Source organism: Prorops nasuta, unplaced genomic scaffold (assembly GCF_024137725.1).
Source record: "Prorops nasuta isolate Cenicafe-Biocafe unplaced genomic scaffold, Cenicafe_Pnas_1.2 PNAS00008, whole genome shotgun sequence".
Taxonomy (NCBI): domain Eukaryota; kingdom Metazoa; phylum Arthropoda; class Insecta; order Hymenoptera; family Bethylidae; genus Prorops; species Prorops nasuta.
The window spans coordinates 881,805-1,121,452 of NW_027116805.1; the positions used below are offsets into that span (position 1 = coordinate 881,805).

At 32.5% G+C, this 239,648-nt stretch overlaps 17 protein-coding genes across 38 annotated transcripts; 7 read left to right on the plus strand and 10 right to left on the minus strand.

Moving 5' to 3' along the window:
• Positions 1 to 13,380: 13,380 nt before the first annotated feature.
• On the plus strand, positions 13,381 to 18,325 carry LOC136775515 (uncharacterized). The gene is made up of 4 exons (XM_066730360.1): positions 13,381 to 13,477; positions 15,566 to 15,755; positions 16,505 to 16,821; positions 17,053 to 18,325. Exons 1-4 carry the CDS (start codon positions 13,469 to 13,471, stop codon positions 17,536 to 17,538), a joined length of 1,002 nt encoding a protein of 333 aa, XP_066586457.1. The 5' UTR covers positions 13,381 to 13,468; the 3' UTR covers positions 17,539 to 18,325.
• A 2,160-nt stretch (positions 18,326 to 20,485) lies between these two features.
• Positions 20,486 to 24,718, plus strand: LOC136776011 (facilitated trehalose transporter Tret1-like). Of its 3 annotated transcripts, XM_066731309.1 has the most exons (8): positions 20,486 to 20,599; positions 20,724 to 20,819; positions 21,841 to 22,102; positions 22,226 to 22,386; positions 22,579 to 22,851; positions 22,936 to 23,183; positions 23,711 to 23,843; positions 23,912 to 24,718. In XM_066731309.1, the coding sequence occupies exons 2-8, from the start codon at positions 20,744 to 20,746 to the stop codon at positions 24,040 to 24,042; spliced, it is 1,284 nt and encodes a 427-aa protein (XP_066587406.1). In that variant the 5' UTR covers positions 20,486 to 20,599; positions 20,724 to 20,743; the 3' UTR covers positions 24,043 to 24,718. The 3 variants fall into 3 exon arrangements, with proteins under 3 accessions (XP_066587406.1, XP_066587404.1, XP_066587405.1); XM_066731307.1 differs by having other exon boundaries at positions 20,493 to 20,599; positions 23,711 to 24,718; XM_066731308.1 differs by having other exon boundaries at positions 20,574 to 20,819; positions 23,711 to 24,718.
• An 811-nt stretch (positions 24,719 to 25,529) lies between these two features.
• Oamb (Octopamine receptor in mushroom bodies) lies at positions 25,530 to 136,006 on the minus strand. 12 transcript variants are annotated; one of them, XM_066731306.1, is made up of 14 exons: positions 134,539 to 136,006; positions 109,252 to 109,316; positions 42,549 to 44,457; positions 42,350 to 42,455; positions 39,676 to 42,023; positions 39,082 to 39,358; positions 35,152 to 35,289; positions 34,665 to 34,763; positions 34,435 to 34,562; positions 33,231 to 33,368; positions 32,538 to 32,823; positions 30,355 to 30,519; positions 28,660 to 28,970; positions 25,530 to 28,306 (listed from the first exon to the last, which is right to left on the minus strand). In XM_066731306.1, exons 6-14 carry the CDS (start codon positions 39,340 to 39,342, stop codon positions 28,189 to 28,191), a joined length of 1,644 nt encoding a protein of 547 aa, XP_066587403.1. In that variant the 5' UTR covers positions 39,343 to 39,358; positions 39,676 to 42,023; positions 42,350 to 42,455; positions 42,549 to 44,457; positions 109,252 to 109,316; positions 134,539 to 136,006; the 3' UTR covers positions 25,530 to 28,188. The 12 variants fall into 12 exon arrangements, with proteins under 12 accessions (XP_066587403.1, XP_066587402.1, XP_066587400.1 ...); XM_066731305.1 differs by having other exon boundaries at positions 42,350 to 42,465; XM_066731303.1 differs by having other exon boundaries at positions 39,676 to 40,326; positions 41,054 to 41,168; positions 41,244 to 44,457.
• A 10,291-nt stretch (positions 136,007 to 146,297) lies between these two features.
• Positions 146,298 to 173,803, minus strand: dsd (attractin-like protein dsd). Of its 3 annotated transcripts, none has more exons than XM_066730348.1 (12): positions 173,672 to 173,803; positions 160,111 to 160,458; positions 158,081 to 158,262; positions 157,331 to 157,722; positions 155,916 to 156,523; positions 155,125 to 155,608; positions 154,599 to 155,019; positions 153,881 to 154,024; positions 153,648 to 153,794; positions 153,151 to 153,535; positions 152,484 to 152,724; positions 146,298 to 152,307 (listed from the first exon to the last, which is right to left on the minus strand). In XM_066730348.1, the coding sequence occupies exons 1-12, from the start codon at positions 173,731 to 173,733 to the stop codon at positions 152,062 to 152,064; spliced, it is 3,660 nt and encodes a 1,219-aa protein (XP_066586445.1). In that variant the 5' UTR covers positions 173,734 to 173,803; the 3' UTR covers positions 146,298 to 152,061. The 3 variants fall into 3 exon arrangements, with proteins under 3 accessions (XP_066586445.1, XP_066586443.1, XP_066586444.1); XM_066730346.1 differs by lacking the exon at positions 173,672 to 173,803 and adding an exon at positions 172,779 to 173,443; XM_066730347.1 differs by lacking the exon at positions 173,672 to 173,803 and adding an exon at positions 172,779 to 173,442 and having other exon boundaries at positions 152,484 to 152,703.
• A 161-nt stretch (positions 173,804 to 173,964) lies between these two features.
• Positions 173,965 to 177,548, plus strand: Nagk (N-acetylglucosamine kinase). Of its 3 annotated transcripts, none has more exons than XM_066730648.1 (8): positions 173,965 to 174,047; positions 174,629 to 174,733; positions 175,582 to 175,666; positions 175,748 to 175,846; positions 175,971 to 176,223; positions 176,301 to 176,599; positions 176,702 to 176,997; positions 177,428 to 177,548. In XM_066730648.1, exons 2-8 carry the CDS (start codon positions 174,651 to 174,653, stop codon positions 177,489 to 177,491), a joined length of 1,179 nt encoding a protein of 392 aa, XP_066586745.1. In that variant the 5' UTR covers positions 173,965 to 174,047; positions 174,629 to 174,650; the 3' UTR covers positions 177,492 to 177,548. The 3 variants fall into 3 exon arrangements, with proteins under 3 accessions (XP_066586745.1, XP_066586744.1, XP_066586746.1); XM_066730647.1 differs by having other exon boundaries at positions 173,979 to 174,168; XM_066730649.1 differs by lacking the exon at positions 174,629 to 174,733 and having other exon boundaries at positions 173,979 to 174,168.
• Positions 177,549 to 178,734: 1,186 nt separating this feature from the next.
• On the minus strand, positions 178,735 to 181,862 carry Hr96 (Nuclear hormone receptor HR96). Its single transcript, XM_066730646.1, has 5 exons — positions 181,321 to 181,862; positions 179,859 to 181,189; positions 179,564 to 179,780; positions 179,055 to 179,474; positions 178,735 to 178,942 (listed from the first exon to the last, which is right to left on the minus strand). Exons 1-5 carry the CDS (start codon positions 181,456 to 181,458, stop codon positions 178,745 to 178,747), a joined length of 2,304 nt encoding a protein of 767 aa, XP_066586743.1. The 5' UTR covers positions 181,459 to 181,862; the 3' UTR covers positions 178,735 to 178,744.
• Positions 181,863 to 184,187: 2,325 nt separating this feature from the next.
• LOC136775370 (lymphocyte cytosolic protein 2-like) lies at positions 184,188 to 193,443 on the minus strand. Its single transcript, XM_066730085.1, has 9 exons — positions 193,231 to 193,443; positions 192,111 to 192,173; positions 190,860 to 190,918; positions 189,124 to 189,722; positions 188,212 to 188,528; positions 187,929 to 188,079; positions 185,241 to 185,414; positions 185,035 to 185,158; positions 184,188 to 184,567 (listed from the first exon to the last, which is right to left on the minus strand). The coding sequence occupies exons 1-9, from the start codon at positions 193,312 to 193,314 to the stop codon at positions 184,408 to 184,410; spliced, it is 1,731 nt and encodes a 576-aa protein (XP_066586182.1). The 5' UTR covers positions 193,315 to 193,443; the 3' UTR covers positions 184,188 to 184,407.
• A 187-nt stretch (positions 193,444 to 193,630) lies between these two features.
• Grx3 (Glutaredoxin 3) lies at positions 193,631 to 195,412 on the plus strand. The gene is made up of 3 exons (XM_066730711.1): positions 193,631 to 194,411; positions 194,577 to 195,203; positions 195,275 to 195,412. The coding sequence occupies exons 1-3, from the start codon at positions 194,362 to 194,364 to the stop codon at positions 195,279 to 195,281; spliced, it is 684 nt and encodes a 227-aa protein (XP_066586808.1). The 5' UTR covers positions 193,631 to 194,361; the 3' UTR covers positions 195,282 to 195,412.
• A 160-nt stretch (positions 195,413 to 195,572) lies between these two features.
• On the minus strand, positions 195,573 to 200,637 carry LOC136775261 (RRP12-like protein). Its single transcript, XM_066729860.1, has 14 exons — positions 200,551 to 200,637; positions 200,315 to 200,468; positions 200,009 to 200,201; positions 199,800 to 199,926; positions 199,535 to 199,717; positions 199,296 to 199,455; positions 197,247 to 199,214; positions 197,011 to 197,168; positions 196,680 to 196,936; positions 196,446 to 196,606; positions 196,209 to 196,379; positions 196,012 to 196,128; positions 195,778 to 195,937; positions 195,573 to 195,710 (listed from the first exon to the last, which is right to left on the minus strand). Exons 2-14 carry the CDS (start codon positions 200,448 to 200,450, stop codon positions 195,608 to 195,610), a joined length of 3,894 nt encoding a protein of 1,297 aa, XP_066585957.1. The 5' UTR covers positions 200,451 to 200,468; positions 200,551 to 200,637; the 3' UTR covers positions 195,573 to 195,607.
• A 594-nt stretch (positions 200,638 to 201,231) lies between these two features.
• On the minus strand, positions 201,232 to 206,855 carry grp (serine/threonine-protein kinase grp). Its single transcript, XM_066730880.1, has 7 exons — positions 206,434 to 206,855; positions 206,127 to 206,350; positions 205,705 to 206,025; positions 202,651 to 202,854; positions 201,845 to 202,080; positions 201,631 to 201,765; positions 201,232 to 201,563 (listed from the first exon to the last, which is right to left on the minus strand). Exons 1-7 carry the CDS (start codon positions 206,490 to 206,492, stop codon positions 201,345 to 201,347), a joined length of 1,398 nt encoding a protein of 465 aa, XP_066586977.1. The 5' UTR covers positions 206,493 to 206,855; the 3' UTR covers positions 201,232 to 201,344.
• A 260-nt stretch (positions 206,856 to 207,115) lies between these two features.
• On the plus strand, positions 207,116 to 211,697 carry Cul5 (cullin 5). Its single transcript, XM_066730874.1, has 11 exons — positions 207,116 to 207,282; positions 207,697 to 207,906; positions 207,966 to 208,148; positions 208,219 to 208,360; positions 208,439 to 208,753; positions 208,978 to 209,450; positions 209,534 to 209,797; positions 209,915 to 210,070; positions 210,134 to 210,414; positions 210,590 to 210,713; positions 210,849 to 211,697. Exons 1-11 carry the CDS (start codon positions 207,265 to 207,267, stop codon positions 211,041 to 211,043), a joined length of 2,361 nt encoding a protein of 786 aa, XP_066586971.1. The 5' UTR covers positions 207,116 to 207,264; the 3' UTR covers positions 211,044 to 211,697.
• Positions 211,698 to 211,840: 143 nt separating this feature from the next.
• On the minus strand, positions 211,841 to 215,372 carry sra (RRM_RCAN_like domain containing protein Sra). Of its 3 annotated transcripts, none has more exons than XR_010822988.1 (5): positions 214,559 to 214,873; positions 213,778 to 214,281; positions 213,549 to 213,701; positions 213,187 to 213,483; positions 211,841 to 213,049 (listed from the first exon to the last, which is right to left on the minus strand). XR_010822988.1 is itself a non-coding variant. In XM_066730885.1 (5 exons), exons 3-5 carry the CDS (start codon positions 214,220 to 214,222, stop codon positions 213,359 to 213,361), a joined length of 723 nt encoding a protein of 240 aa, XP_066586982.1. In that variant the 5' UTR covers positions 214,223 to 214,281; positions 214,559 to 214,735; positions 215,308 to 215,372; the 3' UTR covers positions 211,841 to 213,358. The 3 variants fall into 3 exon arrangements, 2 of the variants coding, with proteins under 2 accessions (XP_066586982.1, XP_066586981.1); XM_066730885.1 differs by adding an exon at positions 215,308 to 215,372 and having other exon boundaries at positions 211,841 to 213,483; positions 214,559 to 214,735; XM_066730884.1 differs by having other exon boundaries at positions 211,841 to 213,483.
• Positions 215,208 to 225,229, plus strand: LOC136775801 (oxysterol-binding protein-related protein 9). 3 transcript variants are annotated; one of them, XM_066730875.1, is made up of 13 exons: positions 215,208 to 215,523; positions 219,811 to 220,026; positions 220,173 to 220,403; positions 220,512 to 220,575; positions 220,633 to 220,722; positions 221,021 to 221,135; positions 221,544 to 221,656; positions 222,557 to 222,586; positions 222,650 to 222,812; positions 222,877 to 223,151; positions 223,227 to 223,621; positions 223,702 to 223,929; positions 224,000 to 225,229. In XM_066730875.1, exons 1-13 carry the CDS (start codon positions 215,389 to 215,391, stop codon positions 224,090 to 224,092), a joined length of 2,148 nt encoding a protein of 715 aa, XP_066586972.1. In that variant the 5' UTR covers positions 215,208 to 215,388; the 3' UTR covers positions 224,093 to 225,229. The 3 variants fall into 3 exon arrangements, with proteins under 3 accessions (XP_066586972.1, XP_066586974.1, XP_066586975.1); XM_066730877.1 differs by having other exon boundaries at positions 215,209 to 215,523; positions 221,547 to 221,656; XM_066730878.1 differs by having other exon boundaries at positions 215,209 to 215,523; positions 220,639 to 220,722.
• Positions 215,862 to 218,971, minus strand: LOC136775806 (very long chain fatty acid elongase 7-like). The gene is made up of 4 exons (XM_066730883.1): positions 218,678 to 218,971; positions 217,901 to 218,172; positions 216,379 to 216,678; positions 215,862 to 216,259 (listed from the first exon to the last, which is right to left on the minus strand). The coding sequence occupies exons 1-4, from the start codon at positions 218,721 to 218,723 to the stop codon at positions 216,092 to 216,094; spliced, it is 786 nt and encodes a 261-aa protein (XP_066586980.1). The 5' UTR covers positions 218,724 to 218,971; the 3' UTR covers positions 215,862 to 216,091.
• On the minus strand, positions 225,021 to 226,434 carry LOC136775805 (uncharacterized). Its single transcript, XM_066730882.1, has one exon. It carries the CDS (start codon positions 226,425 to 226,427, stop codon positions 225,324 to 225,326), a length of 1,104 nt encoding a protein of 367 aa, XP_066586979.1. The 5' UTR covers positions 226,428 to 226,434; the 3' UTR covers positions 225,021 to 225,323.
• Positions 226,435 to 226,635: 201 nt separating this feature from the next.
• Positions 226,636 to 229,629, plus strand: LOC136775802 (CWF19-like protein 2). The gene is made up of 11 exons (XM_066730879.1): positions 226,636 to 226,893; positions 226,971 to 227,366; positions 227,556 to 227,662; positions 227,722 to 228,064; positions 228,135 to 228,249; positions 228,318 to 228,418; positions 228,488 to 228,553; positions 228,628 to 228,933; positions 228,994 to 229,149; positions 229,221 to 229,403; positions 229,480 to 229,629. The coding sequence occupies exons 1-11, from the start codon at positions 226,750 to 226,752 to the stop codon at positions 229,627 to 229,629; spliced, it is 2,067 nt and encodes a 688-aa protein (XP_066586976.1). The 5' UTR covers positions 226,636 to 226,749.
• Positions 229,610 to 231,494, minus strand: LOC136775804 (protein arginine methyltransferase NDUFAF7, mitochondrial). The gene is made up of 5 exons (XM_066730881.1): positions 231,093 to 231,494; positions 230,829 to 230,936; positions 230,458 to 230,727; positions 230,274 to 230,390; positions 229,610 to 230,215 (listed from the first exon to the last, which is right to left on the minus strand). The coding sequence occupies exons 1-5, from the start codon at positions 231,399 to 231,401 to the stop codon at positions 229,712 to 229,714; spliced, it is 1,308 nt and encodes a 435-aa protein (XP_066586978.1). The 5' UTR covers positions 231,402 to 231,494; the 3' UTR covers positions 229,610 to 229,711.
• Between the last annotated feature and the right edge of the window lie 8,154 nt (positions 231,495 to 239,648).

Genomic DNA, 239,648 nt, shown 5'->3' on the forward strand with positions numbered 1-239,648 from the left:
ATAACAAAGAAATATTAGGTTAGAGCACCAAAGGTGGATGACTGGAATGATGATTTGATCCTGTTAGAAAGCTGGTGAATAGTCCCGAGTGTGAGATAAAAAAGTTGAGTTGTTAAAAGGGACCATTGGGACCTGACTGATTTACTCATTTTCAGATAGCACTCGCCACGTTCCTTAGCGTGACGTCAGCTGCGCAGTTCAAACTAATCCCGTACGCTTATCTGTCGGATCCACTTCCGGTTTACCATCAGTCGCAGGACACAAGAACCGGGGAACACGCTTACAGTTACTCAGGAGGACCATCAGCGAAGGAAGAGGTCAAGGGTCCTGATGGGGTCACTCGTGGTTCGTACAGTTACGTGGATGCTCATGGAATCCTTCAATCCGTCTTTTACACAGCCGACGAAAATGGCTTCCGTGTTGCCGCAACTAACCTTCCCACGGACGAGAACACTCCTGTTCATTCCCCGGTACTCGAATCGGTCGAAAACGAAGCTGCTAGCAACAGCGGTGCCACACCTTTGAGCCGCAAACGGCGAAGTTTGGATCTGAAGGACGAAGAGGTCAAACCAGAAGTCGCGTTGGGATATCCAATTTTATTGCCAGAATTTGCTGCAACGGCAACTTCTCATCAGAGCAGGTTCCAGGAGCACAAGAACGTTAAGCTGGAAGCTCCTTATTTACAGGATGCAGAATATCCCGCCTATGCTGAAACTGTATTGGCTTCCAAGGTCGTGCAAGAACCAAAAGTTTTCCTTAAGGTCGATAAAGTTGAGGATGCTTACTCTCCCGTGGTTTCTGTACCCCTGGCAACTTCTCACCAAAGCACGCTCCAACTACACGATAGCCTTCGTCGCATAGATTCTGACTTTGTCCAGATTGAGCGTGGCAAAGATTCGATTAACACTGGATCAGCCCAGAACCTCATTCACTTTGAGGACGCGAAACCGGAAGTAAAAATAGGAGCCAAGCCAATTCTAGGAGAAGTTCGTGAAGCGAGTTCTCCACAGATTCGAGGGCAAATCTATACTGATGTTAAATTGGATGTCCCTGAGAAGGTTTTAACCGAGGAATCAGGGGAAGTTGCACAGCCTTTGTATCAATCGATTCCTTATTCAGTGCCATTGGCCACGTCTCACCAAAGTCGATTACAAGTTCACGAGAGCATCCGAGTCGAACCGGAAACTCCAAATTTAACACTGAAAGAACATGAAGAACCAGTTGGAAATTATATAAGCCACTTGTCAGGTTTGGGATATCCGTCTTATCATGAAAATAGAATAGCCTTGCATAAGACTTTAGGATTGGAGGGACCTAGTGTTAAAAACGCGATTAAAATCCATCAGACACCTGTTGCTGTGCCAGAAGCTATATTGGAGCAGTCCAATACTGCAGTTCCATCTGCTGTTACCGCTTATTCAAACCAGAGAAGATTTCAGATTTATAAGAGTGATAAACTCGAGCTGGAGCATACAGCAATTCAAGAACCATTTACACACAAGGCAATTGTTCAAGAACCAGTTGCTCAAGATGCCATAATTCACGAACCAGCTCCGATTGCTGTGGCTCAGCCAGCGGTAACTGCTTATTCCAATCAGAGAAGATTTCAAATTCACAATAGCAATACAATTGAATTGGAACAACCAACTGTATTCGAACCAATAGCACAGAAGGCCATTATTCAAGAACCAATTGTTCAAGATGCAATAATTCATCAACCAGCTCCGATTGCTGTGGCTCAGCCAGTGATAACTGCTTACTCTAACCAGAGAAGATTTCAAATTCACAACAGCAACAAAATTGAACTGGAACAACCAACTGTTGTCGAACCAGTTGCTCAGAAGGCCATTATTCAAGAACCAGTTGTTCAAGATGCAATAATTCATGAACCAGTTCCTTTAGACGTGTCCCATCCATTGGTGACTGCTTATTCCAATCAGAGAAGATTTCAAATTCACAACAGTAACAAAATTGAATTGGAACAACCAACTGTTCTCGAACCAGTTGCACAAAAAGCCATTATTCAAGAACCAATTGCTCAAGATGCAATAATTCATGAATCGGTTCCTATAGCTGTGTCTCATCCAATAGCGACTGCCTACTCCAATCAGAGGAAATTTCAGGTACACAGCAACAACAACATTGAATTAGATCAGCCAGTTGTACAAGAGGCTATTGTTCAAGACACAATTCCAGTAGCTGTGGGTCCTTCGGTAACTACTGCTTTTTCCAATCAGAGAAGGTTTCAAATTCATCAAAGCAACAAACTAGAATTGGAACATCCGTTTTTAACTTCTTCCAATTGACGGAATTGCAATCTTCAAATATAATTATTTGAGCTGGCGAACGATATGTATTTATTTATAATTTCATTTATGTTCCTATTGACTGATTCCGAAAATTTGATGACATAGCAAAGTTTGAGTTCTGAATGCTATTCTTCAGTAGATAACTTTCCTATGTATAATGATCATTTGGTTTGTTAAATGTCAAATCATTTAATAAATATATTTTGCATTTTGAAGTTCTCTTTATGTTTGTTAATATTGGTTCGAATTTATTTATGAAATTACACATTAATATACTTAGTGTAAGCAAAGAGTACGTTTATCCTTGGGTGTCTATTTGCTTCGATCTTGACCTTACCTATCTAGTTTTTCATGTAAATTATCCTTTTCTGAATCAATCGTAAATTTATGATTCCTTATAAATAATTATAATTGCGTTCAAATCGATAATGGGGTTTTTACATTCACGTATCATATATTTTTATGTTGATCTCATTATTTTTTCCGATTGCTGAACTTGATCTTAAATTGATACTTTCTACTGACCTTGTGGGAGGAAGGGGGAGAGAACTAGGCGTGGCGTATTTATCATAAAACATATATATACATATATATAAAGGCATACTCTGAGTGTTTGGATTTTGACGTGTCCTTGAACGTAGGCGACCCAATTAACTGTGATAATTCATTTTAATTGAGCAAAATAAAAATATACTTAAAGTGGTGAACAACGCTTGATTTGTTAATCACTATTCGCGCGAGTCTAGGTTTCGTATCGTTAATTACTGTTTCACCCATTTCACTAAATCACACATAAAATCTTATAGGTATGGATTTTATTACAAGACAAACTATAATTAGAAATTATAGACGTGTTGGTAAGATATTCTCAAGTTTCATCGTATTGGCATACGAATTTAAATTTTTCCAGTTTCAATAATAAAGTAGGATAATTTGCATTGGACTTAAAGTTAACTGGCTTTAAAATCAAGTTTACCAGTGGAATGTAAGAGATAGACCTTTGTCCTTTAACGTAATCCAGATTGTTATTATCCCGAATACGTTATACCTTTGCACTTCCCGCGAGAGGATATCGTGTATCCAGCAGTAACGAAGAGATCCATTCGACTCTAAGGATTCGCATAGTAAGTTCCGAGCGCGCGATTAAGTTACAGAATCTCAGACAATTCCATTACCGTCGCTGCAAATGGTAAAGGGAATAATTAAAAAACTTTTCTTCAGCCGAATTGGCCACTCGCTGCTTCATGGAGGCGTTGAAGAGAGAATAAAAGAACATCTGTTTTTTATTTTTCAAAGAATTAGTGATAAACTTAATCAGAAAGTAAAATGAACGAGAAAATACCGGATTTAAATTTATTAAGGAACGCGCAATAATCCTGTCCTGACTGAAACTATGTTAAAAGTAGAAAGCCTACAACAATATGATAAAAATGAATAAGTTAAGAAATTAGCTAACAATAAGGATGAAATTAAATGGGTCTCTTGTAGGAATTTATTTTAAATGATTATTTTTGTTCCACTTATTAAAAAAGTTATTACTGCGTAATTTTTCACGAAAATATATTTCAATTCATATTAAGTCATCGATTATAGCTCATGAACGTTCTCAGAATAAATATTAAAAGATCGAATAGATAACCTAGATTCTTATGAAATTATCGGATCTATTAGATTTAGAAGATTATTCCAACTTTATTTTTGCTCATTCCTTGGCAGCTCTTCTCATATTTATTTATCCGTGATTACTTTATACATCTCTCTTCCTTTGCACTTTTAATCTATAAAGCTTCAACTAGTGATATATATCAGCGTCGTACATTAATGGAGTTTTTCAAAGTAAAAAATCATAGACCAAAGTCCACCAATGCCATTTATTTATGGGTCCCCACTGCTGCTACGCTGTCTACCAGCAGGAACTGTTAGATAAATCAACCTGAGATTCACCGTGTCGATAATAGAAATTATAACTCGACTATAAAGTCCGAAATTCACTGAAAAAAACTTAAATGATAAATGACTTTTGATTCGGTTAGTCTACAAGCTAATTTGGAACTAATACTGCCAGATTAAAGGTATATATTATCTGAAAGAACGGAAGGATGCATTCTGCATATTCATGGTAAAAATGAGAGTTTGTAACAATGATTACATAAAAATATAATTTAAAATTGAAAAATATAACGTTTATGGAAAAATCAGGGGATTTTATTAATTGGATTTGATTGAAAAAATTTATCTGCAGATTTATTTAAAAGTTAAAAATAGAGGGTAGTATCAGGAAGGATTAGATGGATGAAGCTAGGTTCCAGTATATACTGATAATAGAAACGTCCAGACAGGCAGGATAAAATGACCGCATACGTTATTCCTCGTTGCTCCTTTCCCCTCGTTTCTCTATCTCTCTTCCATATAACCCACAGATGGAACCGGCGTGATAAGAGCTCTTCGGCTATGATATTCTGCCACACTCACAACTTCATATCGCACGGTTCTGGTCTGATTGGACGTCTCCTTCTTCTACTTAATCAAAAAATCTCCATTTCACCCACCATAGCTACCTTTCATAAATATTAATGATCCTTAATTCAAAACTAGATTATCCTCCTTATTTCCCCATTCTTACCCATATTCTCTTATAATAGTAATGACTCAATTTTCCATCTCATTCCGTGTTCTTTCATTCTTTACTTTTTTACTGTAAAGAAAAAAACGTCTACCCTCATATTCAAAATCCTATTTCTTCTCGTACAAAGCTAATTTGGTTTTTCCCTACTTTCGCTTTTTATGGTAATAGAAAAGGTAGAGTATTATATTATAAGCTTTGCACTTATAACACTGAATTAATTAGTAATAAATTTATTTTTCAGGATTGTGCACTTTTTATACTATAAATATTCAATGGTATTTGTTTTTCTTAACTTCTTCTCGTATTTTTTGTGGAAAATTTTTGTTATAAATAGTCGGAGAATGATTTATTCATAACTGTGATCTAACACTATGGCTTTTGTATCAAGTCAGTTGTAAGCATTGCGATGTAAAATCGCAATATGTGTAATATTATGCAAATTTTTACAAAAGTTTACCTATGTAGGGTTCGTTATCACGCGGGACAAATTTGCTTCAACGCTTCGGATAGAGAATTGTTACGATGTAAGGAAATCCTGTTGTATTTGGGAAAAGTGAGTTTGGTTTTGTCTGGGATTACAGTTGCAAAATGAGCAAGAAAAGGCAATGATAACAATATTAGACTGATACTCGGCGCGGCTGGATACACAATTTCCGTTCAGCTGTGATAAAAGTGGCCAAAGCAGGATCGATGTCTACTATCAGAATAGGTTTTGTGCGATCCCAGTAATCTACGAAGCCCCTGGTTCTCCTACTATCCGTTATACTCGCCCACGTCGAGCGAAATGCAACGAACGCGTGCCCCATTCACGTGTGAATTTATCCCATACACGTGAGAACGCGTGTCCGCAGATATTCATCCGCAAAATACTAAATTACCTAAACACAATACTTTGCATTCATGTGCTACTACTCCTTTTCTCTTACTGCTTCCCTCAATACTGATTTTTATCCGATTTTTCGTATTGCATTTGGAAAAAGTTGGAAATAATATATGTTAAAAATTATCTATTTATTGGTTGATTTTATTAATGGAATACTGATCATAATTCAGTTTATAAAATGATGTAAATTTAATTGCAAGGTATAATAATCTTTTCTAACAATTATACAAATTTAGATGTTGTCGAATAAACAAAAAAACTAATGCAATCTACAATATATCGATTTTTAAAATGTTTATAGGAAATTGACTATTGAGTGGAATTAAAAGAATGCCATAGCAATGTATGTTAAAGGGTATTGGTTTTGTGAAGAGAATTGGTGTATTCCTTGCTTATTTGCGTGAAGGGAACATAGCTACAGACGCCTTTAATGCATCCAACACGAGGGATACATTCGAGAATCTGTATTAGAAGATATTTCGATATTTCCCTTGGAGTTTATCTCGTGTTTCCTGGTAGCTCAAGGTCAATGACCTCATACAGAGTATCTTACAAGTACCCGGAAGAGATATTCCCAGGATATTCTCGAGATATCGTAGCGAAGATAGCATTTAGGTGTCACTTTGTAATAATTTTCTGCAAATCAGCCCATTCCGTTAGTCTTCCAAATGGATTGCAGATATCTTCTGGAGGACTTTAATGGAACGTTGTAACCTTAAACTAGATTAACGGCATGAGGAAGAAATGGCGTGTTATGCAAAGTGTTAGGTAAATATATATAAAGAAATTATCACAATTATATCTAATATTATCTAACACTGAATGAAATGCACATGTAAACAATAATTATTAAACTCTAACCAAATTCAATGCTATGGATTTAATGTAAATAAATATGTATCAATTAACTATAGCAGTTATTAATCAATGAATACTATATGATTTATAAGTAAACATTTATAAATCATAAAATAATTGTTAATGTGGAATATAAATTGATTTCATTAATTTTAAAATTATTATTAATTGTAATAAGAACCGTTTACATATTTTAATAAACTTAATTAGTAGATGTAGTTAATATTATTTATGAATAAATATATATATATATATATATATATCAACAATCAAATTAATGTCCTACTTAATATATATATATATATTAAATTGATAATAGTAATTAATAATACGTTCGTATTTTTTTGTGTTTACATAATTATGTTTCTACGTTACATAATAATGAGCTACCTTCAACTGGTGAATCGATTTTGTAAACATACACGCACAGCGATAGATTTGCTAACCTTTCCAATTTCGGTAGTTGTTTGCATTCGTTGTTTTGTTACCTTCGATAGGCTTGAAGTAAAGCCTACCGATGAGTATACATATATACACGCACGTTACGCAAGTATACCATTAATGAATGTATTAATTTATTAATGCATTTGTTGTACGTACAAATATATCAACTTTAAAAATGCGTTAATTGTAACATTAAACACTTTCACTCTGTATATCATCTATGTATTTATTATAACACTTTAATTAAAGAATGAATATTATTTTTATGAAAAATAAACATAGTAATTTGTCTGTCTCTGTAAATTCTATAATATAATTCAAAGCATCATATTTATTACAAAATAAATGTTATTTCATTGCATTAATCAAATAAACGATTAAAACAATAATCTATTATCAATTACTAATAAGTAGGGGTATTAGTGACGAATAAAAGCTTATATATGAGAACTATGAGTTTTTTTTAACAAGGGGACTCTGTAGTATAAAGTAGTATGAAAAATAGGCAAGGTACTGGCGTCAAAAAAGGGCCGAATGATAAACAAAATATCTGAAGTTTTTTGAACGAGCCAGATGATGAGAATAGGTGATAGTCGAATCACACAGCATGTTTTACAAGGAAGAAGGAAGTAAAAAAGCCCGATTGGAGATTACTTAACAGGCTAACGATTCCATTTGCTGATTGGCTCGTAACTACTCCTAGGGGGATTTTATCTCGATACCTTCCATAGGATTGGCAGATAAGCCTAAACGCGTCATGGAGAAGCGTGCCAAGCACAACTGACTGATCGGTTAAGATCAATTCGAGCGTAGCAGTGAGTGAAATTTAATGTAAAAATGGTGAGCCTTTAATAAAACGAAGAAAGATGAAAAGGTTTGAGATGTGGAAGGGGGTTGTAAAGGGTACAATGTGAGAGATTTATCCATGATCTCTCACAGTGATTATTCTGATCATTTCATTCTTTTACTAAATCTCAGTAATTTGACCTCGACTATATTTAGTTTGAAAATTACCGTTGTATTATCCTTAATCGCTTTCCAATACTCCTACACATTTTTTCATAAAATTGTACAGTTTGTTACATTATCGATTTATTCCCTCGTACGATTATTTTTATAGATTATATATAGTTGTATCATGCTCACTGGATGTTAAATCTAAGGATATTTGTTGGTACTTAATGATAATTTTTGTTAAATTATTGACACTATACCATCAAGCTAACCAATATGTTACTGATGATAAGTATTCCGTTTTCGAATTACTGAATAAAATAAACTGAAGCGATAAAAATTCTTCAAAAATATTATCAAAGTTTATTTGAAATTTAAATGTATACAATTGGTTTTTTCAATGATTCTAAATGGTTGATTAAACATTGTATTAAATAACCTACAAGTGTGTCTAGTTTAGATTCAGGGGTCAGACGATTTTTTTATCTGTAAAAAATGCAATGATACGAAATTGGTACATGATAGGAATGCAATCTTCAATTGTATTGCAGGTAGAAGCGTAGGAGTATCATGAAATAAGAAAAATTGCGCCGTGTAAAAATTATGGCCTGTTTTTGTACCACTGGTAAACATAAATTTAACTTCGAGCAGTTGTAATGTCGGAATTAAAACTTTCTTTTTACTTTACCTCTCTTGCCATTCATCGTCTCTTCCTCCCTCCATTTCAACTTCCTTCTTTCAATTATTCATTCCTTTCCTGTTCTCCTATTCCCCCTTTGCTCCTTCTTCTTCCTCTCTTTAACACTAAAGCTCTCTTTAAGAAAATTTTTTAAAACAGAAACAAGTAACCATAAAAAAGCAATCAGTATATACATTTAGCGTTTATAAATTATTTGTTATTGATTTTATTTAGTTTTCCTATCCCACTGTTTTCAGCAACAATTTTTCTTATACCTATTCTTTGCTCTCTTTCTCTTTTACATTAGCAGCTAGTACGCTTATTTCTATTACTATTTTATCTTTTTTGAATTATTTCAATATTGGTCTTATTTATTCATCTTTTTCTATTTGATTTCACCAACATTCTTTTTTGTAACACACACTCAAAATTGTATAGTCCCTTTCCATCGAAATTATGCTTCCTTCTTTGAATTCCATCTGCCAGATAAAAAACCTACTGCAGCATTTTCGTTCAAATTAAACTTCACCCTTCATTCTTAATCAGCATAATAAATCACAGAAGCACCTCGTGCTTCAATTTATTTCTTTATCGTTATAAAACGACAGTTGGGGAAACTCTTGAATTCGTTACCCTCGCTGAATTATTTACACGTATAGAATAAGAGGGTTTAACGTAAAACCATATGTGACATTCGTAAAACCAGATTTTGATATTCGTTTCTATCCTTAGACATTTCTTGCTGCCATTGTCATCACATTGTTTTATTATCGTTACGTTTCTCTCTGCTTTTTGAAGAAACGACGTGAAAGATGATGAGAAAGGGATTGAGGAGGGAAAACAGACAGGCAGTGTAAGGAGGAAAAAATGAGTTGAACGATCAAGTGACGAAGAATTGTTATTCCAGAAGTGAAAGTTGGCTTTGTTTACGGGCCAATATTTTTGTGCCGATAGTCCTGCTTCTAGCCAGGAATGAGAAGTTGAATACAAATCGATCGAGCGTCTCGTCCTATATCGTTCTGCCACCTGCGACTTGCTCCGCTGTATCGCATTGAAAACGGAGCAGATATTGCAAACGCGTTATTGGAAATTCACTCTTGCCACAATGCAAGACTTAAATTGTGCCCAAAGTCAAAATCCTACTAACGATTGTTCCGAAAATTTCGATAAACTGTAATGTGACCGATATTTTGTTTTTAAATATATTTGAAGAGTATATAATAATATTAATGATAAGAACGACAAAATTATGTACAAAATCATTTATATACAGCCTATGTATAAACTGCTAAAGTTGAAATTTAACGTATAAAACTCCATACCTATATATCTGGTTGAATCAGTTTTATTAGAGAATTTATATAGTAGGATTAAGGGGATCGAGAGCGATTTGCATTTTCGGAGAAAATATTACAGGTATTTTCTTGGTTCGAAACGTAGGAAGGGATTGGGAGGACAGAGGAGGGGAGGGGGGTGAAGGTTCAATTGCAAATCTTAGCAGTGCATTGTGTAAATATGCCGAGGAAGTCGAGAGAAGAAAAATGTCATGAAAAGTCGAGAATGTCAGCTCGTAAAAGTAATGAAGAAATTAGCCTCGAGCATCGAATTCCCTGGTGAGATGGCAGCTGGCGAGAGGCTTGTGCCGTTTAACTCCAATGTCATATCCAACGCAGTTCGTTCGCCCACGTGACCGTTCACAGAAAAAAACAGAGTGAAAGAGAGAGTGAGAGAGAGAAACGTCGAATTTGTTTCTCTCTTTTATGTCTTATAAATATAAGTATGACTATTAATTAAGAAAATCAAATAATTAAGAATTTTCAAGGTATATTTTTTCAAGTACTTTGTTTTCTGCATGATTTTTTATGTGTGGAAAAGACGATATTTGATCAAATACTTTGATTTAAGTGACCTTGATAATTTAAAGTTTAACAGGCCTATGTAATTTGAACAGAAAAATTGTTACGTAATTTATTTATAAAAAAGAATAGATACAAATATAGTTAATTATGTGAGGTATTGTTTATAACATCCAACGTAATTTATCTGCCTACGAGGATAATTTAGAAAAATCGTCAATGAAAAGGGGAAAAGTGTGTAACTCTGAGGAAAAAATGACAATTATAATTGACCTATTGATGTAACAAACTCTGTCCTTTATACAAGATAGGAAGGATAATTTGTTTGAATAAAGTTTGTGGCTTACGAATAGACGATTAATGTTAATATTCTTTCTCCAACATTACTGATTCGCCTACGTGACTATTTTCTGCAGAAAACACATCGCTTTTGAGATATTACACAAGTATTTTGTATAAAAAATATTGAGGAAGAGCTACGATATGACTTAATATTTAATAATATACTAAAGTAGTTATAAATAAAACTGTATAAACAAGATTAATAATAATAATAATCTTATAAGATATTCGGTCATTATATGATTTTACACAAATCTTAAATGATTATTACTAATTAAAATCTAGAGACTGCAGTAATCGAATTAATTTGATAAATAAATTCAATTTGCTGGTAATTAAACGTGTGATATAGGAATTTAATGTAGCGCTGTTGGTTTAATCTGATGTAATAAATGAAATCGATGCACCGATACAACTTTCATCGAATAACAGATAAGCCCTTACTAGTACCATTACCCGCGTTGCTGCACATTCCAATGTAGCTACAAACCTCATCCGTTATATATAAAGAAATGATCTTCTACACATGAAAACAGAACTTTATACTATCATCGGTTGCAAGATGAAAGTAATTCTCAAAGTTTTTTGCAAGCTTCATCTTGAAATAAAGACGCTCTTTATGTTTTTAATATTTCTAGAAGAATTTTTGAAACGTCGAATTACCACTTAATATTTTCTCTTTGAAATTTATGAAAATTTCATGAAAAATGTTTTAAAATGTTTCCAAAAAATTTATAATTATTTTTGTCCTTATATTATAAATTTGATAACATTTTTATTTATAAAGCTCAGGACGAAACTCCTAGAAGCTTTTGGAAAATTTAACGTTAGTGATTTTCTAGATTTTGGACCATTATGCTCGTTAGATTTCCAAACTGAGTGTATTTAATGTTTAATGTTAGCAGATGGCAATGATCACAGTTGAACATACAATTATTATCGATTTATTTCTAGAAATTCCTCACTAGCACACAGAAATAACAATTATCCAACCGCGTTATTACCATCCGGAATTTATCTGTATTAGTTTGCAGCCGATTCTGTAATTATTTAGCGGTTGACAGTTTACATTCGCAGCCAGTCGTGTACTGCGAGTCGATGAACTTGAAATTATCTCGAATCCCCTATAGGACGTAGAAACTATAAATCGTCCTGAGTGAATTAACAGACAGTATCGTTTAATAATTAATGTAAACCGAGACGTAATGACTTGCTAAATTGAATTATCAGAATTAATTAAATATGCTTTTCTGTTATTTGCTATATTTCAATTAATAATGCGTTTTAGTTATTTTATACAATGGATAAATAGTATCGAGTAAGTCAATTTGACGAAAACAATGTAAAGTTGAGAAATGCATTATTTGTAAAGTCAGTTACTTTAGTAATAAAATTTGATCATTACAAAAATTATTAAATAGGTAAATTATGAGCAATTAAATTGTATGATTAATTACAAGTAGATATACTGAGATTGTTGGGTATAATTTATCTTGTTAGAGAAGAGCAGATAAACTATTGAAGATTAACGAATAATACAGCGATGTAGTTGTAGGAGGAGATGAGGGTGGGAGAGTAAGGGTGCAGGGACAAAGCGATAAATCATTAGTTGGCTTAACGTTACTAATTAATTGCTTTGATATTTTGATAAGAGCAACCCGAGTCGGTCTACTGATACCTCGCCAGCAAAACGGCGGAGTGGCATCTAATTACTGGCCGTCTAGTGACATTGGAACTCCAAGTGGTAATGGCCTCCCTGTCCCTAGAAAAGAGGAAAGGAATGAGAAGAAGGATGAAACGGTACAAAACGTGCGTGCCAATGCAAATTCTCCTATTGAGAAATTTTATTCGTTACATCAGCCAATTTGCATTTCGCGCTCTATTGTTATCGCAAAATTAAATCACTGGCGTAAATGAATACTCTTGTGAAAATGCATTCAACCAATCATACGGTTCAATAAACAACCTGATTTCATTAAAGAGCTACAATGATTTCAATAAACCCACAAATTTTCTCTTACGATAAAGTTAAAAAACAAAAATAATTTTTCTGTGTATAGATGAATTTAAGCATTGATCGAATGGAAAATACAAGATTAAAACTGATTGTTATATGCCAAATGAAAATAGAAGAGAAAATTGAGGCAATTTTTGTGAGATCCGAAATGCAAAAAATTGGAGGGGGGGGGGTGGGGTGAAATCGGTAATTGTTTGAAATTTGCTAGACAGAAGCCTGATTAACAGGGACCTAAAAGTTGACCTGGTGGGGATGAAACGTGTTAGGGCCCTAAGGTTTCTCGCTGGGCCCTACAGATATTCTTATTGGAGGGGAAACAGCTTACCAGGTGCACGGGATTCACTCCTATATATATAAGAGGATGCAACCGCTGGCTCGCACTCTCATATCCGTTAGCCGTGCTAGCACGGAACAATCCTACTCACTCGCGAAAAAGAATACGGAAGAAGCGTGTGCAAACTTCCCAACGTTGCCGCGCGCGCTTTCATCCACCGGAAATCATGTTGCTCGTAAGTAAATTCATTCATCATAAATTGTTTATGAGATAACATTTACTGAACATTTCTATTTATACCCTAGTGAGTTTTTTCAATTAACTTGAAAAGGATTGTAAGATCAAATATAAATTAACCTTTTAGATAGTGGGATGTTGTAACAACATAGATCATTACAATATTAAATAAGGATTTTTTGTAAAAATGAATAAAAATCTCGAAATAGTGACTATAATTGAATCATTTCTTCAAAAATGTTTAATTTAATTTGTAGAGTTAAAATAATCAACATAGAAATAGAATTGATATTTAGTTTTAAAGAATAAAGTTAGTTGATTTTCAATGGTTTAGAGGGGGGGGGGGGGGGGTGAACGACAAGTAAATTGCGAGCATCTTAATTGATCTGGCAAATGTGACACGTTTAATTAGGCCAAAACGAGCACTGAACACGACTTGGCTGACTGAACTCGGGTAATTCGCGAAATTGAAGCTGCTCACGGGGCGAAATGATAAGAAGTTGTAATTACCTAGCTAATGCTAACTCGCCGAGTTCTTGAACAGAGCTAAGAATTACTGTTTTTGGTCATCCTACAATACGTGGAAATATGCTCCATTAGAATTTCTCTCGACTTGGCACAATTTTAGTCATATTAAAACTTGCATTAAGCGAAAGCAAAATTTTAACATCAAGTTTTGGCCATGTGACATCAAAATAAAAGTTAATTTTCAAATATTTTTATCTTAAATTGAATAAATAAAGTATTTTAACGTTATATGCAAATCAATAAACGTTATAATAATTTAAAATAATTTTTAGTTTGCTAATTAATATTTATATAAATATTCCAAGTAATTCATTCAAAGGAGAAATGAGCTTATTATTAGAACAATGTTATTTTCATTCTATTAAATAGGGGAATTCTTATTAAAAATTTAATTCTATTTGTTGAATAATAATGCAAATATCAATGAGATGTAATAAAATGACTCAAATGATTACTGAAAGTTAGGAAGAAAATAAATAACTTATTCAAAACTGTTAACGGAAATAATAAAAAAGATTATAAGAGAAAAGTTAAAACAGATTTAATTTAGGATAAATAAAAAAAGCACATTATGTTTCTCGTGTCTTTATACGTATTAATTAAGGGAGATTAAAAAAGAAGCACAGTAATAATATGGTTCGTAAAAGAAAATAAAAATTAATAATTGTAAAAACGTGAAGTGAGGGAATAAGGTAGAATAGATGAACGTGAAATTATTGAGAAATGAAGGTGGAGTGATTTATTGTAGGAATCGTAGCGTAAAGTGAAGCTTCAATCGGGCTGATGGGTATAGTATTTTCATTTCACTGGACATTTTCCGGTACGTTTTCTCTATGAAAATAGTATCGGGAGAGAATGTAACGCCTATTATGCAGATGCACTCAATAAAGTGTAGGCATCAGCGCGTGTATTGTTCAAAACTATCGACCTGACAAATTACTGAAGGGTGGATCCTCCGAAACGTGATAGCTCTTAGTTTATAACGAAGTAAGTCAAGTTTCGTGCCTTATGGTAGTTGCTCTCTGCGCTCAAATCAGTATTCCACTGGAGACTTGCAAATAGAATGCTGCGTTAATTGGTGGGAAACACTCGAGAATGCAGCCTTGATTTCACCCATTTTCTCACCCGCTATTGTAACATTGGCAGATTCGACAAAATTAACACCTGATTTCTGCTTAAACAATGTAACAACAAATATGCTCTTCTCATTCTACGATAACTCCTTACTGTCGAGGGTTTTATCAAAGTAACGCTTACCAAGATTCTGATAACTTTTTAAAATTATTTCATTGTAATAATTATAAGAGATTTACTTTCTTTATTATGCAGAGTGTCAATTTAATTAATTATATAGCTTTATCTTTATTGGAATCTTTAAATGAGCGACACAGATGAAATTATTTATGTGATTTCAATTGCAGTGTGAAAGAAAATCTATTAATATATCAAAGTTAATATTATAGACTATTATAAATTATTTCATTTAAATCAATTTATATAAAGTTGAATATAACTACTTAGTTAAAGATCATGGTCCTAAACTGAATTATTTTTTCAGGCGATATTGTGCTGTGCCTTCTTGGGGACAACGTTTAGTAACCCTATAGCAAATGTCTATCTGAGTCCACTAAACTCCCTGCCACTGCGCCAGTTTCACACACAGGATAATTCTGGTGCTTATCAATACGCTTTTACAGGTCCACATCATGCAAAAACGGAGACCAGCTCGAACGGTCTCACGCAGGGTGGTGAGTCTTTGAATTAGTTAACCCTTTTGTTCATAGTTTCTTTAAAAATCAATCATTTTAAATATCATATACGATCGATTATTTCTGTTCCAATAAGTAGAACAAATCTTACACAATAGAAAATTATTGGTCGATAGAAATAAGGACTGTAAAAAAATAATACTGGATGATGAGACAAATTATTAAATTTATTGGAGTTTGTAATAAATGTTGTTGAGTACTTACATAAAAGGAATGCATTCTTTTGTTAGTACGTGTGTTCGTTAGATAGGTATTACTGCCTACGTTGTTAAATGAGTAGCTTATTATACGTGCATCGAGGAATGTGATGCAAGTAACGCCCATGCGACCATTTCATCTTCGCAATTTTCCTCCGTACTCGTATATGCCACTATGTGCTTTTTCGCGTTTTACAACTTTCTTTTTATATCCTCGTGTCACATCAATAATTCTGTTATGGACTGTAACGACAGTCGTTAATTTTATAGCGTGTCACTCAACTCGACGTATCGTCAATTGGTCCCATAGAAACACTGATTTGTTATATTAACTTTTATATCAATAACCTGTTCCTGCCATTTTACAATTCAATTGAATGAAAATCAATATTTCTGCATTATTAAAATAGCAATAATACTTTTCAATTAATTAATGTTTTTCAATATTTCGATACAGCTAATAATTTACTTACTATAATGTACATTGCTATATTTTAAGCCTGTAGTTTTAATTACGACTTTTGTTTACAGGATACTCGTACATTGATGCGAATGGAATGTTGCAAACAGTAACTTACACAGCTGACGATAAGAATGGTTTTCGTGTGAGCGCGAGCAATTTACCGCAGCCACCGAAAAACGAGCTTCAGGACACACCGGAAGTGTCGGTGGCCAAGAGACATCACTTGGAGGAACTGCAGAAGTCCCAACTGAGGGAACAGCAGAATTATCAGGATCAAAACATTCTAAACTACAAGATCTTATCGCCCACAGTTGGCTATAACCAACTTCAGAAGGGTAGTTCAATATCCGAAAGTTCCATTACCGGAAACTCCATTTCCACCAGGGCAATCGAGGGCTCTTCGACTCCGATTCTACTGCAGGTAAGACTTCCGGTACCAAATTAATCGTTCCACGAATAAAACGTCATATATCTCTTCCAATTGAGTATAGCAATATGTTTCGTTTTAAAGTATCATATATATATATATATATACATATAGCCATATAATAAAGAAACTTATTATAACAATAATATTGTATAAAAATATAATTATTGACAAAATATTACGTTGCAGCCAACGAAGAATCCTTTCCTATTGTCGCGTTCAGAGGCGGATAAGATTGAAGTTCCAAAGCCAGACCCAAGTTTGTCTCGAGTGACGGGAGCTCCGCAATCGACCTTGGCACCATCATCGAGCTTGAAGTCTGGTCTTCTAAAGGTAGAGAGTGGAAGGCCAGGTCAAAATTCTCTGGAAGTTGGGAAATTCGTGACAGTCCCGGGCATGCACCGAGCAGCTCCCATGCCAGCTGCCTACGTACTTCCGGTTCTGCCTTATAGACTTTTGCACAGTTCGCTGCATCACATGCAGGACTCACTTGGACAATACGACTACAGCTACACTGGAGATTCCAGTGCGAAAACCGAGACCAGGTCGTTGGATGGAACCACCAGAGGTGCTTACAGTTATATAGACCCCAATGGAATTCTTCAACAGGTCCACTACATCGCTGATCACAACGGATTCAGGGTACTGGCCACCAATCTACCCGAAGCCAAGTGAATAACTATCTAAAAACTCCACTATATATGTCCTCTTTTAAAAGAAAATTATACTATACTGCTGCAGAAACTCATCAACCACTTTGCTCAAACGAATCGATTTTTCCTCATTGACATATTCCATTAAAATTGTTAAATGCTTTGAATTTTTAAAGTCATCCGAGTTAGATTTAGAACTTGGAAAATTTTCTGAAGAAACTTTTACGTAATTATGAAGAATTCGGATTTTTGGAACTTGTTTAGAAATTTGTAATTGTCGAATAAATTGTGTGTGTATGGAAATTTTAGTTATTAAAATAACTATATGTATTTCTGGTAATTTTTATAATTGTTGTAAAATGAATGAGAAAGACTGTACGTTCAATCTTTCACTCTGCTAATTATTCAAATTCTCGGTCCATCGGCTAAGATAAGTTTTCTTTTTTGTTTCGCGTTCTGTATGAATATTTCGCATTAAAACTTTTTTAGCGAGGCGGTGCAAGGCGATCTTCTTTCTTGAATTTCGCTATCTTTTTTGCTTAAGTAATGCGTAATCCGAGTAACGCCACGATGAATATTAATTCCTTCCTTAACTTCAGTGTTATATACATATAGTAAATGTATAGGTAAGGGATATTCCGTCTGGTGCAACGAGCAATTGCTTTTTTATATATGATTTTTCTCCTTTTGAATACATCTCGAGTTTGTTCCTACTGCGAATAGAAATTTTCCGAACGAACTTAACTCGTATTCGAATAATTGCAATATTATGTCATTATATTATTGATTATCATTATTTCCACAATATATTATTGCTTATTATTATAAGTATTATTATTAGTATTATTTTTGATTACCATTATTATTATAAATAATAATCGCGCAATAACTTTCAGTGTATTTTCAAACTACTTCGTTCAATAAATTATTTGATGGTACAAAGACTTTCCACTTAATTTTAATTACGAATATTATACGTCTATATCTTTTAAGCAAGAATATCTTCGATAAGGCCTTAATAAATTATAAATTAATGAATGTCACTATCGTTGTCTACTATATGTTTTTGGTCGAATTTCCTTGAAAATCATAGAATTTGCTTCAGCTTATGTCGATCTCTTCTAATATTCGCTTATCGATGCTCCAAAAATCTCACTACAGATTTCGTGGTAAATTTATTTTATGTGGAGAATTTTGGGACCTAGCAGATTGGAATAAACAAGATTTTTCATAGTATCTGGATACGAGGGTGAGAGAAGTGGGGGAAGCGAGATAATCGAATTATGCTTTATTGTGTAACGAATAAATTCCAGCATGCGAACACGAGACTGAAAGCCAAATGCTTTTCAGGGAGGAAACAAAAGCTGTAAAACTAGGAGGGTCTAGGTGGTGACTGGTGAGAGGTAGGAGTTACGCTGCACGCTGAACATTTCAAATATTGTTGGAATTCTTCGGCGAAAGGGAGGAGGGAGAAGCCCAGCAAATAGATGACATCCCCAATCCACCTTCTGTACTGCAGTGGTTGAATATTTTCTTATAGTGCATTAGAACACTTTCGCTAACACATTAATAAATTATGGATTATTGCAAATTTTAAACGAAAAGATATTATTGAAAATAAACGAAGCATTTTGCATGAACTAAATGGGCTACATGAAACAATAATCAGAATGCTTATAACTTAACTAATTTTTCTATAATATTTTCAATTGAAATTTTGTAGACTTACTGAGTACTTTTGATTAAATTTTACTAACTAATATCTGGTTTATAGAAAGAGATAAAGAATTTAATAAAAAAAAATTGAGAAAGAAATTTCACATAAATAATAAACGAAAACATTGTAGATAGCAGTGGCAAAGCGGTTTTACCAAATAAATTGACAATATTTTTAATCAATTAGCTTAATGAAGGATCATAAGGCAAATGAAACATTTTTAGATTAAAAAATGATTGATGTAGGTTATGAAAAAATTGTTTTCGAATTTTAATATAATGATGAAAGTATAAATAACAAATGGAATATTATAAATAAAACTCATGACCAGTGTTTATCTCATAAATTATCGTAAAATACTAGCACTGATATGACGTTGATTACATAAGTCACATGTCTAAATATTTAGATATATGTATGTATAATAATTTTTTGGAGAAAAAAATTATAAACTTACAGTTATAGTAAACCTCTGTAAAGAGCCTTAATTCACCAGATAAGAGACACAGAAATTCATAAAGTGGAGAATAAGATAAAATTATTCACATTTTTTTACAAATCTCATTTGAGACTTTCCATTAAAGCTACCTTATAGCCTTTATATCAATTAAAGCTTATAATTGATGGAAAGGAGTACTTAAAGGGGCCACTATATAAAATGGAAATAGGGCTATTCGATAAAACTGCTAACTCAGCGAATAATTAATTTAACCTGTGCACTTCAAATTTCTCCTACAATGTGTGCCTGTTCAAGCAAAATTTTGATCAAAGCTTTATTAAAACTCGTTGGTTTCTATGGTTCATAATCGTCATAACTTATCCTTCATTTAATTAATCTTAATTAAGAAAATGTTTGTTGATTAACAGAAAAAGTATATATATAACAAGAATTTATCTTTCTTTTATTATGCAATTTAGTCATTACATTTTCTTAGACATCAACTTCCTGGTTCTTTACTAATTGTATTTCATTTATTGTAACTATTTTATATTTAAAATAACAATCTTTTGTTATTTTTATCCTAAAATATTATATAAAATAAATGATTATATCTGAATTAATTTAAATTTTTAAAAATATTCATTAACAATAAACTATTGAAATAGAAACGTTTCAATACTATCATATATTAATAACCTAAAAATATGTAAAATTTGCAGGATGAGGTTATTGTATTCTATTGAATACGTCTGCTGGTCGAGCCTATGAATAATTACGTTACAATGGATAAGAAGAGTTGATAAAAGGTCAACTGAGATCACCATAATCGAGAATTACAGTCTCAGAAACTGCGAATATTTTATTAATTCATATTTGACATTCAGCAACTGCTGCGAAACGTTCTTGCCTTGCCAACTTTGTAAGGTAAATTTGTTTATTAGTGTATGAACGATTGCTTTTATTTACGACCGATAATTATTATTGTCTTTGTGAGAAGAAAAGAGAATTTAAGTGTAATATTACGTAAACTAATATTACGTTGGTACAGGATTTATTGGAATTTTTGAGATGTCGGAACTACCTGAAACTGAGAATCACACGCAGAAGAGCAAGAAACTTCCGCAATTTGTCGCTGTACTGCTGGGTGAGTTTCAACTTCATTCTATATCGAATATGATGGGCATTAATTAAGCCGATATTCCTGTACAACCTAGCAATGCTTACTATCTTATCCGGGTATCTCGTTTAATGTCGAGCACTTTCCCAGTTTCCAGTCAAATTAATTCACGTTTATTTCATCGCTCATCCTTGTTTCAAGCTAATTAGTCGAAATTGTGCGACTAATCTTATTGTTAACATTTCGTTTGAGAAATGTTCAAATATTCCTTTCACAATAATAAATGCCATAAATTTGTATAATCTTCTTAACAGCAATAGTAGTCACATTTTCTCGTTTAAAACATAACAGGGCGAACACTACTTGCTTTTTTCAATAAATTGTTAAAGTTAGATGAATCCGGCTAAATAAATATTGAATGTCGAGAATTTTCTGCGTCTAAACGATTAATAAAATATCTATATTAAATTATTTCATTGATGAATTGAAACGATCGATGTAGATTTAAATAGGTTAAACAAGACTAATGAGTGACAAGAAGTATACTTATATTGTTTTAAAAAATTATTAAACAAAGGCCAATTATCAAGCATTGCAGTGGTTTAATTTTACAAATGTATTATATATTTATATAAGCGTATTTTACAAAAGTTAAAGAAAACTTTTCTCTTAATTGGCCTAAATATGGCGACGATTGTACTTCTAATAATTAAAATATTTCAATGACTACGAGTTAAGTAGTTGTAGCGTTAAATTTTGATTTAAACTAAAGTCTATTTGCAGGTCAATATGATTAGTCGTTCCCGCTTTAAATCTTGTATGAGCCAACGTTCGCTTAAACTGAAGTAAAACTCGATTATGATAATCTTTCAAAAGCATAATAATCTAATTACATTTGCTTAATCATAGTAGATCACACGTAACATCTACTTGTAATTAATTAATTTTATCGTATCAGATTGAGAAAGACTGATTAATTATACAAGACACTTTTAAGATATTAGACAAATAGACATATTTAATTTTATTATGTTTAAACAATTTTCAGCCACCATAGCATCATTTTCAATCGGAACATATTTATCGTGGACGTCCCCAGCGTTACCTTTGTACAACAAAAATGGCACATTGTTTATTAGTGATCAGGAAGGATCCTGGATTTGTGCTTTACTGCCAGCTGGAGCTATAGTTGGTACTGTACCAGCTGGAATTCTTGCGGATAAGTTTGGCAGAAAAAAAACTATTTGTATCCTAAGTGTTCTTTTATTAACATGTTGGTTACCTATTTCTTTTGCTCAAACTGTTAATTGGTAAGGAAATATTCGAATTGACTACGCTTTAATAAGTTTAATACAAAAATTGGTGCAATTTTAAGATACAATGAATTTAAGTATAGGAAAACTTTAAATTAATATTATTTGTATATAATGCAGGATATATCTAGGCAGATTTGTTGCTGGCGTGTCATCAGGTGCAGTTTCAGTTGTTATACCAATATATGCATCAGAAATAGCTGATGATTCGATCAGAGGAGCCCTAGGAACTATTTTTCAGTTACAAATTACCATAGGAATTCTCTATGCTTATATAAGTGGTAAGTATTTCCAATATTTATTACACATTATTGATTTATTTCCTCAAATTTATTACGAAATTGATCAACGTATTCGTCCTCTTGTAATTCTTATATTGATTTAACTTGACAAGATATGCAATAAAATTCTGGATCTCATCTTAAATCAAAATAAATTAGTCAAATTTGTGTTATTAAGTTGATTTATTGCAGGTTTAATTGGCGATGTGATTGGCATGTCGATGTTCTGCGCAGCAATTCCAGCACTTCTTTTGATGGTCTGCCCTTTACTACCAGAGTCTCCAGTTTGGTTGATCAGGGAAGGCCGAAAAGAAGAGGCACATTACGCAATCAGGAAACTCAGAGGGCAATACTATAGAACAGATGATGAATTAAATAAATTGGAGAATAATCTCACATCCCAAGGTGATAGGGTCACCTTTTTGGATCTTATTCAGTACAAAAAAGCTTTGATCATCACTCTTGGTAGTTAAAATATCGTACAGTTTCATACAAACGAATTGTTATAATTTTAATATAATCTATCATTATTTAAGCTTTTTTCCATAGGTTTGATGGTATTTCAGCAGTTATCAGGAGTAAACACTTTAATTTTCTACGCTGAGAAAATTTTCAAAACAGCAGGGTCATCTCTCTCTTCGACTATTTCATCTGTTATCGTTGGAATTGTGCAAGTAATCGCCACATATTTTTCAACAATCTTGATCGATCGTACCGGAAGAAAATTCCTCCTATTCGTCAGTGCATCAGTTATGTCAATCTGCATGTTCACATTATCTGGATATTTCCACTTCCAAGTAAGTCTTTTAGATCACTCTTATACAACTATTTATCTGTTTATGCATCTTATAAGTGCCGAACTAACATTGAATGATCAACAAAAATATTTTCATAACACGTGAGGTGAAAGTACAGCTTTTCGTGTCTGTTTTAAGGGATGAAAATGACGTTTCACAGACTAGCGATGGAAAAGTAAATCATTTTCATCCCGTTGGATCATGCATGGAAAACTGTACTTTCCATCACCTGTTAAGAAAACTAGTATGTTAAACATGGGGGGAGAGATGAATTTCGACGAAGTACGAAGTTTGAATGCACTCGGCTACTTTAATAATCCTCGCCTTTGGCTCGGGTATCAATCTCGTCACGTGCATCACAACTTTGCACCTCGTCAGAAATCGCTCACTTTCTCCCTTAGGTTAACAATAAATACTATTATTTATCAGATCGCCAAATATTTAATTTTTATTTGACTAATAACATTGTTAGACAGCCTTTGATAAACTTTTTCTTTTATAATAAAAAATTTTTATCGATGTTTTAGAACGAACACGACGTCTCGAAATTTGCATGGATTCCGCTCTTATCCTTTGCAGTTTTCATAATAATCTTCAGCGTAGGTTTTGGTCCGATTCCGTGGTTAATGGTTGGCGAGCTTTTCACAAATAACGCAAAAAGTACGGCAAGCTCGATCACAGCTATAACCAACTGGACACTGGCGTTCTTCGTAACGAAATGCTTTCAGGATATGGTAGACATTATGGGGATATCCTCGTCCTTTGCTACATTTGGTATGATAAGTTTGTTTGGGACCTTGTTTGTCACTACAATGGTTCCCGAGACCAAAGGGAAAACCATCGAGGAGGTACAAATTGAATTGTACGGATTTGTACAGGAGCCTCCAAGCGTCGGGCCGAAGACTCAAACGTGATTTTTCCCCTTTTCTTACCTTTTCACCATCACTATCCAAAATTAACCTGCTTTACCAATCTAATCAATTTCTGACGTTCCAATAAATAGGGGAAATTTTTCTACAGATACATCCCATCTAATTAATTTACCAAATAGCATTCATCAAAGATGTTTTCTCGATTTATTCCAGGATTTATATTTACGTTATTAATCACACCTAATCAATTTCGTAAATAACTTTCGTCCAATAGATTTATTCGTAGCTTTGAATAAATAGATTTTATCTCTTATTAATTTATTTGAATTAAATTTTATTACGGATACTAATACTAACAATAAAAAATTAAAGCTAAAAATTTTAATTTTGACAAATTTAATAAGAGTTATTTTAATAGATTTGATTTGTACTTTTTAAATTCTACGTGACTGTAGTACCTGAGACTGTAAGACAAAGTAGCGAGAGTAGATGGTAATATCGAAGCTACCATTCAGCGATCAAATGACTGATATTTACTTATAAACATATATGTATACAAAATTTGTCAATGTTAAATTAATAAACAATTCAAAAACCTTTAAAATTATTTTATATATAAATTATGCATATTTATTTTAATTAAAAATTGAAAATATAATAAAGCAAAATATGAAAAATTAACTGAGTATTTCAGTAATTACGAAATGAAGTGCAAAAAAATTAGGTCAGAATAAAAACGAACTTTACTAATAAATATTAAAGATATCCTTACGTACCTTTTTGTATAACTGCTATAAATATATAAAGAATAGATAATATGCTTTTTTACTTCTAAAAACATCATAATTCAACGACCATATCTTTATTCGCAATATTCACATTATTTGTTGTATTCGATCGATACGATTTATCACATCGCATGAATTACAATAATCATTTTCCTATTATTATAATTCATCATTGTTCAATAGCAATAATAACTGTATTATTATTATAACACATGAATCCGCTGATTCGTCTTACAATTAAATGTGTATTTTAATATCTCGTTAGTCAAATTTTTCTTTCATCAATTAATTCATCACTGACAACCAGAACCAATTACAGTGGAAAGAATAATGTATACAGTTTGATTAAATTATTTGAAAATTTTAATCGTATAAATTTACTGAAATTGAAAAAGCTTGTTTTTCAACAATCCAACAACGCCTATTACAGTTCAATATAATAGGTATAAAAAATCCAAATTAAAAATAATAATTTTCCCAACATGTTTTTTAGAAGATTAAAGAATACTTTTTAACTGAAAGTTTTAACTATTAGCTTTTAATACTTATTTCAATTTCGTATAAAATGTTTGTAATCGATTTTTTAAATCGTATCTAATAATTTGTAGCAATCTGAGTTATTAAAAATTAATTATGCGACATTAATCACCCATAATCTCTGTTTACATATATAGCAAAATTAAAAATAGAAGATAATAGCAGAGGAAATTATTTCAATGAGACTTTACAATAATTGAAATAATTATTTCAATAAAACGGAATATTTTTTTTATCATGTATGCGTAAATCTTTAAAATCTCTCAGATTAAATAATTTAATGACTATAAAAGGGGCATTTAATAAAATGTCATGTTTGTAAGCAAAGTTCTACGATGCATGACAGGAGTTAATTTAATATTTCAGGAATGAATCTATAAATTATGTTGTGCGAAGAGTATCAAGCTTTATTTTGAATAATAACTTAACGATGAAAAATGAATTTGATGATCAACGAATAATGGGTTTATATGGATAGCGAGGAAGAGAGAGAAAGGAGGGGGGGGGGGGGGTATTATACACATAAATAATATTTGGAAAATGCTCGTACAGGGTTTTCCAAAAAGCACGATACGTTAATGGCAATAACGACGTCGTAACATTATAATATAATTATATTATTTGTACATATATAATATACGTAGATATCAGTACGACGTATTTACATAATCTTAAATATAACCGTATTTTCGTGATCTACTTGTATGCATATGTAAGTTTTTTCACGTTTAACGTACTGGTTTTTTGTGCTTTCTCCCTCACTCGGCGTGTCGTTTCAATTTACAGCTGATCGCTCCGTGTCCCCTCTGAATTCCAGGATTTTCAGGATTTCTAGGACTTTGAACGGGCGAGTGCACGTTTACAGGTGACTGAGACGTAAAATAAAATCCTCGACTGCCACTTGCCACTTCCGGAGGCGTTGCTTCCGCTCCGTGAAACTGTGAGAAAATTTCGTCTCCTCCCAAGTGTTTTCATTCCCCTAAAATTCACAAGCCTCGTCCGCGAGCGTGGCTCCTCCATGGGGAATAGTACGTTTCAGCTAAATTTTTTAAGCGTTCATGGTTTCCCTCAGAGATGTTTTTCACTTTTTTTACCAAGTGAAATATTTTTATTGAAATATTTCCGATTTTTATCATTGAGATTATTTTGTTTACCTCCTTTAATCGAACGATACAAATCTTATTTAATATTTCGATCTTTCGACGATTTCGTATATCTAATTTCACAACCGTATGACAAAGATTATTTATATATTATTTATACATAACTGTATAGTTTTGCGTTAAGATAGATTATTATTTACAAACGACGTAACTATGAAATTGTAAACTATTTAATAAATAAAGCCTGAAATAAAAGCTTTCGAACGTGTTTTCTTTTTTACAAGTAAAGATGATTCATTGAATTATGTTAAATAATTTATTGAATTTCCGTATTTCATGGGACGTCCCATTAAAATTTATCTGAGAACAATATTGAACAAGTAATTTAATTAGATAGCGAGCTCGTTTATAGATAATTAATTATTATTTAATATATTGCCGAAAAAATGACGAATGAAAATTTTTGAAGCATTTGATAGTTATTTTGAAAAATGACGTAACAAAGTGCGTATAAAAATTTGCAAATATGAGTTAATTACTTATATCGCTAATTGCAATCTAAAGTTTCAATGTATAAAAATTCCTTGAAGCGATACATACATATATATATATATATCATTAGACACAATTTTCTACAACTACATTTCACGAGTAAATTTATCACCGCAGTTCAATGAAACAATTCCCGATAATTTGAGATTTAAAGGATCACATGTTAAACAATTGGTAATCCTCTTCCAGCAGGTCTTTATTTGGTGATTCAAAATTTGCTCGAGTCGGTTTCAAACTTACAGGCTAATTTATTTATAAATTTTGAGTATTTTCAAAATAATGAAGGAAACGTAATAAATTATCATTGAACTTGTTAACATTAACAGGGAATAAATTGAACAAATAACTTGGTTCATTGTGGTTGAACGAATCAGTATTGGAGCTTAATTAGACGGATTAATTGGTTTAATTATGGGGTCCTTATTGGGAGGTTAAGAAACGAAAATTTTCTCAGAGTTTAACGTCGTTAAATGTGCTGTTAATTAATTGAGGCTTGATCCACTTAGCAGCAGACTAGCTGGTTTACGCAGAGGAGGAGCTTTTCGAGCTTTTGGGATAAATTCTGATGACACCGCGGCTATTTAAAGGAGCTCCTGAAAGTCCTATAACACACTAAAATCGTTTTAAATATTCGATCGTCCTACGGCCATTTATAATTATGACAGATATATAAATCATTCTTCACAAAGTTATGTTAAAAACTATAGTTAGTCGAAAAACATCAAATCCATCCAAAGTGGGACTATACCAATATATGATTCAGCTTATTCCATTAAAAAGTGTGGAACTCAGAAGAAAAGTCAGAAAATCTCCCAAAAACTCAAAATTCAGTTCTTAAATATATTCTGAGCTCCAATCTTGAGGGCCTTTTAAATAAGAACCCTTTTAAACATTCAGCTATTCTTGTAGTCACCTGAAGTCCTTCCTTGGAATTTCCAACAACTTTCGTTTCAAAATTCACTACTTGCAGACACAGAAGAGTGATCTATAGTCAATTCTAGTGGCGGTTCTTGAGATATTAATTAACAAAAAGGACACAGCTGGCTTCTGGCCAATCGGGTCAGCTAATTTATTGTGAGGACGAGAGGATTCGCACTCTGGAGTTTCTAGGATGGAAGGAGACGCTGTACGTCCCTTCCTGGACGTGCTACAGTCATCTGGAGCCACTCCTGGAGTTCACAACCGATTCCAGTCCAGGATCCGGGTCCGAGTCGTCGATAGAAACCCCTTGCTGGGGACTTCGCTTCGTGTAACTGGGGCTCCTTTCGTTTCTGAACAGAATTTCGTAGAGATTCAACAAAAGATACTGTTCAATGCCAGCTCTTTCCTTCCATAATAATTATTAATATTATTATACAATAAAAGTCTTTCTTTATAGCCTTTATTCATCAACTATTCAGAAATAAAGCTACCTAGGTAAATTGTTTTAAATAATATTGTCGAATAAAAAGTTTCTAAAATTTCAATCACTTTCTTTTTAAAGTTTTATTTTTTTGAGATATCCGAATTTGCTATATATATATATATATATATATATATATATATATCTAGCATGCAATTAATGGGAAGGCTTTTTGGGGTAAATTGCTAATTAATGATAAAAATTTTTGCTGAGATAACTTACCTCATAGCTAATTGGCTACCATCGCTGCCCCTCCTTAAAGTGTTGGCCCTTTGTTTGCAGAAGCACTTGCAAATGATCCTCTTGAAGGCGAACCGGAAGTCTTTGCTGAACAAGGCATAAATGCAAGGATTTATGGCCGAATTGCAGTAGCCCAACCAAAACAATACGCTGAAGACCGTTGGATGGATGCAGTTCGGGCAGAAAGCACGCACCAAATACATCGTGAAAAATGGAAGCCAGCAGAGAATAAAACCACCCACTATGATGCCCAAGGTCTTAGCTGCTTTTGTTTCCATTCGGAACCTTTTCACCTAATATGAATTTCATTTCTTATAGTTGATCATTCTAAAGTCCCATCGCTATAGCATTTATCGATTTATATTTAATTATAAAATTTTCAATTAACCTTTATTTAATATTTTTAGTTAATGCAATAACTGTGCGATGCATATGAAAGTTATGGAGAGGTTACCGCCAAAAGACCTGAAAAAATGCATTAACTTTTTGAATTTTTTTTTTATATAAAACAGTTGCTTTTGAAAATAGGTGTTTCACCACATGTAATTTTTCTATCAATAAAGAGTACGTTTTAATTTTATTAATATAAAAAAATCCTAAATGGCGTCAGCAGCATATTTTCAAAAGTAATTATTTGATATAAAAAAATAATCACAAAAGGTAATGCAATCTTTCAAGCCTCTCCACGGTAATCTAGCTCTCCTTAATCGACGAGAAGTAATTTACTAAATTTAGTTCATTAATAGTAAAATACTAAAGCTCGATCGGTTCAATTTATAACGTAACTATTATATATCCATCGTTTTACTCAAACTTTTGGAGCCTGTTGAAAGAATGGTCTACTGAATGTGTAAATTTAGTAGGATACGCGATCCATTGTTGGCAGGAGAAGTTTCAAAGATTTAATTCTTTCCAAGGGATATAAAGTGGAATCAGAATTTTAAGAAATCGTACCGCGATAGTAAATAGATCGCGTTCCGTTTAGGAATCGGCTTCTATATTTTACCATCATCCCTTTTTTTCTCACTATCCCACTAGCGGATTGATAAATATTAAAACAAGTCAACAAAAGTTACGAGCGCCTAGTAATTCTTTTCTTATCCCGCCTATTGACATTTTTATGTGGTTTGTCCCATTCCGCTGCTCGACATGATTCCAGATTACGATAAAAAAAGTTATATTGAAAAAAAGCACGCTAAGAGTACTAAAAAAGTTATTTAATATTTTAGTTTTGAATAATATGCTTTGTAATTTTACGTGTTCAACATTCGAGAAAGAGTATAAATTTACGATATTTCAAAACCGATAGTAAAAACGATTTTAGAACATTTTAATATGGTTTTAATAACACGAGAGTGAAAGTATAAATATTTATGATATAGTTTTAAAAATATTTGATAAATTGATTTTACCTCGCTTCAAATTGGCTAAAATATCGTAAGAATCTGCTTTAAGATTAACTAAATCATACATCATCTTACAGTGCGCAAAATTTAATAAAAAATATTATAAAATAAATAATAAAAAATGTTTATTCCTTAACAAAACCAAAATAGTATAGTCCCTCTTACGATATGTGTTTATAGAGATAAAAAAATGTGAAGGAGAATTTATGTAGTCTAGGCAATAAACATAGTCGTTTAAGGAAGTTTTATTATTATTATATAGAGATGGTACCTGTGCTTTTATGTTCCTTTTGCCCATTTTCATGACCCTAGGCTTCTCTTCCGGGCCTGGTGTAAGTTCGCGAAGTGAAACCTCGTCGTTTGTCACTTGGCTCTCACAGGAGCTCCGGCGACTGGGTCTTCTAGTACTACCAACCCTGTTGATTCCTCCCCCCACCTGAAACACGAATTATCCAATTCCAAACTTCCTCTTTATTTATTTATTTAAATTCCAAATCATCTCCATTATTTAAGAGACCGCATCTTATTAAATTATGGAAAATGAAATAGGTAAGTATTTAGAATAGAATAAAAAGGATATAGAGGTTATCAATAAAATCCAAGTTTTACAAAGGATATAACTAATTAGAAATAAACAAATAATTATTTTGTCGATGATCCATAGTTTTTTGAAGGGCTTCGGACATTGCAAATAAGTTTTATTAAATGATAAGAGTGATCACAGGGTGTAGAAGACTTTGGAGGTTTTGAAAAGAGTCAAAGCTTTTGCAATCGATACAGCTAATTAGAAATGAACAAATAGCTCTGTTCTGGATGATCAATAGTTTTATGGGGAAATTCAGAGATTGCAAGTATGTTTTGGCAAATAAAACGGGTAAGCAAGGTATAGTGGGAAAGGTTAGGGGATAGTCCAATAAAGTGAGAGTCTTGCAATTGATACAACGAGCACGTCGATCTGGCTGATCCTCTGATCCAGTCCTCACATACTAGACAGATATATTTTTCCCGGGAGCGAATTTCGTTTTCCTTGGACACGAAATCGAATGTGCCCAACCGTTCCCCTAATAAAAGCTGCGATGAATTTGACCGTACAACCTGTCATGGGCAGTTTCGCGCCAAGAAAAATGTACGAGTGCCTCGTGCAAAATTTATGAAAAGCTTTGGTTACCGAGGCAAAACCTCGGCTCGTTTCGTGACAACCCATTAATAAGCAGCCAACCTAATTATGCACTTTCTTCATTCTCATCTCTCTTTCTTTTACTCCTTCTTTATCACTCTTCCACCTCTCTCCCATTTCAATCTTCTCGTATACTTTTCGATTATCTTCCTCAATTTATTCATTCAAAGTTCTCTTATATACGTCTAATCTAATTATACAAATTTCTACCACCCTTCAACCCCTAAATCCTCAATTTATTATATGTATACTATACACACTTTTTTTCAAGGCCCATCAATATGCTAAATTTGTACAACTTCATTTTTTCCTAATTAGCCAAAATTTTTTTCTCACACATAGATATGCAGGAAGATGATGCTCTGAGGCACCAGATCTGTGTATACGCTTGATTTTAGTAATACGGTTTCTTCATTCTGAAAACTGTTTCGAAAATCATGAATTTTTATGAAGAGTTATGGAGAACAAGTGAAAGAGTGAATTGTTTAAAAATTCATGAATTATTCGAGAAAATTACGAAGATTTATCGATTTCGATGAACGTAGCGGTGATGAAAAAGTTTCGAACCAACAAAATCGATTCGCTATACAGATGGAATTTCGATATTTGCATGTATTAACACAGGACCTTTCTCATTCTAATTTCCCATGGACAACTTTACACGCGTATTTCGATCGAGCTAATCCAATTGGCGGCTTGTTAATCGATCGCCGTAAAACGAATTCACCCCCCTCGAATCCAAATCTCCTATGAATCTTTCATGATTTTTTTCTCTCAATCTCTCATTTATGCAACTAGATTTCACCATTTACTCATAAATCTACCACGATCGAAATTCGTTAAATTTTTGACATTTTAAATCCAGTCGATATTTTTGAAGATTTGCAAATATTAAAATGTTTAGAACGACAATAGGAACTAATTTTTCTCGAGAAATAGGGATGGTGGTATAAGTAGGTTGCCAGAAATATCTTGAATGTAATTCGAAGAAAAAAAGAAAATTATAAATTAAAGAAAGAAGTTTATTTAAAATAAATCATATACAAACACAATTTTGTACACAAATCAACGAATGATTACTTTTTATAAGAAAAGATAAAGTTATGCCAAAATTAAAAAATACAACATATTCTCTTCAAAATTGATTATTTAGCAAAGTCAGATATTTATAAGGTATGTTTTTTAATAGCTGTAGTTATAAATTTGTTTAAGACCTTTACTGTTACAAATTGCTCACAGTGTAAAATGGTGCTAAGAATATTCCAATGTAGACTGACCTTGAGATGGGTACTTCTGGGGGTTGAAGGGCAGAGTTGACTTTGGGTTTGGCCGTTGCTGTAGTGAACAGAAATTTGCGAACACTTGGAAGGGGTTCTTTCGAGTGTGTTGCACTTTGTATTCAAAGTCTCCGTGCTTGGATATGACACGGAGATTTTGATTTTTTCTTTTCGTGTTGCCCCACTACGACTCGATTCTGGACTTCGGGGACTCCCATTGTTACTGCCGTTGTGAACGCTTCCACGACCACGGTGTATCCTCAAGGTTAACCTTTGCTCGTCGAATCTGCAAACAAAACGATGATTCCCCTGCGGTCACATAAAAAATCTTCCTTTACATTTATGAAAAGTATCCCAAAATCGATAAATAAGCCAAAACGCCAAGTAACGTGGGCGTTTTTAAAACGAAAAATCCTTTACAATAAATTAAAACCTATCCAAGGGACAATTTTTATTTATATTTTGGTACAATTGTCAAATTAAAAATGAAATATTGTTAAGGATAAAATTTAATATTTTAATATGCGTGATAAAAAAAAGTACATGCAGATTTGTGTCAAATAGATTTTTAACGGTCAGCTGTATTTTTCTGATGAAGCAATGACTGAATTGGCGATATGAGATCTCTATTCACGTTTAACGATAAATAAATGATAATTTTATGAAAGATTCATGAGGGAAGCTATCGCTTACCTGGACCCGAGCATTTTCGATCCTTTTGTCGTGCGAAAACCTTGATTAATAGCTTTCGTCGTGGATACGGCCGCATTGTAGATTCGCCAATAGAAAAACAGCATTACTAGCATCGGTATATAAAACGAGCCTAAAGCACTGTAAAACAAATTGGAATAGTCAATTGCACTCTAAATTCCACTTCAACTTAATCAACAAAGTAATTATTCTGCAATGTTCTACTGATTTGTTAATTTACTGCTTTTTTTTGTTTCTCTTTAAAGAAAATTGAAGAAAACTCTTAGAAATAATTATATTGTATTGAAACACAATTAATGATTTTGTTACTTTTTAAATATATGGCAGAGTTCCTTATGGTTTCTCTAAAATAACGATTTTCGATTTTCTGCCCAAAAGAATGCTTTTCCTGTGATAACACCATAGCTCAAAATTTATGTTGTTTTAAATGTATACAGTTTAACCCTTCACAATACATTAAAAATATAATAAAATTAAAGATAAACAAATATAAAAATTCATAAGATATTGCGTAGCCTCGCCTATGTTTCAACTTTTGGGGTTGGTCGAATGCTGTTAATTAAAATAGATAAAGGGTAATTTAATGATTGATTGAAAAAATGACGTAGAAAAATTATAGTCACGTTAGATAAAAATATTGCCTAAAGTCATTTCTGTCATTAAATCATAATTAATAATCAGTTCTTGTTCAAAGCAGATTTAATGGAAAAATCGCGTTCCGCTTTAAACTATAGTATTTGAATACTATGCAAACATCACGGATCTCTAAGAATATTGTTAACTGAAGAATTGGGACTTTCGCCAAATTAAATCATGATTAAAATCCAAACGTGCATTTATTTTTAAGGGAAGAATGATACTCAATCATAATAAACACTTTTGATTCATTTTTTACATAATCACTTGTTACATTATATTGCAGTTAGATTTAACAAAAAAGAACATATAAGTAGTACTGTAGTGTACAATATTTGATTATTTTGCAATTTGAAAAAAAAATGAGACACCATAATGTTCTGCTACTATACTATAGTACTTTATAATATCTCAATTAATTTTAAATTGTAAAACAATGGAATTGTAAATAAAAGTTAGGAAATAATAGTGAGAGATTCCCCTTATCATTAAAAAGAAGGGAAAAGAATTTTTAAGAATAAATTTAGACATTGACAGTGGTTAAACTTGCCTATAAACGACATAGCCAGCATCGTTGGTGAGCTCGCAGATCCAGGGACAAGGCTTGACAGGTACGAGGATGGTGGTAGTGTTGAACGGGCCGTTTTGGGCGAATGTAACATTGTGCGTTGGGTGAGACTAAAAAAAACAAATGAGAAGAAGCGCATGACGGGAGGGAAAGTCTCGGTTAATCGGGCCACTCTCGGCCGCTAGGATTGATTACGTTTTTTCACTCCGTACCCGTTTGTCCTTCCATCCGACAAGTGGTGGGAAACATATCACGAAGCTCAGAACCCAGACGGCTGCCACCAAAAGTCTCGCCCTCTTTGGTGACATTATCTGCATTCAAGTTCATTTGTTAGAATTCTTCCCCTTTACAATTATCTCGATCACTCCTAATAATTTTCTAATACTCTCCTTTTATTATTTAAAAAAATAAAAAATATCTACCAATGTACTACCACTTAAAAGTTAAATAGTACAAAAGTAATAATGGAAACATTTACATATATATATAAACCATGTTCATGATAAATTTGACGGAAATAGAATAGGAAATGAGATAATCAGTAGATCTATATTATAAGGGAAAATTTAAAATTATAATAAGTGAAATTATAAATTATTTTTGATTAGACAAGGATTTTAGTAGGTTAGGAATAAATCCAAGGTTAAATTAAGATGGATCGTTTTCATGGGGTAGTTATAATGAAGACATATCGCTTGCCTGGGGGTAAATGACTGGCCTGGTTACTGCCAAATACCTATCGAGGCTAATGGCGCAAAGATTTAAAATTGACGCCGTGCACATCCAGACGTCAACAGCTAGCCAGACTGAGCACCAAAGATCACCGAAAATCCAAACCTAGAAAATGTAAATGCCCATTGTTAACAAAGACTACACATCATTTTTTAAATATAATGTTATATATCAAATGTAAAAATTCATAAAAAAAAACAAAGGATTTTATTACTTTCGTCTCTAATATTTCTAGAATTTTCAAACACATTCGTACATAATGAGTATATACTATTTGATTTTTGCTGGTTTTCTCACATTAATCTTACTTCATTTTCTGATAGCAAATAATGACAACCAAAACACTTCTAGTTATACTATCGTATCTGGATTTTGCATTGTTTACATAGACATAGGTACATTTCTTTTTTATTAAATAAATATTCAACAATATATCTCTGTCGGCTATCTTTCTATAAAAAGATGGCTTGAAAAATTTGAAAGCAGCCTTTAAATTCTCAATTTACATAGGAAGTAATGAAAGAAGCTCCACCAACGACTAGTCAAAATTACAAGCCGTACTCTATACATCTACTTTTCATTACTCCAGTTGTAGAGAGGTCAGACTCATAAAGCTTTGGCCTGCGAGTTTTCCCTGTAAAATCCTCCTTTCGATTTGGAAAAATTATCTTGGCAAAAGAAACTCGATAAAACAAAAGCTTTAGTCTCGAATAGTATGAAACTCGCGACTATTTCTTTAATCTTTCTAGTTTATTTACAAAACTTCTAGTAACATAATTTATTAATATTTTATTTCAAATTTGAGCCAAGGAATTTTTATTTAAAACTTTTGCACTCTGTTAGGGGTCCAGTCTCAAATTCAGCGTGAATACAGTTCATGTTAACCTAGCGTTTTATCTGAAAATGTACTAATCCATATTCTATGCTAATTTAATACTGTGCTAGTCGAATACTCGAAACTATCTCTTGTACTTAATAAAGCCAGTAAATATAATTGGTTAATTTAATTTGACGATAGGATTAAGAATGGTTATATATAGAATGGTGGATGTTGTTATCAGCTGATTTCCAATGTATTTGTGTTATTAAATTTGACTCTCAACAATGTCTTCATCTTTACCATATTAGAATAAAACTTCGTAACAGCAATTTAAAGGTTTCCACGGTGTATAAAAAAACTTGCTTGGGAAAAGCACCCTTCCTTTCCTCATAACGATCGTGCTTATCCTAATTATTTTTTTTTTAATTTTCTTTTTCTTCTCAAACTATATCATTTGCTTTGCCAAGAAAATTACCATTCTCCCTTCGTGGGAAGCAAGCTGTTCAAGCGCGTATCGCTTTAAAATGCAGATACTCCGTCCTTTGAAGAAGCCGCTTTTTGATTCCTTTGAAAAATAAAGTGCTTCGTAAGCTTCGCATTAGTCTCGAGTCATTGAGAAACCCGGCCTGGCCAATATTTCTCCCTCAATGGTGGCAAACGTTTTTCCATATTTTTGTTCTCTTCTTATTACCACTGCAATGTTATTATTAATAATTTGCATCTTAAAAGACACGTTCTAGAATATCATTCCTTTGAAATTATTGGTTTCGTAAATAATCAGGGAAATTGATAAAAATAATCATTTATGCTGGTAAGGTAATAGCTCGTGTTATTTAAATGATTGAATCAAAGATTAGAATTATATAAAGGCTGAACTCGATATGGAACTATATAGAGAAATTCGATTACGCTTGGAACTAAGTGAAGCCATGATATTCGATAGTGCAATTAATAGAAGTAAGATTGCTCTAGTAACTAAGCAACATAGCTAATAAGAACATAAGTTTTGCAATACATAGATGTAACTAAATCGAAACAGTTTCGTGTACTTTGATGGCAAACATGAAAAGCTATTGGATATTATTAATTAGTCTGAGACATTAAAGACACAAAATTTGTAATTATAATGATATTATTAAAAATGATTATAATTTAACATAGATAATATTCAAATGCAATGTCTAGTGATAGCAAAAGTGGTTTGTTCTATACAAATTTGACATAATATTCAAGTGCAGTGTAGCGAAAATAAAAATTTTTATCTTTCTAAGAATTCGTGCAGTGAGTAAAATATTAGTAAAAGTTGACAGTGGTAATAAACACGTGGGTTGTTTTTGCGTTGTGTGTTTTTGAACTTGTGTACCGGTCAAAGGCAAAAGTGTCAAGGATTCCCATAGCCTGTCAATTTTAACGAGTTTATTTTAAGGCTTAATTCTCGTGGTAAATCTTACAAGAGAGTATTTTGTAAATACAGTAGTTCTCCCGGTTAAGAGTCCGTCTTTCGGAACCGTAGACGGACAACTATATAATCGGGGAAAGAATTGTTTTTTTGCCAACTATCTCTGAGAACAGCGCACTTGTAGTACAACAATAGACGGTGGGGACAAAAATGTAATCTGATACCCTTTCTATTTCTTATCCCAAATGCAATTTAAAATTTCTATATTTTTGATTTAATAAATTTATTATTATTAAATCAAAAATATAGAAATTTTAAATTGCATTTGGGATAAGAAATAGAAAGGGTATCAGATTACATTTTTGTCCCCACCGTCTATTGTTGTACTACAAGTGCGCTGTTCTCAGAGATAGTTGGCAAAAAAACAATTCTTTCCCCGATTAGTTGTCCGTCTACGGTTCCGAAAGGCGGACTCTTAACCGGGAACTACTGTATACATATATAGTTGATTATAGCAAGTGACGGGACGAGGTGCACATAGTTTATGTGAAAATCGTCGGTTGTCTCTACGTCTTGTACCAATGTTCGTCACCTTGTCCTGTACGCAGCTCTGTAACGCACCAACACATCGATCCGTAACAATACGAAACATGCAGCAGTCAATACACCTACGCCAACCACCTGTTTCAAATTACGCCTGCCTTTTAGTGCGTGTCACCGATATTCGACTCGATTAATCAACCGTTACTGTTACCCTGACCCTTATATTAACCCCCCATCCCCATCTATTCTATACTCACAGCCCCTTTGTCCTACCTGAAAACTCTACTGAACTCCTCCATCCCAAACTCTACCATATTTTCCTTTCAATTCTCCACGTTGCATTATTTTATCCGATATATCGACTTTCTCCTTCTACTTCTCCCTTTATTTTCTCTAATAATACCCTCTTGTCTACTATTTTTTATCAATCCATTCATTATTTCCCAGACCCTTCCTTGTCATTGAGATTGCTGACGAAATCAAATCGTGTATTCGTTTTATTATCGTCATTTTCTTTTACCAGAGTTCCAATATCCCAAGTTGTTTTTCACAAAAATTGCTCATTTCAATTCAACTTTCGATGTTTCGTAATTCATTTCTTACAATGGCAAAACTATTGTATTTTCGTTTATTTTACAAGTGTCAAAAAATAAAGATTTGAGAAATATTGTTCTCGTAATTTCGTTGCTCCAGTTAATAGTAGTGATATATATAGTTATATTGCTTGCTCTACCCTTATATTACTCAGTATCATCTTGCTCTACACATCCTAACCTGTAATCATCGTTAAGGCGACCTACAGTTACTCCTAATATTGACCATATATGAGGTAAAATTTAATAAATCTCTTGAAATAAATTATATACACTTGTTTTGTTTCCTTGAACGAGCATATATTTATTACAATTTTATTCTATACTTATTTTTGATCAATATATGTGTTTGTTAAAGAAAACAAAGATATTAAATTATATCTAACCCTTTTTAGTACTTTAAACCATTTTTGAATCATGCATGAACCTTATTTCATTTTGCAAACGTTGAATTATTTGAAAATATCATAAATGTCACTTACGGCTTATATTCTTAACACGGTATGTAGTGTAAAAGTGATGTAAAAACAATAAGCGTCTACCTTGAATACTTCCCAGGTGGCACTGAAGGGTAAAACAGCAAGACCAACCAGGAGATCGGCAACTGCCAGACTGACGATGAACATATTAGTCACGTTCCTGAGCTTCGTGGTGTGATAAACAGCCAAGATCACTAGGACATTGCCAAGCACCACCATCACGTTGATCACCGCTAGGATGATCAAGGTTACCAGGATCCAAGGCCCGGACCACTCCACGCTCTCGTACAAAGCATCACATGCGCTGGCGTTCAGTTCTCGCATCTTAGATAACAAGGTCCTTCGAGAAAACCAATTCCATTTAACATACTCTTGTTCATATCAAATTTCAGTTCTCATCTCGACATAGGAAAATTAACCACTGAATATTAGTATACGATTAGCTTATAGCCGTTGCCTATTCGAGTAACTTAATTAACATTTAGAATATTTATTATTGTTATCAAACCAATTTATATGATATAAATCGTACTTTCTTGATTATAAAAGCAATAATTTTCTTAGTAAATTTATCTTCTTATTCCATTATTTCTTATTTCAATGTTATGTATAATAATCTTGACAACTATGATAAGTGGGAGTAATAAATCGTCGTACCTTGGGTGTAACCATGCGTACCACTGGAAATAGCTCGATAAAGGAGAGTGTTGAGCTTTCGACTAGACTTGTGGGATACAACAGGACATCCTGGGCTGCCATCTCGCAACTGCCAACGTGAGCTTTTGTCAGTAAATTAATCGATTAAGTTCCGATCACTCCGTGACGCTCTTCGGCGAGTCCTGAGCTTGTGGAGCTCCATGCGTGACGTCATCACGACTTGAAACTAAATTGTCATTTGCGCCAATGGCACGTTAGTCCTTATATTTGCACTCTGAACTTCCGAAAAACAAGCACAACTACTTAAACGTTTATCTTGGCCAATTCTGGACACACTTTATGCTCTTTCACTTTTTACTCGAGCACTTTGTGCACACGAATAAACTTTTTCTTCCTCCATTCGCTGGATTGTCTTAAAGCGACGGTGAATATGATCTGCTTTATCGACTGGCTCGACACTCTTGCATTCGGAAAACTATTTCAGCTTACTACTTTTTACTGCACGAGTCAAAATAACTCGAATTACTTTGTCGTTCGGTATTTCAGCTTAAAAGTGACGCTTTTTGGTCTATAAACATGATTTTCTTCCCAATTGAAACGTTCCGATCGTCTTAAGCGTTGCCCGAAGCTAATTCACTTTATCGACACTCTCTGCGGAGAAAAGAGCATTAGATATTTTTGATTTTCTCGTAATTTTTCCTTCGTAAAGGTTTTATCTACTTTATACTTTTAATGGCAGTTCCAATCTTATCTGTTTAATCGTCTGGGCTAATATTCTTGGTTACGGATTCTAAGTTGCTTCTCTTTTAAACTGGTGCATAACTTGAACTTTGAACGGCTTTTCGCACCTCGGTGATAGACTTTGAAAAAAGTGTTTTCCCTATTTGCTGATCGACAAGTTTACTCGCGTTTGAAACCCACCGCCATTTTTACGATCGATCGTCCTTCATGCTGATTCTTTGTAAGGTTAGAGTTCCTCTAAGTTATTTCAGTCTTCGCCAAAATTACCCTAAGCTATAAATAGACCCTTATAAATAAAGTCCTAATATTTTTACCGAATTTATCCGTTCAATCCATTATTTGCCAGTCTGTCGATTTATCACCCATTCCTCCGATTTCTCCTTCAAATTCAAGGTCATGGCGTCAGATTAAGTTCTTAGTTATGCATTTTGGAAGTTAGAAAAATTGTCCCTTAACTTTTCCAAATTCAGTCTTATCCGATGAATCGTTATTATACACTTTTGCAACGGCAATAGTTTTTTCTGCCAGAATATACACTTGTTTAAACAGTCTTCCCGTATTGTAGCTAATACGATCAATTGTAACACTCGAGTTCCTCTCAGTATTAAAGAGTTTTCAAATATTTTTCTTCACTCACGAATTCTTCCCCTGCGCGGAGTCGCTCTAAGGTCTCCAATCTCTTTATCACACCAAATTACGTTGCTCATTTAAGCTCCACTTTAAAGCACCCGATACTCCTTCTCTACCTCCAACTACAAACACCAAGCAAATATTCATTTAAAAGTCATTTCCCTGTTTAAAAAAATCCTCCTGTAGACCAACTGTACCGAAATTATGTTCCTCATTTAGTCGAAGATTATATACATTTTCAAATCGATTTTTCGGACTGTTCAAAAGGATTCCAACAATCCTATTGTGTTTTGCAGCTGAAACAGATGTGAAGATGAGGAATTTCGCAAAGAAGTTTAGTTTCTGTCTTGACCCTGCGCGTTAGTTGGAATTTTAGTGGAGTTTCCAGTCTTTTGAAAAAGAGGACGTGAGGAGGGAGGAGAGAGGACTTAGGATTGGTCTTGGATGGAGATAGCGTGTAGTCGCCTTGGGCACGCGGATTAGCCACAAGAGATGCGGTTGGTGATCAATCATCAACTTCAGCTTATACACTTCACCCCCTAAAAACTACCCCCTTTCTCAGAATCTTAACCCAATAGTCCAAATCCCATCCGCTTATTCCAGATCAGCTCTTCTATAGTGCAAATTCGAATCAAATTAAAACACACCCTCTTGCCTTCAATAGATTCTCCCCCCTTGATCCAATGTTAAGCTTTGAGTCCTTTTAATGACTGACCTTATTCACTCTTCATCCCCTTCCAAGTCCGAATGATTGGCCATATCCACGATGAACTTGCTTATTTTTCCCCTTTTTAGAGATTAAGCAGCCTGGCTTCTTCACTTTGAACTTTTTCGCTTTACCTTTTAACGCATCAGTTTATTCAATTTACGGCCTACCTTTTCTCTGTTTAATGATTGACTTTCATCACTTTTTATCTCCTTTTCTCTTCAATTTTTTAGTCACTGCAATCTCATAGCTCCGCTTTTATTATTCTATGCTGCAAATTTAATATTTCAAATTAGACACGCGACCGAAGCCGCATTTTACACTCTTTAATCTTATATTTTTAAATTTTTGTTTAATCAGCAAACGAAGTTTTCATAGGAATAATTTAATTTGTTGCGTCTACTCTGGATTATAATTTGAAGTCTGTTTATCAGAGTTTAAATTTCAATGTATTGTGAATTACAATTAAAATTTAACTTTTACAATTGTCGTCCTCGAGTGGATTTTCAGCGTCTGCTATTGGTTTCTTTTAAGAAATATCTTTGACTAATCTTAAATGCTTAATCTTCCAGCTTTTAACTCTCAATTCTTTCTAACCTCTGCTTGGCATTACCCAGCATAGCACGAATGTTGCTTTTAGCAGCAATTTTTACATCAGCTCTTTCTTTAAGATCCTTTTCGCCGTCTCGATGTGTACTTCTCACTGTAACATACTATTATCAGCTAGTATTTCCAACTGCAATTTAGTCTTTTATTTCCCCATCCAATTACTGACTTTCAACATTTACTTTTTTACCTTTTAATTTTCCTCTTAGAGAGGAAAATATTTAACAGCTGCTTCCTATTTTTTGTTGCTTCTCCGAAGATCGATTTTCCGTGCACTTTTATCACGTAGCGAAGACCATAGTCGAGGTGAAATTCTTCGTCCTGTAGGGCTCGACGTCGATCCTTACGGGGCCAGTATGCTTTGAGAATGGTGAGCAACCTAGCTGAATCCAAACTGCTCGTTTTCGCCTCTTTCCTTGTTTTTCCACGATTTTTCCTTCTTTCCTATGCCCACGTGCGTACCAGTGCATTCTTCTTCGACCATGAAAAGCTGGGAATTTAGATTTGATTCCCCAAGAAGCCCTGAATTTTTCCTACTATGCTCCAACTTTTATCCGATAGCCTTATTTCTCCATCTAAACTCTTATCTTTCTCAAAATCACTTTTAACTTCTCCAATTTCACCTAGATTTACAGTTCCTTCTTCGGTAATTTAACAATCGTCCCAGCTTTATATTAATCTTCCGTCAAATCACTTTCATCTTCAACCGAGGCTCGATCAGATTTCACTTTAAATAATCAAAGGATCGTGTTAAAAATCTCTTGTATCAAATATTGTTGAACAATTTGATTAAGCTGATTTACCAAGGGAAAATGGTGGTATTTGTGGTTGTATTTTTATAGTAAGCTTGAAAATTGATTTTTTTCTTATACGAAGGTCTTTTCAAAGCACATCCAAGCTTGCGTGTTTCTCTAAGGTTTATTCGGCCCTTGTTGATCTTTCTCCGTGGTTCAGGCTTTTGTTGACCCCCTTGCCCCCTCTATTCCCCTATCTCTCACTCTCTCTCTCTCTCTCTCTCTCTCCCTCTATCGTGGTGATTCCGGCTTTTCTCCTTGATCTCTCCCAGTGCTCTTGACTTTTTGTTGATCTCTCCTGATTAAGGGATCTTATTCCTAGCCTGCAGCTGACATCTCGATAACACGCAAAGAGAGATCAGCAGCTACCTTTATTCCCCTCGTCGATGCTTTCGACATTCAATTTTCACCTAGAGATCTTTACAAGTCAAACTACCGGTTTCCCGGTCAAATCTCATCACTTCCGGTTCTACACCGTCACTCAAACTTCCTTCCAGGCATGGAAAAACGCATATCCAGGCAGTTCTATTTACTTTTTATTCAAATTGCACTAAGAGGACAGAATTATCATACGTAAATAAATAATTAGTTACTAGTCCAGAAAGTGCCTATCCTTGCTACTTCCGGTAGCTAGAGAATCAAAAATCAAAGACAGTAATGCACGTTTCATCTGATTTTGTCACTGTACTCGAAAGAATAAGCTGTATTTTTTCTTGAAATTATACCTTTACGTCGAAAATTAATAATTTAGATTTTCTTGCTAGAAGATTACTAATAAATGTCACTTAGGTGTGTTAATTTTGGAGAACGTTCGAAGGTCAATCGTTATCGAGCTCTTGGGCGTTTTCAAGTGCAAAAGTTCAAGGTCGTTCAATTATTGAACTCGTAACTCTTTCAAGGGACAATGCAAGGTCATACAAACGTCAGTCTCTTCCAGGCATCGATTTAAGGTCGTTCAGTTATGAGGGAACCTGTGGTTCTTTTTCTCGTGACTGTTCAAGGTCGTTCGGTAGCAGGATTTTCGAAGGAGCCTCGAGCTATGGACGCCAATGACGAATTGGATTCTTCAAGGTCGTTATATGATTTTCCAATGGCAGCAGTCAGTTTTGTACCTTAGCAATCTGAAGCGCGCCACCATCTTGATGCGTTTAGCGCGCATTATATTCACCAATCGGTCCTGGGAGTTCCCTCTAGGTGACCCGCTGGAAGTTGAAGAGACGCATCGCAAATTCCCAAGGCGACTCGATTTATTCCGGCTCAACCACCATCGCCAACACCATTGTCACTCGCACTCTCATCGGTCCTCTGAAAACCACAACAAAAGACGACTTTCAGTTCACTCAACTTGGTGTGTCAAGAATATTGATTATATTACTATAATTAACATAAGCGGGTACCCAACTTTTTATTCCAGATCTGGAAGATTAGTAACTTTTTACAAATATTGTTTGCCTTTTGAAATATTATTGTTATTTAAAATTGTCGAATCGATTTGTTCATTCTTAATTTTGTTTTCAGCCCCTTTATCAGATTTGAAAACTTGAGATTTAAAAAAACTTAATTGTTTCTAATTATTTATGATTGTAATAATTGTCTATTTCGTATCTCTAATATCGATAATAATCAAATTCATTGGTTTATTTCATTTGATATAAACTTAATACAATAAGAAAAAGATATTTGTTTAGCATGTCCTGAAATTTTTAATAATAAAAAAACCATAACATAAATGAGATAGGAAAGTAGATTACAATTTTCTGCAGTGGAAAGTAGGTAACGTTGAAAAACAGATTAAAGATAAATATGCGAGCGATGTTTAATGTTTCCATTGAATGAGAGGTACGGTATATTTGAGAAAAAAAGCAAAGTATAAGGTATAAGAACGATTTGTTTATCGTGGAAGTTCTTGTGTGACGGAGGCATAAATGATTTCTGAGTTTGCGAAAAATCTTCAATTTCATTTTCAATTTTGTCGTTAGATGGGAGCGACGAGAGTTGAATCGATATAATATTCAACCCTGGCTTGGTTCAAGGAGACGCGGAAACGAGTGTGTGGGCGTTTGTGTGTGTGTGTGTGCGTTTGAATGAGAGACAGAGGGAGAGAAATGGTAGAAGAGTATATTGCGAATAGTCGATACGAAGCGCAAATGTCGAAATATGGAAACTGGTAAATATGTAAATTCGCACCGAGTGAGCGGAAACTTTCTAGACGAATCGAGCCTCTCGGAAACGTTGCTTTGTTCCGTTCGACGGTAAACAAAACTGCTCTCTCTGCCATCCATTCGGCATAGCAGTCCCTTCTTCCCCCTCCCCCTCCCTATTCGCCCCATTTGACCCACTCTTCTCTTGTCTCGCCTGCAGTTATTGACGTTATTCTTGATGTTGTTGTTGTTGTCATTGCTATTATCTTTGTCATTGTTGCTGTCTCTCTCGTTGTTTACTCTTGGCCTATCCGACGAGCGACTATCAGTGGATTTCCACGAATTTAAATTAACGTCCACCACTCTCATTCGACTGAACGAAACTCGATGACAGACGAAACGTCAAACGAAATTTAACCTTCTCCGACAACGCTAACTGGACCGATGAATACCGATTCCTCTCGTAGCTGTTGCTCTTGTTTTTCTAGTAGCCTTCTTTGTACGTTCACTTGAGCTCTAAAAGGGCTACGGCTATCAGTGCATTTCCAGTTTTTTAAGTTAAAGCTCTATTCAACTAAATACAATGACAGTCTTGACTCTCCTTTTTTTATATTATAAAGTTTTTGCATAAATACTATAATTTGTAATATCTTTAGCTAGTATTATTCTTGCACTCACTCGCCCTTTTTCTACCAACGCAGACAACGTTTATTTTCAAACGATTTTAATATATAAATATCCATAATTCTATGATTACAGACGTCATCTTAATTTCAAGCAAATCCTAGCCAAGCCAAACTGTCACCAAATTTCTACGAGTGGGAATTAACGTCCATTCGATATGACGAAGTTCGATGATACGTGAAATGTAGAATGAAATCTAAGCTTCTTCGAGCAGGGCTAGCTAGCCTGATTAATTTCTGTCATTTGGCGAATCTAATGCATGAAGTCAATCAAAACCATTAATTCGATCCAATTAATTGATATAGCAATCACACGGATAGAATCGTTAATCTATTTGTTGGATAAATACGAATTGGTATTGGTGCCAATTCGATTACGTTTAAGTATCGAAATTTAATGGAACGAATCATTTCTAACATATTTACTATTTCTGGTCACTTGTTGAGTTTTAATATTTCAACAGGAATGCCAAGGGATTATTCTATAAGAAATAATTTTTTCAACCATTGCCACATGCACCATTAAATAAAAAATTTGCTATTTAATTTGGAGTATAATCATAAGGGTTGTTTTGTTTTACTATATACCAATATCAATCAGTAAGGGGAGTTTTAGTATTTGATACAAGTAATCTGGGGGGGGGGGGGGGGGGGGGTAGGAGGAATAAGGATAACTCAGTATAATCCAAAATACTTGACAAATTTACCATAGTGACTCTTTCGTGTGTTCGGACATCTTTTAACAGGTACCGACAAAAGCTATTATATTGAACATTAAATTACTTTAATTCACATGCAAGGTTTAACTAATATAATAATTTTCGGGAGAATGGTAACCCACGATTGTTTTATTTTGTAATCAAGGTCAGCGAGCAAGGAGAATTTTGGTTTTGTTACACGCGTAAACCTGGAATGAAAAGGGACGATTCGAATATGGCGACACACATTTGCCCGAGTCAGCGGTGACACTATTACGTGTCATTTAACAAATTCAGATTTGGTATAGGGATGTTGCTTCAGCTGATATCCAGTGCGAATCTCGTGTGGCTCAACATTCAACGATCGTTAAATCCAGCGTGCATTAAGGTAGCTGCAAACGTAACGATGAGCTTGATAATTACCTGCATACATGTGCTAGAAACGTTCCTGGACTCAATTCGACACTCTGGAATATTTCAGGAACGTTTCTGGCTCTTACGTATCATATTATGTGGGAAGTATGCGCAACATTTTCATTTTATTCCAGCATTTAACATATGTAAGTAATAATATCTTTGTACAATTTTTTCAAAAAACCTTGTGCAAAATCATTCTATGAATGATCAAATTTGCTTCTACAAACTATTTGATCGTTGTTCATTCTTGTCTTTAAATACAATTGCAAGCTGCTAAACTGCAAAGTATAAATTCCCAATGCATCAAGATAGAAATATTATAGAGACTGTCCTTGTCGTTCTTAACGTGCCAAGATTTAACGTTAACGTGACCTATTTACGGTGCTCAAAGCATATATTTTCTCATCTTGCCTCCCTCAATCCGTAGAGACCTTCACGCGTATCCTTTAACACGCTAGCGGATGTTAAAATAATAATGTGACGATCCGCTAAATTTCTTAAAAGTATTAAAATTTGTTCTTAATGAATGTTCGTCATAAGTTCATTATATAATTTTCTTTCTATATATATGTATATAAAGGAGTATTTTATTTGTTCGTTTTTCCTCTACGTTTGTTACTTCCTGCTGATTCCGTATGACAAAGCAGTTCGCGAATGATCGGAAGCTACAATGTCGCCACAATTAGTTGGAACGTGTTAAGACGTGACTGAAAGACGATATTTCTGTGAGAGTCTGTCGGTTCCGTTGGCTCAGCGACTGTTGGTGATGCCTAGGGAGCCTAGGGATAAATGGAGAGAGAGAGAGAGAGAGAGAGAGAGATGCCAGAGGGATAGGTAAGATCTGAGGGATCATGTCTGGAACGCCTACCGAAGCCCTCGGTGTCGACGGGCATCGAATGTCGGTCAAATGATATCTGGCAGAAGCTCGCAGGCACGTTCAGACTGTGAGATCCGCTTGGAAGCCTCGGCAAACTTTTGTCCGACTACGTGCAGATCGCATTTGCACCAGAAAACCTCCCAGCGCCAGTAAAAACAAAGAAAAAGTTGAAAAAAGCTCGCGTCTTACTTCCCTGCTAAGCTAACCCCCTCCATCCTTCTACTTTCACTTTTTTCATCCTTTTTCTATGGTTTTACCTCTCACGATTTTACCCCCTTTCTTCTTGTTCCTCTCCGTCCTCAATCAACCGCCAAACACGATCAACTATATTTTTAGAAACGTTCCAACTTTTTCACATAAAAGCTTTAAACATCTTTTTTTTTCGATTCACCAGATCACTTTCCGTTTGTTCTCGTGGGCTTCCCTTCCCAGATCCTCCGTGGATGTTTCATAAACACGAGATATAATTGGATAAATAACGATCGTGCTGTGATTGTGGATTAGGTTGAAGATCAAAACCAATTTACAGCACAGTTAAAACGTTTTCTTTCGCAGAGTAATTTGATTGCTTCGACGAAGTTTAATATGATTTTTCGATTCAACAAGTTATTCTTGTAATAAACAAACTTTTTCATAAAGCTGGCTTATTCTATGTATTGAGTTAAGAATTTGCATAAAGAATTTATTCGATTGAAGTCACAGATGTTTTTGTCAAGCTTACAAATTCAGATTTTGGCACTGGGCCAATCATTGCCAGAAATCTGTATCAAGGTACGTTTAACACCTTTTTGTATTAACAGAGCAAAGAATAGTTTTTTTTTTGACGAATAAAATTTCTCGTTTGTATTAATCCGGAAAATTTATAATAATTTTAAGATTAAATATAAAAATAAAAATTAGGCTTTGAGAAAGATACATATTAAGATGAATAATTAATTTTTAAAATATTAAGCAAAAAAAAGAATTTCTTGTAGAAAACACATAATATAGATTTAGGCCTTAGTTAATAAACGATTAATTATTAAGGATTAAACATTCTTTGTTTCAAGGTTCTCTGCAGATTTAAAGAAACCGAATGCCCTTGATCTCTTTTTCAAGTACCTTTATGATAGTACCTTGATTAATAGAATTATGCCTGGAAATAATCAAACCGAAAATTTTTGTGTTTTTTTTCTAAACTTCGCTTACCTTTTAACGTTTTGCAGACTATAATCTTAGACACCGCGTGCTGAGGTTCGATAAAAATTGTAAATGAGCAGTGCTTAGAATTAAAATCTTCGATGATCCTTAAAGTTTATAAAGTATAAATACTCATTACCTAGAGCATTAATAAGGTAGCAAGTTTGAACTTTAGCAAGTTCCTGCCGGATCACAGCAATATTATTTTAACAAGATTTCTCAGACCCTGCGCAGCTTTCTCAGGAGATTAAAAGACTTGATATTACAGAGATCCCTTCTCCTTTTAACAAACAGGTAAATATTGCGTAATACTCGGAAAACTTCAACTTAGCAATGAGATTCCACGCTTCCTTCGGAAACTTCCAGAATCCTGCAATCAGATCTCCCATCTTTTCAAGCATAAATAAAATTATAAACGCCGGATCTCCTGAATTATGATCATTCTTCAGAAAAAGTTTCTTCGCCTATTATTCAGTTAGTTTTCTTTAAAGAAATAGATTTATTTCTACAGACAAGATATTGCTAGATAGCCTCTTGAAAAATTTGCTTTGATAAATTAATTTCTTTGAAAGATTTAAATTTCAAAGTTTATGAATGATCCAATAATAATGGACTAGGAAATCTAGTAGGATAATGGCAAAAGTAATTAGGATATAATGGGTAGAGGAGATTAGTCCAAGGAGCTTAAAAATGGATTTGGATAGACAGCTGTGAAAGGAAAGGTTAGAATTACTCACGATCGACTAATGGATTTGAAAATCCAGTGGAAGAATAGCAAAAGTATCGAGCACGGGGTAAGGGACGATAGTGAAAAGGATCGGTGATCATTAGAAATTCCGCACAGCCACTGCGGATGCTTTGAAATAAGATAGCTTTCTGTCTGCAATGGTCTTTCTGTATACTTTGCTACACGACTCAGCCTCGGGGATCTACGTCCTTGAGTAAACGTTGAAGCGCGTCTGAAAATCCGCATCTACACAGACAGAAACCAACACGGAGTATAACGCTTTCACAGATTTGCACAAAATAGACGAGTGAACAGTGAAACCCTAAGAACACATACTATAGTGAAAGAATTCTTATTGTAGAGGGGGCAAGAACTCACACATCCAATCCTTTGCTACGTAAAACCATCGCATACGAAACAAATGACTCTTTTATAAGAAAAATGCGCATTATACATATACAGGTATATGTATAAGCGCGATGTGTGTGTGTGTGTATGGACGTGTACGTTCGCGGATAATTTCGTACGAACTGTTTGGTGTGTCAAGCTGGACTCGCATAACATGTGATTCATAATTTTTACTATGTATACTTAAAATTTTGCAATTTTTTTTACAGCTGATTTAATTGGAATTTGATAAAATTGTGTAGTATTCTTATACAAAACTATGCATATAGAGAGACTTATAAGAACAGGTGCTACAGCGCATGAATTCTTATTGTAAAGGGGCAAAAATCCAACATTCAATCTTTTGCTATATATATATATATATATCTATATATATATAGCCACTGCAAACGAAAAGAGTGACTCCTTTTTATAAGGAGAATGTGTATTGTATATATGTATATACACAAAAGACATCTACTTTTACGTATATTTTTATACAAGCCCTTTGGGGTTTCAAGCTGGACTTACATACCACGTGATTCGCGATTTTCATTACATCAAATAAATATTCAAGGAAGAGACACAAAAGAAATGTTATACATGAATGTGTCTTCGACGAGTAATTTTAGTAAGGACAGTTAATTTAATTTGAAATTTAATAAAATTTTTGTAATATTCTTATAAGTATTCACGTACTGAGAAAAAATTACTTTTTTTTAATAATGCCAATAAAATTATTTACTTGAAATTATCGAACTTTAATTTAAACGGATTTTTAATTTGATTGTATTGAAATAATTGTTTTCAGTGTAGGGAGGGAGAGAGTGAGAGAGACTTATAAGAGAACACATAATCTATCGCAAAAATTCTTATTATAAAAATGAAAAAAGCCCACACATTTAATCTTTTGCTGCGTATAGCTATTGCAAACGAAAAGAAAGACTTCTTTTTCTAAGGAAAATGCATATTATGTGCATGTATATACACGCGATGGACGTCTAGTTTTATGGATATTTTCATACATGCCCCGTGGAGTTTCAAACTGGACTCTAATACCACGTGATTCGTAATTTTCTCCGCTTTTACTTCAGGTTTGTTCAATAAGTATAAAACAACTACATTTATCTACTCTCAAATAGCATTTAATTGTTATTGCTAATAAATTATATAATTTTATGATAGAATATTATTTGCTTTCAGCACTATTACCTGCTTAATTCTTATGTATTATACACTTATGGTATAATAATATATTCGCGTAATGAGTATTTTCATGTTTTGTTAATAAAAATAATTTTCTTAATGACCTTAATCGTTATTTGATCATAAAAGTTATTTAAAAACAAAACAATTATAATATTGATAATGAATGTCTATCCTGCAAACAATAGGTTTGCAGTTTTGCAACTTTTATAGAAAAAAAAAATCTGAATTATGGCTTTTAAACTATACTAGCGTCCAGTATTCTTAGCTAATTCGGTTTTACAGCTCAATCAATTAACTGGATTTCCTTTATATTGCAAGGTTGGTAAAACTCGTGGGTCAAAGTCGCAGCTAGGTATAATTTTATAAAGTTCTGTGGGAGGGAAAGGGGAAAGTGAAAAGGTGGAGAGGAGAAAAAAAATTGCTTTTTAAGCGTATTGTCCGGTTTGCCATATTTATACGATATAATTCCGTGATGTATAGTTGGACGGTGAAATAAATTCCAGCGAAGCTTAGCGAGAGTAGACGGGAAGTAATTTGCCCTGGCATTCTCCATTTTGCGAGCGAGCGAGGTTTCCAGGCGACAAACTGTTGCTGGCGGGCGAAAGAATACCGAGCATCAACAGAAGCGGAGCGATAGTAGCAGCAGCAGCAGCAACGCTCAGTAAGACCAAGAACGAGTAGAAAGTTAATTAATAGGCAGAATGCTTTTGTGCAACGTCAAAAGGTTTACCTGCACGTTGCATTTCCCTCTTCTCGCGTTTGCCGGTTGTATTATCCCTCAACCTTCCACACACAAGCCAAATACTAACCTAACCTCAATGGAAAACGCAAACTCGCTTATCTTGCTGAGAATTAGCCGTTGCTCTTATTATGATTTCGCTGATCCCATCCTGTCTCTCTGGCAATAATAACAATAGCAATGGGAGAATTTATGCCAAAAATGGCGAAGTGAAGTAAAACGACAAAATAATACGAGAGTTTCCGACTGTGAAGTAACATATTGTTAAGTAGTAAAAGTAAGTTAGGAATTGTGACGTTAACGCCACGTGTGATGTGACACACTGGATAGAGTTTAAGCGATTATATCGTGATGCTCGAATATCTCTCATAGTTTTTTTTATCTACATTTTAATCACTCTTTCTCTGCAATTCTCCTAATAATCGAACCACTGGGCCCTTTGTGCATTAACATCGATCGAGGAAATATTGCGATGACGAAGAGCCCCTTATCCCTATTATATCGATTGATCCAACAAATGGCAGACATGTTTAAAGGTAATACTACTGAGGTTCCAATATTTCAATTAAATTTCATCAAGCTTCGTCCAATTTCTGACCAAGTACTATTATTTGTGTCCAGTTAATGAATAACGTGAACAATAATAAAATAACGAAGATGGAAAAAGAGAAAAAGAGGAAGGGGAGCGGGGGAATCGCGTTGACTTTTATTCTGTGTTAAATTAATCAATCGAATGAGAAGATTTCTGCAACAGATCCGGGTTCGTTCATTTTCTACCATTTTGTCAATATGAATTTACGACTAATTTCCAATATTGAGTTTATCAGCTGGATTGCAAGTGGATTTCGTTTATTTATTAGAAGACGAGATGGGAAATAAATTTTTTCGGTTTCATCCTCTTGGGCAGATTAGATTTCCTGATTTCTTTCTTGAAGTTTGACCTATGCGGAGGGACCTCATCGGATTCGTAGGGGAGTAGACAGATGGAGTGTCCCGTTCGAGGGAAACGGCTTATTTAATTTAAAGTCAAACTTCGTCGTGGACGATGAAGAAGAAGAAATAGTAGAAAGCCGGCCAACAGGACAGCCTGAAAACTTATTGCAAAATGAATTGCAGCGAAACGAGTCTTGGCAGATACCTAGATTCACTAATCATAAATATAAGTGAAATATTGTTATTTATTTATTTATCAAGAACATTATTAAATTTATTCAAGTTCTCAAATTTTAATAACTTGAATTGATTTCAATATTAATCGCATCGTCTAAATTGGTATTTCTTACACATTAGTTGTTGCTGTTCTTAACTGATTGGAAGAGACAGTTAAGCTAGCACAGCATTTTTTTTTATCTCGCGTAAAACCCGAAACATTAATGGTTCATCGTAGCTTGGTGATAAAAGTTTCCATTGGTGGACAGTTTCTGGCACAAGCTGCCGGACGTAATGGTACTACCATTTTGTTCAATAACCCGGATGTCTTTATCGTTCTTAATCAGAATATACAGTTGCAGCTTTGTAATATGTGGAATCCCCAGCAGTTTCACAAACAGCGTATAGTATATTGCGAACTGCAAACCGGTACCGATCGCATTTCAACTCCCTCGAAGCATCCTAATGCATTTATTGCTCACAGCTGCAACCTTGACTATTATCAACGAATAATTTTCTCAGATGTTTGTGAGTAATTTATAGCAGTAAAGATATTATTTTAACATTTATTTGAGTTTAATTGTTCCTGGCTTTTCTGCAGAATTTTTTTTTTTTTTTTAAATATATGAACAATTTTTTTACCCTAAATTAATATATGCAAAAATTAGTACGTGTAATGAGATAAGGAAGATCCTAGTAGAAGCTTGTAATTAAAGTGACAAATTGTATTAGGTGCCAGGACTTTGTAGTCTCGTGACAGATACAGCATCCGGATGTCATCTCGCAGCGTACGCTGTCAGTGAATATTAAAGAGCTTCAAAATTGCACTAATGTATTTTCATCAATTAATTATGCTCTGCTTTTTATTACAATTTCATCACACTTAGACGTGAAATATTTTATTATTACTAAAATGAAAGTATTTAGTACAATTAACTAATTTCGTTTCTGTTCTCCAGACATACCTTATCGAATTACTCTACGTGCGTTTACCAAAGCGTTAATGATAAAAGTGTGAATGGAACAAATTACAAGACTTTAATTGAAATGAAGAATCTAAAAATAACAACGCATTGATGTAACTTTTATTGTATATACTTGTGTACCTACTTTTAAAAGCTTTCCCAAATATTTATACCATTTGACATAGGCGTTTAGAAGATATTTAGACTTGAAATTATATGTAGGTGAGTGAATACGCGATTGAATAACTGACGTACCTACATATAGACACATGCACACTAGGTGAACACTTCTAGGTCCTTGAAAGTAACTACAAGAATATGCAATGAGAGGTATAAAATTTGATTAATAGAAACTACGATGACCTTCTGATGGCAAATAAAAGCGTTCACCCAATGAAAAGCTAGATATTTTACCAGTGTGAACTTAGCACCCCAAATTTTAAAAATGAAAAAAAAAACAAGCAGTTCTAGTAGCACTCCGACAAGTTCTACAGTTCCTTGCTATTTTTCAAAAAAGTTCTGCAGATTGAACTCGCAAAACTATAAAAAGATGATTTGGGGTGCCAACTTCACACCGGTAGATATTTTTTTTATAAAATAAACAATTTTAAAGATATAAAAAATATATAAGAAATAATATCCAAGAGCATTTATGTAAAAATTACAAAAATATAATAACAAGCAGCAAAATTAAATATATGGAGAATTAAGATTGCATTTCACAATTTTACTACTGTAATGTAAAAAATTTATTTAAAAACTGTAAATAATAAAAAGTGTGAAGGACGTCCGTAGTAAATCATGCAAATAAATAGTCGGGTATGGAATTAATGGGAAATTCATTTCCGGCATGGGGAAGTCATTTTTCACTCGGGACCACCCCCCTTCCCTGTTATTCCTGCCTACGCGAGCTTTCGTGAGCTTTCATGAGGTTTTCCCGGTGAAGATCGCCAGTTCCGAGTAATCATTTTTCAGAATGGTTTCATTAAAATCGAAAGCTCTTTCCCTTTCTCTTTACATTGCCTCACCCTCTGTCTCTCTCTATGTCTATTGAAAAAATGACTACTTTATGGAACGCCGTAATTATTATTATTTTTTATTATACGTATAGACATTTCTACGAGAAATTATTTTCTTACGCTTTAAATAATATCTTACAAAATACCTAACAAGTAATCATCACAAACTGTGTTAACATACAAATATTGTTCATTAAAAGCACAAATATAATATTTAAAATTGATTAATTTCCAATTTTGTATATAGAATTCAAAATATTAAATTCTGGAAATATTTATATAGATAAGGGTTAATATAAAAGATCAATGTAAATGAAATACAAAACGTGGAATAAAAATGGATGCGCAGCGGGTGGTGTGAAGTATTTCAATACGAACTTTGCTTTTCCAGTTTTTCCACAGTTTTTCAGTCCATGGTTTCAGTTAGCCCTTCCAGTCCAATAGAGTCGCGAGATCGGGTCGGAATGAACAAAGTTTTCGGAGAGCTTGTAAAATTTGACTATCTGAAAATAGTTTCGAATCCTACGAAGTTAAACTAAATTTTCATCTTGTTTTATCGCTGAATTGACATTTCTGATTTATTTTAACATTCTATGTGGATCATTGCTGCGTATTATAACTATGTTAACTATATCTAATGTCAAGCTTGAAGCACTCTTTACTTTATTTTTTGCACTAAAATTGTAAAAAATGTTATAGTTTAATTTAAAATTAGGGACGCTGTATAGAAATAGAAGAGGAGACTCTTGCATTATTCTATTTAATTACAAAACTCATTGGTGATCTTTCGAGTTTTTATATATAATACAAGTACACGAGAGAAATATCTGTGGTGTAATATAGAGAAAGGAGGAGGTGTAAAATCTTAAAGCAGAAAGGTAGCTTTTAATCTGACTCGACCGAGCTGAGTTACCAGTTTTCTTCCTCCTTATCGAGACGAAACTTTTCTCGCGAAAGCTTGCTTTTCGCTTTCTCCCTCTTTTCTCTCCTTCAACCCCATCGGCCTGGCTCTCTCACTCTATGCTCTCTTTATTCACTTTTTGCACTACTCTCAATTCGAAACGTTAAAACGGCCCATCGATCTCCTTAACGCAAGAGAGTAAACTTTTAAACTGGAATGAAAGCACTTACACTTTCCTAAATCTATTGACACATACTATATTAATCATAAAAGAAGATAAATCCAATCATTTTTATCCTGTGTTCCATTATTGATTGCGAGTACTAAAAAAATTATATTTAACGTCCCACAAACTATAGATTTTCAGTAATCACAGTCAATAACGGAACACAGAGGTAGTCTTAAAGATTTCTATTTTTAGCATTCCTAACGTAACTAACAAATAATTATTATTTAGTTAAAGAAGCTATATATATCCATAATTTCTCGTCTCAGTGATGCACCAAACTGAAGAGGTGACTTTCGACAAAATGAATAATTATAGAAACTCTATAAGATAAATGCCTTGGTGCTCTAAGTCAAAATGAAACTTTTGGTTGAAGAAACTCGACCAACTTCAGGTCACAAATAAAACTAACGTTGACACGTTTCGGAGTAGTTTGCTTGGAAATTATTTCGCTCGGCAGGCAAAAAGAGTTTGGTGTACTTTATATCAAGAGACACGGTAGTGTTTCAACGGCAAGTACATATCGCCCAGCGTTACCGTGTAACTTATACAGCAAGTTTGGCCGTCTTAATTTTAAAATCAATTTATCTCCATGAATGATCCATTGTCATGATTTAAGTAAAAATTTTTCTAAAATGGTTTTAAGAATGTTTTCAAATGAGACCACAATCGTCAAAAACGGTTAACGCAATCCAGAGTTCTCATAACTCGGTCCATGAATTTGTCAAAAATAACATGAAATAATTCTTCTCGAATCTTCGCGAATGTCTTTGCCCTGAAATTGGTCGTTAATGTTAACGACAAAGTAGATTCAATGTCGTAGCAGACGTAAATTTAATTAGAAAATTAAATACTTCACATTATGGAAGTAATGGAAGACGTAAATAATACTGTCTTGAATTTCGATCAACATTGTTCGTTGGATTCAACTCCAATGCGCTCACAGTTCACATTCTGTTAAAATTACGGGAAGCAATGCTTGTATTGTAAGATAGTGACTTACGTATGAACATAACCGGCCCGGCAAGTATCTTTTTTGTGTTACTATTTGATTTTCGTAATTCTAAATTTTGCTAACGCAAAAATATATACATACTTGTCTAACGTTTGGATTTCACTAATTTTTTTAATTGGAATATTTTATTTTATTATATTATTTACGCTAGACGATTTATGTACTGGCCACACCTTTTTTTGCAGGCGAAACTTGTTTTTTGTGGGACATATTATACACGTACATATACGATTATAGAACAGTATATTCGTCTACATAAGATAATGTTTCATATTTTCGGCCTTTTTATTCGTGAAGAGGGATCGTGCAAAGAGTTCTTGCAGGAAGAAAAAAACTGTAATTGCTTTGAGTATACGTATCGCGAAATCAGCAAAAATAAATGGCCTTTCTGCTAACAGACACCAGTTTAATCTTTCTTTAATCCACTCCGTATTACAGATGTACTAAAATTTGCCGCATTCAGCCTTTTTTCAAATTATAGACTGTCTAAGCTCTCCTACTTTATTTTTTCTTTTATAGAATATAAAATGTTTGTTTTTTATTTTAGAATTTATTATTGTATTAAAAATTATACCACTTCAAAATTATTCGCAGTACTACTATTTAAGCTAGTGGTGTTTTTAGAAGTTGAAATATTTCTAGATATAAATCTATTGCTGGAAATTAACAAAACAGAGAGAAAGGAAGAAACAATGACAGCTTAAAGAGTGAGAGGGATATTTTTAATGCAAGGGCTTGAAAATACTGTAGCAGAGAAAATATAAAATTATAGTGTATTATAATTAGTAGAAGTAGAATGAGAAAAGATGTATGCTCAACGCATATAATGTTTGTGTGGTGTAAAATAAGATGAAAATAAAAATAAGCGTAAAACTGTATCTCCGAAGGAAGGAGAAATGACAAATAAAAATAAAGAGGAGAAGCAAAAGCATAAAAAGAAAAGCGAGACAATATACTGAAGGTGTGAAAGTGAGAGTGAGAATATAAGAGTGAGTACTGGAGGGATATAGTCAGAAAAATAGTTAGGTTAGTCACTGAGCTATATTATATTTATTGAGGAATGAAATTTGTGAATGGTCAACATAAATTAGATTATAATTTTTTTTTACTATTTCAGTAGCCTGCACGAATATCGTGACAAAAGTTAAACAAGGGTATTGAGTTAAATCATTGTTGGTTAAGAAATGAGTAGAATTGACATAAGTAATTTGAATAATCAGACACGATGAGTGAAATTTGTGGGGATCCATGTAAACTAGCAATTACTGTTTTATAGAAACGCGTGGAAAATATTTCAAGCACAAAATAAACAACAATATGGGATATGTGAGAAATTTTGCATACAAATTAATGCAATAAAGCTTTTAATAAATTATGAGCTTCGACAATAAACAACAGTGTTGCATTGATTCGTAGAAAATTATAATGTTATTATATAACCGTATTTCCACACTCGGGTGATTCAATAATAATATTTACCGATAAATCACAATTTTCTCTTACGTAATCATCGATACAATTGTATTAAAAAAGAACTCAAAGCTTGATCTTATTAACCACGAAATATTTTACTAACAAATTAAATAATTTTTCTGACAAATTTTCATTTTATTTTTTATTTCTCGTAATTAAACCGAATAATTCAAAGTCCAATTTTCATGTTTTCTTTATTTTAAATTTCTGTTGCTGTCGCTGTGCTCGTAATTTTCTTTGGCCGGTCGTTTTGTTGAGGAAAATTAAAAAAAAAGAGAAAATAGAATAAAAACCCAGGGAGGAAAGGAGAAGAAAGTAGTAGCAACCCCCGCTCTGCCTTTATCACCTCGTCACCCACCCCATAACATCTGTTCAGTGAAAAAGAATTTAATGAGCCAACAATCGAGGCGGAAAACGCTGGAAATGTGTGGCTGTCAGAAAAGATTAACGAGGCTAGATGCAGGAGTGCAATAACAGCTTTTAGATACGAAACGTTCCAACGAAGGAAAACTCGCGGGAGTAAGCAAACTTTTCACCTGATGGTTCAATCGGATATTTATGATGAAAAATGACAGGCAGCCTAGAAGGTTTCCAGATAGATCGGAAATTAATATCGGTTACGACAGGATTAAAATTAGAGAGCAAAACTCATGGAGTCGTTCACCCTGTAATTGAGCGAATAATAATAAATAAAATATCTCAAAGCATTGTTACTAACAAAGAAAGTGACTTTAAATCACTCGGCAAACGATTATACTTGATTTCGAAGAAAAGATTCAACATTTTTAAGTGATACAGGTCAATGTTTCAATGCTAATTTGATTGCAAACACTAATAATAATAGTAATAATTATAATAAGAAGCAGTAATATACTTGGAAAGCTCATAGAATTAACTGTTCCTTATCGTAAGTATTCGTAGAACAAGAGGGTTGAATAATTGATTTATACTACTTTTTTCGTTCAGCCTTTCGTGACAAGTATTATAGATTTTGTTGTAGAGCGATTCGTCACAGATAAAAAGGATAATTTTACAGAAAAACTTCTTATTGAAGGTTTTGCCCTGCTAATTGCACATTCGAGAAGATTATTTGGCATAAAAATACCGTCCAACAAAATCTGACCCAGGTACGGGAATAACGTGGCACCTCGGTGCCATTTATTCTCCAAACTTCACGATGGATAATTCTGACAAAGCATCTTCTTTACTATCTAACCACGTATAGTTATGTAGAATAATGTCCGTGTCCTCTCCTGAGCATCATGCGACTAAATTTTATTTATTATCATTCCCAACGCCATGCGGGTATAGCGTGAAGCATAATGCTTTTAGGACCGTTTTAATATTTAACGCCCTTCCGCCCTTTTGCTTAACAAGTAGCTAGAGAATAATTTCATCATATTTTCAACACTTTTCAATAATTACTCCGGGTTTTATGCAATGCTATTTTTATAGCAATTAGAAATTAAAAATTAAGTTTCTCTTTAAACAAACGAATAAATGATTAATAATATATATTTAATTTCAATTCTGAAAGTATTTTAATATTTGGAAAAAAAGTGCATTTTTTATATTAACTTTCCTTCAGTATTTTAATTGCTAACGAGTATCCGAAAACATTTCAGCTGTCTTACAGGATGTTTTTACACATTTTTTTTAAACTTGTACCTATTGAAAAATATATTAAAATTCAATTCAAGGGTCTAAGGTCCTTTAATAATATTTATCAATTTTGCTAATAATTAGTAAACTTTCCTAATTTTAAGTTAATCTTTAAGAGTCTGCTGATTTGTGTTTTATTTTAATATTATCTGCCTTACCACCTTTTGTTTTAACAAAAAGAATTGCTTTGATAATCGAGGCCATTGTTAGTAATAGGATCTTGGTCCATTCAACCCTATTGTTACACTAACAATTAAGGGAGTAAATGATATAATAAATTAAATTTTATTTCAATACTATCAAGAATAGTACCGACCTTTTTAAACACCAGGAAATGTCGATTTTGATTCTTCGCAATTATAGTGCGCAAAACTTTCCAGAAACTTTGTCCAAAAACTTAAACTGAATTTTTCACCAATCACGTATAACCAACACAGTTTTTATTTCAGCAACATTATTCGTCGCTGAGCCAGATATATATAGCTAGTGGCGAAGGAAATCCTTTGGGATTGCTTCGTTAATATTGATATTATTGTTGAACAGTATGTCTTAATTATTGAAGAAAGTGAAGACACTATTTAGACAGAGATTATTATAGTTATTTGAAAATCATCCAATAGGAATGGTAAAATCGGTTTTATCGTTAATAGTGTAGCGCGCAGTTGGAATAAATTTGATCGATCCCAGCATTTGGTTCATTTCTACTGGTTACCATCGTCCTTCAGTTGCACTGATGAGACATTATATCTCGCGGTGACCATTTGACCTTTTCTTTTGATAGTTCCGAGCGGAGACCACCGCAAATTCTCGGTAAAACTTTCCTCTATTTCCAAGAAAGCTTTCGGAATTTTCTAACAGATTACCTCCATCGTCAAAATGCAAATCGGTCAACAATACAAATTTTCCCATTGCATTCTTCAGCTTTGTACCATTGCTGTAATAAAACTCCACTTCACATCCGTTCGAGTAAAAACTTTACCATCGATGGATTTTAATTAAAAATGTAATAATGATTTTATTGCGTAGACATCTCGAAATTTTACTTTTGATTAGATTCAAAGATATTTGTGTATCTATGATAAAAACACTTTTCATTCGTTAATAATATAACCTAAATTTTATGAGCACTGAAATTAATCTTAAAGAAAATTAATATAAACCAAAACTCACGCATTTCATGAACTTTCACATTATTTAAGAAAAATTTTAGTTTATTTAACAAGCGATTAAAATTGGCAGAAATTATAGACATTTATTCTCAATACTATAAGTTTAGTAATTGAAGGGTTCGTATACATTTTTGGCAGTATTATGTCCAGTTTTTAATTACGTAAAACTCCAAGCTTTTCGAGGATCTCTTAGGTTGCTCCCTTTTCGATACACATATTTTCGTGCAACAGTTGGTTAAGGCGCAGCCACATAGAGGATTTAATAAATTTGTACTCAAGTCATACAATCGATACTACTGAATTATAACGATTATATTTTGCGAAATTGATAATATATATGTGATACATAATACCTTTAAATATATCTTCAATTAGTTTTATTCTGCTACGAAAATTGTAAGAAATTGTGATCACTTGAAATTGTGTTTTGTTAAAAATTGTGATATTAATGAAAACAAATATTTTATTGCATTAATATTAATTATCTTTTTATATGTGTGGTTCAGATAATTTAAAGAATTTATAAATTAATAGTAAAAAAATAAAGAATATTCAGTAAAATTACTATTTACTAGCAGCTAACTGATTCTTATAAACTGTTAATCACGAAATTATCTTTTAACTCACTAACTAAAATATTGTCTCTTATAACCCAACCATAAAAGGTTCAATCTTAAAGTTACACCAAGAATGATTAACGATTTTTGTAACTTCTTTTAAACTTCAGCCTAGATTGTTAATGAACATTTAAAAAATCTGAACCAATCAATTACCGTCAATATGCGACAGACATCTCACAAAGCAATAAAAATCTAGAAGCTTTAAAATGTAAAAATAACAATTTCCTTTAAATGTTAAGTAATTACAATAGACGACTGTGAATCCAAGAATAAAAAAAAACAAGAAATTAATTAGAAAATTATGGAATATAAACATAAAATTTTAAATATGATTTCTATTGAATGTTAAGAACAAAATAATAAAAGACGAATACACGTGAGAATAAGAGAGTAATAAATTATACAAAGATAATCACTTTTTATGAATCTGATAAGAGCGACTTATGAGATTTCGATTGAGAGTTACGTGGGAAGAACATAGAATTTTTGCGGGGCCTGGCCGGTTCCCGTGGGAAGAACGGGAATACGAGAGACGAATCGTCCTGGACGCGTCGCGGGTGATGGGCGCACTGAGATCCGGGCGTCCCGAATGACTGCAGTCGCATGCGCGTTAAAAGAATCCCTACCACCCCTCCGAGCCCCTACACCCCCACCTTTTTAGCCCCGACTCTTCTGCATGGGTTTCATCCCACCGAGTCTTGACACGCTCACAAACACATATAAGAGTTTGTAATAAAAGGGTGGAATTGGAGTCCAAGAAGAATCTCACGCACAAATGCAATTCATTCCCGTTCTTGCACCCCCCTCCGCCTCAGCTATTAATATAACACCTTTTTGACTATTCCACTAAATAGCGTCAACACTTTTTACTTTATTAACAAAATATTTTTAATATCATGATTTTCCACTTTAAAAATATAGTGCATATAAGATGACGGAATTTCATGCAACAACAAATACATAAAATTAATTACAATATATTGTGTATGAATAATATTACTTTTGGGTCAAATCATATGGTTCACTAAAATTCTATAATTCAATGGTTTTGGCTGACGCTGATCAACTATTATTACTATAATGATAATATTATATAGGATTCTTTAATTCTATATTTTTATGTTGAATTGAACTAGAAAAGTCTTTTTTTAATGTTTTTCCACAAAAAGAGCATTTGGTAACAGAAATTAGTGATTTATATGCAGATACGAGTGATGAAAGAGGGGTGGCAGAGGATGAAGAGAGAGGGGAGGGGAAAGATACTAAAATGCATGCACAATCAACCCTCAATTTTTCTCTTTCGTTCCAGCACTCTGTTTCACCCCCTACCACTCTCTTCAATAAAAGAATTCAACGAGATATCTCGGATCTCTTGAAATTTAGTCACCCAAAAATTATAAACAAAGAGATTAAACAGTCATCGTAAATATATTCTACCTCTTTCTCCATTTCTCTCCCTCGCTTATATTAAATGTGATTAATATTCACCCGACCCACACTAATAAACAAATGATAATAACATGTTTTTCTAATTATCATTCTTCAATCCGTTACTTTGAATGTTAAAATCCAAACAATTGTATTTTCTAGCATTTCAATTTAATTTGTAGCACCTGATTTAAATTAGTATCTTCACTATTTTAACATGCTAATAGCGTTTACTTATATTTGCTAATTAATTCCTTTTATCGAATCTGCTACCCCGCATTTCTATGTATATTTATTAGCTCACTCGCTTTTTATATAACTTTTTATTTTAGAGATTAAACCAGTTTTTATAACTAAAATCTATATGTTATATTAATAATTTTGTTTACTACTTTTAATAAAGGAAAAGAAACGGATTGACTAATTTTTCCGTTGGTTCATTTTCGTTATGCATCTAGTAAGTTTGAGTATTTCGAGAATATAATGGTTTCAGTGATAGAAATAGGAAAAAGAAAACGATTTGGAGTAGGCGGATATAAAGAAACAAAAAAAAGGATTTTATCCTCTTTAGAGCTTTAAGTACAATCATCTCAAGCTATTTGTCGTTTCTCTTTTCCTAGAGGACTGCAGTTCGCAAAATGGAAACTGATTCCCGACTCCTGTACATGCTCGAAAAACTTGCTATTATATCGATTGTATGCGCCAGTTTGCTTGGCCAGAAAGTTACGTCACTTAGCTACATATACTAAATTCTACATACAATCGTTCTTTCGTGACCTAAGACTGACTTATCTTTTATTAGAATCTCAATATCTATTACTATCTCATTATTTATTTATCATCAAAAATTTCCACAAGCATCTTTTATTTTTAATTAACCATTAATATTTACACTAAACGTAAATTTGATCACCTTTTTCAATTACATAAAATTTATTATTTCAATTGCTGTCTTATTTATATTTTTGAATTGTTCACAGCTGCATCTACCTTCTTTTCAATTATGAATAAAAAGCAATCCTTTATATCTAAAGAAAATAATCAAAGCAAATATTGCTTTAGAAGGCAATAAACACACTCTGCCATACAAAAGAAAATTTTAATTTGCGATAAATAAAGAAAGAGGGAAATATGAGTTTGATTGTATTTTTTGCTTCTTCCATAATTTTATATTCAAGCTAAACAACGAATATCAGCTGCTCCTAAACTGTAAGAATGTTTTGTGATTTGATTTAAGGGAGCTTTGGGCAAATTTCTGGTACTATTGCTGGATGAAACGGGACACGTTTGGGGACTTGTGAAACTGGTAAGTTTTTTCTTCCCCCAGGATCCCTTAATCCTTGACTACAAGGTGAAAAACTGCGTAAACATATTTGGCTGCTTCGAGGAGTCAGCAGGTAAGATATTTACGGTCGAGAGAAAATTTTCGCGCCTTTCCTTCCTGGAATGTTACCCCCTCCCCCCTCCATAGTTCTCTCTCTCTCTCTCTCTCTCACACCCTTTCTTCTTCTCACACCGATCCGAATCTGATTTCTGATACTCTATGTTACCTCATTTGAAGTTATTCGAGAAAACCCCTTTCCTCTCTTCTCCTCCATCTTCAGACATTCTGACGTTCCTCATCCTTTGCCAAATATTACCATAAAAGTTTATCCAAATATCATCGATCGATAAGATCTACCTTTTAATATTATATAAAATCTAAAAAATATTGTTTTCACTGTAAAAATATTTGTTCACGTTATATTTTTTCTAAACTTAAATCCATAATATCATTTTTAATAGCTAGATTACCATAGTGTATAGGCTGAAACAATCCTAAAAGCGCGAATAGGAATAAAATAAAGCCTATTGTAACTATATATTGGTGCATTTAATGAACAAACATAAAGAAATCTCTCAATGGAATATCCTACCATCGCGTCATTTCTATATTTACAAAGCTTGTAGTATTGTATTTGCTTTTTGCAAATGTATACAACCATGAAAGTTTTTGCATCCCGCTGGGAATTCTGATGAATACCTGCCGTTTTGCATCACCTGCAAAGTAATTGTGGTTCGAAGGTGGCGGTTGTCAAGTGACAAGGATGAAGCTGGAGGATTTAATACACACACAGTAAGCCTAAAAAGGACTCTATGATCTTGTACGAAAAAGATTTTCTTGCATATGTATATACATGCATATAAATGAAAAAAACATAAATTAACGTATATCTATTACTATACTAGTTTTTTAGAACAAAGCTTTAATTTACTTATACGTAATCGTTTTTAATTTATTATCACGATAATACTAAAGGGGCCTCTCTCTCTCTCTGTCTTTAATCAAACAAAAATTTTTATAATTTTAATTACTCTTATCTGAAGAAATTAATTAAAAAGTGAACTTATAAAAATACTCAAGTACAAAGAAGTATACATTAGAAGGAAAAAAAATCGATATGGATAAGTTCGTCTTCGTACGTATAGAGAGACAAACGAAATAAGTACTAAGTAAAACAAAGTCCAATGCAGCAAGTATACAAGTACTGGTGGCAGTGAGGTTACGCACTCGCACACATAAAGCAAATAAATGCCATTGCTCTTACACACAAGGACGAGTGGGGCTATGATATAAGTGCAGGGAGGAGAATGGCAAATGCTATATTCAACTCTATTCCATCAGTAAGATGCATTCTCCAAAGTAAGGAATGGCTGGGATGCAATGTGCTTGCTCTAGCGATAACTGCTTTGACACGATTAAAGTCTTTCCGTCAGTTAACAATCTAGACTTTCCTCCCATCTTTGTTTAATCACCATTCATATCCCTTTTCCTTAGATAATGCAATTCTATTTCGATACACACTTGGTTTGGTTTCATTTATTGATTTATTTTTGTTTCCACATAATAATAATAATAAAACATGCCAGTCTATACCTAATGAAAAATTTAGAGCGAAGAATAGTCGGTATTTATCAGTTTACGGGTTTACACGAAAATGACAACCTTCAAAGCTTTATTTTGCCAAAACCCATCAAGACGTAAACGAGCCGCTATTTCAGTCTCTTGTTGACATTTGCCCATTCATTCATGCGGATCCAACAACCTCTTCAATATGTATAATTCATCTCCACGCCTTCTCTTTCTCTTTCTCTCTCACACACTCACCAAGCGACGGATCTGGTGTGTGCAAAATTTATCCCCACCACCATTACCAACGATTTGCTACAGCAGTTTTCCATTTGCGACAAATTTTCACGCAAATCTACAGTTTCCGTCACAGAGTTATTATTATTATGGTTATGAAAATAGCTTTTACTGTCCTCTCAGACTACAAAAATTCTTTGTCCCATGGCAAAAAGAGAACTAATTTTCAACGTCTGTTAATTTTCAAAAAGAAAAGATTTGTATAAATCTTTACTGTTAATTCATATCTCCACAGCTTCTATGTATGGCTGTTGTTATATAATGATATAAACAAAATAAATATTATTTTTTTAAAAATTAATGAAATTTATCTTTTACTAATCTTGATATTTTAAATATTTTTTGTAGTATATAGAATGGGGGTCGATTACGGTAATTATTAGGGATAACGTGTGAAATTTTATTACAGATTTATCATCTTCGTATTTATCCATATATTCGCGTACTGCATTCTCATTCTTGATTGTCTTTCAAATTACAATATTACTACATCCAAGGATATACAACAATGTTTCGGACTGAGCGTTATTCCGCCTCATTTTCATGGAAATTTTCTCTCTTTCACTTTAATACGAATCGCTGGTTAATGCGATGCAAAGTGTTTTGTACTGCCGTACTAGAATAGACTATTGGATGATATCGAATAAATTACTGTTACATTTAACAATTATAATTGGGGGGCTTTTCCTTTAAAACTGCCACTTAATCAGCCATTAATATTGAAATTTTACTTGTTGATTATAAATACGATCAATTTTAATTATTTATTGCCTTTTTCGGTCAAACTATATTTAATCATTTGTATTAACATATACTTGAGGTGTAATTATAATAATTACATATTTAAAGGAGTTGTTGAATAACCATTGTTCATTTATTATGGTACTAAAAAAAAAAAAATCAAATCATTAATTAATCCTATTTAAATGATTGTAAATAATTATTTTGTTTCTAAACGAGCTGAAATTTTCATATTATATGTTTTTCGGACCGTCCATGTAATATTAGTCGACAAGCAAGTAATTTTAAACGTTCCCGTTCGTCCAAGCTCTGTGTTATTTATTTGTTTATTCGAAAAATACCGAAACCTCTTTCGTTTTTGCTTTATTTAAACATAGCATAAATTTTGAAGAGTCTCGTAAGTTGGAATATTTTGTGTCCCTTTGCACGGATTTTCATCGAGCAAATTTTCCATTCCCGTGGGGTAATCCGATCGATGGAAGCATTTTTGGATTGCGAATTCGTGAAAAGTGGTAGTTGAAACAGCGGCAGTGTGGCGCGTTTCTCGCAATAATCCTAAACTGTCATCTCCCAGCTAGCGAGAAAGGTCATCTGTAAAACTGTGCTGGGGATATAGATCGTTATCGCGTTGTAAACATTCGATTTTCAGTATTTTTGCATCACAAATCCCTGTACTTTTTCCTAGTATATTTTATGATAATTATTATTTTCTTTTGTATAATTATATTATTTAGGGACTTTAATGGAATCTATTGATTAATTAAAATTTTTTATATATATAATACAGATTTATGTGTAATTTTACAACTATACTCCTCCTTTTTCTATTTCTGTTTTTCTCTTCTACACACAACTACCACAACACAATAATTGCATAAAGCTTTTAAAGCTTGTTACCCTGTATACATAAATAAAATTCAAATTCCCAACATAAAAATCCAATGTTTCCTTTGTAAAAGAATAGAAATGAAAACTCGTAGTAAAGCTGACCTTTCCGCATCCTTTTCTCTACGTGTTCTATTCCTTTTTTTATTACTTTTTCTAGTCTCACAGTCCACAGATTACAAGACGTTGTTAGTTATTATGTTTTTCACTTATTAACCTAACGTAATATGCTAAAATTAGTCATATTTCCTTTAACATTTAATTTGCACATTGCTTAATTTCATACCGAAAACCAGAACGTACTTCTATAAATATTTGAACGTTTCATTTTAAACATGTACTCTCAAATCTTTGACCTAAATATTTATTGCAGTTAAATCTCTGAGAAATCCCGATTATTTTAAAGTATAATTTCTATTATTTTATTCAGTTTACTTTGATTTTCAAATAATAATCCCAAGCTTGATGCAATAATGCACAAGAACAATATTAGCTCGAAAGTTTACGTAGATGTATTACAGGGAAAATTGTAGCGAGGGCAAATGGGAGGGGGGGGGGGGGGAATTTAGTTAATTTGGAAGAGATCAATCGGCATAAAGATGTCATCGTGAATCAGTGGTTTCTGAGTCCAGGATTAACGAGCTGGTTAAACGGAATTTCTGTGTACGAGAGAGCTTTGCTTCGGTAACCCTCGCTGTACGAATGACCCGAGCACATTGGTAGCTCTCCCACCCCCTCTCATCCCAACCCTCAAGCCACGGCATTTTGGGAACGCACCGTTATTCGCAGTCGATCTTTGCCATTCCCGCAGGTGCATTATACTAATAGAAACGCTTGGCACAATAGGATTATCGTGCTGTAGAACGTATGCCACAGTTTCAATTCATATGCTCATTTCATTTGTTTCCTTATTCACTTTCTAGCTCACGAGAAACTATACCACCTCGTTATAATATGTATTTAAATCATCTTGACTCATTGTAAAAGTAAAGTTTTTTTAGGTCATTTTATTAGTTTGTACAGTACTTGCGAAAGTAAAATTAAGATTGTAGTAAATTCATGTTAATATTAGTTTCCCAGCTTTTATTGTAGATCATTACTGTTCTATATTGTGGCTTAGGATGCACAGTTTTCATTCGCTTAAAGAGCCTCGAGAAAGAATATAAAAATTTATACTAAGAATGTGATAGAATTGAGGTAAATATTACCGCTGATACAAATTAAAATAGGCTCAAGATAGAAATTAAGCAATTCTTGACTTTTTATGCTCATCATTCAACAATTAATTTATTATTATATTATTTTATAAGAAAATGTGTATTTTTTTATCATTTGTGTTAATTACAACTTTTTCAAAAGATATGTTTTTAGGGGTGACTAAGTACAACATGAAATAAAAAAGTTTGAAAAGTGATTTATGATCCAGCGCTTGACCAGATAATGCCAAGTCTGTTATCTTATTAATAGGGGCTGACAAACGACGTTTCATATTTGTCTCTCCGCTGATATGTAGTACAAACAATACGCCCCGTGATACGATATGCATGGTATGCGACGCGACGTTGGAATATTTTAGTGCAATCCGGAACTTCCGGTCGTGCTAGAACCTTGTCTGCCCCTCAAATTGATTTTACTAAGTGAAATGATTAATTATTGGTCAAAATTTCATTTAAAGCCTGTCCTTCCACTTGTGATCAACTAACTATTAATAATAAATGCTGCTTGGAATATTCATTATATTATAAATTATAAATAATTTCTATATAAAATTAATTTCTCTTTTCTCTTACTTAAGATAAATCAAGAAAAATTTGTGAATATATTACATATAATATATAGTAAATTTGAATGTTACTGGCATCAGTGGTAAAATAAATTACTTTCTCATGACTAGAATCACAGTGCTAAAATCAATTTTAAGTTTGCCAAAACTATTTTAATAAGAAATATGATTTATCTAAAAAGTATTGTGCGGTTCAAGCAAGATATGCTGTTAGAATCAGTGATTGAAACAATATTACACGTGGCGTATATGGAACGAAAAAGATTACTTTAATAAAGAAAATGATTTATCTCATCTAAACGCGATAGACAAAGAGCTTTTGAGAATGAAAATATTTTTTAGCCGTTTTATCGAGTTTTTAGCTCGAGTCACCAACTGGCGCTCCCCGCAACTATTGTCATTACATGCACGTAAGTTGCCAGGAACATAGTAGCCATCGAAACTAGGATGACAGGCTACAGCAAACTCACCATCTGTATCGCCTTGTATCCCTTGTAAAACCGAACAAATCGAAAGTTTCCGGTGTTATTTTCTTTTACGGCTAGGACAATTTCTTTTTGCTCGTTTATCTACAATAACATTGATAAAATAATAAATAGCACAGTTTTTCTTCTATAGATTCAAACCAAATATTGTTTGCTTATCGTCCATATACTCTGTTTTTTATCTGAATTTACTCTCAAGTATTTCCTTCATATGTTTGTATGTATATATGTATATACAAAAGTCGAGAGTATATGCGAAAACTATGGTACAATCTTGACAGCAAGTACACAAGGACGAATGAAAATTGTTTGTAATATCCATTTCGTTTACTCGATAAGAAAATAAGATTTGTTTATATCTACCATCAGTTTTCCTGCAAATAATGCATATGTATATTGCCTTACATCCCATCGAGTTTGATACTGCTATGCGAGTTAAGTTTAAAATATTCTGAAAATAATGTAACTCAAAATAAAAGATAAATAATAACAAATACATTAATCTGATTCTTGTATACACTTTTAATGATTTTTGTATAAAACAAGAAAATTATAAAAAAAATTTAAGATGATTAAAACAGTTTAAAAAATAATATTTTACTCCAAATAAATTTTGTTTTATATTATTTGTTTTTTTGAAAATAGTTTGTCCACATTAAACTGAAGGTTTATCGCTAGCCATTCATATATAGTAGAATTTTAATATTTTAAAAGTACTGTATTTGCAAAGAGCAAGTTAGAGTATATGATTAAACGAATCGGGTGCCATTCGCGTTTCGCTAAAAGTTCGTTCGAGTTGAAGATTCCTGCCTGGCACACTTCTTAACGACGTAGTGCCAATTTGGGACACGGCCATTAAACGTCCCTCTCCCTCGCTCCTTCCTACACAACCCCTCACTACATCAACGATCTGTCGAGGACTGAAAGGCTAAAAGGACAAAAGCTCGACTAGACTGGAAGCCACTACAGTTGATTCAAAAGATGTCTCATTTACTATAATTTCTAGAATTTTAAAATGAATTTGTATAATTTTCTATAATATTAAAGAAAAAATTTAAACGACAACGAAACAAAATCTGCAATTGACTTATTTCAAAAACCGAAAATAGAAGAGCTGTATTTAGTGTTACAATATACATATTATTGCCTCTGCTAACAGCTCGTATAAAAATCTGTGGCATAAAGGCGAAGAAGTGAAATTTGCAGATTTCTGCTTTGGACAGCAGACTATCTAACTAAAGGCGACCATTTTATATCTCAATTTCGTATCGACTTCTTGGCTAATTAAGAGTGAGCAAGTCGATGAAGGAAGAGGTAGGAAAAGCAAGTTTGAGCGAGAGGTGGTTGTCTTTTAAGAGAGGTGTACCGAGAGAGACAACTTTAACGAGTTCCTTCTTTAATCGCGTTGTAGAAACTCACCTTAAATAAGACTTTGCACAGCTTGGCAAACGTAATTCATGGATGACACTTGTCAACACTAACGTTAGCTGCATAGCTTCTGATAAGGCTCGTAACTTATGCTTTCTTGATGTTGAAATTCAAGAATCAACCAAAAGTTACGAATGCCCAGTCAATTATCCACCTAGTCACGTACTCGAACCACATCACCATTCTATACTGTATCATCAAGCTACAGAATTGTCTAAAATAAAGTATTTCCAACGAGTTTATTCATCATTTTTATCCTTTTAATTTCATTAGCTCACTTCATCTTTCATTCGCAATGAATGCATTTATCGTTTCCATTCGAATTTGTAACCTTCTTCTTTCACCCCTCATCTTTGTATTTACTCGTGTTTCTATCAGTAAAAATTTTCTTTTTTTTAATCACATAAAACGTCGTTAATTTATCATTTTACTTCTTCCATCCCAAGGCAAAGCTACCTTTTTTGTCATTTTTACTATTTACGTTTACTTGTGATTAGATCGTCTGGTTTATCATTCATAAAATATAGACTATATATTTATGTAACGTGTATGTATTTTTTTATTATAGCGTACATGTTTTAACTTGAGTCGTTATTTTTGTAGTATATCAAGAGAAACTTTAGGTCAAAAACATTTGTAATATCAATGCAAAAAAACTAAGAAAAATAATAAATTTGGAAAATTGTCTTGGTTACCAAGATTATTATTAAATGCTTTTACGGAATGCATGAATGTAGTAGACGTCGAATAGTCCGGATGGTTCTCTACATTTGTAAAGAAGTTGGTACTTTATGTGGTACGAGTCATTTGCGTGTGTTTTCGATGAAACGAGGCAAAGACGGAAGGCAGAGAGACGAAATCAGAATTCAATGAGAAAACTAAATAGAAAAAATGAATGGAATATATTTTGCCAAAAGAGAGGAGTGTTTATCTCGAGAAGTACGTTCATTTTCATATTCCATTTTTAATCTTTGCTTCGGGGAAAGTCTCTAGAAAGGAGGACCATATCAGGTATGAGTTTTTAAGCTGCAACTTATCGCCAGAATATTTAGATATCTATAAAAGCTACAGAATTTGGATTACGAGAAGTCGAATTCTTACTAATCTAAACGTATACCCAAACAAATGAATATATACAATCGATTAAAATGGATTACGACAATGCGAAGTTTGTAAAACTATAAGAGAGTTCATATATATTGTCACTTTTAGTTTTGTTAATTTAATATTTGTAAAACACCATGAACATAAATCTAAGATGCTTAATAAATATTTTATAACTATTTTAATACTTTTTTAGAAAAAATCTTTTAATCCCCGCTATTAATTATTAATATATGTAAACTCGAAAAAACTTATGGAAAAAACGATGAAGAAAAAGATGTTTCTAGCAGTTTAAACAATGTTTACAAGTTTTCAAATAAAAAGTTATGATAATCTGAAACACAAAATATCCATTTAACGGGGAAGTTTTCTATAAAGATGTTTGTATGTAACAATCCATATTAATTATTAATTTATTGGATGCATTAAATAAAAAACTGACATTAAATTAAGTGGAGCAAGTGAGTATAGGGTTAATGTGAAATTTTTCATTTTAACCCAAAAATCATTGTTAAAGAAGGATAGAATTTTTTAGAAAGAAAGCTCTCTATGTATAATATGCAATTAAAAATGTATTCAAGTATTTAGGCTACAGCATTAAAGTAAGCAAACATTATTTAAACTTTTACATTTTGTTTGAAAGATACTGTACAACGAAGTTAACACAGAACCTTATGTATGTGATTTTATAAAAATATCAAGCAGATCCCTTAAATATTAAATTGAAATTTTATTTTTCACTTTTTAATAAGATTTACTGAGATTTTAAGTATTTCTCATTATATTCGAGTAAGTATCAAAACAAATATCTGGATTTCGTTATTTTAAATAAATATTGTTATCAGTGTATGGATTTCAGGTTGACGTGTATTCATTTCACATTCAGTATATTATTCCAATTCAAATAAGACTGAATTGTCAAAACGTGTCCAGTAAACAGATTTTCATTGAACTATAGAGGGAGAGGTCCTGTCAAACATCAAACAACAAGCTCACAGGGAAGCCTGTCAGACTTTGACAAGCGTGTAAGAATTGAGATAGCTAACGTATATCAACGTGTATCAACGATAAATTGCCAGAGGGTGAGAGAACACGATGCTCAGCAAAGGAAAGAGAGAGAGAGAGAGAGAGAGAGAGAGAGAGAGAGGCGAAAGGGAGGAGTGGAAGGGAGAAAATACGCGCGGTAAAACTGAGAATTATAGGGCAGGACGAAAGTGGGGGCAAAAAAAGAAGGATATCAGCGAGAAAAGCTTGTCTGGAGAGGTGAAGAAAATACGAAGAATTGGGAGGGTGAGCGAGATAAAACGAAAGGAGGAAGTTTTTTTTAAGGGTGACTAAGTTACAGCCAACTGAGCGAGATAATTAGACGGGGACAGTTGAGGGAAAAGGGATCGGTGTAAGGGTTATAGACACGTAAGAAAGCAGATGGACGATTAGAGGGAACGATGGAATAACATTAGAGATTAAGTTGGAATAGGAAGTAAACAATGAAAAAGGAATTATAGAAAAGAATTGACAAAATGACCCAGAAAAGTTGAATGAAACAATGGGTAAATTGAAAACCGGAGCGAAACTTAGGAATCGGTGAACTTGGGAAAGGAATTATAGCGTAGATCGAAAATAAGGAAAAATACAAGTGGGACATGTCTCTACGCGATGGGGTGGGAGGAATAAGGGAATAATTGTAAGGGTGAATATAAAAAACGAGGTGAGAAAACTCATTGAGTCGAAAGAATAAGTAGAAGTCAAGTGGGCAAGAGCGTTCAGAGAATAAAAATACAAAAAGGAAAACTTTGTAGAAGAATAAGAAAGAAATAGCAAAGGAACGTGAGAGATGTAGTTTGAAGAACGAGGGTAAATAAGGAGGGTGTGATTAGAAGTAACACATATAGTGAAATGATTTCAAGATAAAGAGTGTTAGGTGGATTAAATAGAATCGAAGAGAAATTAAGAAGAAAATGAGTGTGATAACAAATGGAAGTTGAAGTAATTTAATTGAGGTAAAATTTAGAGTGGGTATAGTAAGCGATAAGAAACAAGAGGCAGGAGAGAAAGGCAGCAAAAAAATAGAGGATGATGATATAAAGATGGTAATGCGTGACAATAAGAAACGAATCACGAGTATAATAAAGGCAAGCTTTTATGCTGGAAAAAATGGATTTAAAAGGTTGAAGAAGGTATAGAATAAAAGTAGCGTTTGTTATATGGACCAATATGAGCAATCCTCTTTCGTGGTATAGTATATAATATAAGAATTATAATTGACAAGATGGCACCGTCTCTTGGGTATACGGATAAAAGGGCCCATGAATTCTTTCGAAGCATGAATAAAAAAGATGACAAGCTCCGCCGGAAATTGGGGCGATGCTTTGTTACGAAATTATATTTTTCAATCGATTTACAAGGAACGCTCGTTTACTATCCTGAATGCGTAATGAAAGAAACGATCTTGTTATTTAACAATGAAACTCTAATTCTCATTTAATTCACAAGCAATTTGTAAATAATCGTCTTGTTTATCTCTTTTTTCTCGCTCATACTGTCTCACTTTAATTTCGTGACTGCCTTGTGAAAAATGTCCTTGATTTTTATATATGACAGTAAAATTTCTAACTAATAGACTTTACCGTAGAAATTTTAATTATCCAATCAGATTATTCAATTTCCTAGGACGAAGAAATTTATTTACAGCTTCTTTCAATTTAGCATGTAGATGTATCTAATGATTTATAAGCTAATTATCCATCGTATACGAAGGATCAACGATAGTTAGACGCATGTGTGGGATTTTTTTTTTTTTAGTAATCCATAAGTTTTACTCGGATCGGTTTAAGAGTATGCATAGTGAAATTGTATTTAGTGTATTTTCATTTAAAAATAATCCAAACAATATCATTTATCCCAATATCCGAATAACTTTCTGATAAGAAAAAAGTAATTAATCCAGTATGATATTTCTCTAAATTATATAATGGATCTGTAATTATAAAACACACACAGTTGGACATTTTGTAATTGTAAAACTAATTTGGAAGAAAAGCCGTTAAAATGCCCTATTAAAATTAAATTAAAGAAGCAAATAATTTTAGAAATACTTAAGATATGCAGCTATTTAGGGAAAAGCTGGATGAATTCGTGTAGATGAGAATGATTTTTCCTGGAGTGATCGAGATAGGATCGTAAATTTAACGCCAGTTGACTGTTAAGGATCTATCAATCACACACCGATAATCATATTCAAAGACACAATACGACGGAGTAGTGTCGCGTGAGACGTAAATCATAAATCAATGTGAATTTGCGTATATAAAGCGTGCTGCTTTACGTTGCCAGGACATCCCAGTTTAAACAGCGACGCGTGAACCTTCTAACCACCCAATGAAGAGCTTGGGTGGCACGTAAGGACTGCTCTACTTTAACTTTTTAACTCGAGAATGAAGACAGGGGAACCTTATAAATTGCACGAATTCCATTCGTAAACGTGATAAATCCTAAAAATACACGAACTTTAATCACAAAAGTTGTGTGAATTTCACGGCTCTCCTGCAAATATACAACTAACTCATTTTCAAAGCCTTTAGAATTTTGTGTAAATTGGAATTCTCCCAAGTTAAAAATCAGAGTATACCTATGACAAAATCTTTATATTTTACACTCAATGCTAGCTATATTTGAAAAATTAATATTATCTAATAAATTTTAAAGATTTTGTGAATCGCGCAAAAAATTCTTTCGTGTAAACATTTTATGAATAAATCAAGTTTCGTAGAAATATCTCTGCGCTCGCAAAGTTTTCTATGAATATCGAATTCCGCACAAATATTGATAGTATAGATAGAAATTTTACTCGGGATTACTCGTATTATATTGCTCACGACGCAAATAAATTTTGTGTCCTTAGAAAGTTTATCTCGGGAATATCGTCCATTAAATAAAAATAGCGCGTAGCGTATAAATCTCGTTAGTCCATTCAGCTTAATTTATTTCGAAAGCTTTTCCCAGGATTTGCATATGTGTGCGGTGCGATTTAACGATCTCTGTCTGGGAATAGTTTGAAGAATATATCCGGGCCGGCCTTCAGGAAGTTGTGTTTAAAAAAGCAATTAATTGCCACCATGCAACAGTTAGCACGTGCCTCTGTGTGCCGCGCGGTTAAGGGTGGAAACGTCGAAGCGCAGATGTGCTTTTAAATGAGTGAGGGCAGCGATAATGTGAGAGGAGAAATAGAGAGGGAGAGAGAAAGAGAGAGAGTTACAAAAGAAACAAAAGCTCGCATTAGAGGCTTGGGACGGGATAAAAAAAGAGAAAAAAATTGAAAGAAAAGGATAATCTGCGGAGAGAACAAGATAAAAAATAGAAAAATCCAGAGAGTGGTTTAAAAAAAACAGTAGGAAAAACGAATAAAAAAATATTATCAAACGAAAATCGTAGCTTTTTTATATATCGTCAGTGGAATGTAAGCAGAGTGAGTAATCGATGACGCAACAGTTCGCGGATTTTCATGAATGCGTTTTGAGAAAAAGAGCGAGAGCGAGTGAGAAAAAGTAACAACGGGGGGAGGAGAGGAAGGGGGGAGGGGGTGCAAAGCGTTTGTCAGTGGTGCTATGCTGGGGTGTCACTGTGTGCAATTTAACTAACCGAATTGACACGAGATAGCCGCTACGTTGCCAGGACGTTGCTCGAACATCAATATTTGTCAATGGCTGAAACTTTAATGGCTTTTCCTTCATTATCTGTACCAATCTTTCCCTCTGTAATCTCTCATACCCTCCCTTCCACAGTATAGGCTTCTATACTCTCTCTGTCTCTCTTGCTTTTACTTCTTTCAAACTTTACCATCAAATCTTTATGTCTATATAGACCTATAGGGAAAATGATTCATCAACCTGTTTGCTTTCTTATAGTATAAAAAACACGAGGAACAATGAAGTGATGTTAATTGAAAGGGATAATTTGACTAATCAATTTCTCCGCTATGTATATTTGATCAATTTTCACTTGTGCGTAATGATAGAAGAGAATTGAATAAATTTTAATGATATTTAAGACTATGTATGTGTACATATAAAATTTATATTTGTCGGGAAATTAGTGTAATGTTTAAATCGTAGGACGAAAGTATTGTTGATCCATTTAAAACATTAGAGTTCTATTCACCGGAGTAAATTGACTTTAAGGTTCTCTTAGTAGCTATATAAGATGTGTTTAACATTATAGACCGCTATAAGTCAATGTATAGCTGCGAATATGACCCTTAGGGTATTCTGATCAACCACCATTATCGTATTTATCAGCGAAGTTACAGTTCAGTTAACGATCTATTTCAATTACAAAGCCTGCCCACATTTCCAATTGCCCAATTCTGTACTCTATGACAGACCACTTAACGGGGGATCCCTCAAGTATACCTTATATAGGTTAAAATTTTTGGATAAGATTATGGCGCTATTTGAAGATCGACTTTCAACTCATTGTATGAATTCAGTGACGCCGCGAATTGTTTTTTTTTATACGTTAGATTTTTAAAAGGTACAAATAAATATTCTTTGAAATTCTTTTGTTTACAAAATTCTCTCTTCATTAAAAATTGATTTTAATTTAGTTTTGTACTTGTATGAATCTTAAATAAATTGAATAGGAAAGTATTAATGAATTGGAAAGTGTATTTAATTTGATTACTAACGTACATCACTTACAGTTATTCTCCCTCTTGAAACACGATTGATATAGCGTTTAATACTTTATTTCGCATTTTCACAGCTTTCCCCTTTTCCCTCTTTTATCTTTCTTTTATGCTTTCCTTCTCTTCTTTGTATTCTCAGTCACTCTTGGTAAGACACTGAATAAAAAATAAAAGATATTCAGCTACCATGAAATAGTAGCTGGATTGGTAAAATTTGTTCATTTTCACCTTTTATTTTACTATTAGTATACAAATATCTTCAAAAATAATATTCCACATGCTTTTTTGTGTCAACGTAATTGAAAATATAAATTATTATTATACTTTCTTTTATTCTTCAGCTATTTTAAATCGATTTTAATTATATTAAATGATTCATAAATGCGACCTTTAAATAGCGTTATAATACTGTGAAAACGAGAGATATTAATCAGTACAATGTTAACTGGAAATTAAAGTAATAAGCATAATGGGTCGTAGGGTAAGGGGGTAATAAGGAGAAGTGAAGTACCGAAGTTGAGCAATCAAGTGAAGGAGGTAAGGCAGAGCAAGATCACAGGAGCGAGCTGAATCTAATGATATTCAACAAGAGTGAGTTAAATTCAACAATATTTAACGGAAAGGAATTGGATCAAGTAGAATTTAACAGAACGTAGTAAGATCCAATATAAACTAACGCAAGTGAATAGCAGGACCTAATAGAATTTAATAGGAATGATCGCAGCCCAATAGAATTTAACAGGAAGAAACAGGGCTTAGAGTGGAGTTCTACTGAAATAAGAAAGATGAAATAGTGTCTAAAAAGAATAAGCAAATATTAAGATGTAAATAATGAGCAAGATAATTTTAAAACGATATAGTATATACCGTTGCGGCAATCGAAATTCTATATATATGTAAGTTTGATGTATGAACATGTGGTTACGCTTATGTCTTACAAGTAGTTACTTACATGTAATTGATCCATTCTATGTTAACGGGAACAAGTTTCGCGACAACGATTCATCAGAATGGAATAAGATTAAACAAAAAGTAATAAAAACTAATATCATAGTAATGTTCAAGAGGAGTAAATACTAAACTACATCAGAACTGAGCAAGAATTAGTAGATACTTGTAATAATGTAAAATAGGTTTCAGCAAGAGTGAACAGATTCAAGAAGAGCAACGAAGAACCAGCTGAAGGTAGAAACATCTAACGCAATTCAACAAGAGCGAAGAGGAGCCATCAACGAAGATGCTTTAATGGTCTCGATCGTCCTGTACAAAGCTTGATGAGCTTTAATTACTGCAATATCGTTTCATCAATAACGTAGACTCCTGCCATCAAAGCTACCTAACGCCCTACCCATTACACGTCAGAGACTCTATTTTCTTTGATCACGCCAGCTATTCTTCTTCGTTAAAACAATAAAATAATAATCATTGGACATAAAACAAGAGATACGAAACCTATAAAACCTACAATGAAATTGATTAAATTCTTATAGGATCTATTAATAAACTACAATCTCTCTTTAAAATTGAGCTTTATAAACTAAGAAACAGAAATTAATTTCATAACGCCTTTTGTGTCTCTGTCAAGCCTTGATACGTCACCACTAAAAAAAAAATGCGCACTACCATTTTTTTTTGTTTTACTTATATATTTGTCATTAGTACAATACTATGGAGTATGTTGAGGATGAGACTTATTTATGGAATTATTATATCTAAAAGGTGCTCGTATAATTAGTGAAAGCATTCTATAGAAAAGGGACAGATACACAGAGGTAATAGACAACAATTGACAATTAAGCCAAAATCCTCTTTGATGTGAAAGTGGTCATGTGGTCCTGTGATTCTATGAGAAGGTTCAAAGAGACAGAGTGGAAAAAGAAGCAGAGACTAGTCAGATTTACGAATGAAAACAGTTGAAGTTGTAAGGGAAAATGAGCAGGGTAGCGCAAGGGGGTAGACAATGAGAGGGGAGAAAGGAGAATATATGAGAATTAGAATGACGGTAGTAAAAGGAAGAGAAGATGCAAGAAATATGGGAGAAACGGAGAAGAATAAAGGAAGAGAATTGTATTTGTGATCCATCTCTTGAATAGCAATGACCCTTATTAAAGTGATACTACTGACCCTCCACGTTTTCTTTTTTTTTTCTTCTAAAGCTTATAAAGCTTTGACTCGTGCGCATAGGAATTAACTTTGACCTTTTTACTATTTGTCCACAATAAAGCATATACTGAAACTCTGAGTATATATGAGAAATAAATTCGTCAGGCTTCAGATTGTAATTTTCTATTTGATAATATAATATAAAGTCATGCGTGGGTTTATATCATCTTTTTCTTTTTAAAAGATGTTACTATTAAATAAAAGCTTTCTTGCTCTACTAATGATCACCTACGCATGATGCATTTATTTCTTGACTGCATAGATGGTAAAAATTATAAAAAGAATAATAATACTCAGTGATTTCAATTCAATAATATTTTTGTAATAAAATTATTCAATTCATCAATACCAAAGAAATCAATATTTTAAGATTAAAAGTATACACTTTATGTGTGATCAAGAGTCACGGTAGTGTCTCGACGACAAGTACATACATATATATAATTTAATACGATTGCACTCAACGGGCCCCTAGCAAGTACCTTTTGTGTTACTATATTTTTTTTTCGAAATTTTAACTTTTGCCAAGGTAAAAATATATACTTTTCTAATATTTGGATTTCACTAACTTTTTTAATTGAAATATTTTATTTTACTATATTAGTTATGCTAGACGATTTATGTACTTGCCACCTTTTTTTACAAGCGAAGCTTGTTTTTTGTGGGATATATTTTTGATATTTTATAGATATTAAAAATGTTAAAAACTGCAAGATGGATGTATTGTGTTTTCACAAATCTGCATTTGCACTTGAGACTGTTTAATATTTTGTGTGGGCTTAGTTTAGTAGGTTTTCGCAGAAAGACGATCAGTGCAATGAGAATATTGTATATTGCGAACGGATTTTCGGGAGAAATTGAAGGCGATTCATGGTATTACGTGAAATCGCCCACATTTCCTGGAAGACCAATGTGGGCGTTTGGTTTGAGGGTGAAGCGAGTTCGAATCAGAGTCCAAACTCGGCGCCAAGTTTTCCAGCTGAAGGATTGGCCTTCCCACGCCCACACGCACGTTAAACCGCACTTCCGGCCACGATTTACGAGTGTGTCACTGCTTTCCAACAACTTCCACTCTTAACCGGCTATCCACAACCAAGGATTCTCGCCGGGTCTTGAAACTCGTAGGTATTCAGTTAACTTTTCACCTTAAGTAAGACTCTGGTCTTATGTTTAATTCTAGGAATATATACACATCCTTTTAATAAATCTGTATATCAATTACTTTCTTTGTTTATTTGAATCAATTTCCATTGGGGTTCTCCTTATTGAAATTTTTATTAATTGGACTATCGACAAAGCCAGAAAAATTTTAACTTTTAACTTATTAGGAAAATATGCAATATTAATACTATTTTGATAATATTTGGTTCAATGCAGTATAATTCGGTGGAATTTTGCTGGATGCATGAACATTCGAAGCATCTGGAATCTCCTGAGCAATCATCTGAAACTATTCCCATTTGCTAATTGAATTCTATTATTAATAAACTTTGATATAGAGAATTTGGTTTTTAAATGTTAAACACAAATGTAGGAATTTATGTCAGTGCACAGTTATTAATATTTTTGTATTTTTAAACTAGAAGAGTCTCATTAAGAATGTTTTAATTTGCAAAGGTGGCAAAGAACTAATCATGAATGATCGGTGGGAAAATCTTAGGTTAGATAAGAGAAAAGTTTTAGGGAATCGAAAGTGAACATATATCATTTGATGTATCACTGATCAAGGTTAATATAATTAACAGCAAATATTATAGCAGCGGGGAAAATAAAAAAAGTTTATATGAGGTTTAGAAATTTGTTTTTATAATTTAAATAAACTGGTTATCAAATTCTTGAATGAATAAAATTTGTTGATATTACATTTTTTTACATAAATAGATATCGATTAATTGAATGTAAATATTAGAATTGAGATATTGATAATTTGGAATGTGCTGGCTGACTAGATATACCTTGGAATAATTTATCATACCTGCATGTAATTTGAGCCTATATGTTATATCAACAATGTAAAAGCTAAAGTGTATTAATATAACTAATTAAAAATAAACGAAAAAACAAATATTGGCAGGTAATATGCTATAACATGAATATATAAGTTATCAGTTCAACTGTTATTTAAACACTACATGAGAGAGAGAGAGAGAGAGAGAGAGAGTGGTAAATAGATGGACAGATGGATAAAGTATAATTAATATTCTGGTATATTTATAACAATAATAAAAACTTTCTTATTATTATTCAATAAAGTGCCCAGGTAGAACTATTATTACTGGAAGGAGAGAGAGAGAGAGAAAGAAAGCTAATAATAATAGAGTTATATTCCCTCAAGAAAAGATATTGGGCAAAATTAGGTTGATATGTCAGTCATGTAAGGAAACATTTAACTAATGGAATGGAATATTGAAAGAAGTGTTAATATTAATTGCGCCTATACGTAAAATTATTATTAGAAAAAGTTATAGCTTTATATATTTGAGTGAGAAAGACTGAGGATTGTATTAATAAGATTATATGGATTTATTTGGCATTTGAGTAAAGTGGTGAGAAATGGAAAAGAAGACCGAACATAAATTAGGCAGCTTATCACATATACATGCAAATAGGGTATTATTGGTCGATGGCGAGCATGACGATAGTAATACCAGTGACTGAAAGGTTTTGTTAAGTGAGATAAGTTGGTATATAGCTAAGCAGGATCACAGCGTTTAGGCAGTCTCATATAAGAAGCGTTTGGCAAACTTTGATTTGTTTGGTTTATATCTGGGATTATGCCTTAATCTGCTTATCTTGCTACCTTTCCCCTTTCCTATTCACCTGCTTCCAATCCTTCGCCTAAATTTCCATAGCAGTCATACTGAAATTAAGCCACTGCTTCGATTAATAAAATTAACTGCATCTGTTGTCTAGATTATAACTAATCACAACTTTTCAGCTCTTTTATGGACGAAAAAGCAGGTTCTCACCACACAGCTTAATAAATAATTTATTCATTACATAATTTCGGTACAGTGATCTTCAAATATTATCAGTATTAATTTAAATTGCTATCCCATTATTCTAACTTGACCGAATTTAGCATGGTCGAATGTTTTAAAATTACAGATAATTGATATTTACGTATTCAGTTTTTCAGTAACTTTATTAAATTACAGTCAATGGAGAAATAATTCGAATGAATATTTTACGAAAAATCCTCGATGATCTCATTATAAGGAACGAAGAGTATTCCAGAAACGTGGTATTTAATTTTATACTGAAGATCAGAATTTTATGCATGTAAAAGAATTAATAGTCATCGAAAAGACCAAGATATTATCGTTCGTGTAAATTTAAAAATGAAACAGTTAATTGCTCGTTAGTTGATTAAAAATATTACACTGCTGGTGATTAACGTGCAATTGACAACTTTCTATTACAGGGTCTTGAGGCATTCTTAATTATAATTTTCCACGGATCCTATATTGAAATTAAATGAAAGGGGCGAGAGGAGTAGGGTGGCAGTTAAAAGACTGTATAAGAAATTGTTGTCTACCAAAGGTTAAAAATAAAACGCACTCCTTTTAGTTTATTAAAAACATAAAAATTGCTTGTAATTACTATTTAATTGACAACGTACTATACCAGATTAAACCATTTTTAATAGTAATTTTACAGGATAGTATATATAAAAATTAAAAAAAGGATGGAGAAATAAAAGATTTTAAAGGATGAATATAACAAATAGCTCGGCTTAACGCTAAATACAGGTGTATATAAGGATAAGTGTAATCTAGTAGTGAGCAATCTTAATAATAGGATGGCGAGGCAAGTGCTTCGTCGGAAATAACAGATTCTATGCAGATTCGTTGTCTGTTGTGTTTATCGTGTAAGCGCCACATCCGGCCGAGGGTCACAGGGGTTTGTCATTAGGGTAATTATTGATGTTGCGGGGAGAAGACCTCGTTGAAGCGTGTATATACACTAGCGTGAATCACGCTCTGTTTCATCTACCGATAAGCGCACTCACTAAAATCATGTGAGATAGAACTTTCATTTTTTAAAGATTTAAAGCCATGCATGATAGGAGGCAAATAAAAATTATCACCTCTCTCGTTTTTTCTTCTATTTCTATATATAGTTTCTTTTTTTCAGATAATCATTCAAAATTATTAAAAAGTAAACATTATGCATAAAGGCTGCGATGAAAATATTGAATAAAATAAAGTCGAAATATAAACTTTTATTTCTAATTAGAACTTGGAATTATTAAGAAACAAAAACACAGACAATCTTATAAACTACTCTTATTAATTTATTTATTATTTGAAAAGACTTCTACTGTGTGTGTAGAATCCATTAGAGCTTGGCTTGTTTAATTACATAGTCAAAATCTATACGTCAGCTGCAATCGACAAACGTCAAATTTAATTGGAATATTCATGTCAGGAATATTATTTGTCTATACTCATACTGCAGATTGTTCATGCCTATCATCTAATCGACTGGAATTTAATTATTAACTTATTTGTAGAATTACTCATCAAAACTTCCTCATATAGCTCCATTAATTGGAACAATGTTTATTTAGTAGAGATTAATTAGCTAATATTTTCTTCAGTAATAATACTATTTTGGTTTTTAATTATTGTGATTATATGGAATTTTTAAAATTTATCTGCACAGAAAATTCTTATTAAATAAGTTATATGAGAAAAGAATTCACAGGTTTCAATTTCGCTAAACCTGATTGCAATTAACATCTTGGTACAAATTTTAAAAGTTAATCAAATAAATTTGTACCACAATTCAATATTTGTTATAAACAGTAAAGAATGTAAGTGTATATCTTCAAGTAAAAGAATATACCGCATAGTGCCTCGATAGTATGTTTCTAATTTTATTATTTGCCCTTGAGATGCTATACCCCGTACCTCTTAATACTCTATATAATAATAATATATATAGAAAAGATGAAATATCTCTAGATAAAAATTAAAAATTAATTAAACAAATAAATTTCAATTATTGCATTTAAGATTGGCTTCCTCTTGGATTTCACTTTACACTTGCATTACATGCTGATAGGGATGATAAACTGTTTGGCTGTCCTGATAAAATCGGGACTGGATCAAAACGTGGCAGATCACCTAGGAAGATTAATCCTTGGCAAACCTGCCCAGGATTTAACCTGACGCAAATGTGAGATATCCGGTGACGCGCACGAAACCTTTTCGAGTATCGGTTTTCGACTTTCGACCCCAACCAGCACGAAACTTTCGATCCCACCCCTATCTACTTTCCCTAATGCCAACCGCAAATTTAATGTTTCCGATCTCCCAGCCCGAAATAACACGTTTCAACATAACGCAAATTGCTAATGTGTTGCAAATTGTTCATCTGCATATAAGTTTTTCATATAAAATATAAATGATCTTGTCTGGAAATTATTTATGCTATTTGTTATTTATGATGGTTTCGAATATTGATATGTAAATATAAATGTAAACGTAATAATATTCATATGTAAATGCAAATGTAAATGTAAATTTCATTCAAGTGATTTTTATCGAGCTGTATGGTTTAGTGCAGTGATAGTATATTGGGATGTTCCTTTAACCGCACTGCGCAATTTTTGTTAAAATTTCTTTTAAAATTTGCATATTTATTACGTCTAGACACGAAATCTAAATGTATCATATGGTAGGTAAGAAAATTCTCATCGACTTCTGGTATTACTGTACTCTAGGCTTAACCTTTCTGTGCTCTGCAGTTGATAAATTATAAATACGTGTAAACTAAATCTACTCTATTTCATTTGTATGTGTACTATGTATATTAAATGTTTTATCATATACTAATATTGATGATATGGCGAAGTTTGTTTTGCACAAACTTGTCCTAAAATACAGGAGGCTGATCAATCAAACTTTTCTACTTAAAAATATTCCTTTACGTCCTTGCAAAGAAATTGAACACAAGCTTCATCGAACTCTAGTGAGTGTTACATTATTAAGAATAATATTATATCAATCTTTATATTAAAGCTGTTTATATTTATTTTGGGACACTTGAATTATTATATTGAAAATTGTTTGCATATGAATTATCCTATAAAGGAGTAACAGTTTTGTAAGACATAATTGGAGTATTAAGCCAATTTTTCTACGAAAGGAACACTCGAATCAGAATAAATTGATTTACCAGTATTAGTAATTTATAACGTTTCACAACTAGAACTACCTGCTTGAGCCATTTTCTGTGAGACTGGTGAAAAATCTTTAAGTCGGAGCGAGGGAACCCTTCTCCTTTCCATTGAGCCACATGTTTCCATGTGTCTTTAGAATAAGAAAACGTTTGGTTACCATAATCATCGAAAACATTCACTTTATTGTATTTTCGAAAATCTAGTGTCAATTTCCAGCTGCCCATTAAACGTATTTTCATATATCTTGGGAACCGTGGAAAAGTTTGATAAAAATGGGTACAGGAGGGTGGAACGATGAAAAAAATAGCCACGCGTCTCGAAACATGAGAATTCCGCGAATTTAACTAGTTGTAATTAAACCGAGGTCGACTGTATTACAGCAGTATTAGTGCGTCATTAATATCGCTCGTTTCGAGTTTTCAGCAATTCAGTTGAGTGGAAACACCAACAGTCAACGCGTAATCGTTAATTGCCTCGCCGATACCAGACCGAGAATTAATTATTACTCTGGCGCCATTTCATTAACTCGCATTTCATGATATTTTTCACTGCATTCGTAGCTTCTCATCCAAGCTATCATCTACTTCGTAGCAACATTTTCTTGTAACAAATCTTACAATATTAGTAACTACAGAACTGATTTATCGTCCCTCTCGCAAAACCTGCTACTTTCTTTAAAGTTCTGTCGGTTTTTTTAATTTACATGAAGAGAAACGGAGAATGGTTTTGGTTCTGAAAATATTTGTAAGGGGAAAAGACGGTGTGTTACAGAGAGTGTGATTTAGCTTCACACAGACAGACAGAAATCGATAAGGGATGAATCAGAAATATATAAACGTCCTTAGAACAATAGGAATATTGGAAGAAAAAAGAAAAAATGTGATAACAATGGATGTTGAACGATACAATAGAGGTCGAGTTTATTTATGGATAGCCCTAATGATTTTACGTATTTGCAGTTAAATTCGATTTACCGCTGTAGTTTCACAGTCTGAGCGTATAAATAACGCGCATTCCACGCGGGCCTCCGGGTGAAAAAAGTCATTTGGTGAAATTTCTGAGTCGAGGGTTGAAGGATGCTGCGTGGGTTATAGGTGTTTCAGATCGTTGGAATGTGGGACCCTTTAGATTTGACAATCTTTAGATCCATTTCTCTGTGATTTGTGTTTTCAATGTTTCGCCACAAATCACGAATCTTGGCTGGCGAATAAGAGCGGAACCAACGACCGCCATTTTTCAGCGGCTTTACCGTTTGTCAGCAAAACTAAGGAATGAATCCTCGGGAAAAGAACATTCGTTGGTCGACTGGAATTCTTAACTCTCCCGAGGGACCATCTTATCAAATAGAATTTTAATTTTCCTGATAGGATTTTGATGAACAATATGAATCACGTGATGCTAAAGTGCTTTTTATCCTTAAGTTGAAAATAATTTACGCTTTTCTGAAAACTCATTTTATTTCGTCAACCAAATATTTATTTAAGATTTATTGGTACGTATATCTCCCGAAATTTATCACGCACTATTACTATTATATTTCTTTAGAAATACATATTATTTAGGATATTATTTTTTATAGTAAATAATATTTAGAAGCAAATAAATGATAATCAATAATAGTTCGATCAGGAGCAAGTAATTTTAATTATTTGCTATTGAGGCGTTATATATATAAAGATTGACATATTTAACCTTATTTCTATGATATTTTATTTTAAAATCAAATTGCATAATCGAAATTAAATGTACGAAAGATAGTTAATAATTAATTAAAAGAATATAATTGAAAAAAAAGTTTCTTCTATCTATTTCAATAGGAAGAACTTTATATAAGAATAAAGAAATTGCAGATTTTCAAACTGAAATTGAAGTCACGTGACATATAGTAAATGTATGTATAATTGCCGAGAGGTCTACCTGAGTACCGGTTGCGTTAATAAAGCATCCGCCTTGGGATATATTAAGGAACTTTGCGCCTTTCGTAATAGATGACGAAACTTTGAACTACAGCGATTTAATTCGTCGTTACATTTCCGTCTTTTCTGCAATTGGAAATGCACCCCCTTGAATGGCCTCACAAGTTCCTGTAGAAGAGTTTAAACAATTATTATTATTATTCAAAAACATAAATCTTTTGAATTTATTTAAGATTTATTAAAATATATAATACAAGTTTCGATATTACTTTTGTGTATTATTCGCAGTTATATTTTAGTTGTAATAAGTTTGTAAGGAATTTCACTAAGCGTTGATTGTTCTTTAACAAGTATAAAGTAGTGTGACTATCATTATGCATATAAAAGTTTTTCCAAGAGAAACTTGGTACGGGTTTATCGTAGGCACTCCCGTGTATGGAGAACGAAGTGATTGTGAAATTAAAATTGTTTACTTTTACTTAATTGTTAACTTTAATAAGATTTATAGCGATAATCGATAAAGTTATGAAAATTTATCGCTTCGAAACGATAAACGAAGTATTTAGACAAAAGAAGAAAGGAAGGGAGGAATATAAATTTTTCTCCAATGATAATCTGAGAAACAGAACTATAGTGGGAAAAACTAATATTAATAATAAGAGTCTATCTCAATTACCATCTTGATTTCATTGTCATCAAGTCTCTGGTAGAACACTGCAGTCTCTTGAAGAATCTTTGTACCCAAATAAATGTGGCGATCGATACGCGTATCAATTTGGCTGGCGGCTAACAGTTATATCCGCTTTGTAAAGCGGCGTTTGTCTCGAAATAGTTTCCTACTCAGCAAAGGGCTTGAATCAGGTGTCCTATGGTCCGTACAATACTCGTTACTTTAAGGATTCGACAAACTAACGTCCGTTCTTCCCTTGCAAATCCTGGCTCTCCCAATTTTAACTCTTGCCGAAGGCAACATTGCATTTTTAGTCGACTATATCAAATCATCTGTACGATTCTCTTTACCTTACCAAAGTTTACAACAATCAAAGTTACTGAGAGAATATATATATAAGTTCATAATTTCATCTATGTATTGAAATCAATTTTATATTTTATAGAAATTTATTCAATTGTATAAGAAAAGTTAAATTAACCCTTTTTCCTTGACTCTCTTATAATCTTTTAATTCCTTTCAGTTTATATATCCAATAATAATTAAACTCTGATTTTAAAAATGCAATTTTTCGGAACTTCTTGATAAGTTTTGTGCAAGTTTAATCATTGTAGTTTTTTAGTTATTTTACGAAGGACTTCTGTATGGTCGACTTGATTTTGTTCCAGGTGGTGAAGCTATATAACCATTTCCCTCTCTCTTTATATTCTTTGTAACTTATTTCTTCCTTAAAAGGTAAAAGCCAAGCCTATTTCAATGGGACGCTGCACCCTGCAGTAATTGGATAATTTTGTGGAAAAATTAATTAGTGACAATGTACATTCAAGCGTCACAATCTCCTTCCGGTTTACACGGTACACTTTTCTCCAGAAAGCCTCTCCCACTTTTATGAAGCAATTTTTTTCCTGGTTAGCCAAGTTTCAATATATACAGTATATATTCTTTTAAAAATCAAGAGAAGAAATGTTGAATTCTTTTTTTTTTTCTAAATAAAATTCTTGATGCGCCTATAAATATAATATATTTCTAAAAGATATTATATTATAAATAAAAAAGATAAGAGAGGTAGAAAAAATGATAAAAATTGAAGCACTTTGATTATAGATTCTTAGATTTTCTATTTGCTATTTCAGTGGACTCTTTAAAGAGTTTCATTCCAACAACACAGATGCCTACTGATTGACAGCACCCTGGCTCGAAGGTGAATAAACAACACCGTTTGTTTTTTTTATAGAGAACAGCACACCCTTCTTTCACAAAATTAGTGCTCAAATTGAGAAGGCTTAGTGCTTTAATAACTAATTTTATTTGTTTACTTTTAAAACAAATATAAATTTTTAACCTCAAATTTCCCTAAAAAATAACAATATTTATAAAAAATCATATATTAATTAGTTAAACTTGAACTTTTTATTTATTTAAAATTCTGTAAAAGATAATTATTATATAAATAATGTCTCTTTTTTATCAACAAAGTGTAATTAGTTTTAGAGAATAGAGTTACAAAGGTCTTGATTTTTGCTTCTTGATTAGCTTCTTGATGAATTCTTGAGCTTATTGGCTATTTCGGTGAGTTTGCTAAACGGTTTCTCTGCAACGGTACGTAAAAGCTTGAGTGTCAGGGTTTCAGTGTTGGGTGGGTTAAGTAGATTCAGGTTGGTAGATCTGCAGCGTCATACACGTGCGAAGAGTTTGAATCGAGGATGCTTAACAATCCCTGCAAGACCAAGATGCCCTCCCCATTCCGTTTTATAAGCAATTAGATGCTCCTCTTACTTACAGGAAATGCCCAAGAATTTCACATCACCCCCCCCCCCCCCCTTCCACTTTCGTCCCACCTTACCAAAAGTCGATACACCTACATTTTATTAAGCAGATCGATACACTTGTATACAGACGGACTATAATCGGGAAGTTTATTTCTTTAAAATTAACCAACTGTCAAAATTAGAAGCGTTTTTTTAAAATAATAAAAATACCAACAAAACATAATAGACAACTTTTTAATTAAATAGTATATAAAATGACATTGAATAACGTAATTATTATCCTATTTGATGCTCTTTCGATTATAAGATAGAAGAAACTAAATAATTTGTTGCTTCATGCACGTTTGATGCAATCATCTATTTTGAGAAAAAAAAATTCCTTGGAAGATTGAAATGATTATTTCGATTCGAGCCAGACCAATTGGTGATTACCAGGTATATCCGACATTGAATTCCTATCCGAAAAGACTTACGATGAAAAGCTTTCATTAAAATCGGATCAGGTGACTGCAGAGAGGATAATCCTTTTCCAGCCGGCAGATCCTTGCTATTTAGTTCACATGTGTGGTCTAAGGTGTACAGAAAAAAATACGACAAACACAAACAAACGTCGATCGACGCTTCCCGTTAACTTCGCCTCGCAATCAGTATCTATCATAAAAACTGTAATTCCCTTTAATCCCTTTATCATTTTCCGCTGATACAATACATTTCATTATATTTTCAATTATTATTATTTTCAATATGGAATCTTCATCCTTGAACCGATAATAGGGGCTTAGAGAGAAATCGATGCAAGCATAAAAAAAAATTTATTTTAAAATAATTTCTGTATTAAGATTTAAAAATAATTCTATACTATTTATTTATCTGTGATAATCTTTCAATTTTCAAAGATGATTTAACTTTTGACTTTAATGTATTTATATTTATAAAAGGAGTTTTAATTTATTACGTATGGTTATCATATTTAAAAAGCACCTAAGACTGTGTAAGGCTGATAGAAAATCTGAACCAGGTACGTCTCGATGATCAAAGTTTAACATTTGGGAAATACTTTTTTGGGAGATTTTTCTTACTCAGGTGTTAAGCTTGTAGTAAATCGTCAATTATTGTTTGATTCGACTGGGATTTGGACCAGATGTTCCTCTAGTATGATGGGAAGTTGGCGGTGCTGCCCAAGCAATGATAAAGTATAACGAATTTTTCGGTATCGGTCACGGGAGTCCACCCATTATCCGATGTGAATGTGTCTTACACGGTACGGTAGATTCTTCGGTTATGCTTTCGCATTTTTTTATTTAATCCGCTGAATGGTAACTAATTTTTTAGTGAGGATATATATATATGGTTTTAGTTTAACTACTCTGGTTTATTTTGTCGTTATTTTATTAGACTATATGTTCGGTAGTAAGTAGTTATGTGAAAAAGATTTTCCCGGTGGTACAGGCGGATTTTCTATGTTGCCAACTAATTGACATCGGAAACCACTGATAAAACTTCGGATCAACCCACGCGCGGTCACGTACAAGCACGTGAGGCTGGTAGGTCAGGGCGAATAATGTTTCAAGAACTGAACAAATTATTTATTTTTCTATTCTTCTAAATAGAGACATTCTAATTTGCTGATATTTCTAAACTAAAATTTTATTTATCGTCCACATGTATTCGTATAAAATTCTATCCTTTTTTCTTCTCTTTTTATAAATAAATTTTAAAAAATGAGGTGTGTGTATAGATTATTGTTTTGCCAAAGAAGTAATTTAGTATATATAAACTAATAATCTATTTAATTAGATAGAAAGAAATCTTTAGAGTAACATCCAATCGATTAGTGATCATTACATCTACGAAGCTTCTTTTCGTAGCTAGGCTAAGGATCATGGAGGGAGATTACGGGAAGTGGAGATAGAGAGAGAGAGATGGAAAGAGATACCTGCAATAAGACGTCAACTAATTAATGTGGAGAAAAAACTGAAGAACTTTTTCGATAATGCATTAGGAAAAAGATACCCCTATCATAACAATTGAAAGTATCCTAGTTACTCAGAACAATGTCTTAATTATTAAAAAATGCCTAGTCTTTATTTATTTTTTATTTTTTGGTACAAAGAAACACACAGTTTTCATTGTGTAGAAAATATTACATACATACTTTTTTTTCATATATAAATTATGTACAGAGTATTAATTTATAAGACCTAGGGGCACAAATTTGTAAGATTATTTAGAAATATACTGTAGTTTAAAAGATAGTAAATAAGATTAGCAAAGTATTTATTAAAAAATGGTGGAGTTTTGAGACTTTTTATTTGCTACATAGACTATTAAATGCTAGCCATCATTAACTGCAAATTAGAAATTTGGTTTATGAAATAAACTTTGTTCTTCTATCTACTTATCTTCCTCATATCATATCTGGATAGTGCGAAACAAACTTTAAAGTTCTTAAACGTCGAGGAGGACTTTTAAGCTTCGCTCACAACAAATTTCCTGGCAAGAAAATCGGGAATTAGCAAGCTTCTGCGAATTTCTCGTCATATCTTTAAAACTGCGAGGGATTAATGAACTTAATTTAATATAACAACGATATTTGCTTTGCAAATATTGAATATTTTGCATGCAAAAGTATACTTAAATATGACACAAATTAAATTTTTGCAGCTCCATCATTAAATAAGTTAATCAAATTAATTTCAATAAATAATTTAAATTTAGATAAACCTTATTTACCAACAAGTTGTAAAGTTAAGAAAATCATAATAGCGTTAAAAAAACTACCGATAGTCCAGTATTACGCGTGCGCATACAAGATACTAAATAAATAAGAAATTAATTATGATATAGGAATGGATGAAAGCTAATAGAAAATATTAGAACACATTGATGGTTATGACACTAAAAATATTCGTATAAATTCAAAGTAAATACGTAATTTTTCGAGAGATAAATTAGAGAAATACTGTTTCCCGTGGCTGGACACATGGATGGTCCGTGGAAAGTGTAGGTTAAAAAAATTCTAGTTGTGTAAGCTATGTTAAGCAAATTAGCTTGTTTTTCTTGTTCAAATTCCGCGGTTCACGAATGCTTACTGTCCAAGTTTGGATGAGTCGTTCGTTTTGCTTTCTCACTCGTTCCACCGTTTTCTTTCCGGAAAAATAAACAAAAAATCTCAATTATTTTTCAATTTTCGTTGCCCAAAGATTCTCCTGACCATTCCACAATATGTTGACCCTCAACCATACTAACGTAACTTTCCTCATTCACCGAACTAAAGTAAAACAAAATCCAAGAATAATTTAAGTATTGTAAGAGAAATAAATTTGATCAAAGTTTACCTAAAACAACCGAGATTAATTACATGCATGTTTATAAATTGTTGATATTTTAGGTGCACACTTATAGCAAGGACACACATAATTTATTTGCATCGGGTCTCTGTTCCAATTTCATCGAATTCGACGTCATTCGCTACTGCAAATAAGACTTCCACCGCCAACTTTTCAATATCCAAGTCTCTTGCAGCTTTTAGAAACGAGGGTGACAGATCGTTATTTCAGACAAGCAACGATAGGAAAAACTTGCCTCGATCAGTTTTTCACCTCCTATCGGTCATAAAAATAATATCTCAACCACTACTGGGACCACAGGTTTCTCAGTTTCTCTATCGAGAGAATTTAAAGTGTCACATATTCTAACTCAAAATCCATGTAACTTCTGGATAACGTTGAGACACTCAGGATGTCCTAGCCTTATCCTGTCTTAGCCTTAAAATAGTTTTAAAACACAGAAAAAATCATATGTTTGAATAATTTATAACAGTTGATTAACATTTTTAAAAAGTATCATAAACAGCCATATAACTGTACAAAAAGCGCTAATTATATTCGCATCAGATGCAATTAATTGAAATGAGACAAATATATAATTTTCTAATTCTATTTTAATATTTTCACCAATGTCTAGCACTGCAGCGAAAAAGAACAAACCAACTATACGTCATTTCACAAACCCAGTTTTTCTTGTTTGTAATATAAATCTTCATAAAATTAATGATTTGCTCAAGGCCATATTTAAACATTATTAAATCAATTTGAACTTGAAATGTTAACTTTGTCACGGTAAAGTAAATTCATCAAAGTATTAGTGTCTGAGGCTGGTTTTATCTTTGAAGTTTGTCGAATGGCACGTTTATCCCACGCAAAATCCTTTGTGAAACCTGAAGGATGAGTATTCACGAATTTTGGGAGAAAGTTGACTCTTCGGATTACCTTGGACACACTTGAAATTTATTTCTATCGAAACTTAAGCTCTCTTTCAATATGCCCACTGCGAGAGGCAATTCATTTTCTTGGAATAAATAAAAAATAGAATGTTTTTATGTAAAAGTTGAGATCCATAAAACTTAATAAAAATTTTAACAAAAATTTCAAAAATAAACACTTTAGAAAGATTTTAACCTTCAAGTAGCTGGCCTGACTGTGTACCAGTGGTTGATGGATTGATATTGGACGATAGGAGGGTGTAAGAGTAGAACTGCTCAGCGTTTGAAAACCCGCGATAAGCCTTAGCTGCGCTATAACGATGCGCCCTGCTTGTACGTTATCACGCTACTCAATTCACTTGCTCCATCTGAACAATCAATTTTGATTGCAGTGCATCAGTCGGTGAGTGTTGAGCAAACACCACGAATTAATGCCTCGTCGTCTGGTTGCTTCGAAACACCACCTATATATGCACCATCGAACATTTTTTCAATATTCAATATCGACTCCCACACCCCCACAAGCTCTTCTATAAACTATATTCTCGCAAACTATTTCTTTATTTTCTTCTCCCCTTTTCTTCCAAGTTGTTTTTACCTATCTTCGTTTCTACATCATCTTACTATCACTACCTTTCGTCTTTCCCCTTTCTCTTATAATATTGTAAAATATTTCAACGTCTCTCTTACTCTAACCAAACAAACGCCTAATGTGTACCTACCACCAATGCTTTTTACAATATTCAATATACATTCCATCCCTTTATCTCTTTCTCTTTTCTTCACAGATTTTTCTCTCTTCTTTGTATTAACAACTCCCTTCATCATTCTGTCTCTCTCACCCATGTACAAAACAGTCACCTTTAAATAAGTTCCACCAAACGTATTTTTGCCAATATTGTATATCGACCCCCAAACTATTATTTTAACAATTTTTTCGATCTCTTTCTTTTTTCTTTTCTTTCACTTCCTTTTCTACATTCATCTTCCTTATTATCAACCCCCACGTCTCTTTCGCTCCCACGACACACCACCATGCATTTATCGGTCCTTCCCCCTCTATTCACTTACTCGCCTGTCTCCTTCGTTGAATATAAAGCGAATTGCGGTGCTTCGGTTTTAAAGAAAAGAAGCTCTATAACATCGAACATGAAGAAATGGTCTGCAGGGACGAATCGGAATGATTGCAAGAAATCAAAGCTGAAGTGTACAGATTTTATGTGAGAACGTAAGGCAGAATAGTGCATAAAAAGTTATTATCATTTGATACATTTGTACCGGAATTTTATTGAAAAACTCCTCTCTTTAACTGAATTAAAATAAAATACTTTAAAGCCTTGATAAATATAATTTTCGAGTTAACAGAAAATTAAGTAAATTGGGACAGAGACCCGATAATAATTTGGAGTTTCGGAATAGCAGTGTGTTTGCATACTCCACTAATAGTCGATTTAAACACTGTGAATGGGTCAGTTCTGATTGGTTAACGCCATGATAGTAAAGCGGAACGCCAACCACAACTGTCAAATGCCAAGGCAAAAGACAAACACTTTGCACTAAATTCACAAACTATTGTGACAAGGGACTATCATTTTAAACAATTAAACGATATATATATATATATATATTAAACTTAACAGAATCTTTTATTTCCTAAATAATTACTAATATTAAAGGCGTTTTATAAAAAAAGGAAACATCGATAAAAAATTGAAAAAAATAATAATTTTGTAGTATAATTTAATTTCCTATTGATAAAAAAGCAGAAAACCTTGGGCTCCACTGGGAAAAAAAACTAAAAAATTACGTGTAAAAAGAGTGCACAGACATATAAGAAAGATTCGCAAAACAATATTAAAATAGCAATTAGTGAAAAGTTTTTGCAGAAGAAATCATTAGAGAAGCAGGGATATAGTTCTAAATAAAAAATAACACGTGAAAATTTTCAATGCATTTTGAAGATGAATAGAATGAGGAATGGTGAATATAATTTAAGTTGGGTGAAAAGAGTAAAAAACATGTCATATATTGGTGTAAGAAGATCTAATGAATTTTAAACACACGAATTTTCGTGTGATAAAACGTAATTGCGCTAATAAAGAGTATGAAGTGTGTTGGAAGAATGGAGAAGGTAAATTTGAAGAAAATGTATGGGGAGGGGTAAAATAAAAAGAGGTAAATGACAAAGAATGCGTTGTATTGGGGTTGAAAATGCTAGGAGCGAAAAGAAGGGAGATTTAAGCTTGGTAAGGCACGCAAAGGGGTAGGGCGTAGCGAGCTTTTCAAGCACACGAAAAAGAAACACGAAAAAATTGAAGGATATTGCAATCCGCAGGGTGAAGACTTTACGTATACTTGCTAACTTAAAAGTTACAACTTTTAATGTTTTTTTTTTTCATAAATAATGAAATATTTCACACCAAAGTTAATATTGTAGTATAATGGTCTGTTAAAACGAATGTTATATGCATATATAAATATGTTTAATAAATAGTATTTCTTCAACTATGATAATATTTTACACTGTGCAATCCTTTTTAAAAAATTTTTTGCATGGTAATAATTTATGCTGGATACATTTATCGGTATCAACTTTTTGATTCGTTTTATTCTTTTCGTTGACAAATTTTTATTTGATACTTGGAAAACATAAAAGTTTCACATCAAAATTTTCCAAAAAAGACAAAATGCTCTAAAATAAATAACAGCAAATAGAATTACGTTACATTCTAAGCAGCTAAATCTTCTGAACTTCTTGCCAGTTAGCGAAAGCCGATTCGAACTGACTCGCTGAAATTTTCTATCTTCTTTCAACTTGCTAAACCATCCCCTAGCTGGTAAATTGAAAAAAATAAATGTCTCGTTTTGACTTAATCTATGCTGCAAATTTACCAACCTCCGCACGTTTTCTGTTCTGAAAATTTCTTACCCCACCTTAGTCCCCATTCATAACCCTCGTTTCTATTCCACTTCACACAATTGAAATTAAATCACACTTTCGATGAACAAAGTTGAAAAGCAATTGCTTCGAATTTTTAGTTTATTTAATTATAACTAAGGATTTCTATGACTTAATATTCAAATAGCTTCATTACACTATATAACTATAAATATAAATATTACAAACACACAGAACATTTTGATTAATAAAAATTACTCATTAAGTTAATACTTTTTATTAGTTTATATTTCTTCTACCACATAACTATATAGTTTGTTGTAAAATAGAATGTTTTATATGATTTCAAACGTATATTTTTTACAGTAGAAAATCAAACTTTTATTCGTACCGGTCGTAAAACTCGTCGGAATAAAATGTTATAGAAAGAAAAAAATCATGAATATGTTTCTGGCACACATTGAAAAGATTTTTGTTAAATTTCAACGTTACATTAGAAACATGCTAATAATAGAGAGGTCATCGATCATAGGACTTTAATTTTATTAACACGAAATGCCATTGGAATTTCAGCGTGACTTATCCAAGGCAAAATCACGAAAGTCGATCTCTCGGAACGACTGAATCTCATTGTTCGATCTTTTCTTACATAAACGCCAGAAGAAGCAGATTTGATCTTTCGGCAGGCTCCATTTTCAGCACGTTCGTTTAATCCCTACTTCATCACGCCTGCCTCATTAATTCCTTATCAAAATAACCTTATCATAGTCATTTTTAGCCTTTTTCATTTGAGGAATTATTAAAGATAGGTCAAACCCAACATTTTTAACAAACTCAACTACACGAATAAAAATTCGCTCCTTATTAAAAATATAAAAAAATTGAATCTACGTTGCAAATATGGAAGAAATTTTCAAATATTAATAGTATCATTAGCAAATAAATTAAATTGTATTTTATCATTAAATTATCAAGCATGTTATTTATAATGTATAAAATTTAAATTGTGATATATTATCTTATGGATGTATTTGAATTAATCTATATATATATATATATATATATATATTTATAATTTACAAATATATAAACTATAACATATATGGATTATAACTATTGGATCATAAACTTAATTTAATCGGCACCCTAATGTTTCTTTAATTAAGGCTTCTTTTTCCTTATGTAAATGTAATAGGCCAAGTTTGACGAACCACGGGCTCAATTTTCTTTTAGTATCTAAAAAACGCTTTTTATTCTCTTCTCTCTTTAGGAAAAAGATATGTTGAGATAAAATATGATAATCGTCAAAAACAAAAATTGATCTCCTTATAGATGAATGTATAATTTTATTATTATAATAAAATAACTTTTATTTCTAAAAAGCTAAAGCGAAATTGATGATACTTACATGAAAGTAAAGTAGATGTTTATTTGTGAAGCCCGTCTTTGTATGTAACGGTCATATTGAAAATTGTTTTATTTAGATAAATTAATTATTAAACAAAATAAATAAAGAAGCTATTTATAAATTTTTCATTCACAGACAAGCAAACCAGGAGGGTTATAATAAAGGAGGTACTTAATATATAAATATTACTCGGATTGACTAAGTAATTAAAAATTCTAATTTTTTTATTTTCTATTCAGAAGAATCTCTCTTTTCTTATCAAAAATACTTTATTGTCTATTCAGAAATTTTCCAGTAGAAAATAATTAAAGCGTTGACAAGTAGAAGTTCCTTTCTAAAATAATGAATTTCTTTCTTTAACGTATTTTTTCCATGACTAGGTGAGACTAAAAACACGAGGGGGTACCGTGAGCAGAGAAGAATGAGAACATAGAGGGTTAGTAGGTGGGGGAGGAAATGGAAAAACTCATTTGTCTCGCAGGACCGGCTCCGTGCTGCAATTCAAAGTAGCCACCTTTAACTTACTCCACGTCGTGAGACAAGCTTGTAAAGATTGCAATCGCAAGCTATTTCGAAACAGACTTGTTTTTTTAATTTATTTCGTCACCCCCCTCCACTGTACTCGTGTCAATTAAATTCTCCCTCTCAAGAATCATACTCACGCCAACCCTCGAAAACTCATTGTATGACAGACAAAACTAGGTCGGACGAATTTCACGAGAAACCGATAATACAAAATATAACTTCGAGTAGTGAATAATTGTACTAATAAGAAAAGACAAAACTTAAATAACGAAAGTATATACAGGATGAATAAAAATAAAATAAGAAAGAGTGATTGAAAATTAGTAATGGATGTATATCGACCAATAAAAAGTAAGGATGGAATTTAAAATTGAACAATTCATTTACTTTTATTGGAAAATTGATCATTGCATATAATGATTGTCAATTTTATTGATATGACAGGTTACTCGATATATTTGTACCTTTAATAATAAATTTTACTACAATAATCACTATTATTTAACATTACTGAATAAATGTATAAAATATAGTATAGAGAAAAAAATAAACAATGTTCATTTTCACGCAATTCTCTAGTTTCTATATACATTGTTAAACAGAGTTCACTTTTATCGAATATTAGGAAAAACCTTTAATTCTTTTGGCTTTTATGTATTTCCTCGACACATCCCTTATTCTTTTTAAACCCTTTTCTTACCAATCGTTCTTCATTTCTGATTTTCTCTTCACCACCTTTCATTCTTTTTACAACCTTTCAGTACAGCTTCTGTTAGCTCCTCGTAATTAATCGTTTCCTTTCTTTTACCATTTTTATACCATTTTAATTAATTACCTATTTTATATTTACATTTCCTTAATTTTTTCTTCGTTGAGGAAAAATTGCAAAAAGAAAAGTAAATTTTTTTTTTCTATACATTTTTTATTACATTCCTGTACAGATTTTCTGCCATTGAGGTTAATAATATATTTTATGTATTCTTAACTTATTGCCCTTACTTTCCCTCTCTCTATCTTATCTAAAATAATATATTTAACTAACCTTTCTCGGTTATTATTGTTGAATTATTTTAAAATACCTTTTCTGTGTACTAATTCGTACGGTTTTTTTTTCTATCTTTAGCACTTCTTGTTTACATCACTACCGAGTAAAAATAGCCTGGAATACCTTTGCCTTTTCTTTTGTATTTTAGATTGGAGATTTTTTTTATTAATTTTCCCTCCTAGGTCTGTACAGTTTTTTCAAACTTCTGTCAAATTCCCCTGCAGCCTCCCTGCGGTCATAATGCAAAGTTCGATTTCCCTCAGACGCAGTACATTACTGGTTTCTTACGGTGCATTTTTCCAAGGTTTTCCCATCACTTCCTCTTTTCACTCAACTCCGACATTCACTTCAGTTTTCCTTTGTAAGGCGGAAAAATATCTGATGGACTCTCCATGGTCGCGAGAACTTTCATCCGATTTCCTGTCTTGGCCATTACGATCCTTTCCTTTTTTCCTTCTTTTTTTCGATTTACTACCCCCTCTCGCCAAATCTCTCTATTCCCCACTTTCCTTTCTTGCTCTTCACGATTTTCCGCAATGGTTCGTCTTTTTCCAAAAGAAAAAGCTTCTCTGGATGTCGTAAATTTTTGCCTTTCAATCCGTCGTTTCGTGCCAAATACAAATTTCTCAGTCCAGCTTAATAGCCTCCAGAAATTTATTTTTATAAAATCCCAATTTCTCTTAATACGTAGAACATTTAAAATCGTATTTTCTATTATTATTTAATTTTGTACTTAAACATTGTATATAACATTAGTGGTTGTAGCACATTTTCATCAGAGCTGAAATTTAAAAATATTATAAATGTTTCTATTGTTTGTCATAAAACTATATCATTCGAGACAATGTCAATCAGACAGAGATTCGGAAATAGTTAATTTTTAATTGGAATGGAGTCTCGATCAAGGCGATTTTATTTCAATCGAGCTATTGGTGGAAGTAGGATATCGATTATTGATTCTCTAATTTTAGCTTTAGAAGTACTATAAATTATTTCTTGATTTTTTCTTCATTCACGCAAGGGAGGAGAGGAGAAATTCGTTTCCCGATCGAACGACAACCATAATATAAATGTAGAGAATACCCAGTAATTGCTTAAAAAATTTGTACTATCTACGAAATTTATGATGTTTTAAAGGAAATTAAAATAAATTAAATTAATGTGTATATGTAAAAGATAGTCCGATAAGATATAATTTTCGAATACAGTAACTCCTATTAAATTAAGATATAAAATTATATTTCCAGTAGCTGGAAGTTTCTAGTAAAAGAATTTTCAAAGGAACATGATTTATATATAATTAATTCGTTATGGATATCCGAAAGAACAAAGTAAAATGTAGGATAAACAGTAGAATAGAGAGTCTTGTCGATAATTTTTCTAGATCCCAGATAGGATGTAATGAAAGAGTCATTGAATTCTGAGAAAATGAGAAAATCGATGAAGAGCGTGACGTTGGCTAGATCGAAGGGATGAGGGGTAGGGAAACGAAGGCGGAAGATTAAAAATAAATGAGAAGCAGCAAACGAGTTCTTTATTTATCCATCATCTTCCGACGATAGATTCTGATTCAGCGAAAAATCTGATATAATGCTGGGTGACACGATGCAAGTGCACACTACACTCCAGCGAATCTGGAACGGCCGATAGGATCTCTTGCCAAGCTTCAGAAGGAATTGCAAAGCCGGATACACCTTCTCTCTTTTTCTCTTATATATACATATTTTTCCTTCTTCTTCTTCTCTCTCTCTCTCTCTCTCTTTACCACCTTTTAGTCTCCCCTCTTTCTTATTCTCCCCCCCCCCTGCAATAATACCTCTGCTCGACCCAACTAAATAATTTCATATCGAGATAAAATTTTATCTCAGTATTCCTAAACTCCTTGTGTGTTTATTCATTAATTTTTTTTTATAATAATACTTCATTGGTATATACATTTTATGCTATTCGATTTGAAATATATTACAATAATTTTCTATAAAAATATTGACTTTTCTTTATTTATGGTTTTATTTTACGTGTTAAAATTTCAATGTAACTTTTAAAAATAAGAAAATTAAAATGGCATATTTTAGTCCTGCTTGACCTTTTTAGCTAGACATATGTCTGAATTTTGCTTTAATTATTGGATTAGCCGAAAAATAATTACGGATTTTTATAGTACAGTGCCAGTCTTCGAGGTAAAGTTTACAAGAAATGATTATATTCCAATCGAAAAGGAATTCGATAATTAATATTTCTAATACATCGTCTTTTCTATATCATACAAATAATATTTGTTTATATTCTCAATTAATAAGATTTAAATGATATATTATTTAACCATACATTTAAATCAGCTCAAAAATATAATACTTCAAAGTTAATAATTCCTATTAAGTTACGTTTGCTGTTTATAAAAATTATCTATAACATTAGCGATATTATTAATACGGTTATGTGTGTGTAAATAAGTAGTCATTTTCCTGATATCATTGAATTGGCGAGTTTCCCTTTTGTCGACTAGTGTAGGATTTTTGATGTTATATAAGAAGTAGAAGTGGGGGTTGAAGAGGGATCCTGTTTCCAGGTCAGTCGGATCCTCTCTTCTGTTCGCGTCGTCAGCAATATAGGTTCGTATACCTCCGTTCGGCCCACGTAACCTTCCGCCCACGCACCGAGGCGTGTTGACATTCTCACTGGCCCGTAGACGACGCCTTTATATGGTGGAAGTTGCATTTCGCAGCGTTGCACGCAATCTTTCAGTCAGTTGATACGATTCCGCGTTTTACTCATTACAAGCTTCGACTTACTCATCTTTAATTCCTTTCCTTTTCTTCCCTTCGTCATCTCATTTTACTCTATCCGCACGTCTCTTCTTACTTATAATCATTTTTCTCTTCCTTCAACATCGATCCATATATTATATTATATCCCCTTATACAGAATATTTATATATTTTTATCATTTCTTCCCTCTTTACATTGTCATCCTTCTTTTATCTCTTATCATTATCAGTTTTAACCTACTCGTTCCAATAAACTCTCTTTTCCTTCTAACCGGTCATCCCCTTCAACTATCTTTCCATTCCTTCCTTATCTCAATCTCTTTACTTTTATATTTCCCTAATTTCTTATGTGTGTGTGTGTGTGTGTGGTTCTTTCTATCATCGTCTTCTCATTTTGTGTACACCCTTTTCGTGTTTATCTCCCTACTCCTCAATCCCTACAAAACCAACATTTTATTCCTACTTTTTTTATCCTCTCGCTTCAGAACATATCATTCATTTTTCCTAGCATGAAAAATTATACTCCGTACGAAATTGTGCAGCCAGCAATTATTAAAATCCTATTTGAATAAAGTTTCTCCTATTTCTAACACTTTTGCTTAATTAAAACGTAGAAATAACAATATTATCACTCGGTACGATTATTCTTCCTGTTTATTATCAGTCGATAATTCTAACACAAGTATAGAGATACACATAAATAATTTCATTTGCACATGAGAAAAGTGCACAAGAAGTAAAATAAGATACGATATACGTATATATGTATAATATACATAAATGGAGTATTATATCCAAATTGGAGATTTGTATGATGAAAATTGCTTAGAGTATTTCAAAGAGCGGAAGGAGCCTGGGTTGGTCACAGAGAGACATTGAGCAGTCTTCAAGGTTGACAGGAATCGATTTAGAGGTTGCGGTAAAATGATAGAGTAATGGAGTGCCGAGGTAACGCGCGTGCGAAATATCACCATTCCCATCGAGCATCGTAAAATCTTTAATTTGAAACTTCGACACGTGGTAATAAAAGAGGAGATAATAAAAACTCGAATAAAGATGTAATAAGAATTTGATAACTGTATAAACTCCAGGTTTGCCGGTGAACAAATAGTAGTCAATGTGAATTAACTTATGTCTAATAGGAAAATAATGATTTATAACAGCAACTGTTGACGAAAATTTTAAAATTCCATTTGTTCAGTTTGTAATTGAATTTTCTTTTCTAAAAAGTATATGTGGTTCATATTTGAAAATCCTATTTCTCTTCTACACTCTCTCATTATATAACAATATTTCCACATTCTCTAATATTGCAAACAAAATCTGTACAAATTATTTTCTATTTTATTTAATATTTTAAATACAGTTTTCATTGTGAAAAAACAATGGTAAGTAGACTGAAAAAAGCTTCCTTTCTTTCACATAGGACAAAAATTGTATGGTACTTTTTTCTTCCTTAAGAAATCTTTAGGAATAGTATGTTTGTAATGAAGATCCTGAACTAGTTTGGCAGTCAAAGATCATTGGTGGTGATAATTAAAAGACTTTAAGTAGTACTTGGTTCTGTGTTCTGTACGACGTGATTTCCGGTGCCTTTACATTTCGTACTGCATTGATCTCAACAGGTCGTTCGCTTTATCAGCGGTTTCATCTGTGGTAACTAGAAAAGGGGACTTTGCAGGACCTCGCAGTGCAGATGCAAGCTGCATATACTCAGCTCAATGCAAAATGCAGCTAGTAGTTTTCGCTCTATATAGACGGTAGATGAAACCGGAAGTAAGCTCTCGATGCGATATAACTCACTACACACTCCATGAAGCCATTATTCCAATGGTGCCCACTCATACTGGCAAGACTCCCAAACAAAATCAAAAGCCACCAAAACATTTCACTATAACCAGAAATACTCTGGATCTTCAACGAAAAAGCTTCGACTTTATTCTCAGTTATATAGCTCGATTCTCTTCACAGAATCCTTATTGCTATTTAAATTCAATAATTTTTCGATTTAAATATTTATACTGTTTATAATAGTAAGCATGATTTTTATTAAATTTAACCTAGCAACTTAATCAAAAGAATATGTTTATATAGCTAATGCTTTATTTACCTTAAATTTAAATAAGCAAAATTATGCATTATTATTGTTTGAAGAAAATGAAGTTATCAATAATAGGAGATGGAAATAATATAAAATAGAGAGGGATTAATTATTCTACAGAAACTTTATGCGGAACCCGAAATTCATTTATTGGAAAGAAAAATATTCAGAGATAATTAATTATCGATGAACGGATAAAGGGAGAACAATTCAATGTTGAAACCATTGAGTATTTATAGGATAAAATTATCGCTTTAAATTTGAATTCCCTATTTCCATCCCCCACTATCAAGCTTTAAATTGCTGGCAGAATTGATTTACGGGATGGAAATGTGGAATAAATCATTTTTACTTATGGCTTTTCGTCTCTGATATAGCCTATACCGTTATCAAAGCTCGCTTCAATTTTTAAGAATTTTAATTGCAAATTTCTGACAATGAGAAATTTTGTGATAGGTATATATATATATATATATTGAAGCATTGTCTTCGTTTCATCTTATATTTCCCCCTTTTTTCAGGAAACAGAAGGATACAAAATAGTTGACTGACGAAGCTGACTCAGCGACTAGAACATGGTGGTGTGACACGCAGCCCGAAAAACTAATTTGTCAGCTACGATTGAGCTTTAAAACTTACTCGATCTTATTTCACCAATACTAATCAACAAGCTTTTCTGAACTCTCTCTTCCCCCCAAAGTCTTCCAGACCTTATAAACCAACTGAAAGCAACCCCAAGAAAGGGAAAAAGCTTAGTAACCACACCAATAAAATTTATCTAACTTTCGTGATTACCTCGATATTTTTTCTTTATCTCGCAAAATTGTTGACAAATGTAATTTATCAAGCTCCCGCAGAAAAACCTTTGATAAAGACATTCTACCTTCTTATTTCTTTCTGATCCATTCTTAAAAATTAAGAAAGATATTTTTTAGCGAATTCTTTATGCACGTATTTGTAATAATAATTGTGTACTGATTAATTCATCGTGCAATATATAATGATAGTAGAATATTTCATTTTTCAAAGAAATATCACATATTTTTGGATAACATTAATTAAATTTTGCAAAATTTATTGCAACCAAATGTAGATCAAGCAAAATTCGTATAATTATTCATATCCATATGGAAGGTTTTATGAACACCCAATCAAATACGCAAGTTTCTATTAAACGAATGCAAATATTTCAACTCCCAAACCAATTTTAATAAAATTCTTCTAGTAATTATATTACATTATTAATTAGAATGCAATGTTTCTATGAGAAATTTCATATTATATTATATGTTAAATAAAGTATAATAAAAAGTAATGTCTTAAAAAACAAATCTTGATAACAAAATTATATTAATGATTTGCATTTTCGATTTGTGCAATTTTTTATTTGAGAAAACTTGCAAGAACCAATCGTGAAGCACTGAGTCCGTTAGTATCCCACAAATGCCGCAATAAATCCGATAATCCAATTTTCTCCCTTTTCAAGCGTCAATTGCTTTTAAACTGTTCATCAGCTTGATCGAGAGTTAATATGATTTTTAATAGCTATTTCGCGTATTTCTCAACATTAAGAATCCCTAATCGATTTATTCCTATTCCATCGCATCGGTCTTTGGTTATTTGCCATTTTACCTTTTCATCGACATGCTTCTCATAATTCTTGTGCAGTAATCACGACTTGAAATTATCGTGCTTATACCAATAAATCTTTATCTATAATTTACCAAATATTATAATAATTAATGAAAAATTACTAATCACCAAGGAAACAAAATGAATTAATAAGACAATTTTAATTAAAAGGATAATCACACTTGCTGATAATAAATTTGTCTTCGATATAACAAAAATTTGTTATCCATAATATAATTAATCATTAAGGGTGCTTCGAGGACTTGGAAGAAGGTGTAGTGATTGTGGGAAACTAATCGATAGGGGTTTTTCCATTCGTAAATTATTATTACGAGTGGCAGCTTGCGTTTATGGACAGTGAGTGGGGTTGAGGGTTCTGACGATCCTTTCGCGTGCTCTACACGCTTAAATCCGCTAATTCCGAGCTCTTCCGTGCTTATGGCACTCCCAAATTGGTTACGCCAGCCATAAGAAGGCTCAATGCTGGCTACTCACCCTCGACGACCAGACTTTGGGTTGGGTCAGTTTTCACGATCAACAAATTTCACCTCCCGAGTATGTCCCCTCCCTTCCACATGCCCTTAAAAAGCATTTATTTTTAACAACTTCCACCGTTCGCTCTATCATCCCTCTCCTCCCTCCACCCTCTCTCTTTCCCCCTTCACCACTAACTTTCGGTCATTTCTTTTCGGTGGATTTTATCGTCCAACTTTTGCGGAGCCTACACTTCTTAAAATTTTATTTATTCCATAAAAAATGTTCTTACTCACCTCTCTCAACTTATCCCAGTCGGGGTGAAGGCTTCACGCTTTCTGCAACTTCGCCAGGAAAGTTTCTGCAAGAAAATTATTCAGTTCGCAATATTGGTCCTTACACTTTTTTATCTTCTTATATATTATTTTTTAAAAAATTTCTAATATTAATTTTTCTATAACTGTACAATCTAGCACGTTTTACTTTTTGTCGAGTTATTTGATTTACAAGGGTCTCCATTAAATCGTAAATTATATAAGAATATCTTCTTTTCTTCGATAAATCCTTATAACCTTCTGTATTTTTAAGATAAATAATACCCCCTCCCCCCTCCCCATCCCTCATAATAGACGAATTACTGTGCTATAGGTTAAATCATTTTCCGATATTCCTTATAACTCACATACCGTCGTACGTAAATGTATGATCACCGCATTTTGGCGCATTTCCCAAAGTCGTCAAAATATTTCTAGTTCATTTGATAAATTATTTCTGCAATCATTCGATTCGTTTGTAAGATTTTCTGAATTCTTAAATTATATAATTGTACATAGTAAATAAAGAAACGATTTAAATTAAATTTTCGATTTTTTTACAGGAATTAGAAAGTAGCTCGAATCAATCGTGCAATAGCAAAATTCTCAAGTTAGTTTTAATCCATGTATCTAAAATTTTCCTGTTTTTGTTTACTAGATTATTTTATATATAAAAGTTTATGTTTTCTTTCCATCATATCGTAAAGGTAAGTCATAAGTTTACCTGTTCTTTATCGTCTACGTTATAAATCTTGTTTCTATCCACAACAATATGAAAAACCTTGGAATGTACTATTTGATTGAAACAATTGCAGCAATGCTAGAGAATTCATTGCGAATCAGCAAGCACCAATATTGCCAAACATTTTGAATGAAAGAATTTTTTGGGCCGCATATAGTGGAATAAATTTGACTGTGCCTCATTCGTCCGATTGTAGGTTGCGTAATTAATCCGATGAATGGCAGCGCGGGATTTTATTGGAAAAGTTGGCATAAAAAGTTTCGCCGTTTGGGAGACCCATACTCAATGGCCTTCCAACTCAATGCTTTCCAGATTTCACCACATAAAGGATTCTTTTTACAAAAAAAGCCACGATGCTCCCTTTTTTACCACTGCACAATCAACTCAGTCAATTCAAGAATTGAATTTTACTCGAATTCCTCTATTTCCACTCCCTCTCCAGTACATACTAAATTTGTATTCCATTCGCTTATCTTCGAAAATTCATAAAATTTATCCACTTCCCTTTAATTGTATTTTCACAAGCCTTGTGACAAACACAGAGAATTTTATTTTAAAATTTAGCAAACAGCTGCGGTAAAAAACTCAATGTTAACTAATAATGAATTGGAAGAATAGCATTTGTCAAAATTGTCAGGAAAATCAGTAGAGTACGTGGACTGGGGAAAGAAGCTAGTGTAAAAGGAAGAATTCATGGAACCATAAATCCTAAGAGACAAGTAGGTAAACGAACGAAGAGTGGCTAGGAAAGTGAGGAATATTTCTGGAAGGTGGGAAATGTCGTAGAAAGAAAATAGGGGTGGTTTTGGAATGAAATGAAAAGGAATATCTAGCTAAAACAGCTTTATATTTACAGTATATACTTATGATATGTCACATACACACCCTACTATATAATTAATGACTCGAATTAAATCCAATTATTATCAGAGCTATATCTACTGGCTAATGACGTCAGATTCGAGTCATTCGCGTGCCGATTATTAATGACCCTTGACATGAAATTGGCATCGTTTGACACGTCACTGACAATCATAGTATTAATCAAATTTGTTTAATATCGAAAATCAATTATAAAGCACCCAAAGGGTAGCACAGGCAAATTTTTTATAATAACGTATAGAATACTGAATTTTTCTTATTTTTCAATGTACACAATTGTTGCATTCATAAGCTGTCAAGACGATTATTAAAAAATCATATAAAATTGTTTACAGCTTATATTACAACGGAGTTTAAAAATCCATGGAAAAATTATGACGTACAGTTCGTTATAAAAATAATGTAAAAGTAAAATATTTAAGCTTTTTTCTCAAGCAGTGTGATGGTTTTACATGGCTAAAAAGGAATGTTCTATGGAAGAAAGTGTGAAAGAGACGTGCGGAGGGTTGAAAGAGGGGTGAAAGAGGAAAATCGTTGGGCAGTCGGAAGTGACGTATCTGGGGGGTTGTGGTAGGTCGGGCACGTACCTAACCAATATTCAGGGTGTTCGCGCGGCATACTAAGGACCTACAACCCCTTTCTACCCCTCATCCCTTTATCTAACGGCAGACTGCAAAAGCAGCATTTAGGAGACTGCGACTCGTTACCCTTGTAAGGGTGAGATGTGAAGTGAATTGAACCGAGAGGGGCGGTTGCCCCTACGAACACGAAATCCCTGCATCGTCGGGACGCTATTTAAACTATTTAAGCTCGTGGGATTAATTAACGGCGGCTTGTACTTTACTCAACGTGTGGAAATTGGTCAACTCGAATTAAGCAGCTAATTCGTCGACAGCTGCTCCCAGATCTCTTACCTAGTTTAATCGACCTACACTTTACTTTTAACAATATATATGTTTAGCCTCCCCCCCCCCCCCAATCCCTTAAACAAATCTATATCTACCATAAAAAACTCACACTATACCTGATTACATTCTTCATTATAACTTATATTTTTCCTACTTAAAACTCTTCTTTTGTTTTAGATTTTTGTCTCACTCCTAAATTTAATTTTTATTGAAAAGTGATAAAAATATACAAAGTGTTAGAATCTTATCAAATCAGAATACTAGATTGATTTTTTACATAAAAAATTGTAGCAACTAATGTCTTGTATGATCCCAGTTTGTCAAACCTTTTATTCTAACGAAGTGTGACAGCTAAGAATTAATTTTTAATGTCATATATCATTCCTGTAACATGATATTTTTCGAATAGTGTTTAATTTTATCCTTGGTACCTCTATTTCTTTTTATTTAAGGAAAAATTAGTCAATCGGTTTATTTTATTATTTTTACATCTGACATTTTATTTAGAAATAGACTTTTACCTCAGATTATTCACCCCTTAAGATACATTTCAGAGACTTTTTTATTAAAGGAAAAAAGTTATTTAAAAGGATGTTTTTAATTATCGTTATTGCATAGTATAATAGTATACTATACTTCGAGCAAGAATTTAATAATCTTGACACGAAGGTTTGAACCTTAATTAAGTGTTCACTTTGTTTTCGATCGATAAGCTTTTTTTTAACTGCAGACACTCTAAATGAAACGTTTTATATCCATGTAGACCTTATGTAACAATTATTTTCGACTGCTCCACTACTGAAATGAATTCTCCTCGCGTGCAACGTGCACTAGTCGTTGACTCCACGGAAAATCGAAGCAATTGTATTGTTGCACCCCCACCCTGACTGCCATAATACACGATATCCTCTCAATACATTCAAAATTCAATTTCAACTCCTGCAAAATATCAAGCTTATTTTCCATTTTACCATTTGCTACAGCAAATTATCCCTTACGTAAATTTTCTAACCCAACATTTTTACTTCCAACCTCTTACATCGAGATATCCTGTTCTTCGTAAATATAAGCTTGAAAGACTTTTCATAATTTAAAAAAAATATTTGTTAAAATATTTCAGTCTGAATCGAAAGGGTCGGAATGACTCAACGAATATATTAAAAAAAAATTGTGGATCTTTGAGCATAAATATTTTAGGAATAGACCTATTATAGGTTGTACAATTTCGTTTCTTTTAAATCACGCAATCTTTAGCTCGATTCTTGAAGTTGCCTCGGGATATTGTTAAAGTGTAATAAAGGAAATCCTTTTGCAGGCATCAGTCATGCTAAAATTTCTACCCTTCAAAGATTCTTTCCTTCTTCCTATTATATTTACTTTATTTTTAACTGCTTCTGCTAAAAAGAATATTATAAACTGCCCACTTTTCGTTTTGGTATTCCTTAACATTTGCCGTTTTTAGCATTATTTATGTTAAGATTAGACTGATGTTGTATTATTTTTCCCAAAGATAAATGAATAATTGAATGTTAACTTATTTATTTAAATATTTCATTAAATCTCTATTGATATAATTTACAATGATTTTGATTAGAATTAGAAATTCTATACTTTTATCTGTATATAATTGAAAAATTGTATCAGCTTAGGGTTAAAATTCATACATATTCTTCCTCCTCCTTGTCTCTTTGCATTCTTTATTATTACTAATGCTTTTGTCTATTCCACTTCTATCTAAACCTTTCTCCTTCTATAATTGATTATTTTCCAATATTCCATATCACTTAATTCTAGCCTTTACTTCTGCAACCTACAGATTTCTTTTCAAAACGATAAAAATGAAAGACGACAAAATAGCAGTAGCATCCAATTGAATAAATCAAGAGATGCGAGAGGCATCGATGTATATTGGCTGATGTGAAGGAGCGAGAATTAGGAAGGGATAAAAGAGAACGTGGGAGAAAGACGAAGGTTGGGACAAATTTGGAGGTGCATGGCTGACGAAATCGATGCACTCGTGCTGGGAATGAAATGAAAGTTGTCAGGGCGACTACATTGAAAATCGAGTGCACTTGCAGCAAAAATAACTAAAGGCACGATGCGATACAAATGGCACAGAAATTCGAAGGAGTAAAAAATCTAATATTATTATAGGTACTATGCTCTAGGTGAGACAGAGGCTTCCATACAAAATCGAAACTAATAATTCGATTTGTGGAAGTTTTAGAATGATGACGAATATTATTTCTATCTCTATTTATGTCTGTGCCACTCTCTGTCTGTCTATCTATCCATTTCCACCCCCTTTCTTAACTCCTACACAGTCAAACGCACACCTCAGTGCGCTTACTTCACCACGAGAAAATTGTTGAATTTCAAAGCGAACAAAGTATAACGAATTTAGCGAAGAGACGAATACACTAAATTCGTCAAGAATTCATACTTTATTATTCAAACTGAACAAACTTATCGCGACAACTTTAAACTTAGAAATAAATTGAGAAAAGTCTTTATTATTCACGTTATACGATCAAGTAATTCGAGTTTTATCGTTTGATTAATATTAAAGCTTGTCTGCTTTATAATAGTCGCGACTAAAATATTTTCGATAGGATAAAATTTACTTAAAAAATCGAGCGTTGTCTCGGCCTAAGGCAACAAATAATTAAGGCGATCATGGAGCTCGAGTCGACCTCGGTTGCTTGACATTAAAGGATCGAGATCTGGTTGAATCTTTGTACTATCAATGTTAAATCTGAGTTCTGAAGGGGTAGGGTATCCAGGTGATTAAAGAATGTTTCTCAGACGATAAAACAGGGGAACTTTGTCGGTGGTCACTATTATCAACGATCTACCCTCTGAACTCTGCTTTTCCTTGTTTTTTCTTCAAATATAGTAAGACCAGTCCAGGTTTCTTGCTTTTCGCCCAAAAGGAGACTCTCCATTAGTGAAACGATCCAACGATTCGGCTAAATTGCGGCTCGACGCGATTTCGTCGCGTCGATAAAATCTTTCTCGCGTGCTCCAAATGGCCTTAAGCTTTTACTTACTTAGTTAGCCTTCAATGCTTCCACCTAGTTCACAACGATACCGTCATAACCCAGAGCATTTTCACGACCTGGCCAAATGAGCAACGACCGGTATTAACGCTAAAGTTTTATTAATAATACCTTAAGGTGACCTCACACACATATACACTATAAAAAGTGCCATCTGAATTATTTACTAATACTACGTAGAATTTATTTGTAATATTTTTAACGTAATCTCTACTTTAGATTATACGTCTTCCATCCTATTTGTAATTTTTATTAAAACTGTCTTTACGAAGCAGTTTGGACGCATGCGGTATTTATAAAAAAATTCAGAAATTAAAAATAACATTATTGTATAGCGGTGCTTGTTTAGACAACTGTCGCGCCCTCAATCAAAAGTTGACCGCCTATCTAACTTTTTATCACGTCATCGTTAGGGAGCTTTCTGTCGGAGCTTGTGTGCGAAAAGAATGTTCACTGCGGCAAGTGAATAGTAAAATAATGAATAAATTTTAGTTTTGTTGGAAGCACATTATGAATAAACATGTGTTTAATAGAATCAACCTCTTGTACTTGGATAATCAATTAGAAAAATTTGCATATTAAATTAAATAAATTGCAATTGGAACAATCGATAATCATACACGCTTGGCGACATCCGTGCGCCGTTCGTGTTTTATTAATCAGACGGGTTTTAGCATAGTTTGAATTTATAATCACTTTCTTTGCGACAAAGATTATAAATAATACTTATCTATCTTTTTTCCTCAATGGATTAGTAATAAAAAACATTCTTATAATTAGATTATAAAAGTCACAATTAAGCAGCTTTCATAAAGAGATTGAATTTATATTTTGTTCTATCAGCTGTAAGAAATATTATACTTAAATCATACACACACCCATATACTATATACATAGTCCAGCTATTCGTATAATGAATTATAATTGTACCACAAACATAACGTGAATTCTACTACTCTATATGCATTCGTAATAGAATTTTTAATTAAAATTTCAGTTGAAGCATCCAGGTACAAACCGTGCGTTAGTATTCATAGAATCTTGCTACTGTTAATTTGTTTATAAAACATATAATACCAGAATAGAGCGTTACTGCATTTCACTTGGTTCTATATCGATTAATCGTGAATTTTCTTAAAAATGGACAAGTTAACCACACCAATTACAGTTGAAAGCCGGTAATTTTTTAGAGGCTCCATGGCACCGCACAGTGTTATTCGTGCACCGGTTTTGCCTACTGGAAAATCGATACAACCGGAAATTACACATTCATCGTTCTCTCTAGGCCGGAAGACCCGGAACCATCGTCGACGCTTCTCTATATAAGTTGCAGACAAAATTTATAGCAAAGTCACGTAGTCTCGTGGGATGTCACAATTTTACAGACCTCAAAAATGCCAGCGCCTATACTCTAGCTCTTTGTCAACCATGCATCTCGTTCGATCATGAAGAACCTCTTATGATGAGATTTGCGAAATTCATCATTACCATACTACTGACACAATTAAATCAAACCTCTACTCATTCTTTAGTCTCTTACTGATAATATAATTTTATCCCCCCCTTTTCTATCTACGTACCACCTCGTTCTCTTTTACCAAGAGCTACATATCGTTCGAGCCTCGTATGACCTTATATAGCTACGACAAATATTTGACATCCACTTCTCATTCTCCGTTCAAATTTCTATATGTCACTTAGTTTATTCAAACTTCAAAATAGACAACGCTTAGGATATTGATTATTATACATTGGGAATAATTTATTATTTCGCAAAAATCAATACTGAATCGACAGAGTAGCAGCGAAATTCCATATTACATAAAACGCCTAGGACATAGTAATATTAATTTAATCTCAAAGGAATTTGTTCTATTAATTTGTCTTTTATCGATTATCCTACGACTTTGCATACGTTTTGCATATAAAAAATACTCCATTGTACCTGGATTCGGATAAAAATGATCGGCATTAAGGAGCGTATAGATAAGGGGCAAAAGATCCTGTAGGAAGCATTAGCATTTAAAACGAAGTTTTTTTTTTAATAGGAAGCGATATAATATAATATACTTTTACGCGTGCATAAAAAGCAGATGCAAAAAGGTACAAGAAAAATCACTGAATAGAGAAAAGTAGAAAAAATATAAAAAAAAGAGAGATAAAACGAGCGGAAGCAAAAAGATTAAAGTATAATATACTTCTTATTTGAGATACAAAAGACTGAATTTAAGAGAGAAAAAAAATGTAATGATGCTTATTAATAAAACCAAATGGATGAGAAGATAAAGTGATAAAGCAATAGAGGCAACTGCTTATTCGGGACGAGGAAGAATAAATTGAGGAAAGATAAGGGTGGACATTAAAAAAGTGAACCAGGTAGAGAGACAAAAATACATCTTAAGAATGTAAAGGATTGGATTAAAGAGATAAAAGAGTGCCTGTAATCCAGAAAGAAAATAGGTAGAAAGAGTTGAAGAACCACGAGATATGGAAAAGAAATTGCTTCCAGAGGTTGGGCGGGGTTAGAATTTAAGGGAGAAAATAATACTTTTCAAGCAAGAGGTTATGTAAGTGGTGAGGAGAATATTAATCCGTTTTAATCTGGAGTAAAGAGTGAAAATTTCATGAAAGGTGAGAAAATCGTCTACAAGCTCTGAAAAGCTTACGAATTCGCCATTCGTAAGCCACTATCGTTTGAAAATATTGTATTTTTGGGATCCAAAAGAAAGAAAAAGTATTTTCGACTAATTTACATTACACGCGCACCTATGGCTGAGTCATTTCCCTGTGTATGTGAAAGAAAGCCAAGTAAAATATATCTTATTTGCCTGCTTTCATTACTCGCGCTCGCTCTCTCTCTCTCTCTCTCTCTCTCTCTCTCTCCCTCGTTTTCACTACGGAGAAAAGTGTGCAATGCATTTTATTGACTACAGGGAAAAATCAACGGGACGTTTCGTCGTGTTTATACCAAAGACGATCCTATTGTTGGATTATCAGTCGTCGAAACTGCACGGGACAGATGTTTAAGATCGGATTAAATCCTATTAGATCTGCCATTCGGCCTCCTCGAAACCTGTGCAAATGATTCCTATCATAGTCACTGTCAATTTTTCTCATTAAAGAAATAACCCATAGAAAAATCATTTTTCCTCTATTTTTGTTCATTTATCAACGTTTATTCATTAAGCCGCTTTTTTATTTTAATTTAATAAAGCCACATTGCATTGTCTTTTGCAGATGGTTCGTTTAAGTAATTCAATCAAATTGTCTGAATCTATCGAGGATTAAGTTAGTCTTCATCGATAATGTTAGATAACTTTCATTAATTTTACATATAAGCTAAATTAAAGTAATCAAACGTCATTGAGGACTACGATAATAGGCTAATGTAAGTAAATATTATTAGTTTTAATGGTATATTTTGTAAGATATATTCATCATGCAATAGATAGAAGCAGTTTCAAACAATTAGATATTTTAAATCATGAAATTTACGAATTTTAGCGCTTTAGCCAATCACGAAGGATTAACTTTCGAGAGACGTAGATTTGGGTTGCCGTGCAATTCGTAAATTTTTAATTTTCAACTGCACTTGAGCTTGAGTGAGTAGAAAAACTTTGGAGTGTGTACCTAGGGAATACTTCGTGTGGAAAAACACTGAAGTGCAATCGGTGAGAAAATTTTTGTACGATAGAAAATGATGTATCAAACATATATAGTACAGATGCAAAAGCGGTAATAAAAATATATTTAAAATTAAAAAATAAAAGACAATTAATTCTCACAACAAGACTATAGCAAAAAGGGATATATAAAAATAAATTTGTTGTAAAATATAATACATTGCAATAATAATTAAAAACCTAATAAATTTATGACAAAGTTTATAAAATAATTGGATAATAAAGGTAATATGCTATATAACAAAAATGAGAGAGAGAGGATACCAATTTACAAAATGTTATATTTAGTATAGGCTAAAGCGGAGAAAGGGAGGAAAATGAATACAGACATCCTGTAACACACGTATTAGTGTTTCCACAGCAAGGAGTATCCAGGACTAGCTAGGGCAAACTAAGTGCACTTGTCCAGTCTCTTATTTTCTCTAAAGGTATAAGAACAAATGCCAGCTATAAAAAGAAGATGTAGCTGCTGTATTTTATTGAACAAAATCCTGTCTGTTGAAACTTATTTTGAAATTCACTATTTTAGTTTCAGAGAGATTTTACTTTAATTTTTTATAAATTTTACTTACGATCTTTGTAAAAATATTTTAGAGCATTAGAATATATTTTCTTATTATCATTATTTAAAAATAAACTAAATTTAAAATCTTTTCTTATCCCGAGATTATATTACTATTATTATATCACTATAATCTTAATTTTTTAAACCGCAATTGTGTTAAATAACTAATATTTTGATAGCTTGTTTTTTTAAATAATCGCTTACAGTTTATCGGAAAACAGTTGGGGCAATTTTATTAGGACGGTTTTCGAAAACTACGACTTTCTTATATTTTTATTTCCGCAAAGCGCTATTTCCATGAATAATGGATGATCGGAGAGATGCAGCAATGTTCATCCATATCTATATATATCGGTGACAATTGTAATTCCGGATATTCTACGTCAAGCTAAAACAGAAGCGAAAATCAGGGTAATTGAATATAACACGTATATTTAAAGAGAGATATTTAGGGGATGCATTCCCATGGATTTTGCGAATAAGCTTTCTGATTTCTCAAAAACGCATTTATATTACTTTCTAGTTTATCAAAACCAAACTATACAATACTATAAGAGATAATAATAACTTTATATAATAATATACCCATCATTACTTTTAAGCCCACTATGTTTTATAGATATTTATTGTGTGTTTCTGCTTTTCATTGGATATAATAAAATCTCCAGTCAATATAGTAAATTAAGAAATCAAGTTAAAAGAGTAATTTTATAGAATGTACAATTATTATTACTTTTAGTATAGGACTTTCCAATCAAAAAACTATATCAGCAAGCTGCTCCTTCTCATTCAAACATACTAAATTCTGTGTTATCTTTTACTACAGATATGAATTATAATTCCGATAAAACTTATAAGCGCAGTAAAAACTTATATTTTACGACTGTTTTCCCACTTTATCTCGTGGCTTACTTTTAATTCCATAAATTGTCATTTCGCGAGAACTCATAGCTCAGTAAGGCGACAGATGAGGGATGATCAAGAGGGGGTGGATATTTAGGGGTAGAAACGTTGGAATTGAAAATAAGACAAGTTCCTCCAGCATATCCTTAGCAATTTCATCTGAGTGGAAGTGGAAAAGAGAGCTATTTGCTTAAACTGCGACGCGTAGCCGCACCTGGACTGCTGGTACTTGGCATTTCCAGCAAGCGTCTTCCTCTCACCGCTGATTGCGCCGCCAGGAATTAGCGAAGGTACGTGTTCACGCGGACAGAAATACTGGAACGTGATTCCCAGTGGCACGTGTTTAGATCTTAAGTAGAAAAAGGGGCCAACTCAAATATCGTCAGATCTCTTTTCAGAATAGGCTTCAGGATACCGATCACTTTCAACTGAGAAAACATTGTCCACGATCAAAATGTAATGGTAATATAAGTGATGATCAAATATAAGAAATTCAGCTGAGGAATGGCAAATTAAAGATGGTTGAAATCATACTATATTTTTATGAAGCTAAGAAACTTTAAAAATAAGTAGAATATATCGTACGAAGAATTATTATGTTATATATAGTTTTTCAAAACAAATCATGATCTTGTGAAACAATGAATCACTTGAAAGAATAGGTTAAAAAGTAATTAAAGATAAATTATAAAAAATAAATGATTACACGCTAAAAATAAATTAGAAACAAAAACAAGAAAATCGTGATAAAAGGTCAAAAGTAAAAGTCACGATCGAGACTTAGATTAGAAAGTAGAGAAAATAAATGAGAAGTAAAAGCCGCCCTTATCGATTTACAACAAGCTTGCCCTTCAGTTCACAGACTAGCTCGTTTCGAGCATTGTGCAAATACGTGATCTATCTAATTATCGTTGACTATATTGAGAGAGATTTATCAGAACAATGAATTACTCATACAGGAACACGTAACAAAAATTGTAAGTACAAAAAACTTTCAGCAAATCAATTATTTTAAATTTAATTATACAAATACTGCATCGGAAATTTGACCAATCGATAATGACAAATAACCATCAAGAGAGAATATCGTGTAACCAAATAAGAATTACAAAATGGAATATGAAAAAGCCACGATTGAAATTAAACCTGGAAACAGCAGAATTTAAGCGCTCTAGAAATGAATTGCGAGGACGAAAAACACAGATGAAGTAACAAAACCGTTTCCATGATTGACGAAATAAAAACAGGTGAAAAAAGGGAAAGAGTGAGAAAAATACAAGGGGAAAAATAGGAATAAAAGTAGTGGGAATTTCAGCATGAAATCTCAGTGAGAATAAAAATCAGCCAAATGTCCTAGTTTCCTGGAGTTATAGTGTCATTGGTGAAAACATTAGTGAAGAGGTGTGGGGAAGGAGGTAGAAACGGACCAGGTACAGTGCAGCAAGTGCGGTAGTTGCATCCCGGATGCACAGTAATACCAGGACTTGTGCTAAGCTGCAATAAAACCTCCTACAAGCTTTATTTTCCTTTATTTGCCCCCCCCCCTCTCCCCCGCCCCACTGGCCCTTTACATTCTCTCCAGGTTTATCTTAGTTTGTATACTATATATATATATATATATATCTGCTCCATTGAAATACCTCTACCTTATTTTCCTTCCCTTGCCCACCTGCTTCACCATAGAATTCTTTATTCTCTTTCGATTGTAAGATTCTTCCTATACAATATCTGCTCCTTATTTTTCTAACTTATTTTGTCACAAATAAAGTCTATCAATTCCTATTTTCCTTAATCCTCATTTTTATTTCGCAGATTATATTTTTAATTTTAAGTTTCTTTTTTGAACTTTACTTACTTCATTCTTGCATCTTTTTTCTTTTCATATTATCTTTCTCGTCTTACCACCTTAATTTTATTGATTTCCTATTTTTGTTTAAATATCTCATCAAGAATAGGGTCTGTCAAAATTGCTTTTTTTCTTTTTGTTGTCCCCCAATATTCCCAAGATCTTCCTCACCTTTTGTCTTGATCAGGTTTTCTCTCTTGATATAGAAACTTTTTGTTTTACTTCTTTTGTACAGTATTTATACTTGACTCGAATTTCTTGTAGTCGTTCGATATGCTTCTTCTCACACTATCCTCAATACCTGTTTTAAAGCTACGTTTGTGAATTCTTTGGGCATTTCTTTTAAAGGCTTCAAACTTATCTTTATCACCTGATATCAAAAGAAAAATTACCTTTTATTCATACAATTTTACTACTTTCCTTTATCTTTTTATTGAAACGTTTTCTTTTTTCAAGTCAGATTATAGCAATACGTTTATTTACTAATGTTTTCTAACTTTTTTCATAAAAAGAATAGTGTTATGATAAAGAAAGGATTACAAGCTTTTAGTAGTTAAGTCGCGTTTATTTGATTAGACTTTATACGCCCTTTAATTTGTTCTGACCTACTAGCGTCTTCCTTGACTCTAATAGGCACTTAACTACAACCATTTTTTAAGGGGGGAGGTGATTTTCACGAAGATTTGTTCGAGCGGTAAACCTATTAGTCTTGAAGACAGCGCTCGTACAGGGGGTCATGTCTTATCTATTGCACGAGTGACCAGGTTAATCGATACTCATAAGCTTGGAAAAAAAGCTCTCTGTATCTTAGCTTTCTGCTTGGTTGGTTCGCGCTAGGTAGCTAACGGTATGACTCACGCGCCCATTTAGATGGCTTAAATTATAGCTTTCCTCACCGCGTTTAGAATGTTAGAAAAATTTTTATTATCCCGGAAATACTGATAAAGAACTGTTGTTTTGAAAAAAAGTGTACTGTTTTGCAAAATTTCCAATAATAAACAAGTTTATTACAAAAATGTATAACAGGCAAGCTTCAATAGGCGGGGCTACTATTGTACTAACTCCTCCCCCATTCCATTTCCTATTGCTGATATAGTTGGCACGTTAATTCACGATTAGATAGAAAATAAACAGGGGGGGGGGGGGCAATATTTATCTATTTATCTTTGTACAGTAATTATTTGTTCATTTCATCCATTAATATATTTTTAAATTATTCCTTTGATTGCTTTTCGTTAATTAGTATACTGAATAATAAAGAAGCATGAGAGAGAAGAATTTCAAACTTTATAATCCAGTTGTTAATTAGTTGCCCGTAACTCTTAGTAGATAGTTTAATCAGGAATGTTTTATATTAAGAAGTAAATTTTCGATCCTTCTGAAACTATCAGAGTTCAAACATAATTTTACAGCATACTATTTAAAGTTTTTGAATTAAAGTCGCTAATAAGAAAGAGGAAATCAAATCTGATTGATGAAAAAGCAAAGGATAATTTAAAGAGTGGATATGAAAGTTTTTTCTTTATACTAGAGTTTTCTTTTAATCTTCGACGAATAGGGAAAGAAAGAGAGAGAGAAACTCAAACTGAAAATTTTTATAGCAGCATCTATCCAGAAATGAGAAGGGGAGTGATTGATCCATGAGAGGGAGGGGGATCTGTATGAGCGTAATCTGGGAAATGGGGAAAAGCCAATTACAGCACGATGAAATCTACGCAAAGAGAATTCATGTTGCTAATGGCAAATCCTGTCGTGGAATATACTGAAAATGTCCTGTATTACTAGTTTGCTCCCTATAGGCTACTAGAAACTGTATGGAAGTATAACTCTGACCCTTTACATTCCTATCAGCCTCCAATTCAGCTCCAAATGCGAAGTGTAGGCGACTGATATCCCTTCCTCTCATTTTTCATCGGTTCCCCAACTATTTCCATTCCTTTTTACCAATCAACGAATTACACCATCACCTCTCAACAAAAACTAAATCGCTTATATCGATCTCATTAAAATTCTCCTAACTACTAAATACAAAAAACTCCAGCAGTAGGTACATCATTAATTAATTGACTATCGTTTTAAGCACAATTTTGTAGAAATAATTAATAATAAAATAAATTTAGATTTTAGGCCAAATCAAAGAAATTTTTCTCCAAAAAGAATTTTTGTAGAATTTGAAAACTTTTCCTTTTACTTTAAACGATCTTAGTGACGACAGGTGTGTTAAAATAGAGCGGAATCTAGTTTGTTGCACAAGGGATTTTTTTCAGTAGCAACTGTTGTAGCCAGAAGGAACTTTTAAAAATAGATTAGGTTTATCACAGCATAATAAGCAGCGAGAGTGTAAATGAAAATAAAGATATTAAAGTAACGTGCTTCATTACTTTGTTAGTTGAGCATACTGGCACAGAAAGAATGGAGCTTTTTTATTAGGGTTTATTATAGCAATAATAAATAACTTTCGAATATTTAAATCACTACAGTTGCATTGAAATTATATAGCCGAACTTCTTAATTTTTTTACCAATGTTCCTAATGTCCATTCTTTAGGCAATTACTTTAATTCGAATATAATTTTTAATATATTAAAATAGTTGTAAAATATTTTATAGAACAAAGAGAGTACATGTGGGCAAAACAGGATAATTTTGCTTAAGTTGTAACATTTTTCCGTGAGTATTTATTTTTTTTCAAATTTATTTGACAAAAAACAGATTTTCCATTGATTTTTCGGGGAATAACAACGGTGTCTTTTAAGATTTTTTTAGAACATTATTTCCTGGCATTGATGCACCTCTCGAGTATCGCAACGGCTGGTTTTAAAAACAGAAAAAGAATATGAAACAAAGGCCGTGATTTTATTTGGTCTCTCGCGCATGTGTATATTTTTCAACTCTCTGAATAAGCCAGTGGGTTCTACATCCCACGGATCACAGCAAAGTAATCGGTTTCCGAATAAAAATGAAATTCAAATTAAACTTCTTTCCTTTTTTGCTTCAAAAGTCACTCGGATCTGACCTGTTTTGAATAAAAAAACAAGAAAATATTTTATTCTACATCGCACGCGATGCAACTTTAAAGAAAGATATGGAAATAGTACGAAATGTTTAAAAAATGTAAAAGTAAATATCAGGAAACTATTTTCAACAGAGCAATAAATTGATATTATTATGTTGAATATCGAATGTAATTTTAAAGAATGAATTAAAGAGAACACAAATGCTTGTATTTTTAATCGTTGCTTTCTACGCGTATTGCCGGAGTGTAAAGGCAATGGAAGAAATAGTGAAAAAGAAGAAAAGCAATTGACACACGTGACAAATTTATGCTTTTTAGTTGCACAGATTCTAAGAGAAAAACTTCTTAAAGAAAAGACAAAAGCGTTCTTGGTAAACTTTAGCGTCTGACGAAGAATAAAAACAGTAAATGATGAAAAGTTTTGTTGTTAAGAAGTAAGAGTGTAATGCCAGCTTTTAATTATACTAATTGAAAATAATTGATCGTAAAAGTGATTTGATTAACAAGATTATTATTCTGTCGATTAAGAATACATTTAATACAGCAATAACGAACAAATGAATAAATATCCTTAACAAAGAATATAAACGGACAATTAATTAAATAGCTACTAAATTTAAAATATTAAAAGTTTATATTTTTTTTTATTATTATTATATATATACCCCTGAGCTATATATAAACACTGATTGGCCCATTTGCTGTCCCAATACTAAAATTAATATGTGTGTTGATACCAAAATAGTTAATCAAATAATTAATTTATGTCTATACTAATTTGTGTTCATTTTTTTAAATATATAAATACTATTGATATCCAACAAGAATTCATTAAAATTATTTTCTAAATACTAAATGCATTTTATTAGTGTACGATAAATTGAATTAAGTAATTATTATTAATTGATTCACACACTGTTTTATTAACTAATTCATGTTAGGTCAATCAAGTAATTTGCAGCGATTGGATGTATAGTCGAGCATATCTATTATTCGCTTTAATTCAACGTGCATGAAACTTTCAGTTTGTGTAATATAGACATCCAGATTTAGCACCGGTCTTAAATCGTGGCCTGTCACTTTGTTCGATAAGTGTTTCAATCATCTGCAGTTGTATTAGTAACATAATACAACCAAGTATTATTCTAGTATTCAGCTGGTAAACTGCCAGTGGAACTAATCAAAATTGATCGCCAGTATACTATATGCTTAGTCACTGCATAACGTTTTACTTATCTGCCATTGCTTTTACATAAACAGTATGATATTTCACGACTTGTAAGTTTCATCCCTAGGTTTCTTTTTATTCTTACCCAAATTTCGTAATGATTAAATCAAACATGTAATTTTTTTAGAGACTAAAATATTAATTAGAAATAAATATATTTTTTTAATTAAATAAAGCCAGGGAATATAAATTTGTGATTATATAGTTTAATTAGCATTATTAAATCGAATATTTAGAGTAAATAATCCATGCTTTCTTATAGACATATTTTTTAAGTCAAGTTATTCGTGAATCAATGAATAATTAGTTATTGCAAAAACAAGATAAGCTTTTATCGATTATAATGTTGAATCAATTGAGGCTTGCAGTCTGCTTTTTTAAAGGTTCATCCTGAGTCTTATTACCGATATTTCTTTATGCGAGAGCGTTAAATAATTTTCAATAGAGTGAATGATTTTATAGTTCAGTTTAATGATGCAAAGGGCAAAGGAAATAAGAAAAAATGACAAAAAAAGAGAAAATGTAAATACAGGGAAGAGGGGAAACTAAAAAGTCGAAAGGTAAATGGTAGGGCGGGCAGAAAAGGAACGAAATAAAAAGATTTAAAGGAAAATAGTTAAAAGAGAGGGCGACGAAGAAAGGGAAAACTCTAGTGATAAGAAGAAGCATTAAAATATTTTCAGTTGAAATGGCAACTGATTTTGAGTAATAGGAAAATGTAGGAGAAAGGGAGAAGGAGTATAGATAATAATAATAAGAGAGGGAACGAAAGAAAGAATAAAGGACATAGAAGAGAAAAGAATCTTTTGACGGAGAAAAGAAAAGCAATGTTAAATGGATGCTTTTTACGTCAGCTTTCAATATAAAGGATTCCACAGAGTCCAATCGTCTCGTTAAACTAATTGATGAATAATTGTGTGTGAACTCTTTTTTTACTATTCCTCTTAATTATCCAAACCATATTTTAAAGAGCTCGGTAATACTTTGATAATCATTTGGAGTACTTCTAGATTTCCAGATGAATCAATATAATAATTTTACAAGCTACTTTTATTCCTATAATTTATTTCTTATGATAATCAGATCTACCCTCTTCCACAGAACAATAATCGATGTAATTTTGTACATAGTTATGTTTATGTAATCAAAACAAATTTCACGCCCTGATAAAAGAGGTAATAACTTATTCAAACATTTCATTTCTGTCCTTAAATATTCTTATATAGAATTTTCAGTTTATCAAACGAATAGTTTTATACACTTTTGTTCGATGCAATATTTTTATGTTATTATATATATATATAAGCTTCGTTAAAACATTAATTATGACATCATTATATATATATATAAATTTAAGAAAATAAAAAATTTAATTAATTTGGTAAGATCGATATCAAATTAAAATAATTTCGTGTATTCGCTATCCTTTGCTAACTAATAATTAGAACGAAAATTTGAAAATTCTAGGATATACTCTCCTAAATTACTCGTCGTGCGAAATAGTTCAATTACCACAATTTTACTCGATAACAGAGCTACCCTCATTAGTGGTTTTCAACGAATTATTTGTACTATGAAGTCCTAGCACATAATTACTGCTCTAGCTTTATCTTTTTATTTTTATAAATAATTTTTGTTTACTTTTTAATTCACAGTTTTTCTATTAGATGAAATTCTTTTAGAAAATTAAATTATCATTTTAGATTATTTAATAAAAGTATAAAGTACACGAGGATTATTAGTGTAATAATTGGATTGCGTCTGAGCGCTGACAAAAATAAGGATGCTTTTTCATTTAATGCGCTGAAAAGTTAGCTGCTGGAGGATCTTTTAATGTTTTCCTACGCCAGAAATACCATCGGTAACGAGATGGAGCACCGGGCAAATCCAGGGAACGGCAGTTTTTAGGCTTCAATTGACCGAAGTGCACTTCTCGTATGAATTAAATATTACACTGAGAGAAAGAAGGCTGCAAAGGTGAAAGAGGAGAGTATGAGAGGGAAAGGAGGGTAAAGGGTGTAGAGTCAGGTAGACAGAGAGACGGACAGACGGACAAATAGATACAGAGAGAAAGAGGAGAGAGAGAAACTACTAACTTGGTGCTAGAAACTAATCCGGATCGTGCACCAACGATCCTCATCCCCTCATTTCTCTTCAGTTTTTTCTATCCTTTTCTCGTTTTTCTCTCTGACCTCCACAACCTTAGGCATTTTTAGTTAGCCCTGACGATGTGGCCGAAAGTAAACTGAAATATTACACGTAGCTTATCTCTTTTTCCCCTTTTTATCTAGTAAAAACCTTTTGGCACAAAATATATACCCGAAAAATCTAGTAAATCTTTTTTTTTTACTGTTTGTGGTAAAAAATTGTAATAGAGATAATATAGTTTAAAAATGCAAATATACATACGCATGGAACGTATACAGTTTTAAAAAACTTTTTTATCAATACATTATACATAGGAATGAGATCATTCAATTAAAATTTCATCAATTCTATTTATGGATTACTATGAAATAACTTGCACTACTAAACGAATTAAGAGGAGTAATTAGGGCTTTGCACACATGGGAAATTCGCAATATTTTAATGAGTCTAAAATTTTAATTTGACATTTGCAGCCCTATGCATATTAATAAAAGCTGTTGAAAAGCACAATATGGTTGCTTAAAGTTTGGTCTGTGTCATCCTAGTCTTCCCTCTATACGATTTTTATTTGCGTTATACGACTGTTAATATTAGACATCATAGTTATTAATCCTAAATAAATAAATATGCATTATATCATTGTATTTAATAGATCGATAAAAACTAATTAGATAAATTGTTATATCAATCAAGCTCGCTTTGATATATGAAGTTTTTTGTTTATAACGTTCAATTTTTTTGTCAGTTGAATGTTGGACAATTGGAGATTCGAATAACATTAGTAATTGGTGTACAGAGAAGCACGAGTAATCATTATAAATGTTACGAAGAATCGATCAAGAGTGCAAATATCGTTTACAAAAACGCTAAGTAAGTTAAGATTGCTAAAGTGGCAAATGATCTCTCCGTTAGATTAACCATCCATGATAAGTTTCGTGCCTGCAAACTTCCATTTCCGCTACTTGCCTCGTTATAAAGTGACGTCATGGTTGAAGAAACGTAGCGAGATGCAAATAACGAATGGAAAAACTGATAGTAAAAAATACAACAGCCAATTATAAATAATTTCGAGATGCATACACAGGAACAAGAAAGTGCTATAGATAATTCATGGTCAATTTCACAGCAATTTTTAGTATGTAATAATTCGTTTAAATCCTCACATAATATAGATGAAAACTAAGCCATGATAAACTTCGAGGGACTTTCTGCAAAAATTTTGTTAAAGGTAATAATGGATCATTTTAATTTTAATTGTAGGAAAGGTATTTTTGTAAGTAAAATTAAATATTAAAAATTTCATGAATTAGGCCATTATAATGGACAGTAAATCAATTCTTGATCATTTTAATTTCATGTGAAGTTGTTTTTCATTATAGCTATTTTAGCAATAAAAAGACTTATCACAAAACCTTACGATTTTCTTACTTCCTTTATATTCTTGTATGCAACAATTCGACTTAAAACTAGAATGTGCATAATCCCTCAAAGCCAAAAGTTTCTTTGTAACTTATCCAATCTGAATTATCATTTGGATTACCCTATAAAGTTTCTTTAGCACAATTCAAGAATTTCTTTAGAGAGTTTACGAAACTTAGAAAAACTAATTTTACAAATTTTGTACTTTAAAAAAACTCATTTATATTTTATTTAAATTAATTTACTCAAAATATAATCTCATATATTCGTACAATTATACTAAAAAGGTAATTGTAAAAGCAATGGAATTATAAAGATTTTTCAACTGCTCCATTTTTTAATTATAGTTATATTCTCAATTATTATAATCCTTTTTAAATAAATGTTTACTAAATTCCATTAGTACCACAATCATAAAATTTAAACGACGATTATATAATTGTTATAGCCTAATAGGAATTTTTAATTTTATAATAGATTTATTTAAAGATATAATAAATTTTGCTGTTTCGGGTCATCGCTGGCTTTGAAGTTTCAAAGCTACAACTCTTCATGGAAATTTATCTATCAAGTAAAACGCTTGCAATGCCGAAAATAAAATTTACACCCACAAATTTGCAAGCACTCGAGTCACCAGAAGCTCTCTTGACACAGTTAATGCAAAATAACTTGATGTGCATTAGTAACATTACTATTGGAATCGTAAATTTCTTTTATGAGTGATTCTACCAGGCACGGTAAATAAACCTTTTTACTATATCTATATCATCGTACCATTAAAAGCATTTGTGCAACCAATATTTCACCATTGAATTAAAAATGTAATAATTCTATCAGAAACGGAAATACTCTTATTATATTATAATAATATATATATATATATATATATATAGCACTTTAAATTTTAATTAGAACTAAAGAAAAATCTGGTAGAAGAAAAGAGATTATATATAGAAATACTAAGAAGCTAGTTTGGCAGTAAATAAGTAAATATACATAAATGTAAAAAAACTGGATGAGTTATAAAAGAGAAGAAAGCAGAAAAAGTAAAACAGTAAAAACTAACATAGTAAGTTAAAGATAAAACTTTAAAAAGAAGAAATGAGATAAAGAGAAGTAGACACACAAAGTAGAATCTGTCTAGACAAAAATACGTAAGAATGATGTACCCTTCAAGTGGTTGGAAAGCTAGCGACGTTGTAAATTCCCTTCTTTAACTCCGCCACAAGTAACCAATGTGACCGAATTTAAGCTTTCTTTCACTATTTTCAGTCTTTCGACATTCGAGATCTTCAAAAGCTAATTTCGTTACTAAAAAAAGAAGAAAGTACTTTTTCTGACGTAACCTAAAATTTAAAAATCGCTCAATTTCAGCTTCCTAATAGATGCAATATGAAATTTGGATTATGTCAACAAAATAAAAAGTGTATAGAAAAATGAAACGAAAAACATGACTACATTTTTATAAAGTTAAAACAAAACAAAAGTTTTAAAATTAAAATAAAAATAAAATAGCGATGCTTTAAGCTTTGAAAGAGCTGTGTAAATAATAATTGTTAAAAGTGGAAACACGCACGAGCTGATTGTTTTATACAGGATATCAATACACAGCCTTTGATACCTGTATATGTATGGTCTAATTTATAGGAATCAATTTGTACAAATTGAATGAGTAATGCGAATGAATATGAATTAATTAACGAATCGAAGCAATGGAACGAATATACGAGGTCGAAAAGGGAAATGAATTTTCTGAAACGAGCCTGTCTCTTAAGCTTTTTCATTTGATGAATCCAACCCACATTAAGTATCCTATTGCTTACTTTTGGCTTGACTAGCTTTCAGTAACTTGATCAGTCATTGAGCCTTCTTTAATAAGGAATATAAAGAATACATATACCAAAAATAATACTGCTTGCACACGAATCCATTATAAATAATAAACACTACACAAATTAGTTTTAATTATTATAACCTTGTAACGGCAACAAAATAGTAGCCTATGCGTTAATTAATCTAGTTTTTTATTGCTATCTTTATAGTTTAGCTCTTCGCTTTTTTCTTCTGCAATTCAGCTTTTTATTTCCTAACAAAATACAATTAATTGCAAGAAAACTATTCCATATATTATATTGGTCATTTAGAAACAAAAGTAAAGTTCTGGTAAATTAAGCCATTCGGTGAGAGAGGTAGATTCATTGCAATTCTCGGAAAGTGATTTCTTGTGGAAAATCGAAGAAATTAGTTTGCTCATGCATTTTTCTCAGGTGCTCGAAGGCAGAAAGTGCAGAAATTAGCAAGTCGGATTTGGAAAGATCGGGCCATTTTAGTCACGAGGGTAGCACTTTATGGCGAGGAGCTTTAAGAAATGTAGTAGTGGAAAAGAAATAAGAGAAATGTGAAATAGTTCGTAATTTTAGAAAGAAAAAAAAGCAGATTTAATAGAAAAAGTTGTATTAATAAAAAAAACGAGAAGAATATACTACACATATATATTAAAAGATTAATAGCTAAACGCTAAAAAGAAAGGAATGCAATTAAGAAATATTAGAAGAATCGTAGAAAGTAAGAAACACAAAGAAACTTATTGCGAAAGGACGCAGAAATCAGATCGGAAGGTTAAAAGTTTTAAGAAATAAAATAGGGATGAGATAAAAAAAGTTGAAATACTAAAATTTGTACGAAGAAAATAAAGAGAAAGTATGTGTAGAGGTTGGAAGTATTGAACAGTTTAATTAGAGTTCAAAATTAACAATTTTAATCATTAGATAAAAATTAAAGGGATAAAGCAAAAAAATGGAAACTTTTAGAAAATAAAAGGAAGAGAAATGTAAGAAAAGTTGGATGGAATGAAATGTGTGTTGAAAGAAAAAGAGAAAGGTGGAGGAAAGATAAATAAGGAAATCAATACAGTTAAAAATTAAAAGTATTTATCGTTAATTCAGAATGAATGATAAGCGACTAAATATGGAAAGGTCGTAGAGCCAAAAGTGGAATCAAGAAATAAAGAGACGAAGAATGCTGGTCAAGGGTTGATGCAGTAAAATGTATATGATGAAGATAAAAAGAGAGGGGAGGATAAAGGATTTCAATTGGAAATTAGGTGAAAGTCGTAAGACGTAGGGACGTAGGAATAAGAGAAGGGAGTCCTCCAGGAGCTTTTGTTTCTCGGGGAAAGCATCTATGGGTTAGGACTCATTGTCTTCCGACTTCTGCTATCCAACAATGGCGTCCAATTTAATGATCGGGAAAGATCTGAAAGCGCAACGGAAGCTGCTTCCTTCCCGGCTCATTTTGTACCGCATTGTCGGCCGGAAACAATGATCCAACCTTACTCGAGACTCGGGCAAGCCTCTTTGGGCCTTACTTCTGAGCAGCTCAAGCGGCAAAATTCACAATTTACGCAATCCTTCTACAGGAAATCGCTGGAAAAGCCCCCGAATGAAAACCTGTGTGTGTGTGTGTGTTTGTGATGTGTCACCTATTTTCACGCTAAATTATTGTTTCGTCGGATTGACGTACCTTATAAATAAATGTATATGTTTATTTTTACTGTAGTGTTTCTTTCTTAAGTTTGACCTAGAAGAATCCCTTTGCCCTTTATTCAAGATAGGGCAACAACTCGAACGAGAAAATTCAGAAACTACAGAGTATACATCCTCTTTCTGTTTTCATATCCTCGTGAGGAAAAGCTCGAGGTTATTAATTATAAACTTATATATTTTATTTCAAATATTATTTTACTATAACTTTTCGACGTATTAATATGTAGTCTTTCTAAATTACTTTGGTTAGTTAAATTTTCCAGAAAGTCATCAATTTACGTCATCCTTATGGATGTTGTTTGTGTATATATATAATTAGTTAAGTCGCATGTTACACATTAAAAGTAAGCAATTACCTTTTGTTCATAATGAGAGACGGTGTTTATCCTTTATTAAGAAATGACGATTTCTGGTAATTAGGAATTAATTAAATCATCATTCAGTAATAAAAAAATTTAACTGTTATTGCACAACATAAATTCATATTCCGATGCACGCCTTTTTTTACGTAACAATAAACTTTTTTTTCCCAGAGTTCTATTAATCCTGTGAATTACATTTTCTTCACAACAGTTATTGCATTGAGATCATCATATTGAAGACTTCTTGAAAAATTGATAATCCGACTAATATTTTGTTTGCTTTATTTTCTTAAGTATTTTACATAGATATTTGGAATAATCAAAGTTTTCATTAAATTCTTCGTGTTGAGCAAAAAAAGTTTCGAAAGGAATAAGCCTCTGAAAAAACGTGATTAGCTGCTAAGTTAAATCTATTGCGAAAATACTAATGTAAACAAATGTAAACCGTTATGCAACTACTATGTGGCTAATTCGAGTGCATCTAGCTTTTTAAGCAGCATGCTAAACGCACGTATACCGTGATAAACTCTTCTGTTCTCTGCGGGTCATTATCGCTGGAGTAACTTGGTTGGTGTTTTAAGCGAAGATTGCTTGAATGAACTAAATAAACAAGTGTGATTAGTTATTAAGTTATAGGATATAAGAGAAACTAATCAATCTATATGTTTAAATTTCTCAAACATGATTTTTCTAAAATATTTTTAACCCCTCGCATTTATATAATAAATACCGGGAGACAAAAAAGACAGGAATAAATTAGGTAGACTGATCTGATCAAATTTCATTTAACAAAGAAATTTAATGATAAAAAATCACTGAAAGCTAAGCTGGTAAAAGTTGACGACAGCACGTGGAGAGGGATCTCGTGGCAATGTCAATTTTAAAAAATAGGTCATATGGAAAATAATTCAGGTGTTGGTGCAGTCAAAGTAAATAAAACACGTGTATATAAAGTGAGTTTCACCTTTTTGGCATGACAGATGAGGCGATTTCCTGTTTGAAGATTAAAGGACCAATTGAGTATAAGGAACAGCCGGTACGACGACCAATCTCAACTTCCCTTAACCCTCTCCCATGATTTTCAATCACGCTGCATTAGGACCTTTCTACTTTGCTTCCACTCATTCACTTATCACTTCACATTAGTCAACGGTCGTCTAATTATTCTCCATCTTTTTTCACTGATAACAACAAACCAACAAATTTTCAATGATTTTTATTGTAATTTTTAGGTTCTTACACATTCATCTACTATCACTATCCTTTGAAATCAATGTCAGGTTTATCAAGTTATTTTCTGTATTTATTTTGATCAATTAGTTATATTGTTCTATTATTATTTTATTATCAGTTGTAACGAACATTCTTGCTCTTTATTTATTATATTCACTCTTTTAAGTTTATTACATTTTAATGTTCAATTTGATCTCTCCTAGAGTTGCAAAACTGCATAAAGTTGTTTGCTTCTTTATCTGAAATTCACTGTGCAAAGCTAAAGCAGCTTAAGATTATTTTCAAGCATTGTAAGTCCTTGCATTATTCGTTTCTTTATCTTAGATTCACTGCGTAAAGTAAACTGGTACGAGAGTTATCTTCGCTTAAACCGTTCCTTCGTTTATGTTGCTACAACCGAAGCTTTAGAATAACTGGATCATAAAATTTGCATAAACCAGGGACCAATTAGCTTCCTAGCAAATTCAGATCATTATTCCCTAGATCTGATTAATAAGAAAGCCAAGTACATTTGGTCGAATTCACATTTTTAATGAAAATTTTCGTCCTGTTAGCCAATAATAAAAATTCGACTTATTTTTACAAACCAACCTTCAATATACAAACATCGACGACTCTATAAATATAAATATCCTACTCTATACTATATCCAATTTTAGAAACAATACTTATAAACTGATTTCAAGCTAATCGAATCACTCGATTGTTTATAATTTTAAATATTTTCGCAATGATGGATAATGATCTATACGATCCATGTCCATGGATATCGTTTCGTTCTACAGATACGAGAACTGGATCACTGCCACTTTTCTCTCGAAATAAACATAGAACTACAAATAAGAATGAAAAGTTCTCCAAGTCGGTTGATTTGCTGCATCGATTTTGGGAAATTTTGAAAGCTTCGTTAAATTCGCACTCATCACTGTATGGTTGGAAGGGGTGAAAAACGAGAGGGAGAGTATAGAAGGGCAGAGGGGGGGGGGGGATGGAGAGATGGTAGGAGTAGCAAGAGAGAAGAAATGGGTGAATGGTGGTGGGAGGGGGAGAAAAGTTAGCACCCCAGTAGTGAGGGAAGGAGGGGGGATTGGGATTAAATAGAAAAAGGAGAAATGCAAGAGAAAGTGGAAGAGGAAGGTAAGCTGCGCGAGCAAACGTGAGGCAAAAGCGAATGTGCGGAGCAGCGAGGATTCGTTGGATCCGTTCACAACGACGGCCGGCGTCGGACTGCCATCGGCCGGCGCTGTCAACGGATCTTATCGACGGTGGGACACAACGTTGGATTTCAAACTCTACGGCTCCACGCTACTCGCTTCTCCCTGCTAAATCTCGCAAACCGCCCAAACTGACGGCCAGCTCGCACGCGATCCCAATTTCCCTGCGATCTCCTTCATATACGATCCAACTTTGTGCAAAATTATTCCCACCCGTTTATAACTCTTCAATTATACGTTGCTATTATATTTACTCACATTCCTCTAATGATTTTATATAATAAAGTATTAAGGCTCATTTCTACACTTTATTAATATTTTGTCGAATAACTTTCTTACAATTACTGTTATTCCTATATTTTAACATGCTTTGTTAACTTTGTAATTTATCTTTGGCTATTTTAATTCGACCTTAGTACATCAGAATATCTTCTGTTATTTATACGTTACGAGATAATTAAACGTGATTGTATATTTTTTATTAATACATCTTGATTATTTTGTAAAAACAAATTGTTCATTAGTGATGCCCTCTTTACTGCATATAATTCAATGAAATTATTCAGTTTTGTTTATTGTGTAACTACATGTAATTACTCTTGCCAAAGATAAGATAAACTAGTCTCGATTCCTTCACCTCGTTGTAATGACTAATCAAATTTCACTTTTAAGATTATAGCTTGCATATTTTCAGTCAACGAACTAATACTAGCCCCTATATTACTTGTATGTATATAATTATTCTTTACTGATAATAATATATACCAAGTATCAATGGATCGCATCCCAGTGCTTTAGAGTATAAATCGTTTTATATATGGAATATGTGTATAAATCCATTTTTTATTAATTTTATGAATAACAATCTCTAGAAATAAAGAAATCTATTCTTAAGAAACCTATAATTAACTCACATTGATTTTCATCAAAGAGAACTTATAATGCTTTCTCAAAAATTAAAAGGTTTATAAATACAGTATTCCAATATTTTTGCTCGTTATTAAGCCTATCAATGTTTATGTCATTTAATTTATGTATTATGTATATAAAGCTCTAATTTATCACGTAATGCTAAAACTACGATTTTATTTACTTTCTACATATACATATTTCTCATTCACCTTGGAAACAGTCATTAAGAGAATTTCCATTATTTCTGTATTTCTGTCGTATGGAGTCTCGCGAAGGAGATATTTCAGCACGGATTAATTCATTATTATAATTGCTTCTGCGGTGCAGATACTTTCGAAGAGTTTGCAAAAATTTTAACGAGCTCTTTTTACTGTCGGTCGCGAAACAGGAGCTTTGTAGATTTAACAAACGGAGGATTTGTTTTTGCATTCATCGAGACTCCACGTTATAGTAAAATGGCCATGAACCGGAAACGATACTGCGACTTCCGGTTTTTGTGAACGGGGATTGTCACGCGATAAAAATAACAAGTGATAAAAGAGATATGAACGAGGGCAAAAAACCTCGCATATGTATATGTGCCAACAAATATTAACTATATATCGTAGTATAAATTATTTATCGTATTTCCTATATATATATTTATTTTTATAATAAAATGTTTCATCTTGTATTAAAAAGTAAATAATTCCTATTATATAAATAAACCATTTTAACACACTCATCATTTAAAATATCTGTAATTAAAAGATATAGCTGAAAAAGCGAAACTTGAAGTTTCTTTCAAGTAGTTTTGGAGAAGTTTAACGGGCCGATTGCAGCAATGAGTTTCCGAGTTGAAGGAGCTTTTCTCGTAAAATATCAAAGTGAAATAATCAGGATAGTATAGCTTTAATGATTATTATCAAGAGCAGATGGCACCGTTCTGCAGCCACAAGTCGTGAATTTGGGTAATATCTAATTGGGGCAGAAGGGGGTCGAGGGTTGTAAAGCTTAGAAAGGCCGAGTTTCCGGTGTGTCGAAAGAGGCCAATAGCCGAGATTTTAATTGGCAAAGTTATTATCTGGGTGGATTCGTGTTTAATGAGGAAGTATCGTAGGTTTTGGCGCGACATATTTTAAGGCTAGCGGGGGAAGTGAAGCCCTCCTAAGGAAATTCAGCTATGTTAATGCGCAACTGAAGGAGCTTCAACCAACACACATGCCAACCAAGTACAATATTGCGCATAATGCGTGTGCATTATGCTCTATCATATCCCTGGCATGGCCGACCTTTAGCATCCCTATACCACCTTATTTACATCCAAAACCTACTATCTCTGCAAGAAAATTCATGCATGGCTCTGTCACTAAAAAATATAACTGTACTCTCCTCAGCACTGAATTGATGTCTTCCGCATTACTTTCCTTTGAAAAGTACACAAGAACGAATGGAAACCTTAAATCATTCCCCGAAATTCCATTCCAGAGGGTGATAAGCTCGCGTCTGACACTCTACGTATTTTTCCACTTTATAAGCACATTTCCCCCTTATAATACAATTGTTCGTGTATTATTCCGCATCGGCCAATAAAGCCGAATAAATCAGCCAGATCTGCCAGATATTATATTGCTCGATTATCGAATTACCTTGTCCAATGACGTCAGTATTTTTTTACGCGAGTGGCTATAATAGCGCATAGTTCGTATTTCAATTGGTAATTGAACGTATAAATTAAGATGATTATTATGCATTTTAATGAAGTTTCCGCGATTCGGCGAAGCTGTTGATGAAATGCTCCAGTAAATTTACATTGTATTACACCGAGTTAAGTAGTGTTACCAAGAGTTTCAGGGAGTTTGAAGGAGTTCTTATGAATAAATTTACTAAACGTAAATCCAGTTCGGAAAAGGTGCGCAAAGGAAAGTAGGAAAAGGATGGGGGCGAAAGCGGTTAAACGATTTCTGGTATAGCCAGGCGTCGCGGATACTTGCTAGACGGGATTTGGGAAGGCAACTTTGATCGAATCCCCAGCCAGATGTTTGTTCGTGGCTCAGTCGGAAAAAGAAAAAAAAATCGCTCACAACCCACCTTCATGTACGCACCGAGTCACGCCTTGACTGTGAAAATTCGATTTGCTCGGCTAGGGAGAATTTAAAAAAAGGGAGGAAGAAAAATGCTCACGGTCAGATATGCCGGATATGAATTTGAGCGGAAGCTTTTTTAAAAGTCATTTTCATTTAAAGCTCCGACTATATACCGGTAAATTCCCAAGGATGAATGTTGTGGGTTAAAAGCAGCAATGGAAACGTGCACTATATTATACATATATTAAATTAACTCGAATTTTGAAGAAACATTTCCACTGCATGCAGAAATTCCCAAATAATAGCGATTTCACTAATGAATAACTGCAGCGATATTAATATATAGTAATCATATATGGAAAAATATTGTTGAAAAAGCTTAACAAGAACAAATTGATATGACGAAAATACTTTTGAAAAGGAACTTTAGTTAAGCGTGAATGGGAGATTTTTAATTAAAGATACCGCAGTTTCGATGAGCGAGAAGAACGGTATCGATGATGACGCTGTTGAGATTTCGATTTGATTTCGCGTTGAGAAAGGATCGGGGGACACGCCACAATGGGGAAGCTGGTAAGGCAAGATTTGACGTTTCTCCATGCCAGTGAGCCATAAATCTGACCAGGCACAGAGAGTTACGCGTGTTTGCCATAGCCTAAATTGCATCGATGCATTCGGGGCATGACCTTAAGTTTCACACACAATTCTCTCTCTGTTTCACACACACATACGTACACACAGTCGCTACTCTACTCTATACTCTCTTGTTATACAGAAAGGTATACCACTTTAAATCTCTCCCAAAGCATTGAGGTAACAAAAGGTTTGTGTTTTTAACTATTAAAAATATCAATTCTTTGTACATGAAATTTTTTAATCTCCTCCCTGTTTGCATTATATACGAAAGATAGGTCCTGATCAAAATATTAATATCTGTTATATAGTTACGGAGATAAGTGAATTTTTGTATAACCTTACTCTCTTGTACGACTTAAACGCTGCACTCTATATATTTAATAATTTGCTTATGTGTGTGTGTGTGTGTGTGTGTATTAAACTATCTGTCTATTATTTATCCATCCCTATATCCCTATCTGCCCCTAACTCCCTCTCTTTATCTCCTTTTCTCTGATCCTGTCAGATAAACGCCAACCCTGTAACGAGCTGGACTCTCGCGAAAAGTCCATTCTTGAATGACCTACTTGAAATTTGAACACCGGAGATAAAATCACTTGGACGCCAACCACAGTTTGTAACCTCTTTTTATCTTTATGGCTTCTCTCTCTTATACACACACACACAAATGCACATTTACTCACTCACTCACTCGCTCGCTTTCTCTATTTCTCTTCGTCTCTCGTCTTTCGAGTGTACTCGTTATTTGCAGCTATTGAATTAAAATAATCCCAAGATTAAAACATTGAAAAAATCACGTAAAATAACTTATATCTATAACAATTACAACCAATATTTCTATAATAGTAGACAAAGTAAATATATTATTATATCAGCTGGACCGGAAAATAATTTCGTTTGTGTTCTCTCAATATTATTTTAAAAAACAACATTACTTTCCGGTCCACTTAACATGACAAATATTTTCAAGTATACTGAAATGAAAAAAAAAAAGTAGCTGCAAGCTTAGTTCCAGAAACTTCTTGGCTTCAACTTTATCGAAGAGTTAAAAGCTTTTGCCATTAAAATGATACTTTCAGTCTTCCTAATATATTTACATTTCTTCCCACTTGCTTGCTCTATAAAAAAAAAATAGTAGTCCCTTTGAGAAAGAGAGAGAATTAAAAAATTATATATGCTTTGATAAAAAGAGTGAAAGCATTGAAAATACGATGCAAGGGTATCGCACAAATATTTTCGGCACACGCACACACACACGTACTACCAAGTAATATATTTTTATTTTCTTTGATCCTTCGCTTCTGGAGAACCGGTGCCTCGAAACTGCGCATACAGTCTGCACACGATCGTAGAACGTGTTTCTTTTGCACGTTCATGAAAAGAGCTGGATTTTAGAGAAACGTGTAAAATAATCACAACGCCAATTTCGAACAATATTTCACGCAATGTAAAACCAAGTCGACCATGTAACCTTTACAGATCCAGGACGGACCGCTCGTAAATTGTGAGAAATTTCGAGACTTTACACCATGTGTGACGCCATACCCTCTTATTTTATTACAAACGAACAGCACATAATTCTGAACGGTCTCAATGTTTTTGTTTTTCTCTCAACCTCGTGGTAGAAGCGCATAATTTTATTTCGTAATCTATTGATTTTAGATGTAGGAAAAATTCGTTTTGTCGACAATTTTTTGTATGCAAAGGGTGATCATCCAATTCTATCTTATTGCATCGAATGAAGATTGGGGATGACGACGTGATTTGAAGTAACGGAGGATAAAATATCACGTAAACTTTTGTGGAGGAAACGGAATAATGGTTTTGTTTGAAAATAAATTTCTGTTCTTGGGAGGGGGTGGAGAATCTTCGGAAATGTTCCAAATGTCTGAGCGTGTGACGATTTGATGTTTGCCAAGCAAATATAGGAGTCCTAACTAGATAGTTACTCCAGAACATCGTTCCTAAGCTACTATTCAGCTGGTATACTTGAATAGCTGCAAAGACCCTCCGGTAATCTGAAAGTCTTATGTATACATAATTTCCTTCACAATTTATTCTCACGATTATTATAAAAGCCTATTTGAATTGTGAAAAATAATTGATTATGACTTTAGTCAATTCATAGACGGTTCAATATTTTGTTCTAAAATCTCTTTAAAAAAAAAATGAAATATTATTGCAAAATACTATTTGCAAATATAAATTACTCCCTATAGTTGTGCTTGTTATTATTCTTCTCAAGCTTTTGGGATTTATGATTGTCTCTGTGAAAAAAGAAATGAATTGCTTCGTAAATGTTCCATTCAGTCTGTTGCTTTGTAATTAGTTCGATCTGACAAATGGTTTCTAAAAAAATTGACAACAGTTTTTACAAAGCTTTGTAAGTAGATTGGAAGGCTGATATGAAACGTAGAAAAGAAAATTGTAATATGCAATTCCACCATTAGTCCTACCCATGTAAACCGAACATTTACGAGTATTTGCGTTTCCATCCAAACCGAATGTGCAGCCGAATCAACACACTTCCAGTTTCTGGAAATTGCAGGGCAACGCGTTCGATAATTGAAGCTGGTATTACCTCGCCAACTTGACTCTTCGATTAAAACTTCCATTAAATAAAGAAAAAGAAGGAAACCCCTATTTGCCCTCTTGTCCTTCTCTAAAATTAATTTAATTCGTTTCATTTTAAATTCAAGAGAGGATCAAATTGGGTAACTAACATTTAAATGATGAAAAATTACAATGACCTTGTAAAACAAAAATTTCAAAGTGTATTTCGAAGAGTTTGTAATAAAAAAACTCCTAAATTTTATGAATGAATATAATTTCTTTTGTTAAAGTAAACACAATTCAAAAATGCTGTATTAAATGCAAATGTATAAATACAGTTTTCTCTCGAGAGGAAGATAAGCAATACCTCAACAGGAGCTTTAGGGCTGCCAAAACAAAATCTTATATGTAAAAAGAGAACAGTTCAAATAAGAAAGGAAAATAAAGAAAATATTCATTAAAATAAACACGTTTGTTTAAACAAAATTAATAAAGAGACTATTTTCTCTTTATAAGAAAGTTATAACAAACCCTAACAGCATTACGTTTTCAACATCCCTTTGATTTGTATTATACCATTTTGGTTTATGCCACGTGAAATTAGTTGTATGAAATTGCATCCAGTATTGAGTTTGACCTTAGCCATAACTATTAGGAGTTGGCCCATTTTGTCTTTTACGAAGAAACATAGTTTCATTTCTCTTATATCGCCTTGTCGGTTATATTTTATCCTTTTATTTCTCAATACCCCTCTGTCTATCCATTATTCTTTTACCTTGTCCTTCTCTTTCTCCGTCTCATTTGACAAAGACCTTTTACCTCCTATTCTTTTATTTTTCTCTTAAATGCTCCTAAACCACCTTTGGCAACACGTGCTTTCAATCAATCGAGCCAAATAATCAATGGTAAAGCCAATTACATTCAGAAAGCTATACACCAATCGCCTGAAAGAAAATTAGAACTAATTACAAAGTTCCAAGTGTTGTTGTCATTTATCATTAAGTCTTTAAATTCAATGAAAAATACAGAAAAAATCGATTACTTTTAATTGCAACATGTTTGTGTCAGTAATATTTCTTACTAGACTTCCATGAAACAGTGCTGACGAGCTTTTCTCGTGATATGTACATTGTTTATTTAAAAGATAAATTTTGGTATATTTTTAGTCGAACCATTGATAGAAATAGGGGCAAATATGAAAATATTTGGAGTTATTTAGTGAGCATTGATGAGATCTTTGACAAAGGCAAATGGAGGGGTAATATGAAATTTTATGGGTTTTTCTTTCGTGAAAATGTGAAAAGTTGGTCGGTGGGATGGGAGAAAAGTGATGGAAAACGGAAGGATAAGCTATCTGAAGTGTGATTACCTCCCAGTTATAAGGGAATCCTGGACCAGATGGCGCAATATCCTGTTTACTCGTATCCTGAACTATCTCTCTCTCCTGATTTCCACGTATATGTATACAGCTCTTACATCTTCCATCTTGTGTTTACATTCATACTCATATTCTTACATTGAAATTATCTTCCTTCCACGCATCACATATGTCTCTAAATATTCCCATGTCACATCTAGTGATATTTATACACTTCTCCCATCTCTAAACATCAATTTCAAAATGATATTAATTTTTATTCCTTTTCGAAAATTGAAATTTCAAATTATTTTCATAGCAAGAATTGTCAAACACACATACATATTTTCTTCTTTAACGAATAAACACTTGTTAAAATTGGTTGCTATTTAGTAAGTATTTAATAAAGAACATAAATATTATTCGATTCATTTCAATAATTTTAGTCTAATTATGTACAGCATTTACTAATGTGAAATGAATGAAGATTTGTTCGAATAATTAAAAATTGGTTTTCTAAATTAGGCTTGGTGAAATTCAGGTTAAGCTCTCATGTAGCATCGTGCAAATTTCTAAACTTTAACAGCCACTGAAAGTTTGACTCGTGTTAGAAGTGCTTTTACGTATCTAATTATAACATGTTCTAATACTTTGACACTTAACTAGCAAAGGGTATTCAATTTATTCCTGCAATATTTTACTATCAGTACCGGTATTAACGTAATGTCTTAATTTTCTACATTATTATAATAGCACAGACTATTTTTACTGTTCGTTAAGTAATATATCAAATTTATACAGTGCATTCGTGCATATGTAATAAATGAATTTGATATAATGAAATATATCAATTTTCTACTCTGATATAATAAATTACACGAAATAATTTAATTTATTTTAAAGTTTATTTAAAATTGCTACAATTTTTTTTTCATTTTTCGTAAGTTTTTTATAATTTCTTAAACTACACTTTTTGGATAAAACTCTTAAGTTTAGTACTATCGAAATATTATGTAGTAAGAGAAATACTTAAATTAATTTCATGTTTATTCTCTTGAGTCTTTCATTCGAACGCAACTTTGCTTTTCAATCAGTCAAACTTAAAGGCCCGGGCGATCAGTTGAAGTTAACTTTAAATCAGAGCCTCTCTTCAAAGTTCTATTTATAAGTTTGTCACTTTAAAACTTACATAATTAGTATTCCTCCTAGGTTGTAGTTTCTTAAATCCTCCTCACAATAGATTCTGACATTTGCTGCATTTGTGTATTTATTTAAAACGTCATACAGTATATCAAAAGTTAGATCCATTTGGTCGAAAGGTCAAAATGAAAATCATAGATCGAAAAGTGTTACTTGCTAATTTGAGATTTTTAATGGTATTTGAATCATACCGAAAAATGTTTTTTAATTTCTGTTTAGAAATGTAAGACTTGGTTCAGGTATCAGTCAAATTCAGAGGTCAGATCGATGGTCTCAGTTTCATTTGGCATAAGTTTCGCTCGTGGTAAATCTAATTATAGCGCGGTTGTCTGTCACTTTGTGGTGCTTAAACCGGGTAATTTTTAAGCTTCGAGGTGGTCCCTCGAAAGAATCAGAAGCCGATTTTCGTCCCGTGTTTCGTCCAAATGTGCAAATATTTTTTGACACAATTCAATGATCCACGTTATTGCACATATATTTTAGTAAATTTATACTTTGCTTTGTAGAAGCCATCATTATATAATTAAGTTTGTAATAAAGCGGGCTGATTATATTTTTTCAAATAAAAGGACTTGTACGTGTATTATTATATCTATCGGAATGCTATTCGTACGTTTGCTCTGAAAAACAAAAATAATATTTTCTTCATCGATTCTACGTCTTGCTCTTTTCACCTAAATTCCCTGGGCTGAATCTCACCATGAATAAACAATTTTCAAATGTACAACTCAATATAACGTTTCAAGAAGCTTTTTATATCCTGGACGAAAAAATGAAAATCATATTTCTCAATTTAAATGCTTACATTATTTAATGATGGTAAAAGTTGTAATGTATTCACGATCGCTCAAAATCACCAAAATAATAATTTCCTGGCAGATATACGCCTTTACAATTCTTCGCCACAATTGCCTCTCGTTGAACTTTTATAGTGAGTCGTTAATAAGAATTATGAAATAAAAAATCCAATCTTACGATGTACTGGGCCATTTATATCGCTGGCAGAAATATGAAAATCATAATTTCTTGAACTATTACGCCCATTTGTTTTACGAATCAACTGGCATCTTAAGAAAAAAGATTCAGAAAATATCTTCATAATTACTGCATAGATTTGTGTAGCTTGTAAATAATTAATATAGAGACGTTAAACTATAAAAGAAACCCAGTTACATCCCTGTGTAAAATGGAAACGTCAGTGTTCCTGAATTGGTACGATTACATTCACAAACGTTAAGTTATTAAAAGATGACCATAAATAACTGTTTACTGGGTCTTTTAATAATAGCCGCACAATGCACGAACAGCAAAACAATAAACAATAATCCAATTTAACGCTACAAGAAAACCAATCACAAAATACGGAAATAATTGTTCCAGGTGCGTCAAATCTATATTTGTCACACAAATAGGCTTAAATTAAACTATCAAATGATAATTTTAACAGAAAAGAGCATTATTGAAATACGTATACGTCTTTTTTATGGTTGATTTAAGAAGGGTTCGAAGGGAATAAATAGAGCTTTAATTTTATATGTATGAAGTTTATTTAAACAATTTTGCTCTTGTTATTCTAATACCGCATACATTATTTCCCAATCTCACGGTTCAAAAGTTATCTAAATACACTCACGCATTTGTAAACGCGATATTCACACACGGTTTTCCACTACGAGCTTCCTGAATGTTAGCACAAAAGTACGATCAAGATTTGAGTTCACTTCCGAATAATTTTATGTGGTAAATATATGATGAAAAACACTTCGTTGATTTTATCTATAAATACTCGACAGATTTAAAATTGTTTATAAATTTCAAATCGGCTTCTTCTTTCATTCTCACTAAACGAGCCAACTTTATTTTTCGTTGCAATGAAATTACATAGAGATTTACTGGATTTACTTTTCTTCGTTTGTTTTATTTATTAATCCAATATTTACGATCTTTTCCAAACTAACTTAACGAATCAAGAAAGATTAATTTGGAAAGAGTAATTTATTTAATCCTCGATGAATAACATAGTTATTCTCATTTCGTTGAATTGTTTAAATCTTATACAAAGCGATGCCTTATTTATTATTTAAAACTAGCATTACACTAGTAACATTATATGTAAATCAGTGGATATTCATCCTATGTTTCCAGGTATTATCGAGCTATTTTATAAAAAGTTAAAATATTTTCATAGGAGACATAAGATAAATCAAGTTTGTAATTAAAAAATTATACCATAAGTATTGTTACAAAAGTTTATTTGATTGTGAAATATTTGCAAGGTTTATAATCTGCTTAGCTTCAGAGATTAAATGATTACATAATTGTTTTCCTCAAAAAAATCTCCCTCGTAATTATAATGATGATAATGATTAAAAAAGGCAATGAAATCCTGCTTAAATGTTATAAACTCCTCACATATATACGTAGTAATTACTATATATATATATATTCATACTTTTTTCTGATGATGCAGTCATTTTAAAAATCTCATTAAAACGAAACAATAAACTTCATACATTATTAATATCTACAAGATATTTCACAGGTCCTACTTATATTGAGACTTTCTTTTCTTCACTCTCAAATATTTATCAAAGAGCTTATTAAGAATAAAAATAAATATCTTGTGTGCTAGAAAAAGTTTCAGCTATTCTTGTACACATACCTAACCAACTATTTAAATATCCTTAACTTCTACCCATACAACTGCGATAAGAATGAGTAAGAGTCATCTTCTTTCCAGTATTTTTAGTATTTCATCCAATTCGTCTTATATTGCACACTCAAACAAGCATTTTCAAAATATAAACTTTTTATTTAATGAACTAAATAATTTCGAAAGTCTGCTCCAATAAATTGATTTCATTTGATATTTTCTTTAGAATTAATACATAAATTCTGTACTACATTTTTTTTTCAAGCAGGAAAAACTATTAATGTGTGTCAAGTTAAAAATGATTTAGTAAGGTACTTTTTTCGATATTCATTATTATTCTATTTTCGAATAATTTGATTTATCAGGTGAACGTCCTTTTATGCAATTCATTTGGAAACGCGTATACTTTTAATTAAAATTCATTTATACACTAATAATAATTTTTTCTTAATCCTAATAAAAGGCTATGACTCGGATGGGATTTTTTACGAAATCTACAAATTCCTTAATTTATGGTCAATCTGTCCTTATTTTATTTTTGTTGCTTTTTTATATTTTTTATTCAATTCAAGAATTATTATTACTTTCTTCTACTGCTCGACAATATAATTACATTATATATACAAAATAGACATTTCATCTAAATGCTTTCCTTTAGAAATTCACGTAATTGGCAGACCAACCTGTAAATTTCGAGTGAAAACCAGATGAGGTATGTATTTTTAATTAATGCAGATCAAAAATAAAATATTGAAAGTACTGGATGAATCGATCGGTGATATAGCATACAATAAATAGAATAAAAAATCATCTCCCTTATAAATAAACGCTTCATTCATTACATAAATTGTAGGTAGAAAAAGAGCAAAGGAAAATCTCGGCTTTGCGATTATATTTTATAAATTCTTTATTTCCACGGTTTGTCAATACTTAAATCGAGTATCAAATTTAAAAAAAATAACAAGTTGTGTTTTTTTTTCAATGATAGATAATTAAGTAATAATTAAAAAGAAAATGTGTTGATATACAAATGTAAGGCATGAAAAATGATGATAAGATAAGATAATGCTAATTATTGCCAGTGATATAGTCGATACAAATGATAAAAAATCGAAAATCGTAATAAAAGGAAAATATTTTAATAACGCGGTGGGTATACTGAATCTTTAAAGTCTCAGTTAATTGCAAAAAATTGAATTAATAAATAAAGTTTGAGTTTGACTTTATCCCTATAATAATATAAAATACCATCGCTAGTTGCAATGAAGAACAGCCAATATTTGAATCATTAAAAGGCAAACAATTTCAAATTAGCATGTTGATAAACAATAAAGAAATTATTGACAAATTTTTTATAAAGCCAAAAAATACAAAAAAATAGCTGATTAAAGATTTGTATAAATCTGACTGGTCTTTTACAATATGAAATTATATCCTGCATAATTACTTTATCAGTTAAGTTAAAAATCAAAATTAATATAAACAATTAATTACTGTCATTTTATATAAATTTCCGTTAGTCGGAGTAAACTAAGGGGATAGAGAGAGAGAGAGAGAGAGAGGATGCTGCAAATACCCCCGATTAATATTAGAAATACAGGAGATATAAAATCAGTTGAGAACCAAATTTTAAGTCAATATCCTGCGTGTGACGTTCAAAATATAATTAAATAACATCAAAACAAGCAAATAAAGACATCTGCTTTAGGAAGATTTCACTAAACTGGAAGAAGAAACAACTTATTTAAACATTGGCCATAGTGCAAATAAAACTTTCCATAGGAAACTATTAGCACTAATTGACTGACTTTGCAGAATAAAAAAGAATTCCACAATTCATTCAAAATTAGGAGTAGCATAGCAGTCATAAATAACACAGGTTTACACAATTTTGGACCAAAGCAGCTATATATATAAACATATTTAAGGTAATTTTTGGTACTGATCATAAATTCGCAGTTCGTCTTTTTTTGCTACTAGATCCAGCTTTTTAGATATATGATTGAATCACAATTATAATCTGTTACAGCTTTTCTTTGCTTTGAAACTATATACCGGCCAAAAAAAAAACACAAAAAATACTCCTACTAATTTTGTACAAATTTCTCATCACCTGGATTAATTACTTTTCTATTTAACACCCAAAATAATTTATAAATAAAATAACGTGTGTGACTCTTAATGACAATTATCACTTATACCGTTAAGGATTGAAATCAACAAACATAGACATACATTTATCATTATTATTGATATTCATCGTTAACTACGTTTAACGATACTGAAAAATGTTGGTAAAAGATTAACAAAATTTATTGTAGGCATTAAAAGGATAACTAGCTTAAAATCAACTTATAAAATAATATGTTAAAATAATTCTTCGTCTCCGGTCGAAAAATTTAGTTATATGAGGTGAGCCCTCCCCAGAGTATAAAGGCGTAAATGTAAAAAATTGTATACTGTGTTAACTATAGAAGATGCCAATTATTTTCTTGTAACCTATTTGAAGCTCCTTTATATTTGCGTGCAAAGAGATCTTACATAAAAAATTAATACCTATTATAGTTATGCACAGTTAAATAAAAATTACATTTTAGTACTCGGATGTCATTATAGCAGCCTCGTCCGATATTTGTAAACTTGTGTTATTGCAAAATCATTTCTGTTTTCCTAAAAAACACCTACAATTTTTTTCACAAACTCTCATTTCAACCTGATGAAATTACAGTCTTACATGCGATAATAAGAACACTTACCCTTTACATGTCTACATTAAATCTAACTTTCGCTGTGAAGAAAATGTTTACAACAATGGACAATGTATTTCTGACCACACAAACAATGTTGAAATTAGATGCATACAATTTTACAGAGTCAAACAGATATATTAAATATATGTAGTATTATCATATATCCATAATAACGCAAAACTTTATTTTTTAGATCGATAACTGGTCAAATACAATCTTCTTCGTTGATGTTAATTTGGCACAGTTTAAATGATTGGAAAGTGATCAAAATCGAGATTTTTACCATAGGCAGGACACTTGTACTTTATAGCTGTTAGACTCTGCTCAATCAACAAATTTATAAGTCAAATTAAAAAATTATAAACTCGTAGTTCCCTCAGTTTGCTTTGCTTTTGAAATTCATTGTTTCCTTTTTAATATATCTGTACAATGTCCCTTAATCATTTCTCACTAATGAATCACCATCGTTCATTCAATAATATCAGGATTATTTATATACAACGAAGCGGGCTTTTATAAATGAATACGTAAACTAGTTAATAAAAACATTATTGAAATTCTTCTTAGTTTAGTGTAAGCATTCGATCCTCTTTTCTATTTCAACAAAACGTTTAAAGAGTATGACAAATTAATTTTTTAGCTTGTTACTTGATTTGCATGAAATTAGGCTTCTTGCTAGAATATTTGCATGCATTTTGTCCGTAGCGAATTGAAAGGCACAAAATGCGCTGATAAAATTTTCTACTACGGCAATTAATGCATCCAAAAATACATTATCCAAGAAGCCTAAATTAAATTGTCCATTTTTAGCTAATAGTATTATTAAAATTGAAAAGTATCAGCTGTTTATTGAGTCAAAAAATGGAAAATTCCGTCGGTATTAATGTGAGGCCAGTTCATCACTCGCAAAGCTCTAATTATTCAGAGTGTATTCTCTTATATAACAAAAATAAAAACCTTCTAACAAAGCTATATACAACACTGTACATATGTCATTATAATTGAAACAAAAGTTACCCCTAAAAAGTTTTCAGTCAGTTAAGTGAAGCGATCAGGTAAAATATACGGGGGAGTTTTATTTATAATTTACTAATAAAAACGTAAAAACTGTAAGTTATCCAATTGAAAACTAATTTATCATTATTGTGATATTTTTAATATTGTGTTGAATTAAATTTAATTGGTGCAATTTTTCTTAAAATAATTTACAAACAGACGATTGAAGAAACAATATTGAGAAAGAATCGACAAATTGCTAAAAAAAATCTGTACACTTAGCTGACTGCTGAGTATCGCACTTATGTCTTTCCTTAATCTAATATGATTCGACGAATAAAATTCACAAATTCGTCACAGTCTCGGTATAATAAGAATTTCACTCGTACATTGTTCATAGGTCTGCCTGAATTTGGCAAGATTTCTGAAATTCAAATATCGAAAACTGCAGTTGACTCAGTTCCCTCAAAGCTTGAGATTACGCTTGATCTTTGCTCCGTTCCATAACTCGACGGAAACTTCAAATTTTACAGCCACTTAACATGATACTTTATAAAACCAACGAATACCAAAATTCTAAAGTCTAAAACGCGTCGATTATTTAAATGCACAGTTTTCAGTAACATTAGCAAGCCTCGGCTAAGTTTTTAATAAATCAATCGAAAACTAAAAATTCGTTTGATATTACATCTTAAATGCATAATTAAAATCATCGCGCGTTTTAAGAAGCTTGCTCGAAGCCGTTGATCGTCATTTTGAATAGATACTTTAAGATTGGCTAAAAAATTTACAAACTTTTTGCAAAAACTTCGTGAAGTTTTGTTACAGTACGCATGGCAGTCATTAGGTATAATTCGATAAGGAAGATTGGTATTTTAAAAAGCATAGCTGATGGAGTTTCAGCATCGAGTTAATCGCTAAATACACGCAGATTCGGGATGCTGACTGGCGGATTTTCTGGTCTTCTTGGGCTCCTTCGTGGTCAGCTCTTGGGAGGGTCTTCGTGGGCTCCCCAAAGTTACCAGAGCGGATGCTACCGCAAGACCCGCACTTTGACCCGCCGGCGTATAAGGCTCGCCACCGGTGGGCAATCTGACTAGCAATGATAGCACTGCTGCTCGGTTACCACAACATGGTTCTAGTGCAATAGGACTAGGAGCATCCTACAAACAAATCCAATCTTAATTCGTCTCATTAATTTTCTAGATTGATTTCTAAATTTAGTTTCTCTTCCTAGACAGTATTAATAAATAAGAAATTCTTCACTCTATAATTTTTTAGAAGTTAACAGACTGCTTAATAAATTAATTGATTAAGTAGATACAAAAAGAAAATTAACCTTTTTCTTCTTACGGGAACTATTAACATCGGATTCGTTATTACGGTCAGAGTCCGAATTAGTAACATCTCGCCTCTCGATCTCGACCAATACTTGGCTAAAGGCCCTGCTTGCCATTTGTTCCATCTCCACGTATAGCCTTTGCCTCCTTCTGTACATATCGTATTTCTGCTTGATCTTCCACATAACGGCAGCCAGACATAGCAGAGCCAGGAAGCACCTGTGCGGTGGCATGTAATCTCTAGTTTACAAGTAAGTACTGCCTGAGGCTCAGCACAACAGATGGGACATATAAAAATATTGGAAAAAAATCTCCCAACACCCCAAAAAGCATTTTTGGTCTATCGTTATCAGAAAACAAAAAAAACGTAAAAGAATCAAAGTTTCTGGACTTTTGAAACTTATTTCTTATCACTACTTCATTTTGTAGGTTTTGGTTTAAGATTTTATATTTTAACCGACAAGAAATCTGTCCAGTTCATTACTCGTATCAAAAATAAAGTCTGTTATATTTTAATGGATCGATTTAACTTCTTCAAAGCGAAAACTAATTATTTATTTTTTTATTTAACAAAATAAGCGATTAGGAACAGCTCTTTTTGTAATTACAGATTTCTTAACAGTTATCGTGTTTATTTCATCATTCAAGTAATTAAAAAATACTCACGTGCAAAACGTAATAAAGAATTGCTGTAGATTCAATTTCGAGTATTGCGAGAACGAAATTTGAATCCACAACGGTGGTTGGAAGTCGTAGACATAAACATAGAAAGTAGTGTTGTTATCCTCACTACCAAAATTGTATTCAGCTTTGCTGAAGCGATGCTTATACATGTTTGTTGTACAATTCACTCCTAGCAATAGTGGTTTCTCTACTATACTATTTGCTTTTTTTATGGTAACGTTCATTTTTGCTAGCACAGAGCATGTAATTGAAAACTCTGCATCGATTTCCGCTTTTGATGGTGAATTCTTAAAGTTAATAGCTCTGTAATGTCGATCTTCCTTCTTACTCAAATTGAAAGTGAACTGATAATCAATAACCAGATCATCTGTAAATAAATTATATGATAAACAATTGGACGATATAAGCTATAATAAATAAGTTTATATAATCTCTTAGTCGTTAATTAAAGGAATTTAGTAAACTGATTATTAACTTACAAAAACATGATCCTTTCGTGGGGTCCCCAGAATAAAGACTAGATTCATCACAACGTTCACAATGATCGCCTATTATACCTTTGGTAGTACAAAAACATTTCCCAGTCTCACTGGTGCATTGTGTACCTTGATTATTGCAAGAACAAGCTACGGAAAATATTGATATTAACGCACAATATTCTTCGCTGTGTGTATATGAAAAAATATTAATTAAAGTGATAAAAAATACGTACATTGACAAGTAGCTCCATTTAGGGGACTTCCATAATAACTAGGAATACATTTATCACAATGCGGACCATAAGTTAAATTTCCACATGGCTGAATGCAAACACTGCTATTTGGAAGACACTTACTGTGACCATTGCACTGGCAAGCTGTGAAAGACCATAAAATAATTAAAAATCACTTTAAAGAATATTATGAAGCTAATTTTATCCACTGTACATAAAAGTATCTGATTCTCATAAAAAAAGTATTATTTGAAATATACATACTAAATATCTAAACTTAGATTAACCTTCGAGCGGACGCGCTGTCGCAAAATTTACGACGAATCGACGAATGCACCTTATCGTTTTTCCAACTTTTACCTCTTAGTCGCGATCATCGTGCATCGAGCTATTCAAAGGTCACTATCTTTATAAAAAAACAAACGTATTGTGTGTGTCCCTAACATTTATATAAAAAAAAATACCATTTACATGGAGAAAACTAATGACGTAAAATTTACGACATGCGCCCGCTCAAGGGAAATTACACAGCGCGCCCGCTCGAAGGTTAATAAAAATTTAGGTACATTTACTATTTGTTAAAATTCTGAAATTATACTTATAAAATTGTTCACGTTTATCCTTTTACATTGAATCATCAGATTTTATACAAGCATTGAAAAAACAGTTCAAATTTAAATGCAAGAAATATAATGAAATGAGTATAAGAAAAACTTACGTGGACAACTCGTAAAGTACCATCGGTCGACTGGGCAAGTTTCGATACTTCTGCTGAATGGACCGCCTGCACCACCTGGTAAACACAATCCTTTACCAGTACCTGATCCATCATCGCACCAACCACAGCCTGGATCAGTTCTACATGCTGAACACGAAGAGTAAAAAGTACACCATTCTCTTCCAGTCTCTGTTGGTCTGCATTTTGATTCTGCAGCAGTTAAGGCTCTGCATTGTCCATAGGGAAAACTAGCAGGATATGCATTTTTGTCAACACATTTCTCCACGTTCTGACACCAAATGCAGTCTGACTCTGTGCAATTCCTGCAAGAAGTAAAATCCGTACAGGGACTGCGACAGGTGTCCATCGTTAGACGTTGCGCCTGAATGGTACCATTAGGGATGCTGATGTGTTGCATAATCTACAATTCATGAAAATAATTAATCCCGCTATATGAATAATTAGCCTACAAATAATTAAATCTTCCGAAAAAGAGTAAATTGCATTTTTAACACTGCACACTTGCCTCCCGAGTCTTTGAATGCGGTTTACATCTATCAGGTCCAGTTGAGAGGGACCAGACGCACTTGGGGTTGCTGGAGCAAGCATGGCAAGTGTCCAATTGCAAACATTCAATGCCAGTATTAAGATCACACTGTTTCAAATCCGTAATAGCTGCAGTAGGTGGGGAATTCAAATTGTCTCTGCACTTTTCATACGAACAGCTTTTACCACACCAAACACAGTTGAAGGATGTCTGAACACAGGCAACGCAATCAGTCAACAATTTGCACAATTCTTCGTGCGAAGTTAATCCACGTGGTGGTGTATTGTTCACGCATCTCATATATCTTCCGTCGTACACATCGTCATTCAACAATATTTGTCGAGGAATCTTCGAGATTTGCATGCAACGATTATCCCATTTGTGCCATACGCACTTTACGCCTATCTTGGCATTCAGACACTGGATCTGGTCGAGTAAATGCTCGCAGTTTCCTGGAGTGTACCTGAAATATTCAAAACCAATTCCATGAAATTTACAAATCAACATCGTCCTCTCCTAAGAATTAATTTATTGCTTTATTGTTACATTCTCGTCATTATTCATGAGCACAAGATTTGCAAGTCGATTAGTTTGATTGAGTCCATGAAATCATTGAATAAAAGTTGACACCATGTACCAAGCTATTGACTAATATTGTTTTCTGATGATTTTTATTTCACTTAAGCCTTTTTATGCTATTATCTTACTATTTATTTAATAATGCACTTTTCTTGATTCAGTAATTATAAAAGAATTGAGTTTATATGCACCTTAACATGTCATTGAGCATCTGTCCATCGAATCCCCCATAAATATACATGGATTTCTTGAAGACAGTGGCACTGTGTCCATACCTGGGAAGGTCGGTCATCTCCCTCGGCATGGGAAATTGATGCCAGGTGTCGCAGGTGACGTCATAAGCGATAGTATCCGCAGAATAACATCTGGCACTGTAGGATTGTTGGCTCTCATTATGCATATTACCTCCAAAAATCAACATGAGTCCACCGGAAATGAAGACCGCGGTGTGAAAGAAGCGAGCTGAGGGGGCCGGTGTTAAAAGAGTCCACTCGCGATAATTTGGATGATAAGCATATAGTCTGTTGGTTAATACGTGATTGGTCTGGGACACGGACACGTAACCACCATATACATAAACTCGATTTGTCAATGGATCATAAGCAGAGCTGTGTCCATAGCCGCCTTTTACAGGGAAACCTGTGGTCTCCACGATCTGCCATTCCTTAGTATCCAAATGGTATTCCTGGACGGTATTTAAATAACCATACTGCGGGGAGTAGCCAAATATCACTATCATTTTTTCCTTCTTGCCCAATCGCTCGTGACTTTGAACCACCGTTGCTGTGTGACCCGCAACCTAAAATCAATTATATGAATTAAATATACATTTGTCTTATTTTTTGACAATCTTCCTTGGCCCACTTAATAACACCAGCTTCCCGCAGCTGAGGTATTAGTGTAAATAAACCATTTAGCCATAAATTTATTTTAATTTACAGAGATTTGTTTTCGTTCCATTATTAAAATCGATCAAAAAAATAGTGGATTTACAACAAGACAATATGTAAATTATATATAATAAAAAAATATGATTGGTAAAATTTTATCGATTCATTTGCGTTATTTTTATATTAAAGTTATATGAGTCAAGAAAAGAAAGCGCAAAGCAACATTAATGCAATAGTCAACTGTCTTGATTAGATTGCTGAAAATGATTAAAAATACTTGCATTATGCAAATATTTTGTTGTCCAGAATACATTTCTCTAAGTAGACTATATAAAATGACTCACATGTATTCCATTGCTTAACGACGTTATCTATAAGTGGCTACATTTTTATAAGATAACATACAACAATGTGTTCCCAGTAATCAATGAAGACATAAATAGCTATTCTAATCAAAGGCTAAACGTTTAAATAATACAATGCAATTATAATTTTTAATGAATGGTATGTCTTCGATAGATTCCATTAAAGAAACCGAAATCTTTGTTGAAAAAAAGCATTATCCAGTAACCAGAAATAGCAAGATGATCTGAACGAGATCAGTGAATAGAAAATTGAGGAAGATAATGAAAGAATGTGAAGAGACAGAATTAAAAGAATCATCATCAATCAATTAGGTACATTAATGAGGGCCACAGGGCAAACGTCTGAATTACCTTTAAATGACCGCACATAGTGCTATTGTGACAGATATCATGTACAGCGATCTTCTCCCAGACGTTGGCAGAAATATTAAATGACCAGATCTCGTTGGTGATGGTGGAATTCTGAATGATTCCACCGTACATATAGATCTTGTCCTTATGAAGGACACAAGAGTGGGCGTATCTGGGTGTGGGAATTTTCCCATCGACTTGGGGAGTCCACCAAACGTTCCCGTTGTAGTCGTACACGTAGATCATTTTTGCACGATGGAAGCTCTCCCCACCAAGCACGTAAAGCGAGTCCATCCAGACCACCGAGCAATGACTGGCCGAGCCCTCAGGACCCACCATGTATCCAACTGTCTCCCAAAATCCACGATCCGACCTCTGGCTGCAATCGGCTCCTACAAAACAATGATTTCTTATTAATTCATACCAGAAAGCTTTCGCAGAAGAATTTTAATTGATAATTAGAATATTAGGAGGATTATTGCAATAAATTGCGATTAATGGAATGCATGAAGGGGAAATAAGCATATATATAGTTGAAGATTATATAAAAGAAACGGAGTATTATGTGTGGGTATGTGTTGTGTTTCAGAGAACGATAAAGAGTGTGAGAAAGAGATAATTAGGGGGCGGGTGGGGAGGTAGGATGGGACGATAAAGAGAAAAAGATTACTAAGGGGAAGGGTGGTGGGAGGGGGAGGAGCAGGGAGATGACGAAGAAGAGATAGGAAGAGAGAAAGTGAGAGCATTTACCTTTGAATCCATGATTACAATCACAATGTTGTTTATCGTACTTGCACTCGCCTTGGCCATGGAGGTGGGAACAATTGTTGGGACAGACTTGTACATCGCAAGCTTCGCCTGTCCACATGTCGTGGCAAATGCAAATGCCCTCGGTGCATTCACCATGCCCCGAGCAATCAACGTGTGAATACCTATAAACATAAATACATAGACCTAGAGCATATATTATCTATACACACATGCATATGTTACTAGTATACTGTAGGTGTGCTTAACACAGAAGCTGCATCAACTCACGTTAAATAGCTTATCCTATCATGGTACATCTCGACAATTTTGCTCTCGAATTTTAACTAATTTTCACTCAACGAATCTCCTGCAATGAACTGTTTGATGATCGATACTCGCACCAATTCTTTGTGATCGTTAATTAGCACTTTTACAGAGAAACTTGTGGCAAAACACGTTGAATGGCTCATCCTATAGTGCATTATTTAACAGGAGCTTTGAGAAACTCGATTAATTAGGTTTCGAACAAACGCTACTGCGAAAACGTTTCATTTAAATTTGCCATTGAATACGATGTTATTTTTTATACTTCTAATTGTTATCTATTTTAAAATCATTTGATTAAAATGATTGAATGATATCTAGAAGAAAGTATGAGAAATTCAATAGAGGGATCAGGCCACAAGTCTGAAACTTTCTGACGTTAAAAGTCAAGACAGAACAATGTACAAATACAAAGATGTAGGGTATACAGATACGATAATCAATAGTTACAATTCAGGTTTATAATGTTTTACCAATTCTTATGATAATGAGTAAAGTGAGTATTTCAAACAATATCAGGTGACTTTAACATTTAAAGAACCAATTATTTTTGCAGCAATATTTACAATTTATAATAATATGTTTGATACAATTAGTGTGATCCAAAGAAATTTAATTTTTGTTGAATCGAAAGAGTTGAGGCTATTTTAAAATATGATGTAAATCTTTTATCTGTTATAATATATCTATTTGATTAAATTCGATATAGTATGATAATTTTAATTAGTCCGGATTACATAATTTAGGGCTCGCTTGAAGCACAATGTAAATAAGTAGTCTATGTAATCTGTAAACCAATCCTATGTCAATATGTTTGATCTTGAATCTGGAGTGGTTCTGAGGGCCTCGAGTCATAGCGATAACTTTATCCGTAAACGTAAAATAAATAAACGGTTTAAAGCATTGTAACACCAATATTAGGTTTTCCCAATGAATCCGACGAAAGAGTAAATACTTGAACAAGAATATCGTTTGATGTAGCTTGGTCAGATCTGATTTGATGCTGAATGAGTGGATAAATTCAATGTTGCCATCCATTGCCATTTTGATAAAAGCCCTAACATGTTACAATTAATATCATCTACTGGAGGAATTATCGTGTGTGGATTAAACGTCAAGATTAATCGAAAGTATCAAACAAAGGCTTGCCAAAATTATCAGGTACGCGATTAGTCGTGTACTTCCGGATAGACATCCAAAGACGAGCCTATGAAGAAAACTAGTTTGGCCTCCTAATGATGAAGAAAACACATCTATATAAAACAAAACTAGTTTTCTTGAATGAGAATACACGAGACCAACAATATCATCAAACAAACAACACGAACAACAAAGTTTATATCAATGATAATTTAAAGATAAATATTTTAATAACAATAACAATATATCATCCCAAAAATAAAACGTTATTCTTCCTAATTGACGTGAAATAAATTCTTGCTTAAATCTAAAACAAACGCTTGTTCATTTTTTACCATATACCCTTTCTAATTTACTATATATTTCTCATGTTTATTTTAAAATCATTCTTGATCTCTTTGATATATATAGCAATTATTCGTTAGTACAATTCTGAAAGCATTTCTTCCTCCAGGTTTCATAGTTTGTGCAATTGAGAGAAGCGAGTTATCGACGGGAGGACATGATAACAAGGTGGTAAATATAAAAATAACAGAGTCGTATTGAATATAACGAAGGAGATTTACCTGCTGGGACAAGCATTAATTTTGTAGGTGATATTGAATCCGCTCATGTTGTAGACGCCATCGGAGTAAAAGTGCAGAAGGGCGCTGCCGGATTTGGCAGTGACTTCCGGTACTCTTCTGATGTGATAACCGTCCTTGTGCATAAGTCCAGAGAAGATAGCCAGAAGAGGTGCCTCGACGCTATCACCGTCGTAAATGTACAGGTGATCCCAGCCGCATTCCGTCGCGAACTGCTCCACGTGCATCCGGATCGACGTGTTCGTCGTACTCTCGATCAGCCATGAACATCTCACGTCCGCACTATAATTTCCGTTACCGTCGTGGATGTACCCCGTCGGATCCGTCAACCTGCCACAACAATAAAAACGAATTCACCTCGTGCTTGATAAAAACCTACTTCATCTTACTCAACGATAAACTATAAATATGATGAGACAAGAGATTAATCGTAATTCCCACCTTCAGCAGAAATACTTCATTGTTCACAATTAAATTTGACAATAGGGAAATTACTGGAGTCTTCTTTTTCAAATAAATTGGTATTTTTAACAATTATTATTCAACTTTAATCTTATCATAATTTATTATTATTCTCAATTGAAAGATTTTTATGGGTTTTTTTTTCCAAAGAACCTTTCGAGGGATTTGCTGAAAGCTTATATATCTAACGTTTGAGAAGCTTTGTAAGCCTCCGAGAGAAAATATTGTAAAGCTTTTGTGTTGTATATGTTGTAAAGGTTTGAAGTTGAGGGTATAAAACAAAATATTTTTTATTGATTGTATCAATTTTGCTGATAAAATTTCCAGGAATTTCTGAACTGCTGATTATATATATGCTGAGATTGAATATTATCGTTTTTTTAATTTTTTTAATTGAAAATATTTAAAATAGTTTACATAATATGATTAAGAGAGAAAAAGCTATTACTAAGCTATTGCTGTAGAATTTTCCAAGCAGTAGACCAAATGAGGCCAGTGTGCGTAATTTATAAGATGTCGATTGAAATCTATTATAAATCTCGCTGTGTGTGTGTATTGGTATAATAATATCTACCAATCGAAATGACGAGACGATAAAGATGATTTCCCTGACAGCAGTTCGACCGATTAGATCCTTTACATCAATCAACCTTGAAATACAACCTAGACCTTACGCTCGAGATTAATTGAAATGCAAATTAATGGTTTTCGTTGTAAAAACAAAACGAAACTTTTTACTCTGCTCTCTTGATTGATTAAAGATCGAATTAATAAAGCTGCAAAAACTTATCCTTCGGATTTAACCTTTCCACCATAAAAACAAAAAAACTTTTAAACAATATTACAATGTTTATTGTAAAAAGATAAAAGTAGGACTAAAAAGTCTTGTAAAATTTGTTTAACAAATTTCCCATCAGGAAAATACAAATAATAGTTCCCTGAAGTAAATTTATTTTACCATACGTATATACAAATAGAAATATGGTTCTCCCGACGTTAGTGCTCGATGGAAATAAAAGAAATGTGCTCTTGGCCACCGAAATTTGTTTACAGGAATAAAAATAGAGTGTCAAGGGAAAGTTTTGATCACTAATCACGTTTATTTTGGCCATCGGAGTTTTTTCTTACTCTTCATCATTTGGTATGATTGGTGAATACAGCATTACATTCGAAAATAGACTTTCGCCTTCTATCCTGTTTCTTATACTCTATTTTTAGCCACTGGATGGAAATAATGACGTAACGCGAAGCTGAATAAGTGCACGTCTGACTTGGCCAGTTCAAAAAGAATTATAACAATAGCCTGATAATATTTCCTCTCTCATCTTTTGCCCCATAATCCTATAGCGTAAAAACCGCTTATGAGATTTCCAGCTATCTCATCGATAAAATCTAAAGTTTCACGTAAAATTGGATTTTCTTTTTCCTTTAAACTCCCTTCGACTCTTAAATGAGACTGAAAATTTATTCTTAAATTATTCCAACTGTAAAAAAAACAGTAGAATGTTACTCGAATAAAATAAACTAAAAATATTGTTTTTCAATGTAATACATTGCATTAAGAATATTTATTTGTAAAATAAAATTTATAAAAGGAAATTGACGGGAGAGTGAAACTAAAAAGAGAAAACGATTGTTACAACTGTTTTGCCAGTATTATATTGACTACGCTCGATGAAGTTGCAAAATTTTCTATCACCAGCCAATGTAGGAATTACCATCAATTGTGTTGAAAATTTCATGCCAGCCGCAAGATATTAACGTTACATAAAGCTCGTTGCTTTGACGCCGTTTGACGCTTTCCTACACGCGAGTTTCGTTTTATTGATCCGCTAACCATGCTCTCCGATCAAAGGAAATATAAGCGAATTTCATGGTGACTATCTCGATCATCGCCAAATATTTCGCGTAATTACCACAAACATCCTTAACCCACCAATGAAATTCATCCAACACCGCGACGAATTATTGGAATCCCGATATAAGAGACAACCAATAATACGGCTAAAATTGCTGCATGGGCATTTTTTCTACAGGAAACCGTTCAAATCGAAATCGTTGAAAATGATTTGCGATTAAAGCGTGGGCTGCCGCCGCGTTGCTATTGTAATTGCGCAATGGATAATAAAAGTACGATAGAAATCGCGTGGCTTTTTCCCCACGACTAATTACTGCTGGGAAATGAGTTTAAGGAGAGCACCATTAAAAAACAGTCAAACGCTTGATGTTTTTTGCTTTGTTATGTGGCGGGAAACTTAATGGGGAAATAAGGGGTTTGATGCCTAACCGGAAGTCAGTGCTACAATAAACTTGTCTCGTGTTCTGTACACCTCCTCCTCCCCTCGTCCACCAATCTTTATAACTTTGTTGATTCTTAATGTAACTTCAAAGAAAATTCATTATAAATATTATTTTTTGTAGTATTTATCCCGTGAAAGTCTATGAAAAGCCGAGAAATATAGGCAGCTTATTTCCTCATTTGAAAGTATTTAAGCATACAAAATTAAGACTCAATTATTGGTTGAGGAATGTAAACGTTAATTGCAAAAGAACGGATTGAGAAGCCTGTATAAGATTTTTTCTTTTTTAGCCCCTGAATACCTGTAATATATTTTTTCCTTGAATATGTTTGATCGTTTTAATGTCGTATCAAACAAGATTTAGAGGCGTCTAGCTACAGTATCCAACGTTTATTGCCAAACAAAAAATATTCTTACCCACATTAGAAAAATGGATCGTGTACAAAATGGAATATATTAGTTAATATTAGCCAAAAGCGTGTATAAATTAATTACAAGTCAAGAAATTATTGAACAGAAGTAGTAAGTGTTGATTAAACGAATCACGTGTTACACTTAAAGATAAAAGGTTAATTATATCGTTTCACGAAGATAAAGAATAAATGTTATATTTTATAAATTAAGAAAATTATTTTCCGAATAATAAATCCTATTAATTCTTTCCGCATGCGAATGATTCAGACGCTTGAAAAAGCAGAGAATCGCCAACAATGCATTTGGAAACGTTGGCGAAAGTTGGTTAGGTCGTCTGGAGCCACGTTAAAGCGAGGAATTGGAACTCGGCAGAGATAAAAAGGTTTTATAGTTAAAAAAAAGACAAGTATATGCGAAATGGTCGAAAATGTTGCTTTGGGATCGCCTTAAAGAGGAGTGCAGTGACGCCTAGCGGGAGTAAAAGAAAACTAAAAAAACAAAGTGCAATGTCCTTGAGAGAGAAAAAAGTGAAGTTATTGGCAGAGAGCAAAGGATGGATTTATGTTAGAGGTAGCACCTGCGGTTCGCCATGGGCGCGAGCGTTTATTTATAGAAATGACGGTTTGCCGAAAAAGGCGACGGACTGCTGACAAAGGATGAACGGGACGCGATGGGAATAACAGTTGATTAATCCGACGGAGAGAGCACATGCTACCGTGTATCCGACGTGTTTTTATCGACGAGCAAAGCCACAAATCGTCGAGCCATCCCATTCTGTGCCAGCACGGAGCCCCCCAACGGTATTCACTCGGTATTCACGCTCAAGACACTTTGTTCGCGAAATCTGCCCATCCCTACCCACGCCGCTGCTTGGCTTCTTCTCCTCTGAAACCTGCCAGGCTATAGCTTTATACGCGTAAAAATACCTGAAAATTTACACCATTTTTATGTTTCTTCCCGAATATAGCTTTCAATGGCCAACGCGTTTTTTTGCCGCCACCGCCAGTCTATGAATTCAGTAGGCACTTTGTGTTAATCGTCTATTTTTTATGGAGAAGGGCAAATGCCAGCTGTAAAATCTTCCTTGATAGTTATGCAAGTTATAATATATCATTTGTTGCGATAGCGAGACAAAAATTTGGTAAATCTTTAAAAACGTCTTTATGAATGAAACTTAAAAGTTTTACTATATAATGAACATTTTGTATATTTTATATCTATACTACACTGTCTTTTGATTGATATAATAAGGGAATCGAACATATATAGTGTAGACAAACAATTTTGGTATTTTATTGAATAAAATATAAATGTTTATATTGCAATTAAAAATATTTTATTAATATTATTTATTTCCCATGTTATTTAAGATTAATTATAAAGTTTATAGGTTGAATATTCCTCAGTTATTTTTGATGAAGCAAATTGGATCCATGTGTACGTCAGGCTGGTTAAATAGCCAATTGAAATTATGGAGTTTTAGGGAGTCGTGGGTCTCTCTGGTTGGTGAGCGATTAGCCTTGAATAATGCCGCTTTATGCCAGATGAATCGCGCTGCTTCCCGAATCAACAAGATTCTGACTCACGCTCGCTATAAGGTCACCGACCGATCGCGCATTCTTTATCCCTAGACGGGCATATTTTTCTTCCAGAAGAATCAGAAGGATCATTGGTAGAAATTGGAACAAGTTCAGAAAATCACTTATCCCACCGGATTAACCGGATGGCTCTCCTCTGAGAAGCTAGTTTCGCTCCATTGGATAAAGAAAAATCGTTAAAGCGAACGTTATAAATAAAAGATTTTCTCAGAAATAATATTACAGGTAAGGAGTAGTGTGAAGAAATATATTAGAAAATTCTGTGTGAAAAACTCAGAAATTTATCAAAATTAAAAGATACAATAACTACTACGACGTTTGTTAAACGCGTTCACTCGGTTTCCTCTTTAAAGACTCGAAGGGATATTGCAAAAACGACCTTGAAAATCATTTAATCTTAATGAATTAACCAGAATTCTCATTTGCATGTAATTTGCTTTGCCGGATGAAGGAATATCCTTGAATGTAACATTATAAAATATTTTGTGAACAGATATTTGAAAAATAATCTTAGGACATTCTGTAAACTAGGGTTTTAATGATAAATCTTAGAAATTATCAACGTTTGTGAATGATAATAATTTGGGTAATCAAATTGATAAGTGTGATAAGCTCTTTGAAATCTGATTTCACCGAGAAACAGCCAATTTTTAAGATTTTAGATTACTGTATCTTCGTCAACGTTACGTAGTACCGTTGTTTTTCACGGAATACCCAAGAGTACACATTTCTCTCCATTAATAAAAAAGACATCATGGTATAACTTTAATCACCGGCCGACTGAGAAACTCCGAGAAAATTTTTAAACTTGCATCAACTTCTAGTTTTTTTATTCTTTAGAAGAGAGAAGATGTTGTCTTTCAAGGGAACCTAAGAGCTCCATTTCTTTTCATTAGCGCGTTCCCTGCCGAATAAATCTTGGCTCTCGAAAATATTTACTTGAGATATCTTAGAAGCAAATTCGCATTTCTCTATCATAATACTGAATTATACAAATGAATGCGATAATCCTGTAAACACCAAAATACCGTAAAATAGGTTTCTTTAAGAATTTTAATGCTGGGTTCTTTTGAGCGCCTTAATACTTTTTAAGAATTTTATGTCTTTTTTCATCCCAATGGTATATATATATATTTCAACGAGAACATAAATTTTTATCCACAATAAAAAACCTTGTTAAAATAAAACTTAAGTATAAATATGAATTATCAATGATACGTAAGTAACATAATCGATGAAGAGTACGAATTACAAAATATTGATTTCTCTTATTTGTATCCTTGCAGTGCAAAAAAAAACTAAATATTTGTAGCGTTGACAGGGTTTTATTTTTTATTTTTAATTTTTAATTAAAACTAAATAAATTCTGAATACTGAATATTTATATATGATCAATATATATGAGAATAAAGAATTTAAATTGAAAATAGGGGGGTGGAGAGGGGTACTAAAATAGATATGCATTGTTTGCTTAATCGAAAGATTTGAGCTGTAGGGGACGTTATAGCTTGAGTCGTTATAATAGTTACATCACGAGAGATATCGTTACGATGTTACACTTTAAAGAGAACGCTTTCTGAAATTCTGAAGAGGAGGTTAGAAGCCCTGAGTAAATGACGGACGAAGCTGCCAAGTTGGTAAGGCAATGACTTCGAAATTATTATATGCAAATAAAATAGTTTCGTATAACAAATCATTTTGCAGATATGTTATCAAAGATCTTGCTAATTTCAGTCCTTATTTAAATATCAAAGATTATTTTACTACCCAATTATTTTACTTACAGTTGCTTAATAACAAGAAGCAAAAATAACAATTAATATTTAATATACTTATCATATTTTAATATTTATTCAGATTTTATAACTTACTGTTGGAATTTGTGTCAATATCTTAACAAAATCTATTATTGTTAAATAATTGACTCACTCATTTTCTATTGCATTGATTGATGGGAACGATTAATTGGATTCATTTAGTACGAAAATCGTTACGGATATTTAATTACATATTTAGTGATCGAAATTTAATCGAGAGTCTATTAAAAATTATAGTTTTAATGGATTAATTAACCTGGAATATTAATTTAGGCTAAATTTTTTTTAAATATTATAAACAACATTCTCCTCGTAGTTGTTGATATTTTACGTAAATCCTAGTGAAAAATGGACTCTATCAGTGATTTCTGAAGACTACTGTATAGAGCGCGCTGATCCAAAGATACTCGGTTGATACTCGGTCAGTTATGCGAGTTATTAGTGGATGGAGAGCCATTAGTGTGTGGATTCGGGTCACTCATGTCATTTGCGTCTTCCAAAACACGCATCCCGTCTTTGAATAACTTTGGTGATTTAAACTACCTACCACTTATTAGCTCCAACTAAAATCCAGAATATTACTAGTATGAAACCTCTATAGCATTCGTGAACTATACTCAAATTCGTGCTTGCAACAAGCTGTACAAAACTAATTTATTTTATCTATCCGTTTATTTTTTATCAAAAAACCATCAGTCCCTGAATGGCACTGGAGACTGCCAGAAAATTGTACGTTGTCAAACTCCCGCAAACTATATTTAAATAATCGTGATAAATCCCTTTATTCCAAAATTTACAGCATTCGCTAATTACTTTTTTGACTATAAACGCAATATAGTTGCTGCTAATAATTTATAATTAGTAGCATCGCAGCATTAAATTACACTCCAATTTCAGAAAGTAATTTACTTTCTCTCTTTATATCTCTCGTCTTTTTTGCCTCTGCCTAAAAGCAAAGAGATTTGGTTTACAAATGTTAATGCGAATCTTTGTGAAAAATTGTTTCATGATATTTGGTCTGCAAATGTCATGAATCTGCAGTCGTTTTGCATAGTAGGAGATAATGATTATATTTCTAAAGATTGATAACAATAAAATGAATATTTCAAATGTCAAAACAGTGATGTTGATTGCCCCCCCCCCCTCCCGATATTCCCCTCCCCTGCCTCTTTACAATTTTACCCTTTTATAATATTAATCTTTGATTGCGAATGTTGCACTGCTCTGATCCAATAACGACTAACATTTACAAAGCTTTGTTCCTTTCATAATTCATTGATTGAATAGTTCCAATGAAAAAAAAGGAAAAGACAAATCGTTACTATACCAACCCAGATGCCAAGTAATTATTGAGGAAAATAATCAACACACTCCGCAGAGAATTTTATAGAAATACTACACAGCTTTTATTGTTCTTGCAACATTGAAATACCCAATGCAAAGACCTATAAAAAATCAACTACTTTCTTTATTTACCATTTAACATTCAATTCTAGAAAAAATGTTGCAAATAATGATTATTTGTTGATAAATGCTTAAAAATGGTTTATCTTAATTTAAGCTTTGAAGTTAATTCTTTCAGTTAATTAATTTATTCTCGGTGGAAAATTGTTTTTATTACGTTTAGCAATAAAATTAATCGAATTTAATTAAAACTCTTATTGAAATCGGATAAATTAATGTTTTTAATATTGATGTGGAATAGTTTTGATACGACTGGAAAATGAAATTTGCACACTACGATTGGTAAGCTATTTATAGAATTGTCAATGTAAATACAAGGAGGTTAAGGTTTTCTCTCAATCATCGTTCATAAAGATGCAGAAATTCTACCAGTTTCAAATCCGGTTTTTATTGACATTGATGGCTCCGACTGGTACTGACGAACTTTGCCCAAAACATCAGATAATACCTAACGTAGCAAGATGAAAAATTTATCATGTTTTTCAACGTAAGTTTTAATACGTCAAGTCAGATCTTTCAGTCATAAGAAGAAATCATCGAATCAAAGTCGAAGCTAACAAGAAAATCACACAGGTCGTTGCATATTTGACACGGTTCGTTAATGATTAGGAAAGAAGAAAATGATGAAAAAGAGATAATAGAGGTAACACAGAAGTGAGTAGGCAGATTTATTAAATAACTCAATGGATTTAATCATTCCCAATTATTTTTAAGCAGCCTTATTAAATTTTCCAAACTTTTCTTTGTTCATTATAATTGTGTTTGGATAAAAATACTTAAAAATGTTGATAATATGTTGGATAGCCTTAAATATTTTAATATTACGTTTGAAATAATTAAATTTCTAAGGTTAGAAAATGTGTTTAGTTGTATAAACAAGGAACTTTGGTTTACAACGATAGAAACGATATCGGTTAAGGGTATAAACGTGTTGGAAAAACTAGTTGGGGAGGAAATTGGAGAATTTGAATGAATTTAAATGAAAAGAAAGAAATTAGGGAAAGGAGGAGAACAGGCGTGATTGGTGTGTGTATATATATATATATATATGTATGTATTGGACGAAATGAAATCGTTATAGAAGAGTAAGAAGGAAGGAAAATGAGGAGGATGGGGTTGAGCCGTGCTGTGCAAATTATGATTGAATCCAAGTTGAAGTTGCAGAGCGTTCAGTGAGCCGTCAATCCGCCTCGTATTTGGTACGGTTCATCGGAGATTCCGATAATCTCTGGATTGGCAACTGTGTGGCACTCGCAAGATTTCGCAGGAAGCGCCTAGCGAAGACTTTAGACTGAAATGACATTTCGAACACTTTTCAATTTTTCCAGGCCAATTTTCTCGCTTCTTCTTTTGCTCTCTCGTCCCCTGAATTCCCATAATACACAAGACTCGAAACTTGCATTTTCCAAGTAAATCATTATTCTTTCTTGCAATACTTTCCCAAACATTTCACAGTGCCAACTGACCAGCTTTAATGAATTTTTTTCGGTGTTACGAATTATACGAATTTCAATTACATCTGAGAAAACACTATGAAAGCTGATAGTATAAATATTATTCAGTTCCATATAATTGAAAAAAAAACCTTGAAAGGTTTATTACTCTGCGATAATGAGTCAGTTGAGCGCGCAATAAAAATAAAAACAAAATGGCGCTTTTATGCTCGCGCGCGTTTCAAGAAGCTGACACGTAAAAAGTTCAAGTAAATGCAAAACATGAAAAGCATTAATTAAAAAAATGTTTAAAGTATGTATATTCCTTTTCTTTATGAAATAAGCGTAATGAATTTTTTTAATGAAAAGCTGAAGATTGGTTTACATCTGTAATGGAATACTCAAAGATTTCGATTGCACTGACCTACATCAACTCCTTCCGTGTGAAACTGTAAGCGATAAGTAACCGCGTGAATTCACACACCAGAAAACAGCCAACCACTCCAAGGATAGTATAAAACAATAATTGAAACTAAAGCCAAGATCTCAAAGCCAAAAGGTACTGCTCGATTTCCCCATAAGAGTTTTTATAAAAATTAATTCATATACAAATCTTAATGGTACAATATTTCAATGAAAAATAATTAACCGCGCGCTTGCTATAAAATTATATCCAGTGATAAGAGGAATTACGGAGACGGATAATAAAGCTGGATAAATTGCTTATATAACCAAATATAGATAATTATATTTGTGTTAATACGAATAGAATATAGTACCACTCTAGTGCATATTGTACGATTCTTTATAACTGTATTAGTGAATGAGAAGAAAGGAAAGAAAAATAAATTCTCCGAAAACGTAACGTAGTGTATTGTTTTAAGAAATGGAGATGTTAGAAGTAGGTTAACTTAGCTCACACCTGTCGAAGCTGGAGGTCAGAGTAGTTGCACCTTAAAAATATTCATACTTCTCTGCAGAAACTAATTTACGTAATATAAATTAGTGCAGAAATTAACGAACCTGCAGTTTTATTAATTGATGCGATTACCATCTTTAAATGTTAGTCAAATATTCTCTTAAACTTATAATATCTTCAATATTGTTTTTAACGCTTTATAAATCGTATAATGTAAATTAATGTTATTCAACTCATTGTGTAGTTTTAGACTTTTGTATAATCTTATTTTATCCTATATTTGGATATTTATATATACATTTTCTTAAAAATTTTCCTATAACCAGCAATCGATTCTCGAGATTTTATCTACTTTTATAGGTAGTGTGTGTGCAGTTGGACAAATTACTTTAAAAATACTGTTATGTGTATGAGCATAAAATATATAAAGAAAAAAAGAATAATTTTCAAGGTCAACGAGGCTGAGTAATAAAGCAATAAAATAATAGTCTTGGGTATCTATGCGCATTATTGTAGCTGCATTAGCAAGTCGATTTGCTAGCTAACGAAAGAAAAGGCCTTATATTCATAGACTTGTAGAAACGTCTTAGAAGATAAAGAGTTTGGTAATTGCACCTATGTAGCTTCAACAGCAAATAGTGTGTTTGGCCTGTCTTCACATCCGTAAATTCCTAAAGAGAACCATTATTCGTTAACCCTTTTACAACAACGTAAAGTCACTTACATCTTTTTAAGTGTACAATGGTTTCAATGTCTATAAACTGATTTATTCATGCATATATATCCATTTACAGTCTGTTCAAACTAACACGTGAAAAATTGAACATTTATCAGTGTGTGGAATATGCTGAGAGCTTTTAACCGTGGCACTAGCTCTTTTACCGTTCTAATTTTAATTTTTTCGTTGATCAAAATAGGCATACATAGCTCGTAAATTGAGTTTACGATTCTCTGAACCTTAAAATAAACTCAGTCGTGTTATGTGGAATTTGTAGTTACCGAGTAACCTTAACATATGCTTGTATCAAGTAAGAAAGCAAGACAAGCTGCGTTGAACGCAACGTTACGTTTCACTATTGCCTAACACCTGGATTTAATTGGAAATCACATACCGACTGCTCAATTCTAATAGCGTACCTATGTACGTTGAAGGATGTTTTCAATTATCTCTTATAAAAATTGTTTACTTCGATACATGCGCAATATTTTCTCAGGTGTAAACTTAACATTAAGAGATTGTATAAGTGAATATCGATATGCAATTAGTACAAGGAATAAATAGGATAAATTTGTTTCGGTCAACGTGTGTGTCGGAAGTAGCTGGTCTAAAAGATTCGAGCTTAGTTTCATGACCAAGTGTAGGGTTTTCGTGTTGAAACACGCGTCGTACATAGGACATGCGTGTATTTATTTATATATGAGCAACGAACTCTCAAATTGCATTTGTGTATTCCGAGTGGACAACCCGTTAGTCGATCGAAGCGACGACGAAAATGACGACGACCTAGAAAATTCCGAGTACCGTTGCACTTGACACGTACTCATGGAACAGTTTAGCTGCCAGCAGTCTTAGCTTGCCATTCTTACCCCTAAGATCCTATCGCTCTTCGTGTTTCTTTTCTACGAATAGCGTTTTTCATTTCTAATTTACCTCTCAATGGTCATTCGAGCAAACGTGTAAACCAATGTTTAACGGGATTTCGTCCAACTCGTTATGTTTTTCCCAACAAGTCCGACAGAATTATCTTTTAGAACGCCGGGAAAAACATTGCGACGAGCTGAAAACGTGCTTGTGCACAACATTTTTTAAAAATAAAATTTTAGAAATTAGAGATACAGAAGAGCTCTTTAATAAAGTTCTTCGTTGATTTCCTTAAGATTGAAATCAAAGCTGCAGTCAGAATCATATAATAGGCTTGCTTCAGTAAGAATTGCTTCTTAAAGAACATTACTGGTAGATTTTCTATGATATATCACTAGAAAATATTGCCAGGACGTTGCTGCAGGATCACTCGCCGAGACTTTTCACCAGAATACGATGCTGGAACGTACCAGAACGCTCTTTTGTGTCACTAGATGCAATACACTTTTAGACAACGATATTCCACAGTCAATGTAGCACACATGAATTATTCGAGCACAACGAAAAGATATTTGGTGAAAATCACTCCAGGTCGAGAATAAATAAAAGCTTTGGACATGTGGGTTAATTATGGAAAGCGTGAAGGTATCTCGGGGAGTACCTGACTTTTCCCCCGCAGAACTGACAGGCGGATCCTTGCCATCCCTCGTGGCAGACGCAACTGCCATTGACACAATCCCCGTTGATGCAGTTTTCGTTGTCGCAGCTAGCTTCGGTAGCTGGCTGAGACAACGAAGAGGAAGCTGCCGTAATGTGGAGGAGCCAGCAGATGAGCGCCGCCCAGAGAAACGGCCACAACGGCGCCGCGACGAAAAAGTGCTGGGCTACCTCGCGGTACGGTCCTTTTCGTCGATACTTGGACTTATATAGGAACAAAAACATCTGCACAACCTCTGCCATTTTGATGGGCTTCCATGTCAAAGACAATGGCCGACGCACCGAACGAGGCACATACGGACACGCAAACTTTCTCGCTTTTCCAGCAAAATGCAACTCGTTACGCGCTACCGAAGCACAGTCACAGAGTGCGGACGCCACCGCACGATTCCCTGGATTCCCATCGTGCCGCAGCCACGAACTAAAACTACCTCGAGAGCTTCACTCTGCTATAACGGTGGTAGTATAATTATACACGCCGCCACACACTCTATGGTACACTCCACTCAGCCGATTACGGACGGAGCTCGCCTTCGGCCTGCCTCAGTCCAACCCAGAGGGCTCCACTTTTATCTTTTAGATTTAACACTAAGATGGCGCTAATGATGCGACTTTTACCGCCATTTCTTTCAAAATCATAAGATATATTTTAGTATACTTGGATGCGTTCCAGTTAAACCAAATCACAACATTTTAGTTCTTCCCTTGCACAACTTAGTATCTTCTCCATTATTATATTTCTAAAACAAATTAAAATATCCAATTTTTACAGTATTGATTCTTCTTGTAAGCAAATAATTTCTGCTGAAGAATTAATAACCTTATAGCGCCACTTACACTATTTTTGTGAATCTCTTATTTGTTTGAAAATGTTTCTTACACTCTTCTAAGTTCAGCATGACTATTATTAAAGGATTGCTTTAATACAACAGATTTAGAACTGTAAATAACAAGGAGGTCAACTTATTTAAGAAAAGATATTGTTAACTGACGACGACTGTGGCTTGAATGGTAAATTGCAGAGTCTTCAGCTTATTTTAATAAGTAATAGAGGGTGCTGTAGTTCATTTTATGGAAAGAGAGACCTATCACACCTATAGCTATAGCCATAGCTGTACAGGCTGTATGTACTCTGTTCTCTTCATCTGTCGCTTTACATCGGCGATGACGGCTCTGTCTGTCGTTCCAGCTGTTAATAAATATTTGACAAGTGGTGCGTTGATTTGACCATTCACTAATGTTAAGCGCGGCTTGTGTAGACAGTTAGATATAGTGACAGCAACGAATACAACACCTCAAAAGTTTATTATTTTTTAAACATAAAATAGCCAAAGGTACTAGATATTATACAAAGTTATTCGTTTTCTGCACTTTTTTCAAATATTTAAATATTTACCAACCATTATACACATTTTTTGAACAACATGTTTATAGATATTTATGAAAATTAATGCTAATTTCTTACGTAGCGTATGTTCGACATACATCACGTTGAAGTTGGTTGAAGCTTGATATAATTACATAGAATTTATTTTTGTAAATGTAACATTTGAATAACAATAAAGAGAATTTGCTCCAATATAAATACTAATGCGATTTTCTAATATTTTTTTAATCAGACTTTCATTTGGTATTCTGTCATAAATAATACAAAAATTATTATTTTCTAAATTGAGATTAAAAATTGTAAAATCGTAAATTAAAAAGTAGTCGGTGATATCGTTATATTTTCAAAATGGCAAAAAAAAAGGGAAAAGGAAAAAAGAAAAAAGTTGACGAATTGCAACTTCGCAGGGATATCAGGGACAAACTTAAAATGACAGATGCACCGGAAGTGGTCTTTCCGGAAGAGGATCCAAACAAGTCACAAAAAGATTACCGGCTTGCAGGAATAGAAGGGCAAGTAACAATAAATTTACAAAAAAGTTTCTTTGTAAATAAAATAGCCTAATATTATTTTAGCATAGACTCATCTTCACCAAAAATCGATATTACTGTGTACAATAATACAGCGCTACAAAGAGATTTCAAATTTTCAATTTTTAATATTTGTTGAAGTTCCTGTAATCTTTTGACTTTGTATCAAAATGCACAATTAATTATCATATGTTTGATTTTATCATCTTCTCTGGAAGATTAAGCAATCAATTGATTCAATTTGATAAGTAAACAATTGTAATATTAATTTTAGTAAAAATTTATTTTTAAAAAATATTTACAATAAATTTTCGGAGATGAATAAATTTGAAATACTGGAAATTGAATTAAGATTTCTAAAATAACTTGAGGTCAGAGTGTAAGAAATAGTGCATAAACTAATAACGAAATCTTATCAAAGATGATAACGCTTTCGTGCTCCAATTTCGAAATTTTTTATGGACCAAGCCAAGCACACGCATTTTAGTATTCGCTCCAAAACGCGCTTTGCATGCTAATTTCTACCTGATTTCATGCTTAACAGTATTGCGTAAAATACACCTTATCGGTATAACGTCAGAAAGCATTATAAGCTTATGAAGAAGTCTGACACGCATAAAAATTAGCAAATAATATTAAAAGAGAACACTTTTTTTACCCTCACACTAATACAAACGTCAGAGTAAAATAATTTTAATTCGACAAAAGTTTATCAATACACGCAATGTAAAATAAATTCTTCAACTAAAAAACAATAGGAAAAATATTTCTAATTATGAAAATTCTGCCACAGATACTATAAATACTGATTCAAAATTTGTTTTTTTCAGAGGAGGGACCCACTCAACATTGGTCATAATGGATGGTCTAGGAAATATTTTAAAGACTATAAAAGGACCAGGAACCAATCATTGGGTAAATTAAAAAATGAATTACCCAAGAAATGTATAATAAAGGAGTACATTAAACAAATAATGCACGTAAATAAATTTTTAGAGTATTGGTTTACCTGAGACAGCAGCTAGAATTAACGCTATGATAGAGAGAGGAAAAGAGCAGTTGCGAATACCCCAACAAGTGCGATTAGATTATGTGGTGATTATCTATCTTATCTAACAAAAAATATAATAATTTATGAAGAATTTTATGTTTAGAAAGAAAAGTAATAAGGAAGTAAATATATATGTATATATATGTATATATATATATATGTTCTCAGGGATTGTTGTTGAGCGGTTGTGAGGAAGAAAAGACAAATCAAGAATTGTCAGATATCTTAATGAGAGAGTATCCATACGCATCCAAAGGATACTTTGTTGACTCTGATATTTTAGGTAGCATAAGAACCGCGCTCGTTGCTGGTGGTATTTCATTGATAGCTGGTACCGGAAGTAACAGTGTTCTTATTAATCCTGATGGTTCAAAGCACACTTGTGGGGGGTGGGGATACATGATGGGAGATGAAGGCGGTGGTAATTAAGTCACATTTTTTTTCTTTAATTACGAAATAAGTCAATGAAAAGTAATCTGATCACTCGATAAATTTCAGGCTGGTGGATTGCACGTTTAGCTATAAAAACTGTTTTCGACGACATCGATGGCTTAGTAAGGGCACCGTATCCTGTGACCTACGTATGGCCTGCAATGCGAAGTTATTTCGGAGTTCAAGATTTGCGCGGTATGCTGCCATATTTGTACACAAATTTTGATAAAAGCCATGTTGCTGCTTTTACGAAAGAAATTGTTGCTGGTTGTGAAAAACGCGACCCCCTGTGCTTACACATCTTCGGAGAAGCTGGGAAGACACTTGCAAAGCACGTTTTGGCGTTATCAAAAAAAGCCGACAGCGTAAGTTCAATTTATAATTGAGAATCCACTTTTCGTTGTTTCATGAAATTAATGTAATGTTATGCTTTTTAATGTCAATTTATTGTTTTATTAATGTTTTAGGAGCTCAGGGAGCAATCAGGAGGTTTAAGAGTCATCTGTGTTGGATCTATTTTTCAATCATGGACATTTTTAAAGAAGGGTTTTACCGAAGAAATACATAAAAACGGTTTTTTGGCTTATCTGACTCTAATGAAATTAAGTAAACCAGCAGCCGTGGGTGGTTGCTACATAGCCGCAGAAAAGTCTGATATTAGTTTTGTCAAACCTTATAAAGACAATGCCGAAACATTTTATCAATACAACAAATATACTTACAATGACTCGGAAGAGACGTTAAATATGATTCCATGCAAAGGGTAATAAAACGTTTTTTGTACTCGACAACATAACTTTACAAATATTATTTTTCCTAATTTTGTTAAAAAAGACTGTACTTTTTTTATTAACTTGCCTACGACGAATGCATTATATTGAACGAGTAAAAAGCGTACGGTAAAGTAGCTTTATCGCATGATTTTCATTAATATATTTATTAATTTTCGTACACCTGAACATTTTTTATAAATTAATAGTTCTAATAAATATTCCTTTTAATATTAATATCCATGAATATATATATATATATATATATATATATATTCATATAAATTAAAAAATAAAATTATTATAATATACCAATTTGAAATTGACTAAAAATTTAAAGAAATTGAGAGATAATTGTTTAACAATATTAGGAAAAATGTTGCACGCAACACGTGCGTAAAGTAAACTCTTTCTCACTTATAGGAAATGCCGCACTCGCGCCCTTGGCCCGTGCGAAAAAATAATATTTTACGCACTTGTTGTATAAATAACTATTACTGTTTCATTTACTCGTTTAATTAAGAAATTCTATACTTATTAATTTAAGTGTACAATAAAACAAAAGCTGTTTAATAAATTTAGAGAAAGATTCGTCTAGATAGTTAAAAACATTTGGTACAGGAAACTCATATAGATATAGCTGACATAGATATCAGAAAATAGGGGCGTTTCCATTTCACACTATGTTACATTCTACTAAAGATTCCATTGTGAGAAAAAAGAAAAGAGCCTTTTTAACGAAAATCTTATTTTTAACTGATTTTTATCATTTTTTTAAAGACATACATTTTTCTTTTAATAATTACTATCGCTTTAAAAAGTTAACGAACAGAAACAATTTAATCTTTGTTTAAAAAATATATTTTTGTATCACAATTCGTTGTGTACAGAGAGCTTTAAAAGCGTTTATTCATACCGATGTCGAAACAAAATCTTTAATAAATTTTAGTACGCTATAGCTGAAGCGACTTTAACTTTACACCTTTAAACTAATATATTATAAGATGAAGGTTCAACATTGGTATGTATTTGACATATACACCGTGTTTTTCATTAAACTTTTTACAAATGTACATTATGGAGAAGGAAAGAGGACAAAGAAGCAGGAAGAGAAGCAAAAACTTTCAGTTGCTTCTGATTTATAAAAAATAAAATTGATATTTTTAATAGTTTATAAAATAATGATAAAACTTAACAAACAAAAAAAAAGATTGCTAAAATTAAAATTAAAGGACTTTATACTCTAAACCATACAATATTCGATTTTCAGAGTTTATGTAGATATAGGGACATATTTAAAGTATATAAAATTGACTAATTTACTAATAAAATCAGTCCATTTAGATAATTTTACAAATGCTTCGATTGAAATTTAAGAAATATAGTTGACATAACAAAACTCTTTGCTTTGTATACTAATAATTAGTAATTATTACATGTTTATTTCATATACAATATTTATATGAATTTCTATATATAATACTTGGAGCTATATAATAAACTATGAATTAATTGATGCCAAATTTATCTTCTTTTTAAATCCAAAGATTCGTGATTTAACGTCTAATTGATATTTTTAATCTAAATATTATTATATTGATCATAATAATAATAATCGCAATATTATACAAACGTTTCTACGAATGTCAGAGCTCGTCTCAGCTGTTATAAATTCTGTATTAAGTATATTTCAAAAAATAATTTTATAACAATGTTTTGTTTTATATTGCAACTCCTTTTTTAATGCTTTAAATCAAAAATTTCGATCAGCAATGGTTCAACACTGGATGGATTTACATTTAAATAAACGCCAACGACTTCATCATTTAATCGATGAAGCTCGGAAATTTTCTGAATTAGCTTAAGGAAAGTTGATTTTGCTTCGCAACCTGGATAAACACTTTCCAAATATCTTCTGAGAAGATAATAATAGGAATTCTACATAAAATAATATTTGTATGAGATGTTATTAATTTAACGAATTGTATCGGCTCAAACGTGCCAAGTATCACATACATACAATAAAATAAAATATATGGAAGGTACTCACTTGCTCTAATTTGATAACATCACTATGAATAACTCTTTGTCTGTCTGGAGTAAATAAAGCAATGGCGCTTAGAATTAAAATAATATTTTCATCTCTCCACCGGGGATCAAAGTTTCTAACAAATTTTGCATGTTCTGCATATAAGTTTCCCTTTGCTTCTTTCAAAACATCAACTTTGATTTTTGACAGTCTTTCTTGACTATGCGGTATCTTCCACATATCTTTGTCCGGATCGTAATTAAGTGCTGATCTTAAGATTAGCATTTCTGTACACCCCCCTTTTAAAAGAGCCAATTGATCATCTTGACACATATTTTTAAAGGCATTTATTTTTTTCGCCATTTTTATAAGACGCCGAATTGCAATTGCAGTTAAGTTTATTACGTCCAACAGCATTGGATCTGAATTTCCAAAATTAGTCTGAAATATTAAATTTTCATTTAAAATAAACTACATCTTCTCAGTTTGTTTTCTTTCTACTTGATTATTAAGTGTCTAAAGAATATTACCTTGAATCTACATTCATCTCCTACTAAATTTGTTATATCATCATCCAATGGCGCCAGTAAGGCTTTATTTGCTACAATTAATTCATTCAATTTTGCCCTTTCAGCATCATTGAGTTCCCTACTACTGTGATTACCTCCAAGCGCCGAGTATGCAGAAAATTCTAATTTTATCGCTTCACATAGAATTGATTCAATAGAATTGGCAGCAATTGGTATTCTGACATTAGAAACTGATTTAGTGAAATAGAACTAAGAAATTAACCTTTTATAAAATAAAATTGTTAATTGAACTTACCGTTGAACCTCTTGTAGAACATCTTTCGTAACATCTGCCATGTTTTTATTAATTATAATGCAATCAGGACTAGGAGTTTCATAGTTATTTTTAGACTCTTCAGTATTTCTACTTGTAATTAAGCCTGTCAAAATAGGATTTTCAACAGTCTTTTTTGTCCTACATAAATTATCATTTACCCTATTTGTGCTTTCAGCGGCAACAACAGTATTTACAACTTCATCAACAGATTTATCCATACTATTGTTAGAAATAGTTTGGTCTTCAATTGCACAATTTTCTTGTATGAATTGAGAAAAGTGAGGATCTGCTGTCAACTTACTTACCATATCAGGATCAGTCAAAATTTTCAAAAGTATATTCTGATTTTGAAATAGTTTTGTCATTACATATGAATTACCTAGTACCTTTGAAACTAAGGTAGGGTTTTGAGTAAATTTAAGAATCATTTTCTTGTTTTTAGGACAAGTATCTTTTGGTTTTTGACAAACCTGTGGTTCATCATTAGATATATTTTCTATATGTGGGAGAATATTTAAATTACATGGCACTGAATTTATAGGCTCTTCCAGGTAAGTAGGTGAGATATTTTCTAATGAATCTCTCTCATAATTAGAATAATGGCGAGTGTTTCCTTCAAATTTAGAATTGTACACTGAAGAATGATTATTTTGACTATTATAGCTGTGATCCATTTCTAAAATATTTTGTTCAAAACTGCTTGTACTCTGCTCTGCTTCTGTATTCTGCGAAAGAGGATCATTCACCATGGTATGCTGCAGCGAATTTTCTACATTTGACTTTTTTCTTTCTAAAGTAATCTCTTTTTCTTTGTACACTGTTTGCTCGTATCTAGGGACTCTGGGTGAAGAATTACTACTAGATTCCTTCAGCATATCTAATGTTTTGGACCCTCCAATGTCTCCATTTTCAGGAGGACTAGAAGGGCTTGGTACACTAGCTGCAGTTACAGGACTCATGTTATCAATCACTTGCCGATTTGCATCCAAATCTGTGTACTTTTTATCGGATTCCCAAAAATATGTATCTGATATAGTTGATGAAACTGAATTAACAGACATAGTATCCTCAAAGGTGCAATCATCAGTACAATCCCTTTTAATTTTAAAAACTTTTGTTGTTTCTCCTTTTGGTCTTTTTTTGGCCCTGTTATGCTCTATTTTCTGTCGTTTCAGTACTTTGTCTGCCTCAGACATGATGTACTCCTTCCTCATTCCTATACTGAAACATTTATCTAGCCTACATTTCTGACAAAACCTTCTTGTCACAGGAGTAATTGAACAGTTTTCTGTGAAAGGACAACGAAAGTCCTGAAAGCAAATATAAATATTATATAGAATGGAAAGTAACTTTGATGAAGCAAATAAACTTTACATCGCTATAGAATAAAGTAAAAACTACTTGGAAGTATATGAAATAAGCAAAGAAAAGAAATGTTAACCTTGTTTTTAAGGGCATTTCTCCTGAAAAAAGCTTTACAACTTTCACAGGATACAGCATTGAAATTATAGCCAAGTGCACGGTCTCCACAAACTCCACAGATCTTATTTGCCTCCCTTGTTGGCTGTTCATCTTCCATCGCTGCGGAATTTGCGTTTTACGAGCAATTAGAAGCTCTTATTTAACGTATCATTCCCCATTCAGCAATGTTTTTTTACAAGTTGGCTCATATAATCATTATTTCTCCACTCCACAATAAATAACATCTATGAAAAATTATCCCATTGACATTAAATTCGATGACATCTTTCACCCAATATTGTCAAGCTCGTCGATATGAGAAAATGCTGAAACTTTTAATTTTAAAGTTTTAAAGTCACTTTTTAGTGACAATCCAATGATGGCCAATTGCTCGTCGTTCATTCACTTGCATAGTTGCATTGCATTCACTCACTCATGAAAGCAAAGAGTGTTTGGTGTTGTTTGTTCTAATCTGATAATACTAGATACTACACTGCGCCTCACTGCGCCTCACCACCGCTGACCGCGGTGCTTGCCCTGCCATTGCCTGACGTCCGATATGGGAAGAAAATAATTATCCCCCGATAGATCACGTGACCCTCAAGATTTAAAACTATAAATTTACAAAAATCAACTTTTAAACCAGCTGTACATTAGGTATCGAGATTATTCAACTACAAATATTTCAGAATTGTTAAACTAAACTTTTACTTAGAAGAAATATTACAAATACGATATTTATGACTGTTTCGTTATTTTATGAATAGGTTTTCCTATGTTTTAGATTAATTTAGATCAATCTTAAAGAGATATCTTTATTGGGTCTGCCGGTTTTAATCGATTTATGCAGTGACTACAGACTTATACCAATTTTTATATAACAATAAACCATATTCCTTTTTAGGTTCCGTTCTTGCCGTCCTAGCATAAAAATACAATTCTTTAAGATTTCAGCGTGAATATATTTTCTAGGGAATTTCGTGTGCTAAGTTTCTGGTTTTTACACAATGCCATTTGTTTGAGCGCGCGCCTACTATTTGAAAATTATATTAATTAACAAGTTAATTTATTATTGTGAAATTAAATAATCAAAGAGAATTTTTTAAGAGAGAATATGAAATGAAAGTAAATTAAATTAACATTGTATACATATCAGTAAATTTTTTTTTATTCTGATATAAATAGATATAAGGCTGCACAATGCGACGAAAACTAAAGATTTTTTATGAAATGAATAAAATAATTTAGCCTCTTAATATGACTAAAATTAAAACTCTAAAAAATATAACTCTCCCGAGAATAAGATACTTATACCATATAGTGTAAACATCTGGGCCTCCAGATGTTCGACTAGCTGTTCACTTTCTCCGTGTGAAAACAAATATCTTGCCTGGATTCACACAGAAAATATAACTGTCCACAATCGACGCGTATTTCATATACCCTAAAATACTCGACAGTAAGGTGTTACGATTAGATATAGTAAACTAGACAAATATGTATTACAATTCGATATTACATAACAAATAAAATGAAAGTATTTTTTTTTTCATATTATATACATACTCTATTTAATAGGAAAAATTAATTTCAATGTTATTTGCCTGTATCTAGACTCATCGATCGTAGCTGTGTTATCGTAAACGAATTAATATACAATTAAAAATAACATACCAACCAATTAATCTATTTTGAATCACCCATGTAAATAGATTTTGATGATAATAAAATATTAAATTCGATGTATGATTCAATTGACTATCAAAGAGCATTGCGATCTTTTTTGTTTGTATAAGAAAGCTATTTTCTTGACGTTATTACAACTTTTTACATATTTTTTCATGTCAATTGAACGAAGGTCATTTTGATACTTTTAATCTTGTATTTGATAAAATATTTATTTCTTTTATTTTGATTTATAAACTCTTTTGTACAAACATTAATTAATGGTTGAAAAAAACGCACTTACACATAGACTTTGATGTATTAACGACAGAATTGAACCGATGAAGCCAGTTTACGTCATTTAAACAAATTAACTTCTCTCTGTATCACCTAATATATAAGAAGTATTGAATACAACTGCTATATATTGATGGAATGCTTCACTCGTTTTCTGTTATCGTTATCACTTCAATTCCCGAACATAGCTCATTAGGTACACACGAAAATCGAATTCCATTTAGCATGTGTGAAACTCGCGAAAATGAGAAATTTCTAAACAAAGCATATTTATTAAAGTAATTTTTTTATTTGACTGTGAAATTAGCATCACTCTATCATCTATCCCATATTTTCAAAAATTTACTTAATTGGTAAATTATTTTTCTAAATCCTTTTATTTTACTTTTTTCACTTATTAATACTTCTTAATAATTAATAATACAATAAATGTTAGTGGCCAGGTAGTGATAATTAATGCACTATAATTTATATTATATTTAGCAAAAATTTAATAATATCTTAAAATAGAATCACATAAGGCAATTAAAACAATGAATTTCAGAAGTTATACATATATATATATATATATATATGTAAGTATAATAAATATTTTAAAATTAAATGATCAGATTCACGAATTAAAAGTTTTTGGTCTTATTATTTTTAGGGTATACTATTATATAAGTATAAAATATTGAAAATACAAACATTATGTCTAGATTTTGGTATAATATTTCTAGAAAAATGAATATACATTTAATGAACTAATTACAATGGTAAAATATTTCATTATCAATATTGTGTATTTAATTGTCGATCACACAGAGAGATTATATTTTATTATAAAATTACTAAAACAGATAAAAACGATATCATAAAGTTTTAAGATGAAAAATGCATTCATTCATGATATTTTCCTATTTATTAGTAAGATATTTATAAAATGTAATTATAAAATGCAAACATTTATATATAAACATTTAGATTGTATAAATTTGTAATGAAATAGTGATACATATATTAAGGCACTCTGTTATAAATAAAGTATGCTTCATCAAGTATTTTGGTATAAGTTTGTTTCCTGTGTTGATTTGAATAGTATTAATGAGAGTCATTTTTGTTTTTAAGGGCTCGTAGCTTTGGGAGGAGAATCAGTTAATTTTGTTTTTCCTGTTGGGACACCTCCTGAGTTCAGGAACAATTCTTCTCTAGAATAAAAGCTCACCATTTCCTCGACGGATGCGAAAGACCGCTCATTAACTTTTACAGTGCCCAATGCAAATCTAAAATTAAATTTAATTTCACAGCTTAAATATTATGTGCGTGTGTGTTAATAGCTTAAAAAATTTAGAAAAAAACCTTGGACTCATTATCATATTTCCAACAATTGTATTGGCTAAACACATTTTTGTCATTATGTATTAATTTCCTTATTACAATAATTTTTAATTTACTTGTAATAAGAATTTAATAATAATATCTTAAAATATTTAGGGGAAATCGAGAAATTAAGAAGAAAAAGATTAAAGGAAGGTAGTAGAAGAAAAACGACATGAAATTACATAATTACTTGTTAAATACATCAACTAAATGCACATTCCACAATATTTAAACTGATCTTTAATTATTATTCTCTATTAATTTATTATAGTTATTAATAACACGAATGCAAAACTTCTGTCCAGTGCTAAATGAAAATTTTACATGGACAATTATTTTTATTGATGTCATTTTTCAATAGAATATTTACCTATTATCAGCCCTTCTTCTCACTGGCACATTATAGACTCTATCCTGGAACCAGAGGACCAATGTAAAGGGTCTGTTGACATAATATCTGGATGGTCGAACCAAGAAATATCCGTTTTGGGGCCCTTAGAAACGAAAAATTTTGTTGAAAAATCATTATGTATAATCTAAAAACCACTTAAAAACATCAATTAACGTAACACCAACGTTCTTGGATCAAAGCAGCCGCCTGGTCTCTATTTAAATTATGAAACCAGGATTGTTCTCTGCAATTTGATCTGGTCGGAGGTGGCGGTAGTGGTCTTGTTGCTCTCTCGGATGACAGCGAAGTATTGCTGGAAGAGTGTGGCAACGTTGCCGATTTCTTATCTGGAGTACGTTCTACAAAATTAGAGAAACAAAAGACAATTTAGCTCAATTGTATATATATAAATATAAATAAAGAAAAATAAAACAATTGAAAGATCAAAGTTGGAATTTCAACATGCAATTATGGCATATATTTACATGGTGTTTATAAAGTGTGGTACGAACTTGCTAAGTTTAAACGAGCCTGCGTCAGAGCTGCTTGAGTCAAACAATCGGATAAACTGGCTTGCCGACGTACATCCGTGTTCAACGAAATTTTTCGTTTTGAATTACTAATTATCGTCGCCATTTTCACAATTTTGCCTTTCAATAAAATCAGTGGAAAAGGGCAGAATTAATATTTAAGCGTTGATAAGCAAAATGTGCACGAGAATACTGTCGTCGCTCCTATCTGGCTCCATTATCACCAAATTTATCGAATAAACTCTCTATTTAACTGTAAACAAGTGTTTTCTGAATTGAAAATGAAATGCTTTTAAGATTTTTGAGTCTATTCCTTCAATTATTATTTATTATTTATGAATACTTTTAATTAACATTGTACACTTTAGAAAATAATTTCTCCAATGATTATTTACTTTTTATTATTATGTTTGAAGATTAAGCGAACGTTTTGAGCTTTTAAATGACTCGCCGAACGTAACAAAATGGGGATAAAGAATAAGAGATTCGACTATTTTTGTTTTAGATCAGGTAGCTGAGAACTGCTTGGAAGGATGACTCGCGCGAGGCTTCAAGGATTACTGGTTTCACGTGATCGCTACTGATTATACCTGATCGCTAAAATTGGCAAACTTCAGCCCAATAATTAATTCAAGGTTTTCCTTAATTCTTCTCCATATTTGTGCATCTTTCATAATAATGCATCAAAACAAATATTTTTAGCATATAGACAAATTATTATGTAAATTCTTACTTTCTTCAACCTTCAACAGATTCAATAATTAAACTTAGCGATTTTAACCAAGTAACTCCAGTGACTAAACTCGCTTCTTGAATAGTTTTCTGTCTTTCTCTGCGTAATCAAAGTTTACTTCTTTCCTAGTTTCGGAGCCAACCGAATAGCGGTCGAAGTAATCACACTCTTAATAACAAGCTGCTTATTATCTCGGTTATAACGAATCTTTTGCACGTGTCATTCGAGAATAGTATATTGAGGGATAATGCGAGCCTGACGAGGTCCGGACTAAGACTGAGATTGACCAGACTAGAAGGTACTATGTAATAGAGTATCCAGGCTATTGGAGCCTGTGCGTTGGTCTCTTGGTATGGGGTGTACATTCTCCAAAATAGTTAAAAATATTTCCAAGCGTTAAAAAGCTGTACCAGAAATAGAGTCGTAAATCTCTACTTTTAATTACCAACGATCAATGCAAATTCTATTTTCTCTTTATGATAGTAAAGCAGAAGTTTAAAAGAAATGAAATATTAATGAGCAATTTTTATCAATCATTTTGATTATATGTTTACTTAAGGAAAAGGTAAAAATAATTTTTTCCATCTAGATAATAATTATTGAATTTTATCTTATTAGTTGAAGATGTGGAATAGAAAAATACCTGGTAACTCGGGTGGTGAAGAATAGCCACATCTTGAAAGGCTCCTTTTAAATCTCACTATCATATCAGCAATTTCTTCAGCAATTCTAAATCCCAATCCCCCCAATAATTGTCTACCCATTCTCAAATAAAAACACATTCCATCACACCATTTTATTTACAAAATTATTCCAATAATGCTTTATTAATCACTCGAACGTTTCACCTAAACGTTTTGTATTCACATCAGCTCCTGGTAAATTATACACCTGCTCTATTGAATAAAAGATATCCTTCCACCGAACTACCATTTTTAACTGAATTTCTACTGTCGTTCTGCACGGTTAAATATCATGAACTAATTGAATTTGTGACAATAGAAGCTAATTATATTTTCCGAAGGTCGCCTAATGCTTCATTCTTTATGCCATATTTTATTTGATCAATTTGCATCACTATTTCATTTTATAGCATATCAATTTATACTCCATATTTGTAGTTACCTCTAATTATTAGCACATATAAAAATGTTACTTTTCCTTAATTTAACACCTTTCTTCAAATGGCTTCACTAGTTTTTTAGACCGATTAGATAAAATTAGAATCGACAAATTAATTTTGCCTAATTACACGATCCCCTCGACGAAATAAACTTAACGACAGTTTCAGAGAGACTAACTTCATTTACTGATACTTAGTGTTGCTCGAGATTAACCACTTGCACCAGAATTTATATTTGCATAACCAGAATTCACCATTTGCCAAACACATGTGCTATACAGCTTTTTCTTTATTATGATCTTTGAGCAGTGTCAAGGGGTTGTTTTTTTACTTCATTGTCCCTTTTATTTTGCTGCTTTATGCGCATTGCTATATGGCGAGCACTTCAACTTTATTATGCACAATGTATTAGCTTACTTTGACTTCACGCTTCACTACAATTTTCATTTATCGCAAGAAATTAAAAATTAAAAATATTTGCACTCACCTTTGGATGTTGGTGATGTTTTACTACTAACGCTAGGAGTTGGTGATTGTGATTTTAAAGGGGGCTTCACCAGTGGTAGTGGCGGCCTCGAAGGGGGTCTTCTGTCTTGTAAACTTGGTGAGTAGCTTAAGTAATTTCTTTTGTCATCAGGCTAAAAAATAAACAGACCTTATTTTACTCTTAAATAAAATTGAATGTATATGTATAGTTAAATAAGAAAGTAATTATAAAAAATAGTAATATGTAGAAAATAATAAAGCGTGAAAATTATTAAAATACTTACACTTTCTGTAATTGATTCATAAATTTTGTAAGTTTCGTCGTCCTCATCATAATTACTAGGTGGTTTGTAAATACTTTCAACCGAACTTCTGTTTCCGCTCCCCAAAGACAGTTTACTCTCCGTCCTGCCCATTTTTTTCTGATTTTGTTCTATGATCTCGTTGTCAAAAGGCTCATAATCATCTTCACTCTCATCCATCTTTGTCGGCAAATTTGCAACTAGATCCGGACTCCTAATGCATTCGGGATTGTATATTATCGGTTTTACTAAAGAGGATTTTTGTTTTGGATCTGGTGGAGGCGGTACTGACATTCGTTCTATAAACAAAAGTGTATTATAAGTTAAAAATAAATGTAAAACCTCACCACTCTTTCTTGTCAAGCTACTAAAATCCCTAAGCATTAATCCTTTATAATACAAAAAAAGTAAGTTTTCCTACAGAATAATTCATTCTCTAATATAAAAAAGAATCAAAAACATTATTTTGAATTTATGATTATTAAGTTGTTTGGATCCTCACGACAAAAATAAATGAAAACGCGATATTTTTAAAACCACTTTTGTGTCAATAAAATAAGCAAGCTTTTTTTTCGATTTAACTAAAAACAATCCATATAACATTGCACTTGTTATTTTCTTGTCGCGAACACCCACTTAAATAATTACTGATTTTAGTCTCTTATAATGCGATGCACCCGAATTTATTTGCCTTGTCAATTAATTCATTTTTTTTTTAAGATTTTAATAAAACATTAAAGAAAAAATTCATATTAATAATCATCACGTCGTATTGTCGATCTTCTAATTCTTTTTATAAGATTCCTAAGCATTCTCTGTATTGAAATTATTTATTTAAATGAATAATAAGATAAAAATAAACCTAAAAATAGTAACACAAGTATTTATACTAACTATGCATTTCGTTGTTAGTCTTTTTAATCTTATTATCAATTTTTTGAGCATTGTGCAAGAAAGAAATCTGAGGTATCGCTTTCTCAAAATTAGTATTACTGATTTTCTTCGTCTTCAGAACTTCCGGTTTAGGTTTGATGGCAGGTTTTCCACTATTTGACAGTTGCATCAACTCTAACCTTTGTTCAATTGGAAGATGCTTGTCATTATTGAAATTCGCATACGTATTATCCTCCTCGTTACCACAATTCACATAAATACTTTCTCCAACCATGTTTACTTGATTCTCCAAGTAGTTTAGCTCATTATTCTGGCAGATCTTCTCGATTTTCGGTATCTCGTCTTCCGTGGAATCCTCAAAATCTGTGTCCCAATATTCGTTATCACTTGGATAATTATCTAATTCTACGTCAACTTTGCTTTCCTCTCTCGTTTCCTCTTCCGTTTCCTCTTTCGTTTTCTCTTTCGTTACCTCCCTCGCTCCCTCCATCGTTTCCTCTCTTATTTCTTCCCTTATTTCTTCTCTTCTTTCCTCCCTTGTTTCTTCTAAATACTTTTCTGGCGACTTCTTTAACTCTTCCAGAAAAGACCAGAATTTCCTAAAATAAAAAAAATATTTGTTAGGCATATCTTATTTTATTCGAGTGTCGTTAAATATTGGTGAGCTATCTTTGTCGAAAATTATTTTTTAAGTAAATAACAAAACTCTACCAAAAATAATTAAAGATTTATATACTTTACGTTTAATGTCAATAAATATTTGGCAAGAACAATAAATATTAATAATAAACCTTAATAACTTAAAAGAAAAAAGAATGGAGAAATAGTTTAGTGAAAACTGGTAAAATTGTATGAGACGTTAGGGAAAATTTTAATTCAAAGGGAGAACAACGTTGAATAACTGAATACTAAGGAGTGAAAGCAAGGAACATGGAACGAGAAAGAAATGGAGAGGGGGAGGGGAAGTTCTTGCGTATTTAAAGAATGTTCATTCAGCAAGCAAAACGTGTATCATCATTTTTTTAGAAATTTCATTCCATACCTATAATTATTTGAAACCAACTGAAAAATATAATTAAATCTATTTCTCTATATTATTTATTTGAGCAGCCATTGTTATGCATACAAAAAACAAATTTTTCATTAAAAGAGAAAACATTAATATTAATTTCAACAGTGATTTAAAATACGCATTACAAATTACTTATTAACAAATAACCAAAAAATCATGTTTCGTAAACAATTAAAGATGCAAAGTTACGGTAAACGAGATGCGTCAGTGATTTAAATAATTCCACAACCATATAATTACACAATTCTGCGAGATTGAAAAACCGATAGACTCGTGTGCAAAACTCGTCGTTAGAATTTTTGTCTACTTTCTTCCGAACATTACTCATTCTCTTCGCATAAATCTATGAAAATTTTAAGCCGCGTGCCAATACCATATATCTGTTGGTTGCCCCAAAAATCCCATTAAAACGTTAAAACTCTGCACGAAATGTAATGGAAAATGTATTTTTCTGTATTTCTTTATCAAATTTGTGTGTGTTTTCTCCGAAAGAAAATTATCAGTTTTATTTTTATCATGTACAATCCAGATTGACTTTGGAAGACTGTAAAGTGCGGGGATGAAACGGCGGAGGAGTAGGGAAGGGGGGGGGGGAGATTTGGCGAAACGCAAAGTGAAATTAGAAAGAGACGATGTGAGAACTGACATCGCTCTCATTCCTTACCACATCAATTGTCGCGTAAGATCATTCTTCCACAGAGCCAACTTCCCCTCTGTCAAGTACTGCAATAATTACGATTAATTAAGTTCAACGTAAGAGGGCACGCGACTGCCGGTCCAATTGGTTTATTGTACTCCGAAACGGGAGCAGATGCATATTGAGTGAAGCTCATTGCTCGCGCGTGTACACTTTCCTACTGAATTTCTTAAACAATAACTACAAATCTTCTCTTTTTCGCAGTGCATTTGAGTTAATTTTCAATAAGCAGAATAATTGTTATCGTTAATACAAACGGGAGCAGATGTACATTAAGTGAAGCTCATTGCTCGGATGTGGACACTTTCCAACAGAATTTCCTAAACAATAATTGCAAATCTTCTTTCTTACAGAATACACTTGAGTTGGTTTCCAATAAGCATAATAATTGTTATCGTTAATGATATTCTACTACAAGATTTGTTATGGAATTTTAAATTATTCTATTGTTTCTTAATTAACTTAACAAAATTTTATTGATAAGTCTGTTCTTCTTAAAAAATTTTACACACTTTCTAACTGAATTTTGTAAGAATAGTGCAACGTGAACGTTTTATTTATTTCACAAAAGAGTTAACCTGATTATTTATAAACAGAAAGTTTTGTTTTATATATTTGAGTGCAACGAAATAATTAACAGTATTTTCCTTGGTTAATTAAAATTGTTAATTATTCTAGCATATAATAGTGTTAATAAATATAATACTCTTAAAAATAGACAATATCACTTAAAGAAAATTTATAGTAACATAGCACGATGCTTATCAAATCTTGGATCTTATTTTGAATTCCTTCAAGCCTCGTATTTTCATTTGTTATCTACGATACCTGACAGTCGCGTGTATACAAGTGTAACAATAATAGAAATATAGGTGTATTGATAAACAATGACATAGTGTGTTAAACAAATGTAGACTACGATTATAAAATGTTTTATTCTTAAAATAAAAGTCTTTTAAATTTGTTACTCACTAGCTATCTCTTAACTATATATTAGTAGTAGTTTTTAAATTATAATAAAAACTTTAATTCAATGTCTGCATCTTAATTGAAAGCTCGTAGTTTTTTTATATTAGAGCAAACTTTAATAGTTATTTTTTAAGCAAGTTAATTATATTAAATACTATTTATTAAATATGTACTGTATTAAAAAGTCACTAAGATTTATAAAAACTTTAGATTTTCTAAGATTTAATAATTATAAAATTATTTACTCACTAAGAGTTCATCTCCATCGATCTGCCTTTTTTTGACTGCCTGACAGCAATCCTCCAAACCATTCTGAAAGATTTAGCACACATTTAATAGAGGAAGTAAGATATGATATGAACAAAAGAGATAATTTCTAATCATATTTAAGCTTACTCATTGGAAACTGATTAATGAACGATTAAAATTTATCAAACGGCTAGAAAAACCCACATATAGGTTAATTTTAGTAAGTTCAGTAGGGTGATCATTTAGGAACTAGTAATTCATCTTTCAAACATTTTACAACAGGGAAACCCTGTATTTACCTGCTTAACGTGATAAACGATAATTGTAATTAAGGAACATAAATAATACAAAGGAAATAAATTTAAAATATATAGGAATAATTTTAAATAGTAATGATATAATATGCTCTGGAACTAGTCGTTTAACCCCCGAGAATTGATCAGTTTAATAAGGATCACAAATTAGATTGAAGTTCATTCAAATTCCCACTAATACATAAACCAGCTCGCCTTAAAACGAATTACGACAAATAAGAATATAGCAGGTGTATTTATTTATTTGACAATCTAAAACAATATACTTATAGATTCACCAGTAATTTACATTCATATTTTATAAAATTATAGAATAAGCAAAGCATTTGATCTCTAGACACTAATACTAAGTTCCAAATTGTCAAACTCAAAAATTCGAATTGACATATTATAACAGATATGTTTACATTTATGATAAACAGAGAATAATAGTACTTAACGAAGAAACTTTTAATGCCTGAGTATGTCAGCTTAAATATTATATGTAGTTATTTAAGTGGAAAACTAACGATGTTTAACAAGCGGGAAATACGATAGAAAGTGAAATCTTAATCTTTAAAAAAATGATAAAAAGACGGAAATAAGCGAAATTGGTAAATATGATTTAATATTAGCTGTTTATCAAATAAAAAAAATCTGGTTTCAATGGTGAAGAGTTAAGGGGGGAGGGGCAAAAGTAATAATTCGATCGGGTAGATAAGACATATATGTATATTTGACTGTTTGACAAGCGAGGAATGTGGGTGCAGTGACCCTGTCAAAGCTTCTACAATGAGATGGCAATCATAAGGCTGAAGTTGACTCACCTTTTGGAGCAAAAGGAGCACTCGATTGGTGTTCCATGTCGAAATGTTTCCGATGGCGTCGCTACGCGACAGCTTCTCGGACATTGCACCATGCGTTCGCGCGACTTTAACAAAAAAGTGTCACACGTGTTAGCGGCTTAGACGCATCTGCATCAACTTTTTGTGGGCGAGGTGTCTCTGACAGTACTCCGCTTGTTTCGCTTCCCCCACCATATGCCTGCTTTCATTTATGACTCCTGCATGCTCTAGAATGACCAAGGCCGTCACGAATATCCAACGATAACGTGATTGGTCCATTTTTGACATTTCACCTGCCCCACCGTCTAATTTTAAATTGTTTTCATTTGCGTATATTCAAAAGTAAATATAGTGTAGTATAATATATTTCGTTTCTTCCTGAATGGTTCCATATATAATCCAGATTTTTACTCGTTTCATTTGATAAGATTACTTTTATTATTTTGATCTTTATAGCCTATAGCCTTTTAACCTTAAGCTTCGTTCATATGATATAGCAAATACTGGATTTTCTACTGTGTAGTGTGTGGTTTGTCGCCTTTATCATATTTATATACTATATACCTTTATTCGTGCATTATACTACGCAATATTCGTTATTATTTATAATTAATGTATGCTTCTTTGCTTTCATATAATTTTAAGCCTTCTAAACTTTTAACTAGTTTATTTATCTGTTATTACCGTAATACAAACCTAGCTCACTTGGATTTCAATTGGCTCGTCTACCTTTTACTCATTGACTTTGACTCTACCTGCTTTAGGATTGGCTTATACATATATATATATATATATATATATATAGTTGCACTACTATGTATAAACATTAAAAAGTTGTATACAAGATTTAATAAAATTATTTAACTAGACCATTTTACTAAATTGCTTAGCTTCTTCGATTGACTGAGGAATATCTTCTAGCAATTTCGAATAACTTCAATTTATACTTATTATTAATTATTATTTATACTCAGATAAAAATCAAAACGGTTTCTTATCCTCCATAACAGCATTGCAGAAAGTCGCGTAGACTCGTGCCGGTAAAAGTGATCGTGTAAAGCTTTTTAATTTTCTTTTTAAACATTAACTTAATTGGAAAACTTAAGTGACAAAATGTCTGCTATTAATCTATCAACGGTTGAAGAATACAATAAGTTTATCAAGTAAGTATAATGATATACGTAAATAGCACCTAACCTATTTACGTACACAATTGTTTAATTTTTTATTGACAAGAAATGTTTAATATAATTGACAACTACAAATTTAGTTTGAAATAGACTTTAATTTAATTTATTACAACTGCTGATATATCTATTTTTTATTAGATCACCAAATCTTACTGTTATTCATTTCTATGCATCATGGGCCGATCAATGCAAACAGATGAATAATGTTATTGAGGAGCTGATTATGGTAAAAGAATATAAGGATGTTAAGTTTGCTAAAATTTTGGCAGAAGATGTACCAGAAGTATCTATGAATGCTGATGTCTCTGCAGTACCAACAATTTTATTGTATAAAGATAATAAAATAGTAGATAGAGTAGATGGTGCTAACCCTGGCACCTTAGCAGAGAAGATTAAGAAGTTTATAAATAGCAAAGATGTGCCAATTGTTACTCCAAAACCCAAGGAAGACCTTGAAGCTAAATTAAAAAAATTAATTAACCAAGCCCCTTGCATGCTTTTCATGAAGGGTAATCCAGCCAATCCTAGATGTGGTTTCTCAAGAACAATAGTTTCCCTTTTGAATAGCTACAATACTGATTATCAAAGTTTTGATATTTTACAAGATACTGAAGTTAGAGAAGGACTTAAGCTGTTTAGTAACTGGCCAACATATCCACAACTCTACCTAAATGGGGAATTAATTGGTGGTTTAGACATTGTTAAAGAAATGAGTGACAGTGGAGAATTAGAAAGTATGCTTCCTAAAAAGAATAGTGAAGAAAAGTAAGCTTAAGTGTAACATTACTTTTATTTCAAATTTTATATTTCCAACAAAGAATTCCCTTCTTTTCCAGAAGCTAAAGGGCACCAGAGGACTTAATGATTATTCTATAAGTTATCTTATAGTACATCTTTAATATGGCTACTATTTTTTCCAAGAGAAAAATAAATTATTAAAACTTTTTCACACACAAATAGTTTCTCATATAAATTTATTTATTTATATTAAGAAAATATTACATGATTCTTCTTACACATTAAAAACAAAAGATTAACTTGAATAAACTTTAATAAAAACTGAATAAGTTTGTTATTCAATCTTTATAATTAACTATTCATAAAATCCATAATTACAGTTATATGCAAACATGCATATATATACCTACTTCACTATCTACTTGATTAACTTAGTTCAATCTTTTTCTTTTATTTTTTGTACCGATTTTTGCACCTTTTCTTGCACCAGCAACAATGCTCTGGAGGAATCTTCCTGCATTTTTTTGCTTTTTCCTATCAAATAAAAATAAACAAAAATTTAATTCTATGAAATAACCATAATTATAATTAGACAAATTACCGTTTATTCAATAAAGAACGTGTAAGTGGTAGATAGGCGTAAGGATCTGGTTTATTCTTTTTCTTAATATCTCCTGCGGCTTTCTTAGCACGGTATTCTGATCCGGGTGTAGAATCTTTTCTTGTTACTCTTACTGGTCTGTGAATTCCTGAGCCTCCAGCTAAAATATAATAAATTAGAGAATGTATACTTGCTTTTAAATATATTTAAATAGTGAATATCCTCTTGTGTTACCTCGGTATTTTGCTACACCCTGACTTATTAAGCTAACATTATCGGAACATTCGCTGTGACTTCGTTTTCTTATCCCGGGCTTGGAAGAAACTATAACCTTTACATTCTCATCGCAATCTACGGAAATTTTAGTTACAGTCATACAAAAAATTATTCTTTGGAAATTTGATAATGATTACATTATTCTAGTAAATTACCTTCATCCGAATCACTAGGAGCCAACATATTCTTTTTCTTAGCAAATTCACTGTCACTGTCTTTGTCGGTATCTTCAACTATTATTAAACGTCCATCAGGAGCAAGTTTGAATTTAGATTCATTCTTCTTTTGTACAGGCAATTGTTTATCCGATGCCCCAGGTTTCGTCGCTAAAATAATAATTTTATTTAAACACTTTGTAATGAATTTCGAGAAAATGTTGCTGCTTAACTTACTGGTTATATTCCTTGTGGCTGCAGGATCAATAAGATCAACAATATTTTCTTCAGTCTCTTGAATCCATGCCTCCTTTCTTGATTTCCTCTTATTTTTCTTATTTGGTTCTTCTTTTTCTTCATCAATCTCTATATCACTGTCAGACACTAGATCATCCATGCTGTTAAAATAAAATACCAAATTTAAGACACTTGCTATAAATAATTTCCGCTGATAATTCTAAAATATATTACGTTCTCGGTCGTCGCTTTGGATCAAATTCATCTTCATTGTCATCGTCTTTCTTCTTTTTCAGTTCTTTGGTTTTTCTTTTTGCTTCTTCTACTTTGTTTATATTTTTCAATCGCTTTTGTAAAATCACATCTGAAGCTGGTACAAGGCTGGTGATTGTTTGGAAACCGTATTTCCTTATAAATTTTGTAATTAAGTCACGAACTTTTTGCCGGCAATGTCGTTTACAATCATCGGTCATGACAGAAAATGATTCAAGCTAAGAAAAAAGAAATAATAAAATGAACAGTGAGCATAATATTTTCTTATTCTTTAACCTTTTTCGTTTCTTACCAATTGAGGCAGCGTTGGTGCAATAATAGGAGCTGGCATCACAGCGATGAAAACTTTGATGTAAGATAAAACTGCTTCCGCGACTTCCCTAGCGGGAGACTTAGCTAGTGAACAGGCGGACTTTAATATTTCTAACACCGTTTCAACACCTAGGGATCCTAAAATTTAGAAAAAATAAAATTAATACATATATATATATATAATAAAACAATAATACTTGATTTTAAAAAGTGTACCATTAAAGTGATATGTTAAGGAAGCTAAAGCTAGCAATGAAGCGCTGCAATATTTCGGTTCCCCGTCAAATCCAGCCATTAGCATCTTAGTAAATTCTTGTAAATAATTTCCTTTTTTCATTAATTTGTGAGCAATATCATTTAAAAGTTGGTAAGCAGTTGTGCGACACCTTTCATTTATGTTTTTGATACATAAAACTACTTCGGGAACAATGGCTTCAAAAAATTTTGTCTTTTCAAGCTGTGGGTGTATTTTCACCAAATGCATTAAACACCTCAGTCTAGCTGTTCTGCTAGAATTAATAACAGTAGTTGCTGAAGAAATTATTACTTTTTGAATTTCCTTACGATGTTCCATAACATAATTTTTACAAGCATCTTTATCGCTTGACAATATCTCTTCCAGGAATCGATACGATTTCTTTTGATCTTTCTGATGTTTTGTGTCCTTTAAATAAGGTACGCATAATTGATAAAAAATTTTCAACCTATCGGAATCAGTATAACCACACAAAGCTCGAATCAAATCATTTAAGCTTTCTTTTAGATATTCTTCTGCGCCCGGCTCTTTTAATTTTTCCAATGCGCGATCGAATAAATCGTTTGCCATTTCCTTGCCAGTAATAGTTAGGTAAATCGTTATAGTGTTATACGCTGCGATACGTTGTCCTTGATCGCTTGTTCCAATAGCCCTTGTCGTATATATATTGAATAAAAGTGGCAAATAGTTTTTCGCGAAACGTGAAAGCACCATTATATCATCTTCTTTATCATTTTGCACAGCCTTTGCAATTAATTTCCGTAAAGAAGCCATGATGGTTACTCTTAAATCTTCTTTATTAGAAATAATCATTCCTAACATTTGGGCAATACTGGGAAAATTTTCCTTAACGTCGTTAGCATTATTGCAGATACTAGGAAGGATTGACCATATTTGTGGTATACAAAGCTCATATCTTTTACTCTCTGCAGGATTCTTCATTTTCTCTTCACAAATAATTGATAACGGTAACAGGTGCTCAATGAAAAATGAAAGGGATCCCCCAGAAATGCAATCTTTCAATAATGGCAGCATCCAAGTTCTATTCAAATTGATCGTTTCGTTATCCAATTTAATAGGAAGATAGCCCAGGACAGTTTCCGGTCCCATAGTCTTTATAGCTGCTCCAATCACGTATTCAACATCAGATATATAAGCAAAATTATGTACATTTCGTAAGTTGGGCATAATCTTGAGAAATTCGATAAGTCGCGGATGATAAGTTTGACCAGCTACTTGGAACAACACAGCCGTTAACTGTAAAACATGATACCATGCTTCCAAATATTGGTAGCTGATAGATTTTTCCATTATAGCAATAACTTGATCCAATATAAAATTATACTGTTTGGCCAATTTTTCAGTTTTGCATAATGGGGCAAAACAATCTTCCATAATTGCTTTTATAGTATGTGATGCGGCTGTAATTATTTCTCGCTTTTCGGATAACCACAAATCCGCACATTTTTCCAATATCTTTGGTATTGTAGTTGAGCAAAGATGTATCGATAAATTAGCCAAATTACAATGAGCTTCTTGCATCACAGTTAACCATGCAAGTGTAGGCTGTGTATCATTTGCAGGAGGCTGATAATCGTAAAGAGCTGTAATAATTTGTGCATTTCTCTGTGCAGGCAAAACTGCTTCCAAAGGCCGTGATACAAATAAACCATGTAAAGTTTGAAGACAACAAGATGTAACTAATATGTTTTTTAGGCCCATTATTCTTAATAAGCCTTCACAAATAGTTTTTACATAAGATTTTGGTAACTGATGAACAATATCTTTCAGTAAGGTTAAAGTATGAAGAATAGTGGTTATACTACCACTATCATTTGTAGAATATAACTGCTCAATACAATGTTTTGCAACTTGAGCTGCACCAGGATGGCACACAGGAGGATTCTCACTTTTCATTATATCACTACCTATAATAAAATAATTGAAAATGCATTTTCTATTTATATGGGAAAAATTATACTGCATTACAGTTATATTTTATTATTTACCTTTGAGTATAGCACATATTCCATGTTGAGCTGATTTCCTTACTTTTGGTTTTCCATGGACACAAAATGATAATATTACATCCATTACTTGTTTTACAGAAGAATTTGTCCATGCTGCAGCTTCCTGAGCTCTCAATAACAAGCATAGACTTATTATACACTAAAATAATAAAGCAAAAATAAATAAACATTGAAGCTATGTATTAAATGTAATAATTAAAACAATTTATCGAACTTACATGACGAATAATTAAATAGTTTTCAGAAACTGAGTATTTTGTAAAGATCTGAAGAATTAATTGACTCGCTGCATCAAACTGTGTAATCATGACATTTTTAGGAACTGTTTTCAAATTCATGCTCAGCAGTGAAAGTATAGCTGCTGCAGATGTTTCTTCTTCAACAGCTTCTAAAGTACTCATCTAACATAATAGTAGTATTTTATATAATAACTGAATTAGTAATTGATAAAAAATTTGCCTAAAAATTGCATCCTTTACTAACCAATGCAGCAAAATATTCAGTAGATGATTCTGTACCTCCATTTTGTTTAATAACTTCCGTAACTGCTGCTAAGACAGCAAGCATTTCTTTGTGAATCAGAGATGATGATTGAAAGTGATTCAAAAAGCTATCAAACAATACAATAGAAATATATGATAACAACAAGTTCTATAAAACATCAATAAAAACAGAATATAAATTAAGTATACCGATTAAATGATATATTGGAACAATTACTGTAATTGGAGGCATATGTTTCTGAGGTATTAGCAGTGGTACCACTGATGACACTGCCCTGGCAATCTTCATTAAGATCTAGATTTGCCAACTGAAGTGGAATTCCTTGAATAGCATCATGCCTTTTTAAATCTGCTGTAGTGAGTCCTGATGTTAACTTCTCTCCTTTAATAGAAAGTGAAATAATATACAAATATTAATAAACTTTTACATTCCATAATATATTAATAAAGACGGAAGTACGTGTTTTAAACGTAGAAGCTGCTTAAAAAACTTACCAATCGGAACTTTAAAAAACATTCCTGTAGCCTGTTCACGATGCTTTGTTGTTTCCGGATTAGAGCTAGCACTTTGGCCCTTTTGCCATCGTTTAGCCTTTTTTCTGCTACACAAACGTGGGCCTAATTTCCCCATTGTACGTCTTTTACTATTCTAAAAATTAATAAAAATTATAATGACTAAAAAATATAATCCTCCAGTCTCCACCACAAATAAGGAGAGGTTATTTACTCACTTGTGGCCACTTGCGGGACTTGCGGCGTTCCTTCGATCTGAAGTGACTTGAAGTAGGCTTCGTACTCTCGACTACTGTCGACTCTCGACTATACTGTCGACTTTCGACTACTGTCGACTCTTGCTCGAGTCTCGACTCGAAATTCGAGAGTCAGAAGCATGCGCAGTAATAATGGTAGTGAATATAGAGACCGTGCACACCAACACAATGATAGCGAAGTGTCAATGTATAACTGTATACGTATAAATAAATTACACTGAAAAACTGCGCAAATTGACCGATAGTTTGCGCTGATAGTATGCATATATACCAATATACATTCTTATCTCACTGTCATTGTGTTGGTGTGCACGGTCTCTATAGGAACAGGGCCACGGTCGGTTACCTTTTTACTAACTTCACTCCGTACTCCGTATAATGACCGGCATATTTGGCGTCCCTTAATGCATTTAGGAGCCACGTCTTAGTCCCTTTCACCAACACCATCAGTAATTCAAGACGAAAAGCGCGAGTTAGCATTCATTTTATCCCCTATTTTCCGCTATGAGCACTACTACTTTGAAACAATGCCGTTTTTATTTAATGAAATTTTGAATTCAATATACTTGACCCACATAGAAGGAATATTATTGGAACTAAAACAATACATGTTTCTAAAAGTATATTAAATATCTCCAAAAATCTTTTGTTGCAAATATAATTATTATAAAAATGTAAACTTTTATTACAAGTTATTTCAATGTAATATTTACGGAAATATCTTCGTATAAAATATTGTACTTTAAACTTAAATGTTAAGATGATGTTTGTGTAGCAATAGCTATAGGCCATGTTGAAGGACCTTTTAAAATAATGTCATCTAACTTTGACTTAATTTTTATGAATCTTCGCTTGAATTCCAATCCACAGCCTTTGGATAAACGAAAATCTACTAATATTTTTCCATCCATTTCCATGATATTCGCTTTAAACACTAACGGCATTTTTCTCCTATCAACAGTGGAGACTGTAACCTAATACAAGGTATTAAGATGAGCAACAAGATTTATTTATTAATAACTTAATTATATTTAAACTTACTATGCCAAAATCACAAATACGATAAGTATAGCTTTCGCTTTCAAAGCAAGTAACAAGTCTTTTCACAGTTGATTCACAATCTGTTGTTACAAAGAATCTTGTCATTCTACGCACCAAACGCTGATAAGGGTTTTGCTAAAATACAAATATCAAAACAAATAGCGTTAGATCATAATTATAGTCTATACTAAAAAAAAATTATACACTTTCTTACTTGGCTTGGTTGTGTTTGCTGCAACATTTGCACCTGAGTAGATATTAAAAGATCTTCCATATGAGCGGGTTGAGAGAACGATATTCCTTCTCTCGTTTCAAGATTAATATTAACAGAATTTAGATTTTCCTCTCTAGGAAGTTCCGGTTGCGATAGGCAAAACTTTACCTGGCTTGCTTCGTAATCTAGACGAGTACAGTTGAATTTAAAAGCGGCATTTCCAATTTGTCCCTCGCCTATATTATAACAAAAATAATTAGTATAAATTTTATTATATTTAAAAAACATTGAATTAGCATTGCTACTACAAAACAATAATGCCTAGGGGGAAATATCGAATTAAAAGCAACTTTGTACACGAATGCTCTATACTTTGTTAACATAGCTTTATAAAATTTTGTTAAACTTATAGAGCTATATTACTAAAGAAACGGCAAGTGTAATATTTTTAATGTTTGATCGTATGCTTAAAACTTTCTTGCTGTTGAGGATAATCAATTATTATATTAAAAATATGATATAAAAAAAATACATATTGCTTGTTTATAATAAACAATAGCTTATAACCTAATAATATTTTTTTATAATTTGCCAATTTTTTACATACCTTAAACAGTTGATCACAATATTCACTTTGTTAGGTACCAAGCTACTTTGAGTATTATTAATTCTACTCAGAGTCACTCAGTACCTGACTAAGTAAATACTAGAGTTTTCTTTACTTTTTCCCTTGCTAATTGTATAGGAAACATAATGTAAAATATTTCAAATGAAATTTTGAAACAATATTTTTGAAAAAATCTTACCTTCTGAAAAATTATTAAGGAACCAATGATGCTCTTTAATTTCGCGAATGGTAAGTCTGCTAGATGGCAAATGTACAAGTATCTTTCTTATAAATGATAATGATGAATTATCCAACTTTTTCCAAGGTGTAAATTGTAAATATTTTCCTTCTCTCCACGCGGTATATTCTGGATATTCTGCCGAGGATTGATCCCAAGGCAGCTCTGTATTTCAGATATGGACCAGTTAAAAACTAAGGAATGTAAGTTATCCATTAGAAAAATTAACGGATTTCTATTGTAAAGCTCAATTATCTATGCTTAGCAACAATTGCTATTATCGTTAATTTTAGAAAAATACAATTTTCCTGATTTACAGGCTTTAAAGTCAATTACCTAAATTTGACCTAACATATCTCAAAAACTATATTTAATTTATTATAAAGTCTTCGAATTGAAATATTCAATAATTTATTAGAAAAAAATTAAGGTAGTTCTATCACTAGACTAGTTTATATAAATATATATATATATATATATATATATATCTATTTTTTATATAAGGTAGTTTAATACTTATTTACTTCCAAAAATGTTAGGTAAATTATCGATCATTTTTCTGATAAAAAAGCATTAAAAGTAGTTCTGATAGCCTTATATTTTATATTTCTTTTACTTCCAAATTTCAAAGAACTTCCACCTCAAACTAATGTACAAAAGTCTCTCGGAAAATTATTTGAAATTTCAGTGTATTTTATTATTTTGTGCCTCCTGATTATAAATATGAATAGAACCTAGGTCTCAAATCCATATTTCTTTACCTTTATATCATTCAACATAATTGTCATAGACAATTTTTTTAAACGATTAAAAATATTTGAAAATGTTACAACTCAAATTTGTATGACATTATTTTTATGATACGCAATTACATTGCATGCCGTACATAGTGTATCAGACAATCAAAAAAATCCATTTATGCTTCTTTTTTAAATATAGACCTATATTTTTGTAGCTACCTCCAAGAACTTTCAAAAATATTAGCTTAATAATATGATTTTAAATGAAATGAGTGAAGGAATACCTCAGTTTGGGAAAGCCCTTGGAAGCAGTTACGCAAAAACATATTTAAAAATATAAGGATGCGATTAAAAAACAAGTACACTTTCACCTTTATAAGACACCCATGTACTAAAATGTATGACTTAAATGCATATTGAAATGTAAAGTTCTGTCAGATAAAAACAACTCAAATCAAGGAACTAAATTTCATTTAATTGCGTAACTATAAAAAAGATCAATTTTCTACTTAAAAACTTTATTTTTAAGTATCTTTCGATTTGCATTCAAACTTGTATAAAACATCGGGGTCTATTCAAAGTACGAAGAAAAATGTATTTTTAAATCCACAGTCTGGCTCGTTTTAAAGTTGATTTACACTAACTGAAAACAGACCGTCACTGAACAAATAATAATGTGAGTTAGAAGAAAAACCGAACGATAGGTTTCCACTCTTTCAAATAATATGACTGCCGGTGGCGTGACGAATGACGATCCGTTGCCGAATATTATGAGTGGTCCTTTATCTGACGAATCGTATATGTATAATGCTCTTAGCTTCGACTAGGAATATTTACATCTATTTTCAATATTTTAAAAGCTATAATGAGAAAGTTGCGAAAGACAACCTATGTAATTATAAAAATAATGACTTTAATAAAGGCATAGATCCTATTGAAATTTTTGATCGTCAGGTAGAATAGTAAATATAACAAATATTTCAAAGAATTTGTGACCGGGATTTGTTTTATACAAAAGCATAATTTCTTAGCACGTGAAACAATGCGCTGTAATGTTTTACCTTTAAATTAGAAACTTTAAAATTTACTGACAAACGAAATGTTATATTCAATTGGACAATTTATTAGAAATTAGTAATGGTTTTGTTTCTTAAGAAATTAATGTAGTAAAATTGTGCGCAATGCGTAAATCGTTTACTGGCATCAGTACATTTTCTAGTTCAAATACTCTGTTAGAATATGAAAATGTTATTGTTTATAAACGTTTTGTGCGATGCGCGTACTTGATGTAGCAAATGCTATAATACCGGAATTACGTGATGTGTGAAGTGACGCGCCTGAATTGCAGTAAATAGTGAGTGGAAGTTAAAAGTGTTGGAACACGTTTCAACTGTCAGTCACATCATATTCCTCTCACTAATTGCCGTCTGAGTAGCTCGTCACCCCAAACGCCGTGTAATGCCGACCTAATAATGTGACTCTCTTCTAGAAAAAATGAAGGTGTTCCTAGGCTGTGTTCCATGACACACATATGCGCGTTTAAAGCACTCAAATTCTATAACGAACGTAACGTAAACTATATGTATACTCTGAACGCTTTATGCACGACTCGAAATGCACAGCCCTAGTTGAAAGAACTACCTTAAAAAAACTGTAAATAAAGAATAAAAAATACTGAAATCTATTACATGTAAACATAGAAATCTACCTAAAAAACTAATAAGAACTTTGAAGGGTTATTTTAATATTAAATTAAATTTCTCTTAATAATATTTTTAAGATTATATAATTATGATTGTGTAGAACAAGACTAATGTTGGGTGCTTTCCAGTTAGTTCAAAAGTCAATACCATGAAAAATGAACTATAACATGCATTAAACAAACTATAAATTTGTATTTTATCATGTGCAGCCTTAGCTTAACTGGAAAAAGTACTCATTATTTATTATGTAAAAATTAGATAATGCTTACATAAATAATATCATAAGATACATCAGTGTTTCAATGACAAGCTTATGTAAAAAATATTGATACTAAAAAATTATATTTTATACAGCAAGTTTGAATACTACAATATTGAAATTAATATTATTTTGAATTATATTTTATAAAACAAACATATAAAAAGAGATTTAAATTCATTATAATTAGAAAAAACAATCTGTTTTTTTTTTCATTAAAATAACTGAGATTTTGCCTTCAAAAAGCTTATTTCTTTGTTGTATTATATCTAAAGTAATTTATTTGAAATTTTAAAATAAAAATTGATTATACCTCCAGCTAATAAAGCTACAAGAATGATCCCACATGACCATACGTCTGCTGGTTCTGCATGATACGGTCTTTTTAATACTTCCGGGGCAACATAAGGTAAAGTGCCACATCTTCTATCTAAACATCGTTCTTTACCTTGCATCTTATATATTGTTGCTAAACCAAAATCTGTTACTTTTATATTATCATTGTTATCTAATAATAGGTTTTCAGGTTTTAAATCTCTGTGAGCTACACCCCGACTGTGAAGGTATTCAACTGCTGATATCAATTGTTTAAAATACTTTTGAGCTTCCCAAACTGGCATTCCAACATCAGGCTCTATTGCCATAAGAAATAATGTATATATATGTATATATGTTTGTTAAAGATTTCAATAAATTGTAAATACTTGATAAGCTTTTCTTATGAAATAGACTTACCAATCCTATCAAAGAGTTCACCTCCCGATGCATATTCTAAAAAAATATATTCCATATTTGGCTCACTGCGTTTACCAAAATACTGTATTATGTTAGGATTAGACAACATGCGATGGATTGCAGTTTCTTTGCGAACTATTTGTCGAGCATCTGGGTGCTTAACTAAGTCAACCATTTTCATGGCAACAGCTTCCCCTGTTGATTTGTTAATGACCAATTTGACTCTTTTAAAAATGTAAGAAATATTTATATTAGTGTAGTTTTATTATTATTATAATTTTCATACTTATATCAATATAACACTTACTCTCCATAAGCACCCTCTCCCAAAGTATGACCAAATACCCAGCCATCTACAAATTCCATCGTTCTGTACTTGCATACCTTTATTCCGTTACAGTAAAACACTATTTTCGGTCAACTATATTACTTTAATATTAAATATTTCATGATTTAATTTTAGCGGCAAATTTAACGATTAAAAAATAATTCTTTAGTTACAGGAAAAAATTAAGTATATTTATGATTTCATTAACTTTTTTCAAATTTTAAAACCAGAAGAATCATTAGCACGTGGCTTCTTTAAGATTGGCCAAGGAATATAAAAATGACGAGAGACGTTAGCAATAAGCTAGGACCATGCTAGGACCAAATTTACTTCACCACTGACCACACGGCGGCCGGTGGCCGGTGCCCGCCGCCCGGTGCTCGGCAACTCTCTAGACTCTAGACTCTAGACTCTAGAGTCTAGACTGCTCTACTCTCTAGTCAACAATATGTACTATAGTGGCTATAGTGCTCTCTGCTCTGCGGTCTGCCACTCTCTGGTGCTCTCACCACCTGCTCTCTAGTTTCTAGAGTAGACTGTAGAGCAGCAGAGACCAGAGTAGAGTCTAGAGAGTTGGACCTGGACTGGCGCTGCTGGGAGGGAGCTGCAGAGTGTGTGAATTCAATTGGCCAAAAGATGGGAATATTCGCTGCGCCCGCAGACCGCTAGGCACAAAATACGAATAGGGGGGAGCTACTAGAGCCTGTTCGGATTGTTCAGTCGTCGGTCCGTCTCAATCTATCTTCCGAATTCCTCATCTCTTTCCTTCCTCGTCCTATTACAAACAGCAGGACATGTCAAAAATTTGTGATGGCGTCGTTGTTGATGGTTAGTTGTCATTAATTAATAAATTAATCCACGAAATTTTTTATTGCTCCTGAAACGAACACTGCTTAAACGATCAATTGATCCTTTTTAACGCGTCACCAATCCATCTTTCACCAATGTCTAAATATTAAAATATATTTATCCTATTATATGAGACAGCACTGATTAAACTGATGAGATTTCTAAAACTCGAGGAATTTATTAAAATTAACTATTCGATCGACTGTACTAATAAATTATTACTAAATATTCATTAGACAAAAAATTGTTTTAATTGATAAATGATTTAATGCTATTTCCTTTACCAATTTAAACTCCATTTAGTTATACATAACCTACGATTGTGGAAAAGGCTGTCAGGCTAGTAGATTCTTTATAAGTGCTCTTTTGCTAATAGAATTTTCTTGTACCTAGGACAAATCTCAATGTAAATTTGAGGACACATGGCTGTGTATGCGCCCTATTATTTTAAAACTGCTTAAGCAGGAAACTATTACACAAGCAGAATGGCAAGATTTATTTTATTGTATTTTCTGTGCGAGTATTTGGAAAGACAAAGGGCCTTATGATTTGTTGGATGCCCTTAAAGCAGACATTGTTGATTTTATCAAACAAGCTCAGCAGGTAAAATGTCCTGTACTTTGATATTAATTATTGATTAATTTATATATTTATTCTTTCAGAGAGTTCTTGCACATCAAGAAGAGCAGGCTTTGTTAAAAGCTTATATAGCTGAATGGAGGAAATTTTTTACGCAATGTGACTATTTACCAACACCGTTTTTGCAACTAGAATTTTCTCTAGCTGGAAAAGTAAGTGCCAGTATGCAAAAACGAAATCAACCTGAAGAAAGCATTGTTAGAAAGGTATATATGAATGATTTGAGAATTAATCAGAAATAATTTTTATACCAATTAATAAGCTCTATTTTTGTAGCTAATGTTGGATAGCTGGAATCAAAGTATATTTAGTGAGATCAAACAACGTCTACAAGATGCAGCTATGAGATTGGTACGTGCTGAGAGAAATGGGGAAGCATTTGATTCCCAACTTGTAATTGGTGTCAGAGAATCATATGGTAAAAAAATCATTGAATCATTCAGCAATATCAAACAAAAATAGAAATAAGCAAACTACCTTTTCTTTTTGCTTTTAGTAAACTTATGCTCCAACACTACAGATAAACTTCAAATTTATAGAGAGAATTTTGAGGCAGCTTATATAGAGGCAACAGAAGCATTTTATTGGGTAAAAGCTCAGGAGCAGCTGTCATTACATGGTGTTGAAAATTATATGAAATATGCAGAAGCTAAACTTAGGGAAGAAGAAATGAGAGCACAGAAATACTTGGAACCTAATAGTTCTAGTGTACAGCTTTTAACAGAGTGCTGTGTGAGAGTTTTAGTTGCTACATTTAAAACAGCAATTTTAGCTGAGTGTCCTCATATGATTCAACATCAAAAAACTGAGAGTAAGCTAAAAAAATAAAGTATTTTTATATATATTTTAAACTTTTATTACAAATTTGTTAAGAAACATGGTAGTGTTTCAACAACAAGTACACAAAAAGATTATTACAACCTTCATGAAACTACTATGGTTTACAGCAAGTTTGTGTACCACAACCTAAAAAGAACTTTCAATTTAATTATCTTTGTAAATACAATCCAACATATAGGTCAATTATTATTACAGAACTACGGCTTATGTTAAAACTGATGGATAGGATTCCAGATGGAGTATGCCCAATGTTGAGATATTTAGAGGAACACATTCAAAGTGCCGGTCTTGCAGACATGATGGCGGCTGTAGATATCATCACTCAGGACTCTGAAAAATATGTAGAAAGGCTACTAGACTTGTTCCGTAGATTCTCTTCGCTCGTTAAAGAAGCTTTTGATGACGATCCACGTTTCTTAACTGCACGGGATAAAGCTTATAAACTCGTGGTAGATGATGCCTCCGTCTTTAGATTAGAACTGCCAGCACGACAAGGCTCCGGAATGAGCAGTGCTGCTATGAATAAACCAATTAGCAATAATAACAATGGACAACCGGAATCTAAATGTCCTGAACTTTTAGCCAATTACTGTGATATGCTGCTTAGGAAAACTCCACTTAGTAAAAAACTTACTTCCGATGAAATTGAGTGTAAATTGAAAGATGTGGTTCGTAAGCTTTATAAATTTCTCGATTCGTATCAGCTTCGTTCTACAGTAAACTTATTAATAATTTCTCAATTCTTCTCTAGTTACTCGTTTTAAAATATGTGCAAAATAAAGATGTCTTTATGCGTTATTATCAAGCACATTTAACTCGCAGATTGATATTAGATACATCGGCAGATTCCGAAAAAGAGGAGAATATGGTAGAATGGTTGCGAGAAGTAGGAATGCCCGCAGACTATATCAATAAATTAGCAAGAATGTTCCAAGATATCAAGGTGTCTCAGGATTTAAATCAAACATTCAAAGAACAGTGTCGCGCTACCATTGCCGATAGTATTAATATTAAGGTGAAGCAAAAAGATAACGTTTTTGTCAATTGACTATTTAGCTAAGAAAGTACATTAATCTCATGTTTGTTTTTAACATTGAGAGGTAAGTAAAGTAATTAAAGGTTTTTTTTTCAGATATTAAATGCAGGTGCTTGGGCCAGAGGTAGTGAACGGGTTACTGTGAGTTTGCCCTTACAACTAGAAGATTATATTCCTGAAGTAGAGGAATTTTACAAGAAGCAACACAGTGGCAGAAAATTGCAGTGGTATCATCATATGTCGAATGGAACGGTAAACAAAAATTGTATAATTTAAAAATAATTTTGAAGAGTAAAATTAATAACAATGTTTCAGATAACTTTTTCCAATGAAGTTGGTAGATTTGATGTGGACGTTACAACATTTCAAATGGCAGTTTTGTTCGCGTGGAATCAGAGGCCGTTAGAAAAAATCTCATACGAGAATCTACGACTAGCAACGGAGCTTCCTGATCCTGAGTTGAGGCGAACACTATGGTCCCTTTGTTCTTTTCCAAAGCTGAAACGTCAATTGCTCCTAGTAGCGCCAACAGCGCATAGCCCAAAGGACTTTGCGAATGATACAAAATTCTGGGTCAATCAGGAATTTGCTATTGTGTAATTAACACAACATTATTTTACTTAATATAGTATCAATAGTTCATTATTCATGAATTTGTTTTTAATTATAGATTAAACGTAAAAATCGTAAAAGCGTTTCATAAATTAAGATTTATTGACATTTTTGTATTTGATTTAATTATTTAATACAATGCGGAATATAATTTTCTAGGAAAAACGGTAGACTTCAGAAGAGAGGTAAAATAAATTTAATAGGTCGTCTACAATTGTCCACTGAACGTAGCGAGGAGGAGGATAACCAATCTATTGTACAGCTTAGGATATTGCGAGTACAGGTACACGAGTTTTCATATTTCTAAAATTAAATAAGATCTTATAATATGTATGTATATATTTATGATATTGCAAAGGTTGAGGTGTGTGTTAATCTTAGTTTGAATTAAACAGTACAAATTTTTGGTTTTACACAGGAAGCCATAATAAAAATTTTAAAGATGCGTAAAAAGATCAATAATGCTCAACTACAAACAGAATTAATAGATATATTGAAGAACATGTTTTTGCCAAGTAAGAAGATGATTAAAGAGCAAATAGAGTGGTTAATTGAGCACAAATATATAAAGAGGCATGATGATGATTTAAACACATTTATATACATGGCATGACGTGGAAAATTGATTTGGCAAAAGCCACTTAATTCAAGGTTATCCAAACGATCGAGAAGTTTGGACGACGATCTCAACAATGGCCCAACAGCAAAAAGAGGGAAAAAAGGAAAACCGGTTAGCGATAATCTATTTTTATAAATAAAAAAAAATCAAGAGTTGGGAAAAGACGGAAGAAGTATTGTTTTCCTTCAGTAGATACATGAATCATAGTAATCATCAAAGATATAGGGTAATTCGATTTTTTAAATTCTGGACTAAAGGCTATATAGTTCGTATCGAGATTAGTTATTAAATTTCAAAATATTTTTCTTTTTTTTACTAAATAGAAAATTTTTTGTAACTTCTCTTCTTTAACAAAATCAATATCCTTGAATTGGTTTATTGACCTAATCTGTCCAGAATTTCAATGAATTTATTACTCCGATGCTGATAGTTCTCTAATCAGTATATCTTGCATTCGGCTTTCAGTACATTTTGATAAAATGAAGAATGGCCTATAATTTTATTTATAATTGTACCAGTTAAGACAATTGGAAAAACTGAACTCGATTTAGCTTGAATATAACATATTAACTTTACGTTTGAAAGACGTTGGTAGAATTTGTAAGTGTCAAGCATTAATCTTTGTATTTCATCTATAAATTAGCAAAAAGAAAAATGTAAGAATGTACAACCTTAATGAATTAAAGATGAACATTTTTCAAAACTATTGAGTATCTTTCAGGTCCGAGCTTCACAATAAACTTAATTTCTTAATTTGTAATATAAAAGGATGATTTAAATATAGAAAGTACTCAGATTAACAAGTTTGTTATTTTTCAGATCTTTTACAATGTGAGTTACATATTCTACTTTTTAAGAGCAATATATACATATACACAAGCATTACTGCTACCATATTTCGGTAACATTAACATCATGTAAGCAACATGTGTAATATATACTATTTAAACGGTTTAAACTTTCGGTAGTCAATAAATATTTTAACAATAGATATTTTGAAAAATTAAAAATAAAAAAGATAAATAAAATTTATTCCCGTCTCTCTTCATTGTTGATATAAGTTAATTCCTAATTTAGATTGTGTTACAGTATTATGTAAATTGAAAACTAACGCATCTGAATAATGAAAAAAGATAGGAAAATATAGTATTAATTTTTTACTTGTAATTTTCCAAGACATTTATGATTGATTGCTGAAAGCATTACACCGTGTGTATATATAATACATAGCTCTCAAATATATAACATAATATTCCATTACTCAAAATCAGAGAGTTGCGAGCTTTAATTTAAACTCATTAGAGTAATGCTAATTGTAATGTAATGCATATTCCTTTTATTAAATACAATTGTTATTACCTGCACAACAATTTAAAAATTGTTTAAAATATCAAAGAGTCATCATCAAGATGAGTCAATTCTTAATGATCAGCTGAAGTAACATATTCTAATAACAAAAACAGATTTTTCTTAAAATCTTTCGCTTCATTCAAACGTTCACGCGTATATACAATGTTTATATAAACTAGAGATCTAAATTAATCTATTTTTCCTCCTCTTTTTTAAATTATTCCTCATTAATGAAAGCGTAACTTTATGGTTTTTATCTATGTAAATTGCATGCCAATTTTTTTATTTTGTTCTTTACCTCTCGTTTAAACTTTAAATCACAACATTAACGTGAAATATCATGAATTATCTTAAAATAGAACATTAATAATTCTTAATGTAATTTTTTTACGTCCAACTTATTTTTTAGTGATTTTCTTGATTTTCAAAACGTCGATAACTAATTTCTTTCTTGATTTATCGCGTAAGCATAATTGCAGTACTTTATACATTATTTATACACTTATATAATATAAAAAGAAATACAACTTTGAATCAAAATTAATACTTCTTTCTAGAGCTTTGAGAATCAGTTAGTTTCAACTGGTACTTACTTTATACTCTTTAAAGTTACTAGAACACATAATGCAAACATAAAACTAGATTGAAACCTGAAAGTACAGAAATTAGGAAACAATTGAAATAGGCTGTATAGAAATAAATGGAATCCAAAAAATTATTTTTAGATGTTTCCATTTTAAGTGCTTAGAGAATAAATTTTTGAGCAAACAGCAACTATTTTACTTACAATTTTTTAACTTAGTTCTTGATGCTATTGTCACACCTTACAAAATATGGCTCTGTAATGTAAGTAGTTATAATTCCTAACATTGCAATTAAATGCCATTAAGTTCATAATATTTCTTGTACTTCTTGGATGGATCCAATAAAATGGACAATACAATACGAGAAAATTTCTATTAGTAATCTGGACATCTAGTATGCTGGATACGGGGAGCGTTTCTCGCAGATCTGACTGCCTCACAAACATGTACAACTATCCCTGGTTGACCTGAACCTCCTGGGTGTAATTCATGACTTCCTCCTACAAAATATTATTGTTATTACAACACTACTAAGTTTGATATATAAACAAAAGTAATTTTATACCTGGTGAAAGATTAGCAATAGCAGCCAGCAAATCGTGGTTAACAAGAGGCTCTCCTTCTTCCTTTGGTTCCCAACCAACTGGTGGTGATGCAGGGGGTGATATTAGGAATTGCTTAGTCAGAGCTGGAGGTTGCAGATGTTGATCCTCCACATCTAAAAAAATTAGTAAAAATATTAAGTTAAGATTTCATTTATAAAATAATTTAATATATATATATTAATACTTTACCAATTGGTGTAACAGGTTGTGCAAAATAACAATTGATATCTGTATCTCCAAAGTGAGTTTGATGCAATTGTATCCTTGCATTTGCTGCTGCACTTGGCGAGGAATAATTAACTCTCATTCTTCTAAATGATCTAAAATAGTGAAAAGTGGCATCTTCTCCAAATTGCTTAAATAAAGTCTCTATATCTGCCTTTAGCTCATCGCATTTAAAAACTCTTGGATCTATATTTGTGACAATAACAGATGTAGGTAAATCCTCATCAGAAATCAATTCCTCTATAGTTTTTGAATTTTGATTATCACGATTCCCATCTCTATTCAAATGTAGCTCCAGTTCTTCATAATTTGGATGTAAATTTGGTAATCCATCCACTTCATTGATTATGATATTCACCGGTCCATCCTGTTCATCATCTACTAGTCCCATACTATGCTTCTCCTCCATATTAACTTATCTTTTATGAAAAAATATCTGGCTTTTCAACGAAGATGAATAAAGTCACACTATGACAACACCAGAAAACATTTATTTTTGGAATGTTTACAAAACAGTTGTGAATGATATGTCAAAAATTCCTAATGAAGTGGTTAAAATTAGATATTTTATAGTGGTAACAATGTTCTGTCTTGTCTCCAAATAAATAATATCAGGTTGGAAATGAAATTTGGATTTTTTACGTCACGGTAGAGTAAAAAATAATAGGATTGTTGATTACTCAATTAAATATTTTTGTAATAAATCTATGAAAATAAAAAAAACTGTAAGAATCAAATAATTTACCTTCGATGTATCAGCTGCGTATATGAAAATAAATCTTTCGCTGAAAAAATTTATATTGCGACTAACGAATAAACATTTGAAGTGTTATAAAATCCACTTTCCACTCACTTTTTGCCCTAGAGTTTACTGTATTTACCATTTCATTTCATTTATCCGGATGATCCAGATGATCAAAAACTAAGCATACAATAGAAACGAAATCATTAGGCTTGGGTAAACATACCCGGTTGAATGAACATTTCTAATTTCAGATTGTTTTGTTTTTTTTTTGTAATTAAACAGAAACTATATTATTTTAATGAAATCGGTAAGAATCAACTGAATGGTTTTTTGTAAAAAAATTAATTTGCAAAAATGTTACTGATTTGCATTTCGATTCAAAAGATTATACAAAATTTATTTTTTGAAACCAATAATCGATCAAAACAAGAGTTTTTTAGTAGTAAATAAACGGAATTTAATATCGCAATTTAAATTTTAATTTGAAGTGTCTATTAATTAACGTATATTATTTTTGAAAAATTAAAAAATTTGATAAGGATTAAGTTATTTCCTGTAATACCGATCAACATTAAAAGTGAGGTTAATCAGTTTTCAAAATGGTTTTTAAAAATTATGTAAATAAAAAATTGTGTAATAGACTGCGATTTAATTATTAAAAATAAAAACAATTCTTTAATTTTTCCTAACTTAATTTTATAAGACGGATTTTTATGAGATCTCGATAAAGCAAGAAATTTTTGGATTACCGATCGAGAAGAGAAGTGAGGTTAGGACAGGTTTAGTCGAGTTGGCTTTCTAAAAGTTGTTTAAATGGTTAATGGCTATCGATGGCTATCGGTAAAGCAACAAACAACATGTCGACGATGGAAGGCTCTTTAAGCAAGTGGACGAATGTTGTGAATGGGTGGCAGTATCGATGGTTTGTTTTGGATGATAATGCTGGCCTTTTATCTTACTACACCGTAAGTAAACTTTAAGTAATTCATTTTGTCCCACCAGAGGCTTTTGTCATTTTTAGAAATGGTTCACACGATATTGAAAGGCTACACCCCTTTACTTAGTTTTCCTGGATTACCATTATTTCCAGTCTTAAACTTTATGAGATTATTATTTAATAGGAAGGATAACAGCTTCGTAATTTTACTTTCAAAAAATTGTAGTCACCTTACAAAGTTCTACTAGAACCTGTCATAATCAGCTGATGAACTCTGATCAGCTCTGTTTTTTTATTGTATGTGTTCTTACACAATTTATTATACAAATATTGACACCACTGCTTTAATTGATTTGTAAAGAAAAATTTTATTTGTGCAATTATGAGTGATTAAAATATTAACAAACTATGAAAAAAATGAATTTTATGTATTTTATTAGATTACTCTTTTTTCAAAAACTATATGTTTATGAGCTCCAGTCATTTGTTATTGATACTGATTTAAAATTAAAAATAATGTATATGAACATGATTATATTATTAAAGTAAATATTTTATGTATAATTTATATATTTGTATATGTATTTTTTTAATGCTTATTTTATATTTTTTGCTTTTCTTCTATAATTTTTATTGTAAAAGTCATAAAATAAGTAGAAATTTATCAAAAGGTTAAAAGTCATGATGACAGGTGCTAGCCTTGGTACATGGCATGATGGCATAAAAGCTTGAAATGTGTGGATGAGTAAAATACAGAATTGAACCTGAAAAATTAATATTTGTGTGTTTACAAATATAAAAAATTTAAGATAATTGTTAAATATAAAACATAAAAGATATCTATGTTGTATAATCCAAACAAAAAGAGAAAAGCCATTATTACCATTTGTATGATGGTGATGTAAGGTTTGATTGGTACAACCAAATACTGTAAATTTAGATTTCCGCTGCATAGATAATAAGTATACATGATGACATGAACAAATGAGTTAACTATTACACAAAATGTAGCCATTCCACCAGCAATATATTTTAGACTCAAGTATGCAATGATCACAGTGCTGATATGATGATATAAGTGTAAAAATGATATTTGGTTCTTCTTCTTGCGCAAGACAAACACAATTGTCTCCATCAGGTCTATGAGCTTTACCATGTAAACAGCCCATATTACCCTGGTCATCTGAAAATTAAAATTTAATTAAAACCCACCAAATTAATAATTGCATAAAATTTTAAAGGATTGGATTGAAGAGAGAAAAGATCAATTTAGATTTCATACAAGCATAAAATTAAGAATAATTTGAATGGATAGCATCTTGAGCTAAATATTTGAGTAGCATTTAAGTAAATAAAAAAGAGAAAGACTAAATGAGAATACCTGGATTTGCTTTGAATAAAATGATCAAATTGACTTAATAAACAATTAAAGCACCTTTTTTTTATAAGAGAAAATAAGTCTAAAAACTGTTTTACACTAGCTGTATATACCCTGTGCTTAGATATTCATACTGAAAAATGCTAAAGTGGTAGATATGGATTAGATCTAATAAAATACCAAAATACTCCAAATTGTAAAAGATGTAACAAAAATTGAAATTCTAATTTATGATTTTTATGGTTCGACCGATTTGCGGATTTTGTCATATTTCTTTGAGGAATATACAAGAAATAATATTGACAAAGGTACTACAAAAGAATTCAACTTTGGTTTTAAAAGTAAAAATAAAATCCAATTGTGCCTATTTTGTTGTTATATAAGAAAATTTATGTTAATCATTGTACATTTTCTTTATGCATGAAAATCAACAATTTAGAAATATGCATTTTCAGTCATTTCTTATATAATGATCAATAACAGAAGTGATTGAAATTATCGTAATTTTCTATAGGCCAATTCAACAATGGTAATTTTCATGACCATATTTTTATTTGAAATTAAAAGTACTCCATTCATAACATTTATTTACTTTTTTTTGGAATTATTGAAGTGCTAATATTATTACTATTTTTCCATCTACTTCTTTAGCATATTTGAATTACGTTATTTCACGATGATACAAAATAGCTTATCTGGTCTTATCAAGCAAGCAACCTTGAATGCTACAGAAAAGAAATTTCGTCCTGTCTTTTGCTCTTTTTTAAAATTTAATTTTATAGAATTTCTATGACGTATAACCGTTCGTATTTTTATTAAAAATTTGTTGTTTTCAGGTTTGTTGAATTGTTGATACAATAAGATAAATAATAATCAATGGTTGTTATCCGAAACTTCTAATTTTTTAATAATCAAGTGATTCGATAGTTTCTCAACCGCAAGTATATAATTTAAAAAAAACGATGTTTTAATAGATTAAATGGAGGAGAAGACTGGATTTGTTACAAGACTTTTTAAATATCCTTACCCTCATGGGCAACTCATCTGTGGTGTATCTGACCGGCTCACAGAACAAGGAAATGTCGGTAGTCCAACCAGAAGTGATAACACCATAAATAAAATACGCGTTAACGAAGATTTGAAAAATATTATAGAAAAACATAAAATTCTTTAACGAGTACGGTTTTCTGTGCCGCATGTATTTTGGTCCAAACACTAGTACAAAGTACAAATAATTGAATAAAATTATTGTTAAAGGAATTGGAGAACCCACCAGCATCCAGTCGTTTGTTCGAGGATCTGTAAAATTTAATTACACTCATTTCAACTATAAGCCGATTCAGCAGACATTTTGAAGACAAAAATGAAATGAAAAAATTTATAAGTGATGTCAATCTTAACATAAAATTGAAACCAAAAAAAAAAGAAAAATTAATGAACTCGAAAAATATTGAAAAGGAAAAACAAATAAGAAGAAAAGCTTTAGCTGGAGTAATATGAATTGTAAAAGTTGGAGTCTTTTGATTGTAAATATGAAAAGTAAAATATTAAAAAGCAATAGATGAAAAGATGGAATGCTGAATGTCAAACAGTTAAGAATATTGGATTTTAAGGAATGGAATGTAAAAGCGAAAATATTAAAAAATAACTAAGAGATTAAGGAACAGGATATATAAAGCAAAATAATATAAAACACTTAAATATTGCTGAATTGGAGTTTCATTTAACAAAAGTTCTGAGAAAATAGAACAACCAACAGTATATATGGATTAATGAATAAAAAAATAAATTAATATTAACGCACCAGCCATCTCGGTAACATAATATTGATAAGACTTAGCAATACTCATGGTGGCTGAATGGATTTAAAAAGGAAAACTTGAAAATTTTACGAGGAAACACTTTGAATTTCCATGTCACACGCGCTAGTGGAAAGCGACGCGGAATTGTGCAGATACTCGAAAGTCGTCGGTTGTTCTTATATATGCAATTGCCTCGTATTACACAAATGCCTAGCGTTACCTAGCACAAATACGTCCAGTTCATGTTATAATTAAACAGTTTCTATCATATTTAAATAATATATTGCGAATGTAACTTTTTTATCAGTACTTTTAAATAAATCCTTTGCTAATTTGCTATAAATCAATCCTTGATATAGTTTAATAAGCAACTCGTATCAACTGGCAATTATTTATTTAATATTAAAGCTGCTGACTCATCACAATATACAGACATTGGTATATAGGCGAAAGATCACGTATACGACTTAATCTTTTATGGGAGTATTAATTTTTAAATATTTCTCCCTCACTTATTTAAATGGCAACTTGATATAGAAATTGTTTCGGATAATTAATGAAAATTCGATAAAGGCTCTTGATTGAATGAAGAATGTGTCTGGATGTGAAATAGAGAGCTTTGATGTGTGACGATTATGTGATTCTTGATCATCTTACATATGCATCAAGTATAAATCCGTTCTTTATGATCATAAAAAAGTAGATCAATCAATACCAATCATTATAATTTTATGGTGGTTTTCAATTTCCTCGAAAAATAATTTATGGTATATGGAACAAGCAGAAAATGAGATAGAGTAACCATTATTAATTAATATATAAGTTTGATAAATGAATCCAATTAGTGACAGGATTAATTATTAGTTGATACACTCGAAAGGACAATTTATTTCATAAGAGTAGAAATTGTTATTTCGTTGTTTAGTTATCAGATATTCAATTATGTGAATATATTAAAGTAAGACTCTGAGATGCGGGTTATAGAAAATTGTCGAAGAGTATCAATTGTTAAATTATTTTTTTTTCGGTGATAGGACAACTGAAATAATATGTAAACCGTGCAATGTTTTATTTGTTTAAAAAGAGACTTTATGTTTTTCACGAAAATTAAGGGAATTATTTATTAATTTTGCAGAGCAAAGAGAAAATGATGCGCGGAGCACGTAGGGGATGCGTGCGTTTGCGAGGTGCTATAATAGGAATTGACGACGAGGATGACAGTACATTTACCATCACCACATCTTCGTATAAAGACGACCCAAAGACCTTTCATTTTCAAACACGAAATGGGGAGGAACGAGAACGATGGATTCGAGCATTGGAGGACACTATACTACGTCATTCACATGCAGTAATCCGATTTTTTTCTTTGAAATAACTACTAAAATCATCCTATTTAATAAATTGCATTGTACTTATTTAATTCTCTCAGTTTCGATTCTAATTAAGTTATTGTGTCAATTCATATTATTCTTAATTGATTTAATTTAATTACAGAGATGGGATCCTAAAAAAGCTCCACCGAAGCAGGACTTCGATAGAAAAGTGGCCGAAGCGGATGCGTACTTGCAGTTGTTAATAGATCAAATCAAGTTACTGGAGGGAAAACAAAAAGATGTTGCCAATGTTGACGAAGAGAAGCATCAAGTTTACTCAACTATATTGGCCCAGGCCAACGCTATGTTGAATTCTGTTAAGCACACTATAGTTCAACTACAAATAGCTAAGGTACTCCTCCATTGAGAATCTAACAAAAATTTGAATTTTAAATTTAATTATTTAAATTTTTAATACTATGTATAAACTAATCCAATGTTTTTATTCAAATGTTAATAGAATACAGCAATTCCAGTTAATGGAATTTATACAGGACCAACGAATTCCGTTCATGTAACACCAGGTATATTTTCGAATAGTTACAACTTGTATGGAGAAGATCTTCTTAACACATTTGTAGTTTTAGTTAGCGAACCAGAGTCGACCGTACAGACTGGTATCGAGCTGGGTTCCGAATGTGTTGACACGAGAGTGCCTAATCTCTCAAACGGTAGGTTTCACCAATAAAAACATTTCATACCAGTGTCAAATAAAATTCATAGCTTCACTAATTCGCACCGGTTCGATTAAAATTCTCTAATATGATCGGTAATCTATTCTCTTATATTCACGGCTATCTCTGATCATTCTTCTGACGTCATCAAACATGAAAATAATAATTTCATTCACAAGCTTACGCTTAAGCAGATTTGCGCGACACACGGATCCGTTGAGGCGAAAATATATTTTAAATAGGAGTGGATAATAATTTGATTTATTTGTGTTATTTTTTCCTTTCACCTTTACAGATAGGGACCTTCCAGTTCCGCAGTTCTCTTATTCATCGTCAGACGAGGACGATGATTATTTCGATGCAGCTGATGACATCCCGGCTAATCAGGCAGCTCAAAATCATGTTATACTGCAAGTATTCAATTACTTTGATTAATTTATCTTGGATAAGTCATCGTTTGTTTTATCAGGAACACTCTAATAGCTTCTTTACATTCTAGAAAAGTTGATTGGGGTAATGAGACCATTTTATCTTATAATGTTCCATCTATTATTTACAAGATGTCTTTGAAACTAATTTGTTTATATTTAATTTTGTTTCACATCGTCAATTTTTCCTTAATTATGTGACCAATTGAAACTTTATCATATAGTATTCTATTTTGCAATCAAAAGCTACTCTCAATTAATTTATGCAGTTATTTTTATTTTATTAATTCAAAGATCTGTTTATAATTATTCAGACTTATGTTTGACTGCTAATTATTATTTATTCAGTTTCATCGGTCTTTCCATTGTTTCATTATCCGAATCTTTTAGCAGACGACAAGATAATCAGCGAGTACAATCGGCAGCCGAGCATGGTACCGGAGATAGCCGAAAGTATCCTCCTCAACCACCTACAAAGGGCGATGGATCAGTGGATTATGACGGTGAGCCATTGAAAATAATTTAATTAACTTATTTCGCGTAACGACAATTGTCCAATTATCGTCAATAATTATTCATTAGTCTTAATATGTAACAAGACCAGCGCTGTAACTATCAGTGTGATAAGCCATTATGTTATCTTGGGAATAGAATTACCATTTGTCAACTATTTTCTCATCTTATTGTTGAAATTTGATTCTGCTTGATTAACATTTTTTTTGTGTAATTTCAAGCTAAACTTTTTCAAATGTTCATAATTAACTCAAGCAATTTGTTTCAATTGAAATTTCCTATTTATAATTTGGCTCTATTCCATGAACCGATCACTGTTGTAATAATTTAACTTATTTAACTAAATTTATATATACCAATCCTAAGGTAAGAAAACAGAGTAGAAATAATCTTCTGGTACAAAAGTGGGTGACTTTACCGGTGATTTTATTGATTTTCTCAGGTGCATCTCTCTCTCTCTATATATATATATATACATTTGAAAGATTGAGCTTATCTGACTCTGTGTTACAAGTACACTGTGTAAAGCCCAGACGATGTTTGTCTTACGTAAAAATTCAAGATTTCGCGATAAGCCGTGCGACTAGATCTTTTCGATCTCGATAAGGTTGCTTGTGCTTTCCTAAATCAGCTCTACATTATAAAAAGCTTGCATGACAGTATTTAAAAATCAAATGTAAAATTACTTTCTGTATTATATGCAGTTAAACATTTTTTTTGCGTCGCTAAGATATTGTAGGTATGGATACTAGCTCAGATTTTCCACATGGAAGATACAATGAACATAAGCAGTAAGTTTAATATAATTACTGAATTCCCAGGTTAAGTTCAAAGTATTTATATAACTTGTATTGAGCGAGATCATGAGAGTTCTCTTTTGTCTCTTTCAGCCTTGTACGAGGAAGAAAGCGAAACAGAAAGTGAGTAAATTGTTTTCATTAACTCTTTATCAACTTTATACATTAAAAACTTATTCTTTTCAGTGGATTCTATGGAGAGCCATGGATCAGTCGTTACTCACCTTCTATCCCAAGTAAAAATTGGCATGGATCTGACCAAAGTTGCTTTGCCAACATTTATTCTGGAGCGCAGGTCACTTTTGGAGATGTATGCAGATTATTTTGCCCATCCAGATCAATTTGTGAGGTATATATAAAGTGATTTTTTTTATAAGTCTGAATTTAGACATAGACTTTCCTCAATTTTTTAGCATAGCGGACATGCCTACACCTCGAGAAAGAATGGTACAAGTTGTCCGTTGGTACTTATGCAGTTTCCATGCAGGACGTAAATCAGGGGTAGCCAAAAAACCATATAATCCAGTACTAGGAGAGATCTTTCGATGTTATTGGGATCTTCCTAGTGAAAGCTGTACGAACAATGCTGAAAATGATAGTACAAAACTTGCTTCAGAAGGACCTGTTCCTTGGTGTAAAGAGAATCAGCTTTCATTCATTGCTGAACAGGTCTCTCATCATCCTCCAGGTAGGATTTATAATAAAATTATATTTAACAAATGATTTAAACTGATGGTTCAATAAATATACATTTGGTTTATAGTAAGCGCTTTTTACGCTGAACACGTAGGGAAGAAAATAACTTTTGGAGCACATGTATGGACAAAAAGTAAATTTTTAGGATTAAGTATTGGAGTGCATAATGTGGGAAAGGGATGGGTCAGTGTACTGGACCATGGTGAAGATTATGTATTAACTTTTCCAAATGGATATGGCAGATCTATTCTTACAGTACCATGGATAGAGTTAGGAGGGGCAGCTACAATATCTTGTGCAAAAACTAGTTATCAAGCCAATATTGATTTTATAACAAAACCATTTTATGGTGGAAAACGCAATAGAATTTCATGTCAAGTTAATGCCCCTGGGGAAAAAAAACCTTTTCTGACTATAACTGGAGAATGGAGTGGTATTATGGAAGCAAAATGGTCTGATGGGGTAAGAACAATTATTTATAATTAAAATTAAGTTTGCTATAGATTGTCAGCGGTTGTTTACGGAAAGTATTATAATTACAGCGTAGTGAAATTTTTGCTGATGTAAGAGAGCTTCACACAGAGAGAAAGATGGTGAAATTAATTTGTGATCAAGAGGATTGTGAATCACGTAAAATTTGGAGGGAAGTAACAATGGGACTAAAGATTAATGATATGGATAAAGCAACAGCAGCAAAATGCTCGATCGAACAAAAACAACGAGATGAAGCACGTTACAGGAAAGAAAATAATATTTCTTGGCAAACTAAAGTAAGTAAGAGTAAAGATTATTTTTTAGTAATATGTACTTTTGGTAAATTCTAAAATTTTTTTACTTCAGGTTTTCAAAGAAACAAAAGATGGAGGGTGGCAATTCGTAAAACCACTCGCAGACAGACTTTACAATGCTTCCAATTCAAATAATAGCACATAGCTCAGAAGTGAATAGACTCATCAAGTTATCATCCTTATTAGTTCATATGGAAAATCGGGGCCTAAGGGTAATTTATCCTAATGAAGATTGGATCACAAGTAGAGGGAATTAGGATGAAATTGCAACCAATATTTATTCAATTGAAACATTAACAGACACTGAATATTTACCAGAATGGCATAGTTAGCTACTCAAGAAATACTTCAATGAGATTTAGATATTCTTACAGACCTTTATGATTGTTGGGAAGAAAAGTTAATACAATCAATTATCTTCCAGTTAGTTATCCATGTACTGATCAATTTAATTTTTTTTTGTATATTATTATATATTATTAAGAGGTTACCCTGAATATACTTATTGATTATCTTTCTGTTAAGAATGGCGTAATGAACTACTAATTACATATTAAAGTATTCAAGCAATGTTTAAAAATGCAATACAATATTTATATCTTCATTTCTGTTTTTGAATGCTTTTATTCCATTATTTATGGTTAAATTTAAAAATTTATTTACAACTTTTTTTATTAATTATTATCATAAAAAGACATAATAAGGTTGGGTTAAGGTTAAATTTCTGAAAGTATAAAATTCAGAAATATAATTTCATTTTTACCGACACTAACAACGCATAGAATAAAGCTTTTAAATAATGAATTTGTCCATTTGCAAATGGATTGTAAATTAATATTTTTTAAGGTATGAACGTATAAAAAGGTATTGGAGAAAACATCGATTGATTGGAAGTGAATAGGTAAATTTTTTATATTTTTCAAATATATATATTTATACAAGTATATATGACTTCAGTATAAAAAGTAATTTATTACTTTGAATGTATCCTTTTTACAATAAGAGAATGAAGTTTGATTACCAGGAGTGTTGAACAAGTAATATTTTAATTCTTTTTAATGATTTCAGTCTGATAAGAAGTGAAAAATTATTTTTATTTATGATAATTCTCATATAATAATGATCATTAAATAGAAAATTGAAAATGTAAATCATCCTCCTCTGCTGATTGAATAGAAACTTTATACTGTAAAAATGTCAAGTTATGCGATAGTTTTAGAGTAAGGTATGTTGATAACCTTGTAAATCAAATATTGAATAAAATGTTACTGTTTCTTCTGTATTTATTAATAATATTTATTACAAAACAAAATGTTTTATTATCAAATGAAGTTAAATATAAAAATATATAAATAGAAGTAAACTTCTATTTTTGACTAATTGTTCAAACTTAAGTGTCCTATGTAATAGTCGCCAATAATTCTATAAAGTGGAGGTAGTCTTTTTGTAGATGATGTTAAATACTCTAGTCCAGCTTTGATCACGGGAAAAGGAACTTCGCAATACTTGTAATCCGTGTGATCATTTTTAGTGACTGTTTTAGTTTCATATCTATACAAAATCTGTACAACTTGTGCTTCTTTTAAGGCAATTGCTTTGGTTTCTTCAACTGGTTTTGACTCCTTAAGTAAATATAATTGTAAATCCATTAATTTCATTGTAATATAATGATTTTCATTTCCATCAAAAGCTTCTAAAATTATCTGCTCTCCAGCTGTACCATTAACAGTATCTTTTATTGCCAAAAGAAAATCTTGAACTGGTTCACTTGCTTTTTTAAAAAGCTCTGAAGTTTTGAACAATTTATAATCTATACAGCAATTCCATAATCTAAATGCACTGTTGTTGTAAACTTTTCCAAGGATCAGTAAACACCTGTTGCAGATAACTGTTTTTTTGTCTATACGCAAATCATTTTCAAATAAATTTTTATGAAGTACTGAATAAAATGGTCCATATAAATAATCTGATTCTCTTGGATATGAGACATTTGCATAGTCATCATCATGATGCTTGCAACAAAACCATTCACTAGGGTCATAATCCAAACTTGGTAGTGGTAACACTCGTTTCACATAGGCCTTTTTTGATATTGCATTTTCACAACACTTACAATGTATGGAATATTCATTTTCTTGTGATAAATTTCCATTATTCAAAATATTTTGATCAATATTGTTTTCTATAGTGCTACTTTTTACAATCTCTGTATGGAATGATCCAAATAAAGATTCAAAAGGTTTCATCTGAGCACGAAAGCAAATCCATTTATTGAATATGGTCAATGATGATAAAGATTGAGGTAAAATTGCCTTGATAAAAGGGTGTACAATGTTTATCTCATTGTGTTCTGTACAAAGCATTAAGTTTCCATCAATCAGTTTAACTTCAACTTTTTTTAAACGTTTATCCTCCTTCATGGAGATAAAAACATTGCAAGAACGAAGCCGTGGTCGTAGCTCCAAAGTAATAAAATCCATATTAAGGTACGATTTCACTTGTCGTTCGTCGCTAGTGACAAAAGGTCACGCGGGACAAAGTACTACGACACGACCCATCCGTTTGTTCCTTTTCGCTGTACTATCGAACTAATGCAATTAGTTGAAATAAGACAAACATATGTTTTCTCCACTCTAACTTATTGCACTAGTGCAGCAAACAGCGAAAAACAACAGACCTCATGTAGAACTATAACCTATAATTTATAACAAGAGTTTGGTAGCTTTAGCGCCCTTAACCGCCTTAACCAAAGTGGTGAACATTTAAAAAATTAAATAATTGATTATTCCATATAATAATTAAATGGATAGCAACAGTGAAGAAACACAAAAGTCATGTCGTCGAAAATCAAAAAATAGGTCTAAATTAAAAAAAAGTAAATCAAGCAAAAAAGAAATTAAGAAAAGCAAGAAAAAAAGAAAATATAGCGAAAGCAGCTCCACTTGTGTAAGTAATATAATTATTATTTAATTTATATATTCACTTTTCCTTAAAATTTGTTATTATTCAAATTTTGAATACAGAGTAGTAGCGAAAGCGAAGAAAATATATGGGTTGAGAAAAAACCAATTTCTCTGTCCACACCCTCAAATACCTCAGGTACAGAAAAACTGGCAAAAAGAGAAGAATGGATGAATTTAAATGATCCATTTTCTTATATAACATGCTGTGAAACAACAAAAAGGAAAAAGGATTGTGAAAAGGTAGATAAACCATCGATATTGGATCAACCAGGTCAAAGCAGTAGGGAATTAAACCCATATTGGAAAGGTGGGGGAACAGGCTTACCTGAGAAAGAAAAGCAAAAATCTGGTAGCAGAATGGATTCTACATGGCTAAAGAAAAGTCTTTGTCGTGCAAAAGAGCAGGCTAAAGAAGAGGGAAGAGATTTAGAGGAAATAGCTGCTGAAAGATGGGGTGTAAGTTATTAATATATTATGTTATTGTTGAATAAGTGGAGATATGAAGATGCTACGGTTCAAAACTCAAGTCAGATGTTGCATGTACACTAAGTCCAATTTGGACTTGGCTCACATGCAACATTTGGCTCAAGCTCTGAATCTTAGATAGGTTCCTCATTATTGTAAAATTTTAAACAAATATTTTAGTCTTTGGACATAATAAAATCAATGATCAAGGATGCTGAATTGAAAGAACATGGTACAGGCAAAAGATTTTCACAGTATGACTCATATAAGTCACAAAAAAGTAAAAGGTATGGGAAAAAAAATAACTATATGCTCTTTTTGTAAACCAAAAAAATATTTGTGATAGGGACAACATCCAGTTTGATGACTATGTAAATACACACAAAAAAAAAAAAGAATTTTTAAGACCCGAAGATAGTAATCATGGTTGTAGTTCGAGGAGTTACAGTAATCAAAAATTATATTCAAGAAGTGAGAAATGGAGAAAGGAGAAAGCTGACAAAGACAATGATTTTAAGAATGAGCAAAACAAATCAAAGCATAAATGTAAAGAAAGTCAAGCTATACCAGAAATAAAAGAGAAATTAGAAGAAATTAAAAATGATGTAAAAATTGATGGTATTATGACAGAAGCTGAAATGAATAAATTAGGTGCAAAGATTGTAAAAGCTGAAATAATGGGAGATGAAGTAAATAAACTTAAAATTAAATTCTAAATTAGATTATAAAGATTAAATTTATTACCTTTATTTAACACAGGAGCTAGCGACTAAATTGAAAGAACAATTGAAAGCAGCAAGAGATAAGTTTAAAAGTACACAAATATCTAGAGAAGGTACTGAAGAAAAAGTTATTCTTCTTACAGATAAAAAAGGTAAAGTATATAATTGTCATTATTTGAATAAATAAACGAATAAACATAATTTTTTCCATTTTGAAAAGGATCCCAAAAGAAACAGAAGAAGAAGAGCATACAGACACACGTTTCTGGAGAAAGAGTACGATATTTTGCCGACGATGATAAATATTCATTAGATGAAATGGTACATATTTTAATTTTGAAAAAATTTTTAAATTACAAGTATGTTATATCTTGAATTTATTAATTGTAGTTTCAACGTGAGAAACGAAAGATGGCTACTAATGATGATGCTATGATGGCTAAATATAGCAAAAGGGTAAGAATTTGATAAAGTTTTAAGTGAATTAATTTAGAATGGTAAATAATAGAGTATAATAATATAACTTACAGAATATGGATGTAGATGATAGTTTCGAGCAGCAAATTAGTAGAGTTGAATCTGGATCAAATCAGGATGAACGTGCTGCTAAATTAATAATTAAGGAACAGCAAAAAGTATCAAAGAGTGTGGATAATTGTAGCTGGTGTATAGACTCTGATCATATGTTGAAACATTTGATTGTTTCAATGGATTCCAAAATTTGTTTGACCCTTCCAGCACATGTTTCTCTGGTTGAAGGCCATTGTGTCTTATCTCCAGTGCAACATGTGCCATGTGAAGTGCAGATAGATGAAGATGTCTCTGAAAGATTAATGGTACATTTTTTACTGCTGTATGTCACATAAATTCTTTTGTATTATTTATTTAATTTATAGGTATATAAAACAACTTTATTCAAGTTGTTTAAGGAAGAAAATAAATCTCCTATATTTTTTGAGATTTATAAAAATAGGCATAAATATCCACATATGCAAATACAATGTATACCATTGCCTGATGATATTAGTAGTATGGCACCAATGTACTTTAAGGTAGATTTTTTTTTAAAATGGAGCATGAAAATAAAAGTAATAAGAATAAGTTAGAACTTTTTTCTGTTTAGAAAGCAATATTGGAGTCTGAGATTGAGTGGGCTAGTAATAAGAAACTTGTTGAAATAAAACAGAAAGAAATACGAAACGTTATTCCAAAAGGCTTACCATATTTCGCTGTGGATTTTGGTCAACAATACGGATTCGCTCATGTCATTGAAAATGAATTCATGTTTCCAGCTAATTTTGCTACTGTAATTTAAAAATTCACAATAATCATTTCATAAAGTAATTTTTATAGTTTTAGATTATATTTTTACTCTCTTTCAGGAAATTATAGGAGGGATGCTAGACTTGGATCACAGTTTATGGCGTAAACCAAGGAAGGAAAGCTTTGATCAACAACGAAAAAAAGTCATACAATTTACTGAATTATGGAGAAAATATAATCCAGCAAAAGAAAACTTGGAAAGTCATTAAAAATTTATTATTGCTTAAATATATAGATATAACTCAATTTAATTTTTAATTTATGTGTACTTTACTTTTGCCCTAATTACATTCATTTTAAATTTTCTAATTTCGTAAATCCAGTAACACTCCAGTTTGGAAAATGCTGTTGAAACGTTTGTGGGAATAAAGCCATTACTTTAAAACAACCCCCCATTTTATCTTCATCCACAACCATGTGATAGCCATCTTGTAAATTTTTTTTTTGTTCTTCTGTGGCTGATTTTTGCAATATTTCTAGTCTGATATCTATTCCTAAATTTTTTAGAAATTCCCTTTGAGTTATTGGACCAAGAACTACCAGATTGTTACTTTCTGCAATCTGTTTAATTTTCTTGAAATCTACATCAGCTGTTAAATCTGCTGCCCCACAATTTGTGAGTGGGTCATTTTGTTTGTGCTCTTTAAAAGATCTGAATGTATCAGTCTTATCTCCAAAATGACCATAATCAATTATTAAGGCAAATCCTCCATTTACACATAAAAGTTTGGACATATAATGTGACGCAATCAGTGATTCAGGACTAACTTCTACATGTTCTCTTTCCTCATTTTCCTAAAATCATGCAAAGATTAATAATAACTCAGGTTGGATAGAAAGTATTTATACTAACAGAAATTAAAAAGTGTTTAATTTTGTCAGGAGTAGGATTTAATACATATCGGAATTTAGGTTCAGTTGTGTTTTTATCAACATCTACTAAAATTTCATCCCAACCTTTTTTAGATTTCTGAAACAAACATTGAAATAATTTGATATCACAGGAATTTTCAAATTAATAAAAGTTTTATAGATACCTGGAATTTATGTACAGGTAGAGCATCAAAAAATTCATGAGCCAAAATAATGCTGAAGTTTTGTGGAATAATTTCTACAGATTCATACCAATAGATCTTGATACCATCATTTGTAATACCTTCTAGATAATATTTTACTTCAGGGTTTTGTTTATTGTCAACCAGTGTAGTATTTGCTCCTAAAGTTTTTGCTTGTAACTCAGCCAGTGCAAGGCTAATTTCAACAAAATGAACTGATGGTTTACCACATTCATTCAAATCTTTAAAAATCTAGAAACAAATTTTGATTTCATAACAATAATCATAAGATAATTATTAATATCACCAAATATTTTACAGGTATAACAAACAGTTTATGTCTTATTAATAACCTTTAATATATTTTTAGTCAGTGTTCCTCTTCCAGGACCTAACTCTACAAGCTGAAATTTTGGAGATCCTATTCTTTGCCATTCTGATATAATCCAAATAGCTAACATCTGTAAATCATAATGTGTATATACATATATATATATATATATATATATATATATATATATATATATATATATATATATATATATATATATTTTTGTACGATTATAGATATGAATAAAATGATTAAAGCTTGTGAACTATTTGTTTATTTTGCATACTTCTGAAAAGAGTGGAGTAATTTCTGGAGAAGTCGTGAAATCGCCTTTGGCTCCAAAAACATCCTTTTGCATGTAATAACCAGAATCTGGATGTGTCAAGCAAATTTTCATATATTCCCCTATAGATATTGGTCCAGTAGCTTGAATTTTGTCAAATAACTCTTTAAACAAAGGTGTATTTGTAGATGTTAACGATGTAGTTTTCGAAGACAAAAACCTTTGACAACCAGATGTTGTAACTTTATTTCTTATATTTCGACAATGTTTCCCGAAGAAAATAAGTGATCTAAATGGACTGATTGAACTCATGTTGATTAACTAATTAAAATAGTTTACATATGTACATCTTACGCGAAGAAAATAAACTGAATTAATAAAAAATATTATTAAACTCATAACCTCTCAAATAGACATTAATTTCATACAGTGCGCATGCGCCGTATAGCAGAAAACAGTAATAAAACAAGTATTTGTTAAAATTCTGCCGCGAAAATTTAAATTGGAAATAAATTTTCTTCAACTCCAGAATTGAGTGTGTTAGTGAACAAAATAAAATAATTGGAATAATATAAGTAAATTCTTAAAAATTTCAGATGTTTTATTATATGTTACACTTGGATTACAGTTGTAGTAAAGGAAGAGTAGATTGTTAAAAAATTCCGGCTTTTTATATTTATCATTTTAATTGATAAAATATATATTCATGATTGCGATTGGTGGAGATTGTCCTAGAATATAGTTGGTAAATGGGTGTGATAAAAAGGGCAGATGCGGTAGAGCTCGTATAGAATCTGGTAATGAATTTGGTAGAAGAACTAACTTCGCGAGGGGATCTATTTAAAACTCGCGGGAGGTGGTGGAGGAGGAGGAGAAGGAGAAAACGTGTGGTTGGTTAGTCGGTGGCGCTTCTATAAACTCCAGGATAGTGGTGGAGAGGGTCGTTGGTGGTGATGGTGGGGGTGGGAATCACTCGTAGCCGAGAGCTTTCCCCCTGGTAGTGGTGCGGCAGGGTTCGGAAAGCCCACACGAACGGTCACTGGATAACGCGAGAGTGTCCTACGGGAAGGAACGGCAATCTCCCATCATAATTCTTAGTTCTGCGTACGACGACGTAAAATTTCCATTCAGAGATTAGAGCCAGGAATACACGCAGAGGTGCGCGTATTTCGCAAAAAACGATATCGGGGGAGTGGTTCCCTCGGGAATGCTTTGAAAAGGTCACAGTCACGGAAGGAAAAAATTCCGGAGTGGAGTCCGGCGAGGAAGAGGAGAGTAGAGAAGGGGTGAAAAAACGAGAAAGTGCTCATGGCAATTGGGATAAGAGTGCGAAGATTCCTGTAGGATATCCTGGCCATCCCGTGGGATAAATTGGGAATAAGGAGGACGCTTTCCCGGAGCAGGATATCTGAATGAGAATTAGCGAGAAGTCCTCTAGGAACAACCGGGAATTCCCGTAGGGAGTGCCGGGTTCCCGTAGGAGCAACAACCTGGAGATACCGAGGGAATCTGACATTCTCGGAATATCGAGATTTACTGCGGGAAACGCTCGGCTTGGGTGTTCCTGGGCTTCGTGGGAGACGGTGCAGTCCCCGTAGGAAGGGCAGAAATAGTTTTTGGTTTTTACGAAATACCGGGAGTTCTAGGCGATTAAAACGAGGAAGAGGATCAGAGAGGTATAGAAAGAGAAAGAGAAAGAGAAAGAGAGAGAGAGAGAGAGAGAGAGAGAGAGAGAGAGAGAGAGAGAGAGTACAGTGGGCATAAAACGGGGATAGAAAAGGATTCCTGCGGGAAGCTTTCGGGAAGAGGAAGTGAGTGCGCGAGGATATGACGAGCGGATACGCCCGGCTCACGTGATACACGCACACCAGTACACGCGCAAGCCCAACATCTAAACATAATACGCAAGCACGTAGGGATAGAGAGGGAGAGGGAGAGAGAGAGAGAGAGAGAGAGAGAGTGGGAGAGAGAGATAGAGTGTGAACGAGAGACACAGGAAGAAGCATAGGATCGAGAAAGATATGAGGTAAGTCATTTTAGTTCATTCTGTTATCCTACAGGATCAGTGGGGAAACTCTCCCACCGTGCTCCATTTGCCAAGCTTTTAGGTATTTTTGGCCAGACCGGGATGGCCCAGATAAAAACGGGAGGCTCGAACGTCCAACGATCCCAGCTGACATTTCCCCTTCAATGCTCCCCTGCCGACAGACGCCAGACTTTCCAGAAAATCCATTCCCCTATTTATTATTAATGTCGATTCCCCTTCTGTGTGCCCCTCATCCTTCTTACCCGCCTCTTACTCTTTGGCCCCTTCATCTACCACCAAATGTCGACGAACCTCTCGCACAACGTCCTAACATATTTCTCATTTTTCCCCCTCTCATTCCTATTTTTGTTTTTCTGCCAAACTTTACCATTTTCTTTTCCATTTTTCTCACGACCTTTAGTCACGTTAATAATTTTTTACGTATATTTTATAATTTTTCAGATCTACAAAATTACCTTCTCTTTCCAATTGTCCTCCCTTTTTTAGTTTTCCATTTTGTACTCAGTTTTTAGCTACTCAGCTGCAATTTTATTTGTCGTTCATTTTATTCGTTACTTTATTTTTTTCCTTTTTAGCCGTTAATAGTTCTGAGCTTTTTCATTTATAATTTCTAAAATTGTACTCCTTTTTATATTTGTTAATATTTCTTTACATGTTTCTGCAAGACAGCTTCTTTTTCAATTATACGCATTAAAATACAAAAGGTGTGAACAAATTTAAGTTTAATCACTGTTTTATTCTGAGAAACAGTGAATCCCTTGCTGTTTCTTTTGCATTTTCATGGGTATAGAAAGTTTCAAACTTCTGAAATGTTATTTTGAAAATTTAGGATCAATGTGAAATGTGCATTGTAGGATTTGCTGGCATACATAAAACGCAATGATTAAACATTTTTTAATTATTTGAAAAAGTTTGTCTGAGCTCGTTAAATTCAGAACGGCTCGTAATCGTTTTTAAACTCGTACGAGAGAGCCATTCTAGATTGAGTTGAAGCTGGAATAGTTCGAAGACATAAAATTTGTAATTAAGAAAGCGGATTGAGTAAACTGAGAATCTTTAGGACTTTTCGCTAAAACGTATATAAAGCACCCTTTATTTTCTCATATTACATTATGAATTCTTCCCTATGTTCTTATATATTCGAATGTTATTTTCACACCGTTGTTATTACTTTCTATTCGTTTTTTATTCAATTACAAGTGATTTTCTCAAAATATTTTTACAACTCAAACTAATTTGTTTCTGATTTCTTTGCTGGCAATTTTATTTACTTCTATTTATCTCTGCCACTTTTTATCACGCCGAGCCAAAATTTTATCGTCGTGTGAATCTATTAAACAAAAAAACCAATTAAAAACTTTTCCGGGGCTCCGATCGACTGAATTATTCATCTGAATTAATTGGCTATTTTAAGTGGAAAAGGCTGTTGTGTGGTCAGGCACCTTTAATGTTCCATTTTATAACTCAAACGGCCTCTCTGCCTTAATATCTAAATATATTACACTTTGAACTAAGTTTTGGGATAATATTACAGGTGAATCTTATATAAAATCAATCCAAATATTTTCATGCCAAATAAAAGCAAACCTTTCATTCATTATCATTAACTACAGAAAGAAATTGTCTTATAAATGTACCATCGAGATTAAGGTAAAAAACTCCATTTTCTTTAATTAGAGCGTTCTCTCCGAAACTATCAATTTTTCTTAAAAATCTCATTTATCATCCTGCAATATTTTTGGCTGACAATTTGTTTCCATAATTTACAATTTTCAAAAATTTCCCTTTTTCCTCTCTTTTTTCGTGAGTTAAACTGCAAGAATATTATAGTCATAGTATTTTCCATAACAGCATTGATAAATAGAAATTGGAGTTGGATGGTTTTCTGTGATGTATTCAATAATTTTGATTTCGTATTGCAAGAAAAATATTATAGTAATTTTCATGAAAATATTTGTCAATCTAAGCTAGCATTTGAATAGTCTTTTATTTTATACTAAATAAAATTAATATTTCACTCGTTTTTTTGAAAGACTGTCTCTGAGAGGATGCTAAATAATAATATTGTTTTTCATTACTATATATTGGTAAACTGAAATTGGCATAGGAATTTATTTGCATTCCTCGTGGATGTTTAATTTATAAGGAGGAAATCCTGCATCTCCCGCGGTAGTGATTTGTCAGAAATGCCTCGTGGCCCGTTGAGCTAAGGTCAAAAATTGGTGAGTGTGCTGGTGCGCGTGGGTGGGAATCGAGACAGCGATCAGAGTTGCTGCTATCTACGTGTTCTTTATCGATTTTTCCGTCGCGCCAAGAAGTAGCCATTATTAACAAAAAGTCGGGAAAACTGGGACGTTTACTGAAAACACTCTCCCATCCCCTTCCCACCCCCAACTCTGACCTGTATACCTACGGTAAAATCCCGAAGGAAAAATTAATCGAGCCTTTACCTCTTTCACCATTTTTTGTTTATCGTCTACCCAAACCTGTGAAAACTTTTCCACGCTTTCCATCCCTTCCCCTTCACTAACCTTTAAATTAGTCAATAAACACTTTTGCTACTTTGTAAGACTCGGTAGGTAAAATTAGTTCGCGCATAAAACTCTTAATACATATTAACTCGTAAATTTCACCGTGAATACTCGTTTATCACGATGAATCATACAAGCGTCTTCCTAACTCCCATACCCCGCTACAAATTGTATAATTAATTTGAAAACGCTTCTCAATAATGCATGGAATAATTCCTCTTACTACTGAAACATAAATCTTTCATCATTCTCATTCGCAAATTCATTTTTCAATAATAAATTGAGAAATATTTTATACAAAATTAATGTTAATTGTGAAACGTTTAATTACACTTTGAATCTTTGGCAAATACCCTTAGAAAGAATCTCGGTAGAATTTTTTTGATGAAACAATGAAAAATTAACTTTGAATCGTTCATTCTCTCTATTTACCCGAATGTGTAATATTAGGAATATGAAAAGGGATGAACATTTTTTGGCTAGAGAAATTTTAGAGTTTTAAGATCAATTTATATAGTAACAAAAATTCACCTGGACAATATACGATTTGACGTTGATAACGGTCACCTGTAAGGAGAATGAATATTTTTCCCTCATTGTGAAGGGAATTGCAGTGGGTGATCGAAAACTTATTAAAAGTTTATGAGTTACGAGGGAGCCAGGACTGGGAAGCTCGAGACGGGGTTGAAAGTTGAAGCGTCGCAATAGTTTGCTGTGGAGTAAATCAAGATCGATCTCCATTGTAAAAGTCGCATGTTACGCCGATAACGCTGAATGTTATTAACCTGAATATCAAACAAACCCCAGGGAGCATCGGCATTTTTTCTCCAGAAAAAATGCTATACCCTAACCTCTCTTTGTTATTTTTCTCATGGAAAAAAGAGTCGAAGATTTACAAACATTCACACAGAAGCACACACTCGAACATATATTCATGATATTCTGGAACGTGAGAAAGTATAAAAATATAACGATGGAGTAAAACGCAGCAAAGAGAAATGAAGATAAACAATGTGTATGATGTGTGTGTGTGTGTGTGAGAGAGAGAGAAGCGAAGTTGAAGCTCTCGGTTCATCAGATTGGAGAGAAACGTTTTGCGTATTCGGTGCTTTTGTAAACGGAAAGTCGCCTGAAAATACTTGGTCGACTTGGTGACCCAGAGTTCCAAGTATTTTTAGAGCTGTCGTTCTTCTTCTCTCTCTACCTAGGTCCACGCAAGTCCCGTCTTTTTCTACTGTGTACCTCCCTGTAATTCTCATCTTGCCCTCTTTACGTGTGCCTGTGCGTACGCGTGTGTATATATTTGGTACACGTTTATCCACCATGTACCACTACTGCGGAGGATACTTGTGTTGGTAACCGAGAAAAACACGTATACACACATAAAAATATACTATTATATATATATATATATACATAAAGAATTATGGAGAGGGAAAGAGAGAAAAGCATGTGAACATTCAACGTTCGAGGAATTTTGTGGACTGACCAGAAAACTATTCAACAACGATGAACACAGCTGGCTCGCTCGCCTGGCCAGAAACTGGCTCAAGTTTACACATTTTTTTTCTACACTCTCACCGCTCAAAGGCATTCTAAACACGACAGTGATGCTACCTTTAACTAATTTAAAATATCCTTTATTCCTTCAAAACATTTTTTATAATGTACGTTGGAATTTTTCGTTAAACCAGTAACGTAATTTTTCTACTTGATACGCGGTAACACTACGTAGGGTCTTTATCTACTCGCCAGATGGGCTTACCACGCATAATATTTTTCTACTTGACGCGCGGGCGCACCATATATAGTATTTTTCTACTACCTCATGGGCGCGTCGAGTAGAAAAATACCGGACGGTTTCTCACTCGACCTATCAACTTTTTTAAATCTTATTCAAGTTATACTCGACTAAGGCGTTCGCTTTGATTCACAAATAGTTTTGCTTTCTTATTTTTATTCGCTATTGGGGAATTCGATGCATTCTCGTGTTTCTTAGAATCCCTTGATTGCTCACCTCTCATCGGATTTTCCAAGTTGAGCTTCGCCAATCAACCATCCCGGCTGACCTTGAATGGAAGTGCTTCGACTCAGCTTCTTCTTCCCTCACGTCTAGCCCTGTAAAAATCAAGCTTTGGAGAAATCGGAAAAACGCAGCTTTTCTAAAATGAGCAATGTTTTTAAATAACATTTAAATTTATCTCTCTTGAAATTTCATCGGTTCACTATTTTTCCTCCAGTACAGCCAGGACTCGGGATATAATCTTAAATTTGAATGAGTGCTGCAAATGATAACATTATCGAATTTTTATTAAAAATTTATTAATATAGATCACTGTGGAAATTTGAGGCTGAATAAATGAGTAAGCAAATTGTTGAATCGTAAACATTGCAGGGAGTGACAGGTGAAGCTGACAGGGATAATTCACAAAATGATGGAAAAAATTGTAATTTAAAAATTTAAAGTCACGATATATAAGTTGAAAAATATAATAATATAATTACGGCAAACACCTATAGATTTATCAAGTTTCCGATGATGGCGGTTATAGGATTTTTGATTATCGGTAATTATCCAATTAGGCTTGGGCGACGAAACTCTCGCAGAGATTTCGTCCTTAGCATAAATACTTCTAGTGTAAGTAAATTTAAAATCAAAAGGTTAAAAAAATGAAATGTATAGGTTTAAGTGGGTTTTATAAAGGAATCGATTGCGGTCCACAGTGAACCGAGCGTGTATAATGGCGGTCCACCTAAGGGTAATGTAACGTCGTAAAGCGATTATGAATCTGGCAGCGCCAGCTAACCATTTGTGGTTTTATTGGTTGCGTTGATTACTTCGTTATCCAAGCATTCACTGGATTATGCAATTACCGGTATTTTGCTTCAACTCTCAAATTACCAGACTCCATTTTTGTTTGATTTATTAAACGTTCTTGGCATTTCTCGAAGCCCACCATTTAATTACCAAAACAATTCTACGTTCGATTATATCAATAAACTTTTACTTTCTTATGTTTATTCGTTCACTCTAATTAAAACCTTATTAAATCTAATTGCTCGGATATGATTATAAATAAATATTAGATTTTACTGAGAGCAGAGAGTGCAGATCTGGTGCCAAATGGAATCTGGTTTGGACTGATAAGCCTTGTGGAATGGTGGATGGAGAGGGAAGAGAGGAAGAGGAGAGAGAGAGAGAGAGAGAGAGAGAGAGAGAGAAATGAGAGGAACGAATAAAAAGGAGTGAACAGTCAAAGAGGCATTAGGCTACAGAAGCAGCAAAGTTGTGGACTAAATTTAACTCTATCACATCAGTATACTAGTCAGGCTAGGCCGGTCTTCCTCCACTCGTTACTGAAGAGTCTGACTCGCCCGTCCTTAACTCCTTATACCTATATTGCCTATACACGTGCTAGCCCCATCTGCGCTCTACTGAAAATCATTATCGATTCTAACCCTCCCAACGAATTACTAAATTGCACAATTTCCACCAATCCACTCTCCACCAATCCGTTTCGTAATCCCCATTCCAATCCTAAAAATATTACTCCCAATAATCCTTCGCTTCGCATACTTCCTTGATTGTGAACAATTGAATTAACATCATTTTTATTTGATTTTAAAAAAGTTATCTTTTGTGTTTACTCAATTTTTTCACCTAATTTTTCAATACCTTTTGATTTTCATTAATTTATCAATGGTAGTTGCATTGGATTTCCAATCGAACGGAATTAATGGGAAATTCGTGAGTGGATGTTTGGAATGATCGAACTGGGAAATTTGCTGAGGGGTATTTGGCGATATATATTAAGAGTCGTTAAAAAATAGGGAGAAGCTTTTGGATGGTTCGACAAGTCCGCCGACCCGGGATTTATAGCGAAGGTACGCTATATTTAGTACGCCTAAATACTAGAAAGCTTCACCAGCTACACTCCACAGTCTTACCAGGAGAAGCGCGCGTGTCCTACTCGTTTAGCA

Excerpts from the sequence above, each read along its gene's own strand:
- LOC136775804 (XM_066730881.1), bottom strand. The coding sequence starts at position 231,401 with ATGAGTTCAATCAGTCCATTTAGATCACTTATTTTCTTCGGGAAACAT. Across the intron at positions 230,728-230,828 it reads TGACTAAAAATATATTAAAG|ATTTTTAAAGATTTGAATGA; the intron begins GTTATTAATAAG and ends ATTTGTTTCTAG. Across the intron at positions 230,391-230,457 it reads TACCTGTACATAAATTCCAG|AAATCTAAAAAAGGTTGGGA; the intron begins GTATCTATAAAA and ends TGTTTGTTTCAG.
- LOC136775801 (XM_066730875.1), top strand. The coding sequence starts at position 215,389 with ATGGCTATCGGTAAAGCAACAAACAACATGTCGACGATGGAAGGCTCT. Across the intron at positions 221,657-222,556 it reads TGGATCAGTGGATTATGACG|CCTTGTACGAGGAAGAAAGC; the intron begins GTGAGCCATTGA and ends TGTCTCTTTCAG. Across the intron at positions 223,930-223,999 it reads ATATTTCTTGGCAAACTAAA|GTTTTCAAAGAAACAAAAGA; the intron begins GTAAGTAAGAGT and ends TTTTTACTTCAG.
- dsd (XM_066730346.1), bottom strand. The coding sequence starts at position 173,077 with ATGGCAGAGGTTGTGCAGATGTTTTTGTTCCTATATAAGTCCAAGTAT. Across the intron at positions 155,609-155,915 it reads ATGCTCAATGACATGTTAAG|GTACACTCCAGGAAACTGCG; the intron begins GTGCATATAAAC and ends TGAATATTTCAG. Across the intron at positions 153,795-153,880 it reads AAATGGAGCTACTTGTCAAT|CTTGTTCTTGCAATAATCAA; the intron begins GTACGTATTTTT and ends TATTTTCCGTAG.
- Oamb (XM_066731294.1), bottom strand. The coding sequence starts at position 39,342 with ATGCGAGAACTGAACGCCAGCGCATGTGATGCTTTGTACGAGAGCGTG. Across the intron at positions 34,563-34,664 it reads TCGGATGGAAGGACAAACGG|TCTCACCCAACGCACAATGT; the intron begins GTACGGAGTGAA and ends TGTTTTTTTTAG. Across the intron at positions 32,824-33,230 it reads TCGAAAATGCTCGGGTCCAG|ATTCGACGAGCAAAGGTTAA; the intron begins GTAAGCGATAGC and ends TTTTGTTTGCAG.
- LOC136775261 (XM_066729860.1), bottom strand. The coding sequence starts at position 200,450 with ATGGGGAAATTAGGCCCACGTTTGTGTAGCAGAAAAAAGGCTAAACGA. Across the intron at positions 199,927-200,008 it reads TCCAATATATCATTTAATCG|CTTTTTGAATCACTTTCAAT; the intron begins GTATACTTAATT and ends ATTGTTTGATAG. Across the intron at positions 199,215-199,295 it reads AATATGTGCTATACTCAAAG|GTAGTGATATAATGAAAAGT; the intron begins GTAAATAATAAA and ends ATTTTATTATAG.
- sra (XM_066730885.1), bottom strand. The coding sequence starts at position 214,222 with ATGGAGGAGAAGCATAGTATGGGACTAGTAGATGATGAACAGGATGGA. Across the intron at positions 213,702-213,777 it reads ACAACCTGTTACACCAATTG|ATGTGGAGGATCAACATCTG; the intron begins GTAAAGTATTAA and ends TAATTTTTTTAG. Across the intron at positions 213,484-213,548 it reads TATTGCTAATCTTTCACCAG|GAGGAAGTCATGAATTACAC; the intron begins GTATAAAATTAC and ends AATATTTTGTAG.
- LOC136775370 (XM_066730085.1), bottom strand. The coding sequence starts at position 193,314 with ATGTCCGAGAAGCTGTCGCGTAGCGACGCCATCGGAAACATTTCGACA. Across the intron at positions 188,529-189,123 it reads GACTAACAACGAAATGCATA|AACGAATGTCAGTACCGCCT; the intron begins GTTAGTATAAAT and ends TTTTGTTTATAG. Across the intron at positions 184,568-185,034 it reads AGAAGAAGGGCTGATAATAG|ATTTGCATTGGGCACTGTAA; the intron begins GTAAATATTCTA and ends ATTTAATTTTAG.
- Nagk (XM_066730648.1), top strand. The coding sequence starts at position 174,651 with ATGACAGATGCACCGGAAGTGGTCTTTCCGGAAGAGGATCCAAACAAG. Across the intron at positions 176,224-176,300 it reads GATGGGAGATGAAGGCGGTG|GCTGGTGGATTGCACGTTTA; the intron begins GTAATTAAGTCA and ends GATAAATTTCAG. Across the intron at positions 176,998-177,427 it reads AATATGATTCCATGCAAAGG|GAAATGCCGCACTCGCGCCC; the intron begins GTAATAAAACGT and ends TCTCACTTATAG.
- grp (XM_066730880.1), bottom strand. The coding sequence starts at position 206,492 with ATGGAATTTGTAGATGGCTGGGTATTTGGTCATACTTTGGGAGAGGGT. Across the intron at positions 202,081-202,650 it reads CCTTAATAATTTTTCAGAAG|GCGAGGGACAAATTGGAAAT; the intron begins GTAAGATTTTTT and ends GTTATAATATAG. Across the intron at positions 201,766-201,844 it reads AGCAAACACAACCAAGCCAA|CAAAACCCTTATCAGCGTTT; the intron begins GTAAGAAAGTGT and ends TTTGTATTTTAG.
- LOC136775515 (XM_066730360.1), top strand. Across the intron at positions 15,756-16,504 it reads GAACGGTCTCACGCAGGGTG|GATACTCGTACATTGATGCG; the intron begins GTGAGTCTTTGA and ends TTTTGTTTACAG. Across the intron at positions 16,822-17,052 it reads GAAACTCCATTTCCACCAGG|CCAACGAAGAATCCTTTCCT; the intron begins GCAATCGAGGGC and ends ATTACGTTGCAG.
- Grx3 (XM_066730711.1), top strand. The coding sequence starts at position 194,362 with ATGTCTGCTATTAATCTATCAACGGTTGAAGAATACAATAAGTTTATC. Across the intron at positions 194,412-194,576 it reads GAATACAATAAGTTTATCAA|ATCACCAAATCTTACTGTTA; the intron begins GTAAGTATAATG and ends ATTTTTTATTAG.
- LOC136775802 (XM_066730879.1), top strand. The coding sequence starts at position 226,750 with ATGGATAGCAACAGTGAAGAAACACAAAAGTCATGTCGTCGAAAATCA. Across the intron at positions 226,894-226,970 it reads GCGAAAGCAGCTCCACTTGT|AGTAGTAGCGAAAGCGAAGA; the intron begins GTAAGTAATATA and ends TTTTGAATACAG. Across the intron at positions 228,934-228,993 it reads ATGTCTCTGAAAGATTAATG|GTATATAAAACAACTTTATT; the intron begins GTACATTTTTTA and ends TTTAATTTATAG.
- LOC136775805 (XM_066730882.1), bottom strand. The coding sequence starts at position 226,427 with ATGGATTTTATTACTTTGGAGCTACGACCACGGCTTCGTTCTTGCAAT.
- LOC136775806 (XM_066730883.1), bottom strand. The coding sequence starts at position 218,723 with ATGAGTATTGCTAAGTCTTATCAATATTATGTTACCGAGATGGCTG. Across the intron at positions 216,679-217,900 it reads CAGATGAGTTGCCCATGAGG|ATGACCAGGGTAATATGGGC; the intron begins GTAAGGATATTT and ends TTTAATTTTCAG. Across the intron at positions 216,260-216,378 it reads ACATCACCATCATACAAATG|GTTCAATTCTGTATTTTACT; the intron begins GTAATAATGGCT and ends TTAATTTTTCAG.
- Cul5 (XM_066730874.1), top strand. Across the intron at positions 210,071-210,133 it reads ATCATATGTCGAATGGAACG|ATAACTTTTTCCAATGAAGT; the intron begins GTAAACAAAAAT and ends ACAATGTTTCAG. Across the intron at positions 210,714-210,848 it reads TTAGGATATTGCGAGTACAG|GAAGCCATAATAAAAATTTT; the intron begins GTACACGAGTTT and ends GGTTTTACACAG.
- Hr96 (XM_066730646.1), bottom strand. The coding sequence starts at position 181,458 with ATGGAAGATGAACAGCCAACAAGGGAGGCAAATAAGATCTGTGGAGTT. Across the intron at positions 179,781-179,858 it reads GTTCTACAAGAGGTTCAACG|AATACCAATTGCTGCCAATT; the intron begins GTAAGTTCAATT and ends TTCTAATGTCAG. Across the intron at positions 179,475-179,563 it reads GAGATGAATGTAGATTCAAG|ACTAATTTTGGAAATTCAGA; the intron begins GTAATATTCTTT and ends TTAATATTTCAG.
- LOC136776011 (XM_066731307.1), top strand. The coding sequence starts at position 20,744 with ATGTCGGAACTACCTGAAACTGAGAATCACACGCAGAAGAGCAAGAAA. Across the intron at positions 22,103-22,225 it reads TTTGCTCAAACTGTTAATTG|GATATATCTAGGCAGATTTG; the intron begins GTAAGGAAATAT and ends TATATAATGCAG. Across the intron at positions 23,184-23,710 it reads CTGGATATTTCCACTTCCAA|AACGAACACGACGTCTCGAA; the intron begins GTAAGTCTTTTA and ends TCGATGTTTTAG.